This window comes from Amyelois transitella, chromosome 27, assembly GCF_032362555.1.
Source record: "Amyelois transitella isolate CPQ chromosome 27, ilAmyTran1.1, whole genome shotgun sequence".
Lineage (NCBI taxonomy): Eukaryota > Metazoa > Arthropoda > Insecta > Lepidoptera > Pyralidae > Amyelois > Amyelois transitella.
Window position 1 is genome coordinate 3620415 of NC_083530.1, and position 241685 is coordinate 3862099.

The 241685-nt window shown below is 36.2% G+C and overlaps 9 protein-coding genes across 16 annotated transcripts; 8 read left to right on the top strand and 1 right to left on the bottom strand.

The window, feature by feature from the left end:
- The first annotated feature begins 50860 nt into the window (after positions 1-50860).
- LOC106140414 (probable DNA repair protein RAD50) lies at positions 50861-57344 on the top strand. The gene is made up of 3 exons (XM_060951918.1): positions 50861-50983; positions 54573-54698; positions 55518-57344. Exons 1-3 carry the CDS (start codon positions 50861-50863, stop codon positions 57342-57344), a joined length of 2076 nt encoding a protein of 691 aa, XP_060807901.1.
- Positions 57345-58632: 1288 nt separating this feature from the next.
- Positions 58633-67087, top strand: LOC106140405 (proton-coupled amino acid transporter-like protein pathetic). Its single transcript, XM_013341992.2, has 11 exons — positions 58633-58778; positions 59790-59934; positions 60497-60627; positions 61362-61446; positions 61902-62052; positions 62346-62543; positions 64261-64366; positions 64937-65059; positions 65929-66028; positions 66285-66367; positions 67003-67087. The coding sequence occupies exons 1-11, from the start codon at positions 58633-58635 to the stop codon at positions 67085-67087; spliced, it is 1353 nt and encodes a 450-aa protein (XP_013197446.2).
- Positions 67088-70735: 3648 nt separating this feature from the next.
- On the top strand, positions 70736-79515 carry LOC106140593 (proton-coupled amino acid transporter-like protein pathetic). Its single transcript, XM_013342205.2, has 9 exons — positions 70736-70848; positions 72101-72249; positions 73349-73493; positions 74064-74194; positions 75538-75773; positions 76682-76879; positions 77498-77603; positions 78313-78529; positions 79154-79515. The coding sequence occupies exons 1-9, from the start codon at positions 70825-70827 to the stop codon at positions 79355-79357; spliced, it is 1410 nt and encodes a 469-aa protein (XP_013197659.1). The 5' UTR covers positions 70736-70824; the 3' UTR covers positions 79358-79515.
- A 2427-nt stretch (positions 79516-81942) lies between these two features.
- LOC132903505 (proton-coupled amino acid transporter-like protein CG1139) lies at positions 81943-89476 on the top strand. The gene is made up of 10 exons (XM_060951920.1): positions 81943-81948; positions 82583-82737; positions 83466-83610; positions 84248-84378; positions 84683-84813; positions 85397-85513; positions 86144-86341; positions 86823-86928; positions 87453-87666; positions 88881-89476. The coding sequence occupies exons 1-10, from the start codon at positions 81943-81945 to the stop codon at positions 89088-89090; spliced, it is 1413 nt and encodes a 470-aa protein (XP_060807903.1). The 3' UTR covers positions 89091-89476.
- Positions 89477-90135: 659 nt separating this feature from the next.
- On the top strand, positions 90136-96770 carry LOC106140394 (proton-coupled amino acid transporter-like protein pathetic). The gene is made up of 12 exons (XM_060952096.1): positions 90136-90221; positions 90580-90621; positions 91052-91155; positions 91785-91929; positions 92185-92315; positions 92546-92676; positions 93244-93360; positions 94199-94396; positions 95010-95115; positions 95525-95741; positions 96146-96343; positions 96696-96770. Exons 1-11 carry the CDS (start codon positions 90216-90218, stop codon positions 96341-96343), a joined length of 1395 nt encoding a protein of 464 aa, XP_060808079.1. The 5' UTR covers positions 90136-90215; the 3' UTR covers positions 96696-96770.
- Positions 96771-97911: 1141 nt separating this feature from the next.
- On the top strand, positions 97912-99579 carry LOC132903506 (uncharacterized). The gene is made up of 3 exons (XM_060951921.1): positions 97912-98026; positions 98333-98807; positions 99338-99579. Exons 1-3 carry the CDS (start codon positions 97970-97972, stop codon positions 99577-99579), a joined length of 774 nt encoding a protein of 257 aa, XP_060807904.1. The 5' UTR covers positions 97912-97969.
- Positions 99580-106351: 6772 nt separating this feature from the next.
- On the bottom strand, positions 106352-110788 carry LOC106142003 (zinc finger matrin-type protein 5). 3 transcript variants are annotated; one of them, XR_009657436.1, is made up of 5 exons: positions 110445-110788; positions 109609-109743; positions 108970-109231; positions 106890-107579; positions 106352-106555 (listed from the first exon to the last, which is right to left on the bottom strand). XR_009657436.1 is itself a non-coding variant. In XM_060952078.1 (4 exons), the coding sequence occupies exons 1-3, from the start codon at positions 110569-110571 to the stop codon at positions 108978-108980; spliced, it is 516 nt and encodes a 171-aa protein (XP_060808061.1). In that variant the 5' UTR covers positions 110572-110788; the 3' UTR covers positions 106352-106555; positions 108970-108977. The 3 variants fall into 3 exon arrangements, 2 of the variants coding, with proteins under 2 accessions (XP_060808061.1, XP_060808060.1); XM_060952078.1 differs by lacking the exon at positions 106890-107579; XM_060952077.1 differs by having other exon boundaries at positions 106352-107579.
- A 502-nt stretch (positions 110789-111290) lies between these two features.
- On the top strand, positions 111291-124510 carry LOC106140383 (uncharacterized). The gene is made up of 10 exons (XM_060952031.1): positions 111291-111591; positions 111752-111899; positions 115332-116416; positions 116759-116927; positions 117358-117530; positions 117837-118057; positions 118528-118692; positions 119661-119787; positions 121617-121706; positions 122036-124510. Exons 1-10 carry the CDS (start codon positions 111517-111519, stop codon positions 122585-122587), a joined length of 2805 nt encoding a protein of 934 aa, XP_060808014.1. The 5' UTR covers positions 111291-111516; the 3' UTR covers positions 122588-124510.
- Positions 124511-125492: 982 nt separating this feature from the next.
- Positions 125493-239490, top strand: LOC106141160 (ryanodine receptor). 6 transcript variants are annotated; one of them, XM_060952055.1, is made up of 113 exons: positions 125493-125707; positions 139012-139133; positions 142430-142579; positions 143271-143324; positions 144996-145073; positions 145344-145462; positions 145819-145888; positions 146119-146318; positions 146675-146857; positions 147111-147282; positions 147658-147827; positions 148170-148294; positions 148563-148766; positions 151003-151172; positions 152051-152241; positions 152887-153027; positions 153359-153522; positions 154448-154589; positions 154918-155128; positions 155330-155407; positions 155635-155765; positions 155950-156040; positions 156282-156431; positions 157421-157574; positions 157907-158034; positions 158435-158515; positions 158956-159055; positions 161612-161729; positions 162203-162283; positions 162737-162849; positions 163325-163436; positions 167280-167416; positions 168121-168243; positions 169026-169140; positions 169967-170105; positions 170602-170682; positions 171277-171422; positions 171946-172089; positions 172569-172743; positions 173205-173402; positions 173972-174077; positions 174631-174742; positions 175168-175308; positions 175899-176036; positions 176615-176767; positions 177178-177293; positions 177880-178054; positions 178627-178730; positions 179265-179398; positions 179721-179810; positions 180413-180537; positions 181405-181587; positions 181879-181926; positions 182729-182846; positions 183312-183526; positions 183892-184039; positions 184456-184650; positions 184968-185099; positions 185737-185866; positions 186964-187112; positions 187581-187729; positions 188025-188187; positions 188491-188683; positions 189199-189276; positions 189537-189660; positions 190156-190249; positions 190909-191043; positions 191729-191749; positions 192561-192717; positions 193125-193450; positions 194504-194658; positions 195563-195740; positions 196181-196316; positions 201922-202046; positions 202532-202652; positions 203541-203730; positions 204267-204516; positions 205074-205218; positions 205714-205826; positions 206827-206898; positions 207592-207750; positions 208373-208484; positions 209222-209337; positions 210426-210538; positions 211654-211747; positions 212471-212599; positions 213359-213502; positions 214183-214362; positions 215158-215278; positions 215891-216001; positions 216392-216519; positions 217171-217301; positions 218168-218328; positions 219252-219453; positions 219878-220039; positions 220483-220639; positions 221452-221657; positions 222213-222416; positions 223976-224094; positions 225166-225265; positions 225975-226106; positions 226703-226796; positions 227496-227651; positions 228022-228118; positions 229210-229361; positions 229962-230092; positions 230633-230791; positions 231321-231528; positions 232712-232843; positions 233605-233761; positions 235140-235249; positions 237708-237810; positions 238267-239490. In XM_060952055.1, the coding sequence occupies exons 2-113, from the start codon at positions 139077-139079 to the stop codon at positions 238368-238370; spliced, it is 15417 nt and encodes a 5138-aa protein (XP_060808038.1). In that variant the 5' UTR covers positions 125493-125707; positions 139012-139076; the 3' UTR covers positions 238371-239490. The 6 variants fall into 6 exon arrangements, with proteins under 6 accessions (XP_060808038.1, XP_060808037.1, XP_060808041.1 ...); XM_060952054.1 differs by lacking the exon at positions 158956-159055 and adding an exon at positions 159949-160048; XM_060952058.1 differs by lacking the exon at positions 158956-159055 and adding an exon at positions 159949-160048 and having other exon boundaries at positions 223976-224061.
- The last annotated feature ends 2195 nt before the right edge of the window (positions 239491-241685 follow it).

Consider the following 241685-nt stretch of genomic DNA (forward strand, 5'->3'; position numbering starts at 1 on the left):
TCCGCACATTTACCAAAAACAATTCCAAATTATAACTCCAAACATTCCAACAATCGTAATGCATGTACGAGCATTGGAACCATAAGCAGAACTTCCCAAGTACCGGAACGTATTATTATAGACGTACAAATAAATCATGGCGTATTGCAAAAGACGGGACTTGGAGTATTCTCGGAAGGAAACCGTTCGTATCACTTGACACTACCATTGGTACTAGATCGTAACTCGATTCAAACCTGAAGACATTTTAACAATATCCCAATTAATATTATAAATGCGAAAGTTAGTTTATTTGTTTGTTTGTTACCTTTTCATTACTCGTATCTACAGAATCAAACTTCTTGAAATTTAAAAACATAATGTCTGAAGAAGGGCATACCGATAAAAACTATAGTTCCCGCGGAATTTGCAAAAAACTATTTTTTTTGTGCCAAAGGCTCCATATTTATGATAAGGCTACCACAAAGTCACTTAGATTGTGGATTTGACTATTTTTTAGGGTGTTACCTAGTTCATAGGATACATAACTATTCAACACGGAAACCAGTAATGAAATCCGCTCGTTCAATTGAAAAAAAAAAGATTACTATACTGAAAACTCTTAACAGGTTAAAAATTTCATAACTGATTCTAACGTTATAAATTTATCAACCCTGCTGTCAGTAATAAAACATATAAAGTAAAACTCTACAGTTACTGATTGACTGACATACTAACAGACAACACAACCCAAACCCCCAGTGGTTTTGGTTATGTGTTCTATAGACCTGACATTTGGCATTTAGGTTCCTTATGTGGTGTAGGGCTAATAAGAGAGGATAATTAAAAAAAAACAATTGCTTCTAAAACAAATCGTAGGGGTTCCACAAAGCAGACTCTCTTCTCTTTCACACACACTCTCAGAACCTACGTGCGAAAGAGGCGAAATAGTGTCGCAAACCCAATCTGCAGCCCCCATGCGGCTCAAAGGAAGTCTTAAATTTATTTTATTGTGTAACATTTTTAAACAGAGGATTTCTGAATTTGCCTTAAAGAAAATCCTATGATTGGCTTGTCAATGGTATTGGCATTCATTCATTGGCTTAACTCCAATGATTGCTGTTCGTTCAGTTTGAATAGAAAGTGGGTAGCTTCGATAAGCTGCCTCCGTAGCACGGCGCCGTTTTTATCGCGCGGAAATATGACTTGAAACGGGACAACGATAGTTTTTCGCGCGATTAAAACAGCGTCGCGCGTACCTTCTAAGGGGGCTGGTTAGGTTAGCATTTCAAATTTAATTTAAAATAAATAACGTCAACTAGAATTTATTTCGATTTAACTCGGCCTTGTTAGCGTACAATAATGTTCTGCATCAGATGATTAATAAGTCAAGATGTACTTAATGTAAATAATGATTCAATAACAAAAGCTAAAAGATATGGAAACTAGTACTAATAGGGACTTAACAATACTTTATCAGTATCAGTTGACTGCAAAATAATAGACTAGATTCATAAGTAATACTAGAAAGGCTACCAGAAAGACATTTCATCGTAAATAAAAAAAGGAAAGAAAAGAGTAGGTAAAGAAGAAAGAAAACTACATTCATATGGTCACGTCTATATCCCTTGCGGGGTAGACAGAGCCAACAGTTTTGAAAAGACTAAATGGGCACGTTCAGCTTTTTGGCTTAATGATATAATTGAGATTCAAATAGAAACAGGTTGCTAGCCCATCGCCTAAAAAAGAATCCCAAGTTTGTAAGCCTATCCCTTAGTCGCCTTTTACGACATCCATGGGAAAGAGATGGAGTGGTCCTATTCTTTTTTGTATTGGTGCCGGGAACCACACGGCACAGAAAGAAAACTTATCCAACATTTTAGCGTTAAAATTTAAAACACTTTAAACGTTACCTTTTAGTATTTCAAAATGTTAAGTATTCCTCTTTAATCCAACGTTTCACCATAAACTTTGTCTTGGAGTCTAAAAGTACCCGCTTAACAGATAAGAAATTCAAAGCCTCAGAAATGGTTCCCCAAGTAGAACTACTCAAAGTGAGACTCAAAAAGATAATGCACAATAGAAGACTAGCCCTGTCTTACTATTATGTGACATACAGAATTGAAGGATGAAAAACATTTCGAACACACACATTATAATTTTTGTGGAAATTACACACGTATATGTATATCCGTCCTTTACAAAGCCAATATTTACTGAACTCAAAGGTGACGGTACGTTGGATGTCTTAATGAATGTAATTGAGATAATGACAGTTGGTTTATAACCTATCGTTTAAAAGTGAAATTCAAACTTCTTCTGTTAAACCTTCATGGTTTTGATTTTAATTACAAATACGCTGGCCATTATATTGTGACATATTAATTCAAAATAAGAGTATAGAGAGAGAAAAGGGTAGATAGTCAGCAGTCTTGAAAAAACCGACAAGCCACGTTCAGCTGTTTGGCTTAATGATACAATTGATATTCAAATAGCGACAGGTCGCTAGCCTATCGCCTAGAAGAAGAATCCCAAGTTTATGACCATAACCCTTAGTCGCATTTTACTACATCCGTAGGAAAGAGATGGAGCATAGAAACATTAATAAAAATTATTGTCCTTTCTCTTCGACCGTGTGTCCACTTATTTCTGACTTCATCTGTATAATCGTACAGGCGTCGGCATATTCTTAGAATAGTTTCAGTTAATTACATTGTCCGTACAGGAATCGCAATTAGAGTACATGGAGCCTCGCAATTCTCATGCTTATGTAAATGTAATTTCGTACTTGCTACGTTTTTATTATGGTTTAATATTCTATAACATTTTCACCGTGCTCTCTGTATGTGTTCTGGTCTAATGCATTAAGCTGGAAAATTTTTACAAGAGTTTTATAAGAGATAGGCTTATAAACTTGTGATTCTTCTTTTAGGCGATAGGCTAAGCAACCCGTCACTATTTGAATCTCAATTCTATCATTAAGCCAAACAGCTGAACGTGGTCGATTGGTCTTTTTGATACTGTTGCCTCTGTCTATTCCGCAAGGGATATAGACGTGATTAAATTTTTCTGACCGGAAAAACAAATTGTTCCCATGGGGTAAGTGGGGAGAACCATTACGAACGAAGACACGTCAAAAAGTTTGTTCAACATTACCAATAATACTTTATACCTTTCTTTTAGAGTTTAATAAATTATGAGGCCCACTAGACCAACGAATTTATTTTCTTGAAAGTTTCTAAGAATTTGTAGGAAATTAGGCCGAATCCATTTTCCTAGTTAAGTTTATCTATTAATTTCCTTGGAGACTAGACGGACCAGTTCTAAGCTTAATGACTAAACCACACCCTGCGAACTATGTTGCTGGTGTAAAGCTTGCTATCCACTAAATTATAGCGTCTCCCTCATTCTATGTTAATTGAAAGTACTACCTAATACTATTCTGAGAAAGATAGACAGAATTGCTGCCCGATTATTTGCTACTATTAAAATCTACATGCATATAGTCACGTCTATATCCCTTGCGGTGAATAGTGCCAGGTTGCTAGCCCATCGCCTAAAAGAAGTAGAATTAGAAAAGTAAAGATAACAATATGAAATGTCAAACAGTATCCTGAATGATAACCAATAAATGTATGAAAAATGTATTATCAACAAAAAAAAAACCTTAACAAAATATTAAGGATGACATTTTAGACTGTTACTCGATTTCTTTATATTGTTTTGCCCTCTAAATTATTTTTTTTTTACAATGAAACTCTAAGCTACTAAAGCATAGCATATTAATATTAAACCACTGGATAAGCACCTTTAAGTCACCGTTGTAAGGGAAATGTTCATCATATTTGATAGCTGGTTGAAGTAACTGCATAAAGTATAATATAAGCAGTATCCAATAATCTATACCTTGCTACATTCACATAAGATCCATTTTGATCTTTTAATGTTATAACTACAGGAAATGATTTGATTGGTCATTTGAAATACGTGTAGAGTTACTAGATCAATTTGCGAAATTACTATTATTGTCAACATGGTTTTTCTTAGTAACCGCTTCCCATAATTTTTATGGTTACTACATTGTGATATCTGTTGCGTTTTGAGGTAAGAGTGACAACGTGTATAGTAACATACACACATACATCTTTCTCCTGCAGTAACAGAACCTACCATTATCATGGTCCATCGTTGGCTGTGTAAGTCCTGTTTAATGTTTTTACACAAAATAACTCCCGTCAGACCTCCGCAACCTTTGCATGGGTATCAAACCATATTGCCTCATCGTAAAAGCCACACTAGATGAACGCGGCTATTGTCTTAGTCGCCTTTAACTATATCCATGGAAAACAAAAAACAGATTTAGTGTCAGGACTAAAGTGCCGAAAATTAACATGACTTTATTCCTTACGAGTTAGACAAAGTCTTAAGTCTCGAGGCTCGACGTCTAACTGAACACACTTAAAATTTCTTACTAGAAAGCGTTTTCACAAATACTTCTAAAAATAATGAACACAGAAAATAAATACTTAGCAGTTTCCAAACGCTATTTAATGGAGCTAACATCCAACGATCGCATTCGACAACAGACCAACAAAACTATAAATAGGTCAGCTTTGCCATAGTACATAATAAACAGTTTGATAGCTTCACCCAAAAGGCGAGCATGGTAGAATCTAAGATTCATTAATATTACTTAAAAAAAAACATAAATACTTCGTCTATTCTATTCGACGTAGACAAAGCTTCATAAAATAAGACTCAAAGGCCACGTTAAGCTGGATGTTTTTCTGGGTCTTCAGCTACTTAAATACCGAATTTAATCACAATCGGTTCAGTAGTTTTTGCGTGAAAGAGTAACAAACTGTCATCCTGACATACTCACAAACTTTCGCATCTATAATATTAATAAGATGTTGCCCAAGTTTACTTTTAAAAAGTCCAAGAAATAAGATTTTTTTTTTACTATGAGAGTATAGATTGCTTATGATCTTATGTCAATGTACTATAACAGCGGTACGTTTAGCTCATCCAACTTTTCATTGCTCTGTGTCAGAATCTGTAAAGTTAACCTTCTTTCTTATTTATGTAACGTCCCAATGCACATCTGTTAATGCAATCCTTTACACGAAGTTGCTTCAATTATCGCTCTTAACACACCAATTTTAGAATTCAAACTCGCTTGTACAATTTACCGACAAATAAATGTTTAAATCGATCACTTTTATTGTTAGTATGTTTGGTTAACTTTTATTTGTTGCTATTAGTCCGGCTTTGGTCCGCTATTTTGAATTGAATATCTCTAATTGAAACTGAAAAGGCTTTTGTGTATTGCCATTATTTTAAATGGTATGTTGCCCAATTGTTTAGTTATATTTATTGGGGAATTGGGAAAGTTTGGTGTGGTTTCATGCGAAAATAAGGAGATAATAGATTTTGTAGTAATGTGTTTTATAGAATTGTGTTTAATATTAGGTAGAAATATCTTTGTCTGCAGAAAAAAGTTACCATTAGCAATTTTCGTGAAATTAATCTCCAGAATGAACTGCCTCTGTATCGTAGCACGCGCGACGATGTTTTTATCGCGCGTTTTACGATGTCCCGTGTCATATTAAAATAAAAAGCGGACAGCGATAGCGATAAAAACGGATCTTTGAAACAATATCAGTTATTCATAAGTATTCCCGAAAATAATTTATAAGTGCATCCTCACAAAGAAACGCATAACCTACATGCCAAATTTTAAATTTATGGTCTTAAGTCAATCAATCAGTCAGCGTTTCTACATTATTAATTAAATATTAAACTCGGAACACAACCAAAAATAACTTTAAGTCACTCTTAATAAACAACTAACAATTTGATATAGAAATTGAATAGCTCTCGAATAAAGTTCCAAATTGCATCGCCTGCCTTCCAATTCATAGCAAATTCATCCCTCTTTATAGAGTTATAAATTCGAATTTCTAACAAAATTAATCATGTTTTGTTCCGTTTGTGCTTTTGGATTTGGTCCAAGCTATTCAACATGCAATAATTCTATCAGGCGCCGAGTTAGAGATTATCTTTTTTAAATTATTTACGGCCAGCGTTTTGAACATGCATCTTTGGTAAGTATTTGCAAAAAGTGAAGAAGTATTTTACAACATCCTGTCTCTCTCTCTTTTGAATTTTGAATCTTCTAAATTTGTTTTCTGTAAAGTTTGGTACCCTCCAGATTTATCTAAAACAAAACAAAACTTACGCTAAACTTATGTTAAACTGTTCTTCCTTCTTTTAGCGCAAAACCCAGTGACATCTATACCTGGAGAGGAGCCCAGGGTGCGCCTTTGACCATAATCCTGGATTGAGTAGGTCAGGTTTAAGTCAAATGAGTTCAAACGTCGTTCAAACTCCCGTCTGACTTCTGCAACCTTCGCTGGAAAACACAACCTATATTAGATCATGGTTTTTCTTAAAATTAGTTATGCCTAAAATAGGATTAATTTAAAATTTAGATTTTACATGATTGTCTTATCATTTTCTTTTTCTACGTAACACATCTAAATTCAAGTCAGCGGCCGCTTAGCACATTTTAATTAATATAACCTCCTCTTTTTACCCAACTCCCGGCTGGATGGCTGGTGAAATAAATTTAATTAAAAAAGTTATTTTTCCTCTTCATGTGTTCGTACTCTCCAATCTCGGGCTTTTAAATTAACACAGATAATTTGGAGGGAAAAGCGATTGATTAGGATGCGGCGTAGGTGGTCCATTGAATCCTCAATAATTGTAAGACTATGAAGTGGTAAGTTTTCACGAATATAAACTTTTGGAAATAATTAACTTAAACTGAGTATTATTACTTCAGTCTTTTCGAGACTGTTGGCTCTGTCTACCCCTCAAGGGCTATAGACGTGACCATATGTATGTAACTGAGTATTATTACTTACATACATATGGTCACGTCTATAGCCCTTGAGGGGTAGACAGAGCCAACAGTCTCGAAAAGACTGAATGGCCACGTTCAGCTATTTTGGCACCCTTAATCAATGAATGCGCAATGTAGTTTATAAACAACACTCACATTATTGCAAAAAAAGTATAGTAAATTCATGTCTAGATGTTTTAATTAATTTTTCCTAGACAGTAATACACGTCTTTTACACAAATATATTTTTTTAAAACGTGAAAAAAAATCATCCATTTAAGGGAATGATAGAATTGAGATTCAAATAGTGATAGGTTGCTAGCCCATCGCCTAAAAGAATCCCAAGTTTGTAAGCCTATCCCTTAGTCGCCTTTAACGACATCGATGGGAAAGAGATGGAGTGGTCCTATTCTTTTTTGTATTGGTGCCGGGAACCACATGGCACAAGTAAGTAAGATCATGATGAATGGAAACCTCGGACCCCTACAAAAGCGCATTAAAATTTCAGCTCATCATCGTCTTGATAATAGTTCCAGTTGCATCATCACGGCACGGTATTATTATTTAACTTGTAATAACAAATATTTAAAAAATAAACCTATCAATGTTAATATTAGATGCATGACGACAACAACGATAGGTACACAGTAGTACTCTTACTCATCTCTTTAAATATGATACAGATTTACTATCACTTATATGTGTAGATTTGTTTGTTTGTTTGTAAAACCTTTATTGTAAGCAGATAGTTTCGAATGCTTGAGTCACTTTCATCTCAAATTACTTATACATAAATACATACATAATATCACGGCTTTTACCCGGAGGGGTAGGCAGAGACTACATCTTTCCACTTGTCACGATCTCTGCATACTTCTTTCGTTATTCTATTATGTTTTATTAATTTTTTATTTTATTATTTTGTTTTCTTCTTCAAATAAATGGAATGGATGAATTTACGAAAACTAGAAAAATTGATTTACAATATCGCCATAACTTTTCATAAATCCGCTAAATCTACTATCATATAAGTTTTTATATTTTTGCAGAATTATTATGCATACAACTGAACTGCATGTGGTCATATAGTCTTTTCAAATTATTGCTGGCTCTGTCTACCCTTTTAGGGATAAACCTCGATCATATTTTTGTATATATATATATATATAACTATCATTAGTATTAAGATCTTCTTAGAAGACCAGTCATATAACATAACCAGTCTAAGAGAGGAGGTAAAAATAACTAGTTTATGTACCTAACCGGTAAGTAGGAACTCGAGTACGGTGAATGTACAGCTACAATTGGTCGGTTTACTATCGTGGCGTAAATGAGAAGCGAGAGCGTGCATGTGACATTAAGAGTCCAGCCGCCGACACATGATACACGCAATGGCGATTTGTTTGCGCGAAAACTTATCGCTGTTTACATACAAGCATAAAGTCACGTCTACATCCCTTGCGGGGTAGACAGAGTCAACAGTCTTGAAAAGACTGAAAGACCACGTTCAGCTGTATGGCTAAATTATGGAATTGAGATTCAAATTTTCATAGTCGCAACTATTCAAAGTAAAGTAAATACTTCGAGAATATAGTTATTAAGTAGTATTTTTAATGTAAAATTTTCGTTAATATCTTAAATACTACTTAACCGATATTTTACTTTGTAACACGTGTTAAGAATAAATCAAAATCATATATAGGATCAAGCATTATCACCCCACAATCGTAACGAAAAATGTTCTTTACGAATTCAAATAAAACCTTTTAGACTTCTGTAGTTACAGATTGTTAGAACCAAAAAATCTGGCAAACATATCTTATTTAATAGATGGCTAATTAGCGCCCAATCAATGGATGCCACAAACAATAATAAAATTACTTAAACTCAGTAAAATCGCTCACAACTTGAACCACAATCCACTCAGGGTCGCATTCCACAAAAGCAGGTGCTAAGCGCTATTCACATAGGTTTTATTATATCGCGTCACCAATCTGGTCCTTTTTGGGTAGCTTTGATTCTGGGAGTCAAGGTTTTGGATTATTTCGTAAGATATATAACTCTATAGAAATCCTTAATTTAGGTTTACTTATTTAATGCATGGGCTAGCAACCTGTCACTATTTGAATCTCAATTCTATCACTAAGCCAAACAGCTGAACATGGCCGGTCTGTATTTTCGAGATTGTTGACTCTGTCTACCCCTCATGGGATATAGACGTGACCACATGTATGTATGTGAGACCCAGGCCAACCAGAAAATGTTAGTATTTCCTTATCACTTCACCGGTGAAGTAGAAAGTCGAATCGAACCCGGCACCTATGGTTCACAGGCACACTACCACTGCGACCCAGAGCATCGGAAATTCAGAATAAGTCCTCATTCCCTTGAATGCCGTAGGAGAAGACTAAGGTAACAATCACTTTCCCTGTGTGAAACTGCTTGTCTTATCCTCGCCTGGATCGTGGTTTTAGAACCTTGGGCTCACAGTGATGATGCAACTGGAATTATCATCAAGACGATGATGAGCTGAAATTTTATCCGCTTTTATAGGGGTCCAAGGTTTCCATTCATCATGATCTTACTTACTTGTGCCGTGTGGTTCCCGGCACCAATGCAAAAAAGAATAGGACCACTCCATCTCTTTCCCATGGATGTCGTAAAAGGCGACTAAGGGGTAGGCTTACAAACTTGGAATTCTTTTTTAGGCGATGGGCTAGCAACCTGTCACTATATGAATCTCAATACTATCATTAAGCTAATTTTCAAGACTATTGACTCTGTTTACCCCGCAAGGGATATAGACGTGACCATATGTATGTATGTATAATCTTACACAAACACTCTTTATGCCTTACGGGGTACACAGAACCCATAGTCACACTTGAATTCTTCGTAATTTTCGCAACCGCAAATAAATCAAATCCTGACATACACAAACCACAGAATATAAAAACACTAACCGTAATGAGTTTAAAAAGCGGCTTACCATCCGGCGTAAACTAATAGACCCATAATTCACTGTAAAGTCTATACAGTTAGAGGTCTATCGTAATTGGACTGGTTTATTAACTATCCAGTTAAGAAAGAGCTATCACCGCAAGCGTGTTGTAAGTGAAAGGGGGTCTAGTTATGTCGGTGGTTATCATGTGAGGATTTTTTGTCGGGGTCAATAAACTAGAGTGCGAGAGAGACGACCTTATCAATTATCTATAGGCGGCGCTAGGTCGCATTATATAGGGTGTGTTGAATCACGTCAATCATAAAGTCACGTCTATATCCCTTGCGGAGTAGACAGAGCCAAGGGTCACGAAGACTGAAAGGCCACGCTCAGCTGTATGGTTCCATGATGGAATTGAGATTCAAATGGTGACAGGTTGCTAGCACATCGGCTGCAAGAGGAATCCCAAAATGTTGAGCCTATCCCTTAGTCGCTGTTTACGATATCCAAGGGACAGATATGTAGTGGTCCTATACTAAGGCCAGTAACCACACGGCACACTAGGATAGCAGATTGGTTAAAAAAAAAATTTTTCTTCTTATGGCAATAGTCTTCACCTTTTTGGAAAAGAGCCCGCAGCCCGGGTTGCGTTCCCTCTAATCTCCCTTAGTCTATCCTAGATAGAGTAAGGAGGTTTTTACGTGTCAATTTCCAAATCTTTTGACTTGCTTTGATAAATCAACCAGTGAATGACTGATTATTATTTTCACTTCGTTAAGGAAATTGAAATTCGTTTTGGGTAAAATAACTAATGAAATCAGTTAAAAATTCATTTGAATTTTGACCAGAAGAAACATTTACAAAAGATGTTAAACAAGGACAGAGAGACATCCCTCTCTTTCTCTCTCCACCCTCATCCTCCAAAAATGATCTAAAATTAAAACAAATTCAAATTTTTTATTTTTTATTATAGGATACTTCATACCGCTTAATAATTGTCAAAACGTTTGGTTTCACAACATTGGTTAACGTCAAATAAATTAAGATACGTCAAGTCAAGATGTACCTGATGTCACAAAATACAACACCCTGTAGACATTACGGTCCATATCCGCGCGTACACCTGCCTCCGACTACCAATAGCTGAGGAGCCATTTATTTTATTTGTTTGTCTGTTTGTTCTTATCTATTCAACTTACATACTACACTCTTTCATAGTAAAAGATTTAATACATATACATATAAACTTACCAAGAAATGAAAAATGAAAATGAAAATATTTTATTAGTTTAACAAAGTAGTTTGCCGTGTGGTTCCCGGCACCAATAGAAAAAAGAATAGGACCACTTCATCTCTTTCCCATGGATGTCGTAAAAGGCGACTAAGGGATAGGCTTACAAACTTGGGATTCTTTTTTTAGGCGATGGGCTAGCAACCTGTCACTATTTGAATCTCAATACTATCATTAAACCAAGTAGCTGAACGTGGCCATTCAGTCTTTTCAAGACTGTTGGCTCTGTCTACCCCGCAAGGGATACAGGCGTGACCGTATGTATGTATGTATGTACTTACAAAGAAGTACAGTAAAACAAGTATTTGTGACCTTCTATTAAGTGAAAAACACCTGTATCTGAAAGCCACGCTCTTCCTTAACCATTGTATTACAGTACCCAAAAACTTAATTCTAGTTGCAAATGAGTAATGTGGATTACAACAAATGAATGAAAGGTATGTGTGTATGTCTCAAAAGTAGAAATACATAGATATACTCACGTCTTTATCCCTTACGGGGTAGACAGAGGCAGCAGTCTCGCAAAGACTGACGGGCTACGTTCGTGGAGTATGGTGCTAAATTATGTACTGATTAAATAACTTTGTGATCAAATTTGAGTATTTCTAGTGGTTTTTGTGATTTTAGTAATTCGTTATGCCTAATAGTTAAGAATAGGACCACTCCATGCCTTTCCCATTGATGTTATAAAAGACGATTAAGGGATAGGTTAATAAACTTAGAATTCTTCTTTTTTGTGATGTGCTAGCAACCTGTCACTTTTTTAATCCCAATTCCATCACTAAGCCATACAGCTAAACGACTTTCAGTTCTTTCGAGACTGTCGGCTCTGTCTACCCTACAAGGAGATATACATTTTATTATGAAGTAGGTACCATCCAAGCACAGTTATTACCCCTGCCGCTAATTTCACAATAATCAAATTTCATTCACGACCTGTTGTTACAAAAGCGATCAATTACGAATCTCACTTGGAATTAATTGGCGTTGAAACGATCAAATAATATTATTGTTTCGACGCGGTTTGGTGTTGTCTCTGTTCAACATGTTAACTAATACATACATACATACATACATAAAATCACGCCTCTTTCCCGGAGGGGTAGGCAGAGACTACCTCTTTCCACTTGCCACGATCTCTGCATACTTCTTTCGCTTCGTCCACATTCATAACTCTCTTCATACAAGCTCGGCGGTTTCGGGTACTTTTGACCTGACCCTTTACCAGGACGTCCTTAATTTGATCAAGATACGTTCGTCTAGGTCTTCCCACTCTAATGTATGTTAACTAATTGGTAAAAGTAATAAATACCATTTTGGAAGTTGGAAAGGTATAAATCAATACTAATATTATAAAGCTGAAGAGTTTGTTTGTTTGTTTCAACGCGCTAATCTCAGGAACTTCTGGTTCGAATTGAAAAATTCTTTTTGTGTTGAATAGGCCATTTATCGAGGAAGGCTTTAGGCTATATTATATCACGCTGCAACTATTAGGAGCGAAGAAATAATGGAAAATGTAACAAAAACGGGGGAAAATTATTCATCCTTGAGGGCTTCATTGATGCCCGAAATAACTATTCCACGCGGACGAAGTCACTGGCACAGCTAGTAAATACATAAAATCATGCCTCTTTCCCGTCATCCTTATTTGATATTTTATGTATGTACACGTACATATAATGTATTTTGTATGTATTTTATGTATCTTGTATGTACATATTTTGTTTGTAATGCATGTATTTTGCAGTATGCATGGGCACTTTATCTCACCACCAACTTAAAGTTTTTCTGTTTGGTCAACTGGTAGACTGGTAGAGAATGCCAAACGGCATTAAGTCCGCCCTTTGTACATTTTTTTGAGAACTTTGATTGACTGATCGACTGACACACCAAGGCAAAGCATGTGGATTTCTCAACTTATCACGGGGTGCAGAAACAAAGGGTTTCCCGGAATTCCCGCGGGAAGGAAAATTACTACTAGTTTAAGATATTCAAAACCACAAGGCAAAATAATGATGACTTTCAACACAATCTTCAAGAAACAGCAAAATGTTGAACTGCATACAATTATATTTAATAATAACACCCACCTACATATGTCTAGGTAAAAACATACTAATTGTAGCCAATTACACGTGATTATAGGAAATTATTGACAAGAAAATATTTTCTGCAAAATTGTATTGCGTTTCTTTTTTTTTGCAAGTCCGTTTCTGGTATTTAGCCTTTCGGAAACCAGTTTTGCACGTTGAAAATTGTTAAGTTCATTATTTAATTTCGCATTTACTCTGGCAATTTGTCTTGTAAAATCTGACAATAATTGTAATTGAGCGTGCTATATCGATGCCTTTAGGGCCTTAGATACGTAGAACCGAGTGACTTGATCATTATATTAAAAGAAAAAACTATTCAATTTCTGCGTCTGACAGTTTCGTAATGATATGAGATACATATAATTTACATGCATAAAATGGACTTGAATCACAGAAATTGAATGTACTGTGATTTCCGGGAACTTGAAATGGGGTCACTCCATCTCTTTCTCATGGATGACGTAACAGGCGGCTAAGGGAATAGGGTAACATCATCTAGTGTAAGCTTCCACGTCGGCCCGGTAGCGAGGGAAAAGAATATAAAGACAATCAATAAAGGCTAATAAAGTTTGGATTCTTCTTTAGGGCGATGGGCTAACAACCTGTCACTGTTTGAATTTCAATTCTATCATTAAGCCATACAGCTAAACGCGACCTTTCAGACTTTTCGAGACTCTTAACTCTGTCTGCTCCGTAAGGGGTAAAGGCGGTGATTCGGCTCGACCGCAACTAAAGGGAAGATCTTCCGCCAGGCTAGGTGTTATGCCTGGAGAACCGCGCGACAGACGATGTTGTGTCGGAGGTTGTATATATGCTCAAATCCGTGAAATCTTTGCTTGCGCGATTTAAGTTTTTCGCTGTTTTTTGACTGATACGTGATTTAATTTTTTATTTTTGTGACTTGTGGCGTATAGATGTCGCCACAGGCGTGATTATATTTATGTATGAATGTCCGATTTCTGCTGGCTATATTTTATCCGTAATTTAAGTTCTATAAATCTTAGTTGTCTACGCATTCGACCTAAGTAGGGTATCAAAGACACTCCTTACCCACGCCCACTCTAAATCTCCTAAAGGCTAAACTAGTGCCCTTTTGAACAACGTTCTAGTCAATTAGTCGGGTTACATGTTTCACACGTTTTTGCCATTGATCGACCCATTTAGAGATCAATTATTCAATTGGACTAACTGCCTGAGACTTCGTCTCCGTAGATGAGGAAATAAATTGTTAGCAGAACGAGAAACCGACTAAATGCGAGTTAAAACTTTTCATTTGAAGTTTATATAGATTTATATTTACAATTTTCTTTGCGTCGTTTAAAATTTAGAGCGAACGAGACTATTTAGTAAGAAAATTTAAAGCTAATATATCTATCACGAAATATTGAATGACAAAATCAAATCTTCCCTTCTCAAAAGTTCATATATTAATTTAAAGACATAAAATTACATATTTATCTTAAGTAATTACCATAAGAAATTTTATTTTTTCTTAATCATACTGCACGATATTCACATAACATAACAGATCTGCCCTTTTATCACTTTCTACGTATGCGTAATATCTATCTAGAAGTGACTAACAAACGCCCAAACATACATTCACAATTAAAAGTTCAGGCTGTCATTTTTCTTCCTCATTATAAAGAGCAACAATATCACAAAGATTAAGTTAATGAAACCATCAAACACAAAGCCAGTTCTAACCGTAGTAAGTTGAGAATAATCATATTAACTAAAGAGTAAATTCTGCAATCGCAGAAGCATTCCTTGGTTTAAGCCACAGTTATTTTAAACCGCATTGTCCTTATTCCAGTAACTCGCTTGTATATATATGTTCCCGGAAAATCGTGGTTAGAATATTGGATGACTATGTTTCAGTTCCAAAAAGGAACTTTCAGAGAATGTGGTAAAGAGGAATTTCCTTTGATGATGCAAAAGCGGTGTGGCGTTGTATGAAGAAGATTGTGTAAATAATTTTCAGTGAATTTTATTATAGGTGAGGAATTGAAAAATTTTAATGTGTTTGTGTTGACTATTTTATGTATAGGTACGATGTGTGGTCGGTTAAATCAGATAAGAGCAATTTACTGATGATGGGCTGAAAGTCATGACAGATTCATGTTAAATAGAAATGCTTACGTCATAAGAAAAAAGTAAGTCATTCAGTCGTCAGTGTCCTCTTTTACATACATAAATATAATCATGTCCATTGCGGCAGAGACGACAGAGTCAAAAGCCTTGAAAAGGCAGAAAGGCCACGTTCGACTTATTTAGAGTCAAATATCGACAGGTTGCTAGCCAATCGTCTACAAGAAGAATATCAAGTTTACTAACTTACAACGGTTAAGCTTTAAATAAATATATATATATACAAAAACGCATTGTAAAGTATCGTGTAACGGCCTCTGTGGCGCAGCGGTAGTACGCTTGTCTGTGACACCGGAGGTCCCGGGTTCGAATCCCGGCCAGGGCATGATGAGAAAAGAACTTTTTCTGATTGGCCTGGATCTTGGATGTTTATATATATATATATATATATATATGTGTGTATATATATATAAGTATTTATTATAAAATATAGTATCGTCGAGTTAGTATCTCGTAACACAAGTCTAGAGCTTACTTCGAGGCTAACTCTATCAGTGTCATATGTCCCGTATATACATATTTTATATTTATTTATTTAAAAAACAAACTCGCGAAAGAACGCCAGTTAAAATAGAATGGTATCTATCCAATAATCCACTGATTACTCCTAACAGCCAACTGGATTGCGTAAGTATTTAAAAATATCCGCCCATTAAACTGCGTTAGGGTTCCCACAGGCTATAAGTATCCATTAGGTTAAACCTAGTCTTACGCGAGTTTATAGGGTTGCATGCTGGCGTTTTCTATTTTACCGTTAGCTGGTGAAATATGAGGTTTTGGACCTAAGCTTTGTTGTGTAGTGAATAGATTGTTTTATCTTGTCTAACTGTCTCTTGATAATGCCAAAGATTAGCTCTAGGTAGGGCTAGAAAAATATAAACATACATGCATACATACATATGGTCACGTCTATATCCCTTGTGGGGTAGACAGAGCCAACAGTCTTGAAAAGACTGATCGGCCGCGGTCAGCTATTTGGCTTCATGATAGAATTGAGATTGAAATAGTGACAGGTTGCTAGCCCATCATCAAGAAAAAGAATCCCATGTTTGTGTGCCTATCCTTTAGTCGCCTCTTACGATATCCATGGAAAAGAGATGGAGTGGTCCTATTCTTTATTGTATTGGTGTTGAGAACCACACGGCACTGCCGGGAACACACACACATATATAAACATACATGCACACATCTCCTCTACATCGTAAGGAATCCTGCAAATTCAGACAACTTGATCATGATATAATATGGATTAGGTTCCCTTAAAAAGGTTTTGGAGGGCAAGCAGGAATCGCAGCGTTTATAACCTGACTTACCGAATCCAGTGATTATATGTATGTACGATGTAAGTCCATCCCTAGCAACGGACGAGCCTACCATATCTAGAATAGCCAGATATCGACATTCCCTTAGTCCATACAAAAACTATCGCCAATACTGGTTTGAAGCAACTTGTCGCTAAGCCAGTTAACCTGAGCCACAAGTTTGCAGCATTTGAAGAAGACGCGCTGTTTTATTATTACAATAATTGTTGCCAATGGCTTCTTTCATGGAATGTTTGAGAATTTGATGCTTCCTTATCTTTTATAACATTTAATAAATAAAAAATTAGCCTTTTGGACTAATAATTAATGGAAAGTCTGTTAATTTTTACGCATCTGCAATCGTTAATACAATTGCAGATGTAAATTACCTTACTGAATTATTTTTTTAATACTAAATCTTATTGCGTGACAATTGACAGTTGTTCTTTTTCTCTTTTCAAAATATTACTATTTTATTAGCAGCCAGTGCGCTATGTAACTTAATAACGGATACAATTTCCATTTTTTTTTAATATTTTTGAAAGACGTATTATAAAGACTTGACAAAACTACATATATAGGTTCTATTTTAAGACTATATAAAACTAAAAAAATATGCCTTTCAATACATATTTTTTTCCTTGGAATAAAGCACAACATATATATAAGTAAATAACTCCTCCTTTCTATCAGTGGGCTAAAAGTGAATGCATTCGTTGCGTGTGGTCACAAAATTGCATGCGCAATATGAGAGACACCTGCGCGTGAGTTCAGATTTCATCTCGCGTATTGATTACAGCACGAAATGTAAGCGACTGATAATTTTATGCAATAATAATAAATATCAGTGTCGTCTCGCAGCGGAACGTGGCCTGTCAGTCTTTCAAGACTGCTTGTCTACCCCACAAGGGATATAGACGTTATGAATGAATGAATGTTGTTTTGTGTATGTAATTGTTTCAAAGTCATCATCAAATAATAGATATAATTAAACAGTAGATTATGTATGTTTGTTTATTAAAATCGTAAAAATAAGTACTAATAATCTTTACATGCATGTAAATATTAGAAAAATAAATATTTTTTTGAAATGCTTATCTCTCTATGTATGTCCTATCTGCGTGTCACGCATTTTAACGGCACCTTGCCGATTCCACCGTCCACGCTCCAATTTATACGCTCATAACTCACAGAACATAAGGACTCGTACACAAAGGTTGGCTTAACTTTTGGAAAGTTTGCCAAACTTTTACGTTGCTCAGAACACATTATTGTCACCTCCTTACAAACTCCAAGTTTTGTCGTAAATTGCCTTCAATATATTTGTATGTCTTTATTTGTTTATATATTATACTTCTATGCTATTACTGTCTCATTCACATACATACATAGGTATAATTTGTTGAATTGAAAACAAACATATTCTTAAGAACTGTAAGTATAACTTATTTGACAATATTTTATAGTATGTCTTTTATCTCTCGTTAGTATTATATAATATCTCTCTGGAGAGAATTCCGGAGTTAGCATTTGCGATCCTGGAGTGGTCTAGTCTGCCATCTAAAACCTTCAGAGAGGAACCAAACCCATATAAAGGGGAATATAACCCTCACCGTAAGAGCATCAGTATGCTATCCAACTACTTAAAATCGCAACTAATAATATAATTCTATAGTAAGTTTATTTGTTTGTTGGCTCTTTACGCGTTATCTACTGAACCATTTTTATTCTAATTTTCGAAAAATATAATAAAGAATCTAAAGAGGGACATACGGTACTTTTCGTCCCGGTAAAAATTAAGTATAATTCCCGTGGGATTTGCGAAAAACCTGTGTAGTTGTAGGTGGCCCTAAATTCGCGGGAAAGCTTCGGGTAAAAGCTTGTGACTAGTAAAAGTGTCATAACAGATGACCGCCAGTAGGATAATAGTCATTCACGTTACAAATGTCGAGACGTCATCCCAAAATTCTATACTATCCCACAGTCACCGATCCATATCAGAATCATTACCTTAAAACAGTAGTCGGAATGTATTACAAAAAACGGATCCCTGGAAATGATGCTTATTACCTGCGGTTATTTTCTATCACAGAAACTATTGGGCCGCCGAGTTTTTATTTCTAAGAACACGGGCTGGACAATCTGATTCGGTTTATTCATTAAGATTTGATTCGGCTTAAAAAAAATTTCTTCTAAATATCTGGCAGTCTTAGCGACTTAACAATTTATATATTACAATAAATCTAAATTCAAAAATGATCATCCACACTAATAATAAAGAGGAAAGATTTGGATTTTTTTATGTTTGTGTGGAAAAACTCAAAAACTACTGGTCCGATTTTGATAAAATTTGGCACAGATATAGAATAGACCTTCAAAAGTGACATAGGCATAAATTTGTTTTGAAATAAATTTATTTCAAAATATAAAACACAAAAATATATCCACCCGTGCGAAGCCGGGGCGGGCCGCTAGTAGTTAGTAAAAAGTTATGCATGTGGATTAAGAATTATGCAGGTATCATGGCAAGTGGAAAGATGCAGTTTCTGCTTACACCACCGGACTACATTTTAAGTTTAAAGAGAAAATAAATAGTGAAAGTTATTCCCTTGGCTCCCAGACTAGGTATAGACATTTGTATAGCTTATTCCTTAAAATTAATTTCGAAAAAAGAACAATAATAATTTTGAAATAACAATGCCTACTTTTGTTCCTAAAAAGTCTAGTATACATAGAGATACGATAATTATACGTAGACAGGGCGAAGCAATTTGTTAAATACGCTTTATTATTAGACAATTTATACAATTTATTTTTAGGCGCTCATTTGTTTTGGATGTTTCTCGATCGCCGTCTGCCTTTGGGGTATTTCCGTCCTTCATCCCCGAGTCCCGGGACTTATATATTTTTAGTTTAACAGGAAACAATACACTTAGAAGGCAACAAATGGTACAATGTACAAAAAATGTCCGATTGATACAATCAATTAAGCAAAGGTCTATCTAAATATATAAAAGAGAAAAATGTCTGATAGATATATCAATGAATAGCCTTAACCTTTGGATATAGAGACTTGAAATTTGGCGTGTAGATTCTTTATGTGGTCTAGGGATGCACGAAGAAAGGTTTTCCCGAGGAATGGGAATTATAGTGATTTTTCGGTTTACGCAGGCGAGCCAGGGGCGTCCTCTAGTATAATTGTAACTAAAGGAATGAAAGACGCTCTACTAACTCCATCTACAAGAGTAGAACCACTCTTGAATATATAATAAGAGAAAGAATTATTACGTTTATAGAAATCTTAATGTTATTTGTTCAGATTTCAGAATGAAATTAAATTACATTTCTTAAACACTACGTTTTATTGCAAAGACCAACACACGCTAATGAAGCCGCGGGAAATAGTTTGTATTATAGAACTCATAATAACTTTATGTTCAAACAGTTATATAAATCGTCTGTAGGCGTGCCTTCAATATAGATATAATAATCTAGGTTGAGGGGGCGGTCCAAACATAATTAAAAGCAAATAAATATGATTACAATTTTATTTATGGAATGTCTACGTTTTTGAATTATTATCCACTAGCTTTTGACCGCGGCTTCCCTCACATATAATCCTTTATTGCGTTAATAGCACTTTCTACCAATATACAATAAAATCACAATTAATGTACCAAAATATTAACCTCAGCGCCGCCACGAAATAAATACATAGCCTAAAATATCCGGTCATATGCACTTTTTACCGGTGAAAGAATTCTCTCGATTAGTTCAATATCTTCGAAGAATAGCCTTTACAAACAAACAAAAATATAAATTTTACCTCTTCTCTCCTCGTTAGACCTATATTTTTGAAGGCCTCTGTGTCGCAGCGGTAGTACGCTTCTCTGTGACACCGGAGGTCCCTGGTTCGAATCCCGGCCAGGGCATGATAAGAAAATTTTTGATTTGGGTCTTGTATGTTTATCTATATAATTATTTATTATAAAATATAGCATCGTTGAGTTAGTATCTCGTAACACAAGTCTCGAACATACTTCGAAGCTAATTCAATCTTTGTAATTTGTCCTATATACACATATTTTTTTTATATTTACTTATTTTACAAATCAATGTACCTTCCATTATTTCAACATGAGAGCGATTATCAAACGGAACCGTCCAAAAACAAACTGTGACTAAACAAAAATGAGTTGTGACGAAACTTCGTCACACTGAACCGAAGTCGAAAATTGGTAAAAAACGACCAAACTGTTCGAGTTAGTCACGCGTAAGTTATGGTCTTGAGTCGGTTTTATTTACATTTTTAATTAAGGCACTGAATGGCCAGATTAGGAAAGCCCAAAATGAGGAGAAAATGTTGCCATAAGGAAAAATATCATGTTAAGCCCGTAACGAAGTTTCGCATTACGTTTTACAAATGAAAAATTATGTGCATAGGTTATGCTAAATGAAGGAAGATAATTAAAAAAAAAAATTATGCTCAATTATTATTATGCCAATTAATCTATGATACCTAATTAGGACCCCGAAAATTTTTGTTCGTTTGACGTTGATAAACTATCAGTAATGATTGGCTGGCTGGATACATATTTTCAGTATTGTTATTCAAGTTTTTGTAGAATTTAAAATCCATCACACAAACGAGTTACAATAAAAGGATTAATTGTAAAATTGCAAACCCTAAATCATTATTTTAATACCTACTTTTTAACAACAATCACATGATTAAAGTATGAATATAAATATATTTCTTTTTTATAATTTGAAATCATTAACCCTGGCCGTAAATAAAATCTGGGCGCTCTAAAAAAAAAAGAAACAGTAGCCTTACACCTGTCGGCCGGCATTGTAACTTATTCCCATGGACCGAATCCGAACCAGTTTTAAGAAAAAAAAGTCAAGGATAATTTTGTTTCGAATTTCGAAGGTGGACAGGTGGCCAGTTGATAACTGGGTACCTTCGTTTTATTTTGTCTTTGATAGTAGTTGTGTAAATCCATAATCTTTCCCTATGCCCTTTGGAAATAGATGTGATAATAATACAATCGTTTAACAACCCTCCTTTACGTGTCGTGGGTTAAAATATGAATTCTTTACCATAATTAACAAAATGGTTTTAATTTTTGACCTTTTCATTTTTGAACCAAGTAAGTAAGTGGCCATTTAATTAAGTTCCAATTTGTAAATCAAGTAACTACTTAATCTTATTAAAAGCTTTCTAATTATTTTCGCCCGAGGAAATGAGTTAATATAGGTTAATTAGGGGATATTGTTAAACTCCACTTAAAACTTTAATAACAATTAATGACTTAGTTAATTGAAATCATATTATAATTGGAATAATATATTAAATTTTCATGATAATATTTGAATTGCTCATTTTATGAAATTTCCAGAGAGACTAAACATTTTTCATCAAAATCGGTGCAACGGTTTCTTACTGAAAGTGTAATTGAATTTTGCATTTAGAGTATATTATTTTTATAGTCTTAGTAGCCCTTACGACGTGTACGATTCAAGGAATAAACACCGATAGCTAATACAATAGCCATAGAAGTCGAAAAAATGTAAGACTATAGAAGTGGCAAGTACTGGTGAATGTGACGTCGCAACTGATGGTTGTGACATCATAACATTTCTGTATTACATGTCAATTTTGAGATTTGACATCATTGAAACTGCACATAAAACTTCGAAGCAATGCGACAACACAATTTATTTCAAAAATCGTATAGTGTTCAGTCGTAAAAGCGTTACAGACACACATACAGATGGAGTGGTGCTATTATTTTTTATGATTGGTGCCGGGAACCACACGGCATGGCAAATTTTAATAGTACCTTCTATATTAAATTAGCAATATTTTACAAATACTTGAAATAGTAGAAGTTATTTAATATTAAAAGAAAACGTACGAAAGAAAAGATAAGAAAAAGTACCTTTAATTATTTTTCGGGAACCGCCTTTAAAAATAAATGATTTATAAAAATCACAGTAAGCGAGACGCCGAAGAAAATTATTATAAATAAGTATAAAGATTCGTAATGTTTCCTCTTGAAAAAGAGATTCGTAAAAATTGCCTTAATAAGTCTTAATTGAATATAAAGAAAAACAACACTTACTTACCATCTAGGCTTTATAATTGCGAAATTCCATGAAAAGTCAAATTTCACGCACTTAATACACTTGAAAACAAGTCAAAGTCTATATACAATCCTCTTTATAAATAGATTAAACAATCACAGAGCTTCATTTCATTTTAACAATCCTGGCCACTTGTAACGACAACACTAATTGTCAACGTTTTGCACAGATACAAAATAAAAAGAAAACAACGTTCGATTAAAAAACAAACAAGCGTCGTTCAATTTTCGAATTCAATCAACGTGAACGACCGCGAGGCGCGAAGCCTGGCAGGTTACTGTCAGGGAAACGACAGCCCGCCCTACGCATAGAGTTGGGATGAAACGACAATTTTATGGAATTCTAAATTTGAATTTCGTTTTGTTTTTATTTAGGTGTAGGTAAAAAAGTAGGTCATCACATCACTAGCACTACATAGATAAAAAAGCCCCTAGTCTCTGTCGAAAGTGTGGTTTTTAGAATTGTTAATTTTTAAAAAAATCCGTAAGTTTTTATATAGGTACAATACACTTTAAATAAGTATCGGAATGCTAAATGCGAAAGACAACATAATAATACATTTGTGAAGATTCCCTCAAAAATTAAATTTCGTGCGTTTACAAAAATGGTTCTTTTTTTTAATAAATTTCGGTATATTTACTAATATCTCCCTTAGTCAATATTAATCCCTAATTAAAATAACCAGGTTGCCCAAGTGCCACTTTGTCCGGTACGCAGATTCTTCAGTTTTAAGATCAAATGGATGGCTTAAATGGAATCGAGTTTCGAATAGCAACAGATTGCTAGCCGATCGCCTACAAGAAGAATCCCATGTTTATAAGCCTTACTCATAAATAAATTAAAATAAAACTCTTTAGGTATTGACTTTTCAAATATGCCGTGTGGTTACTGGCACTTTAGAATAGGACCACTTCATCTCTTTCCCATGGATGTCCTAAAAGGCGATTAAGGGCTATCCCTTACAAGAAGAATCCATAGTTTATTAGCATATGCTACGTCGTCGTCTACAAGAAGAATCTTCTTGTAGACGATGGGCTAGCAACCTGTCTCTATTTGAATCTCAATTCCAATTTCAAACCATACAGCTGACCATACCATGGCAATCAGCCTTCGCGAGACTTTTGCCTTTGTCTTCCCCGTAATTAGGGATAAAAACGTTATTATATGTATGTATGTTTTCAAGTTATAAGTCAATGAGCATAAGATTCGATGCAGTACCTATTATTAGAAACACTGCAGTAGAAAGAGATGCAAATACCGTTATCAATAAGGTAGAAAGAGATGTTACATGTGACAAGGATATCACCGTTCCCAACTGCATTCTAAATCTAGTTCTGTAAGCGAAGCCCTTTTAAACCCCCTACTAAATGAAGAGGTGTTGTAAGTTTAACTATATGTCATAACTATAGAATTTGAATGATTAATGTGTTAAATTATTCCGATTTTTTTAACTATAAACTAAATTTATTATAACGGATTATTTTCTGTGATACTGGGCATTATGTTACAAAGATTTTTTACATAAATCATATATTAAGTATTATTTTTCAAAAACTTAAGACTGTATAATTCTTTTATCTAAATAAAATTTGTGCTCTGCGTTCATTTAGTCAGTCAATCAATCAATTTCCGCATTGTCATATTATACAGAAAAACAAACTTACGAAACAGAAGACTGATTTGTTTGTCAACTTTTTATCAAATTGTGCCACAGTTAACTCTAAGAAAGTGTTTCCTAACGCGAGAACTAGTCAGATAAAACTGTGACTGTTGTCACATATGTGTGACAGTATCTGGATGTGTCACAATATTGACACATCTTGTTCCTCCCTGGAGAATGATATTAGACAACAGATATGGATTTAGGTTAAAGCTTTGTTATTGTTAATTAATGGAAAAAAATAAATTGTTACTTAATTATATTTTTTTAATTTTGATTACTTTCATGTATTTTTATTATTTCATGTATTCTTTACAATATGGGCTTTGAAAGCGGTAGTAGATATAATTACATTTAAGTTATGTGACGGCATTAAATGATACCTTGTATCGAATTTTGAAAATAAATATTTTCTAGTATTCTATTCTATAGGTACCAATTAAATTATAAAAAAATATTTTTTCGTAATAAAATCTAACTAAAACCTGTGAAATTGTATTTTATGTGATAATGTTTGCTTCCTATTCATGTATAAAACGTTTTCCGTTTCTTGATATAAAAGTTGTACCTTCCTTTTATTTTACTTCAAAGTAAAGTTGAAGTAAATATTTATAATATAAATTTTATAAAATATATGTCTTATTTTTTACAAGTTCAAATTAAAAAACTATATTTAATAAGAATTCTTTTGAATAAAAATTGTTCATTTGGTACAAAATACATATTAAAAATTTAAGTCCGTGTGAGCCGCGACACTGGTCTTACCCTAATCAGTAATAAACATGAAAAGTAACATAATAAACACACAAAAACAAAAATAGCAACATGAAAATGCGAACACTTTCAATTTATACGCGATCAACAATTTCCTCACCTTCCGCCCCTATTACGCCCTAAGTGCGGCCCTGGCAATCGCCTCATTTACAGGGCCGCATTCCCAACAAAAAGGTTAAGCCATCTGTTCCCTAATCCCGCATCTTTCCACACTCCGCTACATGACTTAAGCCCTTTCTAACTTTCTTGATGATATTTACTTAGGTTTTTTCTGTTTAATTTACTGTGTTCTTGTAAAGCAGCTTGTGGAGTTGCGCAATATTTATAACTCACGATAAAATAAGTTCTAAAATCACAAATAAGAATACCTATATCATTCACTTCATTTTATTTTATATTTTTATATAATTTTTTTTAAGTTCGTAAAGTTCGCAAAATTAATAATTAAAAAATTTAAAGATATGGATTCTTATATCATTTTTTTATTTTATTTTATTTAACATTTGGTTTTATGTGACACCTAAAAAAACCATAAAAATATCCTTCTAGAAAAAAAGAACCCCGAATTTATTTTTTAAATATCAACTAAAAATAAACACCATTCCATTAAAAAAAGCAAAGACGTCTCAAAAAAAGTTCGCCCCTTAAAAAAAAGGAAATAAAAACTGCCCATTTGATACGGATAGCCTTTATAATCATAAGAACGGCAATGACACAGCAGTCTTGCTAACTTCAAGAGGTCTTAGATTCAAACCACACAGAAAAGTCAGGAACTTCAAATTCGTGCCGTCCGTATAGCTCTCACTTTTGTATAAATCACTTACTACATCTGTTTCTCGTGGACTTTGTATGACATTTCCGTTGATCTCAGCAACCTTTTGCAAACAGGTGAATTTTAGATATTGATACCCATATTATAAGACTTGTGATTCTTCATTTACGCGATGGGCTTTCAACCTGTCACTATTTGAATCTCAATTATATTGGACGAAGCGTCCATTAAATTAGACGAGGTGTTCATTGAATTGCATTAAGCCAAACAGCTGGACGTGGCCTATCAGTCTTTTCAAGACTGTTGGCTCTGTCTACCCTGCAAGGGACAAAGTGATTATATGTATATATGTATGATACCCATATTGCATCGGAATGATTATTTTCTTTCTGGCACACCAAGGCATGTCATCACGTCATTGTAGAGGAGTTGGAGTACGCCTTTTGACCCGGATCCTATTATTGGTAGTCAGGTCTTTACACGAAGCTACTTCCATCTGACCACCGCATTAGTAGTGGAACCTAACCCATATTGGATCATTGTAAAATTTGCAATAGATAAATGTGCCTATTCTCTTAGTAGCCTTTTACAATTTGAAGTCTTAAAGTGCAGAGAACCACACAACAAGATTATTATGATGTGTCGTCATTAATTCTAGGCCTTGTAGAAAACTGAGCTTGTATGATCGCTTATTGATGTATGATGGAATGATGACATTACAAAAAGTCCAAAAGGTAGCCGGTTCGATCCCGTCAGGCGTGACGGCAACAAAGAGATCGGTGAAAAACTGGATCTTATGCGGTTAAGCAAGGTCAGTAACAATGCAGTATGTGGTAGAATTTCAGATGAAACTTATTAATGTATCAGAAAAAAAATAAAATATTAATTAAAAATTGTGTAACTAAAGAACGTGTACGTCGCTTTATAATTTTTTTTTCTTTTTAAATATCCTATTTTCATCACAATGTGTAGGATTTTTCTGCCACAGAAGAAATGATTGTGGCAGAAAATTAAAACACTTCAAGGCACTTCACTTCACAATATTATGCCTGTATTGGTGAAAGTGGCGAAATATTATTATCTAGAATGTTTCATTGTGTTAGCAAAATACATTTCCCATGAAGTGTATGCTACATGGGAAAATAAATCTTCTGTTGTATACAGACGTTATGCAGTGTATGAAAAATATTGGACAAATAAGTTCGCTGCTGAATTGGGTAAGCCAACTCCTGTCTTACCTTAGAAAATCTTCAAGGACAAATCGTCACACGACCATGATCAATTAGGGGTGTGTATCCAATACGTAAATTTATCTTCCAATTTTGAGTATACTATGTCTGCAACCTGCAACTGAATCGAATCGAGAAGTTTGATCAGCGGGCGACAATGACGAAGCTAAGAGGGGGCGAAGTATCATTCATAACAACTAAAGCAGCAGTCTTTTGTTTTTTTTTTAAAAGAAAGCATCGTACCTTCTAAATAGTGTGGCATTTAATGCTCTGGTTCTTTTACAGTTCATTGAAGTTATGTCGGTCCTAGTTTATAAAACAGGAGTATCTCATTCCAATTAATTTTGGGAAAGACGACTAAGCGATTAGGCATATTAGTGCAAGCTTCAATGTTGATCTGGTAGCGAACAAACATATAATCAAGTATAATATAATAAACATACAACATATAATAAGTATAATATAACACTGTGGACAAACCTGTGTGGTTTTTATCAGTGTTATTATATATGTTCTAGATATATTTAACTTTTATATATATTGAGAAATAAATTTAAAAAAAAGTCTTAATGTCCCTTGCGAGGTGGACAGTCTTAAACTGACTGATAGGCCACGTTCAGCTGTTCAGCTTAATGATAGAATTGAGATTCAAATAGTGACAGGATGCTTGCGCATCGCCTATATGAAGAATCCTATGTTTACTAGCCTAGTCCTTTGTCGCCTTTTACGACATCCATGGTAAAGAGATTCAGTGGTCCTTTTCCTTTTCTATTGGTTCCAGGAACCACACAGCAAAGCATTTTAATCAAATTAAAATTAGAATATACTGGATTTGACATCCAAGAAATAACTAGTCTAACAATATCACATTTCCAAAAATAACTACAAAATTTTCCCCACCATCTTGTCTCCCATTACTACAACCCCCATTAATAAAACAATTTACCACATTCCAATGCGGCTAATGAAATTCACCTATTTTTGTTCTTAAAAGCTTGTGTGACCTGTAATAAGAAGGTATGGATGAAGTACTTATTAAAGGGGAGGTTTCCCCTTCTTAAACAGCGGAATTAAAAGGGTTTAAGCTGTCTCAAGGGTCGTGGGTTACTGGTAAAGTTATCAAATGTTCTTTTTTTGAAATGTCTGATATAAGTTTTTTTTTATTTTGTGCTTATTCTTATTTGGCATGTTTATACGAGTATACCTTTGTTTATTTGTTATATTTTATTTGCATAGAAATGTATACAGTAACAAGAAAATAGTGATTATTATCCCATGAAGGGATCTCTTTCAGTCAACCAGTCAGTTTGTTTTGATCTGTAATCAAATTAAATATCGCTGTTACTAACAGTCTAAGAAATCAATCACGAGTTGGTTTTCTTACCATATTTTCTTTTACCGTAAAATCATCGGTCGGCATCAAACTAGTGTAGGTATAAGAAAATGAAAAATGCAGGCATGCTATATAACATATAACAGCATGATTTGAATCTGTACATCGCTCTTTTCAGTCAGGTACCTAAACCGCATGACCATTGACGCTATACCTTTTTAAATCCAATTACTAAGGAAACAATGAGAATGAGGAAGAAGATAAACTACAAAATTTAGTTTACACTTTCCATTAGGAAAGCGGTACACATACTAGTTTCGTGTAATTTGGTAACCTTACTACGTGCTCTGTGAACTCCGGCGAAAATTTAATTTTAATCTGCGCTCGGCTTAAAATCTTAACTAAGTACACTGACATAGTTATTTCATACTTTGCGTGGGTTAAGGTGTTATTATTTTCATTTAAATTTCGTTAATAAGACTACTCCATCTTTTTCCCATGGATGTTGTTAAAGGCGACAAAGGGCGAATTAATTTACTTGGTGAATTAATTTAATATTAATGAACTAATTCTTCCTTTAGGGGTGCTGGGCTAGCATCTGAATTCCATCATTAAGCCAAACAGCTGAACGTGGCCTTTCAGTCTTTTCGAGACTGTTGGCTCTGTCTACCCCGCAAGGGATAAAGACGTTATCATATGTATATATGTATGTAAATTTCGTGACAGGTTGCTAGCCCATCGGCTAAAAGAAGAATCTAAGTTTTAAAGCCTATCCCTTAAGTCGCCTTTTACGACATCCATGGAAATGAGACGGAGTGGTCCTATTCTTTTTGTTTTATTGATGCCGGGAACCAAAAGGCAGGATATATGAATATTCCAATATAAATAAACAAATGTGTGTTTTATTTATTGTTTTAGAACTTCAAAGACCGTTAATTTTTACTATGTCATAATTTCTCATAGTTTGCAGTATATTCTCACAACCCAGCCATATCGTCTAATGGCGGGATTCCCACAGACCTACAACACGCATCGCCCTTGTAAATGTCACTCAATACCGCTACTCGACCTTACTGCGAGTATTTCTGCAGTTAAAAATGATCGTTAAAGCATAATTTGAACATAGGTGATTAAGAAGTTCGTTTTGCTACTAAGACGTTTAACTATCTAGGCTATTTTGTAACTATGGTATATGGTAACTGTTTAAGTATACATATAATAAAACATTAAAAATATTTTGTCTGTACATTTAGTATTTTTGACTGAAATGAATAGAGAGACACAGAATGAATAATAATTATATAAAAAAAAATATTTGATTTTAATTTTTTGTCTGTATGTATGATCACGCTTATCTGCGAAAATACTAAACTTCTGCGAAATTACAACCTTCACTAATTGTTGATTCAACTCGAAATTTACGCGGACGAAGTCGCGGGCAACAGTTTTAATTTTAATCGTTTTAATATAAAGACGTTTAAGTGATTTTGTAATTTTTCTATGTATACATTCTGAAAGACGTAAAACCGTTGAAACTAGAAAATTGTGATGTTTTGAACAGGCATCCTTCAGAAAAGGAGGTTATGGAGAAAAAATTTAAACATTGTGATTTTTCTTGACATCCTTCCAATATTATAAATGTGAAAGGTCGTAACCGTGTGGTTTCCGGCATTTTTGAATATGACCACTCCATATCTGTTCTTTCCCATGGATCTCGTAAAAGGTGACTAACTTGGGATTTTTCTCGAAGGCGATGGGCTAGACAAAACTATTTAATCTCAATTACATCAACATTATTTAGCCAAACAGCTGAACGTGGTATTTCAGTCTTTTCAAGACTGTTAGCTCTGTCTACCTCGCAAGTAATAACCAAGTATAACAATACACGGAAAAGTTTGCCAAGAAAATTCAGATAAACTACATATCTTAGCAGTAATTTATTCGACCAATGAACTGATTAAAAAGGTATGTCATTTTTCTACCTGATTTCAGATCTATAATGAAAAATACAGTAATATCGTTTCCGATCTAAGATAAAGTAATCTTTCTATTATTTACCTTTTTTATTTTTATTAAACTAGCTTCTATCTATCCTCGGCTCCATCCGAATTTAGCGCTACCTCCAAACGAATACGTGGATTGTCGTAAAAGGCGACTAAGGGATAGGCTTATAAATTTGGGATTCTTCCTTTAGGCGATAGGCTAGTGACCGGTCACTATTTGAATCTCATTTCTATCATTAAGCCAAACAGCTGTACTTTCAAGACTTTTGGCTCTGTCTACCCCGCAAGCGATATAGACGTGACTATATATATATATATGTATGTAGCTTGATTGACTTTTGCTACCTTCAATTCTTTTGCTTTATCCAAATTCAATAAATCTTTTCATGCAACCTCCTCGGATTAGCTACGAAAAACTCAAACGGAAAAAAACCTACGAAAACCCAAAATCAGTTTCATTTCCGCGTTTCAAAGGTCCCGTCATAAAACAAAAAGCCAATATGAGGATTCCACACAAAATCATTGGTTAAATTCTGACCTTCCCGTGAGTTATGATAGTTCAAGGCGTTTATTTGACGCCATCTCGCTCTTATTCAGCTATTCCTTGCTTTTTTTAGGGTTCCGTACCCCGAATGTAAAAACGGGATCCTTCGCTTTCTGTCTGTCTGTTTGTCTGTCACCAGGCAGTATCTCATGAACCGCGATAGTAGCCAGTCGAAATTTTCATAGATGGTGTAATTATGTCACCGCTACTACAACAAATACTGAAAACTAGACCATTAAATAATTATTTAAGAGGGTTCTCATTAAATTTCCCATTTTATCAGGGTTCACATTTTCCTTTTACATACGTATACATCTTTATCCCTTATGGGGTAGACAGAGCCAACAGTCTTGAAAAGACTTATCAGTCTTTTCAAGACTTGGCCTATCGCCACGCTCAGGTATTTGGCTTACTGATGGAATTGAGCCCATCGTCAAAAAAAGAATCTCAAGTTTGTAAGCCTATTCCTTAGTCGCCTTTTACGACATCCATGGTAAAGAGAAGGAGTGGTCCTTTTCTTTTTTGTACTGGTATCGGGAACCACACGGCATTTCCTTTTATTTGCTAGAAATGTAGAATGGCAACAGTTAGACGCTTAAATATACACAAAATATATAATTATGTATCTATAGTAACTGGAAAAATAAAAAAAATCATTAAATACATATACAATAAATGTGATTTTTTGCTCGCTATTTATAACGGCAACAAGTTCAACGCCTAAAACGTTCACAAAACTTATAAATTTTGCATTTAGAGTGTGAATTTTATAATACGGAACCGTTTGTGCGCAAATCCGACTCCAGTTTTTTTACCCCTTTTGTTATATGCGGAACATTTATTGGCTTGTAAGAAGTGTGTTCCCATCTTTATATCAGTTCTTTAGGTGTGTAGGAAGCTGGAGTTTTATCTGTTGTGAAAATGCTTCCGTTGTTTCATCAACGACAAGGAACATGTCAGGCTCTGTAACACGGCAGCTGAGTCACTAGGTACAGGGTTCGATTCCAAAAAAGAAATTATTATCATGGTGACAAATTAACTTATTCTGATTCGTCTTCTTACTAGGGCTTTGCTGTTTATTACTACTTACTTCCATACAATTTATTCATTAATCATTTTTTCTTTACTGTAAGACTTAACGCTAATAGCATTATTTAACAGTCTACCATTGGATTAGTCTGCCGATTATTTAAAGGTAGTTTTTTTTTGTTTGTGGCTAATAACCCATATAATGTTGGACTTATTTTGACGATGTCACAAAGACAGGCATAACCTTCGAATATAATATAGAACTAACATAGCGTCTTATTTTAAATTGCCACAAGAGCGATATACATACATTATATCAAAAGATTTGACAATTATTAAGCGATATGATAGTATCCTATAATAATGAATAAAAATTTTGATTGTTTTTGAATTTCATGTCTTTTTTCCGAGCCAGCAGAACCAGGCAGTCTCGACAGTCTGAAAGTCCACATTCAGCTGGACTTTATATTGTCATTTTAACTGCTATCACTTTAAAAAAGCGACATGAACACAATGTAATCGATAAATCTCGTATTATGCATTCAGCGGTGCCTGATTGACCATACATTTTGAATGAGGTGGGTCATTGTCCCAGACGATACCGGTAATTACAAATACCTCACCACGCAAAAGGCTAGAGTAAATATAGTGTTAACTACTGACGAACGGACGCATTTCTTATCCTAAGAATGAGGTATCCGTGTTCGAATCCAATTAAGACCATATTTTTATGAGTTCTAAGGTAAGCTACGTCACCAAAAGGAAAATCTTCAAGATTCAAGATTATTTATTTGTAAAACATGTTACATTACATACATATAAATGGGTACATACATGTATTGCAGATGAAGAAGCATATTGTTGTGACTGAACATGTTTGGCCATACGGCATACAAAATATTTATTTATACATGCAGTATTATATTATGACATGCATACATGAACTATAGCAACCGTCAATAAAACAAAATAAGGTAACCTATAAATTTAAGGAATAATAAATAAATTGTCAATATTATCATTATGTTCTTATCATTAAATTAATTGTCAATATTATCATTACTATTATTTTACCCTGTCATTAAGGAATTCATTAAGACTATAATAACATTTATTGATTAAAAATCTTCGGCCATGATAGATGTCATGCCTAGGGAACCGCGCGACAGACGATGTTGAATCAGAGGTTTGTATTTATGCTAAAATCCGTGAAATCTTTGATATTGCGATTTAGCGCTTCGCTGTAAAAACCTTAACCATTCCACCACCTCTCCGTTCAATTTGTATCATATCCAGCACATTGTAAATTAAACCAGCAAATACTGAACAAACGAACGCCCATCCAAAACCCCGAACATCGCTTACCCTTTGAATACGCCAATTCACAGTTACACAAAGCCCTTTTCACTCGCACCGCATTGATTAAAACGTTTGTATTCATAATTCAATATTAATTAATTCCTTTCGCATCGCGGTGGGTAGGGTTGTAGTAAGCAAATTGCTTCACGATTACTTACTATTTTCGGTATATCCGTATGTGCTTTTGTACAGTAACCGGCAGAGTAATATGATCCCATCTTTATAAAGCAAATGACGGCCTCTGTGGCGCAGCGGTAGTACGCTTGTCTGTGACACCGGAGGTCCCGGGTTCGAATCCCGGCCAGGGCATGATGAGAAAAGAACTTTTTCTGATTGGCCTGGGTCTTGGATGTTTATCTATATAAGTATTTATTATAAAATATAGTATCGTTGAGTTAGTATCTCGTAACACAAGCCTCGAACTTACTTCGAGGCTAACTCAATCAGTGTAATTTGTCCCGCATATATTTATTTATTTATATATCACCTAAAAGAAGAATTCCAAGTATATGAGCCTTGATAAGGGCTCGACCACCATAAAGGGAAGAAGATCTTCATTTCGATTCGCAAGGCTAGAGCTATCCCAAGATGTCCTCAAAATGGCAAGAAGGGCGCACGGAGGGGTTTTAGTGGGTAGGCTGCACATTAGATGCCAGGAGTCCCACACTCTCCTGTATGAAGACCCGGCAGAGTGAAAATGAGTGAGTCCCGGGTAAAAAGGATTTCCCCTTCGAAGAAATAAAAAGGCTAGATGTTATACCTGGGGAACTGTGGCGCTGACGATGTTAAGTTGGAGGTTGTATTTATCTGTTATGGAATCTTTGCTTGCATTAGGATATGCGCTGTATTATTAGGCTTAGTGGTGGATGACATTTGAGATGTCGCCATAAGCATTTAGCTGTTATTGGTTCAGCGCGTCGTAGTCTCACTGTGATTGGCTGATGGCGTATGACGTAAGTGAAGTCGCCACAAGCCTTTCATTCGATTTACAATTTTCACGGGAATAGAAGCAGCTAGCACACACTTTGTTTTTTCTTTTGCTACCAGTCCAGCATTGAAGCTTAGGGCTTGCAACTCAGACTTAATAAAATGGAATTAATTAATTTTAAAAGATATGTTGGAGAATTTTAATTTCGTGAGGCATCAAAATCGGTGAAGTAGTTTCAGAGATAATAAATAAAGAGCATTTATTTTGCCTTTAAACTTTGCTATCCGTCACGACACTTGGTTGTGGCGTGACGGGGTCAAACGAAGCTTTACTATACACCCTTTCTTAGTAAAGTAAACTTAGACTGAAGGGGTATTAGTTAACCTTAGTTATATTTAGCATTGTATAGTCCACTAGCGACTCGACCCGGCTTTGCACGGCATTTATAATTATAGATCTGACTCTTGAATCACTCTTTCTATAAAAAAAACTGCATTAAAATTTGTTGTGTAGTTTTAAAGATCGAAACATACATACCTACAGACATAGAGCAGCGACTTTAATTTAAACTATGTAGTGATTAACACTCACATATCTAATACTCCTGTACTAAGTACCGGTTACGTCCTTAGAATCTCTGTCAGGTCAAATTATTACAAGAAGCGACTCTCGTCTGCCGTGTGGTACCCGGTACTTTTGAATCGGAGCACTTCATCTCTTACTATGTATTTCGTAAAAGAATGCTAAGGGATAGTCTAATAGACTTGGGATTCTTCTTTTAGGTGATGGACTAGCAACCTGTCACTATTCGAATCTAAATTCGATCATTCGACCATAAAGCTGAATGTAACCTTTCAGTATCAAGACTGTTGGCTCTGTCTACCCTACAAACTTACATACTTACACACTTCCGCATCAGTAATATTTTATGGCAAATAAAGGCTTAAGGAGAGAATGGTAATATACACTCCTTTAAGAAGACGAATTGGCTTCGAAAGTCATACAATTTTATACGTTTTCCGCAAACGAGCCCGCATTCTGCGCTTTGTGTTCGCGTAAAACTTCCGCTTTACGATATTACTGCATAAAACATAGATATAATATTAACTAGAAGGGGGTACAAATTTCAATGAATTAGTAATCACAGGTGTTAACTATTTTTTTAATTTATCACACGGCTATTATGGTAAGAAAAAAATAATATTTGAAGTGTGTGATTCCCGGCACACTCACTCTCACTTCACATCTTACCCATGGATGTCATAAAAGGCGACTAAGGCACGTGGCCTTTCAGTATTTTTGGCTCTGTCTACTTCGCAGTGGATAGAAACGTGACAAATTAAATAAAAAGGCGATTTTTGTTTTGTTTGAGTCAGTAACCTGGGAGAGATACCTTCTTTGAATAAGTTCGCCGTTGTCAGTTGATTATTTTCCTTATGTCTTCTTGTAAATATTAGATTTTTTGGTAGGTAAAGCTATATAATATTAGCTATTACAAATTAAAAAATCTATTGCCAATTATCTGTTTTATTTAGTGTTATTAATGTATTCCGTCCGAAACTACACGACACTATTTTGAATCTCAATTCTATCATTAAGCCAAATAGCTGAACGTGGCCATTCAGTCTTCTCAAGACTGTTGGCCTTGTCTACCCCGCAAGGGATATAGACGTGACCATATGAATGTATGTAGGTATGTATGTACCACACGACTCAGCACCTTATCATATCTAGTAACTTTATTTATCTTTGTGCCAACTAGGGATGTGTGTCCATCCCATCGCCTCTGAATTATTGAAACCTTTACGAATGTTACGAGATATTCCCATTTGTGCGTCGTGAACCATCTTATGATCCTAAAAATAGAGGCATTTTAGGCTTTTTATTATCTATGGAGATTCCTCCAAAAAGGAGTTTTTATTTATTCAACAGTCGCTTGCTGACGTGCCCTGCCAACAATTTTGGGACTGTTTGCTCTGTCTTCCCCGCAAGGGATAAAGACTTCATTAAATGTATGTGTGTATATAGATGCACTATAGAAATGAAATCAAAAATACCTTAGGATATAATAATAGGATACTCGTGACGACGTGATAATATGCATGTAGGTATATATTATTATTTACATTTATTCCCTCTCACACTACATTTTATTACTAAAAGTAAAAAGACTCATTAGAGTCTAGCTCTGATAAAATGTCTTACTAAAACAAAAGCGTAACACACACTACATTTTTAATTATTCAAATATTTTAATTCTGAAGCTCTCGACTAACAATCTACAGGGAGCTAACGTAATTATCACAGTGCACTAGCGCTAGGGATGGGAAATAAGTATATCGATATAAAAAAAATCAAGTATGTTTTTATTTTAACTCCCGAGTAAGCAAAGTCGCTTCCCGCTTCTGTCCATCTGTATGCTTAGATTTTTAAATGCATTTTTTTAATTGATAGAGTCATTTAAGAGAAAGGTTTATAAATATGAATGCTACCTATGCGAAGACGGGGTTGCAAGTACGTTATTATTAAAGGACTACTTATAAATCATTAAGACGTTGAGTATACAATCACATCAACTAAATAAAAGTTTTAAGTTATAAAAATACACACGTCTTTTACAATTATTATGGACTGTCTATTTACAACACACAACCTGAAATAAAACCCCTTAAAAGCCTTTTAAATTAAAAGAAATATGATTACTTTACAAACATAATTAACTCCAGAATTTATTTGTTTCATTCATATTATTTCATTTATAATCACAACTGTCGCTTTATGATTTCATTATGATAACAACTTTTTACTTTTGGATGGTCAATAATAACCCAATTAAAAGCACTTAAATTGAAGGAATAATACAGAATTATTAACTAATAGTTCATAATAATCAAGAAACACTCGAGGCCATTTTAATTTGGGCGCATTTGTTTCTGATATATGTTCAAAATGGACATACTAGCTAATTAAAAGTAACGTTTATTGATCCAACCAGAGAGTCTTTCATCGTAACTATTCAAAATGGATTCATTAAATATCACTTTGTTAAGTGCTTCTCGGTTATATTTTCTGAAATATTTTTTTCTCTTTAATCGATCATACACAAGCCGATTGAATTGGCAATTGTGATTAGTATGAAGTACTTTTAAGGACCCGCTTAACGTAGTAATTATTATCCTGTATATTTTGTATCGATATTACGACACCCCATGCCTATTTTCCACGAACTCAATACCACCTACTTTCTGTAGCTGAAAGAATTTTATTTTTTTAATAAAATAGTATAACATGTCGTTTCAAGTTCAGAATGAAGGAATATAAACATACTTAAATATGCCTTAACTTGTTTATTTTTTTCAGCTCCGTCGACTTTGAGCACATAAAATACGTTTAGAAAGTTTTTAAAACAAACTAGAAAATATCCGCGCTCTTTTTCATATTCACTTTTGTGAAAATTATAACTTTTTAATAATGCTTAAGTGTATGTACGTATTCTACGTGCTGGGTCTTTTAAAGAGAGCTATGTTGGCTTTTTTAGGAAAAATAGAAGGCACTAGACCGCGCGGGAGGTCGCCTACGCGTTGGACCGACCAAATTAAGTATATTGTGGGTGTTTAATATAATAATAATTAGTTATATGCAACCTCTTTTCTGTTTTGTTCAGAATGGGTCATAACTGGCCAGTTATATAAAAGAAAAAGAAAATTTTAGAATGTGCATTGCATTCTTTTTGCAATGATTATATTTAGTACATTCCAAATTGTTGTAAATCTATTTTATCAATAAATTCAGCGGTTTATTACAGTGCATATTATTATTTAAATTTAAACCAAAGTGCAGTTTTACTTCAACCCAAGATCATTCTCAGTTTATTACCATATCAGAGTTTTACTTTTTTTGAGTGCATAAACGCTTTTAACAGTGGGCCAGTCCATTAACCAGTGTAGCAGGATGACTTCGAGCAGAGAATAATAAATAAATAAATACGGGACAAATAACGCAGATTGAGTTAGCTTTGAAGTAAGTTCAAAACTTGTGTTACGACATACTAACTCAACTATACTATATTTTATAATAAATACTTATGTAGATTAACATCCAAGACCCAGGCCAATCATAGAAAGTTCGTTTCTCATCGTGCCCTGGCCAGGATTCGAAAACGGGACCTCCGGTGTCACAGACAAGCGCACTACCGCTGCGCCACAGAGGACGTCAATAATGGCGTAGCATCGTGTGAAGTGTTTCATCTCCCCTCCACTTCTACGACTACATGACGACAAAGACTTCTCTGTCACGAGAGTACCGATGAAGAAGAATGATAGATCTCTGTATAAGCCTAAAAATCATCCGTCATTGTCCTTACGTTACTTCAATCTGGGATCAAGTCATTCAGGCTGACCGTCTTATCTCCGCAGCCTATGCAGCATACCCATATATAATGATGACATCCAGTTACCTAAATGATTCGTTTCCTCGCGATATTTACCGCACTGTTAGATAATAGAGTAGCATTCAAATTTAAGTTCAAATTCAGGAAACATTTGTTGTACATAAATATTTTATCAAACTTTTGTGTCAGAAATAACATAATCTTCAAAAAAATCTCAATGTCAAACTGGCCAATAACCCCTCTTTCATATCGTTTCATTGAGCATTTTGTGATTAAACGATTTCTTTTAATTAATAGAGAGTGATTCAAGAAATAGGTTTACCTATATGTTACACATGCGAAGCGTAGCGAATCGTAAAAAAAGAATAATACCACTCCATCTCGTTCTCATGGATTTCGTAAAAGGCGACTGAGGGATAGGCTTATAAACTCGGGATTCAGGCTATGGGCTAGTAATCTGTCACTATTTTAATCTCAATTCTATCACTAAGTCAAACAGCTGAACGTGGCCTATCAGTCTTTTTAAGACTGTTGGCTCTGTCTACCCCGCAAGGGATATAAAAGTCAATATAATCCTACTACTATTATAAAGGCGAAAGTTTGTATGGATGTATGGATGTTTGTTACTCTTTCACGCAAAAACTACTGAACCGATTACCATGAAATTTGGTATGTAGGTAGCTGAAGACACAGAATAACACATAGGCTACTTTTCATCCCAGAGTTCCCGCGGGATTGATAGGGTTTCCATGCGGACGAAGTCGCGGGCGGCCTCTAGTTATGTAATAAAACTCCCTATTTCCCAGCAAAATCCTCCTTCAACAGCCTACAATGTCCACCCACGCCAAAAGTACTTTGCCAAGTTCTTGCCCCTCCGATCCACTCACAAAATAACATAAATTTAACTTAACCTGCCCTAACTTACGTACTACCGTACTGAGAACTTAATTCTAACTTTAACTAAGTATAATACTGATTTAACAATGTAGCACAGTAGTTATGTTCCTGGCTGTAACCAAAAGTCCGCGGGTTCGAATGTAAAATGATCTTTAGGCTTATCAACTTGGGATCCTTCTTTCTTTTAGGCGATCAACTAGCGATTTGTCATTATTTGAATCTCAATTCTATCATAAAGACAAACAGCCGACCGTGGCCTATCTTAGTCGTGTTTTCAAGACTGTTGGCTCTGTCTACCCCGCAAGACGTGATTATATGAATGTATAAGTATGCCTTTATATTCGTGTTTTCGTCATTTAAACGGTTTGCAGAAAAAAACTCTTTTAAAAATATAACATTGTTGAGTTAATATCAATAAATACTCGTACCTACAAGTTATTATCTATACTAATATTATGAAGCTGAAGAGTTTGTTTGTTTGTTTGAACGCGCTTATCTCAGGAAGGAAAATTAGGAGCGAAGAAATAATGGAAAATATGAAAAAAGTGGATATCATCCTTGAGGGCTTCAATGATATCCAAATAACTATTCCACGCGGGCGAAGTCGCGGGCACAGCTAGTACATTATACACGGGAGCTGAAATTAACGGATTTTTCTTTCTACGCAGAAGAAGCCGCGAGCATTCTCTAGTTACCAATAACTTTAGGACTCATTTTACTGAAGTATAATAAGTGTAAATGTTTCAACACTTTCGCAGCTCAAAATAAACTTTAAGTCTCGTATAATTAGGCTGTGGTAAGTCTAGACTATCTTATTGCCTAAAACTTTGAGTACCTTGTTCTCAACACTTCCTAGCTAAATATACCTTTTTAAGGGTAATTTGAGTCAAGAGAACCAAAAAGAAAGACAAAATGAATAAAAACATTGTTTTTTCGAATTCTTTGGAATCCGCTCGAAAAAAGGAACACTATAGAGTAAATAGATAAATAACTATTTGGAACTCGAAATTGACGATTATCTTTAAAAAAATAACATAAAATTGGCCAAGTGCAAGTCCGACCACGACCATCAATTCAGTGGTTTTAACGCGAAAGATGGACAAACAAATACACTTCCACAATTATAATTTTAGTATGGATTAAGAATGGTTAACTAACACATACTTGTACTCATACTTTGGCTGGCACTGTCAACTTTTGGATGTTATTATGTGAAAAAAAATAGATATCTATTTTTTTTACATAATAACATCCTAAAGTTTCAGAGCTTAACGAAAACAAACAAACAGACCAATCTTCAATTCCTTACGACGGCCTCTGTGGCTCAGCGGTAGTACGCTTGTCTGTGACACCAGAGGTCCCGGGTTCAATCCCGGTCAAGGCATGATGAGAAAAGATCTTTTTCCGATTGTCCTGGGTCTTGGATGTTTATCTATATAAGTATTTATTATAAAATATAGTATCGTTGAGTTAGTATCTCGTAACACAAGTTTCGAACTTACTTCGAGGCTAACTCAATCAGTGTAATTTGTCCCGTATATATTTATTATTTATTTTACTCTTCAAAACTATTGTATTACCTTATTTTTTTGCTTTCACCTGCACTGCCCGCCTCCTGAATACTTTATGACAGCTGTAAATCTAGGTGAATCGTAAATTTTGCAAGCGCCCCGCGACCCGAAACGCCGACCCTTTCTCACGAAATGGATATTAGTGTTAACGAACACTACTATTGGTATAAGATCTTAATTCACATTTTTTGATCAATGTACCTAAGTGACTTAGTGAGACCTTCTATCTAAAAAAATTATTGTGCCGGGAACCACGGCAAAAAGAATAGGACCAGTCCATCTCTTTCTAAAAAGGCGAGTAAGGAATAGGCTTATAAACTTGGGATTCCTTTTTTAAGCGATAGGCTAGCAACTGTCGCTATTTGAATCTTGATTCTATCATTAGGCCAAGAGGCTGGACGTGGCCTATCAGTCTTTTCGGGACTGTTGGTTCTGTCGGCACCGCAAGGGATATAGATGTGATTATATGTATGAATGGAAATTAAATTTTCAATAAGTTTTTTGATCTAAAACATAGAATTAAATACTCACGTCAAACTTCTCATACCACTCGATTCCTTGTAGGGCATTAAAACACCGTAGTAGGGGGTTCCCGAACGTGGACATAGGAAAGACATAGTTAAGGTCGGATGTGGTTTTGTCCCATTTAAAATTCCAATTTTGGCCCTACACCTACCTCACGTTGTTTGAGTCCAAATTACATCGAACCCTCGTCTGGACTGCGCGCTTGATTCAAGAAATTTCTATGTTAATATTTAAGGCGACTTTCTTATAGTTATGAAAAACTTGCTTTAAGTTTTGATTTATGTATTCGTGGGTTCCAGTTTCGGAAAAATTATTACTAGTGACGCATATTACTTAGAAATATGAAGAATCAGGACAACTCCACCTTTATCAATTGATGTCATAAGAGCGGAATAAGAGTATAGCAGGAGAGAAGACACCAAGTGGAAGATCTTCCGCCAGGCTAGGTGTTATGCCTGGAGAAATGCGTGACAGACGATATTGAGTTGGAAGTTATATTTATGTTCCATATTATGAAATCTTGCCATTTAGACTCTTCGCTGTGATTGGTTGATGTCGTGTGACGTTTGAAATGTTACCACAAGAGAATAAGCATCTCCTAATTATATAATACTAGCTTTTACTCGTAGCTTCGCTCGCCAAATGCCCGTATTTCAAGATTGATGGCTCTGTCTATCCAGCAAAGAATAAAGACGTGATTACATATATGTATATTATGCACTGCAAGTGAATGCATTTTTATACGCACAGAAGTATTGAACCAAACATAAACAGGTCGCAATTAACACAACATGTAATTACAAAAAGGAGATCGTTAAAAAATGAACCATATCACCATGTGCCTAAATGAAAATAACTAACTCTTTAAAATCTAGGCTATGCACGGAACCCTCCATCTGCTCTTACCTAGGCATTCGAGTGTTGCACAAACACGTCGAGGGAAATTCCATCAATTCATTTTTGCAATGCCGATTGCAAGTGTACTGACAATTTTAACCGACTGCGTTTGAAATTGTGTGGTTTACGGCACTTTAGAATAGATACACATATGGCCACGTCTATATACCTTTTGGGTAGACAGAGCCAACAGTCTTGATGAGACTGATAGTCCAAGTACAGCTATTTGGCTTGATGATAGAATTGAGATTCAAATAGAGACAGGTTGCTAGCCCATCGCCTAAAAAAAGAATCCCATGTTTGTAACCACTCTACATCTTTCCCATGGATGTCGTAAAAGGCAACTAAGGGTTAGGCTTTCAAACTTGGAATTCCTCTTATGGGCAATGGGCTAGCAATCTGTCACTATTCTAATCTCAAATGCTTCATAAAGCCATGCGGCTAAGTGTGGCCTTTCGATCTTTTCGAGACTGTTAGCTCTGTCTACCCAGCAAGGGATATAGACGTGACTATATGTGTATATGTAGAATATTTTCACAGCAGGGCGTACACAAAGGAGAAGTGTGGAACATGTTGGTCACGACACACTGTTTGTTTTGACGCGTTCTGTTTACACGGCGCCGTGTGTGACGTCATACCTGCCTGTTTTACAGATACCACTGTGTTAGTGTTAGAATTCTCTGAGTTACGTAGGCCTTTCGCCTTTATTAGTAGCTTTTCCAATAGTTTATTTATTTATTTAAACTTTATTGTACAAAATACAAGTGTAAAGAACAATTGGCAGACTTAATGTTTAAGCAAGAAGCATTAACTACCAGTCAACCATTGGGTCTGACAGAGAACTTAATGTTACATAGTTTATTTTATCCGTAATTTTGTACTTAATTATTAAAGTACAGTTTGCGAATCTTCGGAATAAATTAATAATAGTTTAAAAAAAAAACTAAAACTCTACGCTTTTATTGCTAATCGAACTAAAAAATAGAAAATAAAAATTAATGACAAAGGAATTATAAAACAGTAGTAGCAAGTCGAACGATCAGTTATAGTCAATTACCTCCGATTAAAATTATAACAAAATTAAATTTATGCACAAAACAATTTAAATCATTGACAAGAGAGTTATGAAAGTGAAGTGCATTTTACTTCATTTTCATAACTCTCTTGTCATAAATATATGCTAATAGAATGATTTTAATATTTACTACATCGAGCACCCCACGCTTTTTACTCCGATTTAAATTGTTTTGTTTTTAAAGAAAATATGTCTTTTATTTTCTAAATCGAAAGTCTTCTGCTAATAACAAAAATAATATATATTACATCATGTATTTCTCTACATCTAAATATAGTTTGGTAAACAGATAAACTATTCCAAAACTAACTTGGTCCCTCCTGCACTAAATTACGAGAGTAGTGGCCTTAGATGCAACGATGTAAAATAAAATTAAGATACGTCATTGTATTCTCTGTTTCAAATCAGTAACACTTAGGCTAAAAACATAAGCTACTAGCGAAATTTGATTTATAAGTTCGTCTTTTTTAAAGTTAGTGTTAATCTCGATAGCGTTCTCCTACGATTCAGGAGTAACAATATTAACAATAATGTGACTATCATCAGACCTGCGTGAGATTATCAGAACCCGAAAGTTCCACATTATTTTTTGTAGACGAAGTTCAGGTTTTCGATACCATTTGCAAGACCTGACGTTTTTGTCGCGCGATAAACTATCGGTTGTTTCGCTTTTTATTATGACGTGAAACGGGACAGCAATAGTTTATCGCGTAATAAAAAAGTAGGAGCGCATGCCATGTTAGAAAGTTAGGCCCGTTGCTGTAAAAAAAATATTACACGTAGCGTTGCTGTATCTATCATTTTATTTTCATCTTCGCTAGCACACAGCTGTTTTGCTCGTAACCAGGGGAAGTAGTCATTATAACAATCATTTAGTTGACATATTGTGGGGTAGTTTAGAGAAACAAGGGATTATTTCTTCTTACAAATATATATTCTGTTTTTACGAAAGTTATTTCATGAGAGAAAAACATTTTCATGTATAATTTTTTTATCAGTAACCTTTTCATATTCATGTTCATCTTTGTAGTTCATTTTAGGGATTGAGATAATTTTAAAAAATTATACTTACGTATTTTACGTCCTTATTCTTTATAGGGTAGACAAAGTCAATTAAGGATATCCTGGTAAAGTGTCAGGTCAAGAGTACCCGAAACCTGGTTGCATGAAGAGAGTTAAGAATGTGGATGAAGCGAAGGAAGTATGCAGAGATCGTGGCAAGTGGAAAGAGGCAGTCTCTGCTTACCCCTCCGGGAAAGAGGCGTGATTTTATGTATGTATGTATGTAGACAAAGTCAACAATCCCGAAAAGACTAAGAGACGCTCAGCTGGATAAAATCTTACCAGTTAACAATATCATGGAGACAATATTATACTTAAGCATATAGATGCTGATGATCTATAAAGATTATCAGCGTTCCCCTGGAGTAAGTCCCGCATGCATGCATCCTCATACATACATACATATGGTCACGTCTATATCCCTTGCGGGGTAGACAGAGCCAACAGTCTTGAAAAGACTGAATGGCCACGTTCAGCTATTTGGCTTAATGATAGAATTGAGATTCAAATAGTGTCAGGTTGCTAGCCCATCGCCTGAAAAAGAATCCCAAGTTTGTAAGCCTATCCCTTAGTCGTCTTTTACGACATCCATGGGAAAGAGATAGAGTGGTTCTATTCTTTTTTGTATTGGGATGAGCCTGCGAGCATGATCCTGGGTTACTCAGGTTTTTGCACTAAGCACAGACTCCCGTCTGACCTCCGCAACCTTTGTATTGGAACCTTACCCATATTGGATCTGATTACTTAATATACAGTTAGCTGAATGTGCAGGTTTTACCCACAATGTGCTCTCTCGCCTGAGACCATCGGTTAAGCATCTTTCAATTTACATAAAATGGCTTATAAACTACAGAAAAGACTTGAAACTGTTGACTTTTTAAGACTGCTGGCTCTGACAAACTCCTAAGGAATAAATACATAATATGTACGTACATACATCATTCAGGCAACTACTATATGTGTAACCGTGATCCGTGGGTTTAGGTTACCCTGCAAAGGTTGCGGAAGTCAGATGGGAGTCGCTTCATGTAAAAACCTCACTCACCCAATCCAAATCTGGGCTACTTTTTATGTTGCGCCCTTACTACTTATACATACACTAGCGACCCGCCCCGGCTTCGCACGGGTGCAAAATTCGGAAAAAATTATACATAAAAACCTTCCTTTTGAATCACTCTACCTGTTACAAAAAACCGCATCAAAATCCGTTGCGTAATTTTAAAGATTTAAGCATACAGACAAACAGACTAAAATAGCGACTTTGTTTTATACTATGTAGTGATACATACATAATACCACGCCTCTTTCCCGGATGGGTAGGCAGAGAGTAGAGAGTTCTGCTTCTGTTCAGAGTCTCTGCCTACTTATAATTATTTTAAAATAAAATAGCTACAAATCTCAAAAATAATGGGGTCACCCTAACAGCTTTTCAACACACCACGTGTACTTAATGCAACTTTTCAGCGAGTTTGCGCTGAGAATCGATCCTCGTACTTACCTTATGACTGTTTTGACCCACTTTACTCGTATATAGATACATTATATTCCCATTCGGGTAGGCAGCGTCTGTGGAAATATTTTTTTTTTTTTGATTTTATGATTTATCTTAATAACAGCATTCTGGTATAATTATACATACACACATACATATTAAACAATATAGACGTGACCATATGTACATATACATATGGTCACGTCTATATCCCTTGCGGGGTAGACAGAGCCAAAAGTCTTGAAAAGACTGAATGGCCACGTTCAGCTATTTAGCTTAACGATAGAATTGAGATTCAACTAATGACAGGTTGCTATTTGAATATCAATGCTATTATTAAGCCAAATAGCTGAACGTGGCCATTCAATCTTCTCAAGACTTTTGGCTCTGTCTACCCCGCAAGGGATATAGACGTGACCATATGTATATGTATGATATTCAAATAGTGTCAGGTTGCTAGCCCATCGCCTAAAAAAGAATCCCAAGTTTGTAAGCCTTTCCCTAGCCTATATGGAGTGGTCCTATTCTTTTTTGTATTGGTTCTGGGAACCACACAGCACACTGTAATAACATCATAAATAAAAAACATAGTAACATAGCTTCTTCTCTTCCAGCTCTGATTGTAAAAGATAATCATGGGATAGATAAAAAAACTTAGTATTCTTCTTTTAGGCAATGGGCTAGCAACCTGTCACTTTTTGAATCTCCAATTCAACTGAACGTGGCCTTCGAGTCTTATCAGAACTGTTCCCTATAATTTCGTGATATATGTATCACGACATGGTGCCTGGTTCAAATGCGTGCGGCGCAGAAAGGCACAGGTTCAAATCACAACTCGGCCATGTACCAATGACTATTTTTAAAGTTATGTAGGTACATTAGTTTGAAAACCAACCGATGCTCTTACGGTGAGGGAAAACCATCGTGAGGAAACCTGCACATTCAGTTGCCTGAATGTGTAATCATGGATCCAATACGGATTAGGTTTACCTGCAAATTTTGCGTAGGTCAGATGGGAGTCGCTTCGTTTAAAAACCTGACTCACCCAATCAAAGATTACAGCCAAAGGCATACTCCGGGCTCCTCTCCAGAGTGGTGAGGATGCAACCGGGACTAAAGCCAGGAGGAAGAAGAAGTGACTTGTAAGAAAGTTCTTATTCATCCTTGACGCGTTCACGAAAAACAAATGAAATATCCTATTCTTGTGCCGTGTGGTTCCCGACACCAATACAAAAAAGAATGGGACCACTCCATCTCTTTCCCATGGATGTCGTAAAAGGCGACTAAGGGATAGATTACATACTTGGGATTTTTTTTTAGGCGATGAGTTAGCAACCTGTCACTATTTGAATCTCAACTCTATCTTAAAGCCAAATACTTTACAAGACTGTTGGCTCTGTCTACCCCGCAAGGGATATAGACGTGATAATATGTATGTATAACCTATTCTTAAACGCCAGGAACGGCTAGGATAAACCCCCGTTTTTGTCCACGTATAAACGGGCGATAAATCAACATACCTACTTGTACAACTATCTGAGAGTTCGCTACCACAGGATAATTTAGGACCTAGCACCGGCTGTTAAAACTAGAACCTAACTTGCTATGTCTTATTGATCTTATTGATGTTGAATTTCTATCCATTACGAGTATTTGATACTGTTATCAAAAAGCTATACTGTAAAATTAATGTAGACAATGTGCATTCGTCCTCGATTTAGATTTAGTGGAAATGCTGCAGCGTAGTTTGTTTCGCTGCTAAATTTACACATGGGCTTTGGAAACGGTAGTAGATATAATTAGGTTTGAGTGATGTGACGTCAATAAGTGATAACTTGTATCTAATTTTGAAAAATAAATCTATTCAATTCAAATATTGTATCGTTTGTCGCAAAACCTACGGGAACATTCTTTTTTTTTTTAAGATGAAGCACTTTATGCCTCCTAGTTCTCGGTTTTTTAATAGAATAGGATCACTCCATCTCCTACCCATATATGTCATAAAAGGCGACTAAGGAAATATTCTTATAGTGCAGCTTTATTTGAATCTCAATTCTATCTTAAAGCCAAATAGCTGAACATGGCCTGTCAGTCTTTGCAAGACTGTTGGCTCTGTCTACCCCGCAAGGGATATAGACGTGATTATATGTCTGTATGCAGCTTTAAACATGTACATATATGTTAGTATTGATCTGAAGATGAGTTCCCTCGGGAGCCGATTCTCGACCATCATACAAACATAACATTATATTATAACTTTATAAAGCCTCTTTCTCGTAGGCATTAGCAGAAAATACAACTTTTCACTTGCCACGATCCTTGCATACTACTTTTGCATCAGCCACTTTCGTCAACCTCTTCATTCATGCTCGTTCATTTAGGGTTCCCTTGTCCTGACCTTTTACCAGGACCATTATTTATGTTTGATAATATATTTTAATTTTATTATGTCTTTTTAATTATACCTATGCAAATTGGAGTTGATAGTTTTCGCCCGGAACAAATAGGGGGAAGTCCCCCAGTGGCGGACACCTAAGGTTATTTCAAAATAAAACATAAAATATTTAAGGAATGTTTATAAAATTATGACTTATATTAGATAACAAAGTTAGAAATCAAATTAATTTAACAAAAATGCAACCTCTGCTAAAAAATAATTAATACTATCAAACAAACTTTGGTAACAAAAAACATAATTTTAAAAAGTGGCACCTAGTACCGGACGAATATTTGTGCACGCAACTTACACCAGTTTCATCACAGTTATAAATTCTTGAGGGTGTGAATGTTGTACTGTTTCATCAGCTTTTCAAGGTTGTCGTAGAAGAGATCCACTCGTGGTTTGTTAAATCCTACGGGGCGCATCATGCTTGTCGATTCCGGTGTTCTCAACGAAATGTCAGAATGCCTTTTCATGAAGTCGTAATTTTTTATTGCGACTTTTATTTTTTATTTATCAGCACTGCCTTTTTCTTTATTAAATCGATGAGGAATCTTCATGACTTCAGCTAAGTCGTATGCTAATTTAAGAAACTTCTTTTCTGGCATGCATCTATTCGATAAATCTTTAATGTGGTCCACCAAGACTTCTTCATACTCTGCTGAGAAGGTGTTAGTGAATCTACCTAACTTTGGTTTCATTGTTACTTTCTTCTCGATTTAGGGCCTTTATTTAATGTATAGTGCTTTTAGGAATATTGTATCGCATTGCAGCTTGTCTTACACTCAGTTCTTTTGATATAACCTTATCAATAGCAGTTTGTAAGCTCTGTGGATCCCAGGATCCTTTCTTTTTCTTCTCTTCCATTTTAACTATCTTCTTTCTTCTATACTCTAAAACAAAATTAAAAAATTAGAATAAAATACGTAATTTCTTACAAGAAATATCAATATGTTTACTGTCCGGCACTAAGGGACGACTTAGTGTCCGGTGCTAAGGAACACACATTTTCGTTCATTAGATGGTACCTACTAAAATTGTTTAAAAGATGTAATAATTTTCTACCATTTTACGGATAACAATCGAGTACTGATTTTATCTTTGAATACCACTCAAATGTAAATGCATAAATATACTAGAATTACTTACGTTGATGTTTAGGTGACGCAGTGATTTCGAGCCTAAAACAGCAAATGGTTACTCCTGCCGCGGCCGTGTGCGTCGCTGGCGAGGCACGGCGCGTGATCTTGTTCCTGTGTGCCCCAGCACCCCTTTCACATGTATTTTGAAACGAACTGATTTGTACTCGCTTGATAGTACGAGTGTCCGGCGCTAGGTGCCGTCCGGCGTTACGGGACTTCCCCCTATATGTAGCTACGATAAAATTAAAAGTAAAAAAAAAAACATGTAAACACTTAGATTGATCGACATTGATTAAAATAAACCAAGTATGAAATAAAACAATAACAAACGAGTTTCAGTATTTGTCGAAATGGCGCGAGCGTCAAGTGCTTTAACTATTTTTTTTATTAATTTTTTTCTAATAGTAAGTGCATTGCAATTCGTACTCTCCATGGATTTTCTATTAATTTTCCTATGAAATCCTCGGAATTCCTTAAAATATTCTTAAATTAGTAATTAGTAGTAAAAATAAAAAGGTGTAGTCTCTGCCTACCACACCGGGAATTGGAATATGTTAATACTTTAATTATGGTCATTTAATACAAAAACGATCAAATACGAGCTGCGCTTACGAGTATAATTTTAATGCGATATTAGATATAACTCTTTCACGGCTATATGACATGACATGACTAGACTAATTTTGATGAAATTTTGTGTGAATATAGATCAAATAACTGCGGCGAAGCTGACTTTCAAATCCAAATACAAAATTTGTCATTATCTTATGGTTTCAAAAATTTTTGTTGACGTCAAATAAATCACTTAAAACTGAGTTAGGTACGGTAAAAAGTAACTACTAACTAGTCATTATTTCAGAAACATGCGTCAGGAAAAGATAACAACGCGTTGCAATCAAGTGACGCGAAGGATCGGACATTACTCATGATAATCGGTATACCAAATACGAGTAAGGGTTCGTCCACACACAACGACGAACGTAAACAGGAGAGGGATGGAGACGATTCTGGAACCAGTGAAATGCTTCAGCTACTCTTGAAGGGACAAGTAAGTACAACTAATTATTTCCATCTAATCACTATATAGTATTAAGCAAAGTCGTTTCCCGCGTCTGTTTCTATGTCTGTATGTATACATGCATGCTTAAATCTTGAAAACTATACAACGGATTTTGATACAGTTTTATTAATAGATATTTCTTATATATTAAATTCTCGTGTCACAATCTTCGTTCCCGTACTCCTCCGAAACGGCTTGACCGATTCTCGTGAAATTTTGTGAGCATATTGAGTAGGTCTGAGAATGGGCCAACATCTATTTTTCATACCCCTTAGCGATAAGGGTTGTCAACCCTTATCCTACCAAAAATTGATATCTTTTTTCCAGACAAAACAGAACAGGTCCCCACGCGCCTACAACCACAGATTTTCCGTTGAATTATCTGATGTTAGCAGTTCCGAATTCAAATCCCGCACGGACCAATCAGTTTTACGCTCTGGCTGCGCAAAGACATCAAAATGCATCAAGAAATGCATGAAAAAGACTTGCAAGGACTTGTGTAAAGTGGTGTATGACTCGACCAATCAGTGTACGACAACTAGGGACCCCTGTATGAAGGACCCTTGCGCGTCAAAATGGGGTAAGACCATGCCGCCGAAATGGAGATTGCTCCTTCGGGCGATACAGGAACAGAAATGATGGAGGATCTTTTTGGTTTATGTCTTTAATAAAGGTCTTGTCAATATGTGTTTTTTTTTAAATTTATTTTACTGACAACATTTTTATTAAGTCTTTATCCCGAACTGTGCCAATAGTCACAAGGTGAAGGTATCATTTAGCTGGATAACTTGTTGCTAGTGAGATTAACAGATAGTTTAGATCGAGAGACCGTCGAATAAAAAAAAAAAATATGAGTCACAGATTTATGAGGCTTTTTATAGATTGACATTTATAATCTGTGCGCGACAAAAGCAAGCTTTGTTTATTTATTTAAAAAATTATTGCACAAAAAAAAATATGTAAAAATGGCGAACCGTTTGGCATTCTCTCTCAGTCTACCAGCTGTGATACAAGTTTATTCTTCGCCATCAGGAATTTGAAGACTGTTGGCTCTGTCTACCCCGAAAGGGATATAGACGTGATCATATGTACGTAGTTTAATGGAAATAAAATAACCTATCCAGTATTTCATAAACTACAAAATTGATTTTGTTAAAATTTTTGTTTGCGTTCCATAGTCCAGTATTTTAAATTTTCCACAGAATAGTTTAAAAGTTCAATGAGTTTATATTATTAAAAAATAAATAAGATTTTAATAATATCGGGGTAATTAGAAAACTGTAATATAAATAAATAGCCTCTATGTCGTTAAATCTGTTCAATGATGCCGCATAAGATTATGTAAGTAGGTACTACTTGCCATACCTGTAAAAGGTCGCTAAGTATAAACTGTATTCCTAAGTTTAAGACCTATATAGGTCTTAAAGTAAAGTAAACAAAGTGAAGGTACACTTTGTTGGCAAATAAATGATTATAAACATGTAGAATCGAATAGATTTATTTTCAAAATTGGATACAAGGTATCACTAATTGACGTCACATCACTTAAATCTTATTATAACTACTATCGCTTCCAAAGCGCATGTGTAGAAGAAGGCGAAACAAACTACACTGCAGCACTGTACTCAAAGCAATCAATCAAATATCATTTTTATGAAATACAATCATTAGTTTAATTTTACTTGGTATAGAGTGATACTTTAAACAATTTTGTTCTTAAATATGGAAATACTCATAGGTACGAGTACATTCATGTAATGTAGCTTACACTACGATCAAATATGGGTTAGATTCACCTGAAAAAGTTTCGGAGATCAGACGGAACTAGCTTCGCGTAAATACCTAACTTGCTCAATCCAAGATCGTGGTTAGAAGGCCCATGCGGGCTTCTTTGTACAAAGGTGATGATGTTACCAGGATTTGATCCAAGACAAAAAGAGTAACTCGTATACATTTTCAAATAAAAGGGCCACTTAGGAACCTAGGAACGATGAGATTTGTAGTATGTCCATACATACATACATACATAAAATCACGCCTCTTTCCCGGAGGGGTAGGCAGAGACTACATATTTCCCCTTGCCACGATCTCTGCATATTTCCTTCGCTTCATCCGCATTCATAACTCTCTTCATGCAAGCTCGGCGGTTTTGTAGCTTTGTAGTCCAATAAGATAAGCGCAAGCGAGTACACGCTATGTGATTGTATGCCGTGTGGTTCCCGGCACCATTATAAAAATAGAACCAGTCTATCTCTTTCCCCGTGGATATCGTAAAAGGCGACTAAGGGATTAGGCTTATACTAGGGATTCCTCTTTTAGGCGATGGGCTAGCAAACGGTCGCTATTTGAATCTCATTTCTATCATTAAACCAAACAACTGAACGTGGCCTTTCAGTCTTTCGTTTACTGTTGGCTCTGTCTGCCCTGCAGGGAATATAGACGTGATTATATGTGATGTTATAGTATGACTACATGCTAGCAGATTCACATTGTTAAATGATCTGTCAGCACATAACTTATCCAACTAGTACATAATAAATGTTACGTAAATAGACGTTTTCTTACGCAAATCAAAACATCCCACCCCGTCCCACGCTTCAGTAATCTTCACTTAACCAAATTGATTAACAAACGCCTAATATAAACATGTTTCCGAAACATTTCAACCAGAAATATTGATTAGAGGATTTAATTAAAATTTTCGGGGGCAAACTTCGAAACGTGGACGGAACAAATAACACTTTCGGGAGAGCCGCCATTGACGGAAGAAGTCATGGCTTCAACGTTAAAATTGTCCGTCGACCTGCTTTGTTTTTCGGCTATTTTGGTAAGATTTTGGGCCCTTTCATGATGGTTTTATATTCATTTGGTTTGTTAACTGGTTGAATAACACACATTAATAGATATATAATAGATATACATATAATACGGAACAGTTTACACAGATTGAGTTAGCCTCGAAGTATGTTCGAGACTAGTGTTACGAGATACTAACTCAACGATACTATATTGTATAATAAATACTTATACAGATAAACATTCAAGACTAATTACACAGAGGGCATACATCGGAAACCTTTGCAATGCATTTATTATAATGCACTTAGTAAAACACAACTTTGCCTCAGACTAACAAAGTTGTGATTGTAACAAACTAGCAATGCCGCCCCGGCTTTGCACGGATAGAATTTATAGATGTAAACCCATTTTCCAAAACTGAAACAGTAACAAAATACGTCCACAACTTTGCGTAATTAATGCATACATACAACATGCATAATACATACGGCCTCTGTGGCGGAGGTCCCGGGTTCGAATCCTGCCCAGGGAATGATGAGAAAAGAACTTATTCTGATTGGCCTGGGTCTTGGATGTTTATCTATATAATTATTTATTATAAAATGTAGTATCGTTGAGTTAGTATCTTGTAACACAAGTCTCGAACTTACTTCGACGCTAACTCAATCAGTGTAATTTGTCCAGTTTACATTTATATATTTATACAAACAGAAAAAATTTGAAGACTTTTAATATGTGGTTATAAAACTAAGAGTCTTTAAGTAAATTTTGCCAACAGCTACTCCATTTACCAGAGAGTGAGACATCGCACTCCCGCCGATCATATAACCGCAACCCTTTGCTGTCTCTGTTCGATAACGACCGAGCTCACTCCAGGGAATTCAAGACATTAGACAGTGTTGAGGTATGAAAATGTTTATTCGTATATTTGTCGCCCTTATGGAAGTTCAGTAAGACAAGTTACAGACAAGTTAAAATAAAAATATAAGTGTTGATTCTTGGAGAAGAAATCTATAAAATAATAATAAATTTATTTCTCACCATACCCATTCAATGTTACAATAAAAAGTAGGGCTATTTCATTCGTTATTAATTATACAGGTAGGAGTCTGATTACAATTATAAATAATTATATATTTAAATTAGATAAAGGATTATGGTAGGTTGCTTAGGTTCTCAACCCTCGATTACATGAAAAGACTGGTGATATGACCATCATTCTAAATGCCTTCTGAAGTGAAGAACATTTATTGCTTGCTAAAGAGAAAATGTAGCTTATATAAGCCGGTGAAGTAAACTTTGGTGTTAAAGGCAGTCCAGGCGGTATTGTCTAGTGTCATGTGCCGAGGTATTATGTTTAGCATATTAGTTTATGCATCGAAAATTTTTTTAAATTAATAAATTACAAAAAATACATGAAGAAACTATTAAACCACCGCGACATGAGAACTCAGCTTAGGTGATGGTTTTAGCTCTAAGTAAAAGTGCTCATTTGCTTATTCATAAAGAGGTGATATAAAATAGATCGATTTCCAAAGTGCTGATCACCGAATTGTTCAAAGTTATTAAAGAAATGGCAGCAAAAGTAATGATGATTACCATCATTACTTTTGCGACTTGCCATTGCCATTTATTTTGAAGATGCACATTGAACCTAAATAACAATTAAATTTAAACAAATCAATTCAAAAAATATTTTATAAGTGTCTTATTTTATTTGCAGTCTCGTCAACGACATATGAGCCATGATCGTCACAGACATGATCAGTCTAATGAAAGATACAGAAACAGAAATTACGACAATAGAAATTTAAATGAAAAACACGTACATACTCACAATGACAAACATCATCAAAATCGAGACAGCCTTTATGATAAACTTGAACCTTACGTCAGTCATAGTAACATCTTGCTGCTGAAAGAACTTTTTGGGGACGACAACCATCAACATGATTACAAAAACAGACACGATCTTAATAGAAATGATTATAACAGGCGTGAAAAAGGACATTACGATAATAGAAACGATGAACATAATAATAGACATTCCCGCTATTCAGATTTTGGACATCGTCAACAAAATCGTAACAGACAAATGTATAATCAACTCAGTTCTCTAAGCAGAGTAGATAAACCTGTTCTTCGAACAGGAGACTATGATAGAGATCATAATTTGGATGACACAGTCAGGAGGCAAGATGACAGGGATCAGAGACAAGACGACAGAACTTTTAGACAAGATTACAGGAATCAAAGACTTGATGACAAATATGAACATCGAGGTGACAGAAATCAAAGACTTTATGACAGAAACGTACGTCTTGACGATAGAAATCAAAGACTTTATGACAGATACAACAGACATGATGACAGAAGTCAAAGATTAGATTACAGAAATATCAGACTTGAAGTAAGAAATCCAAGACTAGACGATAGATATAATAGAGAAGATGAGAGGAATCAAAGACTTGATGACAGATACAACAGGCTAGATGACAGGAATCAAAGACTTGATGACAGATACAACAGGCTAGATGACAGGAATCAAAGACTTGATGACAGATACAACAGGCTAGATAGCAGGAACCAAAGACTCGATGACAGATACAACAGGCTAGATAGCAGGAACCAGAGACTTGATGACAGATACAACAGGCTAGATGGCAGGAACCAAAGACTTGATGACAGATATAACAGACAAGATGACAGATTTCAGCGACTTGATGATAGAAATCAAAGAGTTGATTACAGATTGAACAGGCTATCTGACAGGAATCAAAGACTTGATAACAGAAATCCAAGACTTGATGACAGATATAACAGACAAGATAACAGAAACTCAAGACTTGATGATAGGAACCAAAGAGTCGATGACAGATATAATAGACAAGATAATATAAGGCTTGATAGCGATAGATATCAAAAACAAGACGACAGATTCCAAAAACACGAATACACTTTCCAAGACAAAAAAGATTTAGACAACACACAAAGCAATAAGCAAAGAAATCATCAAGATTTAACTGACAATCTGAATAATCAATTGTTATTGCAACATCGAGGCAAATTTGACTACGGCGGGCTTCTAAGCCAGAAGCGAAGACCGACCTATCTAGACCGCAAAAAGAGTTACAACAATTTACGAGCCAGATTAGAAGAACAGGATGATGAGTATCGTGATGATGACCGCAAAGATCAAGATATCAGAAGCGGTGGTTACGATGAGCAGAAATATCAAGCCCGTTTGCGCAGTCTAAAGTATAAACTTAATAAAAATCTCCAAGACATTGAACGATCTCCGGTCAAAAGTCTCCTTCGTGCTGCTGATAATTTAGATTGCGCGGCTCAACTTCAATGTATAAAACGATGTGGATCAAATTCGTCAAAGCCGCAACAAGACGAATGTCACAATACTTGTCAAGAAGAGATACCGTGTCAAAATGATGATTATGAGGACCTTTGCAATGAGTCAGGTCATGACAGCTGCGGAGGTGTAGGTACTGGAAGTACTAAGGGTGAATTACTGGAAGAGAATAATAATTGCTGTTAAATAAAATTTAATAAACTGCCTAAAATGTAGTTTTATTTATTTTCTGTTTCTCAAGTCCACTCTTTGACCTAGGTTCATAATACAAATCACTATTTAAAAAAATGGTGATTGTCAAAATTAATGACATAAATACAACAATAATATGTCAGGCTAATAATATCCGAGTAATATTCCTACTACTTTGGCTGATAGCTGATAGGATACTCGTATTATTTTGTGCAATGAATATGTATTTTTGGTTGTATATAGTCTGTGGTTGTAACAAAATAAACAAAGGAAAACTATACTTGAATTTCCATAAAATTAAAAATCTTTTGTAAATCGCACAGTCATTTTAAATCATTGTTTTCGTCATGTTGCCAAATAAAGATGATATTTCCATCGGAAGTAAGGTGAGATATAAATATTTTTAAACGTTTTCCGATGCCTATCTTAAATGTTACCCTCAGTAATAGTAAAACATGTAGCTAATATTCATGGCATGTAAAGCTGTCTGTTGCTCTTTATTGATACCGCTCACACGTCTTTTTCCTTAACGGTACGTACGCTAAGTACGCGAAACCGACGAGCATGAAGAGAGTTGGAAGCAGAGAGTGATGAATCGAAAGAAGTATGCAGGGATCTTGGCAAGTGGATGGATGGAGTCCCTACCTATCCCTCTGGGAGGCTTAATTTGACATTACATTACGTGATGCACATACGTTTAGCAGGATGATAGATCGACCATTTTAATATTATCTTTAGGAACTGATGGGACATCTGAAAATTTCTCATCTTCATCTCGGTGGGATATAAAGAAACTAGATCTTTCTACTTACCATGTAACATACATACTACTTTTGCTTTATTGACAGTAAAAGATATACAATAACTAATATTAGTAATTCTGTGAGAATGTGGAATCATATCTTGTTGATTTTGATCACCCAGGTGATTTGTTATTAGGTGATTTTATGACACAAAAAAGTGGAATTTTATCGCCTAGGTGATATTACCCAGGTGATATGACCCAGGTGATATGACCCAGGTGACCAAAGTGAAATAATCCGATATATGTACAAAAACTAGATCCATTTGTTTCAGGATAAGTCGTCAAATCTTAGCGGACAAAATGTACGTAATATTGATTTCAATACGCTAAAGGTAGCCATATAATACTGTTAAAATTTTCCAGTTAAAAATTCAATTTTGTTGTTTAATTCCTCAAATTCCTTTTAAGTTTAAAAAAAAAACAGAGTGGCCATAAGTACTAAAAAAAAATGATTTTGATATTTTTCAGGACTCATCAATGACTTCGCTCAAGACTTTACAAGAGGAGATATCGGAGTTTATCCAAAGAGAAGAGAGTACTGTCGCTTCTAGTCATTTCTACCCAGGCATTGAGCTGGCGGATTATGATTTCTCAAACGAAAGACACAACCCTTATGCGACTAAGTATGTTTGTCTTATACAAGATCTTGCACTACTAGCACATGGTACATACATACATATCCAACGTCAATATCCCTTGCGGGATAGACAGGGCCAACAGTCTTGAAAATGCTGATAGGCCAAGATCAGCTGTTTGGTTTACTAATAGAATTGAGATTCATATTAAGTGACAGGCCCGTCGCCTAAAAGAAGAAAGTTTATAAGCCTATCACTTAGTCGCCTTTTACGACACCCATGGGAAAGAGCTGGAGTGGTCCTATTCTTTTATCTATTGGTGCCGGGAACCACACGGCACTACTAGCACATGATAACTAAGTACCTACAACTCGAGCTTCAATTTGTCCGTTTTAATAATTGAATAGTCCTCTGATCAAAATACTGGCGACATCAATACAAATATAAATAAATACATACGGGACAGATTACACGGATTGGGTTAGCCACAAAGTTCAAGACTTGTGGCACGAGAAACTACCTCAACGATACTATATTTTATAATAAATACTTATAAGGATATACATCCAAGACCCAGGACAATCAGAGGAAGTTCGTTTCTCATCATGCCCTGGCCGGGATTCGAACCCGGGACCTCCAGTGCCACAGACAAGTGCACTACCGCAGTGCCACAGAGACCGTTAACAAACATTTTGAGTAGTAATAAACGATAATCTGTTACGAACCATTCTTCAATTTCAAGGTAAATGCCGTCTTTAAGTATTGAAATAACTAGTTCTACGAGTCACTACTACATTCATTCATGTTTTTTAATGTAGACAATGTGCATTCGTCCATGATTTAGATTTAAGTGATCTATATTTGTATATTGACGTCCGATGAAAATACTGCAGTGTAGTTTGTTCCGCCGCTTCTTCTACACATACGCTTTATAAACGGTAGTATTTATAATTAGATTACAGTGATGTGACGTCAATAAGTGGTACCTTGTATCCAAATTTGAAAATAAATCTACTCTGTTCTATTCTTTTCTTAAGAAAACCAATTATTTTCTTACAGCCTCCTTGAAGCGACGTCATACCTCGTCAAAGGGTGTCTCGGCATAGGAATACTAAGCATGCACGAAGCCTTCATGTTTGGTGGCATTCTGGCGTCAACTCTAGGCGCCATTGTGATCGGAATTATCTTATCAACTTCAATGGCAGTTAGTTGTTTTTTTATAATTTTTGCTTTCATAAGCATCTACATACATATAGATAGTATATAATTACGTCTATATCCCTTTCGGGGTTTACAGAGCCAATAGTCTTGCAAAAGACTGACAGACCACATTCAGCTGTTAGGCTTAATGATAGAATTAAGATTCAAATAGTGTCGGGTTGCTGGCCCACCGCGTAAAAGAAGAACCCCGAGTTTATAATTACAAAATTATCTATAATCGCAGCTTATTAATTAACTAGTTGTGCCCGCGACTTCGTCCGTATGGAATAGTTATTTTGGGCATCATTGAAGCCCTCAAGGCGGATGAATATAATTTACCCCGTTTTTTTTTACACATCATACATTTTCCATTATTTCTTAGCTCCTAATAGTTGCAGCGTGTTGTTATATAGCCTAAAGCCTTCCTCGATAAATGGTCTATTCAACACAAAAATAATTTTTCAATTCGAACCAGTAGTTCCTGAGATTAGCGTTAAAATAAACAAACAAACAAACTCTTCAGCTTTATAATATTAGTATAGATTTCTGCCCGTTTTGGTTTGCAGATGTTGGTTAATTCAGCACAGAAGATGTACACGACTATTCGTGTGACACGATTATCTTACGCTGATTTGTGCGAAGCCGCCATTGCAATAGGACCCTTGAGAAAGCTAAGAAGATATAGTAAAATCTTTAGGTTATATTGTGGAAAAGAACTGTAGTTATAGCTTAGTTTAATAACATCAAACTATGACGGCCTCTGTGGCGCAGCGGTAGTACGCTTGTCGCCGTTTACAACATCCATGGGAACGAGATGGAGTGGTCCTATACTTTTTTAATTGGTATTTATTTTTATTTTATTTAATAGTCACATCTGATTCTCATTTAATAGTCAAAGAGTGACTGAGATATAACGAAGTACATAACACATTATTTGGGCGAGTCCAAAACGCCTCTTGCAAAACGTTTCTTAAATATGACGTCGCACCCTGAGTTTCTTGTTCGCTTCATAAACCAAATCTTAATTATCGCATTTATGGATATTATGTCTTAATGAAAGTTACTCCATATTTTTTATTCACATACCTATGGCATTTTTAAATAATTATTAAATTTTTGAAATAGACTTTTACATCGTATTTTTAATTTTTAAATAAATATAAAACAAACAATCCTCTTAATTATTCAATGGTTAACAGGAAAAGATCCCTAAATGGAATAAGTCCGTGCATATTGTATCAAACAAATTTGCTGTATTTTTGTGGTATTTCTTATGTACAATAAAGGTATTACAAACATACAAATGAACAAACATTTACAACGTCAAAATCAAAACTAAAAATGCACAAAAATATGTAATGTAGTTAATTACTTGTAATATACAATCTTGTTATTAATTATTATTCTTTTAAAACATCATACCTTTTCCAGGTATGCAGTTGAATGTTCAGTTTTCTTACAAATGACCGGATCGTGCAGTATCTATCAAATAGTTATTGCTTATACGATTAAGACGGTATGTTTTTCTTTTGGTAACTGCAAAACGTTAGGTACCAAGTTTGGTTTTATTCAAAGCATAATTGGCAACAAGTGGTATGCTTGATAAATATGCTCAAATCCGTAGAAACTTTGATTGCGAGATTTAGATATTCCGCTATTGTTGGGTTGGACGCAGAGATGTCATCAATATCTTTTTAAAAAAATTGATCCTATTCTACATATATATTTACGTCTTTATCCCTTGCGGGGTAAATAGAACCAACAGTCTTAAAAAGACTGATGGGCCACGTTCAGCTACTTACTTGGCCGAATGATAGAAATGAGATTTGTATAGTGACAGGTTGCTAGCCCATCGCCTACAAGGAGGATCCCTTGTTTATGAGCCTAACCCTTAGTCGCCTTCTACGACATCCAGAAACTGTGCTTAAATTTATTATTGTTTAGTAGAAATTCGTAATTACTAACTTTCAGGTCACAGAATTCGTGAGCGCTCCAGTTAACGAGCTTCAGTTATCATTACGAACATATATCTTCATAATAACTATACCGTTATTGTTTTTGTGCATGATAAGAACATGGAAATATCTGGCGCCGTTTTCAATAGTCGCCGATTTATTTATGGGTAAGATTTTATTGTTAAACTGGCGATTACCACCCACAGCTGCGCCTGCGCGCCTTTAGCGCCATCTATTAACATAATGCGACGAATTTACCGCTGTCTACAAAAAAAAACACCAATTTAGCATACATACATACATATAATCACGTCTATATCCCTTGCAGGGTTGACAGAGCCAACTTAGTGTACCTTACTATGTATAAAGTAATACTTTTTTACGGTAAATAAATGGTTTGCGAGTGCCAAATAAACGGTGTTTCCTTGGGACTTTCTAATGCAATTATGTTTCATTACAGGTATATGCATCATCACGACAATGTTCTACAGCATATCTGAAGCTGGTGATATTATCAAGCGACCGCTGTGGAAAACTGTCCCTGGATTGTTCAAATTCTTCGGCATTTGCCTGTTCAGTATGGACGGTATACCTCTCGTGTTGCCCATAGAAAACAATATGAGAAGTCCACATCACGCACCGTTCGTCATACATTGCGGTAAATAAATATATACGGAACAAATTACACTGATTGAGTTAGCCTCGAAGTAAGTTCGAGACTTGTGTTACGAGATACTAACTCAACGATACTATATTTTATAATAAATACTTATATAGATAAACATCCAAGCTCAGGCCAATCAGAAAAAGTTCTTTTTTCATCATGCCCTGGCCGGAATTCGAACCCGGGACCTCTGGTGTCACAGAGGCCGTCAAATAACCGATGGATTGAGATAATTCCCGTTTTCCAATTGGTTGATAAAATTTGATGAAATATATTATGCTACTTGCTTCCGCGTTTTATAATGGAAATGATATTCAAATAGTGACAGGTTGCTATTATAACCTACAAGAAAAATCTCAAGTGTAAGTTCAATCTCAACTTATATCTAATAGAAATGCGAAAGTAAGTTTGTTTTGCCGTGTGGTTCCCGCCACCAATAGGAAAGAATAGGACCACTCCATCTCTTTCCCATGGATGTCGTAAAAGGCGACTAAGGGATAGGCTTATAAACTTGGGATTCTTCTTTTAGGCGACAGGCTAGCAACCTGTCACTATTTGAATCTCATTTCTATCATTGAGCTAAGCAGCTGAACGTGGCCTATTAGTCTTTTTGGGACTGTCGACTTTGTCTATCCCGCAGGGGATGTAGACGTGATTATATGTATGTATGTTGATATTCAAATAGTGACAGGTTGCTAGCTTATTACCTACAAGGAGAATCTTAAATTTAAGCCCTCAAATATTACTATCACTATATAGTATAAAACAAAGTCGCTATTTTAGTCTGTTTGTCTGTATGCTTAAATCTTTAAAATTACGCAACGGATTTAAATGCGGTTTTTTGTAACAGGTAGAGTGATTCAAGAGGAAGGTTTTTATGTATATTTTTTTCCGAATTTTGCACCCGTGCGAAGCCGGGGCGGGTCGCTAGTAATATTATAATGCGAAAGTAAGTGTGTTTTGTTTGTTTTCTCGCGTGTAAGTGGCGTTGAATTCGCGCAGGCGAAGCTGCGGTTAACAGCTTGTTTAAAATAACAACATCTGTGTTCTTTGATTGGTACTTTTGAATAGTGCTGAGACTGAAAGCGTGAATGAAGATTTCTTTTTAGAAACTACTTGTGCTCGCTGTTTTCGCTTTTACGCTTTATCTACGTTATTCGTAGTTAGCAATCGTGGCGTTAGATGTCTCTGTACATAAAAAACATAACACCTACTAAAAAGTTGGTATGTTGATGTAAATCGTTATTATATTCAACATACATACATTGTATGACATCACGTCATTATGCCTAAACGGAGTAGACAGAGCTATTAGTAACGAAGAGAAATTAAGGCCACGTTAGTTTAATTAAGGCAACCTGCTCTCATTCATCTTCTATATCAAACACTAGCTGTGCTCGCGACTTCGTCCGCGTGGAATAGTTATTTTGGGCATCATTGAAGCCCTCAAGGAGGAATAATTGTCCCCGCTTATTTCCACATTTTCCATTATTTCTTCGCTGCTTATAGTTGTGTAGTGAAGATAAATAGCCTAAAGCCTTCCTCGATAAATGGTTTATTCAACGCAAAAAGAATTTTTCAATTCGAACTAGTAGTTCCTGAGATTAGCGCGTTCAATTAAACAAACAAACTCTTCAGCTTTATAATATTAGTATAGATTTATAATATTAGTATAGATAACATAAATGAGAAAAATAACTAATTGTTTCAGGTATGGTTATGGTTTGTATGGCTACGATTGCGACCGGCTTCTTTGGATATTGGGGATGGGGAGAGAATTGCAGAAGTCCTATCACCATTCACATGCCACTAGAAACGTACGTATAACTTTTTATCCCGAAATAGTGGATATAATTTTAAGAGCCCCAAAGAAAACTCTACATGGGGTAATAAAATCATACAACATGGAAATCATCTAAAATATAAAATTGACGTGTCACAATGTTTGTTCCCGTACTCCTCCGAAACGGCTTGACCGATTGTCATGAAATTTTGTGAGCATATTGAGTAGGTTTGAGAATCGGCCAACATTAATTTTTCGTAACCCTTAGTGATAAGGGTTGTTTCACCGGGAACTTAAAACTGCAAAAACATGTCAGAATGCAATGCATTCTGACATGTTTGGCTCCCGGCACCAATACAAAAAAGAATAGGACCACTCCATTTCTTTCCCATGGATGTCGTAAAAGGCGACTAAGGGATAGGCTTACAAACTTGGGATTCTTTTTTTAGGCTATGGGCTAGCAACCTGTCACTATTTGAATCTCAATTCTATCATTAAGCTAAATAGCTGAACGTGGCCATTAAGTCTTTTCAAGGCTGTTGGCTCTGTCTACCCCGCAAGGGATATAGACGTGACCATATGTATGTATTATTTATTTTTACAGAATCCCAATAATTCTACAATTTCTGGTGGCGACGATGTTAGCTGCAACGTTTGCGATACAATTTTGGGTACCTTTCAGGATAGTATGGCGGTATATAGGTAAATCACACGATGTCGTGTTTGGGTAAGACTTTGAAAATATTTTTAATTGAAAAAAGATCTTAATTATTTATTACCTTAGTGGCAATATGAATCTAATAATAGATAGATAGATTAAACTCTTTATTGCACCATACATACAAAACAGCACAAAACAGATAGAGATGGTACAAAGGCTCAATAAAACTTGGATGACCGGCGTGATTTGCATCATTCTGACATTTTTTTCTGCTTCCCTCTGGATGGAACAAAGTAACCTTCCTCTGAGAGGTCAGAATTAATCTGGTAAATCACTAGAGAAGGTTACTTCTCTTTCAACTTTCTGTAAAAACTCTTCAAGTTTTTTTGGGGGTTAACCCAAATGAACTCTTGTTGAAGAGTTTTTACACCTAACCCAGCTTGGATCATGCTTCTCTCGATGTTTTGACCAAAGAAGTATTTGTTATCATTCAAATTTATGTACGTAAGAGAAGATAGTAGTAAGACGTCTGTGGGTTTTGAAACCGGTTCCTTGATACGGGTACACAGTGACATATTTACCTTACAAGACTACTGATTCAAGTCGGATATGTTGACAACTCTTTTACATTATACGAGTATATTTTACAAGGTGTGCCCGCGACTTCGTTTGCGTGGAATAGTTATTTTGGGCATCATTGAAGCACTCAAGGATGGATAATTTTCCCCGATTTTTATGTTCACATTTTCCATTACTTCTTCTTCCATTGCTACTAAAAGTTGCAGCGTGATGTTATAGGTATATCCTAAAGCCTTCCTCGATAAATGGTCTATTCAACACAAAAATAATTTTTAAAGTAGATTGGTGCGTTCAAACAAACAAACTCTTCAGCTTTATATTATTAGTAAATATAGATTCAAACAGATTATTTTTAGGAAAAGGACCAGATGGGAAAGATTCTACAGAGTGATATACCTACTGTTTATAACTTGCCTTTCTACAGTATTTTCTCAGCCAGATAACACGATGATTTTTGTGAGTATTTTTTATCTCTCGAATAAAAAGATATTAGAATGAGAGGTACTTTTACTTGTTGTCGTAAGAGCATTCGATAAACGAACGTAATTAGATATGTTAACAATGTGTTTTAGTCCTGAAGTGTGAAATCTATTAAAGGTGCGTCTCTCTACCAAAATACACCATTTTCTTGCAGGGATAGGCAGAGCATGAAATGATCTTGCCCTTGTTTAAAAAACAGGTTCATAACTATACACGCCTTAATATTTTTCAGCTAGGCAACTTCTTCGTGTCGTTGAATTCGCTAATAATACCGGGACTTATCGACATTTTGGTTATGTGCAATGCTGGACAAAGGTATTTCTTATTTATTTTATAGATGATTTTCTATCCAAAGCTTAATAAATTACGAGTAACAATAATGATCCAGTAGACAATGTAATAGGCTAAATTTGCGTTGTGGGGCCAAAAATATCAATCAACAATCGCAGACAATTTACATACATATAATCACGTCCAAATCCCTTGCGGGGTAGACAGAGCCAACAGTCTTAAGACTGATATGCCACGTTTAGCTGTTTGACTTAATGATAAAATTGTGATTGAAATAGTGTCAGGTTGCTAGTCTGTCGCCTAAAAGAAGAATCCCAAGTTTATTAGCCTATCCCTTAGTCGCCTTTTACGACATCCATGGGAAAGAGTTCTTTCTTTTATAATGGTGCCAGAAACCATAGACAATTTATATTGTCTGAATATGAAATTTTCTTCACGTTTCTTATCCTTAGCTTACTCTTGACTTGACTTGATCGTTTGGCTAAATTACTGACTATAAATAAACGTAAATCACAAAGCGGACAATAATCGCTATAAACTCGAACTCTGATAAGGAAAATTTCCAAATATAAGACCCTTTCGAGTCAGATAAGTACCTAAGCTTAGCTATTCATCCATTAACTCGTGATTTAGCCATTGACAAAATGTAACTGTTTCAGTTCCAGGACGGTACTCAAAGACTTGTTTATTGCTATCTCGGGTCTAGTTTTTTGCGTTGGTGGCATGTACTCGCTCTATATTTGAAGAACCAACTTATGGAGAAACGGGAATGAAGATTTAATTACAGTCAACATCATCTACGCTGTATGTAGTTTATTGTAAGATATAAACTTCAAAAAGTCCCTTCCTTTTGATCTCATATCGGTAATCTATACTAATATTATAAAGCCGAAGAGTTTGTTTTTTTGAACGCGCTAATATCAGGAACTACTGGTTCGAATTGAAAAATTCTATTTGTGATGAGTAGACCATTTATCGAGGAAGGTTTTAGGCTATATAACATCACGCTGCAACTTATAGGAGCGAAGAAATAATGGAAAATGTGAGAAAAAAAAACGGGGAAAATTATTCATGTGCTTGAGGGCTTCAATGATGCCCAAAATAACTATTCCACGCGGACGAAGTCGCGGGCACAGCTAGTTATCTTTATAGTATGTAGGTTTTTCTTCGCTGCGTTTGCCAGTATGCGAACGCTAATCTTAACTCTTTGAGCCAAAGAAATGCTTGGGCTGGAATTTAATTTAAGACTAGCGTTAAACACTAGATCGTAATGATCATAAAATTGGTGATGTGCGGATTTTGTTTTGATTGGTTGAAGCATCACATCGTGACTGTTTCAATCGTTGACGTGTATGAGAATATCAATGACCTTTTTTATTGATTAAATCGATCATCTTGTTATTTCGTAAATCGATTTCTTGTTCAGCACTGTAAATCATATTATGTACTTACATTGTTTTGTAAATAAAATAAATGACAATATTGGTGATTCTTTTAATTTTTTATGACTTTAACAGTCCTGTTTCTTTACCTTTTTTGTAAGACCTGGTGTTTTATTTAAATTTCATAACTTATCATGAAATATCTAAGATTTAGATTGTTTTATTTATGGGACAAATGCCTGAAAAAGGAACCTGACTACTCTGAACTGAACACAGGAAACGCTGATAGTTTATTAAAGCATGTGAAGCCATGAGCAACAGTTAGTGTACAAATGACATAACATATTACCTAAAATAACAACGAAGTTGATTAGGGAATTGAAATCATAGAGACAAATGGACGAATCAACCTTGGAGGCGTCGATATAGCGAGCGACCTACTTAAAAGGCGTGAAGGTTGTGTACATTGATGATTTTTTATAAAGGTACGTATCTAGTTCCTAATTCGAGAGCGTCAGTCTTCGGATGGTTAGGTTAAAGAGCCTGAATGTTATAGCGTGATTGTACAGGTTCAGATCTTATCGTCGTTATCTCTTTTATAATTGTGTATGTAACTTTTGGATTAATATTCGATGTTTTCACGAAGAGGGAAAACATCGAGAGGAAACTGGAAAAATCAGGCAACTTGATTCAATAGGGTTTTGTTTTTTTATTTATTTATTTGTTTCAAGCCAGGTTGCTGATGTTTTTGTAATGTGATGACGCAAATGGAATCAATAGGGTTAGGTAACCCCTGAAATTTGCGGAGGTCAGACGGGAGCTGCCAAGTATTAAAACCTGACTTAGCCAATCTAGGACCATGGTTATAGGCGTACCTAGATCGAGAAGTGAGGTCGGACCTTGGATTCTTTGAATTGTGAAGTCAATGTACTTACCTGAGTGCGTTAATTCAACATACATTACATATACATAAAATCACGCCTCTTTCCCGGAGGGGTAGGCGAAGAATACATCTTACCACTTGCCAAACTTCTAAGATACATCTGTCGCTGAATTGTATTCACAATCTGTAAATTAAATTCGGTTTGGCGCTAATTATCCTTTTCTTTTGTTCCTTTTTTTTGATTTCAATAGTTTTCCAGCCAGTACTAACTACTAACCAATGAGGTTGTCTCATTTTAACTGCCTGTTTGACTACAATCATACCTCCTTTCAGGCTTACCGGTTTTGGGTACTCTTGACTTGATCTTTCGCCAAGACTTCTCTGATTTGATCAAGATACGTCCGTCTAGGCCTTCGCACTTCAACCCATAATTTCCACTCAATCCCTGTGATATTTTGTCCTGAAATCTCTTCAAATTTTAAAGTTTAACGCGCACACGCAACCAATTTTATTCATCAATTCTGACCACATGCAAATAGGAAGGAGGCAAATTGTTTCTAATGAAACCTCATTGGTTCAATGAAGTTCACACTTGAAAAGTTCGACCCATGAACAGCACTTTGGGAATTTCCATTAGGATTTTTTAATGTATCTACCTAATCTGTGTATGATTATGATTTAAATATAAAAAATCGACTTCTGGACACAAGAGCATTTTTATCACAGCCATCTGTAAACTTAATATACGGTAAGTTTAATGGGTAAATATTATTTTTAAATATTTTTATATGTACTAAAATACTCGATTCCGATTTCCATGTAATCGTTTTTATAAGGCCGTAAGGCCGCCTAGTAAGTGGCTTTAATCTTTCATTCATAGAATTACGTCTATACCCCTTGCGGGGTAAACAGAGCCAGCAGTTTTGTAAGAGTAGGCTACATTCAGCTGTTAGCGGTTTTAATCAAATAAGTGGCTATAATTTAAAAGATTATATGTTTTATATATACTATGTCGCATATTATATCAATCGTTTTCTGACAACTTTTGTATCTGTTATAGGCTAGTTGTCTTAACAATGCTTAGCTATCATAAATACAAATAGACTTTAGGACAGAGGCTTCATTCTTGCAGAATTTTTCTGAAATTAAAAGAAAAAGAACTAACAGTTTTATTTTTGATAATATTCTTTATGCATTTCAATTAATTGTATCTAGTATTTATTGACTTTATTCGTTTCAAGCAATCAATGAAACAGTTATGTAAACATTAGCGATGTTTTCCCCTTTTTAATAAAAGCAAAGAAGTATGGATGAAATAAATACATATATTTCATAACTAATAAGTCATCAACACATCTTAAAAAGTAATCTTGAGTGTCACACATACAAATAAACGGCTACAAACTAGGTTTAAGATAAGGACTTAATTACTGTAAAATATATTTAAATTATCTACACTGGAGAGCAAAGAGAAAGGCTCCCTTTCTTTAAATTTTTAACACAATCATTGTATTGAATAAAGATTTTACTCCACTTTTTGTTTGTAATAAGTAGATTATATGGTTCATAACATTGTATCAATCAATCAATCGTTTTAATTAAGGCTTTTCTATTGTAAATTGTATTGTATACTGTCGTAAAAAAAATATGTAGTAATTTGAAAATTTTCAAATAAAAAACGCAATATGTATTGTTAAACGAAGATCACGTCTTTATCTTTTACGGGGCAGATAAAGTCAACAGCCTCCAAAAGACCAGGTTTAGCTGGATGCCTTACTTAAAGGTAACTATATCTTTCTGCATTCCAAAACCTAGTTCAGCTGTTTCAGTTATGTATGTGTTATGTTTTAGGCATTTTTTCCTTTAGAAAATAAGTTTGTTAATTCTTTATCTACTTTTAAACCACTGAACCGATCTTTATGAAATTTTGCGAACATATTCATTTTCCGGTACCCCATGGAAAATCTACATAGTGGTACTTTGTACTTTATACAGAGAAAATATTTGTATTTTAATTTGCAATGAATAAACTCTAAAATAATTTTAATGATATTTAACCCTGCCAACCGTTTCACTATAATAATAATAAAATTTATAGAAATGTATCTGATTTCCTGCCTGAAAGTGTACACGGCAAGGTTGTAGTCGGAATGACATTACAATTGATACAGTGTTCAACTTCTGAACGAATCGGTCGCGGAGTGTAGTGAATTATCATGGAATTGGATACACATGTTAATGTTAGTGCTTTGCATGCATTTATTATTGTTTAGTAGTTTAGTTTACTCCGCAGTTATTATAGCGCGAAAAACTATCGCTGTCCCTTTTCCCGGGAAAGGTCGGAGTGGGAAGACCTAGACGAACGTATCTTGATCAAATTAAAGACGTCCTGGCAAAGGGTCAGGTCAAGAGTACCCGAAACCGCCGAGCTTGCATGAAGAGAGTTATGAATGTGGATGAAGCGAAGGAAGTATGCCGAGATCGTGGCAAGTGGAAAGATGTAGTCTCTGCCTACCCCTCCGGGAAAAAGGAGTGATTTTATGTTATGTTATGTCCCGTTTAACGTCATAATAAAAAGAGAAACAGCGATAGCTATGCTACGGCTACGGAGGCTGAAGGGCGTCGATGGTTGAAAGACGGTTCAGTTTCAGTTAAGTTAAGGGTGAAAGTGCTTTTCCCTTAGTCACATCTCAGGACATCCACGACGAAAAAAATTGAATTGTTCTATTCTAATACGTGCAAGTATTTGATTGAACTACACCACACGAGATACGGATACAATTCATAAATAGCGTCTTACGAAAAGATTGTTGATAAAAATATATTTTTATGTTTGATTAAGATAAGTCACCAAGAAAATTTACAAATTTACAAGCGGTATAACTGTATTACAGAACACATAAATAGTATCTAGCATCGTAGAGAAGTCATATATGTCATTCAAGATTTTTCAGACATCTTTTTCTTTGTCTTTTTCCGGAAAGGCAGAAGGCAGAGACTACATCTTTCCTCTTGCTTCGGTCACTGCATTCTTTACCATCAACATTCTTTAATCTTGAAAAGACAGGCCACGTTCAGCTGTTTAGCTTAATAATAGAATTGAGATTCAAACAGTGACAGGTCGCTAGCCCATCGCCTAAAACAAGAATCCTAAGTTTATAAGCCTATCGCCTTTTACGACACCCATGGAAAAGAGATGGAGTGGTCCTATAAATTTCTGCTGGTCCTGTTTGTTGTGTCCGTAACCACACGGCACTATTTGCACAATGTAACTTCTTAGTTACAATGTGCAAATAGTGCCGTGTTCTTACAACACGAGCTTCAAATTGTCTCTTTGAATAATTGAATAGTCCTCTGACTGGCGAAAAACTAGCGACATCAATACTAATATAAATTAATATATGTATTTGAGATTTGTGGCACGAAATACTACCTCAACGATACTATATTTACTACTCTTGATCTTATCAAGGTTTTCTTTATAATTTACAGAATAACACACAAACCCAACTAGAAGATGAACAGCAGAATTCTAAACCCCCACCTCAGCCACCCCCAGTCGACAAAAAGAAGTTTGTCTTCCACACCAAGAAGGAACCGTACGATTTCGTTGCATTTAGGAATGTGAGGAAACCTACTAAGTAAGTATCCAAATATATAAACAACCTTTCCCTTAGCCGCCTCTTACGAAATCCTTGTGAAAGATATGGAGTGATCCTATTCTAAAGATACGGGAACCACACGACAAGAGAAGAATCCCAATTTTTTTATCTTTTCCTCTGGGTTGACTTGTCCATTTTGTATGGAAAGAAAATATTAAAACACCAAACGCAATATTTTTTTATAGAATCTGAAAATTAGCATCCAATCAAAGATAGGTACTATATTTTATGCATACAAGGAAAATGTTTGCCTTTTCCTTCATATTTATCAGATTGTTTAATAAGGCTTAATGCTCAAAAGATAAACAATTCCCACTCAATTACACTTCAATGCAGTTTTAAATGGACCCTGGACTATTAAAAAAAACAAAAATTAATACACAATACAATACACATATGTCACGTCTTTACGAGAGGCGACAATGCCAATATCTCGAACAGACTGGAAGATCAGATTCAGCTGGATGGCCTAGTTATGAAATTGAGATTCCAATGTATCTGGAACCTAATCGCCCATCGCCTAAAAGAAGAATCCCAAGTTTATTTGCGATTCTTCTTTTAGACCGAAAGCCTTTTCCTTAATTGACTTATACAGTTTCCATGGGAAGAGAAACAGCTGGCAAATACTACGTTTTCTCTTTTCTATCAGACCAGCATGGAAACTTGCACCAGATCAATGTTTGATTCCCTATGTCGCCTTTTACGATGATTACGATAATGATCCATGGGAAGGAGATGGAGTGACCTAAAGTGCGAAAAACCGCAGATATGAATAACTTTATTTAATTTAGCGCCGTGTGGTTCCCGGCACCAAGAGAAAAAAGAATTGGATCACACCATCACTCTCACATGGATGTCGTAAAAGGCGACTAAGGGGTAGGCTTATACTTAAACTTGGGATTCTTCTTTTAGGCGATGGGCTGGCAACCCGTCACTATTTGAATCTCAATTCTATCTTAAAGCCAAATAGCTGAACGTGGCCTATCAGTCTTTACAAGACTGTTGGCTCTGTCTACCCCTCAGGGGATATAGACGTGATTATAGTATGTATGTATATGTTATTTAATTTACTTTTCAGTGCCATAGAGTCAACAGGCCATCTTATCAAAGGCTGCCTTGGAGGTGGAATTCTGGGCATACACGAGGCTTATATGAAGAATGGATTGTGGACTTCACTCTTTCTAACAATCATCTTTGGATTCTACATCACATATTGTGTGCACGTAAGTCCAATTATTCTGTTTACTTTTGTATTAAAAACTAGTAGATAACATTATCTAAGCGCTTGGCTTAAAACACTATGAACTACTTGCCAAAAATTCATGTACTTGGAAGGGACGAACTTGCATGAAGGAGTTATGAATGTGGATAAAGCGAATGAAGTATTCAAGTATCGTGGCAAGGTAAAAGATGTAATCTCTGCCTGTCCTTCCGGGAAAGAGATAAAGAGAGGTTCTGGTGAATGAACCAATCTATTAAAAAATGCCTATAAAGTATAAATTGTCTGCATTTCATTGTCTGAAAGATAATAATAAGCTTATCAAATTCTTGTAATTAAGTCTCGAGGTCCTACAGACATTCAGTATATCGTAGGCACTACTTATAATTCTGTGGTTTCAAATGAACTTGCATGAAGAGATTTATGAATGTGGATGAAGCGAAGGAAGAATGCAGAGATCGTGGCAAGTGGAAAGAAGTAGTCTCTGCCTACCCCACCGGGAAAGAGGCGTGATTTAATGTATGTTTGGTTTCAAATAATAGTTCTAACATTGATGATGATAATATGATTCCAGATATTAATCAAGTCAGCACAAGTATTATATCAAAGGCTGCATGTGCCAGAGATGTCTTATCCTGATGTCGCTCAGGCGTCGTTAGAGATTGGACCATTTCCGAACTTGAGGAAATACGGGGTATGGTTTCGGTAAGTTACAAAAATCAACTTTTCTTGAAAACATCGGATATGATACATGAACGAATAGACTTAAAACTAACTGAGGATGTATAAGACTATAAGCATCAGTGGTCAAAAGGTTAAGACACATGAATGAAAAGCATATAATATAAAAGAAGTTATTTATTTATTAATTTATTTAAAACTTTATTGCACAAAAATAAATGTACAAAGCTAGTTCATGTCCAACCATCCAATCCTATCGCGACCATGTATCAAAATACTGTGAGGAAATAATTGCACACGGGTGTGTAACCATGATCCAATATGAGTGAAGTTTCCCTGCAAAGGTTGCGAAAGTCCGACGGGAGTCAATTCGTGTAAAAACCTGACTTACCCAATCCAGGACCATGGTTAAAAGCCTTCTCTAAGAAGATGAAGATATCTAGGATAAGGTGAAAGAGGACCATTATCTAACACATTGTAAAATGTACTGAAATAAGTACTATAAAATTATGAAGAAAATTTTATAGCTCACATTAAATTTAATATACTGAAATAAGTACTACAAAATTATGTAGAAAATTTTATTGCTCACATTAAATTTCAAAAACATTTCCTGACAGTTGACATAGTAAATGATGACGTCGATGTTAACGCTACACTGCTTGAGCTAATAGTAAAAGTACTTTAATTACCTACTTATAGATAACGTTTTATGTGTATATCTTAGTAAATAAATGAAAAAAATAAATAAAACTACCAATTAGGTGGTTTTGAAGACCACCCAGAACCCGAGAGATACGCCGCAATAATTGTATCATCATACATACATATAATCACGTCTTTACCCCTTGCCAGGTAGACAAAGTTAACAGTGTCGCAAAGACTTAAAAGCTACGTTGTGTTGTGTGATACTCGTGGCTCAATTCCTGACTCTACTCAATTACTTCCTAACTAAAGTTCCTGAGTTAGGGCTTCAGACGTGCCAAGGGATAAATAGTGACAAGTTGCTAGCCTATCGCCTAATAGTAGAATCCCAAGTTTATAAGCCTTAACGTTTATGAAGTGCCGTGTGGTTCCCGGCACCAATAAGAAAGAAAATAATAAGACCACTCCATCTCGTTCCCATGGATGTCGTAAAAGGCGACTAAGGGATAGGCTTATAAACATGGGATTCTTCTTTTAGGCGATGGGCTAGCAACCTGTCACTATTTGAATCTCAATTCCATCATAAAGCCAAACAGCTGAACGTGGCCTATCAGTCTTTTCAAGACTGTTGGCTCTGTCTACTCCGCAAAGGTTATAGACGTGATTATACATATGTATGTATGTTTGTACGTTTATGAAGACAATGCATCACTACATTCCAGGTACGCAGTAGACTTAATGATATGCATAGACCTTTTCGGAGCTTGCTGTGTGTACCAAATCATAATAGCGGAGACGATTAAACAGCTGATTGAAGAAGGCTACAACCTTAGTATTGGAGATCGGGATCAGTTGAGGTTTTATATCCTGGCTTTACTCGTGCCGATACTACTTCTATGTATGATCACGACGCTGAAATATTTAGCACCGTTCACGTTGGTCGCTGATATATTTATTGGTAAGTGGTATGAAAGCCTTTTTTATTTTTTTTATTTTTAGGAACACAGAAAACATCGAGACTGATAAACACAAGAAACAAAATTACAAAGGTTGCCTTTAGCTTTTTACGAGCATAATCTTGGTGACTTAATACAATGAGGTTTTTGAGAAACTATATCCTGTCTTCTAATTCTGTGTGTTTTTCAAGATGGTTTCAAGTTAAACCCTTAGCCCTGTACTTCGAAAATCAACATGTCTCCTTCCACTTTCTCCGGGTTGCCCTTCAGTTAATTTTTTTTGTTTGTTTGTTTGTAATATCTTTATTGCACAGAAATTTACACAGTACCTAACAAGAAAATAGTAAGTACATAGTTATACATACATACATAAAATCACGCGTCTTTCCCGGAGGGGTAGGCAGAGAGTACCTCTTTCCACTTGTACATACATATTTATAAAAGAAACAAATCACTTGCAATGGCGGACTTATCAGTTTATCATTATCAAGGTCAAGCTAAGTCTTCACGCTCCACAAAGAACTCAGATACCATAGTTTAACTTCACGTGCCTAAAAATCATCCTCTACCCACATTTCTAGAAGCATATCTAGGAGGAAAGTTATTTAACGGAATTAATGTAATCAGGCGACTAAACTAACCATTATTTCAACAGTCTTAAAAGACTGATAGGCCACGTTTAGCTGTTTGGCTTAATGATAGAATTGAGATTCAAATAATGGCAGGTTGCTAGTCTGTCGCCTAAAAGAAGAATCCCAAGTTTATAAGCCTATCCCTTAGTCGCCTTTTATCACATCCATGGGGAAAGAGATGGAGTGGTCCTATTCTTTCTTTTCTAATGGTGCCGGAAACGACACGGCACTACATACATACTGAAATTTGTTTTTTTTTTTTTTAAATTTATTTTCAGTTGTATGCGTGGCTGCAACGGTAGTTTATAGTATCCGAGTGGCGCCCTCTATAAAACAAATGCCAGCGTGGAAGAACGCGTTGGGTTTCTTCGAGTTCTGCGGCATATCCATATTTAGCATGGAGGGAATTGGTGTGTCATTGCCGATAGAAAACAATATGAAGAATCCGAGGCAGTTCCCGTTGATATTGTGTTGTGGTGAGTAGACGCATGTGCTTTCGTCAAAGGATTTTTATCATAAAATATAGGTAGTATCGTTGAGTTAGTATCTCGTAACACAAGTGTCGAACTTACTTCGAGGCTAACTCAATCTGTGTTATTTGTCCTGTATGTATTTATTTATTTTTCATTCGGTTGTTTCGACAACTTCACAAAATATATATTTAAGAGAAATTCGGAAATGATACATAACATAACATATAATCAAGTCTCTGCGGATAAATACCCTTGCAGGGTAGACAGAGCCAACAGTAATCAAAAGGCTGAAAGGCCACGTTCAGCCGCTTGGCTTGGTTGCTAGCCCATCGCCTAAAAGGAATCCCAAGTGCATAAGCCTATCCCTTAGTCGCTTTTACGACTTCCATGGGAAAGAGATGAAGTATGTCCTATTCTTTTTTTTATTTAGCTAATACTAAAGTTGTACCAAAGCTTAAAAAACGCAATTAATAGAATAAAGTACAAAATAAGTTTTCGTAGTCCCTTCACTATATTAATACTTGAATTAATTAATAAATCTTAAGTTACTTAATTGAGTTACAGCATGTTTAGTTATAATAACACTGTCTGCATTTAATTAGTACCTAACTTTATTTCTAGGTATGTTTGTGGTGGTACTCTTCCTGATATTGGTGGGATTCTTCGGTTATTGGGGATTTGGTGAAAGTTCTAGGGCACCAGTGACGCTCAATTTCCCATCAGAAACGTAAGAACCTCCTTTTATTGTTATTAGATCTGGTTTTGTATGCTCATTGGCTGTCAGTAACTCTACTCAGCAGTTTATTCATTCATATATTCAAGTTTATATCACTTACGGAGTAGACGGAGCCAGCAGTTGATAGACTGATAGGCCAAGTTCAGCTGTTAGTGTTGAGATTCAAATTGTGACAAGTTGCTAGACCATCGCCTTAAATAAGTATCTCAAGTTTAAAAGCCTATCCCTTAGTCGCCTTTCACGACATCTATGGGAAATAGATGGAGTGGAATCCCATGGCACAAATAATGCTATATTCAAATAAAATTAGAATTTTAGTTCATTTATTTATTTAAACTTCATTGCACAAAATACAAATGTATAGCACAATTGGCAGACTTAATGCTGGAAGCATTATCTACCAGTCAACCATTGGGCCTGACAGAGAACTTTATGTGGCGTCAAACTAAATAAAAATATTTATACCTACACAAAATATAAAATAAAATAATTATAATAAACATACATAAAAACTACAATATATAAACAATATACATACATAAATAAATTGGTGCAGCGATTACCGAAATTAGTGAAAAGGCTTATAGGTATAAAATACCCTTGCGACTCAAGAGAAACCCGTATACCCCTGTTTTGAAACTAGAACGACTATTTAGTTATATAGCATTTATGTTCATCTATTCTATTATTGGCTCCACAGCTTCCCCACCGTACTCAAATGCCTCATGGCCATCATGATCTTCGTGACGTTTGCCCTTAACTTCTGGGCGCCCTTCAACCTCGTCTGGCACTATTTGTCCAAGAAACACAACCCTAGAAGGTTCTGGATCTGGGAGAGGGTTTACAGAGCCAGCTTCATCGTTGCCATAACGTCTATAGCTGTTGCCTTCCCGAATATAGGGAACCTGATGGGATTGGTGAGTATCATTTCATAATCAATTCAAATTTTGTGAGATGGAAATTGGTTTCAATGGGACGCGATACATTGTGAATGCTTGACTTTAATGTGATTATATTTAAAGAATTTGTTCATATTTTAATTTGTGATATTGATAACTAAATGACTTCATCGCCAAGGAAGGGCTTGATATGATTTCTTTAGATTAGAAATATAAACGCCTATAAAATGTATTTGCTCTTTCCAACACCTCTGTTTTTTTTTGGATATGGTTTAAAACTGAGGACTCCAAATGGTGCACGTTTACCCAAATGATTCATAGGTTTCTAATTTCTTAGCGAAGACAAATTCCAGATGTACTTAAACTTTGCAGAAATACATACCATCACGCCTGTCTCTCATTGGGTAGGCAAAGACTATGGATTTCCACCTGCAGCGATCCTTACAGACCTCTCCCGTTTCCGCCACACTCATTACTCTTTTCATGCATATTTGACGATTACGGGTACTCCTAACATCCTCCTGTTTAACACATTCAAAATTTGGTCCTTGAATGTGCAGAAATTTAGGTGCTGAATTAACGCTATCTACGACCGTTTATATGTTACTCAGAATGTAAAGAATTCAATTTGTTTGTTTTCAGTTAGGAGCATTCTGCCTCTCGAACCTAGGCTTCATATTCCCAGCGATCATTGACCTTTTGGTGGTCTGGGAAGATCCTGGATTGGGGAAGTTCAAATGGAGACTTTGGAAGAACGTCTTAGTCTTAATTTTAGGTGTAATATTCTTCATAGCTGGTACTTACTCAAATATTAACGGTCTGATTTCCAGTTTGTATAAATCATAAACTGAAATTCTTGTGTCGTCACCGTGTGTGTTTAAAATAAGTTAAATCAGATAATTAATTTGTGATGCTTCGATCAAATATGTTTGAATTGAAATATAAGTTGTAAACTTAAATTTTATTTATACCTGCTAACGTAAATAGTAAATAAATTTAAAGATACACTGAAAAATAACTGCATTTTATTGCCTATCTGTCAAAAAGAACGTTATTTTGTTTCGTAGACCTTTTCCTGTTTTTAACGTTGGGTTGCCACGGTAGTACTAAGTTCTTACAATTTTTTTTTCAAGTCAACTGATAAGTCCCGCGTATAAAGTTACTAAATAAATTCAGGTGGTTTTAGCTTTACAACCCAATAATCAAAGCCAGTATCCTTTATCTACCTAATTTTCCTTTGAAAAGGCGTTTCTTAGTTCATACATACATACATACATAAAATCACGCCTGTTTCCCGGAGAGGTAGGCAGAGACTACCTCATTCCACTTGCCACGATCTCTGCATATTTCCTTTGCTTTCTTAGTTCAGCGGTTTAATATATAGTGAATTTACATAATTGACTAATCAGGGACGTTTTGACAAAAGGTCGCGGCAAGAGTACCAGAAAACGACGACATTGCATGAAGAGAGTTATGAATGTGGATGAAGCAAAAGAAGTATGCAGTGGCTAGTGAAAAGTAAGAGTACTTACTTTCCTTACATTCATAGTGGTGTGATTATATGTCTACACTAATATTATAAAGAGGAAAACTTTGTTTGTTTGGTTGTAATGAATAGGCTCAAAAACTACTGGACCGATTTTAAAAATTCTTTCACCATTCGAAAGCTACATTATTCACGAGTAACATAGACTATATTTTATTTTGGAAAAAAATAGGGTTCCGTAATATATTTGGATTTTTCGGACACAAACTGAAAAAAATCAACCAAAAAGTTACTTATTTTGCGTACGCTGTCTAAACTACAAAAGATAGAACCATAAAATGTTCTAATTAATTGTAGATCTTATAAATATCTACAAAAAAGTCCGCGACACACTATACCTATCTATGTCGAGTGAGGCACAACAACCACATTTTTATTTAAAAATCTTGAATTTTTTTTAGTCTACATTTGAACGCGTTTTTTTTACTCATGCTATTAATCCTTATCAAAATAAATAATTTCATCAATAAGTACAGTTTATGTAGATAATATTTGGTCTTTGAATTATTAAAATTGGACGTTTGGTTTTGAAGTTGTGGTGAAATTAAAATATTACGATTTTTGCTGCACTGCCCGGGACTACAGGCAGAAGTGACACTTTTGCCGGGAGCAAGACTTAGTTAGCCGCTTAGCGGGCGGTCCTTTAGTTAGTTCTAATAGAGATATATTTAGTATCGGCTGTTCATCCGTGCGAAGCCGGGGCGGGTCGCTAGTATGTTATATATACAAACCTCTCACACACAAACATTGGTAAGGCAAATGAGGAAACTACCATACTATGTTCCGTAAAAAGGAGGTAATATGGAGAAATTAAAAAAAAAATGTCTTGACTTATAGGTAAATAAACTTTTAGGGATCTTAAGTTAGAAAGTTTAAGTTTTTGATACCATTTACTATTTTAGAATCTGTAAACATTTTCAAATTTGGAAATATATTATATTAACGGTGCAAGTCCGACTCGCACTTGTCCGGTTTCTTTGTTATCATAAAAATAGACGTAACTAACATAACAGGTCGCTTTAAAATTGTGTGCTAATGAAAAAATTTTATGATCTCATTTAAACATCAATTGTTTTTAATGGATTCATCGATCTTTTATCAATGTCAGAGATCGTCAAACTGTTAACTATATACTTATTTAACTTAACTGTGTTTGCAAAAAGAAAATAGTTATATTTTCGTTTGTTTGTATTTATGAATTTACCAAAAGTTGGTTAACCAAATTTCGAATGCCTTGAAAAAGGGAGATGTAATTGTCGACTACGCATGAAAAGAGTAATGAGTGTGGAGGAAGCGGGAGAGGTCTGTAAGGATCGTAGCAAGTGGAAATCCATAGTCTCTGCCTACCCCAAATGGAGACATGCGTGACGGTGTGCATGTAAAACTTGAAATTCTTTATATTTAAATTATTTCAGAATTAAGAGATAGAGATAAGAAAAAAAATAGAATAAATAGAGCTTAGAATACTGTAATAAGTATACTTCACATTTAATTGACAATAAAACCACAGTTTGTGAAGCGCTGTACTTTAATAAGTATGACTATTAGTGCTTTGAACAAATTGATTCGCATAACTGTCTTCTTTGTATTTAGATGTAACATGACTTTCGTAACATTTGATTGAATAAAAAAAAATCAAATATAATTTTTAAAGCGTTAAAATTTAAAGAGAATAATAAATTGTTGTATGAACAATAAATTATTGATTTGGAAAAGTGAAACTTACAAAATGAAATAAAATTTCTTAAAAGTAAAATTTATAAATGTCTAGTGCTAAAGTTAATTAAAATTTAATTTAATATTTTGACCGATGATTATATTGACCTCAAGTAGTATTTTACTTAATATTTTTTATAGATAATTTATTAGTTCTGAGAACACAAACATGCCCGTAAGTACCACACTCAACTTTCACTCCCATTCATTAGAGTTGTGACCAACACGCCTCTATACACCGCCACGCCAGGGGATCCTTGCTTTTGATTTTAAATATAAACTTTTTCACTTGCTCCACTTTTTCTTCTTATCCCCCTTTTCGTCGAATGTATTTTATTTTAACCATTATCAAAACATCACAGCATATTGGTAAAACTAGATTTATTTTATCTCATTAAAATTAAAATCTAATTTGAAAGGTCATTCTAGAAATGCAAAAAATTATTATACTAACCTAAATCTGAAATAAATGAAAAGGCGTGATTTTATGTTTGTATGTAAATCTGAAACACATAGGTATAAACACACCTAACTAAATAATTCCATCATTGACAAAAAAACTTACAAACTTTAATTCCCATCCACACCAAAGCGATTTGTATTTTTGTATGTTTGTAACGAATAATATCAAAACTACTGAACTAATATTTACGAAATTTGACACGGATACAGAATAGATAATTTTTTTCTGGAATAACTCACGAAAGCGAAGCCCTCCGCGAAAGTTCTCTTATAATTTTCTTTTTACCATCTGGACACAATTTCAAATTTCTTTTCATAAGTTTTAACTTATCCCACAATGTTTTCAGGAATCACAAAAAGGGTCCATCGAATTCCCTCAGAAACTTACAGGGTTTCAGCCATTGGCAGGTGGTCCTGGGAACTTTAGAGTTTTGGCTAACAGCCAGGCTGAAGAAGATGCGTTTGACTACAAGCTGTTCAGGGATGTGTCAAAACCTACTGGGTATGTAATTATATCAATTTACTAGCTGTGCCCGCGACTCCGTCCGCGTGGAATAGTTATTTTGGGCATCATTGAAGCCCTCAAGGGTGAATAATTTTCCCCGTGTTTTCACATTTTCCATTATTTATTCGCTTCTTATAATTGCAGCGTGATGTTTTATAACCTAAAACCTTCCTCGATAAATGGTTTATTCAACACAAAAAGAATTTTTCAATTTGAACCAGTACCTAGTACCCAGTAACCAGTTCCTGAGATTAGCGCGTTCAAACAAACAAACAAACTCTTAAGCTTTATAATATTAGTATAGATTACATTTTGATTTTCTTTATTCATAAGCTGTATAAGAAAAGCCGTGATATATATATCACGTAGGTATTTACCCCCTCAGGGGTAGCCGGAGCTAAAAATCTCGAAAAGACTGATAGGCCTCGTTTAGCTGACAATTGAGATTCAGATAGTGACTATTCATTGTTCAGATTGGCAATTATTGTCTTGTTTGGGTTTTGTAGAAAAATGTATAAGTTTTTTGCTATCTTCCTGTCATCCCACCAAAGTTTGCATCTAAAAATAATCTACACCTACTTACATCATTTGTTAGTTCTTTAGACTTAACTTTACATAGAATCTGTCGGAAACCACATGCAGTTCCAATTAACATCAAAGTCTCATGTGATCATGATCATCAAATACCAGTTTAGAAAATGTGAATTCTCTTTATGAATTTCCAGATTATTTGGCTCCGTCGCTCACATAGTGAAAGGAGCTTTGGGAGGTGGTCTACTTGGGGCTCATGTGTCGTATATGAAGGCAGGGATTGGTACAGCTATACCCTTAACTCTCTTCTTAGGATTATACATGGCGATGTGTTTACATGTAAGTTTAAATTGGGGGTAAGAGGGTCAACACGAAATATAATTTGATCATCCTCGCTGGAAGAGAGGCCGAGGTTCGCCTTCGACAATGAATCTGATGACCGTTGGCGGATTTCGAATCCAGTAATAAACCAAACTCGGACCTAAATGATAAATCAGGCAATACCAAAAATAATATTTATCTAAGATGAAATAAATACCAGTATCTTGGGTCGTTGGGCCCAATTAAAAACAAATTTACAAGCAACAATGACCCATAGACTCGTGGTATGGAATACAATCTCAGCGTTATCCATTATGCTCCAAATTCACGTGAAATCCAAGCCCGATTTTGTTCAGAGGAAAGAATCTTGGCACCATAAACTATTGAAATAAATAGACCCAATAAATCAAACTTTGATCCTTGAAGTACTTTCATTCAATGAATCTTATTACTTATTAATTCCATGACAACCCTACTAGTGCCGTTGCATTGTGCGACATTGTCTCTTATTATTCTGATTTCTTTAGTTTATAGTAGTTAGTTATTAGTGGTTTTATTCCTGACTACCTATTCACCTTCTGCACCATCCACAGAATGTGATGAATTTTTATGCGTTGTATGATTTAATTATCTCCTACTGTTAAAAACTTTCCAGCTGCTAGTAGAATCAGCTCAAATCCTCTATCGACGGACAAGAATACCAACGATGTCGTATTCAGATGTGGGAGAATGTGCTGTACAATGTTGTCCAAACCCTAAAGTGGCAAGATTTTCTCGAGTATTCAGGTAAATTCATTATTACTACAAATTCTTTTTTGTCTAACATCTTATCATTATGTAGGTGAGACAAATATTTTAATTTCATTTCAATCGATCGATCAATATACATAATAATGTACTTACTGATTTGGCATGACTAATCTGGATGACTATATTTTAAAAGTACAATTTAATAATTCCATATCTTTGACTAAATAGTTTTTAAAGCAGGTAAATCGAGGCATTTATCAAACTGCGACTATTTTAAATCTATTTGCTTTCCATCAAGTACATATCAGATACAACCAAATAAGATTTAGTTTGATTGTAGGTATACGATTGACGTTGTGATCACTATTGACCTCTTTGGAGCCTGTGCTTGCTACCAACTTATCATAGCGAAGACTATAAAACAGCTAGTCGAGAATACTGTAAGCTCTGATGCGGAACCTCTTGTAACAGGTCAGCTCTTTATTCTATAAGATACTTGTACCAAAGGGAAAGGAATTTAAAATTCCCAAAACAGATTGCACTAAGCAGCCTATGATATGGAAGAGGCATGCGAATGACTGGACAAAATATAGTGATAAATATCGAAAAGTGAACCCTTGGGTCTGCCAAAACCATAGCGGAGAGTGCAACCGGGAAGACTTAATAATGAGGGAGATATATTTGTACATATATGTAGACAAGTCATCATATAGACTCTTTAGAGTCAGAATATGGTCTTTTACGTACAGTCGACAACACATCTACCCAAATTCTATGCGGTAACTAAATATGTCGGTACAATGACTGATAACTGATAAAAGTTACATTACCTTTCTCGAAGTTGATTTGTAAAAATTTTGCAATGACATTTATTCAATAGATGGCGCTGATCCAAACGAAACGATCCGTATCACGATTTTTGCGTAAAAACGTAATACGGGTAGGAGAAAAACGGGAACTAATCCCCAGACAAGAGTATAGTTAATTATTTATCACCTTTGATATTATTATTATTATCTCCGTTAGGAACTATATATTTTTATTTCATTTTCAGGGGGATGGCATCTGAAAACCTACTTGGCCATTATGATTGTACCAATGATCGTGTTATGTTTGATCACTCATTTGAAATGGCTGGCTCCGTTTTCCGTCGTGGCTAACATTGCAGTAGGTAATATACTTACCCATTATTCAATCTTATATATAAAATTCTCGTATCACCATGTTTGTCTCCGTACTCCTCCGAAACGGCTTTACCGATTTTAACCAAATTTTGCATGCATATTCAGTAGGTCTGAGAATCGGCTAACATCTATTTTTCATACCCCTAAGTGTTAAGGGTTGCCTACCCTTAACATTTTTTTTAACTAGGAATTTATATGGCAAAACAACGTTTGCCGGGACAGCTTGTAGATCTATATGCCTTTCCTTTACTTTCACGCGGATTTGTAAACAAAGAAAAATCAATCTTAAAAGCTTATAAAGAGATTATATTTTTAGACGACGGGCTACCTAACCTGTTGTGGCGTTTTAGTAAAACGTCGCATCGGGAAATGAGAGATGATTAAAAAAATTATAGAACAAAGACAAACTTCGTTTGGGTTAGTTTTACAAGTTAAGAGAGATCGTTAGTTTAGCTATAGACACGAGATCCAGCAAGTAGCAGCTAGAGGATAGCGAGGTACTTAACTCGGTGACTACTAATATTCCAAAAGTGGAAACTTTTATAAGCCTCCTGGGTTGTGAAGAGACGCTAAACAGAAAATTATCAAATATTTAAGAAATAAATGCTTCTTTACAGTGGTGGCCATTATAATGGCAATATATTACGCCTTCACAAACAACCCAAGTTTTTCCAACATGCACGCAGTGACTGAAGTCAGCCAACAGTTCGAGTTCGTTGGAATGGTTGTCTTCGGCATGTCCTGCGCAGGAGTGGTGATCCCAGTTGAAAACAACATGAGGGAGCCGCATAAATTTAAATACGTTTTCGCCATTGGTAAGTTTATTAATGTCATAGTTTAACTATGTTGTTTTCCATGTCACTTTATATATATCTCCAATTCTACTAAGATACTACATTAAATTTTTTTATGAGAAACTTAATCATATAAAATATTTTTGATGTGTTTCTTCTTTCCGAGGCTTATGGTATAAATAACACTGAATCTGTTTTCTCAAAAATAGTAACCAGATGTTACGACTAAATGCTAACAAACTTTATAAGAGTAAAAGGTAATTAACGTACCTTAAGTAGAAATAGATTGTAATTTTTATTTAATTACGTACCAAATATTCGGGTATATTAAACATTAGCAGAATGGAATATGATTCATTTATCTTCTCATGTTTAAGCGATCAAAAGCTTTTATGTGAACAGCTGAGAATTTAGTTTGAAATTCATTTCTTTGTGCAAACCAAACCAAACCTAAGCAAACTGTCTATTAATTACTCTATAACCACTGTAATTATCTTCACAGGTATGTTTCTAACTGTCCTCTGCACATTCTTGGTATCGTTCTTCGGTTACGCCGCATTCTTAGAAAAATGCGTCAGCCCAATAACTCTCAATTTTGACATGACTGAGTAAGTGCTCACATGGTTATACATACAAAAATAAATCATACATACATAAATCGAGGCATTTTCCCGGAGGGCTAGGCAGATGCTTATTTTACTTCATACACATTCATAACTCTTTTCATGCAAACTCGGCGGTTTCGGCTACTCCTTGACCTTTTGGTTATTATAAAGCCTAAAGACTTTACTACGTAAATAAATACGTAAATACGTTTAACGTATAAAAGTAGTTATTTGGAAAATGAAATTAATATATTTTTCTTAACTTTCGATGATAAATTAAAAACGCCAACTGAATTAATCTTTAGATAAATTAATAATAAACATATTTTAAGTTTATGTAAAAACAACAAAATTATTATTCGCTATTGACTAGCCGTAGTTAGTTTTCTCTATGGTTTGAATTATTTTAATGTTATTTTTTTCTATTGACATCACTAAATTCTTTTTCGTTTTAAAAATACGATAGTCATCAGGTTTGCTTACATTAGGTCACATGCATTTTCTTCTAAGCAAATTTATATTTTCAGAACAACTAAGATATTCAAAGGCTGTGTAGCTGCTATGATTTACGTTACCCATGCTTTGAACTTCTGGGTGCCATTCAACCTGTGTTTCCACTACCTCAAGAAACTGCACAAGACCAACTTCTTGGCCTGGGAATTGATCTACAGAGCTATATTTGTCGTTATTATAGCAGTTGTTGCCATAGTCTTCCCTGATATTAATGGGTTGATGGGTTTTGTAAGTACAATATTAGCTCTTTTATGTTACTACTGCCACGCCCAAGTATTTAGAACTAATCTTGTCAATGTATTTTTCATGTGCCGTGTGGTTCCCGGCACCATTAGAAAAAAGAATAGGGCCACTCCATCTCTTCCTCATGGATGTCGTAGTAGGCGACTAAGGGATAGGCTTATAAACTTGGGATTCTTCTTTTAGGCGACAAGCTAGCAACCTGTCACTATTTGAATCTCAGTTCTATCATTAAGCCAAACAGCTGAACGTGGCCTATCAGTCTTTTTAAGACTGTTGGCTCTGTCTACCCCGCAAGGGATATAGGCGTGATTATATGTGTGTGTGTATGTATGTATGTATTTTTCATCGCTATACGAGCTTACTGGTGACGAATATGCAGTGTCAAGCCATCGCCATGTTTATTCCTAACTACCGTTCTTTAGCGACTGTTTCTATACACTTGCACTTTTTCTTTTAACTTATCCATAATTCATTCATTCATATAATCACGTCTCACGTCGTCATGCTTGCGGGGTAGACAGAGCCAGCAGTCTTGAAAGACTGGCCACGTTCAGCTGTTAGCTTAACGATGGAATTGAGATTCACTTAGTGACCGGTTGGTAGCCCATCGCCTTTAAGAAGAATCCTAAGTTTACAAGCATATTCATCAGTCGCCTTTTACGACATCCATGGGAAAGTGATGGAATGGCTATTCTTTTTTTATATAGGTGTCGGGAACCCCACAGACAGGGCTTATCCATAAAATAGAGCATTTAAAAAATTGATTACCATATAATTGGACAAGATAACTTCTCGTAATGTATCTGAACAAATAAGTGCACCCTTAGACAGTGCGTAAACACGTGTTCCTCGCTTTCCTCTCGTATCATATTTTTTTAGAGATCAGAAACACTTAGCCTCCTTCTCTTTCTCTTTTCAAACTCTAATTATCTTTCTGACGGTCTCTGTGGCGCAGCGCAGCGGTAGTGCGCTTGTCTGTGTCACCGGAGGTCCCGGGTTCGAATCCCGGCCAAGGCATGACCAGGTTAACATCTCGTAACACAAGTTTCGAATTTACTTCGTAGGTAACTCAATCTGTGTAATTTGTCCCGTATATATTTATTACTTATTGTATAAACAGGGATTCATTCTATTACTCTGCAGATACATAGTATGTATCAAGCGTAAAGACAATTAAACTTATATTTTTATCCTAACAGCTCGGTGCGTTCTGCCTCACCAACATGGCGTTCATCTGGCCCAACGTTATCACTCTCCTCGTGATCTGGGAAAGACCAGGCTTCGGCAGGTACAGGTGGAGATTATGGAGGGGCATCGTCTTTATCTCTATTGGTATATTCCTCTTTGTTTGTGGTAGCATCGTTAACACCGCCGAACTGGTTTCTATATTCAAGAAAACTAATACTTGAAGTAAAAATTACAACTTATTTTATGTCTGAGAGTGAAGTCTTAACTTACATTTATTTATTGCAAGTGGATTTGTAAATCTGTTTTTGTTTGCTCTTCACGCTTAGCCTTAAAATATAAAAAGTCTGCTTTGACATAATCATGATCCTAACAAATTAGATTGACTGAATTTTTTAATTTAATTTAAGAAATTGTATAATGAAATACTGCTCCCATAGAGTTTTCGATATAAAACAACAGATAGCGAAGCTTGTCTAGATACCTATAACGTTACAAGCCTAACCTTAAATGAATCATAAAAATCTGACTAATTCCATTTAGTATTAGAATCTTGAGTGCTGCTTCGCTCTTGTGGGACATTTTTGATTCTGAATTCCTTGTATACGAGTATCTCAAAGGTTATGCGGTAGTTAACTCTCATTTGTGTGTACTATTTTTGATTATTGTTGTATATTTATAAAATTAAAAGTTATAATAAAGAGTGTTTTATTTTACAACTAACATCATACACGTACACATAGTCACTTCTATATCCCTTGAGAAGTAGACAAAGCCAACAGACTTGAAAATACAGAAAGGCCACGTGAAACTAACAACAAATGTTATGATTATCTAACTAAGTTTAATGCCAAAATCATACTTTCTGGGAACAACAGTAAAACTTTATGAAACATTCCAAAATCAACTTAATGCAAAAGGATGATGGTCAAAAGAATCACGCCAGACTTCTCACCAGAGAGAGGCTAGGATGTAAGCGGGGTTTATGCCAAAGACAAAGACAATAACTATCAGAATGTCGATGTTCGAATGACAATGGTATCGACTCAAAAGATGTGCCTATTAAAACGTAAAGGTACAGGTTCCAGTCCCCTCTGTCTCCGTTTTAGGCATTAAATAATTAGTTCAATTTATAGAATTAATTTTTATCTTGACCTGAAGGTGGAACTTCAAGACCAAAGAGGTCATCTAGAAACATTATGCTTCTTCACTTAATAATTGGAAAGAACTTGAAAGATTCTTCCATGACAATTCAAACATTCTTTGACACTATTTCGTCAATTATTGTGATTTTTTAAAGATTTTCAGATACTTTTTTTACGAATTATTTTTAAAGATACGAACACGTAATGTCCGTAAGTATGAGTTTAATCTCGATGTAAAATGAATATATTCAATTGTAATTATATTAGGAGCAAGCTAAGAAATCCCAAGTTTACAAACATTTCTCTTGAATAATCTGTGGGAAGGAAGATTGAAGCACAAATTGTTTTTTTTTTCATCACCAGACTAACATGACGTTCTCATGTAGTGTTCTACCTACGAGATGAAAACTTACTTTTTCTTTTGTGAATTCACTTGTAAATTTTTATATTAACTTATTCTATTTCGTTGTTAGTATATTCATTTTCGTTTTTTTATATATCCGTCACCCCTTTTACATCGGACCTGGGTTTTGTCACAATATAATAAAATTGATATTGTACATTTCAGGCTCCTGCTGCCGGTACTGGATCTCCGGCTCCCAGCGCAGGGGTTAGTTGTCACATCATATCTTTGACCAGAATCAAGTCTAGGATACTTTATAAATAATTAGTTCTTCGCCGCGAATTTGACCTAGCGAACACTTTTATGTTTGACCAAAGTGTGAAAATCTCAAAAAGACTGAGCATATTTTGTTACCCTGTGAACTTAAAAATTCTATCGAAAGATCCCACATATCTTTTAAATTTCATCAAAATCAGACCAAAGGTTCGAAAACAAATTTGAAATCTTTGTCGAAGCAACTGGTGTGTTTCCCCTTGCGGAGGTCAGACGGGAGTTGTTTCGTATAAAAACCTGACTTACTTAATCCATAATCGTGGTTATAAGCCCTACATTCCACAGAAGACGACAATTGTTCTAAGCATTTATCACAACTTTCCAAAAAGTGAGCACTGAACTAATTCCTTTTCATAATTTTTAGCAACCACATGGTGGTCCTGGAAACTTCCAAGTGTTAAACCGTACCCAGGCTGAGGAGGATGCGTATGATTACAAATTGTACAGGAGCATTGCTAAGCCGACCGGGTATGTGGTTAAAAAAAACACGAAATTTAAAAAAAAATCATAACGACTTTGTTCGTTGGATTTTCCGCATATTTTCCATATTCGTTGTTTAATAAATAATAAATTATTGTGTGTCAAATTCGTTTTGGAATACGCGTTATGTGCAATCATTCGCTGCTCGTAACCACGGTTAGAAAATATCAAACCTGCACATGCATTCAGGCGACTGTATAAAAAACGGCAGTGTTGTGGATGTCAGATGGGAGTAGCTTGGTGTCCTCCTTAACTACTCCGTGGTTTTGGGCGAACTTAGAATTTCTCACCAATAAGGCATGGACGTCACAGAACTGCCAATAAGCTATGATTATACAGGATGTGTGTTAAGTCTCTTTTTTCTTAGTATTTTTTTTTTTAATTAGGTACAATTTTAAATCCCTATTTCTTGTAATTATTTGGAATGAGAATCAGATACTAAGTGAAAGAGGACTTTCAATATGCAATGCGATTTACCACTTATTATGGTATGGCTAAACGTTCAATTGTCTCTGGCCATTCCGCACAACGCTGAACTAGGAATAATTGTCAGTCAAAATAACTATTTTTAAGTGTAATTTTTTCGAACATTTGTTGGTAACTCTTAAAATTTTCAGAGTCATTGCATCCATTGCTCATATTGTGAAGGGAGCTTTAGGAGGCGGCATATTGGGTGCCCACGTGGCTTATTCAAAAGCCGGTATAGCCACGGCTATTCCGATAAATTTTCTGCTGGGAACGTACTTGTCCATATGTTTACATGTAAGAATTTTAATAACAATGTAGACACGACTTGATACTTGTATTTGTAGCTGTTACCCACAACTTTCACAGCTTAGAACAGTTACCCTATACCAATATATACCAAATTCATCAATTTAAAATTGAAAGATCCTTATGACGTTAACAAATGTCTCACTTTAAATACATAAAATTCTGTCAGTCATATAACAATTGAAAAAAAAATTAAGTATCACAAAATGAAAGTCACTCAAGTTATGTTCTAAATATTTGCAGCTACTTGTAGAATCCGCCCAAGTACTATACCGAAGGACCAAAGTGCCTTCCATGTCATATTCAGACGTGGGAGAAGCCGCAATGTCATGTTTTCCCAATCCGAAAATAAGAAAATTCTCGAAACCTTTCAGGTAAGTCAGTTTTAGATTGACCCAAAGTCGCGTCGGTCGATGCATGCGGATGCAATACGAATTACGATTGTGATAGTTCTCTCTCTTTGTCGGGTCTTCGGCATCCTCAGTTAAGTCGATTGATTCATCTTTGCGACGTCCAGCCAGGATTTTTTCGGTTCTTTTTTGTCCCTAGTTAGTCTGTATTTTTTTTTCTCTTAACTAACCAGTAACTATAATTATATTTTAAGGTATACCATTGATTTATTGATCAGCCTTGATCTCTTTGGAGCCTGTGCATGCTATCAATTGATTATAGCCAAAACTATAAAGCAACTGGTGGAGAATACACAAGAAAGCTCCGAAGAACCTTTAATAGAAGGTGCGTTCATTTATAAGTATAATCACATTTTATATACCATGATCCCTGTTAATTTTACCTACATCTGCTTTGATAATTATTTTCATGATATCAAGAACGTAAACTGATAATGCTTACCAATACTTGAACATACTCGTATCTTGATCAAATCAGGGACGTTCTAGTCAAAAGACAGTTCAAGAGGGCCTTAAACTAATGAGCTTACAGAAAAATACATAATAACATTTTAAGTACCACTCCATCTTTTTCCCATGTGTGTCGTAAAAGGCGACTAAGGTATAAACTTATAAACTTTTGATTTATTTTAGGCCAACGGCTAGCAACCTGTTACTATTTCAATCTCAATCCTGTCATTTAGTCAAACTGGCCTATCAGTCTTTTCAATACTGTTGTTTCTGTCTACCACGCAACCCATATAGACATGGTTGTATGTATGTTACATAAAAATATTGTTGTCTGTGGATTGAGCACACAGCTTAAGAATACCTGGTCAAGGCAAGAAGGTACAGTTAGCTCCTGACCTGACCTACCACCTAATGTAATGTGCATTATTTATTTTTGTTTTAGGGGGTTGGCATCTAAGAGTCTACTTAGCTATCATGATCGTGCCAGTAATATGCATTTGTTTAATTACGCATTTGAAATGGCTAGCACCTTTTTCCCTTGGAGCTAACATTGTAGTCGGTACTTATAAAATCAATTTTAAAACTCTTGCGTTTCTGTCTGTCTGACTAACAGATTACAAGCAAAACTACTGGGTATAGGAGAAAGGAACCAATAATCTTACGGTGAGGGTAAACGTCGAAGAGCGTCGATGGTCGAATCGGCAAATTGCCCGGTTAAATGCGTGTGGCGCAAAAGGCAAAGGCACAGGTTCGAATCCCACCTCGGCCTTGTACCAATGACTATTTTCGAAGTAATGTACATTAGTTTGAATGCTAACCGATGCTCTTACGGTGAGGGAAAACATCGTGAGGAAACCTGCACATTTAGGCTTGACCACTTCTTTCGCTTCATTCACATTCATCACTCTATTTATGCAAACTTTGCTGAGTTTTTAACCGACTTCAAAAAGGAGGTTTCTCAAGTCCGCGGATAACTTCGTCGTTTATGAACCGATTTTGTTTTTTTTTTTTTTGGAAGGGGAGTATCCCAATGGTGGTCCCATGGTAAGGAAACCGGGATCTGATGGTGAAATCGTGAAGAACTTGAGGGAAACTCTCGTAACAATTGTCTTTCCGACTTGTGTGTTCCTTAAAGAACATATAGAGAATTTTAAAGCCCTATTATTCATGAGGGTTTGGTGTTGATCTGATGAGGCAGGGAAAGGCAGTCGAGGGAACTCCTCAACGGTTTACAGCAAGAAATTTAAGTTTGGGCTTGATTAATTTATATTACTTTTTAGTTCCCGTTTTGAAGTTGGTTTTTTTGGTAATCACCAAAAAGTGGTACGTTCGACTTAGGCCCCATTTTTTACTACTTATATTACTATTTTGTAGGTATTGATTATATCTTGTTTCAGGTATCGCCATTATCATGGCAATTGGCTATGCCTTCAACAACAACCCAGGGTTTACGGGAATGACGTTAGTAACAACAGTCTATCAGCAATTCGAGTACATGGGGATGCTGGTCTTCGGCATGTCATGCGCAGGAGTGGTCTTACCAATTGAGAACAATATGAAGGAGCCTCACAAGTTTAAGATTGCACTTTTTATTGGTTAGTTTGCTGTTGAAATTTATTGTTGGTTTAAATGTTTGGGAAGAAACAACTGATTATGCTAAAGATACTAAATTACAACTCACATAGTTGCAGTTGACCGATATAAGCTTATAAGACGAAATATTCATATTGAAGTCATTAGTTTTATATTCATTCATATTTTTAATGTAGACAATGTGCAATGTGCATGCGTCCAGAATTTAAATTTAATCTGTATTTGTAAATCGACGGCCGGTGAAAATGCTGCAGTGTAGTTTGTTTCGCCGCTTCTTCTACACGTATGTTTGGGAAGCGGTAGTAGTTATAATTACATTTAAGTGATGTGACGTCAATAAGTGACACCTTGTATCCAATTTTAAAAGTAAATCTGTTCTATTTTATTCTGGGTTAGTCTGTTATCCTCGCTAGGTCATCTAGAGAACTGTCCAGAAAACATATATCCTAGCCCTTCTTAAATGCTTAGCATGGTTCCGCAAATATTATACTCGTATGAACATACCGAGCGACGTTTGTTACGATATCATGTTCTATCCCTTATGTGTCCCATGTTGCTAGCCCGTCGTCCTAATTAATATTATTTTTATTCATTTTTTACATCACTTGGTTACAGGTATGGCAGCGATTGTGTTTTGCACATTTTTCGTATCCTTCTTTGGTTATGCTGCCTTCTTGGATAAGTGTACGAGCCCTATTTCCTTGAATTTCAGCATGAACATGTAAGTTTGGGTCCTTATTTTTAAGAAACATACTTAGCACATTTATTTTGGAAAAAAATACCTATGAATTTCCTTGTTTACAAATCTCTCGATTTCATTTCGCATCTCGCTTTCTCCACTTTTCAACTGACTTCAAATTTGGAAAGTTTTCAATTTAACTGGTATATAATCTCCCCTTATTATAATGCTTAGATCTATCAAATTTAGGTTACTCGTAGTGGCACATATACCTGAGATCTGACACATCAGAAAGTAAATTATAAATTTCTAAATTTATCCATTGCTGTATTACAACTTAACTGGAACTATGCTTTACTTGAAAGCAGTAGAAGATTTTATCATACCTAAGTTATGTTATCATCATAAAGTTATCCTATTTTGAAAATAAATCTTATTTTATTACTTCCAGGGCCACAAAAATTTTCAAAGGCTGTGTGGCCGCAATGATCTACGTAACCCACGCGTTAAACTTTTGGGTGCCGTTCAATCTTTGTTTCTACTACATCAAGATTAGGGTCCATCCTAGCAAGGCTCTCATGTGGGAATTGATCTGCCGAGCTCTGTTCGTCACTGGAGTGGGAATCATTGCTATTGTCTTCCCGAATATAAATAATTTGATGGGTTTTGTAAGTATAGCTGACTGAATTACATTATTGTTTCTGTTAAGTTTTAATCTTGACTGCCTGTATTTTTTTTTCATACAGTTATTTCATAGGTTTAATGAATAAGGAAAAATGAGTTATTATACATTTTAATTTTCGGTGCGTGCGTATATATATCTATTAGAGGTAGCGTAATGAATGCACTTATAAATTTTATGAGAATGTTAAACTTCGAAACCCAAACAAAGATCAAGATGACTTGTTCAGTTTTACTTACTAAAGACACATAACATCATCATCACCTCAACTCAGTACCTAAAAGACGTTTTCCAAAGATTTCCACCTTGACAGAAATATTTGTTATTTAGAAGAGTTCATTCGACGAAGATGATTACGACTATCTAACAATAATTTTAATTCCCTAACAGCTCGGAGCCTTCTGTCTATCCAACATGGCTTTTATCTGGCCCAACATCATCACTCTCCTTGTAATCTGGGAGAGGCCAGGCTTCGGCAAATACAGATGGAGGCTCTGGAGAAGCGTTGTATTCCTTCTGATCGGTTTCTTCCTATTTGTCTGTGGAAGTATTGTCAACATCAACGAACTTCTCTCTGTGTTCAAATAGGTATTACTCTGTTACATATTCGATATTAGATTCCGAAACAACTGATGCAGTTTACGAATTACTTACGTCAATCGAATTTACGGGCCAAAATTGCAACGCACTAACTAGCAGAATTAAATTTTTCTGGCGTCCAGGCTTGACCCGGTATGACAAAGCCAAACAAAAATATAGTTGCGGAGTTGTGCGCTGTTGGCTTGATCAGCTGAATGGGCTTTTTTATCTTTCCACTTGCACGATCTCTACATACTCGTACTTCTTTCCTGGATCCAGATGCAATGTACTCGATGTTATGTTATTACATTTTCTGTCTAGGTATATTTTTTAAAATAAATTCTTAATAATATTATTGCAGGCCAGAATAATGCGGAATCAACGGCGCCAAGGTCGTAATGTGCCATTAAATCTAAGGAACCATCGTCCATTTCTGGGAAATTTCCCTCTATATGTTAAGGAGTGGAAATGCTTGCAGTTTAATTCATCCTTTCAATTTCTTCTTGGTCTCGAATTCAATTATTTATAATGTCGAAATCATAAATGTCATAGTTCTTAGATTTCATAAAATAAAATTTCTTCAAGTGTAAAACTCTGAAATTTTGAGGTAATTTTTTAATCGATCGAGTTTATGTGTTTAATTATTTTTCTATATAATAATTGTACGTTTAACACTATTTAGAAAATGACTATTTAAATAATAAATGTTTTAATATTAGGTACATTTTAAGTTTTATTGGCGAAACTGATCGAATAATACTAAACTGGCTTTTGCCCTTCTATCAGTTGTCGACATCTGAGATTTCTTTAGTGTCACTTCTGCCATGGGACTACTGGTACAAAACCACCGCACTTGTGCGAACATAGGACAACTCTATGAGACAAGTGGGACAGATGGGACTTTACCCCTTCTTGACTACTCACGAACTTAACAAGACAAACAAGCGTATGCACAACTATACAACCAGCTTTTACTACTTAAGGAGTGTTGGTGGTCGAATGGTTAAGGTGTCCGCTTAAAATGCGATGTGCAGATAGGCACAGATTCGAATCCACTCCCATGTACCAATGACTATTTTCAAAAGTTATGTTCATTATTTTGAATACTAACCGATGTTCTTACGGTAAGGAAAACATCGTGAGGAAACCTGCACATTCAAGAATCTGTATGTGCAACCATGATCGATCCAATACGGGTAAGGTTTACCTGCAAAGATTGCAGAGGTCAGATGGGAATCGCTTCGTGTAAAAACCTCACTCAATCATCCAGGGCCCATGGTCAAAGGCATATCCCGGGCTCCTCTCCAGAGTGGTGTGGATGCAACCGGAACTAAAAGCCAGGAGAGGAAGAAGATTACTACAGCTGAAGATAATAGCCCTTTAGATTTCTCTACAAAGATGGATGATTCTCTACAATACTCACAAAATCAAGTGAGAAGCGTAAAAATTAATCAACACAATAATCAGCGCACAAGTAAATAACATTTTTATACGGCGTTCATAATATTTGCACGCTCTTATAAAATTGATTAGATACACAATGCTGTAGTAACTAGTAATCAAAATGAATGTAAACCACCAGTTAATACAAAATGTTTTTGTGTTAAAAACGTAATGTAAAATTGTGACATCAGTATGAATAAATTTAATCATTTTGTTTTTATTTTCATAGTAGTACAATGTTATGCTGCAGTAAGTGTAATTGATATTATTGATTTTAATTTTAATAAAGTGACTACCACTTAAACTGAATCTCGGTTTGTTGACGAAGCTGATGTTATTAAATTCTTAATATATCAATGAAAAAAGTGTAAAAGGTATATTATTTTGTCATGTATATATATATATAACTAGTATAAATTTAATATGAAAATTATTGAAAAGTTATAATAGCTTTATGACCAGGCAATATTATCACTAGCGATAAGAAACTGGAAACCAAAAAAACATTTTTATAAACATTTAAAACATATTCATATTAACCTCAAATATTTTTAGGTAAATATCGAAAAATTTACCGAAGATTCCGCGTTCAATGACAGTGAACGAACGGCAAGTAATAAATCATTGACTATTGCCGACTGGAGAATATACGATGAATCTGAAGAGGAAGACAAATCTTTATCAGATTTTGACTATGAGGACAACACTAATGAGTATGACTTCTCTGGTGAAGATCAAAACGACAGTCCTGAAATAGAGAAGATTGAAAGAACATCAGAAACAAAAGCTAAACGACCAGCTATCTTAACTGATTCCAAAACGAAGACAGTAGATGATGAACAGAAATCGGAAGAAGATAAAGAAACTCATCATAATAATGTGGAAGAGATTCCAGAATTATTGTTACCAAGAAGGAGAACAATGAACCCACGTCCAGATGTCAAAATTCCAAAAACTGTACCTTCAGTTGCCGACTCTGATTATCCTCTAGCGACACCACATCCATTTCCGATGTTCAGACCCAATTTCGGTAAGTGACTGTGGCTTTAAATTAAAACCAAAACCAGTTTGGGGCGAAAATACATTTTTTGTATATTTATAATGCGATTACTTTAAAACCGTTGGTTTGATTTTGATGATATTTAATTTAATGTAGTTCGTGAGTCGTTTTTATTGGTTCACTCGTTTTTGGGATATTCACAATTTTCTAAAAAATTTAAATGTTTGCGTTATTTAAGTTTGTGGTGAACAAGACATCAGAAATGCCATATCATAAAACCTGTAGGAATGGTTTGTCGTGATGTTACAAGGCACGCAATTTTCTGCACAATTAATCTCATAATCAAGTGCTATAGTTTAATTCTAAGTTCTAATTAACGTAAATACTTATGAAAACAGAAAAAGTACTGAACTAAACATATATAGGTATGTTTAAGATAATATATGTAATGTTTTCAAACTATCATATCTGAATGTATTAAGATTTATATCTTGTCTATATTATATCTATATTTAACTTAATTACTTGAATTCCGACATGTTTCTGTCAAACTTTTCCAGGCCAGTTCCCGAATCAACTATACAAGACGCCATTGCCTAACTATCCGACAAGATTTCCGATATACGAGTATTTGAATCCACTTCGTGAGCCGCCAAAGCCTACCTTCAATTTTATGGGCAGCCCCGCATACAGTTACATGAGTCAGGATACGACAAATAACTATCCCTATATGGGACAAAAGAGTTTCGCGTCCATAACTTTTAAACCATTCTTACGATCATACATGCAATATCAGTTTTAATATAACGAATATTATAAGTACTTTTTACATAGCTTTCTGGGCAAGTTAAATTTAATTAAGGTAAATTGTATAAAATTCCATATAGTATGTAGTAGAACATAATTACTTATTTTAATTATAGTTATTTTAAAAGAGCATTTTTGTTTGTTATCACAGTGTGACTTTTTGTTCAGATTTCTATTGACTGTACTGGAATACAATTTTTTTCCTCCTGGCTTTAGTCCAGGTTGCATTCTCGACACTCTGGAGAATAGCCCGGGGTATGTCCTTGACCATGGAACCTGGATTGGGTGAGTCAAATTTTTAAACGAAGCGATTCCTGACTCACCCCTGCAACAATTGCAGGGGAACCTAACCCGTATTGCATCGATCATGGTTACACATCCAGTTGGCATAGTGTGCACGTTTACTCACGATGTCTCACCGTAAGAGCATCGGTTAGTTTTGAAACGAATGTGCATAACTTCGAAAACAATCATTAGAAGGTACATGGCCAAGGTAGGATTCGAACCTGTGCCATTTGGCGCCACACACATTTTAACCGGTCACCTTACCGATTCAACCAGGACGCTAAACTACAATTGTACTAGGCTACAATATTGATAGGATTTACAGTTCTATGCAACCTTACGACAATTTTATCGCAAGAAATCACAAGCAATCACGTCAACTTTAATCATCAAAACATTATTACACCTGTATGGTAAAAACTTATAATTAACTTTGTAACTTTAACTGCAAATATTTTCGTTTCCTTGTCATGACAATATGAAGTGTGGAATTGTTGCCGTCTACGTTTTGCAAACGATTTTTTTGACGGTAGGTAAGTTTATTTTAGCGAAAATAAAAAAATAAAATAAAACCAGCGTATTTTCAAAACACTTTCAAATTATACAAATCTCCTAAATATGCTTAATCAGAACTTTGGCTTATTAAGCATATATTAGGAATTAAAACTACACCAAATTTAATTGCAGTGGCTAACTCTACAGTGACTAATACGTTCGTTTGGGAAAATCATACAAAAATGCAATAAAAGAAGACGCATCTAACTAACATCTAACAACTTAATACACAAAAACACAATAAATGAATAATTTATCAAAATTCCGCAGGAATGTAGACTAAGAGAAGGAAATGGTGATGCAGGCTCAAATGAAGAAGATTATGGATATTCTGTTAACAGAGACAACATGCCCGAGGTACTAGACCCACCGGTAAGTACTGGATTTCCCAAACTTAAAATAATAATAATGAAACAAAAAAAAAGAATAATGAAGCCATGCATAACAAAACTCCCTGTTGATGATAATTTAAACTTTTCAGCAAAAAAGTCCCCAACTTGAAAGTGAAATTGCTGCTGGAAGTTTTGCTGATGCTCTGTCGCCAAATGAACATTATTCCATATCTAATCTGTATAATGATTTGGGTAGAAGATTTGTTCCACAGTATCCATATTATGAGAAAGAGGTAAGTCTCCAACTACTTATTTTTAATTGGGTACTTCTTACTCGTTCTAATGTTACCTATATAATGTTCAAAGAACTTGCTTGAGTGCATTCTGAAAACGCTGCAGATTAGACAAATGCGAACGAGAAAGATCGAAAAGCAGTATCTAGTACAACTGAGATTACGCAAAGATGAGAGAGAAATAAATATGTTTGTTACTAGTTTTCATGAAATTTTTAATAATAATGTAAAAAGTCCGATTGTTCATTGTTTTATCATTCTGTTTTCTTTGTTCGTACTATCAAAGTCATTTATGAGGACCTTTTGTTTTTAGAAACAATCTGAGGAAGACAAAAAAGCGGAAGATAATTTACACAAAGTGATACAGGTAGGTGAGAACACAGATGGAATGCCAGGAGAAGACCGATTTCCATCGCCGCCGACGGACGAACTCCTTAAAGGTCAACGCAGACTTGGCCACACCACAGTCTTCGTATTCGAAACGTTTTTATAAAGTTTTGTATTCAACTTTGCGCACTCGCCTGCGCCGTTTTCACCACAGTACCTACCTGAATAATAGCTATCACTAATACTGAGGTGCGTAAGGAGCGGCTAAATCTGCGTTTATCTTAAGGGCCCTTAGACCCAGATCTACGTTGAAAAGTTTGTCTTTCTCTCTTCCTAGTGGTTTGGTTAACCTCAAAGATAAATAGAGAGTAAACGTTCATGAATACGAGTACACATCGTCAACGAGCTCGCAAACGTTAACTAGGTACTTATGTATATTTTCCTCCAACTATAAGCATATATTAGGATTTAACTACACTTAAATTAACTACAGTGGCTGACTCTAATGTGACTTATTCCCCCAACTAACAAATAATTATTCAAGTGGAAAAGGCATAATAAAGTGCAGAAAGAGATGAGCTTGTAGAGTTACCTATTACATCTCAGAATTATTAAAGATGGATAAATGTGCATCGAAAGGAAATATTCACTCATTTTCTTATATTATATTCAGACGAGATCAGAGATAAACGGATTCTTTTTTCCAGGACACCAAAGCTAAATACGAAAGTGATGACATTAAACTTCTTCCAGTCAAGGTAAGGTTTAACTATCAGGGAAAATCTGAAAAATCATTTCTTTACCTTCTCTTATAAAGCTCTTTCTTTTACCTAAGGGTCAGATAATAAGTAGCCTGATAACCCAATTGGTCTGAGGATTGATTTTTAGATATAATACTTATAATTTAAGAAAACTTATTTTGGCGATGGTACAATCAATGGGAGCATTTGCACTTCACTCCATTGGTATATAAGAATTCCGTGAACTGACTTTTAATAATACTAACTAACCTCAAATATCTGTAGGCTTCACCAGAATTCGTCATGGAAGTCGCAAAGCAATCCAAATTGCTTGAAGATTCAAAACCTGTGAATCCTACTGATGAACTGATCACTAAAGACAGCTTGAGATCAGGGGTAAGAAAAATACATATAAGTAATCACCTCTATATCCTTAGCGGGGACCACAGAGCTAATAAACTTGAACAGACTGAAAGGTCACGTACAGTGTATGGCTTAATGATGATATCGAGATTCAAATAGTGACAAATTTTTAATACTTAAGATTTATGCACTAGTAACCATTGCATATTTTTCTGTGGCCCAAAAATCAAACATTAGATCAAGGGACTTTCTGGTGAAAAAATTGAGTATCCTAAACTGCCGAGCTTGCCTACAAACATATATGTCAAGTTAGATGTAGGTAAGTGATTTTCAACCAGAGGTGGCAAGTGGAAAGATGTAATCTCTGCCAACCGTTCTAGGAAAGGGTAGTGTATTTTCTTTCTCATCAATATGCTCTCCACAGCTAATAATCAATTTGTGTGTAACATTTTTTTAAAGGACTATTGGAACGATTTTTGGAAAGAAGATGTGAATCCGAATATTCTTCGAACTGGTAATGAGAAATATTCACAAAAGGTGAACAATTTTTTTCTTACAACATACCTAACTGACAAAGAGGACTCAACTTAGTTATAGTTACTTAGTTAAATGCTGAATAATAGATTAATGTGGACATAAAGGTGCCAAAAGATCCATTAATGGATTTCCAAAATGTATTTTAGTAGACGTAGGAAACAAGAATTACAGAGATAAGACGGTGGATAACTTACTTACTCCAGCGGGTTTATCAGCCAACGTTAACAAGGCATCTTCTCTTTTTAACCAAAGAGAAAAAGAGAGAAAAAACATAGGACGTCTTCCTCCTGATATTAGTCTCGGATACATCCTCACTTTTTGAAGAGATGCCAAATGTATCTTGAACCATGATCCTGGGGTCAGTTTTATTTTTATCCGAAGCGTCTTCCGTCTCACCTCCGCAATTTCGCATGGAAACCTTATATTGGATCATGGTAACACCTCCAGTTTTCCCCCACTGAGGAAGATAAGACATAAAACTTTGTCAAAATTAATCAATAACCTCTCTGTATCATGCTTAAAGGCAAAATCCAACCTCTTCTAAAGGTAGGACAATAATTCACAACTACCCGAAAATACACCAACCAATTTTCACGTTCTTATGAGTATGGACTAATCGCCTATTAATATTTTATCTCCGATTCCAGGAAACTGTTCGACCGTTACCAAAATTAGTAAGTCTACATACCTAACTACATACATACATATAGTCACGACTATATCCCTTGCGGGGTAGACAAAGCCAGCAGTCTTGAAAGACTGAAAGGCCACGTTCAGCTGTTAGGCTTAATGATAGAATTTAGTAAGTATGTGTATCTTAATCATATATTCCTGATTATATTCTAGTTATCTTGAAATCTCAGGGTCTGTTATAAACAACTTACATAAGTGATAGGCAGTTTCCACACTGTGCAAGAATCCTGTGAATTACTAGCCCATTGAGTTGTCTTATCCCCAGTGGGTTAAAGAATCCTTACTTTATTAGATTTTCCCTTAATAGACTCTCGCACGGAAAAAAAACGGAACACACTTTATACTATGTTCTTTTACCACAAAATGGTAACTAAACATTTGAATAGGAACCTATCTAGTCAAGTTTCATTGCAGTGTAGGTATTGTTCCGCCGCTTCTATACATGCGCTTTGGAAGTGTAACGAAGTAGGTAGTTACAATTAGATTTAAGTGATGTGTCGTCAATAAGTGATACATTGTATCCAATTTTGTAAATAAATCTATTCTATTCTATTAATTTGTTCCCAGGGCTCAATAAAAACCAAGATAATGCCTGGGACGAAGCTTTACCAATTAATATCAGTTTTGAAACGAATTTCCCCAAAGTTTTTGTATGTAATGAATGTAAATTGAAAAATATATGGCATGGCCATTTGGATATGACCATATAGTTTATTTTATTTGATACCACAATATTTTTAAAATTGTAAGGTATATTGAAAGTTAGCTCTTGCATCCGTTCTTGTTATTTATGCATGCCATTCTTCATCCAATCAACAAAATAACTGCGTAAGTGAATATACCGGAAAAATACGTTCGTTGACATACAGATATTAGATAGAAACAATTATATGTAGTCAACGAATATATCTTATGTACGTTTATGAAAAGGTGCGTTTACATGGTCAATAGTCAGCGTATTTGTCTGGAGCTGACCATAAATATTTTTAAGGCTACACATTTCTATAAAAGCCTTCTGTAGGCATTGTTTAACTCTTTTCTTTATCCTACAACCGTCATCATACTCTATATAATCAACGAAATTCCTCAGAGAATCCCTTAAAGTTTTTGGGTTCCTGATTTTGGTCATACCTTTTATAAAATAGTCAATGCTCTTCGGGTAAGCATTGATGAATGTCACTATTTCACCCAATCTCATTTCGTGTTCTTTCCTCAGTTTGATTCCCAATGCATGCCTATATTCGGCTTCTTTCTTTAACGTTTCCTGAGATTTTTTTTTTTGTTTGAAATGTCTCGGCATGTAATCGTATTGGCCGTAAAAATCTTTTTCTTTTTGTAACGTTCTCCTATATGAATCAAAGCTTAACAAGTCTTCTAGGTCATCGTTCAGAAATTTCACTAAAATAATTTTCATAAATCCTGAATCATAACCGTCAGATTCTTCATAAAGTGTCGTTTTATTGAATGGTAAGTAGTTTAGTTCAGGGAAATTATTGTGATCGAAGTAATCGTCTTCAGAAAGGTGCTCCGCAAACGCACGAGGTAAGACAGCGAGCTGAAATTTATGATGAACTGACATAAAATCCACAAAGATGTTAAGGTTAAGGAGCGTTCCAACTAAGGGTGCACGACACATAACACACTCTTAGGAAAATCGGGTATACAAAGGGAGTGTTAATGGGAATGTTGGAGTGGGAAGGCCAACTGAAATGACGAACGTACATTGATCAATTCAGGGACGTTTTGGCAGAGTCAGGCGCAACGATTGTACACTCATATCATGAACCATCGTGAGGAAACCTGCACGTTCAGGCAAATGGATGTATAACCATGATCGAATACGGCTTTAAGTTCCCCTGCGTTGGTTGCAGAGGTCAGATGAAAGTCAAATCGTGTAAAAACCTGACTCACCCAATCATAGAATCCATGGTCAAGAGCGTACTCCGGGCTCCTCTCAAGAGTGGTTAAGATGTAACCGGAACTATAGCCAGGAGGAAGATCATAAACTATAATTTGGCACGTAACCATTAACCAAATAAATAAATACGGAGAAAAAGAAAATAACAATTACAATAAATATGAACGCAGTCATTGTTTTATATCACTCTGCGAGATGCAATATATAAGTACAAATACCTAACATTGCAGCATTTTGTGTGGGTAGTAAATATAATATTGGATTGGATACGTAATAAAATCCGATCAAATGCGTGTTGCAACAAAAAATACTGCACATGAAACAAATCTATGCTTTTCAAATTTCAATCGATCCTCACTACAAGTATGTAAACTTCATTAAAATCGAGTCAAATTTATATGGTCAACCTGCAGATGGTGCCGTGTGGCGCCCAGCATTTTAGAATAGGACCACTCCGTATCTTTCACATGTCGTAAAATAAACTAGAGAATCTCCTTTTGGGCGATGGGCTAGCAACCTGTTACTATTTGAATCTCAATTCCACCATTAGGCCTAACAGCTGAACGTGTCCTATCAGAAAAAGACTGCTGGCTGGATTATATGAATGAATGAATAGAAACAAATTATGTACGGCTACAGAAATATCTCAAGAAATCTGCCAGAGTTGGTATTGTTATGGTATTGTTACATGTCGATGGGAACGCTAATAAAGAATAAAACCATGTAGTTAAAACAAACTTTTAATCAATTAATTCATACAATTATGAGTTGCACCCTCAGCCTTCACGGATTTGGGTCCGCTTGAAATCAAATGTCAAATCACCCTGTCACTGGCGGCCATTTTTGAAGATGGTCTATAATGAGAGTATTCATGGGTATATTATTTTGAAACTGGCAAGATTGACTGGTCCGGAAAAATTTTGCACACCTAAAAATACACAAAATTAATTTCCACAGATTTTCTAACTTTGTTATAGTTAACGTCAAACTTGACTTTGCGGTTACAGTCATAATAATGGTATGTTGATTAAAAGTGGAGAGAGTCGGTGGTCGAATCGGTAAGATGCCCGGTTAAAAAGCGTGATGCGCAGAGCACAGGTTCAAATCCCACCCCGGCCATGTTCCAATGACTATTTCCGAAGTTATGTACATTCGTTTGAATACTAACCGATGCTGTTACGGTGGGGAAAAACATAGCGAGGAAACGTGCACATTCAGGTAACTGGATGTGTAACCATGGATCCAATACAGATTAGGCTTACCTGCAAAGGTTTCGGAGGTCAGATGCTTCATGAAAAAACCAAGCGGTCCTGAAACTTGGATCATGGTCAATAAGGAACACCCCAAGCTGAGAAGTGAGGATGTAACCGGGACTTAAGCCAGGAGTAAGAAAAATAATGGAATTATTTCTTCTCTCGCAGTTTCACAATCCTCTAGACCCGAAGAGAGAAAGACAAAAATGAAGAAAAAAATTACTTCAGAGCTCTAATAATTTTCCTTCTATCCCTCAAATCGCACAAGGCGGGCACGTGCCCCTGAAGCAAAGCAAACATTTTCGTAATCTCATCCGGGTGCGCTTTCTTCCCTGACAAACCCTTTATTTGGTCTTGAAAATAAATAGTAGCCATCATACGAGTTTTCAGAAAATCCAACAATTTCAATACTTTCTTCTTAAAAGGTTTAACATTTTTTTTCATTACTTTGGTATCACGCAAATCGTACAGACTTTTGACACCTTGAAATATTCTACGGTACGAATGATTCTCGCTATTAATATCATTATCTTGATCGTCTTCAGTTAGGTTATCGAGGTAAATTATTTTCAATTCTGGTGTTTTATCATTATAATATATAGCTTCGTTCGAAATTGGAATTGGAGGTAATTCTGAAATTTCTCCCAAGTCCTTGTCAGTTTTGACTTCTGTCCCACAAAGTAATATGACTGTACTAATCTGTAAATTTTACACATTCAAATTAAATGATCGAAAATTCTGGTTAGTTTAAAAGTATATAAGATGGCAAGATATGTCTTCGCCAAATATTAAGTTATATATTAAAAAAAAATTACACATTACTTTTAGAATCAGGTTCATCTTTGAATATTTTTTCTATGAAATACATATATAACAAAATTTAACGATCCGAAATATTATAAATTTTTCTTATCAAGAAACCTACTTGTGGTGTTCGATTTATAGCCGCAAGTTATAAAGGTATTAACAAAACTATAAACAATATTTTAAATTTGCAACTTTTAACATAAAAAATTTTCATGGTTCTTGGGGTATCTGACAACAGACAACTCCAGATACTTTTATCCGTCAAATACATTTGTTTTTAATTTTTAGGGACATTATACATCAACAAGTATTACAAAACTAAAGAATTTTGTATTCTGGATTACGAAACAGAAAAATATCACTCGTTACAATTAGTTAAAAATCAATGCTGTTGATAAAAATGTGTTTTTTAATATCATTGATATTAATTCAAAAGGTATTGGTATTATAATAAAAAATTATATCCTCAAAGGACTGATTTGCTTGTAATATCTTTTTATAAGCTTTGTAAGCTTGAATGGTAACTGATATCTTTTCCTACCGTACCGATTGTAGAAATCAATCAAAAGGAATGATAATTTTAACTTGGGTTCTTATTTTAGACTACCTCCCTACAAAGTCTCTTTTATCTCCCTTTAGGTTTGTATGTCTCATCCCTATTATAGGGAGAGCTGACGATTCACGATACGCCTCGCGTAGCCACGCCATCGCTGGTAACCGAGATGAGATTTCAGGTGTCACCACATGCATTACTTGCGCATCTTAGCCGGAGACCTATTCGACCTCTTACGTTCAACTGTTTCAGGTACAGCCACGAACACTTTTAAAGCCTGAATTCCATTTCATCAACTACCCAGTATTGGCATTTACACAAACACCTATGTCATACACACGGACTACAAGGAGAAAGCCACATGTTTGATGTTTTATTTATTTGGCGAAACATGCTGTATAACAGATGTATTTTTTTTATTACATTATTTTTTCCTTTTATTACTGTTTTTTTTTTTAACAACTAGTTTCTGAGAAAAGATGGCCTATTTTATCGTAACAATATCACCAAACCTTCCTACTTATGTCGTAATGCGAAGTTTTATAGGAATTTGTGAATTTCTTGGTCTGTACTTATTGTATTTTTAACCGACTACAAAAAAGAAGGAGGTTCTCAATTCGACAGTATATTTTTAAGACCAATAGATCAAGCTAAATTTACAATTTCAAGCATAATTAACTATGTTAATGATAAATTTAGATAAAGATACAATTGAAATTAGGTTCATACCTAACTCGTTACCCCCACTCAGTTATCTTCGTATTGGCAAAATCCTCCAGTTTAAATTTCTTGATACTTGGCGGCAGGCCTTCCATAGCATCAAAACTATCATTATATGTCCAAGGTAGAACATGGGTTAAGCCATTGCTGTCATACAAAACAGTGTTCTCATTTTTGACATTCGGTGCGTTCCTTCCGTCAAGCAGTTTGTTGTAGAGATCTTGAAATGATGGAGAGTGGTTGTCTAAATTTGATCTGTTCTTTGTTAACACTGAAATTAAAATGAAAATATAATTTAATAAATATAACTTAAAAAAATTCATTTCAAACCATTAGTTCTTGAGATTAGCGTGTTCAATCAAACAAACAAACTCTAATATTATAAAGCTGAACTTTATAATATTAGTATAGATATATGGAAACTCTTGAAAAAGTTGACATATTGACTCTCGGCATCTGCAATCACATGAGTTACAAATATAACCAAATGTGTTAGGCTTGGTCAAACCTAAATACTGGCATACAATAAATTCTCTCTCCACCCCTCTAGGGGCAAAATACAGGAGGTCAACTGTATTGTGATGTTAGTGTACAAACAAAGTCGCGTGCAACAACCAGTAACTTATAAACTTTTTAATTGGACCTTACCATATTCTCTTAATTGATTGATCTGCTCTTGCGTATAGTGAGAATATCTGCATATGCCTCCAAACTGACATTCTCCTCGGGCAAAACGGAGACACGGTTTCTTCTTCTGTTCTTCAGCTAGTATTGTTTCCGGGTCTGGAATTTTAAGTTAGTATGTAGTAGTAGTCTTTGCCTACCTCTCTGGGAAAGAGGCATGATTTTTTGTATTTATGTTGAAGGTGTGTTCTCAGACTTTATAGTTTACTGATGAATACTAAATTGAAGTTTTATAATATGCTAACTACCTTTGCTCTAGTGGGAATTTCTACGAAATTCTTATCTACTGCTTTGATGAAATTTACTACAAAGAATAAGGAATAAGGGTAGAATGTAGTAAATTTCATCAAAACTGTCCAGTAGATTTTAAGTGATAGAGGAACAAACAAACACACACACACCCACATCTTTGCTTCCCCTTAAGTTAACTTTTGAAGCCTGAAAGATATCATATTCCATACTAAAAGTGTGTTTTGTTTGTATTTCATGTCAAAACAACATAACAATCTTCATTTATAATTTTGAATACATATAGTGTGGAGTAAGGAGAAGGACGATAGAAAGGATATTTTTCATGTGGGGGAGCAGACGGTTTAAACTAGTTTAAAGCTTAAGCCAGCGTTAACATAATTGATTCACAGCAATTGTTACAAAAAGCCTGTAGTCGGCCGATCTTTAGAAATAATAACAAGAATCATTAAGTGAGCAAAATGAGCAACATTTTAGACAAGTACAAAAGAACCAGGCAGCACTTACAATAACAATAGCGCTTACTAAATACGGTATAAGCTGCTACTAACCTTTAAATTTCTGATAATGTTCTTGAACCAGTTTCTGATGCACGATACCTTTGTTATGTGTTTTTACTATGGCAGGTGTCGCTACCATATTTTTATCACAATAATTACAGTAATATCTCTTTCCCATACTGTAGAAAAAAATATTGGAATTGGAACTCGTATCGTACTCGAACGAAAAGCTTGTCTGTTGATGCCCACGCCGGGTCGCACTGGTAGTATTTATAGATATCAATATTACTCAGAAAACTCGTTTTCCAGCATTTCAGAACAGTGATTTTATAAATCCTAGCATAAGTCCTAATTAGCTCTCTTCGTATAAAAATCTAAGAAAAATCTCAGAGATATCAATCAATCAATCAAATCCGAATTGACAATGACAAATAAATCGATAAACAAAAGACTGACATGACAGTTTTCAGAGAAAAAAATAAGCATAGGAAAAAGGAAGTTGAAAGTAATCATGGCTTTACCTAAATAATGATTAATTAAGATAATCCACATCTACACTCTAAATACTTTTGTTTTAAATGTGGTTTCGATGGACCATTATTATTTATTATTGATATTGATAATTATTAAGTGTGGGTTATTAATCATTTAGTGTTCGTGGAGAAGCACGAGTGTTAATTAGTGTTACATTAACAGATTTAATGACTTTTGATGTTGTCCCAAAAAGCCCTGAGAAAGGGTGAAGTAAAGTATCTACTGCTTTTACTCGACCAATACAAAAGTAAAATTTTATGATGACCGACTCTAAAATAAGCTCATCATCAAGAAGAAGTTTGATTGCCAAAACAAAGAAAAGAAAAAAATTACATGACAAATGACAGTACAGAAGAACTTTAAGTGACATTGACAGACTTCTTGCATTGTTGAGAAATATTCAAGTAAAGTAAATTTGTTGAATATTTTTATAGCTTTGCATAGTTTACTTGTTATTATAATCAAATTACCATGTGATTTTAAATGCCGCGTATTTGTATTACTGTCACACACAGCCAGTAAAATTGGAAGAAACCTGAGTTCGTTTATCCTTATGTCTGTATTGTGATCTTTGTTAGTGCAAATTATTATGTTTGGGAGACCCCGATGTCGAGAGTGGACGCCCCTGGCGACTCAGCAACTTCGTCTGAGAAGCCTTGTACAGGTAAATAACAAAAGCAATATTTTGTGCCGTGCAGAACACCTGAAAGTGGCCTTTAAGACTTTTCAACACTGTTTCTCTGCCTACCACGTGAGGGATAAATATATGATTATTTATGTAAGTATGATATTAATCAAATGACTACTTTCCTTCCATTCAACAGATTGTGGGCTACAATATACGACCCCCAGAATGGTGTCACACTCAGTGCAGCTTCTACCTGACTCTGCACCACACCACCATGTCGGCTCCGTTCTACACTAGTGAAAGAATATCTTCTCCTCACCCAAAATGGAAAGAAATTGATTCAGGTTAGTAAAAAGGAGTTATTCAATAAAATCAACAAAAGTTAATTATTTGCAATGCTGTATCTTTATAATAGTTCCTATGAAATGGACTCCACTATAAATATTGGCTGTAAATTTTCTAAGCAACCTATTCCCAATCACATGGTGTGGCTTTATTTTTCTGGCATTTTAGAATAATGTCAATTTGTTTCATTCTTATTCTTCTTTTCATCTTCTCTCATAATTTTCATCTTATAACAATCATGATTCAAGCTTCATAGGTTAGAGTCATAAAAGTTAGTTTGGAGTCACTCCAGGTCATTATTACACATACCATCTGGATCATTTCAATGGCACTGAATGTCATCATAAGTAATTACTTTTTAACAGTTACCAGTTAAGAATTTGAGTGCATTTAACATTATTCTGCAAGATCAAGTCTAAGGTGGTACACATCGTCTTTAATAATGCCTTTTTACTTTTGCTGGTAACGAGCTCTGCTTCTGATAGAAAAAACCGCATTATAATTGAAGGCTTAATTAGTTTATGAACGTTAAGATGTTTAATTTTATTTTCATATTAAATGTTAATGTGTTTGTCCTGGTTGCATCATCCCCATGTGGTCATTATGCCCGCTTCTCCACCCTTATTCCTGAAAGTTGAAAGGCAATGTGTCTTATTTTCTCTCTCTTTCTATCACAGTTAACCTCAGAGCCCTTTGATGTTAGTGAATGAACCTGGTCTCAATTGTGTGAAAGTCATATTAGTACAAAGAGCAATGATAATCTTCATCTCCCGGCGCTAGGTACGGTTGCATCCTCACCTCTCTGGAGAGGAGACCATAATCCTCCTTATACCATGATTCGGAAATATCATTGAGTCAGGTTTTAAACGAAGGGACTCTTGTCTCACCTCTACACTCTTACAGGGAAACATAACCCATATTGGATCACGGTTACATGGGTTTCTTCACGATGTTACAAGTTACAAGATTCTACTTTCGCTGTTTGTCACTATATTTTCCCTCACTTGACCATCAAATAACATTCAAACTAATGTACATCTTTCAAAACAAAAGTTATGGCTGAAGTAGGATTTGAACCTGTGCGTCCCTTGGGCAGCTTAACCTTTCGACTACTGACGCTCCGGCCCCAATGACCCTTGATAAGAAAATCGAAATGCGTAGTAAACGCACTGGCTATCCCAGTGAACTACATTACGTCAGTTTGCGTGACACATGATTCACTGATAATAGGGTTAAGGATAACTTTGAACTGTATTTGCATGTATGTGTGTTTAACCCTGCCTTGCACTAAATGCAACATACATAGGTTACTAAATACAATATACCTACTTATAATCACGTCTTTATCCCTTACGGGGCAGACAGCCTCGCAAAGACTGAAAGGCACGCTTGATTCAGCTGCACGGTTTGATGATAGAATCGAGATTAAAATAGTGTCAAATTCAAATATATTTTATTTCCCTTCAATCCACCTTCGGAGCTGGTCTTTGGTAACCAAATATGAACATCTGCACAATCGGAACTATTATATGCACCTCAATTCCAACTTTAAGCCATACAGCTTTCAGTCAACAATGTGGCGTTTGAGTCTTTGTGAGACTTGGAATAGAATAGAATAGATTTATTTTAAAAATTAGATATAAAGTATCACTTATTGACGTCACATCACTTAAATCTAATAATATCTACTACCGCTTTCAAAAGCGCATGTGTAGAAAAAGCGGCGAAACAATCTACACTGCTACATTTATGTTAATATGTATCTATGTTAACGGAAATGTATACAATTCCGAAGCTATTTAGGAAATGTATAAAATATTGTTTTAAAAATTATTTAATACATATAATATTCATACATATCCTGGGAGATGTATACATTTCCTAGGAATTGTATATAATTCGTAGATAATAAATAAATTGTGAGAGACTTATTTAAACTTGGCAAAATATTTTAGCAGACCTGACTTAATATTGTATGTATGTATGTTTTACCTTTGCTCAAGTTTCATATAAACAAACTATAAAGTCTAGCGGACTATAGAAATAATTTTGCTCATAGTAGTTAGTCAGATGTGTTATAAATTCTTCTATTTGTGAGGTTAGTTAAAAGTAATGGAAATGCGACCTGTGGATTGATAGGCACATTCCCTAGGAAATTGCTTGGTATTTCTTGATCTTTCAATGTTCAATGTATTGTCTATAAAGATATCGAGATATTCACACTGTTGCAACTATCGATAGGAGTTTGTTTATGTTATCAGTTGGTATGGCCGCCCCAAATGATATAAGTATGTATCACCATGCATATCATAGAGGTTTTCCTCTTCATGTTATTGGCTTAGTAAACCTTTTATGTAAGTATATTATTTAGCTATGCCCGCGACTTCGTCCGCGTGGAATAGTTATTTTGGGCATCATTGAAGCCCTCAAGGATGAATAATTTTCCCCGTTTTTTTTCCTCAAATTTTCCCTTATTTCTTCTCTCCTTAAAGTTGCAGCGTGATGTTATATGTATAGCCTAAAGCCTTCCTCGATAAATGGTCTATTCAACACAAAAATATTTTTTCAATTCGAACCAGAAGTTCCTGAGATTGGCGCGTTCAAATAAACAAACAAACTCTTTAGCTTTATATTATTAGTATAGGTAGATAAAGATCGTTTACCTTAATTTGAGTGTTTAATTGCATTCCATAATATAATCATCCTTTCATAAAATAATGCCACATAAAACCTAACATACAAAATTTGCTTTGTAATTAGGTATAACTATCGTAATTGTTTGACACGAATATACGCCCGTTGATTCGACGGAAACGCAATTAAATTAACATTAATATGTGCATAATTAGAGTGACACATTTGTTAATGAGACAATCCATAGATAAGGGTTTATTTTTTAGGGTTACGTACGTTCTTTTGATTTTTGATGATAGAAAGTAGACTATAATGATAGTTCTGTGCGGCGGTGGGAATGTGATGTGATAGGCTGATACCCACCCAAGCCTGATGACTTGGCTACTGCCCAGTAGAAAAAAAGACGGGGTACTTATCATAAGTTTGACGTGTCGGTGGATGGGTTATGATTATTTTTGTTTCAAATGTCGATATGTGAATGTTAGTCGTTATTTGATGGAAAGGAATTCGGTCCAAAATGGGCGCCCACCACTATCAGATTACATACATACGTATAATTACGTCTACATCATTGAAAATGCTGATAGGCCACGTTCAGGTGTTTGGCTTAATGATAATTGAGATTCAAATAGTGATAGGTTGCTAGCCCCTCGCCTAAAATAAGAATCCCAAATTTATTAGCCTCATATCTATATGGACATCATATAAAATAACTTAAAAGTACCTATAATACTATGAGTATATTAGACAAAATTGTGTCAGAGGCCTTAATATTTTTATTTTTAACTCATTTACAGAATTAACCCAACGCATGTCATCAACGAACGTTGTCATCAGGATATGGTGTCACACGCCACACGTCTCTCAGGAGGACGGTGAGAAATGTCACGACACGGTCATACAAACGTGGGGCGTGTATTTCACGGGGCTGCGGTACATAGGGGCCAACCTAGCTTTAAATTTCACCTCAGACTGTTTCAAAAGTAATACACTTGTATTCCAAATGCACGGAGGCTACTTTTGTTCCTACAAGAGTTTGAAATTAGATATAATCCCGCCGGAGAACGAATTAGAACACGGATCTCTGTCGTCCAGCTCTTCGGGGAAAACGAATCTTTCGAAGATAACACTAGAACCTAAATTTATACAGTATAACAAAGTTAGAGAAGCGAGATCGATATCGCCTAGTAAGTACTCTAGAAGAATCGATAAAGAGTATTCGAAAAGCAATAGTCCAGTAGAAAGAGGTTTGAAACAAAATTTCGCTACTCTTAAATCTTCAACTAGTCTAAACATAGCTCAGAAGAAAGAAGATAAGAATGATCCAAATTACATATACGAGCATTCGCCTGATAGTTTAGATGTCAAAGAATTGCCTACGGGTACTCTGAATTGCTTCGGTTTTTCCAAGACATCGTCGAATGAGGATTTAGCCGATAACAATATAGATATGAGCGAGACAGCTGAAAATTATGATTTAAGGAACGAATCGGAAGTACCTAAGTATAGGTATATATCGTTGAGTTTTTTGAAATCAGAAATAAGGCCCAGTTATAATGCTAGTAAGTTGCAGAAGCTACATTTGTTACAATATTCGATTAAGAAAAAACAGGAGGCGGTGCAAGAAATTAAAGAGAGGATTTATACAAAATCTGCTTTAGCCAATGAAACGCCAAGAAATGAAGAGATTGATTTCAAATCGAGGGCGAAAAGTAAATCGCATAAGAGTTTGTTCTCTACGGAAGATGGTGATAGTGATAAGAATAAAACGGCGTCACAAAGTGATTTGAGTATGAAGAACGGTAAAATTAAGGGGGATAGGCCTATCGTCTCTAATGGACCTCGGCTTACGTTGAAACTGAATGATCTCCTGTCTTTTAAGGTGAGTGTTGTTATTTAAAACTGTTTTCATAAGGCTTTGGCGTAAAACTCCCCTGTACAGTCAAGTTTGTAAAAAGACTTATCTTGAAAACACTTGAACCTGCCCTAACGGCATAAAAAATTGCATATAGGCAACTTTACGTTTCCTTGTACTTACATATCATTCCAAATTCATCAGTATTAAATAATAGACTCTGCAGTTAAATCATCATAAACGTTATGTGTGTTTTTATTTTGTTTTCTTTTATTATTAATCTTAATATCGAGATAGTTGTGTTATTAATTATAAATTATTATTGTAAGAGAATAATTGTGTTATTTTAAACTATTTTTTATTTTTCAGTCAAAACCATCCCCGTTTGAAAGGTCCGAATACGTTAGACTTACAAAACAAATAGAAATACTACGCTTCAAGCGTATAATACTAGCGGACGAGAGAGACAGCAAGCTGGTTAATATAAGGAGACTGAAAGAGAGGCACGGTAAACTGTTGGAAGAGAATCAGGATGTTGGTAAGTCTTTATTAGACAGTGGCCGGTACTTAAATTGACTTATTCCAAACCTTATTTTGTTGCAACTCATATGCCGTGCTCTTATTTATTTTTGTCGTTAAGCTATTTATGTTTTTAGCTGTTACATACATACATATGGTTACGTCTATATCCCTTGAGGGGTAGACCGAGCCAACAGTCTTGAAAAGACTGAATGGCCATGTTCAGCTATTTGGCTTAATGATAGAATTGGGATTCAAATAGTGACAGGTTGCTAACCCATCGCCTAAAAAAGAATCCCAAGTTTGTAAGCCTATCCCTTAGTCGCCTTTTACGACATCCATGGGAAAGAGATGGAGTGGTCTTATTCTTTTTTGTATGTGAAATTATTTTACAAATTGTAAATGTTACAATAAAGAATAGACAAATAAACAATTGTCATCGATTGCAGGCGTAGAACTAATGGAAAACTACCACAGCCTATCACGCAGTACTGAGACTGTAAAAGAAGCGAAGACCTCGTGCGCGGCGATGCGGGAATTAGCTGCTAGATCCTACGCCGCGTTACTAACCCGTAGGCAGGAGTTATTGAGTCAATTGCACCAGATATTTTATATTGAACAGGTAAGTTTGGGTAACTAGTACCTGGGTGACTGAGGGGTGCTCGGTTTACATCAGAAAAACCATTAAAATTATAAAAACAAAAATCGGGGTATGTCAGGGAAACCATATTTATAAATAGAACTAAAAACAAAATCAAGAATAATTGTTAAAACAAAAAAAAAACTTAAAACTTAAAACCGATCGCTCGCCAACTCGCTCGTCGCGCCGCCGAAATTATCGATCTCTTGCACCCATTTTATAAGAGAAAATGTTTTGGGAATCTCTTCCATTAATCTTTATCCCCATATATTATTTTTATCTCAACAGAAAGAGCCGTCAATATGGACGATATGCGACGTTCGCCTGCCAGTTTGCGGTGACGAATCCCCGCGAACTTCCAACGTCAGCGATTCCGTATCAGCCGGCTTAGCAGCTCAGGCCACAGTTCTAGCGGCGGCTGTGTTGAATCAGCCTTTGAGATATAAAATCACTTTGTTAGGATCCGCCACCAAGATATTGGACATCACCCCGGATTTGCCTGACCCCAAGTAAGTTTCTCTATATTTCTCACCTTTTTTGTGTCCCTTTCTTTTTTATATAATGTACCTAGTAGTACCATACATACATACATACATATGATCACGTCTATATCCCTTGCGGGGTAGACAGAGCCAACAGTCTTGAAAAGACTGAATGGCCACGTTCAGCTATTTGGCTTAATGATAGAACCGAGATTCAAATAGTGACAGGTTGCTAGCCCATCGCCTAAAAGAGGAATCCTAAGTAGTAGTAGTACTACCAATAGAAAAAAATAGGGCCACTCAATCTGCTTTCCATGGATGTCGTAAAAAGCGACCAAGGGATAGGTTTATAAATGTTGAAATTCATATTTTGTTTATTTTATCATGGAGCCACACAGCAGATTGTGGCCTTTTCGAGACAGTTGGCATTGTCTACCCCTCAAGATACGTATATAAGTAGACGTGACTTTATGTATTCATATATTGTTTTTTTCCAGCATCCCGCTATATGCAAGAGGAGGGGATACTACGTTATTCCATTACGCAATGTTTCTTCTCAACAAATGTATAGCTCAGTTGTTGTGGGGCCGGGGAATACCCATATCCGACATGAGACCGACACTTGCCAATCTGCAGAAGCTGTTGACCGCACCTTGTAATGTGTAAGTGTCTTTATTATCCTTAAAATATAAAAGAGACGCCCTGGTGAAAGGTCCGGTCGAGAGTACTTTAAACCGACGTTCTTGAAGGGAGTTATGGATGTGGAAATGAGAAACGTAGTTTCTCAGTCCCTAAAAAGTAAATTATCGAGTGTTTGCCAAAAATTTGTGACAGTTATTAATTTATGTAAATGAGAATTAACTCTAACATACCGTTTTTCCTGACGTTTTGATCGGGAAGGAAGTATAGGAATTTTGCAGAGATCTTTAGGGAATATAAAATTTTATTCCTGGTTTCTTTACAAAATGAAACGGTGACTGGTTTCACCAATGCTTAAGTGCAGTGCAATCACTGATTTCTATATTTGGTATGTGGTAGCTTATGTATATTGTTTCATTTTGTTTTGAAGGCAAAGGAAGTTTATTGTAGGTTATACAACGATACAATATTTTAAATCAACCATAGATAACTGTCGAAGAATATATTTCAACCCATTTTCGGAAGCAATAACGTTGGTACTTCGATAAGATTCCGTTAATATATTTCGTTTTTTTTTTTGTTATTTACAATAATATAGTTTGTGCCTACATATACTTTCTTTATCTTAATAATTTATCATACACCCTTTTGACTGTCTTAATTCATTGTTCATTAATTTGTATGTCCATGTGTATGTATATTTTGTGAATATGGAAACGATATTTGAAGCATATTTTAACAGTATATTGTGAGTGGTGGTATGTAAGTGTGTAATTATCATGTAAAAAGGGGAGCTTTCAGCAATAGGATTTAAAACAAATATTTTCATAATTTCTTAAACTCACGCATCCTTCATCATTTTATTATTTCTGTACACAAATTTATTCCGCAAAATTTATGGCTACTATAAAATTTACGTCTAACAATGTGTTAGACATACGCCTAATGCAATATTGCTAGCCGTCACGATAAATTGAATCCTATTTCCTAGGGCGGACACACAAAAGTTGTTTGGCACGTACAAATGGCTTGAAGACAACCAATGCCCTAGGACGCAATCGTTGAGGAGTTTGGTTGCGCAAGAAAGAGGGAAATTTAGACAGTTCAACAGATTTAAGGTAAGGATGTTGGCATGTTAGTATTGAGATAACTGCAACTTTTGGTAACAGTCAGACTTAGAGCAATTCAGTGACGTGTAAAATTGTGATATTTAATATTTAACCAGCCGATGCCCGCCACTTCGTGTGCGTGGCTTAACAATTTTTGATAAGATTCAAATTATTGGAGTGTTAAAAAATTCTTCATATACTATATTGGGGTTCTTTCCTTCGAGCGCTAATATAAAATGATCATTAGGCTGAAAACCTTAAGGTGCAATTTCCATTGTTCCTATAGTTGTTGCATCAGGTCTTCGATTTTTATAATTTATATACCTATTATTTGAAATACCATCACTTGCGATGTAGTACTTACAACTTTTAATAGTCTTACATTATTCCAAATTGTATGTGACCGCACCACCTGATTACGAAATCAGCCTTCAAGCATTAGTTACCAAAAGAAAGGTTATCTCTTTATATGTGGAATGGTTGGATGTGTTTTTATTAACATTGCATTTTATGGCATGATTGATGTTTCAATTAACACTTTTTTTTAAATTTAAACGTGCGTTTCGTAGATTATTTGTATAAAAAAACAATGAAAACTTTATTCAATTAATTGCTTTTTTTTAGTATTCGGTGTTAGAATTTTATTTGCTGGATGTAAGCCTGAATTTTGGAATGCTTTTTTTTTCTCTGGTTAATTTGCGTGATTAATTTCATAAATCCTTATTATGCATCGCTTACATAGGATTATAAATTTAGTTAAGTAACAGGCTGCGCTCCAATTTTAAGGGACTACCCTAATTGGTTGATTTTCGAATGGTTTTCCACTATGTAATGTCAAAGCAAAGGGATTTGCTTTGGGCTACGGAATTTTTGTTAGGTGTAAAGTTTGTTTGTGTTTATTTGTGCAATTATTCGTGACACCTCATAACATCTTCATTGCACATTAATAAAATATTGCAGCTGGATTGACAATAAGTATATTGAAGAACTTTTTTCATTCATCAATTTTCGCTTGTAGGTTAAGATTTTTTTGGGGTCTTATTTAATTGGACATGATTTTTTGCATGCACTTGAAAATATCATTTCATCTCTGCTTTGTCTTAATTATTTTTTGGTGTTGGCCTCAAGGTGATGGGTATTCGATGTTGATATTCAGCTTAAACTTCAATGAGAAACTATTTGCACTTGTTATTGTTATATGTTTGTGGTAGTGTTACTTTATTTTACCTGTATAAATTTTAGACATGAATTATTTTCAATTCACACAAAACGTGGGTTATATCGTATGTCTCTGTCTAGATACAACTATGTGTGTTTGAGAGAGAAAGAGCACGATAAATAAGAGGGACAACTCGATATAAAATAAAATCTCATTCATTTATTTTTTATGAAATATTTCTATATTAATTCTTAACGTCAACAATAATTACACACTACAGGTGGACTCCAAAGTCTTTCTGTAAGACTAAAAGACAACTAATTACTGCTGAGTATATAATCGCTACATATCTTATTGTGGATGTCGTAGGAGGCGACCAAAGTTCAAAATCACTTCCAATAACTCATCAGATATTCCTAATCAGGGTGATGTATCCCTTTACATTTCATCAAATCTATTAGCGAAAAAGTAAAAAATTCTATGATCAGAATAAAAATTCGAAGTGATTAAACACGTATCTTTCACACGTGATTCATCACTTTGATCAGATTAAAGAATACTGGCGTGAATTGTATGCATACATTTTGATAGTAGTCAAAATAGGTGATAGATCCAAATCTTGTTACTATTCAATGGTATAAAAATTATCATTTTTAGTATAATTGTTTGTTGGCAACAGGAATCAGTGGATGGACACTCGCCCCACTCCGCTTTGAACTTGAAGAAGCACCGCCATTCCAGAAGCGTCGGTAGTTATAGAGACGATCAGGTAATTCTGTTGTATTAACAGTGGTGAATAGCACAATTGTGAATACAAAGTTTTTTTTTTGACAAATTATACAGATTGAGTTAGCCTCGAAGTAAGACTTGTGTTACGAGATACTAACTCAACGATACTATATTTTATAATAAATACTTACATAGATAAACATCCAAGACGCAGGCAAAGTTCTTTTCTCGTCATGCCCTGGGCGGGATTGGAACTTATCAAAAATATATTTTTACTAAATAGTTGACTTTAAGATATTACTATTAACATATTGTAAGATGTAAAGAAATACAACAAATATAACATACAATAATTTATTTTGGTTTCAGGAGCTGTCAGCCTTAGACGCCTCTACAACGTCAATAATGGGCAGCGAATCAAACATATACGACATGAAACTCTCCCAAGCCAGCACTTCGGACTTACAGCTTAAAACTCATAACTCTGACTCAGAAATACAAAGAATACTTGACGAACAAAAAGTCATATTCACTTTAGGAGAAGACACATTAGTCAATTTGAATTCACAAACTTTAGTACGAATTTCTACTAATAATGAAGATGTGTGTTTAGGAGAGAACGTCAAAAGAATTTGCTCTGAAATCGAAAGTTTTTGTACTACAGCTGATGTTGATACGCAAAATGTACACGAAGGTTTCGATGTAGCTAAACATATGGAAGCTGTTAATGAAGGTATATCTAATTTAAGGGATAAGACTGATATGGATAACTGCGATACGTGTCCGGTAAAGGATGTGTGTGAGTTGGAATGTGCCAAAACTGTGGAAGACGTTATTGTTATACCTAGTGCTGAGGCGAGGATTGATACGGAACAAGAAAGTGTGGTAGAAGAAACCGCTGGTGGTATTCAAAAATTGTAATTAGCTTCTTGATTTAGACCTTAAGAAACGGATAATAATAAATAAATTATTATATTACTAAGGCCTTACCGAACATATGAAATCTAAAGTATAGGCCATCAATATAGCTCGATTTTTTGACAGCAGGATCAAAGCAGCTGTCAAAGAGATCGAGCCATATTTTTCAGACCTTGATATACACATTTCTTGAAATTACACAAGTAAGCACTGGACACAAAATTAAAATGATTATTTCATGAAATTTATATTTTTATTAGATTCTGGAGCTACCGTCATTGTGCTAACAGAGTCATATTTTACTCTTCAATTTTCCCAAGCTTGCAAGACATACACCCCTTGAAAAAAAAACGTAAGTTTTCGTACCGCAAAAACGAAACGGTTCTCGTTTTATATTCTGCAGTTAATCGTATGTTTGTAAGCATCTTTTTATCGGTTTGCATCTCTTTTATTTTACAATTTTGTGTATCAATTCAATGCTTCAGCTTTTTTTTATTTGTGAGTGAGTTAATTTTATACAACTAATTTCACTACTAGGTATTTATTCTTCCACTTTCGTGAGGTCCTAAATTTTGGGAGTGTTTTTATCAAAAGTAATGGAAGTGTGTAACAAGAAGTTACTCATGCTGCTTCTAATACAGAAGATAATAAATAATGTTTATAATCCTACCGATCTCGTGTGATATGTCATTCTACTAAATTGTCTTAATATTTCTTAAATTATATAATTTATTGTAATAAAATATTGTTTGTCTCACTTTCACTATAATTTTTAACTTGAGGCCATAGAGATGGTTTTTCTGCATGGTGCGTGTCTGTCTTTGTTTTATTTGGTGTCAGAATTTTTACTAACTACACTTTTCACAGTATATCAACTATTATCTTTATGATGTCTCTTAGAATCATCGATTCCATCGTCCACGCTATAATTGAGAGACAGAAATATAGCTATAACTACGTTTGTGATTATCTTAGGTATTAATCTTTCTAAATTAGATCCTTAAAGTAATTTTAAAATAGCTTGTGTCGGTGATCGTTATTTTATCTGTGATTGAATTAGATTTTATAATAATAACGGATTTCTTAGGTTGATCGAATGGCCGTCGTTTTTAATAAAGCCTTTGACAATAACAATTAACGTTTAATATTGTCATACATTTAAAGTACGTACTAATAAGCTTGGTATATAGTTTTCAGACGCATAATGGTCATTAGGCATAATATTTCTTTTGACACAATGAAATTTTTTATGCCAATGAGTATAAGTATATTTTTGTGTGGTTCCTTTTTTTGTTACTTTAGTTATATGCCGAAAGAAGCGCCATTAAAATCGGTACAGCCGATTCGAAAATGTTGATGCTATCAAATATATAACCCTAAAATTTAGAAGACGATATATATCGCTACTCGATCAACTTTATAAAAATGTTTGCTTTGAATTTACGTACATGGTCATCTCAGGGACCTACATTGAGACCATTTTTATAAATATTGTTACTATCACTAAGTTACTTCACACTAGTAGTTTGTTGGTTTACACGTAGAATATCTGATTCTCAAAATGACAATTTTCGCAAAAAGACTAACCACATGTGTCAATGAAATGGCTGTTTAGACATCTAGACTTTGTGCGATTGAAATCATCTGTAAAGTTATCTTACTAAGACGTATTTGTTGTAAATTAATAGGTAAACAAAAGTATTTATTAAAATAATGAATAATGGCATTTATATTATTTAACCTGCATCACAAGAAAATAAGTTTCTACTGTGTTGTAAGTAATGTAATGTGTTAAGTATTCCTTAATATTTTTGTCATTTCAAGAATTAGACATTCTACGCCAATAGCTTTGATTAGCAAGAGTTGTGTAACAATTGTAAATTGTATAATCACCAATTGTTAATACGTCAACAAAATAAAATATTTATTTAATAATCTAAGGACTTTTATTTATCGACTGTTTTGACCCCCGAGTAAAAAAGGGTTATTATTATGTTGATGTATCTAATCTATGGGTCTTTTTTGTGTGTCAACGTATTGGCCAAACGAATGGAATTTTGAATCTGGTTTTTTTTAAGTCCTTTGTTTATCGAAAAGTACGTAGTCATACGAAGTAGACAGATTGTAACTATCTCGAAAATACTGGAAGGCCACGTTCAGCTATATGGTTTAATGGAATCGAGATTCAAATAGTGACAGTGGCCTGACCATCGCCTTAAATAAGAATTTAATGAGTTTATAAGCCTTTGCCATGATGCCCACGATATAAAGGTTTTTATACACACAAAGAAACCCAAACGAGTTTGAGAAGGTTGTTTGTGTATTTACGTCGCTAACATCTTTCATAAGAATGCGCACTGATACGTAACTCGTATCGCACTGAGTAAACTTTTTTAAATCAATTGAAAAGAAATTGACAAGTTCTATCATAAAGCACCCCACACGGCGAGTGAATTTTAACAACGGTTATTTAAAATCTATTTTTGGAGATTTATTCCCTTTTAAACGCTCGTCTGTGGCTTGTTTCTAGAAATTAATAAAGGTTCTCCTCGTATTATTTGATTGTCCATCTACCTACTACTTTTTCTTCAGTCCGTTGTAGATAAACTGCAAAATTCATTCTTAAAGTTAGAAAAACTAGTTCGATGACTCGTTTGAGGAAGTAGAATGATTAGGAAAGGACGGCTGGGTTCGTATATTCGTTTCGCAGTCAAAATATAAAGAGACCAGCTCAACTTGAGCTTTTTCAGGAGATCTGGCTACGGACTTTTCATTCCTGGCATATCATTGTGGAAGGTCTTTATTAATTGGTTGGTAGTTCTCGCCCAGCGAAAGTATTTATAGCGAAAGGCCGGCACGCGCATGCGCGGTCGTTCCTTATTCTAAATTCAAGTCCGGCGGCGCCCGAGCAGCCCGGATTGTTCGAAAAATTGGGATTTTAAATTCCGAACCCCCGATTCCGACTGGAAAGGCCACTGATAATTAAAAACAGAAAAAAAAACAGTTTTTTCGTATACGAAATTAGGACGATTGTGATTCGGCTGTGTATCGTGCAAAATGTGTGAACAGTGTATTCAACGCTAATATTTTTTACGGATTTTTCATGCGTTTTCAGCGCATGTGGTAAGTGTCATTTTTTTTTCTTATTATAAACATATTTGCCCCTGTATCTTTTAAGTTCTATATCAATCCAAAAACTAACCTAACATCTTAAAATATCATGTTATTATTATTACATAATGCAATATCTTGAGTAACCAAGGTAATCAAATCAATCTATGATTGGCTTAGTGCCGATTTTGAGTAGGTCAGCGTTATAGGCACTAAATAACGATCAAATTAATGACTTAACTAATTAAGGGTTTCGCGGTGTTATCAATCACTTAATTGTGGCTAGCTAAATTGAAAAAGATAAAAATATCGTGCCGTGTACCAATAGAAAATAGAATAGGACTTCTCCATCTCTTACCCACGGATGTCGCAAAAGGCGACTAAGGAATTGGTTTACAAACTTAAGATTCTTCTTTTAGGCGATGGGCTAGCAACCTGTCACTATTTGAATCTCAATTCTAAGCCAAACAGCTGAACGTGGCGTTTCAGTCTTTTCAAGACTGTTGGCTCCGCCCCGTAAGGGATATAGACGTGATGATGTGTATGAATGTATGTATGTATAAAAATTCCGTAAAGCCCCAAATCATAATGGTGGACCCTTGGCTTAGTTTGGCAATAGGAAACGAAATGATGAGAGAGACCTTCCCGGGGTATCTCTCGTTTGCTCCCTGGGCCTCATTTAAGGAGCCTAGCAATCACATTGAAGACACAGACTCGCCGTTCAACCCGTTTACTTCTGTTCCCGTGGGAATTTCGGGAGATCCTCTAGATCAAGGATGGAACTTACCAGCTAAATTTCAAGTACGCCAAGCGGTTTGGACTTTGCGTTGTCTGTTAGTGACTCAGTAACAGAAGAGTTTATATACATAGATGTCTAGCTCAAGAAAATATATCAGAACTTGGATACCTATTTAGTTACTCTATGCATTATCGATAAAATTATAAATGTTTCTTCGTTTTACAAGTTTCCATCAGCTCTTTAAAAATAAAATAAGATAAATTAGTCACAATATCCCTTGCGGGGTAGACAGCGCCAACAGTCTTGAAAAGACTGAAAAGTCACATTCATCTGTATGGCTTTATGATGGAACTGAAATTCAAATAAGTGGCAGGTTGCAAGCGTATCGTCTACAATAGGAATCCCAAGTTCATTAGCATATCCCTTAGATTATAATATTGAAAGATGTAACTGTAAATGCACATTTATTGGCAAATTCCTCGTGATAATAAGCCAAACCCCGTACAATAACGTGCCATGCATGGTGTTCTTGACCTACTAGATATGTTTTATCGTATGTATTTGGCTGCCCCTTTCAGTTAACCAAACAGAGACGTTAGGCGTCTATTTCTTTATGAATAAGCCTGTTATATTTCCCGGATGGCGGGTGGCAATAAACAAACTAATAATTTCATTGTCGTTGAAAGCTCAGCTGACAAGATTGCATGAAGGCAGTAAACTAATGTGCATGAAAGGAGAGAACCGTACGTGGGATTGGTACCCAAGCCCACGTACCTACTAATTATGCTCTTTTCTGCGTTAAGTAACTGAACAAAATTAGGGGATATCACTAACTCTCACTATGACTGTAATCCAAGATCCAAGTTTAGGCTTGCCTTAAACTTGAAACTCCATGGAATTTATGAATGACTTAATTTTATAGAATTGAAAGTCTCATAGTGACAGGTTACAAGCCCATCGCCTATAAGAAGAATCCCAAGTTGCAAAAACAAATTAATCGGATATTAAAGAAATTAATGCTAAAAAAACTCGGCACTTACCAGAATCACGCGATAAAATGAATAAATTCATAGTAACGAATGGTAACGCTGTCTCCCTGGAGCTTTATTACTTTGCAGCTTTCAGTTTCAGTACTCTGCGGCAGTTCGCCGCGGATAGACGCGCGTGGGAGGGAGCGATTTTTCACGAAGAAAAATGCAAAATTGTCTCAAATCACTGTTTACGCGTGTTTTGTGTCTAAATTATGTAGTGATGTGAACGTGTCGATTGTTTGTAGTGTCGATGATTTTTTGGATGCGTCTCTTTGGATATTTTTTAAGGTTTGTTTTTGTACGCGCGTAGTAAGCGTTTTGTTTCTTTGTTACACTTGTTTTAATACTGGCTGGATGGAACTTGAGTTTTTATGGTTTAGCGTTGTTTGCTAGTGGGCGGGCATTTTATAGTTTGTGTTTAAAAGATGTTTCAGAAACAGTCTATTACATATAAGTAGTTACCTTTATTATTTCTGGGAAGAACACACAAAATTTAAAATTCTTGATTTGAGAAAAAAAATGTGTTGGAACAATTAGGTATCTAAAACGTAAAAAAACACAAATCAAGCAGGATTCAGTCTAAAAAAGTAAACAAACAATATTATTTACTGATTTCTATTATATTTGACTGTAATCCAGTCAAAATATTGATCATTCTTTTAAATTAAATGTTAAATTCGCGTACCACAAACATTCCACGGAAGTCCTAATTAAGAATTCGTATACACGCAACCTAAAGTGTGTCAGGGTTTGGCGAAAGGGGCTAATTCTTATATTTTTTTGATTAACATGTCTTCTGTCTACTGAAATTAATATTACTGTCATGTCGTGTGGTCCCAAGCAATTAAGAAATTCTACTATATTTACTTATATTGTAAATACGAAAGTTTATAAAGATGTAAGTAGATACTCCTTCAAATAAAAATTATTAAAAGAATTTTCATGAAACTTTGTAATCAGTGGAATGATGTCATTGCCTCCCCCTCTCTGGAAAAGTCCTATGTAAATTTGACAGTGCAACAAAAAAGCCATTAAAACTAGACCACAATTCTGCCGAGGTAACGCAATAACCCGACCTTTGCATACAAATACACCTGGGACGATGCATTGCAGATGCACACTGCAAATGCCAGAAGGTCGCTTTGTTTTAACAACAGACGAGCAAACGAATTTTAGTCTTCGAAATATCCTGCTAATATTATAAATGCGAAAGTTTGTGAGTATGTCAGGATGTCAGTATGGATGTTTGTTACTCTTTCACGCTTAAACTACTGAACCGATTACGATGAAATTTGGTATTTAGGTAGCTGAAGACCCAGAATAACATAATCTACTTTTTATTCCGGAGTTCCCGCGGGATTGATAGGGTTTCCATGCGGACGAAGTCGCGGGCGGCGTCTAGTTATAATATAAAGTTTCCGTGTGGTTCCCGACACTTTATAATACGACCACTCCATCGCTTTTCCATGGATGTCGTAAGAGGCGACTAAGCGGTAAGGCTAATAAACTTGGAATTCTTCCTGTAGGTTCTCAATTCAATAATTTAGCCATACAGCTGAACGTGGCCTTTCAGTCTTTTCAAGAGTGTTGGCCCTGTCTACCCCGCCAGGTATATAGTCGTGATAGACATACATACAGACATAGGGACGGACGCGGGAAGCGACTTTGCGTGATTTACAACAAGAAAAAAAAATACAAGACTAAAAAACTTATTTGTTACGAACAAAATACAAAATGTCTCGTTATTCTTTAGGTATATAGATTCTGGATTTATCTGAACTGTATGTTATTAGCTTTAGATAGTCCTTAATAACATAGTAAACAGCTTATTTATCGCTCAACTCCGACAACACGCTCCCGTAAGCTTCCGTCGGATCTAATACATTTTTAAACAAATCCTGCACCGCTTCATTGGGTAATCATGACACGTTTGCTCCAAAATATGGTTTATGGTACTTGTACATACATACATACATACATAAATCACGCCTCGTTCCCGGAGGGGTAGGCAGAGACCACTACTTTGCACTTGCCATAATCGCTGCATACTTACACTACACGAAAGTTGTCGCGTTATAAACATACATACGAAATATGTATGTATTTTCGCCCCAATATGATTGGTAGATAACCAGAAATAACATAAAAAGTACGTTTTAAACCCGAAATTCCCACGAGAGTGAATTCCCGGAGCGCAGTTAGTGACAAAAAACATTTTTTGTATGTATGTATATTTTTTTAATTTGTAACGCGATTAGGTACTTTAGAACCGTTGGTTTGATTTTGAAGAAATTAAAAATGCGTGTATCGTTTTTGAATAATTTACAAGTGTTCGCGAGGTTTTTTGTTCGCGGCGAACGACTAGTGTAGGTAAGGTTGTACTTACCATCTCTCTCTCTATCTCTCTCTCTCTCTCTCATTCCTCTCTTTCTCTCATTCAATTGCACCCTCAGCCATAGTTGTAGAACCATAGTTCTTCGGGGCCTGGGGTCCGATTTCCTACTTTAATCTATTCACTTAGTCAGGTCTGCAGCGTTTTAAATTTTACTTACTATGTTTAACGCAAATAACTGTTTTTTTTTCCTTTTTTTGAGAAATGGATAAATAATGGAAAGAAATCTCTGGAAACAGGTTTGATTTTAAATCCATTTATCAAATTCTCGAAGAAACGAAGGTAATAAAAAGCTTGTAAAATTATAATACAAATTGTCTAAGAAAGGAATGTACCTAATAGCATGCAAAATTATTATACAAATTGTTCAAGTCTAGTCTAGACAAGTTTTTGTTAACGTAAACATGTTCCATCGCCAAAGTAAATGACACCGTGTCCCTGAAAGTGAATGTCCTTGCTCGGCCTGGCCAGTCACCGGAAAAGGTTCCTTTACAAGGCCATGTGTTGTGTATACTATAGGGTAGAATTTTAAATGATAGCCGAATGTTTAAGCTAGTTTGGTGCATACAAGCACATTACATGAAATTGGTATTTATTTATTTTATTTACATACATACATATCTTCTCGGATGAGCCTCACATCTAGAGAACGCGTCCCCGGGTGGCGGATAGGGGAACGCTCGGCGCTACGCCGAGTAGGAGGTATATAAAACACCTCTCGCGGACCAACAGGCCGGAGATGGATACTCCGTTATCAAACCCCTGCAACAGGCTTCTCCGACATATTTTGGAGTAGAGGCTGAATGCTAGTGCTATGTGTTTCGGCTGGAGCATATAGAAGGGAAGGCGGCGTATGAACTCGCAGATGAGTCAACGGCGGCACCCACACCCTAGAATAGGGTGACAGTCTTAGCGTCAGGTGGCAACCGGCTGTAAAACTACAAGCCAAAAACAACAATCTCCTAGTATGAAAGCACAACGAAAGATAAAAAGTATAACGGCTAGGGCGTCCCCCTCAAGCGACGGTCAGAAGCGATCATATGCGAAAAATGCTAAGGCGTCCCCTGCAAGCGACGAAATAAGACGCTGCGCCAAAAATATGCGCATAGCTACATGGAACATAGGTTCCCTGACCGGACGCAGCCAAGAATTGGCAAATACATTACATAGACGAAATATCAACATCTGCTGTGTACAGGAACTTAAATGGAAGGGGTCAAAGTCTAGAGATATTGGAAGAGGCTACCAACTACTATATAATGGCACGTCAACAGCAAGAAACGGAATTGGCATCATCCTCGACGCAAATCTAAAACAAAGAATAATCAAAGTTGAAAGAATAAGCGACAGAATTATGTATATTAAACTAGCTCTTGATAACCAACCGGTTTTAAATATAGTTTCCGTATACGCCCCTCAGATTGGCTGCGACAAAAACGAAAAGGATCTGTTTTGGGGAAACTTAGAAGATCTTCTGCAAATGATACCCTTGGAGGAAAGAAAACTGGTGGCTGGAGATTTTAATGGTCATGTTGGTCAGACAGCACCAAAAGACTCGGTCATACACGGAAACTTTGGTTATGGCACTAGCAACAGTCAGGGCATCGACATAATGAATGTGGCTACTCAGTTCGATCTTCCGATCGCCAACACATATTTCCAGAAAAAGGACGAACATATCATTACTTACAAAAGTGGTGGCTCGGCCTCACAAATAGATTACTTTTTATGCGACAGATCTATTCTGCGCTACTTCAGGGACTGCAAAGTCATACCAGGAGAGCCACTGACCACCCAACACAGACTTCTTGTCGCCTGCCTGCAAATACCAAACTGGAACCAAAAGCAGAAACATCTGAAATCCGAACCCAGCATTAAATGGCAGAATATGCAGAAACCAGAAGCCCAAAGATTTACCAGCCAGGTTGGCACATACTTAGAGGATACACTTAAAGACCATAAAGACAGCAACACCCTCTGGAACGATTTTCATAAGTTTTGTCTAAATACCGCTAGAGCAATCTTAGGTGTTAGCAAAGGCAAACTGAGAACTGATAAAGACCCTACATGGTGGGATGACAATGTTAAATCGCATCTAAAAGAAAAGAAGGAATCCTTTGAGAAATGGCAACAAACTAGGCTAGAAAGTGACCATCAAGAATACAGGGTTATAAAGAACAAAGCTAAGAAATGTGTTGCAGTCACAAGAGCTTTAGCCAACGATGAATATTACAAACAACTGGAAAACGCAAAAACAGATGCGGAGATATTTAAACTGGCAAAATTCCGTAACAGTCAAACCAAAGATATCAAAAAGTCTAAATACATCAAGAACTCCTCTGGTAAATTGTTGACCACAGACAAAGACATAACTAAGAGGTGGCAAGAATACTACCAAACACTTCTTAACGAGGAGTTTCCACGGGAAACTTTTGCGATACTCCCATGCCCTGAAGGACCCGTTGAAGCAATATCACTCCAGGAAGTCAAAACTGCTATCCAGAAAATGAAAAATAGGAAAGCTACCGGACCAGACGAGATTCCAGCGGAGCTGTGGAAAAGTATGGGTGACATCGGGATAGCGTGGCTTACAAAGCTGTTCAACGAAATCCTTATAACAACCAAAGTACCAGATATGTGGAGATCCAGCAATCTGATACCGTTCTATAAAAACAAGGGAGACGTTGCAGACTGTGGAAACTATAGAGGAATCAAACTAACCTCTCACACCCTCAAGATCTGGGAATGTGTTCTCGTAAATAGGTTGACAAAAATAACAAACATAACACCCAACCAATGCGGATTCACCAGAGGAGCAAGCACCACAGACGCGATCCACTCGGTTAAAATATTAATGGAAAAGTACAAGTCTCGCAAACAAGATCTTCACCTGATTTTCATCGACCTTGAAAAGGCCTTTGACCGGGTTCCGAGAGAGCTTATATGGCAAGCATTGAGGGCACAGTTAGTCCAAGAGCATTATATTCAGCTCCTTAAAGACCTTTACCACAACGTTACGACAAGAGTGGTAAGCCCAGCTGGAACAAGCGAACCTTTCGAAATCAGAGTGGGCGTTCATCAGGGTTCATCCCTGAGCCCTCTCTTATTCAACCTGGTAATGGACTACATCACTGCAGATATACAAAAACCAGCACCCTGGTCGCTTCTATACGCTGACGACGTGGTTCTTGTAGCAGAATCGTTGGCGGAAGTGCAAGCTGACCTAACTGCGTGGCAGGAGTCCTTGGAAAGGAGAGGTCTGAGAATCAGCAGAACGAAGACCGAGTATATGTTCTGCGACTTCTCTGGTAGAGGTCCAGACGCTATTCCATGTCCATTAATTGAAGACAAACCTCTCAACAGAGTAGAAGAGTTTAAATACCTCGGATCCATTGTTGCACCCAAAGTCTGCGTAGAAAAGGACCTACAAAACAGAATCCGGACAGCCTGGCTGAAATGGAGATCCCTGTCCGGCGTCCTTTGCGACTCTAGAATGCCAATTAAAATCAAGGGCAATGTCTATAAAAGAGCAGTAAGACCAGCCCTACTGTATGGATCTGAGTGCTGGCCAATGAGGAAGTCGGACGAACAGAGGATTCACGTAACAGAGATGAATATGTTGCGCTGGTCTGGCGGTGTGTCTAGAATGGATAAAATCCGAAATGAATATCTCCGTGGTACATTTAAAGTGGCAGACATACACGAGAAGCTTAGAGAAAGCCGCCTGCGCTGGTACGGCCACGTAATGAGAAGGGATGATGACCATATGACTAAGAAAGTTCTGAGTATGGAGGAAGGCAGAAGACCCCGCGGAAGACCTCCAATGACCTGGATGCAGACAATAAAGAATGACCTGAAGAGTACATGCGTTGACGGACAGACAACCCACAACCGTGTGGTGTGGCGCAGAAATACTAGGAGGGCTGACCCCAAATAAATTGGGACTATAGCCAGGAGAAAGAAGAAGACATACATACATATCATCACGTCTATATCCCTTACGGGGTAGACAGACCCAACAGTCTTGAAAAGACTGAAAGGCCACGTTCAGCTATTTAGCTTAATGATAGAATTGAGATTCAAATAGTGACAGGTTGCTAGCCTGTCGCCTAAAAAAGAATCCCAAGTTTGTAAGCCTATCTCTTAATCGCCTTTTACGACATCCGTGGGAAAGAGATGGAGTGGTCCTATTCTTTTTTTTTATTGGTGCCGGGAACCACACGGCACATTTAAACTTCTTTGCATAAAATACAAATGTATAGCACAATTGGCGGACTTAATGCTAGAAGCATTATCTACCAGTCAACCATTGGGTCTTACAGTGTTATCCCAAAGGGGGAAGTCAGAGCCAGCAGTCTAAAAGTATTTTCAGGCTAGGTTCAATTTGAAATATATAAAAAAATCTACCCTTAGTCTTCTTACATCTAATACTTACAGGGAGTTAGCTTTTTTTAAAATATTCACAGTCACACAGATTTCGTTTTATGGCGGACGAAGTTGCGGGCAACTAGTGTTGTAACAATTTTGGGACTATCATTTCCACAGATTACTAAACTAGTTTCGTTAGAAGTGGGTCATACGATTAGGGAAAGTTGCACTGAAATTCAATCAATACTAGTGGACTGGCTTTCCAGATATATTCGACTGACACTTTGTATACATATAGTTATAGTGTCTAAATACCCGAAAATGTATGTTAGTCTCTGAAATCTGAGAGTGCTATGCAGCCGGAGTTATACCAGACTAGAGGCCGCCCGCGACTTCGTCCGCATGGAAACCCTATCAATCCCGCGGGAACTCTGTGATAAAAAGTAGCCTATGTGTTATTCTGGGTCTTCAGCTACCTACATACCAAATTTCATGGTAATCGGTTCAGTAGTTTTTGCGTGAAAGAGTAACAAACATCCATACATCCATACAAACTTTCGCCTTTATAATAGTAGTAGGATAAACTTCATGATGACCTGTCATTGTAGCATAGAACGCTCGATAATTAAGACAAATATTGTAACCTTATTCAATGAATGAACGATTATGATTATGAAAAACTATCGCTGTTTCACTTTTTATAATGACGTGAAACGTTACAGCGATAGGTTTTTGCGCGATAAAAACGGCGTCGCGCGGGTCATGCTACGGGGACGTCGCTATTAACTGTTAATGAACCTATATTTTTTCTTCTTTGTGTATACATACATACATGAAATCACGCCTGTTTCCTGGAGGGGCAGGCAGAGTTTACATCTTCCCACGACCCCTGCATTCTTTTTCGCTTCATCATATAAGGTACTCATTAACAGGACGCACCTCCTACACGCGTACGAATCCGCGGGCAACTAATAGTTTCAAACATAAGTAAACGGAAAAGTGGAAAGAGGTAGTCTCTGCCTACCCCTCCGGGAAAGAGGCGTGATTTTATGTATGTATAAGTAAACGACAAAGCCAACTAATGCACTAAGAGGTCTGACCCCCAAAATGTGTAAAGGCATGGAGAAAAAAATAAGAATACATCATTTGCTAAAAGGATTTTTGTGACACAATCTATCTTGTATTCTGTATCGGGAACATAAATTTATAGAGCTCTATCATTTATTACGAACACGATAACTTATCTTTTTAGACTTTATACTAGTTTTCATTATTTAAAACATAACATAACATATAATCACATCTACATCTTTGCGGGGTAGACAGAGAAAACAGTTGTCTATCTAAACGGTTAATTTCTCTTCAAACCATGACATTGGCAGAATCATCGAAAGCCCGGTGGAAGCCATAATATAGGAAAGAAAGAAAGAAAAGAGGTAGAGAGAGGGGTAAGTTAAGTCTTAACGTTTATAAATAACCTTTGGCGCAGATCCTGACTTTAAAGTCAAAGTTACAACTCATCTGCATATTCCAAAGGCGTACTGCTAGACAATGCAATGTTGTAAATAGTCTTAAGAGCGAGTGCAAACTGAAATTAATAAATATCCAATTGGAAATATGTAACTACAGTATGATAAGATGACATACATACATATGGTCACGTCTATATCCCTTGTGGAATAGACAGAGCCAACAGTCTTGAAAACACTGAATGGCCACATTCAGCTATTTGGCTTAATAAAAGAATTGAGATTCAAATAGTGACAGGTTGCTAGCCCATCGCCTAAAAAAGAATCCCAAGTTTGTAAGCGTATCCCTTAGTCGCCTTTTACAACATCCATGGGAAAGAGATGGAGTGATCCTATTCTTTTTTGTATTGGTGCCGGGAACCACACGGCACACAGAGATGACATAGCTGTTATAAAATAGCTATTTGTTTAGTTGACCCTCGTGTTAACTGCAGGTACACATGCATTCTTTCAAGCAATTCAAGGTGACAAAGATTACAGATTACTTGATACCAATAGCATTGTAAAGTTTAAATTTTTGACATAAACTAAAATCTTATATATAAAATTCTCGTGTCACAATGTTCGTTCCCGTACTCCTCCGAAACGGCTTGACTCTCATGAAATCTTGTGAGCATATTGAGTAGGTCTGAGAAACGGCCAACATATGTATATTTCATACCCCTTAGTGATAAGCCATTTTAGTAATTTTATAATTTTTCATCACCGGTCGTTAACTGATCAGTCGTCATTTATTATTATTTTTAAGGCAAAAACAACGTTTGCCGGGTCAGCTAGTATAATATATACTTTTTTTAATTTAACGATATTAAAAAAAAAACTAAAAAATGCCAGTCCCCTCTGGGAATGAGATGTGAAATAAATAAATAGGCTTTCCGGTTTTTGTACAAACGTCTGCTTATCCCTCCGGGAAAGGGAAGTGATTTTACTTATGCTTTTAACCTTAATCTGCCTGATGGTAAACGATGAGGCCTAAGGTGCAAGCAAGCTCAAATAATGTCTTCCACTCTTGCCTAGAAAATCCCTAACTTTTATGTATCTGGGAAAATAGACACAGGGAGGGAATGACAAATATTATAGAGGTAGCGACTCCCGCTTGTCCGTTTTCATTTCTCATTCCGCAAATATGTCACCGACGGAATAAATGGTATAGGGGTTCCCTGAAGCTATAAGTTTCACAAAATGTTAGGAATCTCGGCAGTATATGTTGGCGACCCGATGCGAATATGCAAATATCTGAACATACACCTATATTTTCGACTAGGTATGCCAGTGACTTCGTCCACGTGGAATAATTTTGGGCATCATTGAAGCCCTCAAGGATGAATTATTTCCCCCGAGTTTTTTCATATTCTCCATTATTTCTTCGCTCCTAATAGTTCTTCGATAAATAGTTTATTCAACACAAAAAGAATTTTTCAATTCGAACCAGTAGCTCCTGATATTAGCGCGTTCAAACAAACAAACCCTTCAGCTTTATAATATATGTATAGATTATACTCATAGTCTATTCTATTTAGTTGTTACATACACCATTTTATAAAGTATAATATTCGCATCATAAAAGGTTATATCGCCAATATTTCGCGATCCGATACTAAAATTGCCATTTTTATGTCGTTCTATCAGTTATTTACTGAGCCCAGAAATCGGGAGTGCCCTAAATAGGGTCGCCGTGTAATTAGTTAAGGTTCTTTATAAATACGTTAGGCATGCTTGCGTGTGAAACTTAATGATCCGTACGAATGTGATAACGCAAACCTTTTTAAATCAATTAAATTATTATTTTATTTATAGTGTAAGGCAACTTTTTTTGCGAATTTGGGGATCGTAAATTTTATCGTCTTATTATATTATATGTATATTTATTAGTATCTGCTTGGTTTTTCCTTCTGCTGGCTGTCGATCTCAATCAATAAATCTATACTAATATTATAAATCTGAAGAGTTTGTTTGTTTGAATCTCAGGAACTGCTGGTTCGAATTGAAAAATTATTTTTGTGTTGATTAGACCATTTATCGAGGAAGGCTTTAGGCTATATAACATCACGCTGTAACTATTTTGAGCGAAGAAATAATGGAAAATGTGAAAAAACGGGGAAAATTATTCATCCTTGAGGGCTTCAATGATGCCTAAAATAACTATTCCGCGCGGACGAAGTTGCGGGCATAGCTAGTATAAAAATAAAAATTCCAGAACATGATTGCCATCCTTTTTTTTATTCCCGCGGAATCTTGCCGGGAAATCCTCCCTTAGTAAGTACGCCCCTACACCATATAAGGAACCTGCAACCCCAAGGTGAATCTGGACTCCCCCCAACAACGGTTGGTTTGTGATGTGCGTTCATACGTCATTAAAGAGTCAGTGTCCTCTTTTTTATATTTGTATTTCATTATCTAAGCTCAATAACTTAACTTTTTATAAGCAGCCGTTCGTCGTAAAGACTGAACGATGATGTACCATATTTTATACATAAAATTTTCAGCTGAAAGGATTCATTGTAATCAATCCTTTTTGAGAATATACCTTTAGTCTTTCCTGAACCGGTCGGGTATACAATGCGGTATAATTTCCATCCATTATCTACACAGGACCCGACAGCTAACCCTACCTTGGAAGGTGGGTCATAAATCATGGCGCTGTTGTCTTTATACCCGCTATAAATGTGTATTAGGTATATGGGTTCAAGTTTAAAATTTGTTGTTTTATATGTTCACCAATTTTTGTACTGTATAAATGTTTTATCTATCATTTCGCCTTTTATTTACTGTCGTGATGAAAACTACTTTTTCACAACTATCGAAATAAAAATGGACTATGTATAATTTGGTTCTATCTTTTTACCAAATCACGTGATTTATCAAAACGTAACTTACCAAAGCCAGAATAGTATTCATGCGAACGCTAGGCTCCTCTACAAAGAGATGAGGGCGCAACCGGGACTATGATCCGGGATATAATGATCAGATGCGAAGAAATTTACCAATCAGCAAAGAGTATTTTAGGTTAGCGCCACATTACTCTAATTATGACATGGTATTCTCTTTGGTCTAGGCAAGAGTGGGGGCAGACATAAAGCAGTGGAAAGAGTTGGAGGAGGCCTTTGCCATAAGGCACACCGAACTGAGAGACCTTTTGTAGTTAAATGTAGATTTTAGTTTTAAATACTCTGTTTTAAATATGTAAAAATGTCAAAAGTTCAGAAATAAAGGCTTTATTATTATTACCTACATATTGTTGTTCTCTTTGGTTTCAGTTATGCATTTGAAGAGGACAAGTGATGTGGTAGAGGGTAACAGAAGATAATAGAACTCGGACAAGATGGCGGAAGCTGAGGGAGGTGCAAGCGAGCAAGATGATGTTTCATTCTTACGTACGGTAAGCTCTTATTACTTACGAATACCTTACTTTGACAAAAAAAATTACCTAAGGTGTATCTGAGGGATTGCGAGTTTTACTCGAACAAACTTAACTGGAATTGCATTAGTGCCATTGCGTTACCACTAGATGGCGCTGATTAAATCAATAAAAATGAGCGTTTATCTCCTCTACTCGTTTGATTGAGTAAAACTAACTAATAACAACAATAATATATTCTTCTGATCGCGATAGTAAATTTTATTGTAACTTTTGTTCAAGTTATTAAGGGAAGCCTTGTTATTATAAAAGAAAAAGTATTTTTTTCCTTTATTAAATAGAATGGAACTAAAACAAAATACGTCATGTTCAATGATTTATCAGTTAAACTGCTTTTTTCTTAAACCACAACAGAATGTTTTTCCGGACAAAGTAGAGCAATAAGACACTGTTTGTGCCGGACACTCTCTTGATTGCTTTGTCCATTATTTATTTCGACGACATGTAATAGGATTCAACATCTGACTGTATTTTTATATGGCAAGTTAGGAATGGTAGAAGTTATACCAGGTTGTGAACAGATACTCTTACGGTGAGGAAAAATATCACGATTAAACCTGCAGTGCCGTGTGGTTCCCAGTACCAATAGAAAAAGCAATAGGACCACTCCATCTCTTTCACATGGATGTCGTAAAAGGCGACTAAGGGATAGGCTTATAGAATTGCGATCCTTTTTAAGGCGATGGGCTAGCAACCTCACTATTTGGATCTCAATACCATCATTAAGCCGAGTAGCTGAACGTGGCCATTCAGTCTTTTCGGGACTGTTGGCTCTGTCTACCCCGTAAGGGATATGTATGTACCTATGTATATATTAAACCTGCACATTCAGGCAACTGTGTAACATCCATTATTGGTAAGGTTTCCCTACAAAGGTTGACAGACGGGAATCGCTTCAAGAACCTGACATACACACTTCGGGTTAAAAGATGCTCCCGGTCTCATCTCCAGAGAGGAAAATAATTCCTGGAATTAACGGGAGGAGAAAGGAGAAATCATATTCTCTATGACGGCCTTTGTGGCGCAGTGGTTAGTACGCTTGTCTGTGAAACCGGAGGTCCCGGGTTCGAATCCCGGCCAGGGCATGATGAGAAAAGAACTTTTTCGATTGGCCTGGGTCTTGGACTTTTATCTACAATAGTATTTATTATAAAATATTGTATCGTTGTGTTAGTTTCTCGTAACACAAGTCTCGAACTCACTTCGAGGAACTCAATCCATGTAATTTGTCCCGTATATATTTATTTATTTATTTATAATATAACATATTTATAATAGCCATCACGACAACATTTCTATAAATTTTGGCACGCTGGTGGACTATGACTAACATAGAGCTATTTATGTTACCGACACATATGGCTACTTGTGATATTATTAGTTCTACGTGTGTCAGATTCTGTTCACAAACAGATATACATAGATTTGACAGTAGGCAGAGACTACCTCTTTCCACTTGCCACGTACTCTGCATCCTTCGCTTCATCCACATTCATAACTCTCTTCATGCAAGCTCGGCGGTTTCGGGTACTTTTGACCTGACCCTTTACCAGGACGTCCTTTATTTGACGTTCTGTCCATGGACGATGCAAATGGCAGGAAGATGAAATTTTTATTCCGTAGATTCTTATTGAATACCCACCGTGTACATAGTGAGCTTCTATAAAAAAAAAACTGTTATATTGGAGAGCTTTCGCGTGAATGGGGCCGGTAATTGGACGGACGAAGATCCACTTGTTGGATATTAGGGTTGCCTGTTAGAAAATCCTACTAATATTATAAATGCGAAAGTTTGTGAGTATGTCAGGATGTCAGTATGGATGTTTGTTACTCTTACACGCAAGAACTACTGTACCGATTATTTGGTATGTAGGTAGCTGAAGACCCAGAACAACATATAGACTACTTTTTATCTCGGAGTTCCCGCGGGATTGATAGGATTTATATGCGGACGAAGTCGCGGGCTGCCTCTAGTATATATTTAACCTAAAATTCTCTCACTCTCTACAATTAATTGAAAGGAGTAATACTTCCCTTTTGCCTAGGTACCATAATAAGAAAACTTCAAAATTTTCCGCGTCAGTAAAAACAGTAAGCGAAAATTCACCATAGTAATGTGTAAGGATGGACAGATAATACAAAACATAGAAGTAGATTCGTAACACCGATAATAAACGGCAGTCGTTTATAAAAAACTAGCTGTGTCCGCGATTTTGTCCGCGTGGAATAGTTATTTTGGGCATCATTGAAACCCCCAAGGATGAATAATTTTCCCCGCTTTTGTCACATATTCCATTATTTCTTTGCTCCTTATAGTTGCAGCGTGATATTACTCGTATATAGCCTAAAGCCCTCCTAGATAAATTAAAAAAAGAATTTTTCAATTCGAAACAGTAGTTCCTGAGATTAGCGCGTTCAAACAAACAAACTAACAATCAAACAAACTCTTCAGCTTTATAATATTAGTATAGATGGATTGAAATAAAATCCGGTCAACAATTCTTACTCATGGATATATACTTAGCGAATACAAATAAATATCAAAGAATCGACAACCCTATTCGATAAAAGCCCGTTTGAACTGAAATTCGAGAGGGTTGCTCGCTTTGCTTTGTGTCTTCAATTTATGAGGAAAACGTTTTTTCCCACACTTCGTAATGATTCTTTGTTAGGCATTTCAGTATGATAGTCTCGAATTTTCATTGACAATGACTATTGAAATTAAAATTGATAGATAATCATCATGAGGAAACTTGCACCGACAGAACTCTAGAATGTAATGGCTAGACTAGAACGAAGCTTAGGTTAGGTATATAACTCACGTGTCACTTCTTTATCGACACAAGTCAACGTGACGGCAACAGATTTGAGAAATACTAATACCTTTTACTTACACCGAACAATCTGCGCGGGAGGTGAAGCAGTAGCAAATTACAATGATATTTTTAGGTTGTTACAAGTATGGTTTCTCAAATTTGTGTAGCTTACGTTTCTAAATCACTTCAAATCTTTATTCTTGACGTGACAACGTCTTATAATTCGATTGAGCCGGTTGCACGCACGAAAAAAACATGACTCATGCGGCGTTACCTCATTTTGAGGCGTTCCATGTAAGGCTTGAAGTGCAAGCGAGAGCGCGGAACGAGCGACAAAGAGGCACAATCGGCCATCGCGTTCGGCAGCGTTTCTTAAGACGTTGTCACGTTCAACTATCGTCAGTAAACCGACTTTATAACCGATTTTTTTTTACTTTACAGGAAGATATGGTCTGCCTGTCTTGCACGGCAACAGGCGAGCGTGTCTGCCTCGCGGCCGAGGGCTTCGGCAACCGGCATTGCTTTCTGGAGAACATCGCGGACAAGAACATACCACCGGATTTGTCGCAATGCGTCTTTGTCATTGAACAGGTATGTTTATGTTTAGTACGATTGCTATCGTATAAGATAATGTAACATACTGTTTGTAAAACTAAATTTATAAATTACGGGATTTCATGAGAACTCTGCGAACGAGAACATGTTCTCATTCGAGAAATTATCAGCAGCAGCTCTCATCGCAATCTTTCTTATTTAACGGGTACGTTTTGAATATTAATTTCCTTGTAGGAAAGCAGGGCACGCCTTTTTGTGGATATTATCAACAAAGATAATATCCACAAAAAAACGCGTCTTCTTCTTAAATGACCTTCCAATTGCTGAGGGTTCCGGTCTTTTTGGTTTCCAAGAACACACATTAAGTTACAGTACCTGGGCTAACGAGCGGTGCACTGTGTTTTTGTTAACTGTTTCAAATGACGTCAGAAAAACCACAAAAAAGTAGTAAAAACAAAATATAAAATTAATATGGAGTTGAAAATCGAACCTGGAAACTATCGTGACGATTAATATCGCTCAGACCATTGGAAGATGAGTCCCACGCCGGTAGTGTCAAAATTATGTTAGCCTAATAACCATTTTATATTTGAAAATTATTTTGGGTGAACATATGGGGAAAACTAATTTAGCGTGCGAACCGGCTAGTTTTTTAATAAATATATATTTAAAAATATTGATCTATTATTAAAGTACAGGATTAATGAACTTTGTTGTCTCTTTTCAGGCCCTGTCTGTGAGAGCTCTCCAAGAATTGGTGACGGCGGCCGGTTCAGAGACTGTAAGTATTGGCAATTAATTATCTAATTATTGTACATTAAAAGTAAATGTTCTCTTTAAATTAACAGTCGAATACCTTCCTCAATTATGTATTATCTTGTTCACAAATAATATTTTCGGTACAGGTGAAAAGACAAGCCCTTTCTATAAAACCGTATTGAACAAAAGCACATGTTCCTATTAATTCTGTATATTCCAGTAAGCAAAAAAAAAAAAAATTTTAGCTGGTTAGTACCTGGTTTCATGATATGTAGATGTATCTCTCTCTCCCTTTGTGTAATCTAGCGTATTCCCTATTGCATATTTAGTTAATGTACTTCGAAATTACGGTACATTTACAAGAGCAGAAAATAATTATTTCCAAATTCTGCTTGTTTTTATAATGTTCCTAATTTAAATCAAGTCTTGTTTTCTTATCTGTACAACTAAACACTAGTTAAACTTGTTATAAAAAGATTTTAAATATCAAATCTCAATTCAATTATTGTGTTAACACTTTCCTATTGTGAATAATATCTATGTATGTATAAGTATCGTCGTGGTGTTTAAATTTTTCCAGGGCAAAGAAAATTTAGTGAGTATTAGCCGAATGTTCCGGTAAATTGCATGCTTTTGATTGGTCACTCGCATCGGCATAATTCTAAATTTTAAATCTGACACCACTTTTTTAGACGAGAGTCCATCATTTTACAATGTTACTTTAATTTATGTACGCCCTGTGAAAGAAATTATGAGCTTTTAAATGCAGGCTGTGATGGATTCTTGGTCAATCATTATTATCTAACTAAACATATTAAGGAATAATTCTAAAGTTTTCTTTGGACGTTTCTTTATTAACATCGGTTTTGTCAGAATCATCATTCATTTTACTGTCTGCTGTAGTGTAATTTAACTTTGAGTATTTTATGGGGTGAATTGATAAGTTTATCCCTTTATTGGATTTAAAATGATTAGTCAATACCTATGATGTTCCGACTGAATTCAAATCACTTCATGAAAAGCACCAATTTTAATATGTAATTTGAACTAACGATATGTAATAAAAAGTACCATAATTTATAATTGTGATTATACAATTCCAGTATTGCCATCAAAATTAAAAAGCATTTAGTGATTTTTTTTATCATATTTAAATCGTTTTGCTTGTCTAATAATTTTTCAAAATTACTTATTAAAATTATTTTTCTTTTATTTCTTTAGAAGTACCTAATAAAGAATATGACGTCTCATATGGATGAGATTTGTTTCGCCATTCCTCACATCCTGCGTCCTCATATCTGTCCTTGATCTTAAGAATATTATCTATTTCGTTTTATAGTTATTCATAAAATGTCCAATATCGTGACATTTGGTTTTACTTCTCAGTTTTCCAAAAAAACTTTTGCGTGATTTTGTTTTTATTTGATTAATATTACAACCTAATCAAAGTCCCTTTCTTGATCAGATTAAACCTTTATAAGAATATGAAATAGGTGTAATCATTTGAGTGAAAATCCTGAATTCCTAATAAAATCCTAAATTTTGTATGAAGTTCCAAGGGCACACTGGAAGTGATGATATTTCATAATCTGTAGAAAAACTTCTGTTAATTAATTCCTTTTTAATAATTGCCATTACATTTTTTACGATTACCATAAGAACAATTGCTTAATGTTTCTTTTTTCTGTTTCAGGGAAAAGGCACAGGTTCTGGCCATAGGACTTTGCTGTACGGCAATGCCATTCTATTGCGACATCTCAACAGCGACATGGTGAGGCCTTATTCCTAGAAAATTAATGTATAAGTGAATTGCACAATGTCAAAATTTTAAAAAAAATATTCTCGTTGGTAAACTTACAATATTAATAGGTAAAATGAAAATCAGGGAAATTGCTATATGACTTAGTTGGAGATTTAAGAGTTTAGTTTACAGTTCCATATTCAATTTTGATTTATTTCATTAAACAAATGATATTTGCTTTTTACCATGCAACAAATAACATTCCATACGAGAAAATGATAACTTTTTTTCTGTTTTCAGTACTTGGCTTGTCTATCCACATCGTCGTCTCAAGATAAACTGGCCTTTGACGTGGGTCTACAAGAGCATTCGCAAGGAGAGGCTTGTTGGTGGACCCTCCATCCTGCTAGCAAACAAAGGTATTCTGATTTTATTGTCTAAACAAACGAACTAAAGCGATTCGTCCAAAGCGTTTGAAAATATTTTTTTGCCAGTAAATTTTTTTTTTTTTATGAAATCGGTATCAAAGACACTTTAATATACTTAGGCACTTGTGTATGCTGCAATAAACTAGAAAAATTATGATAATTTCTTACTTACTAATATTGAATAAGTGATTACATTTTTTTGGTGCGCCACAAGGTGCTTTACTAGGCCCCACGAACTTTAATACACTGTTGTTAAAATCTACAATATCTAATTAATCTGCATCTTAAAATCTACAATATCTAATTAATCATAATATAATATGCATCTATTTTTCTTTCTTTTTCAGATCTGAGGGTGAGAAAGTAAGAGTTGGAGATGACTTGATTTTGGTGTCAGTTGCAACTGAGAGATATTTGGTAAGAAAATGATATTGCATTAAAATCTATAACTATGTTATTCTTTAATTTTAATGAAGGGTTCATAAAATTTAAGGTTAGTCTTTTGGAAAATACTTTTATTATTTACACTCAATAATATGTACATATATTTAACAGATTCAGACAGAGTCTTTTGGCGTTTTGAAAATACAATTTATCAACACATCTTCAAGCAGTACAAAATTTTTGATATTCTTATCTTATTTCAGCACACGACTAAGGAAAACGAAGTATCAATAGTGAACGCGTCGTTCCACGTCACGCACTGGTCCGTACAGCCGTACGGAACAGGTATTTCGCGTATGAAGTACGTCGGCTATGTTTTCGGAGGGGATGTACTGCGATTCTTCCACGGAGGAGACGAGTGTTTAACAATACCTAGTACGTGGACTAAAGAAGGGGGGCAGAAGTAAGTATAGTATGATTTGATAAAGTAAAATAAATAAATGAATGTACTTGTAGAACATACTATTAAATATTTTTTTGTCAAAAAATTTCCTACTCCAGATCTTTTCACATACAATGAGCAGCCTTGACCTTACATGACGATGATGATGAACGAAGAATACTACTAACTTTGAGTCTATGAGATATTCAAAATCTAAGGATGTTAGCCGCCTATCTGAATTCGTTTTCAATTTTAGTATTAAAAAGATCAAAACACTTCACATAGGATTTCATCTTCAACATCCCTAAAAATTCACAATGTTTGTCTTCCCTAGACTTTGAAATTTTCTTTTTTTCATTCACCTATGTTTTCATCAGTATCGTGGTGTACGAAGGTGGTTCAGTAATGTCACAAGCCCGCTCTCTCTGGCGCCTGGAGCTGGCCCGGACGAAGTGGGCGGGCGGGTTCATCAACTGGTACCACCCCATGAGGATCAGGCACATCACCACCGGCCGGTACTTGGGGGTCAACGACCAGAACGAGCTGTATTTAGTTAGCAGGTGAGTCGTAAAGATTTTTTTCAGTATGTAAGATTGACTAATGAGTGTGGACGAAGCGAAAGAAGTTTGCAGGGATTGTGGCAAGTAATATTATTTTGTCTCTGCCTACTATTATCTATTCCACGATCTTGCATACTTCTACATGCATCAAATTTTCTTGTAAGCTTGTTGGTTTAAGGCACCTTTACCTCTTCTCAGGTTCGGTTAAGTTAGGTTTTTTTTATTGACAATTGAAAAATGATACTCTTTTCAGAGAGGAAGCCACAACAGCATCATGCGCCTTCTGCCTTCGCCAAGAGAAGGACGATCAGAAAGTGGTGTTAGAAGACAAGGACTTGGAGGTGATTGGTGCGCCCATCATCAAGTACGGTGACTCTACTGTCATTGTGCAGCATTCCGAGACTGGATTGTGGCTGTCTTATAAGGTGATGATACTTTCCTTTGTTCTTTTAAAATGATAGTTTAAATAACTTTTTCTTTTTTATTGTAAATTGATCAGATTTTTTAAATGGTCCCCTTTTCTATGAATACCTAAAATTTTAAGCTGCCTAATTGTTAGTATCTTTTATTTACTTAATGATGACGTTGTATAGGTAGGTACTATTTGTACGAATAGTTTATGATTGTACAGATTTTCGCATTGTTGATTTCATAGATAGAGAATTATTAGACTATATCTCTATCTCATTTTTTCACTTTTCCTAAACATTGGCCAGTTTTCGAAGATTCAGATCATTAATCATTCTTGATTGCAATAAACAACTTTAAAACTTTTATAAAGCTTTATCTTTCTTTTCCAGTCTTACGAGACGAAGAAAAAAGGCGTGGGTAAAGTAGAAGAGAAACAGGCGATTCTCCACGAGGAAGGCAAGATGGACGACGGTCTGGATTTCTCCAGGTCACAGGAGGAAGAGTCCAGAACAGCCAGGGTTATAAGGAAGTGTTCGTCGCTTTTCACCAAGTTTATCAAGTAAGTTAACGATCCGATCAAAATTGACACAGGTTGTTTTAGCAGAAAGTATTCTATGGACTTACTTTCTACTTCTTGTCCCTTCTCGCATTTGCCCCTTTACATCTTGGCCGCTCCGGAGTACGCCTTTTGACCATGATTATTATTTTTACTTTTACTACATGTATTGACAATTTAGATTGAATAGTTTATCTTGTAAAAAAGATAGAAAATGGCAAAATTATGTTCTTTGAAAAACCAGAAAGATGTTTGACAAAATACTAATGGAACGCTGATTAGTCCGCACTACTGCAAATCTCTTTTTTAATGTTAAATGTCATAAACTTAAAAATATTTTGTCAGTGGCCTTGAAACACTGCAAGAGAACCGTCGCCACTCGATGTTCTTCGCGTCAGTCAACCTCGGCGAGATGGTGATGTGTTTGGAAGATCTCATCAACTACTTCGCACAGCCTGATGAAGACATGGGTACGGAAATGTTATCATTAATTTAATTTTTTCAACCGCAGTAATTTATTTTATTTTGACTTTTGCCTTTGGGAGGGTTAACTATTACAACCGTATATTTTTAAACGTTCTGCCTTTATGTTGATGATTCGTTATTATGTCAAGGCCAGATAATGAGAAAAAGAGAAAAAACGAGATTGGAAGTCGTCGTCGGAGAAAAACGGTCGGTTTTTTTAAGTTTTATTAATAGCAGTGGTATCTAATAGCTAAAAAATTCTCATTCTTTCAGAACACGAAGAAAAACAAAACAAGTTCCGAGCGCTCCGCAACAGACAAGATTTGTTCCAAGAGGAGGGTATACTCAACCTGATCCTAGAAGCCATAGACAAAATCAACGTCATTACGTCACAAGGCTTTTTAGCCGGCTTCTTGGCGGGAGACGAGTCGGGACAAAGCTGGGAGATGATTTCTGGATATTTATACCAATTGTTGGGTAAGTTATCATTAGTTGTCTTAGTTTTAATAAGATTTAATGAGTGGTGACATTTTTACGTCAGATGCCATCAGCCAATCATTACAAAGTATGTAACGCTATCAGCCAATCACAGTGAAGTGTATGTACTACGCCATCAGCCAGCCATATCGTTGAGACTAAAGATGAAATCAACGTGATTACACGTCACAAGGCTTCTTAGCCGTTTTCCTAGCCGGATCTCAGTCCAGAATATGCGGGGAGATAATTTTAACGGTGATGAATGTCAATACATACATACATACATATGGTTACGTCTATATCCCTTGCGGGGTAGACAGAGCAAACAGTCTTAAAAAGACTGAATGGCCACGTTCAGCTATTTGGCTTAACCCATATAGCGCCTCTGTACTCAAACAAGTACAGATAGTTTAATAGTCATAAGTTATACATTAATCACCTTTAGGACTCTTTTGCGGGTAGTATCTATTTAAATATCTATGACCTAAAGAATTTTTAATAAATTTTGAGGGTGGATTGAAAATTGAATCAGTGACAGCATCGTAAATAGGACGGTTAGAACGCGCCTACATGTAAGTTTACATTATAATTATTATTTATTATCTACCGCTATTGTAATTATGTTTTGTGTTATTTATTTTATAAACTAATTATTACTTAGTATTATAAAGTACAAAATATTTAGAAATTTTGAGTATTTTAGAAAATATTTGGTTTCAAATGTTGCTGTACTCGGTTGAGTACAGTGGCAACTTGCATGAGTAAAATACCCTTTTATTTTTGCAGTTTACTGAAAATGACATCAAGAAGTTTTGTTGCAAGTAACGACTTCCGGGGCCTGGAAGAAGCTGTTCAAACTATTTTTGAGACAAGTGATGATGATGCAGAATATGCATTGCCATCATACCACCACCACCAAGTGTCTTGACGGATGAAGAAGAAGGTGCAGATGAATATAAAATATGTTTTCTACGTCTTTGCCACAAGATGTTCCCGGAAATGTTGAGGTATTTGTACAAAATACTCCAATCAGTGATGACGATAGTAGCGACGAGGAACCGTTGGCGGCGAAACGTCTTCGAATACGTCAGCAGGGAGGAGTTCCAACTTGGCGTAAGTGTGATACGATATCTTCTTATACACCTGAAAGAGTTACTGAGATAGACCAAAGAAAGCAGTTTGTGAAAGAGGCTTTGAAAGATTTGAATCCTGTCCAAATTTTTGAGAAGATATTTGATGAAGAGGTTTATAAGCTCGTTATTTCAAGTACAAATCTGTATAATGATATAATGCAACGGGTATAGTTCGCGAAAATAGAATGAAGAAATGTCCGCTAAAGTCTGTAAAAGAAATGAAGGAGGAAGACCGAGCTGCTTTTGACTACAGATTCGACAAAACTAATGAATTATTGCTAGTGAAATGGAAGGACAATAGTGTATGTAAAATGCTGACAAATCACGATACTATACAATTCAAAATTATAACAAAGGAATGGGCGGGGTTGACGAGCTTGACCAGTCTATATCGCTCTACTGGATTGATATTCACGGGAAGAAATGGTATTGGGTTCTTTTTACTTATATGATGGATATGGCCATAGCAAATTCCTGGCGTTTGTATGTGTTATCTTACGAGAATCCAATGGACCAACTCCTGTTTCGACGCAGTATTGTGAGATATTATCTGCGTCAACCAAAATAAACGTTGACTCGCCCCTCATCGTCAACAGTGGATGGACTAGCGCATGGTGGTTTCGAACATTTCCCTCAAAAACTGGAAAAACAGTTACGATGAGCAGTTTGTCATGCCAGAATTCGTCGGCAATGTAAAACTTGTTTGAAGACTTTTTGTATAGAAAAACAATGTTTTGAAAAATATCACCTGTAAGTGGCCAGTGTACTCAATTGAGTACACCCCCCACATTTTAACATGGTTATTTTTCCCCCCTTTTTTTCATTTTGAGTTTATTTGTGTTTATTTGATTCCGAAAATATAAGGTTCTGATATAAAATATTGCTAGTTTTATTTTGGCGCTTAATGGGTTAATGATAGAATTGAGATTCAAATAGTGACAGGTTGCTAACACATCACCTAAAAAAAGAATCCCAAGTTTGTAAGCCTATCCCTTAGTCGCCTTTTACAACATCCATGGGAAAAAGATGGAGTGGTCCTATTCTATCCTATGAATGTCAATTCGAGAAAAAAAAATACTTACAATTCTTTTTATGTTTCTCAGCGGCGATCATCAAAGGGAACCACACAAACTGCGCTCAGTTCGCGAACTCGAACCGTCTGAACTGGCTGTTCTCAAGACTCGGCTCGCAAGCCTCTGGCGAGGGCACCGGCATGCTGGACGTGTTGCATTGTGTGCTCATCGACTCGCCCGAAGCTCTGAATATGATGAGGGTGAGTGATCTACACTAATATTATAAAGAGGAAAACTTTGTTTGTTTGTTTGTTTGGTTGTAATGAATAGGCGCAAAAACTACTGGACCGATTTTAAAAATTCTTTCACCATTCGAAAGCTACATTATCCACGAGTAACATAGACTATATTTTATTTTGGAAAAAAATAGGGTTCCGTAATATATTTGAATATTTCGGACACAAACTGAAAAAAATCAACCAAAAAGTTACTTATTTTGCGTACGCTGCCTAAACTACAAAAGATAGAACCATAAAATGTTTTAATTAATTGTAGATCTTATAAATATCTACAAAAAAGTCCGCGACACACTATACCTATCTATGTCGAGTGAGGCACAACAACCACATTTTTATTTAAAAATCTTGAATTTTTTTTGGTTTACATTTAAACGCGTTTTTTTACTCATGCTATTAATCCTTATCAAAATAAATAATTTCATCAATAAGTACAATTTATGTAGACAATATTTGGTCTTTGAATGATTAAAATTGGACGTTCGGTTTTGAAGTTGTGGTGAAATTAAAATATTACTGCTGCACTACCCGGGACTGCAGGCAGAAGTGACACTTTTGCCGGGAGCAAGACTTAGCCGCTTTGCGGGCGGTCCTTTAGTTAGTTCTAATAGAGATATATTTAGTATCGGCTGTGCATCCGTGCGAAGCCGGGGCGGGTCGCTAGTATTACATAAAATACATTGAGGTACGTTTTTATGTTTAAGTAATCTATCATTAAGCCAAACAGCTGAACATGGCCTTTCAGTCTGTTGATGACTGTTGGCTGTGTCTACCTCGCAAGGGATATAGACTTGATTATATTTTACGTGAAAGAAAGACTAAGGAAATAATTTCAATTTCAGGACGAGCACATAAAAGTCATCATCTCTTTATTAGAGAAACACGGTCGCGACCCGAAAGTTCTAGACGTTTTGTGTTCATTGTGCGTCGGTAACGGAGTAGCGGTCAGGTCATCACAGAACAACATCTGCGATTATTTGCTGCCGGGGAAGAATTTACTTCTGCAGACGCAATTGGTCGATCACGTGTCTAGGTAAATTGTTGTTGTAATGTTTAAGTAAGTGTGCCGTGTGGTTCCCGGCACCATTAGAAAAAAAATGAATAAGACCACTCTATCTCTTTCCCATGGATGGCGTAAAAGGCGACTAAGGGATAGGCTTATAAACTTGGGATTCTTCTTTTAGGCGATAGACTAGCAACCTGTCACTATTTGAATCTCAATTCTATCACTAAGCCAAACAGCTGAATTGTATTTATTGTTTGTTATTTGTGCACTCTAAATACCATCACAATAGAGAAATATTGCTACACAAAAACAATGTGTAAATGCGGTCTTATCCGTAAAAGGGATTTCTTCCAGCCAACCAAATATAAAATATTAAAGGACAGAGCCACACCATATCTTTCCCATGGATGGCATAAAAGGCGACTAAGGGATCAACGTTACGAGTATAAACTTGGGATTTCTTTTATAATCAATGGGCTAGCAACCAGTCACTATTTGAATTTGAATTCCATCATTAAGCTATACAGCTGAACGTGGCCTTTCAGTATTTTCAGGAATGTTGACTCTGTCTACCCCCCAACGGATACAGACGTGACTGTATGTATGTATATTAATACCTTTTTCTGTGGATTAATTCAGTAAAGATTTTTAATATTACCTGATCTATTTCAGCGTTCGACCAAACATCTTTGTAGGTCGTGTAGAAGGTTCAGCCGTTTATCAGAAATGGTATTTTGAAGTAACGATGGATCACATAGAGAAAACTACTCACATGATGCCGCATCTGCGCATTGGATGGGCCAACACTTCTGGGTAAGTTTATTGTATTAAGTCTAACAGTTGCCAGCGGCGAATGTCACGTATTTATCCCTTACGGAGTGGACAGAGCCAAAAGTGGCAAGACAGCCAATTGCTAGCAGCTGCAGGAAGAATCCTTAGTTCATTATCTATTCCCTTAATCGACTTTTTAAGGACCAAAAACAACGGCACGTCCTATATAAGTATTTATTAAAAATAGAGTATGTACATAACGTTGAGTTAGTATCTCGTAACATAACTCCCGAACTTACTTCAAGGCTAACACAATTTTTGTAATCTGTACCGTTTATATTATTTTTTTTTTAATTGACATTTTATTTTTTAGCTACGTCCCATACCCCGGTGGCGGCGAGAAGTGGGGCGGTAACGGCGTGGGAGACGATCTATACTCGTTCGGCTTCGACGGGGCGTATCTATGGGCGGGGGGCAGGAAAACGCCCGTACACGCCGCCGGCGCTTTGCATACGGACGAGCCTTATATACGGAAAGGTGTATATAGATTCCAGATTTTATGGTCACATAGACCTATACCTAAACCTTTGAAAATTATGTGAAAAAACGTAAATATAAAATAGCCGTCATCCTTCAGGCGTACGTCCCAGCTGAGTGTTTGTTTTTTTGTCTTTGATGAGCATCCTGGGGTGCGCCTTTTGTCTTAGATCCTGTTTTGGGTTGGTCAGGATTTTCACAGAACAATTCCCGTTTGATCTCCTTCTTGACTGGGAATCAAACAAATATAAACTTATTTTTGCACACTGTACCAATGCCATTCACTAACATCAAGTTTAGCATTTTATAATGAAAACCAAGCGTGTAAAGATTTTTCTGGTCATGACGTCTGGTCTAGTCAGAAGTCATGACATGACTGGTCCTTTACCTTATAGTATTGAGCTTCGTTAACTTGTCGTAATGTTCAACTACCGCCATTTTGATTTTTCTCCAACTACCGTCACAATATATTTATAATGCAACGCACCAGTTTTAAAGTATAGCTACTTAAATATATATTTTATAGAATACTATATTTATCCGTTATAGGGCAGACAGAGCCAACAGTTTAGAAAAGATTGAATATAAGGATTTTGATAAATCTATTTTATATATGTGCCGTGTGGTTCCCGGCACCAATACAAAAAAAGGAATAGGACCACTCCATCTCTTTCCCATGGATGTCGTACAAGGCGACTAAGGGATAGGCTCATAAAATTGCGATCCTTTTATTAGGCGATAGGCTAGCAACCTGTCACTATTTGGATCTGCATTCCATAATTAAGCCGAGCAGCTGAATGTGGCCATTCAGTCTTTTCGGGACTGTTGGCTCTGTCTACCTCGTAAGGGATATAGACGTGACTATATGTATATGTATATGTATGTACTATTTTATATAAACGGTCTTTAAATCTGTGTCCTCTAGGTGACGTGATCGGCTGCGCCCTAGACCTGACAGTGCCTATCATCAACTTTATGTTCAACGGCGTCCGAGTCACGGGATCATTCACCAACTTCAACCTGGAGGGCATGTTCTTTCCTGTCATTAGCTGTTCTAGCAAGTTGAGGTATTTTTTTAAATGACTGTGGGTTTGGTTTTATTAAAATTTAATTATACTATTAGGTATCAATTAATTTCATTTGGATTGAAGTCAACGTTCTCAGATTTTTAACAAAAATACTTTCATAATTCGCTAAAATAATGCTTATTTACTTTTAACATAATTGTTGGCTTGGATCTCGCAAACACTTTAAATTTTGCCATAATTGGGAATATATTTTACATAATATATATACATACAAAAAATGTACTATTGCCCAAGTCACAATCACTGTGGATAATTATTTCATATTGAGTAAAGAAAAAAAAAAGTACAATATTTTAATTTTATCCAGTTGCCGCTTCCTTCTCGGCGGAGAACACGGTCGTCTCCGTTACGCAGCTCCAGAAGGCTACTCTCCTCTCGTGGAATCCCTCCTTCCTCAGCAAGTCTTAAGCTTGGAACCGTGCTTCTACTTCGGGAATTTAGCGAAGCGGGCCCTTGCTGGACCTCCGTTGGTGCAAGATGATACGGCTTTTGTACCGACACCAGTTGATACAATTTCTGTAAGTTTCTGTGGTCGTATGTGTCTTTCTTACCACGGAACCAACTAAGCGATTTTGTCCTATTGATTTAATTTAACGATAAACTCAGAATTTAAGCAAGGAGCGGAATGAGGTCGCAAAAAAATTATCAATTTCAAAAATGTCCATCTATTTATGTGTAATTAAAAAGATCTGTCTTAATTGCGATTGTTTTATTTTCAGATTACTCTGCCGTCATATGTTGAACAAATCAGAGACAAGTTGGCCGAGAACATTCATGAAATGTGGGCCATGAATAAGGTAAATTTGATATAAATTTTCTTTTAATTGGTTTATTCAATCAAGTATGAGAAACACTTCTTTTGTTATTCAATTCTTTCTTTATTATTTCAAAGGATTAACCTATGCGATATGACATTAAAAATATGCAAAATGATCAAATTTTTAAATAACATTTATATTTATCTTAATTTTAGGTGGTAATTTTTTTCACATAATGGTAAATTTCGTAATATTTTTTGTTTTAGATTGAAGCCGGTTGGATGTACGGCGATCAGCGAGAAGATTTACACAAGATTCACCCTTGCCTCGTGCCATTTGAACGGCTGCCACCTGCAGAGAAAAGATACGACATACAGTTAGCTGTACAGACACTGAAGTATGTGAAATGTCTTCTACGGCTGTATTGTATAATTATTTTGGTTCCGATCTCTTTTTGGAGAGTTTAATAATCGTTGAAGTCATAGTCACGTAACAACATATTTGAAATAATCTCACCTAAAGCAATGTTTACTTGGTTAATCTATCTAGTTTTACTAAATCTGTTATATTGTCTCGTTTAGGACAATTTTGGCGCTTGGTTATTACATCAGTTTAGACAAACCACCGGCGCGCATTCGCAACGTCCGTCTACCCAATGAACCTTTCATGCAAGTGAGTATAAATTAAATCATCTAGATAGACTAAATTGTAACAAAAATGTATTTGTTTTCTTTTACTTTGATGAGTAACAATAATATTTTCTGGATTAAAAATCAGAACGTCTTAAATATTGAACTTTTTTATTTATTTTTTATCATCATCATAATGTATTGGTTATAAAAAAATTGAGCGACCTTTATTTGACGAAAGCTATTAGTCAGATCCACCTTAAGAAGATTTTATTTTCGAACAGTCGAATGGTTACAAGCCAGCACCATTAGACCTGAGTGCTGTTACCCTAACACCAAAAATGGACGAGCTAGTGGACCAATTGGCTGAGAATACGCACAACTTATGGGCCAGAGAACGCATCCAACAAGGATGGACTTACGGGTTGAATGAGGTTAGTCACATTAATTTTGTATTAATTTATGCCCTTAAATATTTTAGTGGCTTTTTGTGTATGTATAATGTTGTACTTACAGATTTATTTGTAGATTTATTTGTTGTATTTATTGCTTTTACATTTCATTTAGAGTTTAAATCTCAGGTTTATACACAACCATCAATTTTTTAACAAGATACTAATTATAATTACAAATAATATTGCTTCATTTCTCTAAAGATTTATCTTTAATTATGTTTTAAAGTATTTATATACTATTTCATTGCACATTTTCAATTATGTTTCTCTACTGCCTGCCAGTACAAAGATGTTTTTTTATCACATATGTTTTTTGTCATGTGCATTTGTCGCAAATATGTTATATATTGTTTATATTAATAGTTTTTGATGTATTATTATTGTTTTTATTTATGTTTAGCTTTCACGTTTATTAGCTTTTGTACGTATGTTAGCTTACAACAAAGATGGAAATATGGAGGCAGTCTCATGAGCTGTGACTCTCACATTTAGTATTCCTAGTATTTACTAGGTGTGAGGGTCACAGCTAGATGCGTCTGCCATATCCACCCTATGAAGATCTGTTGCCGCTTTTATTTCTTTATGTTTATTTATTTTTATGCCAGCTTTTTATTTAAGTTTTAGTATTATTTCTTTCTTTCTATTTAGCTAATTGATTGTGTTATTTGTTAGTTTTATCTTACAAATGTTTATGTTTGGTGATATATCTTTTAAACTAATGAGCGACAAAGTTTAAATAAAATTATCAAAAAGCGTTTCCATTCTTAATAATTTTTATCATAATACGAGAGTCCCGGGGTTTTTCCAAAGAGGAATTAATGGGCAACAAACCAGAAAAAGACGATGATGACAAATAACTTTATGATGTATGTTTAGAGACAAAAGTAATAGGTACCCATTTAAATTGTAATTTTCTTATGGGACATGATACCAATTCTGTATTAAATTTAATCGAATGCTCCTTTTAGGACCCCGATATGCACAGATCGCCTCATCTAGTACCGTATCCTAAAGTAGATGAAGCTATCAAGAAAGCCAACAGGGACACAGCTTCGGAGACTGTTAGGACTCTACTCGTGTATGGATATAACCTGGATCCACCTACCGGAGAGCAACATGAAGGTATGAAACTTAATTAAAACAAGATAACAATAATGAATTCGTACATTCTAGCTCTCATTACTATCTAGCTTAAGAACGATTGTATCTAACATTTAAAATGTTCTAATGTGTGAAATGTTTCCTTAGTTCGTTTGTCCTGTCTCTCCGTGCAGTTTCTGTCCACCTTTTCTACTTAAATTATTATTACTAGACATTTTATAATTCTTTATTGATACTTAATTTTCTCTCGATTTAGAAATTTCATAAAGATGAAAAATAATTGATGATTTCCATAATTTTTAGCGCTAACCTACCTTTTTCTCTTGTGAAGTAAAATATGGTGTTTATTACAGCTTTGCTAGCTGAAGCCTCGAAACAGAAGCAAGCTGACTTCAGAACGTACCGCGCTGAGAAAAACTACGCAGTAAGCTCTGGAAAATGGTACTTTGAGTTCGAGATCCTCACTGCAGGTCCCATGAGGGTAAGATCCTTGATTCTCTCATCATCCATCTGATTTCCCAGTAACGCCCTTGCCTCTCTGGAGAGGAGTCCAGACCACGGTCTGGATTGGGTATGTGAGGTTTTTACACTTTGCAAGGTAAACTAATTCGTATTGGCAGATTATTTATTATTTGCCTGATACATATAGTAAGTAGTGCCCAGATAGATAGAAGAAATACTGGCTTCTTTTCACCAATGATGAAATGCTAACCAATGGACTTAAAAGAGAGAGTGCCGAAGACAGAAAAATGTGGAGGCAAATGTCAAGAAACAAATGAGAAAATATAAAAACAGTAGTAGGAGAAACTGAACTAATTAATTAATAGAATAATACGGAGAAAAATAGAAAAGGGTAACAACGAAATAATTGTATGTCACAGGTTGGCTGGGCGCACGCCGACATGCCGCCTGGCATGATGCTGGGACAAGATGAGAACTCTTGGGCTTTCGACGGTTATAATGTAAGTAATGTTTAAAAATAAGAAAAAGATTTCAGAAAGTTTTTATTAAAAAAATTGATGAAAAACTGAAGAAGACTGGTTAGATATTTCAAAATTGAACGTCAACAAAATGTTAATCCTCGATTTGCCAATATTTTTGCAGCAGTGCAGTTTACAATAAAATGCAAGTTTGGATGCCCGGATATCATTGTTTTTCTTTATAACCAAAATTTAAGGATCAATTTAGAGTGACGTAGACCTTCGGTAGTCCTTTGATGCAACTTTTAATTTCTAATACAATTGATAAAAATTAGAAATGCCATTATGAATATTGATAATGTGATATCTTATTAAAGATTTTTGTATCCCTAATGAATGTGCAAAGTGAGTTCATTAATTAAAAAAAATTCTACATATTTTCCATGTAAGTGCAAAATTATGTACACTATAATATTATGCAGTGTATCAAAGTACATGGCGGTGGTAACGACACGTTCGGCCAGCAGTTCAAAGTGGGCGACATTGTAGGCTGCTTCCTAGACGTTTGCGACATGACCATTAGTGAGTTGCCACGTTAGGGATGGGGATGCTGTTCTGGGGTTTGCCAAATTATTCGTTTAATTAAATAAAAAAAAAAATTATATGTTTCGAAAATTCAAATATTTAGAACCATTGAGAATCCCAGAATCTATTGGTTGTTCTATGTACGAGGGATTTACCCGGTGTAATTTGATACCTCAACCGACATAAGTACCAAAAAAATCAAAATGGCCGCCTACTGAAGAGAGGATATATGAATAAGTTGACGCAAAGCTGTGTAATTGATACAGCATTAATATGTATTGAAAAAAAGTGAAGTTAGGTTGGCCAATAGTTAATTTTTATTAGTTTTATTCATAAAAGCACGTTTATAATAACGAACCTCAGGGCAGTATCTCCACGGATTTTTTAAATGTATTTGTGGTTAACTCGTGGTAACACAACATTGACGTGTCCCTTGTACCTTGTACTACTTCCCATAATTTTATTATCGTATTTGAACAGCTAATTCTCCTTTGTCGTATCTGTTTAGACTAGAAACTTCTCTTGAGATCCATAATGTATCAATTTTTCATAACAATTGATTGATTTCATTTGTTATCACAATGTTTCAACACATTTTCGATTTTACTACTTTTTAAGATTTTTCTGACGTCCGCTCGGTCACCCAGGTACTTATACTCTTAAATTTTGATATCATTTTTTTTACTCTTTTTATGCTGTTAGTTAAATTGAAAATCGTCAAATCAGTTGTCATAGTGGGAAGTAGAGAAAAAATATTATTGGCCCCGAGGAGCAAAGGATAACAAAACAGTTCAATCAATTACCAATCTTTAATTAGTAACTTTACATACGTCACACCAATTTCAAAACCGAAATAAAGATCTTCAATAGAATTTTCTGGACTTTTCAAGGAGGAAAAGGTGTACAGCGGTAGTACGGAATCTTTCGGCAAGCAATGGGCTGTTGGCGATGTGGTTGGAGTTTTCCTCGATCTAATTGATAAGACAATAAGTAAGGAACTAAATTGGACTGAGGCTTGCGCGTAGCATTTTGGCAGGAATATTTTATTTGTTGTGAATCTTTTTTTTAAATTATAATGTACACACCCTGGTTCATGTCAGCAGTGGTTTGGGTACATTTTATGCTTATAATATAATATTTAAAGACAGTTATTTTGCTTTTATTTGTAATTCTGTCGCGCTTTCTATCATTTACAATCATCTCCCTTTTATTTTAGAATAACTCTTCATCAGAACAAAACTAACTATTAATAAGTGTGTATTTACTATTAATTATTGGGATACTGATATTAAAAAAAATGTTCCTGCCATGTTGAAAGCTTAAGCCGAAATTTCGAAGCTCGCATTCATCAACATTCGCTTCCGATCTTGTTTATTACAGCCGATGCATTGCTTTGCTTCATTTCTCGGTTTTCGGCACTATTTGGAGCATCATCGTCGAGGACATCCTCCATTTTAAAGACTAATTTGAAAATCAATCGCTCGAATTTGATCACCGTTGATTCTAAAAACGTGCACCTCTTTTTACCATCATTGAACTGTCATACATTACAATTGTCCATTACATAGGTAACTATTTTTTCATTCTAAAAAGTGTGAACTACAAATCAAAGACAATATAAACTCTTTAATATCTTCATAAATACGAGTAGGCAATTCAATTTGGAATTTAATTGTAGAATAGTATATAAATATAATATAGAAGGATGAATATTTAAAATGACATGACTCACAAGAAATTCAAATAGCCCTTGTTCTATTCTAATTGCGTATTTTTACTTGACTTCATTAAACGACTATCTCAATTTAGTGATGCACTTACCAATAAATAGTTTTTCAACTTAGACTAGTCTTCATCATACATAAATTTTTCAGTAGGTCTTAAACCTGCTTGTATAGTTTGTACAAAATCCTTAGTCCTTTTACTTAGGAATAGTAGTACATATATATACGATAGTTACGATATAGTACATAGTTATTTTAGGTTATTATTATATTAATATATTATTATTATAGCTTTCAAAAATTGTAGTCAAAATTATCAGGTCTCAGTTATTTATTTTTTAATAACGTTCAAATATCATACCTAACAGTCACGTTTGTTATTAACATCTTATCATTTTAACAGTTTCAGTATTTGTTGCCTTGGCAATAACATTTTGTTAAACTAATATTTAATTTAATAATACTTAGTTTAGATAAATTCCTTTTAAACTTTTGTTTGTTCTTAATGTCAGAAATTGTTTAATAACTAGACTGTGTTTTAACACAAAGGCTTATAGAATATTCCCTTATTGTAGTGATTATTGAATTATAAATAAACACTTCCAATTTATTATTGGAAAAGTTGTCATTTTATTTTGATCACATCAATATCCATTGGCTATTCAAAACTTATTAATATAGGTCATCTTTTCAGTTATGAAATTGAATCATTATTTACAAAATTCGAATAAATAGTATACCTTTTCAAACTAGAATATTGTGAAATGAAAATTAATTGAATAATGTTATGATGTATGCGTTGATATTAATGTTATTTATAACTGTATAGGTTTTTCGCTTAATGGCGAGCTGCTCATGGACGCTTTAGGTGGAGAGACCACATTTGCAGATGTCCAAGGGGACAATTTTGTACCTGCATGTACCCTTGGTGTGGGACAGAAAGCGAGGTATGTGAATTTCAAAACTTGTTCATTTTATGTAGAATATAGTTGACAAGTGGTTTTTTTTTTTTGTAAATCTCTTTCACACGTTTGATAAATTCCCGGAGGGGTGGGCGCAGAGATTAAATCTTTCCCTTGCCCTGATCTCTGCATACTACTTTGGCATCATCCACATTCATAACTCGCTTCATGCAAGCTCGGATAGGTACTCCTGGCCTCACTCTCCTTCTATATTTGCTTAGTCAACCTGCTTTCATTGATTATCTCCACATATCAAAACATCTTAACATACCTTTTTCTTTTCCTATTACTATATCTTCTTTCACATCACAACATTGTACATTACATTAACATCGCATTTAAATGATACATATGTATATACACATAATCATGACCTACGGGGTAGACAATGCCAACAGTAAAATAAATAAATAATAATTTATATTATCTTTATTAAAAATGCTTCTTTTTCTTTTCAGACTCACATACGGTCAAGATGTTAACACGCTAAAATACTTTACTACTTGTGGGCTGCAAGAAGGTTATGAACCATTCTGTGTGTAAGTATTATATTTAATACAAAAGTAAGATATTTGTCGGTAGAGCCAAAATATGCGTTATATGTATTTATAACATAATATTAGACTGTTCATTCTCGTGCAATATAAAATATTAAAAAGACCCTTGTAACATCATTGATTGAAAAGTTTCATTAGTAAATAAGAAATACCACACGTAAATAAAACATCTGAGATTTAAAAACAAGAATACACGAAAGAAAGAAATAAATTATTTAAATTAAGCATAAAATACAAGTACCTAAACATGACTTAAAAATCTTATTCTTACTTATATAATACCAAAAAGGATCCACTCAGCTGTATGACCTGACATGGTCATGACGCTGCTTTTCAGTGACAAATAAATTACCACACAGTACTTAAACCGAGAGAGTTCACCAGTTTCTGTTATCACAAAAGCGGTTTCACCCGTAACAAACATCTTTGTTTTAGCAACATGAAACGAGACGTGACACACTGGTACACAAAAGACCAACCTATCTTCGAAAACACAGACGAGATGGCTGACACCAGGATTGACGTGACAAGGATTCCTGCTGGATCAGGTACACAAATAATCAATATAAATTTCTTCCGTTCGAAAAATACTGGGAGTAAGAATATGAAATATGGCCATTCCATAGTCATTCATAGTCTCAAAATGTGGATTTTCAGAAATTGCAAGGAAAGCTTAAATCACGTACATAAGTCTATATCCCTTGCGGGGTAGACAGAGCCAACAGTCTTGTAAAGACTGATGGGCCATGTTCAGCTATTTGGCTTTAAGATAGAATTGAGATTCAAATAGTGACAGGTTGCTAGCCCATCGCCTAAAAGAAGAATCCCAAGTTTATAAGCCTACCCCTTAGTCGCCTTTTACGACATCCATGGGAAAGAGATGGAGTGGTCCTATACTTAGGAACCACACGGCACTTAAATCACGCCAAACAGGAAAAGTACATAGTTAAATTATTTTTTTGTGGTCGCAAAAAATAATTAAGATAAAGATGTAAGTTACCTAAAACTCTCATCCATTCTCAGATACTCCGCCATGTCTGAAGATCTCGCACAACACGTTTGAGACAATGGAGAAGGCCAATTGGGAATTCCTTCGCCTATCGCTACCGGTCATCTGTCACCTTGAATTCATCGAGTAAGTCATCACTAAATGTAAAGGAACTCAGTAACTTATTTTTTTTATACATACATACATACATACATAAAATCACGCCTCTTTCCCGGAGGGGTAGGCAGAGACTACCTCTTTCCACTTGCCACGATCTCTGCATACTTCTTTCGCTTCGTCCACATTCATAACTCTCTTCATACAAGCTCGGCGGTTTCGGGTACTTTTGACCTGACCCTTTACCAGGATGTCCTTAATTTGATCAAGATACGTTCGTCTAGGTCTTCCCACTCCGACCCTTCCCTCCACACTCTCCTTGTATATCTGCTTAGTCAACCTGCTTTCATTCATCCTCTCCACATGACCGAACCATCTTAACATACCCTTTTCTATTCCTGTAACTACATCTTCTTTCACATCACAACATTCCCTTATCACGCTGTTCCTTATCCTGTCACTCAATTTCACACCCATCATACTCCTTAACGCTCTCATTTCCACTGCATTTATTCTGCTTTCATGCTTCTTTTGCCATACCCAACTTTCACTCCCATACATTAATGTCGGGACCAACACGCCCCTGTGCACAGCCAGTCGAGCCTTTTTGGATAGTTTCTGACTGCTCATAAAGGCATGCAAAGCTCCATTCACCATGTTCCCCGCGTTCACTCTCCTTTCAATATCACTATCATACTTGCCATCTGATGTAAACTTTGATCCTAGATATACAAACTCTTTCACTTGCTCCACTCTTTCTCCTCCAATCAAAATATTACATGCTGTCATTTCTTTCTCCATTTCAAAAACCAGTGTTTTAGTTTTACTTACGTTCACTTTCATTCCTTTCTCTTTTAAAGCTTCATGCATACAGTTTACCATCTCCTGTAACTCCTCCGCTGATGACGCCAGTATAACCTGATCGTCGGCATAGAGCAGACATTTGACGAGTAACTCATTCATCCTTAATCCACTTTTAGACTCTTTCAAATCTGTCAAGCAGCTATCCATAAATAGGTTGAACAGCCACGGTGACGCAACACATCCTTGCCTAACGCCTTTCTCAATCTTAAACCACTCAGTGTGCGCTCCGTTTATCCTGACACAAGCACTCGAATCCTCATATAAGGATTTCAGTGCTCGTATTAAGAGACTGCTCACCCCATGCATAGAAAGTGCTGACCACAATTCATTCCTCTCAACTCTGTCATAGGCCTTTTCCAGATCTACGAATGTGCAATAGACTTTTTGACTCTTGGCCAAAAACTTTTCGGCTATGCACCGCAAGGAAAAGACCTGATCAGTACATCCCATTCCCTTTCGAAATCCCGCTTGAGCATCCCATATTTTGTCATCAGTTTCATTCCTGACTCTATTAATCAATACCTTAGCATACAATTTGCCGACGACGCTAAGCAGGCTTATACCACGATAATTTTTGCAGTCCAGCTGTGACCCTTTTCCTTTGTAAAGTGGCACGATAACAGCCTTACACCAATCTTTTGGTACTCGGCCGCTTCTCCAACACAAATTGAAAAGGCAGTACAACTGACTAGCTACTACGCCTTTTCCTGCTTTAAGCATCTCGACCGACACTCTATCACACCCAGCAGCCTTTCCCGCTTTCATACTCTTAAGTGCTTCCACAATTTCGAACATTTCAATTTCGCCTTCCATCTCATTCTCTTTTTCTTCGCTATAGCAGAAATCTTTCTTATTTCCTTCCTTTTTTTCAAATAAACTTTCAAAATAGTCCTTCCATATCTTTAGTACACATTCTTCTCCTTTCACAACGCTACCATCCTGGCATCTGATCCTAGTCAGCTCTCTGGTTATAGTATTTCCTCGGGCTGACCTTACGGATTTCCAGAATACTTTCAGATTTGACTGAAAGTCTTCTGATAGCCTTTTATCAAAATCCTCTTTATACTCTTCTTTCTTTCTAATCACAGCTTTCTTAACCAAATCTTTCATTTTCTTATATTCCTTACGTGCTTCATTCACATCTTCATCTATAACCTCTTGCATTCTTAAGTTAGCTTTTGCTGCTAACAAATCCAGCCATGCTTTCTTCTTTAATCGCACAAGTTCTTGCACATCTTTACTCATCCACGCATTTTTGTGATTTTTTCCTTTCCTTCTTCTACTTACACCACACACTTCAACAGCTACTTTCACAATTCTTTCTTTAAATTCCTTCCATCCATCTTCAATATCGCTCATTTCCTCTAAATCTTCAAATTCATCCTTCAGTCTATTAATATACTTCTTACCTACATCCATATCTTGCAAATTTTCTACTTTTACTCTTTCCAAAGCGCTGGTTTGCTCCCTTACCCTGTGCCGCCAGCGATTGAAGATACCCCTTATCCGGGATATCACCAGTAAATGGTCCGAGTCAATGCCAGCACCGCGATATGCACGGGTATCCAGCACTTTGTTCTTCAATCTTTCATCTACAATCACAAAGTCTATCATACTTTTTAAAATACCTTCCACTCTTGTGTAGGTGTGGATCTCTTTATGTTGAAACATTGAGTTCGACACAAAAAGATCCCACTCTAGACAAATTTCTAATACACTTCTTCCATTATCATTCACCTTTTCGTCACCAAACGCACCAAGCACCTTCTCATATCCATCACGCTTTACACCCACCCATCCATTAAAATCACCTAACATAATAATCTTCTCATTTGGCTTGGTAACTTTCAATACTTCTCTTACACTATTCCAGAACTCCTCGTTTTCGCTTTTTGCTGATGTTGTACCCCTCGAACCCACATCCCAAGGTGCATAAACACCTAGAACGAAGATCCGAGTGATTCCAACTTTCAGCCTAATCCATAGAAGACGAGGGCTGACACACTCATACTCATTCACGCACTCAGCCATTCGTGCAGAAAGAATTAGACCGACCCCTTGACAGCCTCGGCTGGTACTGGAAATTCCAGACCAATACGCCGTGTAAGGGCCGTGCTGCGTCGCGTCGCATCCTTTCCGCTTCGTTTCATTCACGCACAACACATCCAAACGTCTTTCATCCATCATCTGGCATACTTCCTCAATCTTATCCTTCATTCCTCCTCTTACATTCATCGTCGCAAAGCGGCTTTCAGCAGACCGCATACCGCTCCCGCCGGGAACGAGACGTGATGGGGTGCGGACACCATCGCCGCCATTTAGGTGCTCTTTTAAAAAATTTGCATCCATGCGATTCCCACGAGACGCAAGGGAACAATTTTGTCCGCCCCAGCAGAGCCCCGCATGCCAGGGTAAGGCTAGCCATTACCTGGGGGTCGCCCAACCCCATGGCGGAAGTGGCACGCTCGAGACTAGGCTCGCCCCTAGCCATGCATCCATCGGCGCGGCAGACCTTAGATTGGCAGATTTTTTTTATAAATAAAATTTTATTATTTTGTTTGCAATAGTGCATTTAGCACTCTAAATTGTAACTCTTTATTTATATTTTAACAGTATCCTGATTATATAAGACCATGACTGAATATTCTAACAATCTAACGCATCGAAAATTTCTTAAGCTTTTCAGTTTCAGGCAGACAACCAAAAATGGTTTCATAGAACGAGTTACTGATGGGATAAAAAATAGCTTATGTGTTATTCTGGATCTTTAGCTACCCACATACCAAATATTATCGTAATCGGTTCAGTAGATTTTGCGGGAAAGAGTAACAAACATCCATACTGACATCCTGAAATACTCACAAACTTTCGCATTTATAATATTACTAGGATTTTAATAGCTTCACTCTACAAAATGTGCAATAATATGAACATACTTGCACCCCTATACCTCTGCTTTTATTTTAAAATTGCTTGAACAACTCACAAATGTATCTTTTGCTATAACAGTGAAGCGGAAAAATCTCGTCGCTGGATAGAAATCAAAGACCGCCAACAGATCTTGATGAAGGAAGCCACCGAGGCCCAGATGCCGGCACACATCGACCAAATCATGAGGAGCGGTTTCACTATGAACGATATAAAAGGTATTATTACGTTTTTTGTTTTACTTTTGTAATGTGTATCTCCTTTGTTTTTTATAAAAATATTTTTTTTTGTTTAAAGAATTGTTTTCGCTAAGGCAAATTAGTGTTTCAATTTAAAACCTAAATAGATATATCTTGTGTCCTTAATTTGAGTAAATAGCTAATAACTTAATACTTCTTGTTGAACCAGGCCCATCTGATGGTAAGCGATTGTTTTAACCTAGAGTTTTTTAAACCTTTTATTCCCCATTTTGCTTTCCTGGCGAAACCCTTAAAATACTAGTTGTTAACAGTTAAAGCATTTTAAACACCGATATTAAGTAAATCGTGCTGTATCTGGTTTTTAAAGTGTTTCCATCTAAAACTGTATATAGGTAGCAACCATAGAATTCGGAATAATAAGAGACTATAGAAGTGGTAAATACTGATCATGTGACGTCGCAAATGATGGTTGTAATTTCTAGCCAACATGGTATATGTTTTATCTTCTCTTTCTTTTTAACATTTTAGATTACCCCAAAATAAAAGAGAGGGGAAGATATGTCATTGCCTATCGCGAATAAACCTTACACACATTTGACATTTATTTGACAGCTCAATAACTATATTATTCCGATATCTATAACAACAATCGGTACTTCTATTTGCTGTACTTACACGCACGGCCCCAACTATCTCTAAGTGAGTTTTACTCCAAACTCAAGGTCTTCACTACGACGAAAACGAGGAAGTACCCAGCTCTAAGATGAAGAGGCAGCCGTCCAGGCCTCCAAGGAAGGGATCCATGACCAGAGGAGTGACAATACAGAATTATAATTTGCAGCCAGGTTGTTTTGTGTTAAGCTTATTCTTCGTTCGCTGCATGAGTATTTCTGTCTTTGACATACATTTTCAGACTAAAATTTCAGTCATAAGAGATAGTCCATACAACTATCGCTGGATAAGCGTTCCAGTCTCGGAAGTGGATTTGAGCCCCTCAGTGGTAAAAATATTTACATCACGTCTTTGTATCTCAATGAATAAATGAGTTATAAGTCTGGAAAAGACAAAGGCCACGTTCATCTGTATGGCTTCATGATAGAATGGATGAAGCATGGAAGCTGTTTATAACATTTATTAAATCGCTACAAATTTCATACGACGTAATATCCATATATTCGACCATAGCCATTAAAATACTTTCAACGAAGACTTCTTCAGTACCAATGATTAATTCTTCTTTCATCACATCTGTCTGTATGCTGTGATACTTCTTGCTGTTAACAATAATTCTATTTTCAATCAGATTATTGTGTTTTAATGATTCTTCTGCATTTATTAACAACAATTTACCGATCTCTTTTGCGTATTTATCGGGTAGTTTGTCGTAAATTTCATGGGGACAATATTTTTTTTTATTTAGCCCTAGTTTAGTATTCTAGTTTTGTATTCTTAGTAATACTTAGAAACAAAAAAAGGACAAAAATTGTAAGTACTAAGTCAATTTCGTGTCTATAAATAGATGGAAATAAACCATTGAGATTGGAGATTTAAAAGTTTGTTCTTACCACTAGTTATCTATTTCAATGGACCATTAATTCTTCAAATTAACTTAACTACTTATATTTAGGTCAAGTGAACGGTATGCACCGCTCTACCAGCGAAGCGGAGATGTCCAAATACGAGTTGGGTGTGCAGAGTCCGCCTGATGACAAGAAGGATAAGAGGGGGAAGTCCCCATTTAAGTGAGTTTACGTCAACTTGCTCTAAGGCCAAAATTTTCATGAATATTTTTCTAGATGAATCGGAAGAAGTATGCAATGGATGGTGGCAAGTAGAAACATGAAAAATTCTAAAAACATCAAAATGTAAATTTTGAAAACAAATCTTTATGTTCTTAATTCAGACAAAACTTTTGGACTTGATTTTTAATTCCTTTAGATTAACTTTTACAGAGACAGTTTAGTAAATTTTTAGCAAACCGTATTTTTTTTAATGTGATATGTTTTTTAAATCTTTTGTTGAGTCATTTCTCATCTATATGATCATTTCTCCCTTGTGGATGTCGTAAAAGACAACAACTAAACAATTTAGCCTAATACAAGTCCAATAATTCAAGCTGGGTTAGATTCCGCTATTAACAATATCATAGAAGTTGTGGCGTAGTACCGCTGTCCCCTGCGCCAATTTCCAAATGGGCGCACCTTCTCCTTTGGTCTTCTTCAGCGCTCACCAAGTTAAGTAGCTCGATGTCCTCAGGCGGCTTCTTATTGGATCTCGTGTCTATAGCTAAACCCACGCCGTCTTAAAAATTAAAAAACTAGGCCAATAAAGATTGTCGTTGCTGTTGTTTTTTTTAATTTAAATTATCTCTTATCACCCTTCCCTGCGACGTTTTACCTAAACGTGACAAATTGAAATGGTAGCTTCTTCGAATTATTATTTGTGAATATATAGCTATACTTACTGACTCCTGGATCGGAGTTAACCATCTCCCCAGGGAAAACTTAAACAGGGTCAAACGAAAAAAGCAGGAAGATGCTTAAGAATACATGAAGTGTAATTTTCTAGATTCTTCAAGAGTAAACGTGGCGAAAGCGGCGACAGATCGAAGTCTCGCAAGTCGAAGACTCCTGACCCGTTCAGCGACACTGAGGTTTCTCCGGAAAGGGGCATGCGGAGGCCTAACCCTCAGATCAGGGTGTCACAGGTATAACTTGTCATATTGCAGAACTAACCATTGATAAATTGCTTCGACCTAATTGGGACTCATACATTTCAAAATTCGGTCCTCGTACATTTTAACGGCATAATTTGAATACTGCATAACAGATTTGTTTGGCATTTGATGATAATGTTTTTGCATAATATTTGGACGGATGGTATGAGAAACGATGATTATGCTAAAGAAAAAATGTTGGAATTGGAACGCAGAAAATTGCACAACACATTATTCCTATAGTTTTAAATAAAATATTATGGCATATCTATTGTCTAATGTTATTCCGATTTCTATTACACAATATCAAAGGCGATATTAAAGATCGCAAGCCTGTTTTTTTTTATGTAAAATATTGTGATTAACTCATCACCATCACTGAAACGTGAATAAAATTCTGTATTTTTTTGTGTGTGAATTGTTTGGAAATCCCTCGTGTTATCCCCATTTTTTTGGTTTTTATGTAAATTTTGTGTTTCCCTCCAAGGCGAATCAAAGATATAACGACATGCAACCGAGACCTAGCAAGCCTAATTTGTACGAGTATGGCAGTCAAAATGGCCTGAACGTAAGTTATTGTCCGTCTGTTTGTGTCAGCTTGGAGTGTTAACTAACATTTATCAATGTCTTTGAATACGTAGACTGTTTTTGTCTAAAAAGTTATCTTTTAAACATCACATAACACGAGTCTCAAACTTGCTCAGGAGTTTGTTCAATATGTGTGTTTTGTCCGTAAATATTTCCGTTAGTTCAGCCTGTGTAAATCGTTATATCTATCTGCTATTGCCATTACTGTCTGAAATTTCTAGATATTATCACTGTATCGCTCAAAGAACTTACGAATTTCTAATTGTTCTTTTTACGCTTACTACTCTATTAGTCATTGAGAAACATAAATGTTTATTTTAATATTTTTATTGATAAATCTTTAGCCTGAGACTCCCCTCTCGTGGGAACAACGGAACAGCAAGTACTTCGCCTTTTTGTTATCCAATCTATTTTTTTTGATAGTCAGTAACTATTTTCCACCACTAAAAATAATAAACATGAAATGAAAACTAATTAACTCTATGTCAAAATTATTTAAACCATCCAACAGTTTCAAGATAATAACTTTCAAACAATAACACGATTCAATAATGTAGATTACTCTCATTTCCAGACAAACCTCACGATGCAGACGCCCACTCAAGACCGCAAACAAATGACGACCAGCGTATTGGCGGCCGCCACCACGGAAACCGTCGGTAACGAGATATTCGACGCCGAGTGCTTGAAGCTTATCAACGAGTACTTTTACGGTGTTAGGTTGGTAATTCTTCTGTACTTCAACTCTTTACTTCTTCTTTTGAGCCAATTGTCTGTTACTATTCTTCTTCTTTGTGTATCTTTTTCCTTTGTTTGCGTCAGATCAAATTATAATGAAATAGTTTGCTACTTTGAGTTTCTTATTAAAGCTTACCATTGACGATTGGCCTTTTTTGCTCACAGTCTTGGAGTGTTAAGTCAGGTAATTTTACGAAGGCACTACTGTCTGATCTCAGAAACTTTGTTAACAAACCAGACTGATATTATAAGATTATGATCACACAGTCAGTTACCTAATTGTGCCAATATGAAGGTTTCCTTATAAAGGTGGGGGAGGTCCATGTTGACCTATTCTGGAAGTAGATATGGGCCATCGTTTCACATAAAAATTTCTTAGCAAAATTATCTGCGTATAAAAATGTTATGCGAATCGATGATTATGTCATGAAAAATTACGAGATCAAATATGGATACTATAATGCTACAGATACTCATTAATCTAATCACATCGTACATATTCCAGGATTTTCCCTGGACAAGACCCGACCCACGTGTATATCGGCTGGGTGACCACCCAGTACCACTTGCACTCCAAGGACTTCAACCAGAACAAAGTCATGAAGTCATCGGTCATCATCACCGATGATTACGACAGGGTTGTTGAGAGGTGAGTAAAAAATGTACGAGTATAAGTCTTATTTAAACGCGCCCGTCCCATGTTTCGGCTAGATAGCCAAAATGTTAGTAAAGCCTTTGGTGGTAGGTTTATCTATCCGCACTTTAATGAACTTTTAATTTTACTTCTCTGGAAAGATAACAGGAACTAAAGCCAGGAGGATAAGTTGATTTTAAGATGTCTTTAGAAATCAACGACGAAAATTCCTAATTGATATATTTATAAACATTCATGCAATAAAACTACAGGATAGCTTGGACACGAATGCCATGTATTTTAAAGATGCGCGTGCATGGGACGCCGCACCACAGATAAACAAGAACATAACAAGAAGGAGTATGTATAACATTTCAAACTTCTTTAGACATATATATCACTAATATTATTAAAATCTTTCCCAGTCTTCTTCCTCTGAGTATTAAGGCTTTGGGGTGTGCCTTTTGATCATGATCATATTCAATCTTTCCCAGTGTGAACCGTCAATCTTGCTACATGGTGCGAGCTGATGAACTGTACAACGAGGTGATGGCCGAAGCGACCGGCAAAGGAGCTTCTCAGGGCATGTTCATTGGATGCTCCGTGGACACTTCCACCGGAACCGTCAGCTTCACTTGCGAGGGGAAGGATACTAGTTTTAAATTCAAGGTATTATTAACATTAGTATTGACTTATAACCAAAAACACCAATTACAATTACAATCCAATCTAAATGAGAATCTAAACCTGGTATGTCAAAATGAAAATAAGGAACAAATCGTTTAGGATTGAGTGTGGTAGTACAGTCGTTAATTATGTAAATATATGAATACAAACAGTCCCTCATAAAATATTGAACAGCCAAGGTGACGCTACACCACTCTGTCATACATCTTTTTGGAACTAAGCATAGATCAATAGATAAACTCCTTATTACACCATAGGAGTAAAACATACAAGACAGCACAAAATAGACAGAGATGGTACAAAGGCGGACTTATCGCTAGTGCAATCACTTCCAGTCAACCTTAATTCATACTTACTTCCTTAGTATACTATGTAGAATATTCTAGTATATTGCGTTATATAACTTACACCCAAGCGAATGTATCTCATCTCTTCCTTTCCAGATGGAACCAGAAACTAAATTATTCCCAGCCATCTTCGTAGAGGCGACCTCTAAAGAGATCCTTCAAATAGAACTGGGCCGGTCAAGCACGAGTCTGCCCTTGAGTGCAGCAGTGCTGCCAACTAGCGACAAACACGTGATACCACAGTTCCCGCCGAGGTTGAAAGTGCAGTGTCTGAAACCGCACCAATGGGCCAGGGTAAGATTTCTAGGTCAAATTATAGCTAAATTAATAATAATAGCAAGTAAAGGGATGCCATTGAGCGCGGCAGTGGTGCCAACTAGCGATAAAAAATGATAAATCATTCAAGAATAGCTCCATTTTAGGTAATTATAACGGCTGTTCTCGTAACTATCACAGCTCCCACTTATTATACATTACTAAAAATAGGGTGATGGATATTTCAATGCTTAGTATACTTCTCAATGATTCGGAACGTCCGAAATAAAATAAAGGTGCGTTACGTTCACGTTTCTTCCTTAACTCCACCGACAAGAGTTACGGCTTAAATTTTTAATACCTGTGTTATTTATAAATAGTTTACTGCAACGCGAAAGTTTAAAACCTCCCCTCAACTGATGGAAGCATTTCCTATATAGTATTCCCACTCATACACGCTTAAAAGCGTCTAAAGTTCTCTAAATACATTTGACCTTAATCATAATCGTTGTAAAATATTTTTGGCGGTCGGTTACCTAACTCAAGGCAACCTACCTTTGATAAAACATAGTCTTCTCATTACTAATAGATTTTGATAATTTCCCTAGGTACCCAACCAGTCGTTACAAGTCCACGCGCTCAAACTATCCGACATTAGAGGTTGGTCCATGTTGTGTGAAGACGCGGTGTCGATGTTAGCATTGCATATACCAGGTAAGTACCTAATATAATGCAAAAGTTACGGCTAAATATGATAAGGAAGACTATGTAAAAACAAAGAAACAAGATCAGTTATGTTAGAATTCAAAATCTGTAACTTTTTTTTTTATTTATCAAACACTTTATTAATATAGAACATAACCTGATTTAAATAATAACATAAAATATGTAAAGTATAATTACATTTATTTATGTAGCAATCTATACTAATATTATAAAGCTGAAGAGTTTGATTGTTTGTTTGAACGCGCTAATCTCAGGAACTAATGGTCCGAATTGTAAAATTATTTTTGCGTCGAATAGATCATTTATCGAGGAAGGCTTTAGGCTATATAAAATCACGCTGCAACTATAAGGAGCAAAGAAATAATGGAAAATGTGAAAAAAGAACGTGGATAATTATTCATCCTTGAGGGCAATTCAATGATGCCCATAATAACTATTCCACGTGGTCAAAGTCGCTGGTACAGCTAATAAAATAGATAATAAATGAAATTATTGTCATTTAATATATTTAATAATTAATAATTTTTTAATTTGTTTTCAGAGGAAGACCGCTGCATAGACATCTTGGAGCTGATCGAGATGGACAAACTATTGAGTTTCCACTCGCACACGCTCACCTTATACGCCGCGTTGTGTTACCAGAGCAATTATAGGTAAGTTTTAGGAAATTCGATACTGACATTAATAAAAATCAGTAATATATACTACCCACCAAATATATCTTTATGTACTAATATATAAAGCTGAAGAGTTTGTTTGTTTGAACGCGCTAATCGCAGGAACTACTGGTTCGAACTGAAAAATTCTTTTTGTGTTTAGTAGACCATTTATCGAGGAAGGCTTTAAGCTATTTATCATCACGTTGCAACTATTAGGAGCGAAGAAATAATGGAAAATGTGGAAAAAAAACGGGGAGAATTATCCTCCTTGAGGGCTTTAATGATGCCCAAAATGTTATACGCGGACGAAGTCGCGGGCACAGCTGGTATACATATATATAAATTTATTAAAAAGTTAACATACACAAACTAATAATGGATCTGATTTTCTTTTCTACTTTATTGGTTTTTTTTTTCAGAGCCGCTCATGCTCTGTGCCAGCACGTGGATCAAAAGCAATTGTTATACGCGATCCAGTCCCAATATATGTCTGGTCCACTCAGACAAGGTTTCTACGATCTCCTCATCGCGTTGCATTTGGAGTCTCATGCTACTACCATGTGAGTATATGCGTTTTCTAATGATCTCTCCTAAACTGAATTCTGTTACTAAAGGGGAACTACTCTGGGGAAGAACCTTTATCTTTCATTACAAAACAGTCCAAGAGTACTCTCTCTCATATTATTAATAAAATAGTTCTCTGCCATATTATTAATAACAGGAATTCTCATCCTAACTTGGAACCGGTCGCCTGAATTTACGAAATTCCTCGCGTCAAAGTTGTGAGGAATTTTGATGTGATTCAGACAACTAGACCTTTTCGAATTCGTTCCCTTTTCGAGTAATAACATTAATTCGGACAAAAGTAATCGGTACCTACTTAGGTACTCGTACGGAGTGAGATACGAACCTTTAGGTACCTTGATATTTTTAGTCTGAAAGCTGAAACTACTCGCCTACCGATGGTATAATACATACACACATAAAAATCACGCCTCTTTCCCGGAGAGGTAGGCAGAGGCTACCTCTTTCCACTTGCCACGATCCCTGCATACTTCCTTCGCTTCATCCACATTCATAACTCTCTTCATGCAAGCTCGGCGGTTTCGGGTAAAACATAACGCCTAAATTGCGTTTTTTTTTATTTCAGGGAAACTTGCAAGAATGAGTTCGTAATACCACTAGGACCGGAACTGAAATCTTTGTACGAAGATCCTGATATGGGACACAGTCTACGATCATTGCAGACTGAAAGCGTACGACCGCAGATGAAGATGACCGATATTGCGTGAGTATTTCAGTCTCTTTTTATCGCCTAACTCAAAAAAAAAGATAAAAGATCCTTGCAGATCTCTAGAGTTTCAAGACAATCGTCAACTTGAAGCTCATATCTTTCTATAACGTACAGTCAGGAACGCATACACCAAGTCTCCTGTGCACACACACACACACACACACACACACACACATGGTCACGTCTATATCCCTTGCGGGGTAGACAGAGCCAACAGTCTTGAAAAGACTTAATGGCCACATTCAGCTATTTGGCTCAATGATAGAATTGAGATTCAAATAGTGACAGGTTGCTAATCCATCCCCTAAAAAAGAATCCCAAGTTTGTAAGCCTATGCCTTAGTCGCCTTTTACAACATCCATGGGAAATAGATGGAGTCATCCTATTCTTTTTTGGTATTGGTGCCGGGAACCACACGGCTGTGCATATACACTAGGTATACATATTTATTCAAATAGATATGGAAGTCATATAGTCCACTTCAATTATTTTTAAAAAACTAGCAATGTCTTATCGCTTTGATTTTACCGGTGATATTTTGTAGAAGTTGATTAAAGATTTATTCATTACAGGGAAAGCATAACAGAGATCAGCAACCTCTACTCCCCATACTTCCCCCTGGAAGTAGTGAGAGAGTTTGTAATGCAAGCGCTGGCCGAAGCTGTTCAGACCAACCAGGTTCATAATCGTGATCCCGTCGGCGGCAGCAACGAGAACCTCTTTTTGTGAGTACATAATTCTACTTCTTTTACTTCGAAACCTCATGACTGAGGGTCTTGCTTACCATTAACAATACAAAAAAGAATAGGACCACTCCATCTCTTTCCCATGGATGTCGTAAAAGGCGACTAAGGGATAGGCTTATAAACTTGGGATTCTTCTTTTAGGCGATGGGCTAGCAACCTGTCACTATTTGAATCTCAATTCTATCATTAAGCCAAATAGCTGAACGTGGCCATTTAGTCTTTAAGACTGTTGGCTCTGTCTACCCCGCATGGGATATAGACGTGACCATATGTATGTAACAGTTTTTCCAAGGTAGGCATTTGTGCAAACTGTCCACCTAAAACGCCCCAAGATGTAGCGATGACTCTTCTTTATAAAACTAGAGAGTACTTTTATGTCTTTTTTTCAGACCACTGATAAAATTGGTGGACCGACTGCTTCTAGTCGGCATGATGAGAGACGAAGATGTGGAGAAACTGCTCATCATGATCAACCCGGAAACCTGGGACCCCACGTTTGATAAAGGTAACTCTTTGCCGATTATCTCTCACGTTAATTAATCATAACTATGTATTCTTTCGTCCACATCTCTATTCTAACATTAGATAGTTTTGAAGTTGACTTTATTAAAGAAAATGCTGCAGTGCAGTTCGTTACCGCTTCTTCTGGACTGAAGCTTTGAATGCGGCAATAAGGCAAAATGTTTTTTTGAATACTTTACTTTCAAAGACTAATCTTTGCTGAATTACGTCTTCTTCATCCAGGCATACAATGCGCTTTTGACCATGATTAAGGGAGTCAGTTTTTCACGCGAAGCTACTCCCGTCTGACCTCCACAACATTCGCAGAGGAACCTAACCCGTATTGCATCATGGTTTCAGTTGCTTGAATGTTTGTTGATAGATACATGGGCACTTTATTCGGGCACCTTATCGGTTGACCAACGATGATCTCGTAATTCTTCTCTCTATAAAGTAACTGTTCTATTAATCTAGTCACCTGATCTTCACACTGTTGAATCATGATCAGATGTGGATGAATCGGAACCAAAAAGATTATGAATGTTACTTATTTTCATGCTTAACTACAACTGACTATGAACGCTCCGCAGAGGGTAAAGACGAACACCGCAAAGGTCTACTCCACATGAAGATGGCTGAAGGTGCTAAACTGCAGATGTGCTACCTTCTACAGCATCTCAATGACATACAACTGAGGCACAGAGTGGAGGCTATCATAGCGTTCGCTCATGATTTCGTTGGTGATTTGCAGACTGACCAGCTAAGGTTCGTATTATACGTGCATATAGTAATGTCTTTTTTCCTGGCGGTGAGACAGAGCCAACAGTCTCAATAGGATTTTAAGGCCACGATCAGCTGTGTAACAGGTTGCTAGCCTATCGCCCATAAGAGGAATCTCTAGTTTATAAGCCTATACCCTAGTCCCCTTTTACGATATCCATGTGAAAGATCTATTCTAAAATGGCGGAAATCATACGAAACTAGTATATGTACAATAATACATTAAATTAACAAGCTTCTTGTCCAGAGGATGGGGAAAAATCTTTAATTTTTCATACTTGTCATTTCACGATCTAGACGTAGGTACTTCTTTTAATCTATTCATCTAAGTTGTTTGTTTATTGTACACTCGACTTACCTTTATGCCCGTCATAACGTCCCCGATCCGATCAAAATATTATGTTACAAAATAGAACAGATCGCGCGAAAAACTATCGATATCCCGTTTCACGTCATAATAAAAAGCGAAACAGCGATAGTTTTTCGCGCGATGACAACGGCGTCGCACTTACCTTGCTACTCGTACTTGGACTTATATAAAATGCTTTATTTTTCAGACGTTACATAGAAATCAAGCAGTCAGATTTACCCAGTGCGGTCGCTGCTAAAAAGACGAGGGAATACCGTTGCCCACCCAGGGAACAAATGAACGCCATTCTTAGTAAGTCATAATTTTTTTACATTGTTATCCGCTGACAAGCATTTAAACTTAGGCATAATAGTTGTTATTCAGTTTTGTATGGATGTGAAAAAAGTTAATTAATGTTGTATCTATTAATTTAAGTATGTAAATTTAAAAGATATTTTTCTGATATTATTTGCTAGAAGACCGCTAGATGGCGGGACTAAAGGCTGCTCGTGGCGTCTAAAACCCAGCATTATGATACATACATACATATGGTCACGTCTATATCCTTTACGGGGTAGACAGAGCCTACAGCCTTGAAAAGCATTATGATTTATTTGTAAAATCGATATAACCTTTAGCTTGTACAATATGCTGTACGGTATCTATATTTTCAAATGCCTTCCGATAATGGAATTTGTCACCGCGATCAAAGCTCAGTCGGGTTCGCTAGTTACGATAATTTCCTCATTTTCTCACATATTCTGGTGATCAGTGGACCTCGGCTCCTCCTTAAAGAGCATGTACCTAATGGCAGTTAGTATTCTGATGAATTACTTCAAAATCCAGGTTTCAAGCACATGGAAGAAGAGGACAAGGAGAACATACCGTGCGGAGAAGATCTGATCGCGCGCATGAACGAGTTCCACGGCAGCCTCATGGCGCATGTCTCCCTCAACGCGTTACAGGAACCTGACGGAGAGGTATGGGTGGATATGATGTCTTTATCCTGTACGGGGTAGACAGAGCCAACAGACTCCGAAGGACCGAAAGGCCACGTTCAGCTGTTTGGCTTTATGATAGAATTGAGATTCAAAAAGTGACAGGTTGCTATCGCCTAAAAGAAGAATACCAAGTTCATAAGCCTATTCCTTAGTCGCCTTTCACGACATATGGCTTAATGATGGAATTCAGATTCAAACAGTGACAGGTTACTAACCCATCGCCGGGAGGGAGAATCCCAAGTTTTTAGGCCTTTACTTTAATTGGCTTTTACAATCTGATTTTTGCTATACTCTTTTTCAGGAATCGACAGAGCCGGAAACCAAGCCTGGTGCAATTGGAAAACTGTACAATATCATTAACACAGTCAAGGAGCTGGAGGAAGAAGCGAAAGTAAGTCTCATTATTCTCTATCTCTCTCATAATATTGTGTACCTGTTCCCGGTCGTCTTAAAAGTTCTGGCGTTAGTCCCGGTTATATGCTCACCTCTCTGGAGTGGAGCCCAGGGTGCGATTTGACCATGATCTTGGATTAGATGAGTTACTTACTACTCATTAACAAAACATTACGACAAATAATTGTATGTCTATGTCGTTTTTTTATCTGATGAACAGTATCTATAAATTCATTTTAATAGAGTTAAAAAGGAATTATTCAATATTGTATCCAGCAATTTTCATATATATTACAAATGAAAATTTGAATTATGAATTTTATTTTTACTCCTTGAGTGAACATTATATAATTTATTTAATTACTTATGAATTAGTTAAATGGTGAAGAGAGCTATGAATATGAATGGAGCGAAACAATTAGGTATGCAGGGATCGTGGCAAATGTAAAGATGCCTACCCATAAAGAATTGTGATTCTATATACAGTACCTGGGTGACGGAGCGGTGCTCGGTGGACGTGGTGAACCATTTAAAACGAACGGTGGACGAAAAATATTACAAATATTGCTCGTTTTATAGTATAGGATATGTACATTACAGGCCATAGAAGAACCGCCAAAGAAGACGCCAGAAGAGAAGTTCCGGAAAGTCCTCATCCAGACCATTGTGAGCTGGGCTGAGGAGTCCCAGATTGAAACGCCTAAACTTGTTCGAGAGATGTTCAGGTATTTATCCGTAATTCTGGCTTACACCAGGGGCAACATTCCTCTCTTGGGTAAATGGTCCAAATGTATATGTAATGTGCCGTGTGGTTTTCGGCACCAATACAAAAAAGAATAAGACCACTCCATCTCTTTCCCATGGATGTCGTAAAAGGCGACTAAGGGATAGGCTTACAAACTTGGGATTCTTTTTTGGCGATGGGCTAGCAACCCGTCACTATTTGAATCACAATTCTATCATTAAGCTAAATAGCTGAACGTGGCCATTCAGTCTTTTCGAGACTGTTAGCTCTGTCTACCCCGCAAGGGATAAAGACGTGACCATATGTATGTATGTATGTATATTATGTTTTAGTGATCTAAAATCATCTTATTAATTTTCCGTATCCATGTTCACTATAAATTAATCTGAATAATAAAAACATCGTGAAGACCTGCATTCAAGCAACAGATTATGTGTTGCAACTATGATTTGGAGGTATTTATTCGACCCATTAATCGTGAAATAGGCTAGCTCCTGACCTTCCTTAAAAGATTCAATCCAACATATATACCAGGACATACATATATACATATGATCACGTCTATATCCCTAGCGGGGTAGACAGAGCCACCAGTCTTGAAAAGACTGATAGGCCACGCTCAGCTGTTTGGCTTAGTGATAGAATTGAGATTCAAATAGTGACAGGTTGCTAGCCCATCGCCTAAAAGAGGAATCCCAAGTTTATAAGCCTTACCCTTAGTCGCCTTTAACGACATGCGTGGGAAAGAGATGGAGTGGTCCTATTCTTTTTTGTAATGGTGCCGGGAACCACACGGCACTGACTGTATACCAGGAGGATAATATAAACAATGAAATATTATTTCCAGCTTGCTAGTTCGCCAGTACGACGCTATAGGGGAACTCATCCGTGCTCTAGAGAAGACTTACGTCATCAACGCCAAAACGAAACTGGACGTCGCGGAAATGTGGGTCGGACTCAGTCAGATCAGAGCTTTACTGCCTGTGCAGATGAGTCAGGAAGAAGAGGAACTTATGAGGAAAAGATTGTGGTAAGTATTTTTTAATTCTTTTGGGGAAAAGATGGAAACTTTGTGTTAAAGAAATCTGGGTCGGGCTCAGTCAGATCCGAGCTTAACTGCCTGTGCAGATGAGTCAGAAATAAAGAGGATATTTTAGAAATGTGGTATCTACGTATTTTCTTGATTCTTTTTTTGTAAATAAGTTGAAGACATTTTAAAATTTAAAGCTGGCATAAAGTTAGTGAAATCAACAATTTTTTGTTTGGTTTCGCTAGTTATGATAATAAAAACATTGTTCATAAAATTATTTTCTCGTTTCAGGAAACTCGTCAATAATCATACATTCTTCCAACATCCAGATTTGATCAGGTATGAATTTCTGCCTTTTTTATTTTGAATCTGAACAGGATTTTGTAGCCCAAGTAGTTTTGTAAAACCATACAGTGGGCGTGACCTTTCAGTCTTTGCAAGACTATTACGCAGTCTTTACCTCTTTTCTTCCTTTTACCTACATACATACATATCGTCACGTCTATATCCCTTGCGGGGTAGACAGAGCCAACAATCTTGAAAAGACTGAATGGCCACGTTCAGCTATTTGGCTTAATGATAGAATTGAGATTCAAATAGTGACAGGTTGCTAGCCCATCGCCTTAAAAAGGATCCCAAGTTTGTAAGCCTATCCCTAAGTCGCCTTTTACGACATCCATGAGAAAGAGATGGAGTGGTCCTATTCTTTTTTGTATTGGTGCCGGGAACCACACGGCACTTTTTTCTTCTCCTTTTACCTATTATCTTAAATAAATAAATAAATATATCTGGGACAAATTACACTGTTTGAATTAGCCTCGAAGTAAGTTCGAAACTTGTGTTACGAGATACTAACTCAACGATACTATATTTTATAACAAATACTTATATAGATAAACATCCAAGACCCAGGCCAATCAGAAAAAGTTCTTTTCTCATCATGCCCTGGCCGGGATTCGAACCCGGGACCTCCGGTGTCACAGACAAGCGTACTACCGCTGCGCCACAGAGGCCGTCTAATAATCGTCGTCTATTTAATAACCGTCGTCTAATCTTCCGGGAAACAGGATTGTTTGTCTTCCTGGAAACATGATAAACGAGGATTTGTGTTTGATTCGTCATAATTGTATATATTGTATAGAGTTCTCCGCGTGCACGAGAACGTGATGGCGGTGATGATGAACACGCTGGGGCGGCGTGCGCAGGCGCAGTCCGACGCCGCGCCCGCCAGCCCGCCCACGCCCGAGGACAAGGAAAAGGTACGACCCACACAAGAATTATAAATAACGTAAACTTAATTATCTTAATTATTCAGTAAGAGAATCTGATTGGACGGTTGAGTGGAAGAGATCCCTTCATGGGATAAGTCCCTCATTGCAAGTGTTTTATTTTATTAACAACTATGTACTATTTCTTGTAACTGTGCAAATTTCTGGGCAATGAAGATATTGCAAACAAACAAACAGAATCGTAAAACATACATACATACATATAGGTAATCACGCCTCTTTCCCGGAGGAGTAGGCAGAGACTACCTTAGTCTTTCCACTTGCCACGATCTCTGCATACTTCCTTCACTTCATCCACATTCATAATTCTCTTCATGCAAGCTCGGCGGCTTCGGGTATTTTTGATCTGACCCTTTACCAGGACGTCCTTAATTTGATCAAGATACGTTCGTCAAGAATCGTAAAAATGTATGTAAATTTGTTTATTATCACCAGGACACATCCCACGAGATGGTGGTAGCCTGCTGCCGTTTCCTCTGCTACTTTTGTCGCACGGGTCGGCAGAATCAGAAGGCTATGTTCGACCACTTCGACTTCTTGCTGGAGAACTCCAACATTCTGCTGTCCAGGCCTTCGTTGAGAGGCTCCACGCCGCTAGACGTCGCTTATTCCAGTTTGATGGAAAACACTGAGCTGGCTTTGGCTTTGAGGTTAGTTTTGATGTAATTTATAACATTTTTCTCCCGGCGTTTCTATTTGTATCATTTTTATATTGTGCCCAAGACTTTCATCCAGGTCAGAATAAAGTGCATGCAATCTGGAATTAATTTACCAAATTTCAAACTTCTCGCAATATTTTTGTGGTCAGCTTTCTTTTTTGTATTATTTTGCTGTGTAAAAAAAACTTACATAAAAGTCTGAGAAATTGGACATCCAAGGAAAAGAGATGGAGCGGATATTTTAAAGTGTCGAGAACCACACTGCAATTTCGAATAGGACCAATAGACATAAGAAAGGCGTTGGCGTGAGCATTGGCAAGTATGAATTTATTTCATTCAAACATTTTGTTTTCCAGGGAGCATTACCTGGAGAAAATAGCAGTATACCTCTCCCGTTGCGGTCTTCAGAGCAACTCCGAGCTGGTGGAAAAGGGCTACCCTGATCTCGGCTGGGATCCGGTAGAAGGCGAACGTTATTTGGACTTCTTGAGGTTTTGCGTTTGGGTACGTATCTAATGCTTATTATGTTTTGCCTATGGGCTACGTTCCTTTGGAAATTTCTCAATATTCTTTCTAAGCTGATACCTATGTGTATGATTCTCAGTATATTTATACATGTATTTTAACTTTTTTAAACTCTGTTAATGATTTCAGCTGTGTTATGATAGATATAACAACATATAGTCACGTCTATATATTTTGCGGGGTAGACCTTTAAAGGACTGAATTCAGATTCAAATAATGACAGGTTGCTAACCCAACGCTTACAAGAGGAATCCCAAGTTAATCAGCATATATCAAAGCCGCTTTTTGCGACATCCATGGCAAAAATATCGAGTGGTTCTATTCTAAAGTGCCAGAAACCACTCAGCACCATAACATATACAAATAGATTTTCAAACATTTTTTTCTCTCAACAGGTAAACGGCGAAAGCGTAGAAGAAAATGCGAACCTTGTCATTCGCCTTCTGATCAGAAGACCAGAGTGTCTTGGACCAGCTCTGAGAGGAGAAGGAGAGGGGCTGTTGAAGGCAATCGTGGACGCCAACAAAATGAGTGAGAGAATAGCAGACAGGAGGAAATTGAGGGAAATAGAGCAGGAGGGAGATACGAGTGTAAGGATTTCATTCTTTATGTCTAGGGAATAAAGTTGTGTATCAAATAATCTGGAGTAGTTTCCCTGACTCAATATTATCCGAAATTTTAGTTTTGTATTTTCAATACTTTATTGAATTTAAAAGCTACAACTGGGTACTAATAGTATTCTAGCACATAATGTCTGTAAGGAAACTTAGGCGCACGAATCCGATTCACACTTGACCAGTTTTTAAGGTTCCATATATAAATGAACCCTCAAATTATTTATTAAGTTTTGGCATGTCTGTTACCACTTATTTAGTTTCTTAACAAATCATCATCATTCTTCCCGCAGTTCAGCCATCCTCTACCGGAATCTGACGATGACGAAGACTATATCGACACGGGAGCCGCCATCTTGAATTTTTACTGCACCCTCGTGGATTTACTGGGGAGGTGTGCGCCCGACGCGGGAGTTATAGCTTTGGTGAGAAACGAAACAATTATCTTTTTTTCTCTTTTTTTCTTCTGGGATGAGGGAGAGAGAGGCGGCATCATCCTCAGGGTATTAAGATCTTTAATTATGTCTAACTCTATATCTTTTGTGTAATTCCCGGCACCAATATAAAAAAAGAATTATACCACTCCGTCTCGTTCCCATAGATGTCGTAAAAGGCGACTAAGGGATAGGTTTATAAAATTGGGATTCTTCTTTTAGGCGATGGGCTAGCAACCTGTCACTATTTGAATCTCAATTCTATCATCGAGCCAAAAAGCTGAACGTGGCCTGCAAGTCTTTTCAAGACTGTTGGCTCTGGCTAGCCCGCAAGGGATATAGACGTGACTATATGTATGTATGCTGTTTCTTTTGTTATGACAAAATAAATAATTATGTTCTGAGTCCACCTATAACCACTCCAAAAGAAAAAGTGGTTATCATAAAATAGTACTGGCATTTTTTTTTACGATATGAAGCTAATATAATTTAGACTACCATTCGAGAATTCGACCCTGTTTTGCAAGGTTTTCATTATAATTGTATGTCTCTCTTTGCGTTGCACCCTTCACTGCTAATCTCCAGAGAATCTGTTCAGCACCAATTAGTATGAATAATTATTCCCCAGGGCAAGAACGAGTCGCTGCGCGCGCGCGCCATCCTGCGCTCGCTGGTGCCGCTGGAGGACCTGCAGGGCGTGCTCAGCCTGCGCTTCACGCTCAGCAACCCCGCCGTCGGGGAGGACCGCCCCAAGTCAGGTCAGCGGGCTTCTCTCTCTCTCTCTCTCTCTCTCTCTCTCTCTCTCTCTCTCTCTCTCTCTCTCTCTCTCTCTCTCTCTCTCTCTCTCTCTCTCTCTCTCTCTCTCTCTCTCTCTCGCGGACTCTCGAACTCAATCCCAAGCTCAATTCTGTCGCAATCCAATTTGATTTGACGGCGTCTGTGGCGCAACGGTAGTACGCTTGTCTGTGACACCGGAGGTCCCGGGTTCGAATCCCGGCCAGCGCATGTTGAGAAAAGGACTTTTTCTGATTGGCCTGGGTCTTGGATGTTTATGTATATAAGTATTTATTGTAAAATATAGTATCGTTGAGTTAGTATCTCGTAACACAAGTCTCGAACTTACTTCGAGGCTAACTCAATCTGTGTAATTTGTCCAGTATATATTTATTTATTATTTTATTTTATTTACTCTCGAACTCAATCCCAAGCTCAATTCTGTAGCAATCCAATTCCAATCACAATTTAGTTTGTTACACTTGAAATCATTAACATTGAGTAGCATTGGTATTGCGATTGTGTCATGATTGTGTCATGTTAATTAGTTCACTCAATATCCGCCCGATTTCGGCTCAATGTGGCGCTAGTGTGAAATTCAAGAGTGCCAAATGACGTTTCTTGCATTGAGATTGGCATTGTATATTGTCATTGTGAGTCGAGAGTAAGCCTGCAGTTCTTTACTTGTTTCACTAGCCGAATATTCTCGTTACAATCCCACCTCTCTGGAGCCTGGGATGCGGCTTTTTGGCAACTATCCTGAATTGGTTAAGTAAGGTTTTATACCATTTGTCACTGTTCCATATATCTTTCATATGGTCAGGTCTATTTGCCTTACGGGTAGACAGAGCTAGTAGTCTTGAAAAGACTGATAGGCCACGTTCAGCTGCGTGGCTTGATGATAGAATTGAGATTCAAATAGTGACAGGTTGCTAGCCCATCGCCTAAAAGAAGAATCTCAAATTTATAAAAATATCCTCTAATCGCCTTTAACGACTTTTTCCATGGTTAATAGTTTTATTTTTTCTTAATAATACTTTAACATCGCCGGAATATCGCACATATACGAAACATGTTTCAGACATGCCATCTGGACTAATCCCCGGACACAAACAAAGCGTGGGACTATTCCTGGAGAGAGTGTACGGGATTGAAACTCAAGAATTATTCTATAGATTGCTCGAAGAAGCCTTCCTGCCTGATCTGCGAGCAGCCACCATGTTAGATAGGGTAAGAAACTTAGAAATAAAGTATACATTGTAACGACCAAGTTGTATGCGCAGCTTCTTTATTAATTATGCCATGATCAGACAAGTTCTTTTCATTAAGAAAAGTATCTCTCCTCTCCCCGGGGACCTAAGAATCTTACTGTAATTCAAAACACTCAGAATGTTTCTAGTTGGCTTGATGAAGTATTTGTCTATGTCTAGTCTAGCTCTATGCCTTTGGATACTGCCATGTATAGTATGTCACTTAGGGTAAGACAGAAATCTAGAACTTAAGACATCATATTGAAGTTATAACGGGAGCGATAACTCACGAACAAAGGGAAGATCTTCCGCCATCCTTTATGTTATGCCTAATTTGAAAAACCGCGGCTCTAATTTGATTGTGTTTAGGCTACAATCCATGAAATCTTTGATATCGCGGTTTAGACCATTCAGTGTAAATATTTATACTTGAAATTTATATTTTCAGAACGACGGTTGCGAGTCCGACATGGCGTTATCGATGAACCGCTATATCGGAAACTCCATTTTGCCTCTTCTCATCAAACACGCCAACTTCTACAACGAGGCGGAGAACTACGCTAGCTTGTTAGACGCTACGTTACATACTGTTTACAGGTAAATAGTTCAAAGTACTTACCATCTTTGGAAAGGAAATAATTAGGCTTTTCTTTTCTCTTCGTACGCCTATATCTTATTATTTGCGTTCCCCTAAATTATTCGAATTCTCACCTACCACACCACCTACCCACACTTCTATGGTGGTACCTCCCAAGTTGGTTTCTCGCCTTCTAAGGTGAGAAACCACCTTCTAAGGCCAACTAAGCTTGTTTTTTACCTAGTAAGGTAAAAGGTTTAAGTATATTAATTAACTGTTAACTATATATGACGATTTCCGTACAAAAAATTACAGGTTATCCAAAAACCGAATGCTAACTAAAGGCCAAAGAGAAGCAGTATCGGACTTTCTCGTGGCTCTGACATCAGCGATGCAGCCGTCCATGTTGCTGAAGCTACTCAGAAAACTCACGGTCGATGTGTCGAGACTTTCAGAGTATACTACAGTTGCTTTGAGGGTGAGTTTTGTTAACTTTATATCATGTCTTTTTTAGAGAATCCTTCCTTAGAAATCGGACTTCTTTTTCCTCCTGGCTTTAGTCCCGGTTGCATCCTCACCACTTAAGAGAGGAGCCCGGGGTATGCTTTTGACCATGGATCTTGGATTGGGTGAGTCAGGTTTTTACAGGAAGCGACTCCCATCTGACCACCGCAACTTTTGCAGCGAAACCTTAACCATATTGGGTGAAAAGAACTGTTTAAAAAACAGACTGTATACATTCATAATATTCATAAAGTCATCATATACTTGGTGTTTCCAGCTTCTTACGTTACATTACGAACGCTGCGCTAAATACTACGGCAGCACCTCCGGCCAAGGGATTTACGGGGCGTCCTCGGACGAAGAGAAGAGATTGACCATGATGCTATTCTCAAATATATTCGATTCTTTGAGCAAGATGGATTACGAGCCGGAGTTGTTCGGGAAAGCCTTGCCGTGCCTTATTGCTATTGGTGAGTTTAAGATTACGCTTAAATAATTTCTTTAAAGTAAGATACTTGCATCCTTTTATATTGATGAATGTAACTTTAACATACTTATACATATTATCACGTGTTTATTACCAGCGGTGTAGATAAAATCAACAGTCTCGAAAAGACTGAAAAGCCACGTTCAGCTGTTTGGCTTAAAAGTGGCTTCAGTTTTAATTTCCTAAGAAAAACGACGTGTTATAAATTTGAGGTGCATTTTTGGGTATTAATGGCAAATTGCGAACAAACAGAAAGGTTTCTTCACCAGTTTGAATTGTCTATTATTAACACTTGGTCTATCAATAACCGTTAACGTTTAATCAAAAATATTGATTATACTTAGATACGTGCATTGTGCATCACATGCACAAACGGAAAACTATTCATGTTAATTTTGATGAAAAGGCGGTAGTCAATTTTCTTTTTAATATAAAATAGGTTTATCCTTAGGAGCAATATAATATTTAAGTTTAATAAAATATTCTTGCTTGTTTTAGGATGCGCTCTACCACCTGACTATTCCCTATCGAAGAACTACGATGACGAATTTTATGGAAAAGAAAATCAATCTTCAGGTAATTTGTAATAGATTATATGCTCTTTCTTTCTATCTCTGTCTCCTCCTATTTTACGTTAGGTTGTGTGCCTGTAGGTTGCTTCTTCCTTTCTAAATTATTCTATGTGTCCAAGAATATTGTTTGACTTTAGATATAACGAACGAATAAACAAACTCACTTTCATATACATATAATAGTTCAAAAAATGTCTACATAATTATATTTTATGTGTGCTTGTTTTGCTCAACCGTAAAACTAATGATTAAAATGTAAAACAGGTGGTCCAGACAATCCACAATACGACCCGCAGCCGATCAACACTTCATCAGTGGCTCTAAACAATGACCTCAACACGATCGTACAAAAGTTTTCGGAACACTACCACGACGCTTGGGCTTCCAGGTAATTAACGAAATATTCGTATTGAAATAACTAGTTCTACATTCATTCATGTTTTTTAATGTAGACAATGTGCATTCGTCCATGATTAAGATTTAAGAGATATATATTTGTATATTGACGTCCGATGAAAATGCTGCAGTGTAGTTTGTTCCGCCGCTTCTTCTACACATGCGCTTTGGAAGCGGTAGTAGTTATAATTAGATTTAAGTGATGTGACGTCAATAAGTGATACCTTGTATCCAATTTTGAAAATAAATCTATTCTATTCTATTCTAACGAGTTACAGGTTTGAATCTTAATCTCTTTTTTTATCAACACACGTTGTTTAACTTGATTGCATTTTTAACTTTGACTTCAACGGTCGGATTATTGCAATTATTGCATATATTGCAATCGGATATGCAATTGATTAAACAGAGTCGGTATAAATATTTATTCCAGGTTAGACACCTGCAGGAACTCTTGGCGAGACATTGTAGATATTTCTGTTTGCAGGAAAATTGAGTTCGGATGGGTGTACGGTGAATCGTGGTCCGACAGTCAAAAATCACACCCCAGACTCAAACCGTACAACATGCTTAACGACTACGTAAGTACAAAATATAATGTTTCTTCAAACAATCTTTTTTTTTTTGAGAACAGCCATTTACTTCGTATAAATTAAGTAAATTAAGTACAAATAATTTAACTTCAAACAATTTTTATTTTTGCGAACAGCCATTTACTTCGTATAAATTAAGTAAATTAAGTACAAATAATTTAACTTCAAACAATTTTTATTTTTGCGAACAGCCATTTACTTCGTATAAATTAAGTAAATTAATCCTACTACTATTATAAAGGCGAAAGTTTGTATGGATGTTTGTTACTCTTTCACGCAAAAACTACTGAACCGATTACCATGAAATTTAGTATGTAGGTAGCTGAAGACCCAGAATAACACATAGGCTACTTTTTATCCCAGAGTTCCCGCGGGATTGATAGGGTTTCCATGCGGACGAAGTCGCGGGCGGCCTCTAGTTACAAATAATTTTACTTCAAACAATTATTTTTTTGCGAACAGCCATTTACTTCATATACTTTATATAAATTTGTTGTTGCTGTACGCGGCGAACTTAGACTTCGCGATCTATTTTTTTAATTTTATAAAAAATTGGGAAGATTTCAAAAACGACTTAATCGGTTTCGATGCCCCACGTACTTAAAATTTCTTAAACAGATCCTATATACATTTTTTATTATCACCAGGAGAAAGAACGCTACAAGGAGCCGGTCAGAGAATCACTTAAAGCCTTGCTCGCCATCGGCTGGTCGGTGGAGCATTCAGAAGTGGACATCCCTAGCACCAACCGCAGCTCCATGCGGCGACAGTCCAAGTCAGGCGTAAGTTTCTCACTTCGTAACCAGTTACAAGAAAAGAATTTTTATTTAACACTTCCATACATTATAAAATATAATAATCTCTGATTTTATGCAAGAAAATCAAAGTTAGATGAAGATTGTCATAGTGTTTCCAGTTACAAGTTTAAATGTTGTAACTGTGTTGTTGTATTAAAAATAATTATTGCACAATTATACTCGTAACAAGAATCAATTTTTTTCCAATTCCACATAAAAAAATTCACTTAGGTTCATTTAATTTAAATAAGAACATAAATGAGTATTAATATTCCACGCATTCAGGAGGGAATAAAGCCGGTAATTTATTTTTGTCTACTCCTTTGTATATAAATGTTAACTTTTTAAATATGTCTTGCATGATATGTCGTAAGTTTCCCCTTAATTTTTCCTTATTTCTATATACCGTAATGCTTCAAACCTTATACCTTGTATTTAAAAAAAAAAACTCAAAAGACATTTATTTATTTCTGAAAAAGGTCACTAAATTGACAATAAAATGAATAAATTTTATATAACATCAACACTGCGCATTTGTGTAGAAGTATATTTACATGGTCACATAGACTATAATCAATAAATAAATCATCATGTTATGAAGCATTACTTTCGGAATGTGATTGTATTAATGTATCCGTTGTTTTCATATCCCCCTAAAACCCACCGATAGCGCGCCCCAGCCGATATTGTGGTAAGTTCCTTTTGTACATAACATTTTATGCCTTCTAAAGAGTTTGCCGTTTGAAATCTACCTTTCATATACTGGTAATAAGATTTTGATAAAAGATTTTATAAAGCCGTAATATTTAAAAAATTCAAACTCAAAATTACTTTTGTAAGTAGTAATTTTACCGTAACTTTTCCTTAAGTTACTTACAGTTTGAAAGCTTCCGCTGTTATGTATAATACAGTATAATTAAGAACTTCTACTTCTTTTAATGAAAGTTTGACTATTATTTCCTTGTCATGCGCATGAATGTGAAATTTTAAATTGAATGTATGGATTACGTTAACTTCTATGGTAAGAAATAAGATGTCTTGTGCTAACCACGACGTTTGACTTTGGTGGCAGCGGTGGAATAACTACTCGTATGTATGTATGTATCTCTACATTATAACATCTTTGTCTCAGTGTGCAACCAACTTGCCTCTAAACTTCCCGGTTTTGCTCTCCGGTCAGGACATTATGAAAGATAATACATAGATACTTAAAATTACTCATTATCCTATATCGGATAGACAGCGGCAACAGTCTCGAAAAAGCTGAAAGGCCACGTTAAGCTGTAAGACTCAATGATAGAATTGAAAGTGAAATAGTGACAGGTTGTAATGAAAAATGACATTTTTCTAATTGACGGTTAGATGACATTAGACTGTAGCACATGTACCTACATATCACTGTAACATCTGTATGATGCCTCTGATAATGCTATAACAGTTGCGACATACTGTTCCTCAAATGATCCGCTTAAATCGACACTGGGAATAATTTCTCATTACAGACGGATTCGGCCACGCCCTTCAATTACAACCCACATCCAGTGGATATGACGAATCTGACGCTCTCTAGGGAGATGCAAAACATGGCGGAGAGGTTAGCCGAGAACGCTCATGATATCTGGGCGAAGAAGAAGAAGGAGGAGTTGGTTACCAACGGAGGTATTGTGTTTTATTATGTCTTTGGTTAACTCTTAACTGTGCAAAGTAAACAGGAATTAATAATTTGTAAAAAAAAAAACGGAGGGTAACTTTTTACACATCAATCTTTTTGAACCAATATAAATGGAGAATCCCTAATACTTGTGACCACGATATAGGAGCGGGAAAGTCAAGTTCCTTACACGGATCAACTACTGTTTGACCAACAAACTCAGCTTGAAGTATAACAAAATGTAGTCTAGTAATGGTTCATTAAATATTAATACATTTTTAAAAATTTAGCCGCAGCGCGTTTCTCTAACTTGCTTTACATAGCATCCTCATCTGTAGGAAATTTAGATACTAGTACAAGACAAAACATCTAGATGGCGCTGTTTGTTCTCACAAAAATATAATTCTACCCCCAGGTGGCATTCACCCTCAACTAGTCCCCTACGACTTACTAACGGACAAAGAGAAGAAGAAAGATCGAGAACGTTCCCAAGAATTCCTCAAATACCTTCAATACCAAGGCTACAAGCTACACAGACCTAGTAAAGCGAGTCAGAGTGATACAGAACAGACCACTACCGGTGTAGCAATAGAGCTCAGATTCGCATACTCGTTATTGGAGAAATTAATTCAGTACATAGACAGGGCGACAATTAACATGAAGTTGTTGAAGCCATCGACTACATTCAGTAGAAGAAGCAGTTTTAAAACCAGCACGAGGGATATTAAGTTCTTTTCTAAGGTAAGTCTTTTGAAAATGCGCAATAATATATGGGATATAGAAAAGTCGATGCACTTAGGTTATTAAACGCAGACAGAAGATCGACTTTCGACAACCTATTTCTAAAATGTTATCTCTTGTTAGTGTTAACTTTAATGAAAGCTTTAACTTAAAGCAATAAAGTTATGTTATTGACATTATTATCTTCTCGCTTAAAGTATCCGCTTTTGATCATGATCCAGAAGTCAGACGAAAAACAGCGACTACCGTAATCAGTTAGTTATTCTGTTTTGAATTAATCTTCAAATTTTTTGTTTACTTTAAATTCTTCTATTTCTATTATCTTAGAATTTGCCTTTTTTCTATCTAATATTTTCATTCACAACTGTACTTTATGACCTTAATGTTGTATTTCTTCTTTTTGTTGATGTTTCAAGCAATGCAAGTCGGAAATAAAGTATTTCAAAAAGGTACAACGCACTGACTTTAGTACCTTTAGCTGTCATTCATATACTTCATGTTACATATCAACGTTGTGTACTTGAAAATTATTGAAACAGATTTTGTTACCTACATAAATTTACACTAGCTGTTGCCCGCGACTTCTTAAATCTCTATAAATGTTAATTTCTTATGTTATTTCAATGTTTAAGCTATATTACTGCACATTTTTTGAAGATCCGTTCAGAAGTTTGTGTGTGATAGAGTGACAAAAATCCACACATCTTTATAAACTTTGGCATTTATAATATTAGTAGACAGGATATGGACTTATCTGAGTAATTAAAATTTTAAGTTAATAGAACATTTATCATTATTGTACTAAATACCTATAATGTATTTTATCACGTACTGAAAGTACGGTCTTTTGTGCCTGTGTATTTATTAAGAGCCTAAAATCTATCAGCAATACCCTAAATGACTTATCTCCGTTTCGCTTACCATACGATATACGATAACCATATAATCATATTTATTAATTTTGTACAATTTTACAAATAGGTCACCACACCATTAACTTAAAACTACACTTCTATTTGTTTTTCGAATAAAAACAATATATTTTCTCACTAGGTGGTGCTACCTCTAATGGAGAAATATTTCTCCACTCATCGCAACTACTTCATAGCGGTGGCTACGGCTACCAACAACGTGGGAGCGGCCAGTCTGAAAGAGAAAGAGATGGTTGCGGCCTTATTCTGTAAACTGGCTAGTTTGCTCAGATCCAGGTATATATATATATATGTATATATTTTGACGATTTACACATATTGAGTTAGCTTCGAAGTAAGTTCGATACTTGTGTTACGAGATACTAACTCAACGATGCTATATTTTATAATAAATACTTATATAGATAAACATCCAAGATGTCAAGACAAGTCCAATTAGAGAAAGTTCGTTTCTCATTATGCCCTGGCCGGGATTCGAAAACTGTGTCTACGAGAAACGCGCAATCGCTGCGCTACAGAGGCTGTCTTATTATAAATATTCAATATTTTATCATTTTTGCTTCTTGATTCTAGACTTTCAATTTTTCTATTGTTGTTGTTGAATCATGATTGAGATCTATGATTATGCTTATGACATCGAACTAAGCGTGAGTGTGGCTTTGGAGAGACTACTATCTGACCTCAGTTACATGTTTTATAATTTAATTTTTTACTTTACTAGAGTTATCCGTATTTAAGGTAGTTGTTCAAACGTGTATAAGATCGTCTAATTTCGATTGATGATCCGCCAGAATAAGTCTGTCAAATTATTTGTAGAAATAAGATTGCTCATAACATAAACCGCTCGAACCTCCTACAGCAGATAGTTAATTACGAGATACTAAATCAATGATGATAAAGTTGCTTCTTAATAAAAACTAATATAGATAGACTTCCAAGACCCAGGTCAAAAGTACCCGAAACCGCCGAGCTTGCATGAAGAGAGTTATGAATGTGGATGAAGCGAAGGAAGTATGCAGAGATCGTGGCAAGTGGAAAGAGGTAGTCTCTGCCTACCCCTCCGGGAAAGAGGCGTGATTTTATGTATGTATGCATGTTCCAAGACCCAGGCCAATAAGAAAAAAGCCACAGACCCTGTCAAAATATCTTGTCAGAAAAATAATGGTTTTTGTGTATTTAGGTTAGCAGCTTTCGGTCCCGATGTCCGCATCACGGTGCGCTGTCTCCAAGTTCTGGTGAAAGGCATAGACGCGAAGTCCCTCGTGAAGAACTGTCCAGAATTCATCAGGACTTCCATGCTTACCTTCTTCAATAACGTAGCCGATGATTTGGGGCATACCATACTAAATTTGCAAGAGGTAAGTACTAAAATTTGTCTATTTCTTAGTATTAAGAAGTGCTGTGTGGTGTTCAAATCCTACCTCGGCTATGTACCAATGACTTTTTACTGAGTTATGTACGTTAGTTTGAGTGCTAACCGATGCTCTTACGGTGAGGGCGAAGATCGTGAGTAAACCTGCACATTCAGGCAACTGGGTGTGTAACCATGATCGAAAATGGGTCAGGTTCCCCTGCAAAGTTTACGGAGTTCAGATAGGACTCGCTTCGAGTAAAAAAATACTCTTCAATCCAGGAATATGGTCAAAAAGCGCAATCTGGACTCCTCCCAAAATAGGTGAGGATGTAACCGGGACTTAGTTCAGGAGGAAAAAGTGAATCTAATGCTCATACGACGCAAAGTGACAGATTATACTTAATGTCTTTGAACATGGTGATTGTAACAATTTTTTTTTCGCAGGGAAAATACGCGCATCTTCGCGGTACCCACCTTAAAACGTCAACATCACTTGCCTACATCAACGGCGTACTTCTGCCTATCCTGACAGCCATGTTTGATCATCTGGCCAACTGCGAATATGGAGCTGATCTTCTATGTAAGTCTTTATTACTGTCAATCACCCGAAATACTGGTTTCCTCACGATGTTTTCCCTCGTCGTAAGAACCTATTTTTGTTCTTCTGTCGTATTAGTCCTGGTTACATCCTCACCAGCCCAGGGTGCGCCTTTGACCATGGAAATGGCAGGGCTTACATGAAGCTACTTCCGTCTGACCTCCCCTATTTTGCAGGGGAACCTAACCCCCTATTGGTCTATGATCAGACATCCATTCGGTTTTCTCACGATGTTTTTCTTCATCGTAAGAGCTTATCGCACTGAAATTTACACAGTTACAAGAAATATTACATAGTTACAAAATTAATAAATTACTTGCAATGGCGGACTTATCCGATGAAGGGAACTCTTCTAGTTAACCGGCAAAAGATATAGGAACTAGATGAGCATCGAATAGCAAACTCAATAATTTGCATGATTTAAAAAGTGGCCTTGATAAAGAGGTCCACTTATAAAAGTACCTACTGAAACTAAAATATTCCCTATGTAAAATGTGGCCTTTGTATCAAAAGTGATATACTTTTCTATGTATCCCACTGTACCTGGCCGCAGTAGATACAAACCTGTGCTACCCTGTGCATCACTCTTTTTTATTCCGGCACCTTAAATTTATCGACCATCGTCACTCTATCATATCAATCTTATATTCAAGTTCAGTCGTTACGTCTTTGTTACGCGTGTTCCGGACAAATGCTAAAAAACCGGTTACGAGGCACAAAATTTAATTAAATGAACGCACTTTTCAAATGACGTATACACCCTTCTTATATCTACTGTGACTCTCCAAAGATTTAGTATCATCTTCACGAGCGAATACGAAAGATGTGATTAAAAACTAAAACTGGAACTTGAACTTGAACTGGACGACTCGCTTGAACTCGATTTAGGTTTTTTATAAGGTTTATACGAGTCCCTGCATGACCTGTCGCACTGTTTTGCGAATATCTTTTTCCGTTTTTTTGGGCATTCGTACGTTAAGCACGCTTGGTCGTACGAGTACATGCACGCCTTTTGACATTTGTCAGCGGATGCTCTTGCGCACGCTTTTTCGTATCTGTCTCGCAGTATGTTTAGATTGTCCACCGTATTTAACGCTGATTCGTTTATATTACCTTTCGGCACTGGTATTGGTTGCTGAAAGTTATAGAATAATTTATAAATAGAATTAAATTAATACGAAGAGAGTACATCTAAACACTTGGAAATTTCTTTCACTTCATCCATATTAATTAGGCTCTTCACGCAACTTCGACTAAGTTTAGGGTACTATAATGACCTAAAGCTTCGCCAAGACGTCCCCTGATTAGATAAAAAAGAGTTTGTCTTTGTCATTCCGTTCCAGTATTCTCATTAACAGTATCTTCGAATATCTATTTAGTTCACCTGCTTTCATTCGTCTTCTATTATTTTGTATTATATTTATGATTCATAGTAGGCAAATAAACGTTTGAATCTTTCTACACATGAATGGAAATTATAATAAGAAATCATCGTATTTCGGCAGAAACAGTCGAATTTTGGAACTTAATTTTCCCAAACGTCTAAAAAACGTACTGACAAAGGGAGAATGAAGAACACGAAGAGTTATGAATGTGGATGAAACGAAAGAAGTATGCAGAGATCGTGGCAAGTGGAAAGATGTAGTCCAATTCAGCTTACCGTAAAATCTTAGCGAAATTATTTCACAGATTGTCAAATATCGGTTACTGTTATACCATGTTATATAATATGCAAAACTCATGCTTTTAACTAGTTAGGAAAATGTTTAAAGTTGATACGAACAATAAATTCGTTAGGAAGGAATCGACTCAAACTAGTATTTAGTAGTACTAACTACGAGTAACTGATTACCTTTTCAACTCTTCTCAACAAAGGCCAACAAGCAGCCGCAAAGAAATCGTCTTTGTTAAAGGCGCCATCAGCTGTAAAATTAATTTATCCATACAATATTAGTACATACATACATACATATGGTCACGTCTATATCCCTTGCGGTGTAGACAGAGCCAAAAGTCCTGAAAAGACTGAATTGATAGGACTGAAAGGGATAGGCTTACAAACTTGGGATTAGCAACCTGTCACTATTTGAATCTCAATTCCAACATTAAGCCAAACAGCTGAACGAGGATTTTCAAGACTGTTGGCTCTGTTTACCCTGCAAGGGATAAAGACGTGATGATATGTACATATGTATGTATGGATTATTCGCGCGTGTAGGTGAATAAAAATAGTTAATAAATAAAGCGTACTTCTCCCTGTTCTCTTGCCAACGCCTAAAGTCGTTTCTGGCGCGAATTCCATTATGCACCCCGTCCTCGCGTGTCTAGAGAACGCCTCCTTGAAACTCGACTTGCATCCTGATCCCATGCATGACATTTTTAATGCCGATTTACATGCCTGCGAAAATGTGGTGTTTATTAAAGGCGACTCAGGGATAGGCTTACAAACTTGGGATTCTATTTTTTAGGCGATGTGCTAGCAACCAGTCACTATTTGAATCTCAATTCTATCATTAAGCCAAATAGCTGAGCGTGGCCTATCAGTCTTTTCAAGACTGTTTGCTCTGTCTACCCCACAAGGGATATAGACGTGACCATATGTATGTATGTATTAAAAAAGAAAAAAACTAGCTGTTGCTCGCGAGTTCGTCCGCGTTAAATCTTTATGAATTTTGAAATATTGCAAAGTTTAATGAAATTATTTACATTGTTTTTGCATGAAAGTGTAACAAACACACACACATGTAAACATCTGTACAAACTTTCGCATTTATAAGGTTAGTAGGTTTTGAATGAATGGTTTGTGGTTCCCGCCATTTTGGACCATCACTTTCCCATGGATGTCGTTAATGGTTACTAAGGGACCATTTTTTATACCAACAGGTCTCTTAGCAAGGAAGAAACTTGGAATACCAGCCGCTTCTCTTATCGTGCAAATTGTAAAAGCCAATCAAGTGAATAGCTAATCAACTTATGACTCTTTGTGTGACTTTTGGCTACTCGTTGCAATCTGTTTTTCTCTGAATCTAAATTCTATCATTAAACCATCCAGCCACAATACATGCCTACTTCTTTCACTTCATCCACATTCATGCCTTTCAGGTCAGGACGTAAACAAATTCCTACCTTGTAGCACTTTTTAACAACCACTTTAGAACAAGAGTCTCCGTATGCTTTACGTAGTATTTTCGTCTTAAACATTTCTTTATTGATGTCTTTTTCTTCTTCATCTGATTCTGGATCAGGCACCTGCAAAAATATTATGGGGTTTAATTAAAATATTACAAAAAAGTTACAATCCCAGAGGAGTGTAAACGGGATACGTTGCGTGGGAGTAGGACGTAACTTGATCAAATCAGAGACGTCCTGGCAAAAGGTCAAGTCAAGAGTTCCCAAAACCTTGCATGAAGATAGTTATGAACGTAGATAATGCGAAAGAACTATGCATGCACATAGGCATTTGCGTTAACGACAACGAACGAAGTTGCAGGTAAAAGCTAGTAGGTAAGTTTAATAAAAAGAAAGGTTAATTTTTGGTTTTGGCTATAACGATATTATTCTGACTACTAACTACATACTACAGTATTTGCTCTTATATTTATATTCCATAGTCCGACTAAACTAAATAGCCTTGCTTTATACCTATATTTTCCTGACTTAGCCATATTGATTGCTTACTCTAAAGTTGACTGAAAAGTTACCTTTTCTGTTTTACCCCTGCCTGCGTCAGCGTTTTTAAATGTTATAATTAAGGTATCATTCTTATCTTTCGGCACATCGACGTCCGTTTTACTTTTTCTTCTCTGCGTTTCAATTCCATATCTTTCTGTCATTTTAGTCTTAAACAGAGGATCACCTCTTCTATGCAAAGTTTTAGGATTATACAAATGTTTTTTCGATTCTTTATCCGATTTATTAGCACTGTTATTTTTCGATTGACCATTCACGTTGATTGAAAATGAAATATCTCTATTAATGCTTCTTAGATCGGCTTTGTGATCTATTTTCTTAACACGTGATTTTGTTTGAAGTGCTGCATCGTTGGGTTTTTGAGATACATTATTAACTTTATGAGTATCTATAAAAAATATCTGCGCCATTTTTTTAGTGGTCTCATTCCCATTTTTTTCTTTTTTCGGCCTATCGTTGGAAACGAGTTTTTTCTTATCCTTTATCACCTTATTTTTAGACGCTGTCGGCGCTTGAAGGTTTTCAATTTTGGGCAATCTATTTTCTGTTTTATTGTGGTCTGAATCTGATCCATCAGTTTCTGCTTCCTCGCTCGTTTCACCAGATTCCGGAGAGTTATTATCTGCTGTCATTTGAGTAGCGGGAAACATTTTAGGCATTGTAGACACTTTATCAGGTTTAGATCTATTCTTTTTACGTTTCTTTTCAGCTTTGTATTGCTCATCGATTTCAGAATCGGTTGAATAATCTTTTTCAGATTCGATACTTTCCGTTTTATATATTTTTTTCAGTTGTTCATAGTTTTTGATTAACTCTTGAAGAGCAGTATTTACTCTTGATATATTTTTAATGACATCGATAACGGTATCGTTTGGCAGTGTTCCTGCCATGTCTCTTGGGGATTTGGCATTTTTAGTTTCAATCTGTAGCTAAAAATACGATAGAAATATATAATTTTGTTCATGCTATCCTACTTAGAATCAAAAATAGAAAAAAATTCAGTATATATATGTATGTATTTGTTACTTTTATGTTAAATCTTCTGGACGGATAAATAACATTAGGGCACTTTATATCCCGAAATTACTAAGGGAGCAGAGGCCCAAAGTGCATCAAGTTACAAAAAAGTTACATAATTTGACAGTAATTACCAAAGGCTCAACAGGGATTGACAGTAAATATAGTTGAAACACAAACACGTAGAGTAACATTGAAAATTTTTGTCAAAACATTTAATAAATATAACTTTAGTTATCGTTCTCAATTTATGAAATTGCATAAAATCAGAATTTTATGACTCTGTTGCAAAACCATATAATACTCATAAAAGTGGGTAATTGAATTTTATTTCACTACTATTGCCTAGAATACCCAGAAACAGAGTACTACATTCCTTAAGGTTGGCATATATGGTGTCGTAGAAGCCGACTCAGACTGAGTTGCTTCCATCGCATCCTTAGCCTGAGCCCTTCTCAATATGTCATATGAAGTAACAGAGGAATAATTGACAGTTAAGATAACATGACTGCTGATGTATATAAGTTACATAAATATGTACATACATATGGTCACGTCTGCATCCCTTGTGGGGTAGACAAGAGCCAACAGTCTTTAAAAGACTGATAGGCCACGTTCAGCTGTTTGGCTTAATTATAGAATTGAGATTCAAATAGTGACAGGTAGCTAGCCCATCGCTTATAAGAGAAATCCGAAGTTTATGAACCTATCCCTTAATATTAACGACATCCATCGGAAAGAGCTGGAGTGGTCCTATTTTTTTTTGTACTGGTGGAACCACACGGCATACAAGTATATAAGTTTGATGTACATAAAAGCTTAGAAACGGGGCAAAGGCGAAAATAGACTTTATTTATACAAAATCTTATCCTTGTTCCAGTGGACGAGATACAAGTGGCATCATACAAGATGTTGGGTTCCTTATACGCTCTGGGCACAGACGCGTCCCTCACACACGACAGGAAGTACCTCAAGACTGAAATTGAGAGGAACAAACCAGCTTTGGTGAGTGTTATGTCTGGGGAACCGCGGCTCCGACGATGTTGTGTCGGAGGTTGTATATATGCACCAATCCGTAATATCTTTGCTTGCACGATTTAGACTTTTCGCCGTTTTTGACTGATAGCGACGCGTGATTATTGTTTTTTTTTTGTGATTTGTGACGTAGAGATGTCGCCGCAGTGAGTATCACAATGAAAAATAATATAAAAAAGATATAATAAAATAATATACAATCCGATTTGGATTGTCAGCATAAAGTTTCAATTTGTATGTTTCGTTATAGTGTATTCGTATCATATTAAAACACCTACTATAGAAGCATACATACATATAATCACGTCTATATCCCTTGCGGGCTAGACAGAGCCTACAATCTTGAAAAGACTGATAGGCCCCGTTCAGCTGTTAGAATCATGATGTTTTAAGAGCAAATAAAGATATGATGATGATGTTAAAGACTTCCAAATGACCAAAATTTTTACGTCCAGGGTTCCTGTCTGGGAGCATTCAGTTCCACATTCCCCGTAGCATTCCTGGAGCCGCATTTGAACAAACACAACCAGTTCTCTCTACTGAACAGGATTGCTGACCACTCGTTGGAAGCCCAAGGTAAGAAAATAAGGACCGTATAACAATGGCAATTTTTAGGGAAAATTATAGGGTCTCTGTGGCGCAGCGGTAATACGCTTGTCTGTGACACCGGAGGTCCCGGGTTCGAATCCCGGTCAGGGCATGATGAGAAACTAACTTTCTCTGATTGATCTGGGTCTTGGATGTTTTATCTATATAAGTGTATATTATAAAATATCTCCTAACACAAGTTTCGAACTTACTTCGAGACAAACTCAATCTGTGTAATTTGACCCGTTTATATATTTATTTATTTTATTTATTTAGCCAAGATAAGTGGGAGTTTACTGCCTTTCACTTGGACTCCTACAGACGGCTTAGGAAGTTAGGAGCACATATATTAACTTAGGGCATTCGATAACCATTGGCGAGAGAAGACATGGGTATTCATAGGGATGTTTGGAAGGAAAGAGGGGAGACTTGAAACTGCAGACAGACAATAAAAAAGACATCTAGGCTATGCGTAAAAAACATACCTGTAATCAGGCTGCAAACAACAGCGCTGTGGTTAAGCAGTACACTTCGACATGGACGGGTAACGAGTTCAAACCCCGGTACAGGTTATTGTTATGGACTATTTAACAAGGGTTTTTAATTTTTTTTAATTTCTGTAGAGTTTCATCCTTGGTAGCCGATCAAGGCTTACATTTAAACCTTACGTGTATAATTTCAGACGAATCGGTTACAGATACGCTCATCAAAATAAAGATACCACTTCAACAAACACCCTTTCACACATTGAATTTTAAATAATACGGTGAAGAAAAATAATAATTCTTCTCCCACATATTATATTATACATTGCAAAAATTCATACATTGCATATTGAAAAGAAGGTTATAAAAAATAATAATATTCCTTCAACAGACATCATGGCAAAAATGGAGCAATCCATGCCCACTTTGGAGACTATCCTGGGAGAGGTGGACCAGTTTGTGGAGTCCGACAAGACTTACAACGAGGCGCCGCACATCATAGACGTGGTGTTGCCGCTCTTGTGCTCCTACTTGCCCTTCTGGTGGGCCCAGGGTCCGGACAATGTCACTCCCACTGCTGGGTAAGGGATCTTAATTTTTTTTTCTGAATATGTAGTCAATGTATTGTGATTTAAAAAACGGCACGGAATTAAATGGAAGGCCTTCACCAAGTTACCTTGTATCGAGTCGCTGACATTCTGGTAGCCAAGAGTAGCCTGAACCAAAGACCTGACTTTAAACATTGACCAATGTGGATTAACCATCGGTGTACTTTTGAGATCATGAATTATAGACCTGATTGCATCCTCACCTCTCTCGCAGAGGAACCCGGGGTAAGCCCTTAACCTGACTTCCGCAAACTTTGTAGGGGAACCTAACCCATATTGGATCATGGTGACACATCCAGTTGCCTGAAATCCTATTTCCCGCGACAAGACATGCGCATAGTTCCATTTTTCTCGATTCCACTTCTATGGGCGAAACCGAAAACTTTCTACTTTGTGTTCACAGATTTTTATATGCAGTTCTATCAAAACCATTTTGTTTAATACAACAATTGTAACTTAATCTTGTGTGTTTCAAACCGAGCGAACTTTTATTTAAAATCACTTCCCAGCAACCACGTAACAATGGTGACTGCCGAACACATGAACCAGCTACTGAAGAACGTTCTGAAGCTGATTAAGAAGAACATAGGGAACGAGAGCGCGCCGTGGATGACGCGCATAGCGACGTACACGCAGCAGATCATCATCAACAGTTCTGAGGAGTTGCTCAGGGACTCGTTCTTGCCCTTGGCTGAGAGAGTGAGAAAGAGGACGGATACGATGTTCCATAAGGAGGAGAGCTTGAGAGGATTTATCAAGGTAATTTTATTTCTAGTGATAGTGCATACATAGAGAAGTGTATTACATAATTTATGTATGCATGTTCCTTCGAAAATAAAACGAGAGGGTGTAAAAGGTATGACGTATTTGTCTGTGCCATTCTGGCTCCCAAATGGATAAACCAATTTAGTTTTTAATGGTGAATTAGTCAGGATTGTCCTTAGCTACATTTGATGATAATCAGTCTAAAATGGCTGCCTCCACAAAATTCGGATTACATACTTACAACACGCCCCTATGCACAGCCAGTCGAGCCTTTTTGGACAGTTTCTGACTGCTCATAAAGGCATGCAAAGCTCCATTCACTATGTTCCCCGCGTTCACTTTCAAAACAATTCAGCGCAAACTTTTTCTCCTCCAATTAAAATATTATATGCTGTCTTTTCTTTATCCATTTCAAAAACCTAGAAAATATAATAGTTCTTTAAGTAAAAGTACGTTTCCGCTTTAAAATAAAATTTAAAGATTGCAGACAAAATTTAATACTGTCAATATGTTTCAATTTGAATATTTATGAACTTCTGTTTTTTTAACAGTCATCAACGGACGATACCTCTCAAGTGGAGTCTCAGATCCAAGAAGATTGGCAGCTTTTGGTGCGAGACATCTACTCTTTTTATCCCCTTCTCATCAAATACGTCGACCTTCAGAGGAATCACTGGTTGAGAAACAACGTTCCAGGTAACGAGAAATCTTGGAGTTTGTTTTTATTATTCCTATCTCACTCTCTTTCTCTATTATTATCTTCTTTTTTATGCCTTACTGTCAAAAAAACAATTATTAACAAAATGATAATATATCTGACTCATAAAGAAAAGTAATCTGTTCGAATCCCGCTGTAATAATCGTATGATTGTTTTATGAGGTTAATTTTGATTGCTCGAATGACGAAAGCAAACATAGCATCATATGAACTAATCTGGATCCGGAAACTTAGGCTGCCCAAATATAATTTCTAAATACTACAGTCCGTGGTCACCGATCGACGGATCATTGTAACATGATCGAAATGTCCGAGATACAATAAGGGTGCGTTACGTGCGCGTTTAATACCTGTAGTATTTATAAGTAGTTTAATTTCCAATGTTACCATTCTTTATGCCTAAGAAGACATGTCTTCAATTTAAATTACTGCATAATCATAATTTATTCATTTATATCACTTTCTTTGGACAGAGGCGGAAGAGTTATACAACCATGTTGCTGAGATTTTCAACATCTGGTCCAAGAGTCAGTACTTCTTGAAGGAGGAACAGAACTTCATATCTGCCAACGAGATCGATAATATGGTAAATCATGCAATCAATATAATATAATTTAGTTCCGTGTGGTTCCCGGCACCAATACAAAAAAGAATAGGATCACTACATCTTTTTCCCATGGATGTCGTAAAAGGCGACTAAGGGATAGGATTAAAAACTTGGGATTCTTTTTTTAGACGATGGGCTTGCAACCTGTCACTATTTGAATCTCAATTCTATCATTAAGACAAATAGCTTAACGAGGCATTTCAGTCTTTTCAAGACTGTTGGCTCTGTCTACCCTGCAAGGGATATAGACGTGACCATATGTATGTATCAATATAATAAATAAACTCAAAAGGTTCTTGCAAAAGGACAGGTAAACAGTACCCGAAACCGACGACCTTGCATAAAGAGGATCGTGATATGTGGAAAGAAGCAGTCTCTGCCTAGCCCTCCGGGAAAACGGCTCATATGAGTACTGATTGACACACAGACATCTTATATGAAATAATACTTTTACTTGATAACTGTTCAAAACTATATTCCAGAGGCACAACTTATGCAATTTTATGATTGTTCAATGAGTTTCGTCAAACTAAATAAAAAACGAATGTGAAGAAATGAGAAAGTAAAATGCTGACACTGTACGATGCTAGCTCGTTCGAAAATTTACTTGTCCATTATAAAATTCTATCTTATTACATACATACATATATTCACGTCTATATCTCTTGCGGGGTAGACAGAGCCAACAGACTTGAAAAGACTGACAGGCCACGGTCACAATTGAGATTTGAGATTCAAATAGTGACAGGTTGCTAGCCCATCGCCTAAAAAAGAATCTCAAATTTGTAAGCCTATCCCTTAGTCGCCTTTTACGTCATCCATGGGAAGGAGATGGAGTGGTCCTATTCTGTTTCGTATTGGTTCCGGAAACCACACGGCTTTTTCTTTCTTATTGTTGAATGTTAACAACACTCTCCTGTCTCGCTCTATCCACAAATCTTACAGTTTGTCCATCTCGCTCACTCCTTGGTGTTGCCAGGTGCTGATAATGCCGACTGCAACGAGAAGAGTAACTACCGTCGTGGACGGCGCGCCTCAAGGTGGTGGGAAGGTAAATGTTATTTTTAAAACAAAAAAAAAAATAAACTACAAAACTATTTCTTGTAATTGTGTAAATTTTAACTACAAACAAACAAACTAGAAAAACATAGGTACATTCTCAAGATTTTATATGTACGTAAATTTTTCTGCTGACGAAAATACGCAAGAATCTTATAAGACTGACATGTCTGTTTGTCGCATTGTAGCTCCCGAACAAAAACATAAACCGATTCAGTTTTTTTTGTAACTTGATAGAAGTTGTTCCAAGATGGCCGCTGACACAAAACGTCGAATTAGTCGGATTCTGCCATTTTACTTTACGCTTGTCGGTCTTGATATCACTTCGATCATTTAATCCATTAAAACAACACGTGACCTTTGAGTCTCGTGACTCAGACTCAGACAGCTCTTTTTACCCCCTAAGAGCAAATTTGTGATATATATCTTTAAGAAGATGTCAGGAGTACCCGTAATCGTCGAGTATACATGAAAAGAATAATAAGTGTGGAGAAAACAGATATACATTAAAAGAATAATAAGTGTGGAGAAAACAGATATACATTAAAAGAATAATAAGTGTGGAGACAGATTGTAGCAAATAGAAATCCATAGTCTCTGCCAACCCCAATGGGAGACAGGCGTGATGGTGTGAATGTACGTCCGTATATGTTTTTTTACTGATTAATTATTTTTTTTTAAACAGAAAAAGAAGAAGCATCGCGACAAGAAGCGTGACAAGGATAAGGAAGTGCAAGCGTCTCTGATGGTGGCCTGTCTAAAGAGGCTACTGCCGGTCGGTCTCAACCTGTTTGCAGGCAGGGAACAAGAGTTGGTCCAACATTGCAAGGATAGATTCCTAAAGGTATATTTCTTTATCCATATATTAAAAAGAACTTTACTCATTCAGTCTTCATTAATTACTTAAAAGTAAGCGTAACCTATGAAGTTGACATTATTTTTTGATTTGTTGACACCTTTTATTACAATACAGTACCTGGGTGACCGAGCAGTGCTCGGTGGACGTCAAAAACTCCTTAAAAGTCGTACAATCTAAAAACCACAAAAACTCAGAGAAACCATAAATAAGTAAAATAAAATCGTTGTACGTTTTTGTTTTTAACAATTTTTTATGGTTTTGTCACTAAAACCATAAAATATTGTTAAAAACAAAAAGCACGCGTCTCTGATAGTTGCCTGTCTGAATAATGCCGGTCGGACTCGACCTCTTTATAGGCAGGGAACAAAATTGTAAAAGTCAATCAAGGGAAAGACTAGTAAACTTGGTTTCCTTTTTTTGAGCAATGGGCCGGCGACATGTCCGGCCTAAATTCTCTCCTACTTGTAAGATTAAATCTCATGGATTTACTAGAAGAGATTCTATTGAAATAAGTAGCACCTATGTACAACAATTACAGTATTAAATGCTCCTGTATATAATTTTGTGAACATAAATAAATAAAATAAAATAACCAAACTTTTTACAGAAAATGTCAGAACAAGACGTGGCGGAATTCGCCAAGACCCAACTCACTCTACCCGACAAAATCGACCCCGCGGACGAGATGTCATGGCAGCATTACCTGTACAGCAAGTTAGGTGAGTTATTACATTCAGTCATTCATATATGTGCCGTGTGGTTCCCGGCACCAATAAAAAAAGGAATAGGACCACTCCATCTCGTTCCCATGGATGTCGTAAAAGGCGAGTAAGGGATAGGCTTATAAACTTGGGATTCTTCTTTGAGGCGATGGGCTAGCAACCCGTCACTATTTGAATCTCAATTCTATCATTAGCCAAACAGCTGAACGTGGCCTTTAAGTCTTTTCAGGACTGTTGGCTCTGTCTACCCCGTAAGGGATAAAGACGTGATCATATGTATGTATGTATGTTCATTCATATAATCACGTCGTCTATATCCCTTGCGGGGTAGACAGTGCCAGCAGTTTTGAAATGACCGATAGGCCACGTTCAGCTATTAGGCTTAATGATATAAGAAAGATTCAAATAGTGACAGGTTGCTAGATTTTCGCCTAAAAGAAGAATCCCAAGTTTACAGGCCTATACCTTAGTCGCCTTTTGTGACATCCATGAAAGAGAGATGGAGTGGTCCTATTACTTTTTATATTGGTGCCGAGAACCACACAGCACTTTGAGTTATTATACCAGCAGGAAATTATTTTGAAGCCTATTGAGTCCCTGCATCTACCCATTTTTCTATCTCCTTTTTTTTCCTTTTTTCTCTTCTTACCTCTCTTTATAAACCTTGGTTATTCTTGTAAAACAAATGTATTGTCTCATGTCTCATTAATGCCTCTGCATCTTACACGTTTTAGGATCTAAGAGCAAAACCAACATAACGGTGGAGACAGCTGAGAACAAAGCGAAAATCATAGACGATACTGTGGAAAGAATCGTGGCGATGAGCAAAGTACTGTTTGGATTGCACATGGTGAGTTTTTCCTTGCGTGCCGTGTGGTTCCCGGCACAAATTAAAAAAAGAATAGGCCCACTCCATCTTGTTCCCATGGATGTCTTAAAAGGCGACTAAGAGATAGGCTTATTAACTTGGGATTCTTCTTTTAGGTGATGGGCTACCAACGTGTCACTATTTGAATCTAAATTCTACAATTAAGCCAAACAGCTGAACGTGGCCTATCAGTCTTATCAAGACTATTGGCTCTGTCTACCCCGCAAGGTGTAGACGTGATTATATGTATAAATGTTATATGAATTTTTTCCTTGAATATTCAACTATCTAATCTTCGTCATAGCCATGTATGCAAAAGGAATGACAATTATAAAGTGTTGTTGAATATGGCCCAGAATATTGAAAAAATGTTTTGAATTTGATAATTTGAAGCCCAGAATATTGGAAAAATGTTTTGAATTTGGAGATTTGGATTAGAAGGCAAAGAAGATCACAGTCGGCAGCTAACACAACAACAACAACGACATCGATATCGACAACTAATCTTAAGCGAGAAAGAGAAATCTAAACCAAGAAAATTTTAAGCGAAAACTCTATCTTGTTTCAAACAAAGTCAAACAGGCAGGCGGACATTTAAAAACAATTTTTTTTTTTGTTAATTAAATAAATTCTCTTAATAAATTCTCGCTCAAACGACGTAACAAAAAATAATACACGTCATTTTTGACGGGATAACGTCTTATAATTCGATTAAGCTGACTGCACGCACGAAAGCATGACTCATGTGATGAGGCGTCACATCGCTCTGAGGCGTTCCATGTAGGGCTTGAAGTGCAAGCGAGAGCGCGGAACGAGCGACAAAGAGGCACAATCGGCCTTTGCGTTCGGCAGCGTATACCTCCTTCTCTATATACATAGATACAAATCTATTTAACAAATGAAATAAAAAATTTCTTTTGAAAAATGCTACCATTCCATCAGTATTTTCTTAAGACGTTGTCATGTTCAATTATCGTTAGTAAACCGACTTTACAAACAACCGATTTTTATGTTAAAATACTTTGAATTTGTATAAAATGCGGTTGTTTTACATACATTTACGTATTCAGATCGACCACCCCCAACAAATGAGTAAGAATGTCTACCGGTCTGTGGTCTCCATACAGAGGAAGAGAGCCGTCATAGCTTGCTTCAGGCAAACGTCTCTGCACTCCTTGCCAAGGTCCAAACGATGTTGTGTCGTGTGCGAATTGATTTAGAGTTGATTGTCGTGTGTTATACTAACTGACAAAAATGATGTTAAATTGACAGAGAAATGTATGAGAAATTATTTTCGCTTATTAATTCTAATGTGTGTGGTACTAAAGTAGCTTGTTTAAAAATCTGAAAACGATTGATTCATATTTTTGAGATTGAAGATTGATTGTGTTGTGTGTATTTTGACATAGAATTTAATATCATGTATGCTTCAAACTAACCGACTTTCTTTTAAAACTGATTTTGTTAACTTTTTGCGTATTTAAATTTCAATAAAGAACCTCTTTGGCTATAATGTCGCGTAAATACTAAAAGAGCTATCTTTAGTCATAAGTAGTACTTACCGTTAACTTTAACTTTTAAGTGTGATAATCTAACGTAAACTTTACGAAACATTTGCTGTGAGAATCGCGTACCTATATGGACATTTGTGCACGATCGCAAAGTACAGTCGTCTACGGATAAACTTACCCGTTTTTCTTTTGTTTTGAATGAACAGTGGTTCATGTAACTATGTAGGCGACTGTACAAATATAAACAAACCGTGCCTGTGCATGCTGCCCTGGACTAAAAGGCGACGAAACCCAAACAAAGGTTGCACAGTTGGAAGAGAGTGTTGTGTGCCGCCCGCAAGAGGGCGGCTATCGCTTGTTTGAGATCCGTACACCTGTATAAATTGAGCAGGTAAGTGAGACTAAGAACAAAATAGCCAATATTTCGTATTGAAATAACAAGTTTCTGCCTACCCCTCCGGGAAAGAGGCGTCATTTTATGTATGTATGAAATAACTAGTTCTACATTCATTCATGTTTTTTTTTTTAATGTAGACAATGTGCATTCGTCCATGATTTAGATTTAAGAGATCTAGGTATATTTGTATATTGACGTCCGATGAAAATGCTGCAGTGTAGTTTGTTCCGCCGCTTCTTCTACACTTGTAGTTATTTGACGTCATTAAGTGAAATCTAATATTCAATTTTGAAAATAAATCTATTATATTCTATTATGTCAGCATCTTCGTTACTATTAAAATCATGTATAATAAAGTTCAATTTCGTCAATTTATTTGTTCTTGTACAGGCATCGAGCATGCAACATATTCGCGAGGACGTATTACGAACTGTGGCTGGAAGAAGAGAATATTGGCCAAGAGGTCATGATTGAAGATTTGACGGTATGTAAAATATATAATAATATAGTTATATTGTGCCGTGTGGTTCCCGGCACCAATAAAAAAAGAATAGGACTACTCCGTCTCTATTCCATTGATGTCGTAACAGGCGACTAAAGGATAGGCTTTTAAACTTGGGATTCTTCTTTTAGGCGATCGCCTAGCAACCTGTCACAAATTAAATCTCCTATCATTAAGCCAATCAGCTGAATGTGGCCTATCAGTCTATTCAAGACTGTTGGCACTGTCTACCCCGCAAGGGATGTTAACGTGATTGTATGTATGTATGCAAAATAAATGCTGACTGTTTAAATTAAATTTCATTTAGATTGAGGAAATACTTAAATCTTTTTCTTCGTCTTAGGTGTTAACTATAGGTACCATAGATGTAGAAAAGTAAAGAAGTGATTGTGCTCATTTCAAACTTAAACTTTTTAAATCCATTTTAAAAACCTTAAAGGTCATCGAAATATTTAAGAAAAATAATTACCTCGCGTCTCTTGACTTTGATAGACATTTTTTCTGTAACATTGACGTAACTAAATTCTTTGTGATACCGTCATCTCCCATTTCTATAGCAAATTGAATAATATTGTTAAGAGTTAAAGAGCTAACTTATTGTTAACTGGAAAAAATGATAAAAAGTGAAACGAGTGAGTCATTTTATTTTCATGAACACAGTCCTTTTTCAGACTTAGGTATTAACTAATAAATTTGACCATATAGCAATCGTTCGAAGACGCCGAACTAAAGAAGAGCGACGTAGTAGAAGAGGAAGGGAAACCTGACCCCCTCACGCAACTTGTGACCACCTTCTGCCGGGGCGCCATGACGGAGCGATCCGGGGCATTGCAGGTAACTTATAATTATTATTTTTAAGATGTCTTGTTCTTTTTGGCGAAGATCAGTGTAGGTACCTAACATATTTTTAATGTTTTATTACGATGTTTTTTATTTACAGAAACTAACATTATATTTTTCTTTCTTTCTCTAACTTTTTTACAATATTCCATCTCTTTCCCGTGGATGACGTTAAAGGCTACTCGGGGATAGGCTTATAAACTTGGGATTCTTCTTTTAGGCGATAGACTAGCAACCTGTCACTATTTGAATCTCAATTCTATCATTAAGCCAAACAGTAAACAAACAGAAGTCTGTAGGCTTTACCAAATGATGTTATTTTCACAAATATACCCCTCTTATATATACGTGAAACTATATTTCGCATAATTCCTATTTTTCGATTAAAATTTCAACTAATATTATAAACTAGCTGTGACCGTGACTTTGTCCGCGTGGAATAGTTATTTTGAGCATCATGGTAGCCCTTAAGGATGAATAATTAACCCGGTTTTTTACACATTTTCCATTATTTCTTCGCTCCTAATAGTTGCAGCGTGATGTTATATAATGCCTAAAGCCTTCCTCGATAAATGGTCTATTCAACGCAAAAAGAATTTTTCAATTCGAACCAGTAGTTCCTGAGATAAGCCCGTTCAAATAAACAAACAAGCTCTTCAGCTTTATAATATTAGTATAGATAAATAAATATATTCGGAGCATTTAATGTCTGTAACACCTACAATCTAATAATAGCAATAATTGATTTAACAGGAAGATCCTCTATACATGTCGTACGCGCACATCATAGCCAAGTCATGTGGGGAGGAAGAGGAGGAAGGTGGTGGCGAGGAGGAAGAGGGGGGAGGCGAAGGGGGCGGTGAAGGTGGGGAGGACGAGGGCAGTACTAGTATACACGTAAGTCATTTCGACGATTTTTTTATCTCTGACGTGACAACGTCTTATAATTCTGCTGCACGCACGAAAAAACAAGACTCATGCGGCGTTACCTCGCTCTGAGGCGTTCCATGTAAAGTTGAAGATGAAGTGCTAGCGAGAGCGCGGAACGAGCGACAAAGAGGCACAATCGGCGTTCGCGTTCGGCAGCGTTCGACATCCGTCTCTCTCCTACTTGAGTGACCGATGCGTTTGCGTGGGCAGCTGCTATAATATAGTTTATGCCAATAAATAGGTGTTTGAAAATACTATGACAGCTTCTAACGCCACTCGCATAGGTACCTACTATTGAACCAAATTCTCTGGCCTAAACAATTTTCACTTAATGTCATTATTACTAACTGTCTTAACTAATTGTTGCAAGCAGAAAACAATGGAAACATTTATGGTAAGTGTGTATAAAATAGAAATACCTATATATAGAGGATATCACATTAACACATCAAACACAACTTAGTTATTAATCCAAAAAGTGGTAACTAAGTAAATTCTTTATTGTTCATTAAAGGAGTACATTACAAATAAAAACAGTACAGTACAAAGGCGGGCTTATCCCTAAGTGGGATCTCTTCCAGCCAACCTGAAGTTGCCAACATATAGTAAAAATTTCATATTTTTTTATTTTTCATTATTTATCTTAGGAACAAGAAATGGAGAAACAGAAGCTTCTCTTCCACCAAGCTCGCTTAGCCGATAGGGGCGTTGCTGAAATGGTGTTACTACACATATCGGCTTCCAAGGGCGTGCCAAGCGATATGGTGATGAAGACACTGCAACTTGGCATTTCTATATTGAGAGGCGGCAACATTGATATTCAAATGGTAAGTTTCTCTGTGTTTCTCGAACAATTCATTTCGCGTAAGTCAATTTCGAAACCACTGAACCTCTCAAAGAATTCCTGATCAGAAAGTCTAAGTAGCAAAACGTCAAACAAAGTGAAACGTCTAATGAGAAATCTGCCTATCTAGCTTATCGCCCATGTAGTATAACGTCTTACTATCAAGAGTTCTATTTAACAAAACGCTTATAAAGGTTATCGTCAGTTTTTTTTAAATTAATTCTGGTCAAATATGGACGTAGGCTTCTACTTAGTAGAACGATCATGACGTATAGGTTATACGTCCATAATGGATAAATTATTTAGGTTAGAATACCCTGTTAACAGAATAACACACAGCCTGACGTGGCTTACGTCATTGTTCTGTATGTTCCTTGTATTTTTCTGACTTCGTTACCCTAGAAATCGTTTGTAAGTATAAAGTAAGAGAGTGTTCATAATATTACAGTGGCGACATCTCTACGCCACTCGACACAACATCCAATCAAATAACTACTGTCAATCATCGCGAAGTAATTGACGCGCTCAACCAATAGCAGCGAAGAATCTAAATCGCGATTTCAAAGATTTCATGGATTGGAGCATAAATACTACATCGTCGGAGCCGCGGTTACCCAGGCATAACACCTAGCCTGGCGGAAGATCTTCCCTTTGGTGGCAGTCGAGCCGAATCATCGCTCCCGCTACAATACCAATGCCTTTATCTCAGTTGCTTACTACAGCTGAAAATAACGATAGGAACATAATTATAATTATATACTATATTTTGCTAATGCAGGGTATGCTGAACCACCTTAAGGACAAGAAAGACGTGGGATTCTTCACTTCAATTGCTGGTCTCATGAACTCTTGCTCTGTGCTGGATCTCGACGCGTTCGAGAGGAACACCAAGGCCGAAGGTAAGAAGTACAATTGATCTTTTTAAACAATTTTTAGTTTATTTTTTATCCGTTCTGAAATAATTCCTAGTAATTTATGAGGATGGGCGTATATATGTATGTAGGTACTCTTTCATGTAAAATCTACTGGACGGATTTTTATGAATTTTTTTACAAGGGTAGAATAAAACCTTGAATGTATAGGTTACCTACATTTTTTATTCCGTAATTCCCGCCGTAGCAAAGCTCCAGGGCGCAACTACTTAGTAGGTTATAAATTAGTCGTGCTTACAAATGTTTATAAAACATATTGTTTTAGCTTCAAATATGTGATTATTTTTGAAATCTGTCTTATCTTCTTACGACTACATTCGTCATAAATATTGATATAAAATACAAAGAGATTACTTCAAGATGGCTGTCGCCACGAAATGGCGGACTACAGTACATATTTCTTTAACATAGACATTCACAATTTTAGCACGTTTCATAGTTTTAATCGACAATTGCACTCAGTACTTCCCTATATTTTACCCGCCAGTAACAAGAGGTGGGTTATGAATTTAACACAATTGTTTCTTAACCAACAATCGTAGCCATAGTGTCATTTACAAATTAATTTATGTTAAACAGGATTGGGCGTTGGTCTAGAAGGGGCTGCTGGAGAGAAGAACATGCACGATGCAGAGTTTACATGCGCTCTGTTCAGGTTTATCCAGCTCACCTGTGAAGGACACAACCTGGGTAAGTGGATTTTAACTTTATGGGTACACTTGCCTAGGATAGGAAGTCATCTATGACATTAGATAAAAACAGCACTTGTTAATCGCTGGCGAGAACAGTTATTTTTTGCGCATGCGTATTCTAAGATACTTAGAAGCATATGATTTCATTTTATTTTTAAACCACATGCTTAAGCTATATTCAAGCTATAAATATTTACCCATAGCATTAACTATGCTATAATCAACATTTCAAATCATAATATAGCTATACTATCTTAAGTATTTTATAACGAGAAAACATTTAAATTTTTTTTGTAACCGATAGCTCAAACATTAGTACATAAAATCACGCCTCTTTCCCGGAGGGGTAGGCAGAATGTATTTATGTTTGTTTTTATTTTTTGCATAGAGTGGCAGAACTACTTACGTACTCAAGCCGGTAACACGACCACCGTCAACGTGGTCATCTGTACAGTGGACTACCTGCTTAGACTGCAGGAGTCTATTATGGACTTCTACTGGCATTACTCTAGCAAGGTATAGTGTAGTCGCATGTAGAAAAACATGACCCTACAACAGTTTAAATTTCGGGTCGTGTTCTAAACAGGCGACTGGTCATTGTCACTATTATTATCTATAACATTTCTAGTAGCCATCTACGTCTACTTGTAAAATTTTTTGAAAATATGAAGTTTTTTTTTGAAGCTCGCAATTAATTTCACAGATTTTCGTTGTATATATCAATATTCAACATAACATATAATCACGTCAATATCCTCTGCGGAGTCGAGAGCGGACAGTCGTCAAAAGACTGAAAGGCCACGTTCAGCTGTTTTGCTTCATAATAGAATTGACATTCAAATAGTGACAGGTTGCTAGCCCATCGCTTAAAAGAGAAATCCCAAGTATTTCAACACGCCTATATCAATGTTTATAAGTAAAAGAACCGACTAGCATTTAAACAAATTGAATTCAAACAAAACATGACCAATAAATAAATAAATACCCAAAGAATTGGGTATTTATTAGAACACCATAAATAAATTTTCCATAATTTCCACTGAAATATAAATCTTTTAATAAAATCTATATGTTGTGTCTAGCGAGTCTAATAAAAATCTAACATTGTGTTCCATCCATGTTCTTACAAAATCGCGGGGAAAACTAAAAAAAATATAATTCTTACAGGAACTTATCGACCCGGCCGGCAAAGCGAACTTCTTCAAAGCGATCGAAGTGGCATCGCAAGTGTTCAACACGCTCACTGAGGTCATACAGGGTCCTTGTACTCAGAACCAGCAGGCTTTGGCGCACTCCAGGTAAATGTTCTTTTTCTATCAACATGCAAAGGACTTACATACATTCATTCATTCATTACTGACTCCAGGTAAATGTTCTTTTTCCCTCAACATGCAAAGGACTTACATACATTCATTCATTCATTACTGACTCCAGGTAAATGTTCTTTTTCCCTCAACATGAAAAGGTCTTACATACATTCATTCAATCATTCATTGAAGAAAATGCTGCAGTGCAGTTTGTTACCGCTTCATCTGCACTGACGCCTTGGAAGCGGCAGTAAACATAGGTTTAAGTAATTTATTTGACGTCAAACAATGAGGTGAAAACAAAAGATTTGACTATTATTAAGCGATATGAAGTATCCTATAATAACGAATAAAAAATTTTATTATCCATTAATTCATATAATCACGTCTACATCCCTTGCGGGGTAGACAGAGCCAGCAGTCCTTAAAAGACTGATAGGACACGTTCAGCGGTTAGACTTAATGTTAGACTTACATACTTTAGGTAGACATCCTGTTTCTTTTTCTTAACCTGTAAGGACTTGCACACAATTACGTCGTTAGCCCTTAAGGACAAAGTCTTGAAAAGACTACCACTTTTAGCTGTATGGCTTAAATGTAGATATTGAGATTCAGTCAGCGACACGTTGCTAGCCTATCGCCTTGAAGAAGAATCCCAAGTTTATAAGCCTATCCCTTAGTCGCCTTTTACGACATCCAAAGGAAAGAGATGGAGTGGTCCTGTGCCCTTTTTTTACTGGAGCCGGGGATCACACGGCGCTTATTGGTGTGGGGAAACACACGGCACTTAATGGTGTGGGAGAACACACGGCACGGTATGAATGTAATGTTATATTAAACATTATATTCCGTTACAGGTTATGGGACGCCGTGGGCGGTTTCCTGTTCCTGTTCTCCCACATGCAAGACAAGTTGTCCAAACACTCCTCGCAAGTGGACCTGCTGAAGGAACTCCTCAATTTGCAGAAGGACATGATCACCATGATGTTGTCTATGCTTGAAGGAAACGTGGTGAATGGTAAGTCTTATGGTAAATCTTTTATCAGACTACAGCACTTTAAGAAATACAATCAACTAGCTGATTGTCTTTATTTATTTATGTAGGTACACAAATTTATATGCAGGAGTATTTAATACAGTAATTGTAGTGCAAAGGTGCTTCTTTTTTCAAAAAAAAAAAATGTCCCATGTACTATGGTTTCTTAGAACGGTTAGTTATTTTTATTCTAAATATACTGTCATGTTTTTTATGGTACATTAAAAAGAAATGTAGGCAACAGGAATATACGTCAAGAAAAGAGTATAAAACACATCACACTGCCGAGATTTTTTGTAGTGTAAGTGGCTAACACTGGTGGCAGATTTTCAAACCGCACAATGGCATTTGACATAACTTTACGACTGACATATTGTGCTGGTGACAGCTGAGACATGCCTTCCGAAGCACGGGGAATCTCTGAAAATCTGTGTTACACCCATCTAAGTAGGAATAAACTAGTTGGTAACCGTGCGTAAGCGCATCAAACAGTTGGGCAAATTGAGCTATCGGGCTAATTGCCAATGCAAGTAATAAAACATCACAATATCTATTATATCTATTATTTGTGATGTGAAGGAAGATGTAGTTACAGGAATAGAAAAGGGTATGTTTAGATGGTTCGGTCATGTGGAGAGGATGAATGAAAGCAGGTTGACGAAGCAGATATCCAAGGAGAGTGTGGAGGGAAAGGTCGGAGTGGGAAGACCTAGACGAACGTATCTTGATCAAATTAAGGACGTCCTGGTAAAGGGTCAGGTCAAAAGTACCCTAAACCGCCGAGCTTGCATAAAGAGTTATGAATGTGGATGAAGCGAAGGAAGTATGCAGAGATCGTGGCAAGTGGAAAGAGGTAATCTCTGCGGGAAAGAGGCGTGATTTTATGTATGTTTATCTATTTTCAGGCACAATCGGCAAACAGATGGTGGACACCCTTGTGGAGTCAGCGTCAAACGTGGAACTGATCCTCAAATACTTCGACATGTTCCTGAAGCTGAAAGACCTGACGTCCAGCGCCAGTTTCCAGGAGATCGACGCCAACAGCGACGGCTGGGTGCTGCCCAAAGACTTCAAGGAGAAGATGGAACAGCAGAAGAGTTATACGCCGTAAGTTAAAGACAAATAGAATAAAATGGATTTATTTTTAAAATTGGATTCTAGGTATCATTTATTGACGTCAACATAATTTTAGTCTAATTACTTATATTAGTAGGTACCACCGCTTTCAAAGCGCATCTGTAGAAGCGGCGGAACAAAGAACACTGTAGCATTTTCACCGGACGTCATTTAAAAAAAAATTGATCAATTGATTGACAAATTGATAAATGCCAATTATCCGCATGAAAAGAAAATAGTGTATAAGTATAACATTATATCAAATACGATTGTAATAGAATGTGATTTCAATACAAATATTATGTCAAAAAGCTAGTTCATAGTTCTTTTGTCAGATGCATTTATTGTTCTCGTTTTTTATTTCCTAAGATTAGAACTAACTCGAAATAAAGACTTATCCCCATATTCTTTTCAGGGAAGAAATAGAGTTCCTCTTGGCGTGTTGCGAGACGAACCACGACGGCAAACTGGACTACATCGGCTTCTGCGACCGCTTCCACGAACCCGCCAAAGAGATCGGCTTCAACCTCGCTGTCTTACTGACAAACCTGTCTGAACATATGCCTAATGAACCCAGGTAATGTATAGGGGTGTCACATACACATACACACGCAAATTTTGAGTGCTAGCGTCTCTGTTCATGACGTAACATGACATGACATGACTAGGCGTCTTTCACAAAAGGATCGAAGGCAAAGAGAACATCTTTCCACTTGCCACATTATACCATACTTCTTTCGCTTCATTTACATTCATCACTCTTTTCATGCAAACTCCTCGGCTTAGGGTACTTTTGACCAGCCCCGTAATACGGCATGCGCGACGCCATTTTTTATCGCTCGGAAAACTATCGCTATTTCGTTTTTCTATTATGACATAAAACGGGACAGCGATAGTTTTTCGCGAGGGTATAATCAGATTTTTGATAGGTATATCTGTGCATGGATATGGGCTTTTACATACATATAATCACGTCATTGCATTTCTATTCTTTAAAATAATAACAAATAAATTCCCCAGACTGGCCCGTTTCCTGGAGACTGCTGGATCGGTGTTGAACTACTTCGAACCGTTCCTCGGTCGCATAGAAATCATGGGCGGCTCCAAGAGGATAGAAAGAGTGTATTTTGAAATTAAGGAGTCTAACATCGAGCAGTGGGAGAAGCCGCAGATCAAGGTACGTGCAAGAGGTTGTAGGCAACCTTTTTGGTATACCTACGCCATAGCAACGGTTGCCATGATGTTGTTTGTTAGAGATATGTCAAAAAATATTTTTTATTGTCAAAGATTCTTAATTTTATGTTGAATATTATAGTGATTTTTTAACTGATTATTTCTCTCATCTTCTCTTTCTACAAGGTGAAGGTTGACTGGTAGAGAATGCTGTTAGCATTAAGTCCACCTGGTGTGCCTTTGAGACTCAATAAAGTTATAAATATTATAAATAATAAAATAAATTACTAAAATTAGGTAACGTGATTAGTGTGTACCTTGTCTGCACAACCACGACTACTCGGACAAGAGTGTTCGACTAAGAAGAAGAAACGTAATTAGCGCCATCTGTTGGATAATAATAGTTGATAAAACAACACACATTTACAAATTTGTATAAGGCCATTTATCGGAGATTTTTTGTGGTAATAAGTTGATTCCATGGAAGTGGAGAATGAGGTTAAATTAAGAGTCGTGCATGTTCTTACATTTTCCAGGTCTTCGACTATTTTCACAAAAAAATAATAATTAAGTATCGACCAGACAAACAAATCAATAGTATGAGTGAAAAAAAAGACATAATTGTATGCAAATGTAGATATGCAAGCCAATCAAAATTGTATAGAGACTGAAAAAGAACTGAATAATGAGTTATAATATTTTTAACGTTACTCTTGCCAAAATGATTTCCATCACTCCGGTCATCGAACTGCCGAAAGTTTAGTTCATTCGACTCAATATAATTACCTATAATTTCCAATTTATTCACCCCCACAGGAATCAAAACGAGCTTTCTTCTACAGCATCGTGACAGAAGGCGGCGACAAGGAGAAACTTGAGGCATTTGTCAATTTCTGCGAGGACGCCATCTTTGAAATGACACACGCGTCTAGTCTCATGGCCGCTTCGGAAGAAACAGTTGGTGGACCGAAAAATAGAGAGGCTAGATATAATATGTACATGGGAGATGATGAGGACGAAAGGTGGGTTAAATATTTGGAACATTAGCTTAAGTCCCGTGGAATTTTCCAGACAAAACTAAGCCGATTTAAACTCTGGTACGTAAATGAATAACAGACAGACCGGCTTTTGACTTCTGGATCTTGATTTTAGATATTCTTGGCGAAAATGGGACAAGAATACCGAGATGATACTATTTAACATTACTACATGACGGCAGTTTAGAATAAGACCAGTCTATGCCCGTGTCTTGTTATCTCTTTCCCGTGGATAATAAAAAGGCGACTAAGGAATAAGGCACATCAACCTAGTACAGCTTTTACCATGATCCAATATGAGTTTGGCTTTCCTGCAATAATTGCGGAGGTCACATGGGAGTCGCTTCGTGTAAAGACTTGTCTTACTAAATTAAGGATCGTGGTCAAAAATCGCACCCATGTCTCTCCTCCAGAGAAGTGGGAATATAACCGGAATTAACGCCAGGAGAAAGAAGAAAATTTTAAAAAAAAACCTAATTCTCAACTTTCCATTTATGAATTCTGTCTTCGATCAGTAATTCAAACAGTACATAATTTCAGAGCCGATAAAAACCCGTTCCGTCGGGGCTTCCAATCAGTCAAGGACGGACTCTCCACGGCATTTTCATCCTTATCACCATCAAACATAAAGGCAAAAATGGCGGATTTGCAACAAATGCCGCCCGCCGAATTAGCAGTAGGCTTCTTCAAGATGTTCTTCTATATGTTCTACTATCTGGGATATGGTGTGTTGGTCGTTATTAGGTGAGTTTCATTATATATTTATATATATATATTTATTGTATTGTGAGAAAGGTTATTTTTGCCTAATGCTTTCTTTAAGGAATATATTAATCTCAAACAAAAAAAAATGTATACAATATTAAAATTGAAATCATATAATATATAATTGTAAAATTGAACTATAAATGGCACAATAACAATAAAGGATTGGTAATAAGGGCATCTGCCTTATTCCCAGTAGTCTCTGCCTACCCCTTTGGACATGAGGCGTTGATTATATATATATCATCATCAACAGGATTTTTTATTGCAACGTTACATATATTTTAAATTTATATTTGAAAAATAAAATCACTGTTATTCATATAAATTTATATAAGTTTATGAGAAACAACTAACAGTTTTTGTTTTTAATTCATGTACATGTTTTGTATATTTCACGCAACGTCACGGCACAGCCATTGGTAATGAATTCACTACAATGAATGCGTTTTATTTATTTATTTCATACTTCCTTCTTTTTTATAATATTTTTTTTTTACGTTTTTAACTATATTATGCTGGTTCAATATGTAGCTCTCGCGTTTCTAAAATATTAACGATCGGGACAAAAGAACGATGTGTAGGTAATTAAGAGGTTGAAAAATTATAACCTATTGGTATGGTCACGAAGAGCGGCTATGTTGTTCTGATCATTATAAATAAATAAATATATATGGGACAAATTACACAGATTTAGTTAGCCTCGAAGTTAGTTCGAGACTTGTGTTACGAGATACTAACTCAACGATACTATATTTTATAATAATTACTTATATAGATAAACATCCAAGAACAGTCAGAGAAAGTTCGTTTCTCATGATGCCCTGACCGGGATTCGAACCCGGGACCTCCGGTATCACAGACAAGCGTATTACCGCTACGCCACAGAGCCCGTCTTATCAGTGCAAGATTTGATTTTTGCGGGTAGTTCAATGTTATATGTTACACGTCATATTGTAATTCTCCTAATATTTGATCCTCGCTTTTTTATGCAAATTAAGTATACTTGTTGTAATATTAATAAATTGGTTTATATCGAACTACAATTTAGGGTAGAAGTTTTACATGGCTATAGTAGTAGCATAGTACCTAGTAAATATATCGTTTTGCCTACTATAACCTATATCGTTTTGCTTGCTATTTACATAGTTAGCGTCAGTTGATCTAACTGGTAATAGTTTTTAAGGGTCTATAATTCTATAAAGCTTTTTTTAATTTGATCATAATAAGAACACATGTTTGCACATCAGAAGTACCATATTGATGTTATTTTTTATGAGTCTTTAATTCTTCATAACTTATTTTTCTCACAAAAATCTACTCAAAAACATTAATTTTTTTTGTAATATTCCACTTTTCAGCACCAAATCTCTTAATCTTGGGCATTATTAAGCGCGTTTGTACTAATATATTTTTTTAAATTTTAGTTGAATTTATACGATTTACACATTAAGATGTCGATAGCATGTTAAGAAAATTTCCGATAGCCATCTTAAGGTACCATTGCGATCAATGGGTTAATTCTAATATGTTTATAGGTACATCTTCGGCGTACTCCTCGGTCTGATGCGAGGTCCTCAAGTGGAAGAGGTGCCCCCTGAGCCAACTGAGGAGGAGAAAATCGGTCAGTTGAGACACAGATTGCTAGCGACACAAAGTAAGAGGCACTACAGGTATATAGAGTGAGGCTTAGGCTTGAAGTCACTTGGGTATTTTTCTATTAATTAACTATTAATTTACTGAAGAAATACAATTATCTTTTTGTTATGAATGTTGACTTGTGTTAAAGCTATGAAATTTTGAAAAGAATGTTCTTTTTTTTAAAAGAAAAGTTTGAATTTGATTCGTTGTCAATTTTGACACAATTTTTTTTTTTTTGGTTTGTTTCGAAAGGTTGACTTGGCAGAGAATGCTGTTGAGCATTGGAGTCAATTATTGTTACTTTATGATATTTAAATAAAGAATTTCAAATGACAGTCTCTCTATGTAAACACATTACGGTAAGATTATTATCAAAGCTACATACTCACAATAAGATTTTTAATTACCTTATTCTGTAACTGATATGTTGATACTGAATCTGTCTCATGTAATAATATCACATTTTAACTAATTAATAAATTTTGTAAATACTTAATCGTGCCCAAACAAGTGACTTTAAACACAACAAACAAAACTTAATCGCAAAACGCAGATCTAACAACGCAACTCATTGGATGTGCTGTCAAAATTATAACACTTTTCATAACAATACTACATACATTTAATATGTGAATCCTAACGGATAATCTCACTAAATTATTTACAAGGTCTTTGCACTAACTGAACGATTATTTGAAAATTTCTTATTGGCATTTCATTGTGTAGACTTTTAAACTTGAAATTCTTATTTTGAGTGATCGCATAGCGACCTATCACTATCTGAATCTCAATTCTATCATTCTGCTCAACGAAGTCTAAGTGTCTTTTTAAAAACTATGATCTGTCTACCCCGTAAGGGATAAAGATGTAATTTATGTATGTATTGATGTTCATAGCCCTCATTGTGGTATTAGGCGATAAGATTAATAATGAAAGATCTTCAGCAATTTCTACGCGAGCGAAGATTATGACAAAATATTATGTCTCGAGCTCGGGCTATGTTAAAAATGAGCTTAAATGTATTAAAATAAAGCACACAATCCTCAAATATCCATAACTCTGCTCAATTCAATGTCTAATTTTCTAGGTCCAACCCGTCACTTGCCAGCGTTACCAGCGGCTGACGACACGGGGCAAATGCAGGTGCAAGCTTTCGGTCTGGACATCACTAAGGAAGACAATGGCCAGTAAGTGTTATTATATATATATAATCTATCATATATCTTATCTAATCTATAATAATTCTTGAAGCAACAACCGTCGTGTGATTAAATCTTCACGAAACAATTTATATTTTATGTTTATTTGAATTTATTTTAATAAGTTACGGCCTGCTTTCAAAATTCGCATTTTATAACCATACCTTAATGTATCACTAAATACTTGAACTTACCTTATTTAATAAGGATATAGGATATAGATAAGGGTTTTAATATGGACGTTAGAGACTGGATCCCACAAAACAGGAAATCCTAGCTGTGAGATCAGTGCCTAATTGTAATTTAAAATTTTTGATGAGAATAATTAAACAATATCAATTTCAAACAAATCGCTTTTAAGGTACAGAAGTTAGGCTTTGGAATCACAAAGGATTCTGGGTTCGCGCCCTAGTCAGGAAAATGTATTGAAAGTAGGAAGTTGCGGTTTTGATTCGACGTAGTACCTGGTTGATAATATATCCGATGTTTATATAGGCGACCCAATTAACCTTTGATTGGAAAAAAACCTACATTAATCCTTTCTCTTGAATCTCTTTATCTATTAAAAGAGCCTGAAATTAAATACGCTGCGTAGTTTGAGAGATTCAAACGTATACAAGGGCAGACAGCGAGAAACGACTTTATTCTATACTATGTAGTAATAAGACATTATAATATATATGTATATTTTTTTCAGAATCCAAGTGAAACCCCACGAATCCCCGAGCACCTCCACGCCATCTTCCGGCGAGGAAGCGGACGCGTCGCTGGACGAGAGCGCGGAACACTCGGAGGAGAACAAACCGCCTTCACTCATCGATCTATTGGGGTAAGCTGTATGAGAGCGTGTTGTAACATGTTCCGTCCGAACGTTGACAGTATTTGAAGATTCTCATGTTTTTTTTTAATTAGACTGACTCTAGCCCACGCGAAAGGGGAACAAATTCAAAATTTGTATTTATTATTATGGGATATTACGAACATCACATAATAATTGTCATATCTTTTAGTTTGACAACATTGTCTTGATGTCGAATAAATTACTTAGGTCTAAGTGTAGCGCCACTTCTAAAGCGTCAGTGCAGAAGAAACGGTAACAAACTGCGCTGCAACAGTTTCTTCAATTACGACAACTTGACTATAATCCAAAATTAGAACGAGAAATAGAAAGTGAACATAGTGTTATGATGGATTAACTTTCAACCACTTTCGCACGAGCTTAAACTGATTGTTTTTCTTCCATATCTGACTCAGACGAAAAAACTCTAGTAAGACACAAATATAAATTGGTGTTTTTTTACTGACAAGATTGTCTACTTAATAATTTTTTGAAAAGGATCAATGATTTGGCTTCCTGATCAAAGTTTTACAGCGCTTTCGATTATCATTTGATTTTCAATTAAATGAATGATCTGTATATTTCAGAGGAGAGCAAGCCAAGAAACAAGCGCAGGAGCGGATAGAGGCTCAAGCCGCTCAGCAAGCGGCCATGTCCGCCATCGAGGCTGAGAGCAAGAAGGTATGTAGGCAATAGGCTATTTTACTGTAATAAAAATATCATCGTAAATACTCACATCAAAGTGGTCTTCACAAAAATGAGGACGTGTTTTTGGTCATTTATCATCAGGATTACGCCTAGCAAGCTAAAACCACTTCTTGCGAATATTCGAATTCATCGGGACAGAAAAAAAAAACAGTTTCGTAGGAATTTTAATCGTTGTATGCATTGAGGCACTGCACAAGATAAGATATAAGATAGTTTTTAGAACTTTGACAAATAGCTTATTGTTCCTGGGGAATATGAGCAGTCACTGTAGCAAGCGCTGTCGTTGTTTCGCTTTTTATTTTGCCGTAAAACGGGACAGCGATAGTTTTTCGCGCGATTAAAACGGCGTGCGCGTACCTTGCTACAGGGCAGATTTAAAAGGAGAACTGGCAATCTATTCGCCGAAAGGATATTAATATTAATTGTTTGTCAATATTACGTACATAAATGAAGCCTCTGTCCCAGATTCTATACGGTTACTTCATTCCTCCACCATCATTAATGATCCATACTTTGAAGTACCAGTTTGTTATTGAATTTCATGACAGATTATAATTTTTTAATGTGTGGGTTTTCACTAATTATTATTTTTATATGTTTTAGAAACCTCGTTTTAAGCAAAAAAATAAAGCTTGCATAAAACTTAAATACATTTATGTTTGTTGTCGGCAGGCGGTTCAGGGCCCGGCCCCATCAGCATTGTCGCAAGTGGACCTCTCAGTATACACGCGGCGCTGCGTGTCGTTCCTCGCGAGAAACTTCTACAACCTGAAGTATGTCGCGTTGGTTCTCGCCTTCTGTATCAACTTCGTGCTTCTATTCTACAAGGTGAGATCTTATTGCTTTTAGAGCTATATTTCTTGGCGTTTCTCGGTATTTCTCACTTGTTTCTCAGTTTTTCTCGATATGTTTTAGAATGGTTTTTTACAATCTATTTCCTGTTTTTTATCAAGTTGCGAAACTCACGTTTCCTTACTCGACGTTCTTTTTATTAAAGTGTAGGTACTGTAGTGAATAGCCTTCTAAACTGTTTTCATTGCCCTAAAGTAACTAAAAAAAAAAAAACCTTGACGTAATTTTATTGACCCGCATTGCTAATAAAGGGGCAATTATCAGTTTGAATTCGTTTTTACTAACGCGGTTCTTTACAAAGCAACATTGGTTTTTCAAACATTTCACTTCCTATTTTAACGGTTAGGTATCAACCCTGGATGACGACAGTGGCGGCGAAGGATCCGGTGTGGGCGACCTCATCGGCGGATCCGGATCCGGGCAGGGGTCCGGCAGTGGGGATGGTAAGATAATATTTTAATTTAGTAACCTGATAGAATAGAACAGAATGGATTTATTTTCAAAATTGGATACAAGGTATCACTTATTGACGTCACATAACTTAAATCTAATTATAACTACTACCGCTTCCAAAGCGCATGTGTAGAAGAAGCGGCGGAACAAACTATGTTGAAGCTCCTATTCATCCTCTTTTGAGCCGCATTGACGCAATGCACGCGTCCGATTGTGTTTTGTTTTTTACTTTTCCATTTACGATTATAGTCAAATTTTATTCAAAAACAGCTCCGTATTTTTATTTTACAATTCCCAAAAATAATAAGCGACACTTCAAGACAAACTACACTGCAGCATTTTCATCGGACGTCAATTTACATCATGATATTTATTTCACACTCAGAAACACGCAGATTTTTCTGAGCATAGTATTATATTGACGAGCATTTTAAATTTTAGTCTATTCGGTTAGATATTGTCGCATTTCACCGGCGACGCCTTGGAATGACGATATTATCTAAGCGAATAGATTATAATTAATTACAAATTTATTTATCAAAAAAGCTAGTCACCATAGATGTCGAAAAAATATGTGACTGTAGAAGTGATAATTACTGGTTAATGTGACTTGGCAACTGACGGTTGTGACTTCATAACGTTTTTACTTTGCATCTCAATTTTGAGGTTTACTTGACACCTTTACAACGCGCGATGCTAGAGATGACATGTTGTTTCAAGTACAAAATGGCATGTGTTTTATTTGCAAATATTATTCAAGTTAAATCTTGAAAAAAATATATATTACCTTAAAAGCGTATAGTCTTCGGACCGAAAAAGCGAAGCGAGTGAGGTCTCCAATAGACGAATTTTTTTGTGTGTTTGTAACGAGATAACTATCTAACCGTTTGTCTAATTTTGATGAAATTTTGATCTAATTTTGATAAATTTGTAGTGCATCAAAATCGGTCAAATAGTTTTATATTTATGAGATATCGTAGTAAATAAAAGTGTTTGCGACGTCTGAATTCGCGCCGAACGACTAGTAGCAATTCAAACGTGTCACAGTTTGTCAAAAGCAGTTTCATACATTCTCCGCCAGGTGGCAGCGGCGAATCGGGCGAAGACGATGACAGTTTAGAAGTGGTTCACATAGACGAGGACTTCTTCTACATGGAGCACGTGATCAAGGTGGCCGCGGTGCTGCACTCTATCGTGTCTCTGGCCATACTTATTGGATACTATCATCTCAAGGTAATATAACCTATTATACAAAAACTTTTTCGCTATAGAAGGCCAGTCAATCAGATTGATATAATATAAAATGAAATGATGAAATTTTAAAAATTCTTACACTTACAGTAAACTACATTGTCCGCGGGTAACATAGGACTACAATTTACGTGAACGAAGTCGGGGGAAAACAGCTACCACTAATATATTCTTCGTCCCACTTGTAAAAATTTGGTTATACATAAGATACTAAATCTTATGACACAAGTCTCTAACTCTGCGTTAGTAATTTTTATAATCAATATTATATCCTCCTCCTCTGATCGTGATGGAAAATTTCTATTCTCATTGGTCTCATTGGTCGATAATTCATGAAAAGAATCTGACTAATGAGAATATAAATTTTCCGCCACGACCGGAAATCGAACCCGAAATTTGACATTCAGTCAGAGGAAGAACAGAAACCGCTGCCCCAAAAAGGTAGTCAATTGACATCATCGTAACCACATGAATTCCTATAATACATTTCTCAAAACTTTGTGGGTCGCATTTCATGACCCAAAATTTTTAATGGTATTTGTTCAAATTTTACTTATTACTTGAAAAATAATTAATGTTTAGGTGCCGCTGGCTATCTTCAAGCGAGAAAAGGAGATCGCTCGTCGCCTGGAATTCGACGGACTTTACATCGCCGAGCAGCCGGAGGACGACGACCTCAAAAGCCACTGGGACAAACTCGTCATATCTGCCAAGTAAGACTTATTGTAATCTATAGATACTAATATTATAAAGCTGAAGAGTTTGTTTGTTTGTTTGAACGCGCTTATCTCGGGAACTACTGGTTCGAATTAAAAAATATTTTTGTGTTGAATAGACCATTTATCGAGGATGGCTTTAGGCTATATAACATCACGCTGCAACTAAAAGGAGCAAAGAAATATTGAAAAATGTGAAAAGAACGGGAAATTATTAATTCTTGAGGGCTTAAAAGATGCCCAAAATAACTTTTCCACGCGGACGAAGTCGCGGGCACAGCTAGTAAATATATACGGGACAAATTACACTGATTGAATTAGCCTCGAAGTAAGTTCGAAACTTGTGTTACGAGATACTAACTCGACGATACTATATTTTACAATAAATACTTATATAGATAAACATCCAAGACCTAGGCCAATGAGAAAAAGTTCTTTTCTTTTCACATAGGTAATTATGTTTTGCCCCAACTCGAAAAAGGTTATAATTGTCCCAAATGCATTCTGTTTTAATCGTCCTTTTTTTGTCCCTGACAGGTCGTTCCCCGTAAACTATTGGGATAAGTTTGTGAAGAAGAAAGTGCGCGCCAAATACTCGGAGACTTACGATTTCGACAGCATTTCCAACATGCTCGGCATGGAGAAGACTTCATTCTCCGCCCAAGAAGACGAGGGCAGCAAGGGGCTTGTGCACTAGTGAGTAAACGTCTCGTTACTAGGTCCAAGGTTCTTTTACTGGTTGATGGTACACTTTCATTTAAGGTCCATCCATGTATTGGCGTTATTGCCTGTGATATGATTATTAATTAATAAAGGTATAATAACATGAATCATGATTTATCATAAAAGATGTATGACCTAAATTTTTATGTGATTTCTTTTAATCACAACGTCTACCTCGCAACGGGTATAGACGTGACTATATGTGTATATCAATGGCGGATTAACACATTTACCGCCAGTAGGCTGTTCAAATTTTGCCGCTCCTTGTGATTTCTTCATTTCGATACACGTAGAAAATAAGGTGGAGGTCAAATTTAACATTTTATAATAAAAAAAACTAAAATATGTTATACTCAAGTAGGAATTTGTTTATTTCTGAATAAAAATAAAAAAAAATTTGCCGCCCCCTCAAATCCGCCGCCATAACATTCAGCCTGCTGGTAAATCCGCCACTGATATTTATGAATGTAAAAAACTAATACCCTCCTCTTTATCCCCGCAGCATCCTTAACATAGACTGGCGCTACCAAGTGTGGAAGGCTGGCGTGACCATCACAGACAACTCGTTCCTCTACTCCCTGTGGTACTTCTCGTTCTCCGTGATGGGGAACTTCAACAACTTCTTCTTCGCTGCCCATCTCCTCGACGTAGCTGTGGGCTTCAAGACTTTGAGAACCATTTTGCAGTCGGTAACGCACAACGGGAAACAGGTCAGTGATATAATCAATCATATTAATGTTTCACCCATGTTTGTTACCTTAATTTCTCGTATATTGATCATCTTGCCGTGTGGTTCCCGGTACCAATGGAAAAAAGAATAGGACCACTCCATCTCTCTCCCATGGATGTCGTAAAAGGCGACTAAGGGGTACGCTTATAAACTTGGGATTCTTCTTTTAGGCGATGGGCTAGCAACCTGTCACTATTTGAATCTCAATTCTATCTTAAAGCCAAATAGCTGAACGTGGCCAATCAGTCTTTAAAAGACTGTTGGCTCTGTCTACCCCACAAGGGATATAGACGTGATTATATGTATATATGTATGTATATATTGATCAAATCGGCGACGTTCTGGCAAAAGGTCAGGTCAAGAGTTACCGAAACCGATGAGCTTGCTTTAAGGGAGTGATATATGTGGATGTAGCGAAAGAAGTTTGTAGGGATCGTGGCAAGTGGACAGATGTACATATGTAGTCTCTACCTACCCCTCCGGAAAGTAGGCGTGATTTTATGTATGGGTTTTCTCCCTTATTTATTTTCTTTCTTTTAGCTTGGTACAATTATTACAAAGTTTTTCACCTTCTAAACCTATATACGTTAACTCCGAAATTGGTTATATGTTTATGTGATATTGTTTCTGAAATAACTAACGGTACTCTTACGGTGAGGGAAAACATCGTGAGGAAACCTGCACATTCAAGCAACTGTATGTGCCATATGATCCAATACGGGCTAGGGTCCCCTGCAAAAGTTGCGTAGGTCAGATGGGGAGCCGCTTCGGGTAAAAACTGACTCACCCTATCCAGAATCCACGGTCAAAAACATACCCCGGGCTCCTCTCCAGATTGGTGAGGATGCAACCGGGACTTAAGTCAAGAAGATAGTTTATTAAATAAATCTCATTATTTGAACTAAATTGAAGTTAGTTCTCAATGTAGGAATAAATAACTTTATAACTATACTTCCTACAACTGAAGATAGAAAGAGAAAAGAGGAGAGAAATAATCAGTTAAAAATCACTATATTATACAACATAAAATTAAGAAAATCTATTTGGCAATAAAAGTTATTTTTTACATATCTCTCTAACAAACAACATCATGGCAACCGTTGCTATGGCGTATACCAAGATGGTTGCCTACTCAATAATTTCTAGTTCCCAATATATTTCAGCTCGTTTTGACCGTGATGCTGTTGACTATCATTGTGTACATATACACGGTGATAGCTTTCAACTTCTTCCGCAAGTTCTACGTTCAAGAGGAGGACGATGAAGTCAACAAGAACTGTCACGATATGTTGTCGGTGAGTATAGATATATCAAATATATTTTTTTTTTCAAATATTTTATTTTCCCTCAATTCTTAAGCAGTAAGTACATCGCATAGTTTAGATTATGAGAGACTGGTGTCTGAACTAAGCAGATGCTTGTATCTCATAAAACCTTATTTCATATGTAAACAATGTATCAATATATAAACAAAATATCACGCGATAGAAACGTCATAATATAATTTTTTTTAAAATCATTCAAATCCGTCCAATATGTCTAATAGTTCCCGAGCGTATACAAACAAATGGACAGATTTTTATTTTCAAATTCTTACCCTACCTAGTGCCTTGTGGTTCCCGGCACCAATACAAAAAATAATAGGACCACTCCATCTCTTTCCCATGGATGTCGTAAAAGGCGACTAAGGGATAGGCTTTCACAAACTTGGGATTCTTTTTTAGGCGTTGGGTTAGCATCCTGTCACTATTTTCATCTCAATTCCATCATTAAGCCAAATAGCTGAACGTGGCCATTCAGTCTTTTCAAGACTGTTGACTCTTATCTATTCCGCAAGGGATATAGACGTGACCATATGTTTGTATGTCTTACCCTACTACGTGTTTTTCATTACTCATTTTATATATATATATATAAAATGAGTATAGTATATAAATGAGTAGGGTATAGTATAGTATAGTATATAACCTAGTATATATATATAAAATGAGTAATGAAAAAGACGTACTAGGTTAAGTTATATATATTGATGTGTGTGTGTATGTCTGTCTGCCAGTGCTTCGTGTTCAACCTGTACAAGGGCGTGCGCGCGGGCGGCGGCATCGGCGACGAGCTTGAGCCGCCGGACGGCGACGACTCGGAGGTGTACCGCATCATATTCGACATCTCCTTCTTCTTCTTCATCATCGTCATACTGCTCGCCATATTGCAAGGTCGGTGGTATTGTTTTGTCACGTCTGTGGTTTGAGACTTGTAGTTCAAATCAAGAAATTGTAACCTCAACTGTCTAGTCGGTAGCCGAAGTTAAATCGTCGTTGAAGGCAGCTAAGAGGAGACATTATGTGATCCAAAATTTCAGATATCGCTTATTGCTAGAAGAGATCCATGGTTTTTTACTCTCTCTACAATTTAACGTCGGATCAACTCAATAAATTGCAACCTCTACTGTCTAATCGGTAGCCGAAGTTAAATCGTCGTTAAAGGCAGCTAAGAGACATTAAGTGATCCAAAATTTCAGATATCGCTTATTGCTAGAAGTGTCCACGGTTTTTTATTCTCTATACAATGAAAGGACGGATCACAGCCTGTTCGTCATATTCAAACTGCTTCTTTTTCATCTTTGTCACACTGCTCGCATCTTGCAAGTACAGTGGTTCTTCTCCCCCCAGAAACATAAAGGAAAGGTCTTCCGCCGGGCTAGGTTATATGCCTGGGAAACCGCGATACTGACAGTGTTTTTTTTTTTTTTATAATAGATTTGAGTGCGTTTGATCTCGATCTTTGTGTTAGTAAGCCAGATGAGGCCGAAGGTGCTCTACGCAACTTCAAATAATGCCCATTCACACTTTCCTCAAAAATCCTTAAGTTACATATATCGGGGAGGGAATTCCAAATCAGCGGTTCGCATGATACCTAAAAGATTTGTAAAAATCACAAGATGGAATCCCTGCCCACGCCACGTCGTCGGATATTTGAATGGTGCTAGAGATAATCGAGTCGAAGGTTGTATTTATGCTCCAATCAGTGAAAACTTTGCTTGCGAGATTTAGTTTACTAGCAGCTATTGGCTGATAGCAAAGCATACTTCACTGTCATTGACTCATGCCGTGTCGCGTAGAGATTTCACCACAGTTTCATCCTACTATCCTACTACTATTATAAAGGCGAAAGTTTGTATGGATGTATGGATGTTTGTTACTCTTTCACGCAAAAACTACTGAACCGATTACCATGAATTTTGGTATGTAGGTAGCTGAAGACCCAGAATAACACAGGCTACTTTTTATCCCAGAGTTCCCGCGGGATTGATAGGGTTTCCATGCGGACGAAGTCGCGGGCGGCCTCTAGTACTTTATATATTTAGTTCAGTTTAATGGGACAGTCCATAAATCGCAGCTAAATCGTCCCCCATAGGTATATTAAAACAGCTTGGACTACTATTTCCTTCTCTCCCGGCTTCGCGGGACGCCATAAGGTCAGGTCAAGAGTTCTCGAAACTGACGAGCTTGCATGAAGAGAGTTATGAAAGTGGCTAGAACGAAAAAAGTTTGCAGCATCTAAATTGAAAAAATTAACTTATTATTCTTGCAGGTTTGATCATCGACGCCTTTGGAGAGCTCCGTGACCAGCTGGAGTCAGTTAAAGAGGATATGGAGTCCAACTGCTTCATATGCGGCATCAATAAAGATTACTTTGATAAGGTAATATGAACATTCTGACAGTCAGACTATAGCATTGTTTACCGCCTGACATATGTGCATGATGGTCAATTGAGAAAGAGCGTCGGTGGTAGAATCGGTAGTCGAATGTAATAAATAAATAAATAATAAATAAATACGGGACAAATTACACTGATTGAGTTAGCCTCGAAGTAAGTTTGAGACTTGTGTTACGAAATTCTAACTCAACGATACTAAATTTTATTATAAATACTTATTATATAGATAAACATCCAAGACCCAGGCCAATCAGAAAAAGTTCTTTTCTCATCATGCCCTGGCCGGGATTCGAACCCGGGACCTCTGATGTCACAGACAAGCGTACTACCGTTGAGAAAGAGCGTCGGTAGTAGAATCGGTAGGGTGGCCGGTTAAAATGTGTGCGGCGCAAAGAAGCACAGGTTGGAATCCCACATCGGCCATTTACCAATGCCTAATGGGATAAGTCCGCCATTCCAAGTGATTTGATTATTTTATAACTATGTACCTACTATTTTCTTGTTACTATGTAAATTTCTATGTAATAAAGATATTACAAACTATTTACAAAGTTATGTAGGTACATTAGCTTGAAAACTAACCGATGCTCTTACGGTGAGGGAAAACCTTCTATGAAAACCTGCACATTGAGGCAACTGAATGTGTACCCATGATCGATCCAATACGGATGAGTTCTCTTGCAAAGGTTGCGGAGGTCAGATGGGAGTCGCTTCGTGTCTCACCCAATACAGGATCCATAGTCAAAGGCATGCCCCGGGCTCCTCTCCAGAGATTATACCCGGCAGTTTAGAATATGACCATATCTTTTTCATGGATGTCGCAAAAGGCAACTAAGGGGAAGGCTAATAAACTTGGAATTCTTCTTTCTCTCACTATATTAACCTCAGTTCCATCTTAAGCCAAACGTCGCCTTTCATTCATTTCACTGTTGTCTCTGTCTACCCTGTAAGAGATATAGACGTGATTATATGTATGTACATAAATATAGTCACGTCTATATACCTTAAGGGGTAGACAGAGCCAATAGTCCCGAAAAGACTGAATGGCCACACTCAGCTGCTCGGCTTAATGATGGAATTGAGATCCAAATAGTGACAGGTCGCTAGCCCATCGCCTAAAAAAAAGGATCGCAATTTTATAAGCCTGTCCCTTAGTCGCCTTATACGACATCCGTGGAAACGAGATGGAGTGGTCCTATTCTTTTTTGTATAGGTGCCGGGAACCACACGGCACTATATAATATGTAACTACTAATATGTTTAAGGCTACCGCTAGGACATATTCATCTGTCCCGCCTGTCTCGCTTGCTGGTACGCCGCTTAAACGGGTCTCGCAGTTCAAGTACCTGGGGCACTGGGTGACGGAGACCCTTAGTGATGACCTGGACATTGATAGGGAGCGTAGGGCATTGTCTGTCAGATGTAATATGTTGGCCCGTAGATTTGCTAAGTGCCCCTGTAATGTAAAAATAACGTTGTTTAAGGCATACTGCCAGGTATTTTACACATGCAGTCTATGGGTCAGCTTTACGCAGAGGGCATACAGTGCCCTACGTGTTACATATAATAATGGCATGAGGGCGCTCTTGGGGTTGCCAAGATACTGCTCCGCATCAGGTATGTTCGTACAGGCTCAAATTGACACTTTTCAAGCTATAGCCCGAAAGAGGGTAGCCTCCTTGATGCGCAGGTTGAACGGCAGCCCCAATCGTCTACTCAGAGTCATCGCTGGCAGGGTAGATGGGCCCTTTTTATGTCACTGGACTCGACAGCATTCGAGGGCTTTGGCGCAAAACGTCTCTTTCGCAAAATGTCCCCTGGTCGCAAAACATCTCTTTCGCAGAATGTCTCTTTCGCAGAACATCTCTTTCGCAGAATGTCTCTTTCGCAGAACATCTCTTTCGCAGGATGTCTCTTTCGCAGAATGTCTCTTTCGCAAAATGTCGCGCCAGGGACTTAGAATAAAATTTGATTCTCAAAGCAAAATCATTTATTACAATTATAGAGTAATTATGCAACCTTAAACTACTTAATTTTTGGGTCCAAAACAAACTGAGAAAAATATGAAACACTCCCCCGTGTTGACCTTAAACATAACTTAATATTGTTTTGACTTTTACTGTTTTTATAAAAGACTTTTACTGTGTTAATATAAAGAGACATCCTGCGAAAGAGATGTTCTGCGAAAGAGACATTCTGCGAAAGAGATGTTCTGCGAAAGAGACATTCTGCAAAAGAGATGTTTTGCGACCAGGGGACATTTTGCGAAAGAGACGTTTTGCGCCAAAGCCCATTCGAGCTTAAATAAAAACGTGTCAAATTATTAACATTAGTACATAAGATTTACTAACAACTCTGGACTGTGTCTGAAATAAACATATTTTATTTTATTTATTTTTATTTTTATATGTATGTATGTATGTATCAAATTATTCCCACAGGTTCCGCACGGGTTCGACACGCACGTGCAACGGGAACATAATCTCGCCAACTATATGTTCTTCCTCATGCATCTTATCAACAAGCCGGATACGGAGTATACGGGTAAGTGAGAGTATACGCTGACTCAAAGGTAACAAGGATGATTTTTGCGAATGGACAGCTGAAAGCGGACACTAGGTCCTGTGTGTAAGGCGCTGGCGCACCTATATGATGCTCCTAGAGTGTAGAGCCTTGAAGGTGCAGCTGGGGACAAGAGGCAGAGTACGCAAAGAAATGCGTGATTGGAAAATCTCAGTTAAGTAAGTATACATTTTGTCCTGTTAATGGATAGGTCTCGTATAACAAACTAGGTACATATATGTGCTGTAACCTAAACACCATTAAGAAATGGTACATTTTTGAGGAAATTATGAACAGACAAAAATACACAAACGTTAACTAAACTATTTGATGTCGTGACTTTTAAATAAAAGAAGTAAAACTCTATAACATTTTTCCTATACTTATTACAAATTCCCCAAAAAAAATGGTTTCTTTACTTATAACCCCTCTTTTCAGGTCAAGAGACGTTCGTATGGAACATGTACACCCAAAGATGTTGGGACTTCTTCCCCGTGGGAGACTGCTTCAGGAAGCAATACGAGGACCTGATGGGAGAATAGACCGCGCATTAGAAGAATAAGCATTTTGTTCTTATGGTTTTAAGTTCAATTTAAAAAAAAAATGTATTTAATTTCTGTACACGAATTAATAATTTAACAGTTTTAGTACTAAATAAAACAAAAACTAATATTTAAAAATTAAATGTACTTGGTTCTATCAAGTTTAATATTTTGTTTATAAAACTGAAGAAAGTGGGTAACTTAATATTTATATAAAGTCTATACCTACCTACTATACTTTTGACACCTGTATGTAAATGCGCTTCTGCGCAAGTCACGTTAGGTTCTGGGTAGCGTTAGGCAAAAGGCTTTTGAAAACATTTGATTTTTAAACTTATGACAGTATTTTAATATACCTATATATAAAGCTACCATATATATTTCTTTGAAAGTAAATTGTTTTTGTATGTTTTACTGTGTTTGTTGAATCTAATTGAGAAGAACAAAGAGAATATAAAAATATGTAATATTGAAAGTTATAGATATTCTTAAATGTCTTGTGTAAAATATATTGTTTTATTAACTCAGTTAAATAACTAAAATCTGCTAAATAAAATAAGGTAGGCTTTGCTCAAAATTGTCTTCTGTGAATACTCAAAAACTTATTCTTTTACATATTCTATTATATGTCTTTTACTGAATTTGTACAGTTCGCAAAATAAAAAAAACAGTTGCAACATATCTACATAAGTTTCAAGTATTAATAAAATTTGATATTTAATGAGTAATATTACTTCGACAAATTTAAATTAACTGTACAAAACCTAGACTACAGAAAGAAAGTAGTAAGTAACACAAAATCTACACTTAAAAATACTTTAAGGTATGTTAAAAAAATTAAGGAGCAAAGATGATATTTTTCCTTCAAACTACGCAAAGAAAAAAAATATGCAGTAATTGTTTTTAAATAAGTATTGATGCATAGTCTACTTTCGTAGTCGACAATAGATACTAGAAATTTTCTCTATTACAATGTAAAAGATAGAAAATCGTTAGGTAATATTTTCCTTCGTAATTATGAATTAAGTGGCCTTTCCAAGTAAACTTTTCTATTTAACTATTTCGAAATATAGTTTATGTAAGATATTATAAAATGTTAATTAAACTATTTAACTCATAATGGTATTTTTTATTCACAAAACTAATCCTCTACCAAAAATTTATTAAGTAGTTGTGCAATATTCCAAATGTATGATAAAAATGAAACAAAGTTTAAGTAACATCACTTTATTTACATTTAAGATAAATTTAAATAGGTACATACAAGATTTTTTAAGCAAAAAAATTACACTAAAATCGCACATATTAAACTTTTGCTTCATTCGAGTTTTCGACGGAATGTACAATTTTATTTGTATAGTTTCAAACTGTTTTAGTTACACAAGTGCTGACCATAATTATTTATACTCTATCACATGCTTCGCTTTAAAAATACATACGTGACGTAGTAAATCATATTGCTTACAATACCAGAAAACGTACTCTTAACTCTGCGACAATCACCACTTCTTTAAATAATTTATTAATGTAAGTATTAAAGGCTGTAAAAATAACACTAAATAAAAACAGTCATTTAAAAATCTCCACTAACAGCAACAAAATGAGAGACATTAATCGCAATATCATAGGAGTCTTCAAGATCCACAAATGAGCAATAGACTTTGCAAAGAGTTCTTCAATGCATTAAACAACTATTTTGGGTCAAAAGGGAATAAAAAAATTGCCACGGTAAGCCATTGGTCTTGTTATGAGTCTAACGAACAGAAATGTAGATATTTATACGAAGACTTTATAAAGAAATGATTAACTTAGTTAATGAGTACACCACACAGTACCAACAATACACACTGTGCGTAAATTGTTGGCACTGTGTGTTGTTAGTGGGTTCGAATCCTATACTAAATGTGGAACTCAAATGTCACAAGTTGTTTTTGCCAAACCATTGTATTGCGGAAGACAGGTGGTACATACAGTCACAAATTGGGCACTATTTGAGCTTACGTGCACCACTTTAGGCCTCATCTTGCTTACCACCAGGCAGCACTCAAACTTGCAAGTCTTGAACTAACTTCATGATCAATTTGTGTAATCTGTCCCGTATATTTCGGTTTATAATAGGAAATATAATATGACAACAGAGTAAAACAACCATTTCGAAGCAATTAAAAAATTTAGCAATAGCTGCAAAAAATAAAATTGTTGCAATTGACATACTCAACACTTCCTATATTGACTACTAAGGATATAAATTTTACAAGAGTCCCATTTATGTTGGCATTTTTATAACGAAACGTGCGTTCCCACAAAAGCGAAGACACAGAATTAAGACCAGAATCATACCAATCAGATTAAATTCGCATCAAATGGACTGCTGTGACTGGTGGAATTTTAGAACTCTGCTTGTGTGGAGACGCACTTTACTGTTGCGATTGACATAACGCTTCCTATATTGACCACTTGGGATATAATTTTACAAGAGTCCCATTTTTGTTGGCATTTTTATATCGAAACGTGCGTTCCCACAAAAGCGAAGACACAGAATTAAGACCAGAATCATACCAATCAGATTAAATTTGCATCAAATGGACTGCTGTGACTGGTGGAATTTTAGAACTCTGCTTGTGTGGAGACGCACTTTACTGTTGCGATTGACATAACGCTTCCTATATTGACCACTTGGGATATAATTTTACAAGAGTCCCATTTTTGTTGGCATTTTTATATCGAAACGTGCGTTCCCACAAAAGTGAAGGAACTGTTTAAGGTGTAAAATAAGACCAATCAGGTAAAATTTGCAATAAATCTACTGCTGTGAATGGTCAAATTTTAAGAACTGATTGTGTGGAAACGCACACTACTGTTGCAATTGTCATACTCAACACTTCTTTTATAGACCACTTGGGATAAAATTCTACAAGAGTTCCATTTATGTTGGCATTTTTATAACGAAACGTGCGTTCCCACAAAAGCGAAGACGGAGAGTTAAGACCAGAATTATACCAATCAAATTTGCATCAAATGGACTGCTGTGACGGGTCGAATTTTAGAACTCTGCTTGTGTGGAGACGCACTTTACTGTTGCGATTGACAAAACACTTCATATATTGACCACTTGGGATAAAAATTTACAAGAGTCCCATTTATGTAGGTATTTTTATAACGAAACGTGCGTTCCCACAAAAACGAAGACGCAGAGTTACGACCAGAATTATACCAATCAAATTTGCATCAAATGCACTGCTGTGACGGGTCGAATTTTCAGAACTCCGCTTGTGTGGAGACGCACTTTACTGTTGGGTTTGACATAATACTTTC

Coding starts and splice junctions, on each gene's coding strand:
- LOC106140414 (XM_060951918.1), top strand. CDS start 50,861: ATGATAATCGGTATACCAAATACGAGTAAGGGTTCGTCCACACACAAC. Junction 50,984..54,572: donor AGCTACTCTTGAAGGGACAA/GTAAGTACAACT, acceptor TTTTGCCAACAG/CTACTCCATTTACCAGAGAG. Junction 54,699..55,517: donor AGACATTAGACAGTGTTGAG/GTATGAAAATGT, acceptor TTTTATTTGCAG/TCTCGTCAACGACATATGAG.
- LOC106140405 (XM_013341992.2), top strand. CDS start 58,633: ATGACTTCGCTCAAGACTTTACAAGAGGAGATATCGGAGTTTATCCAA. Junction 61,447..61,901: donor TTGCTTATACGATTAAGACG/GTATGTTTTTCT, acceptor ACTAACTTTCAG/GTCACAGAATTCGTGAGCGC. Junction 66,368..67,002: donor ATGTGCAATGCTGGACAAAG/GTATTTCTTATT, acceptor TAACTGTTTCAG/TTCCAGGACGGTACTCAAAG.
- LOC106140593 (XM_013342205.2), top strand. CDS start 70,825: ATGGAATTGGATACACATGTTAAT. Junction 74,195..75,537: donor AAATACGGGGTATGGTTTCG/GTAAGTTACAAA, acceptor ACTACATTCCAG/GTACGCAGTAGACTTAATGA. Junction 75,774..76,681: donor GGTCGCTGATATATTTATTG/GTAAGTGGTATG, acceptor ATTTATTTTCAG/TTGTATGCGTGGCTGCAACG.
- LOC106140383 (XM_060952031.1), top strand. CDS start 111,517: ATGTTTGGGAGACCCCGATGTCGAGAGTGGACGCCCCTGGCGACTCAG. Junction 111,592..111,751: donor GTCTGAGAAGCCTTGTACAG/GTAAATAACAAA, acceptor TCCATTCAACAG/ATTGTGGGCTACAATATACG. Junction 116,928..117,357: donor GGAAGAGAATCAGGATGTTG/GTAAGTCTTTAT, acceptor CATCGATTGCAG/GCGTAGAACTAATGGAAAAC.
- LOC106141160 (XM_060952055.1), top strand. CDS start 139,077: ATGGCGGAAGCTGAGGGAGGTGCAAGCGAGCAAGATGATGTTTCATTC. Junction 190,250..190,908: donor ACAACATGCTTAACGACTAC/GTAAGTACAAAA, acceptor TATTATCACCAG/GAGAAAGAACGCTACAAGGA. Junction 221,658..222,212: donor GGAGATGATGAGGACGAAAG/GTGGGTTAAATA, acceptor ACATAATTTCAG/AGCCGATAAAAACCCGTTCC.
- LOC132903505 (XM_060951920.1), top strand. Junction 86,342..86,822: donor TAAATACGTTTTCGCCATTG/GTAAGTTTATTA, acceptor TTATCTTCACAG/GTATGTTTCTAACTGTCCTC. Junction 86,929..87,452: donor CTCAATTTTGACATGACTGA/GTAAGTGCTCAC, acceptor TTATATTTTCAG/AACAACTAAGATATTCAAAG.
- LOC132903506 (XM_060951921.1), top strand. CDS start 97,970: ATGAATAAATTTAATCATTTTGTTTTTATTTTCATAGTAGTACAATGT. Junction 98,027..98,332: donor TAGTACAATGTTATGCTGCA/GTAAGTGTAATT, acceptor AAATATTTTTAG/GTAAATATCGAAAAATTTAC. Junction 98,808..99,337: donor GATGTTCAGACCCAATTTCG/GTAAGTGACTGT, acceptor AAACTTTTCCAG/GCCAGTTCCCGAATCAACTA.
- LOC106142003 (XM_060952078.1), bottom strand. CDS start 110,571: ATGGGAAAGAGATATTACTGTAATTATTGTGATAAAAATATGGTAGCG. Junction 109,744..110,444: donor ACATTATCAGAAATTTAAAG/GTTAGTAGCAGC, acceptor TTAAAATTCCAG/ACCCGGAAACAATACTAGCT. Junction 109,232..109,608: donor CAATCAATTAAGAGAATATG/GTAAGGTCCAAT, acceptor TTTTAATTTCAG/TGTTAACAAAGAACAGATCA.
- LOC106140394 (XM_060952096.1), top strand. Junction 92,677..93,243: donor CGAAGAACCTTTAATAGAAG/GTGCGTTCATTT, acceptor TTTTTGTTTTAG/GGGGTTGGCATCTAAGAGTC. Junction 95,116..95,524: donor TTGAATTTCAGCATGAACAT/GTAAGTTTGGGT, acceptor TATTACTTCCAG/GGCCACAAAAATTTTCAAAG.